General features: G+C 37.9%; 10 protein-coding genes and 1 pseudogene across 21 annotated transcripts; 2 read left to right on the plus strand and 9 right to left on the minus strand.

The window, feature by feature from the left end:
• Nucleotides 1-1,267: 1,267 nt before the first annotated feature.
• On the minus strand, nt 1,268-55,025 carry scn8ab (sodium channel, voltage gated, type VIII, alpha subunit b). Its single transcript, XM_067373630.1, has 28 exons — nt 54,890-55,025; nt 50,057-50,141; nt 48,793-49,130; nt 43,303-43,421; nt 42,778-42,867; nt 41,314-41,442; nt 37,630-37,721; nt 33,667-33,888; nt 33,344-33,407; nt 33,027-33,168; nt 31,488-31,694; nt 31,093-31,368; nt 26,759-27,085; nt 23,725-23,857; nt 23,328-23,566; nt 21,964-22,137; nt 21,069-21,425; nt 20,260-20,736; nt 16,065-16,182; nt 15,190-15,344; nt 13,702-13,875; nt 11,791-11,913; nt 6,514-6,798; nt 5,209-5,262; nt 4,966-5,103; nt 4,600-4,704; nt 3,371-3,641; nt 1,268-3,279 (listed from the first exon to the last, which is right to left on the minus strand). Exons 3-28 carry the CDS (start codon nt 49,072-49,074, stop codon nt 2,123-2,125), a joined length of 5,910 nt encoding a protein of 1,969 aa, XP_067229731.1. The 5' UTR covers nt 49,075-49,130; nt 50,057-50,141; nt 54,890-55,025; the 3' UTR covers nt 1,268-2,122.
• Nucleotides 55,026-57,012: 1,987 nt separating this feature from the next.
• On the plus strand, nt 57,013-59,206 carry LOC137011108 (thiol S-methyltransferase TMT1A-like). The gene is made up of 3 exons (XM_067373707.1): nt 57,013-57,558; nt 57,898-57,983; nt 58,417-59,206. The coding sequence occupies exons 1-3, from the start codon at nt 57,064-57,066 to the stop codon at nt 58,562-58,564; spliced, it is 729 nt and encodes a 242-aa protein (XP_067229808.1). The 5' UTR covers nt 57,013-57,063; the 3' UTR covers nt 58,565-59,206.
• A 3,411-nt stretch (nt 59,207-62,617) lies between these two features.
• Nucleotides 62,618-67,012, plus strand: LOC137010978 (thiol S-methyltransferase TMT1A-like; annotated as a pseudogene).
• A 195-nt stretch (nt 67,013-67,207) lies between these two features.
• atf1 (activating transcription factor 1) lies at nt 67,208-73,648 on the minus strand. Of its 3 annotated transcripts, XM_067373504.1 has the most exons (9): nt 73,257-73,443; nt 72,601-72,677; nt 70,910-71,013; nt 70,646-70,765; nt 70,439-70,536; nt 69,203-69,336; nt 68,734-68,910; nt 68,483-68,630; nt 67,208-68,325 (listed from the first exon to the last, which is right to left on the minus strand). In XM_067373504.1, the coding sequence occupies exons 3-9, from the start codon at nt 71,006-71,008 to the stop codon at nt 68,181-68,183; spliced, it is 921 nt and encodes a 306-aa protein (XP_067229605.1). In that variant the 5' UTR covers nt 71,009-71,013; nt 72,601-72,677; nt 73,257-73,443; the 3' UTR covers nt 67,208-68,180. The 3 variants fall into 3 exon arrangements, with proteins under 3 accessions (XP_067229605.1, XP_067229603.1, XP_067229602.1); XM_067373502.1 differs by lacking the exon at nt 72,601-72,677 and having other exon boundaries at nt 72,942-73,443; XM_067373501.1 differs by lacking the exons at nt 72,601-72,677; nt 73,257-73,443 and adding an exon at nt 73,484-73,648 and having other exon boundaries at nt 67,209-68,325.
• A 495-nt stretch (nt 73,649-74,143) lies between these two features.
• dip2bb (disco-interacting protein 2 homolog Bb) lies at nt 74,144-117,265 on the minus strand. The gene is made up of 38 exons (XM_067373668.1): nt 117,017-117,265; nt 105,959-106,030; nt 105,388-105,549; nt 104,401-104,526; nt 102,327-102,593; nt 99,944-100,084; nt 92,260-92,379; nt 91,971-92,168; nt 91,777-91,868; nt 91,131-91,241; nt 90,931-91,054; nt 90,729-90,838; nt 90,541-90,643; nt 90,349-90,413; nt 90,114-90,207; nt 89,911-90,030; nt 89,679-89,793; nt 89,449-89,588; nt 89,069-89,205; nt 88,894-88,974; nt 87,787-87,914; nt 87,580-87,694; nt 86,604-86,805; nt 86,366-86,478; nt 86,014-86,094; nt 85,766-85,889; nt 83,405-83,526; nt 83,166-83,277; nt 82,332-82,441; nt 81,863-81,993; nt 81,527-81,695; nt 80,532-80,702; nt 80,346-80,407; nt 79,975-80,032; nt 79,804-79,878; nt 79,110-79,284; nt 77,961-78,084; nt 74,144-77,884 (listed from the first exon to the last, which is right to left on the minus strand). The coding sequence occupies exons 1-38, from the start codon at nt 117,099-117,101 to the stop codon at nt 77,632-77,634; spliced, it is 4,788 nt and encodes a 1,595-aa protein (XP_067229769.1). The 5' UTR covers nt 117,102-117,265; the 3' UTR covers nt 74,144-77,631.
• Nucleotides 117,266-122,790: 5,525 nt separating this feature from the next.
• Nucleotides 122,791-133,270, minus strand: atf7b (activating transcription factor 7b). Of its 4 annotated transcripts, none has more exons than XM_067373882.1 (12): nt 133,202-133,270; nt 131,786-131,861; nt 131,245-131,341; nt 130,585-130,715; nt 130,327-130,485; nt 130,069-130,223; nt 128,577-128,670; nt 127,749-127,868; nt 127,469-127,564; nt 127,060-127,248; nt 125,285-125,387; nt 122,791-125,200 (listed from the first exon to the last, which is right to left on the minus strand). In XM_067373882.1, exons 2-12 carry the CDS (start codon nt 131,831-131,833, stop codon nt 125,013-125,015), a joined length of 1,380 nt encoding a protein of 459 aa, XP_067229983.1. In that variant the 5' UTR covers nt 131,834-131,861; nt 133,202-133,270; the 3' UTR covers nt 122,791-125,012. The 4 variants fall into 4 exon arrangements, with proteins under 4 accessions (XP_067229983.1, XP_067229985.1, XP_067229984.1 ...); XM_067373884.1 differs by lacking the exon at nt 133,202-133,270 and adding an exon at nt 132,213-133,179; XM_067373883.1 differs by lacking the exon at nt 133,202-133,270 and having other exon boundaries at nt 131,786-133,179.
• A 1,607-nt stretch (nt 133,271-134,877) lies between these two features.
• larp4ab (La ribonucleoprotein 4Ab) lies at nt 134,878-158,783 on the minus strand. Of its 3 annotated transcripts, none has more exons than XM_067372719.1 (17): nt 158,338-158,783; nt 152,435-152,576; nt 150,462-150,575; nt 150,284-150,374; nt 148,520-148,656; nt 148,325-148,428; nt 147,856-147,966; nt 146,550-146,603; nt 144,479-144,679; nt 143,539-143,642; nt 143,011-143,052; nt 138,525-138,716; nt 138,119-138,167; nt 137,847-138,023; nt 137,607-137,731; nt 137,249-137,441; nt 134,878-137,142 (listed from the first exon to the last, which is right to left on the minus strand). In XM_067372719.1, exons 1-17 carry the CDS (start codon nt 158,440-158,442, stop codon nt 136,765-136,767), a joined length of 2,319 nt encoding a protein of 772 aa, XP_067228820.1. In that variant the 5' UTR covers nt 158,443-158,783; the 3' UTR covers nt 134,878-136,764. The 3 variants fall into 3 exon arrangements, with proteins under 3 accessions (XP_067228820.1, XP_067228822.1, XP_067228821.1); XM_067372721.1 differs by lacking the exon at nt 158,338-158,783 and adding an exon at nt 154,352-154,609; XM_067372720.1 differs by lacking the exon at nt 143,011-143,052 and having other exon boundaries at nt 158,338-158,781.
• A 323-nt stretch (nt 158,784-159,106) lies between these two features.
• pfdn5 (prefoldin 5) lies at nt 159,107-161,442 on the minus strand. The gene is made up of 6 exons (XM_067373964.1): nt 161,325-161,442; nt 160,608-160,710; nt 160,482-160,513; nt 160,274-160,348; nt 160,080-160,185; nt 159,107-159,744 (listed from the first exon to the last, which is right to left on the minus strand). The coding sequence occupies exons 1-6, from the start codon at nt 161,388-161,390 to the stop codon at nt 159,665-159,667; spliced, it is 462 nt and encodes a 153-aa protein (XP_067230065.1). The 5' UTR covers nt 161,391-161,442; the 3' UTR covers nt 159,107-159,664.
• Nucleotides 161,443-162,120: 678 nt separating this feature from the next.
• Nucleotides 162,121-176,385, minus strand: espl1 (extra spindle pole bodies like 1, separase). 3 transcript variants are annotated; one of them, XM_067373394.1, is made up of 32 exons: nt 176,249-176,385; nt 175,864-175,961; nt 175,434-175,739; nt 174,514-175,242; nt 174,344-174,433; nt 174,139-174,250; nt 173,449-173,576; nt 173,004-173,197; nt 172,670-172,912; nt 172,398-172,542; nt 171,720-171,885; nt 171,430-171,566; nt 171,185-171,319; nt 170,947-171,063; nt 170,645-170,813; nt 169,792-169,920; nt 169,540-169,696; nt 169,302-169,411; nt 167,837-169,050; nt 167,344-167,743; nt 167,111-167,251; nt 166,104-166,317; nt 165,799-165,992; nt 165,151-165,278; nt 164,872-164,994; nt 164,639-164,782; nt 164,389-164,553; nt 164,165-164,269; nt 163,220-163,335; nt 163,042-163,125; nt 162,787-162,951; nt 162,121-162,702 (listed from the first exon to the last, which is right to left on the minus strand). In XM_067373394.1, exons 2-32 carry the CDS (start codon nt 175,942-175,944, stop codon nt 162,501-162,503), a joined length of 6,543 nt encoding a protein of 2,180 aa, XP_067229495.1. In that variant the 5' UTR covers nt 175,945-175,961; nt 176,249-176,385; the 3' UTR covers nt 162,121-162,500. The 3 variants fall into 3 exon arrangements, with proteins under 3 accessions (XP_067229495.1, XP_067229496.1, XP_067229497.1); XM_067373395.1 differs by lacking the exon at nt 175,864-175,961 and having other exon boundaries at nt 176,249-176,375; XM_067373396.1 differs by lacking the exon at nt 162,121-162,702 and having other exon boundaries at nt 162,823-162,951; nt 163,042-163,121.
• Nucleotides 176,386-176,812: 427 nt separating this feature from the next.
• itgb7 (integrin, beta 7) lies at nt 176,813-193,682 on the minus strand. 2 transcript variants are annotated; one of them, XM_067373290.1, is made up of 16 exons: nt 193,383-193,682; nt 191,552-191,600; nt 191,383-191,462; nt 189,054-189,252; nt 188,596-188,766; nt 185,694-185,935; nt 185,380-185,535; nt 185,147-185,242; nt 184,617-184,706; nt 183,854-183,994; nt 183,547-183,737; nt 181,171-181,397; nt 180,863-181,070; nt 178,949-179,139; nt 178,650-178,810; nt 176,813-177,575 (listed from the first exon to the last, which is right to left on the minus strand). In XM_067373290.1, the coding sequence occupies exons 2-16, from the start codon at nt 191,598-191,600 to the stop codon at nt 177,477-177,479; spliced, it is 2,301 nt and encodes a 766-aa protein (XP_067229391.1). In that variant the 5' UTR covers nt 193,383-193,682; the 3' UTR covers nt 176,813-177,476. The 2 variants fall into 2 exon arrangements, with proteins under 2 accessions (XP_067229391.1, XP_067229392.1); XM_067373291.1 differs by lacking the exon at nt 193,383-193,682 and adding an exon at nt 191,766-191,851.
• A 15,649-nt stretch (nt 193,683-209,331) lies between these two features.
• pfkmb (phosphofructokinase, muscle b) lies at nt 209,332-228,534 on the minus strand. 2 transcript variants are annotated; one of them, XM_067374771.1, is made up of 25 exons: nt 228,309-228,534; nt 227,036-227,086; nt 224,135-224,212; nt 223,594-223,692; nt 221,540-221,613; nt 221,178-221,255; nt 219,645-219,834; nt 218,111-218,276; nt 217,978-218,022; nt 217,598-217,706; nt 217,416-217,511; nt 217,222-217,314; nt 217,014-217,139; nt 215,991-216,055; nt 215,844-215,907; nt 215,558-215,704; nt 215,403-215,473; nt 215,222-215,309; nt 214,948-215,100; nt 214,695-214,859; nt 214,552-214,613; nt 214,293-214,404; nt 214,068-214,167; nt 210,560-210,665; nt 209,332-210,464 (listed from the first exon to the last, which is right to left on the minus strand). In XM_067374771.1, exons 1-25 carry the CDS (start codon nt 228,532-228,534, stop codon nt 210,338-210,340), a joined length of 2,691 nt encoding a protein of 896 aa, XP_067230872.1. In that variant the 3' UTR covers nt 209,332-210,337. The 2 variants fall into 2 exon arrangements, with proteins under 2 accessions (XP_067230872.1, XP_067230871.1); XM_067374770.1 differs by lacking the exons at nt 224,135-224,212; nt 227,036-227,086; nt 228,309-228,534 and having other exon boundaries at nt 209,340-210,464; nt 223,594-223,789.
• Between the last annotated feature and the right edge of the window lie 26,983 nt (nt 228,535-255,517).

Genomic DNA, 255,517 nt, shown 5'->3' on the forward strand with positions numbered 1-255,517 from the left:
CTCATCTCAGCAACACTTTTATTACGGCCTGAAATCTCTGAAGCTCGGCTCCGTGTCAGACAGCCCTGCTCTTCTCTCTACATGAGAGTTCAATGTGGTGGGAGCGCTCCTGCTTTAGCTCCACCCATTTTACAAACATTCTCTGGACCTACTGAAGGCCCTTATTGATCACATCAGAGTTACATGATACATCTGTGTTGTATCCTGAGAATAATGGGGAAAGTCAACAAGCATCAGTCTGTCTGAAAGCGTTAAGCAAGAGAAGATCGCTCCACTCCTGAGACATTCCAGAAACTTCCAGACACAAAATCGCACACGTAATCAGACAAACATCTTTGGCTTCTCCTTAAACAGCTGTGACTGCCCAACCATCCCGCTGTTTTCTCTCTCAAGTCCTGGCTACAATCAAACCATTGCTGAAGATGTGATGGCTTTATACACGGATAAAAACGCCCGGCTGACCCTCGACGGGACCAGCCGGGACGAGACTAGACTTAGACACACTGCAAAACTCTTTAAAGAAACGGCATGTAAAAACCAAATGAAAAAGTATCATAATTCTATTTTTCTAAAGTAAAAAACTGCCACTTTCTCGAAACGGTTATAGCTCATCTCATCTAACCCCTGATGAGGATTAAAAATGCCAACCAACTTGCTACACCCCTAATAATGCCCAAAACTTTGACCCCCACCCTACCCTCTTGCCCCTCCCTGGACCCACCTACCATATGACCCGCAGCGCGGGCAGTGCCGTAGGTGAGGTAAGCAATATTGCTGCATACAAATAAAATAAGAAGCATTAGGAATTACAGTGTTATTTTTTGTATCATTTTCCTCTCGTCTCTGTACACACACATTCCAACATTTAGTTTTCCCATTCATTATCTCCTGAGCAGCAAAAAAAATGGGATGTCCCTTGTATCCTTCCTCTCCAATAATGTGCCACAATGCTAGTATTTGTTTCAATGTACGTAAGCCACTGATTAGTCACAGGCATTTTGCACCATCTGAAGCCAATCCCAAATGTTTGAGAATCTATTTCATAAAGTTAAGTAGAGGAGAAGGCCCAATTCGGTGTTCTCAGTATCAAATCAAATTTGATTTCTGGTCATAAATTTAGCCAGTGGACAGCCTAAAACATCGTCAAGCCACTGTGGTGGTCTGTATTAGTGTTTTGTGGACTATGATTACTCATGCAAAATTTCTGATCAAAACATGCCATCATGCAAGTCATTTCTATGCATTGAACAAGCACAATAATTTATTATTCATTTGGAGATGTGTATTGGGGGCCCCTGGTTATTGCCCCCGGTCCTATCGGTGTGAAAGCCCATGTAGAAAAAGCCTTTTGATGCAAGTATAACAAAGTTATCATGACACAGTTACTGAGGGTGACATGGGCAAAATGTTAAATGTTAATTCGTTTTTTTTCCTCCCATTTCTCCTTTTTTGCCGCTCAAATAATGTAAAGACCATGTAAAATATATATTCGACGCTAACAAACGCAAAGAGCCAGACTCTTAGTTTTGTTTCACACTCATGTCTATCCTGCTCACTCTCACAGTAACGTTGAGTTCTTACACATATGCAATGAAACGGTGCAGACTCCTTCGCAATCCACCTCGGGAAGCCGATTCTTTCGTGAATGAGTGTTTGTTTTCTGCATGGAAAGTTCGCCGACGCAGTTCAGAAGCATGGGATTCGATCCTAGTTTTCCCTTGGATTATCACATTCCTGCTCGGTGAAGAGTTCCATACTGAAGCGCGATATAGCCCTCTAAAATACACTTGATCAAGTATCTGTCTTTTTGAGTTCGTATTTGATTCTGTTTAAATCAAGTCTTGATGCAACAGTGTCACACAGGAAGCTGATTATGTTTGGTTTAACTTGTAAGAGTTTTCAAGCTTTGAGGAACCCCAACATTTTTCTTCGCCTCGATACACCAGTGACGTTTGTAAACAATTTTTTGTCGTGTTACTTCGGCTTTGTTTTTTCCCCTTAAATGAAATTAATCTGTACATCTGTATAGTTTAATCAGGGTTTCCATTCGCTTGAAATGACAGTTTTTGTTATAATATCGTCATGATCATTATCACTGTCCATGAGTTTTATCGCAGAAGTTTTAACACTTGGATTCCCTGACGTCTTTTTGGTTTCGGCCTTTCTCCTTGCGGCCCTTGCCTTCGTTGTTTTCGTCCTGCTTCTCCTTCTCGGGCTTGGTTACACTGTCATAGGATGGCAGGGATGCAGTGGAAGGTGTGCCCTCTTTCTTCTCCTGATTGGCCCCTCCGTTCTCCAGTTTGTTGTTGGCCGATCTGCGCTTGCAGATGAAGCCTCTGCGTGCCAGGTGGGAACGGTATGCCCTCTGGATCACGACAGCCGACACCTCCTCCTGCTTACGCCGCAGCGTGGTGGTGATGGGCTCGTACGACACCTTGGAGGGATTCGCCGCCACGAAGCGTTCCTCCATTTGCTGTCGCATCATGTCCAGGTCGCCGCTGTCGCCCAGCACACGCTTAGTAAAGGCAAACAGAATGTCCAAGCAGTGAATGCGGTCGCCACTCACCATGGGCATGTCCATGGCGATCAGCTCGATGATGTTTGGCTTTGGCACACGGAGAGGATGTTCTAATGTATCCGCAAAGTCTGGCAGCTTGGCGAAGGTGATGAACTGCGAAGCGTCGGGGTCGAATTTCTCCCAGATTTCATAGAAGGACTCAAAGTCGTCTTCGCACAGTGGATCAGCACTCTCCTCAGTGGCAACACTGAAGTTCTCCAAGATGATAGCGATGTACATGTTCACCACAATCAGGAAGGACACGATAATGTACATTACAAAGAAGAAGATTCCCACTGAGGGATTGCCGCAATCGCCCTTAACAGTGGTTCCTGGGTTCTCCTTCTCTGGGTTGCAATCGGGCGGATAGTTCAAGATAGGAGCCAAGAGGCCATCCCACCCAGCTGATGTGGTGATCATGAATAGACAGATCATGCTGTTGCCAAAGGTTTCAAAGTTATACATGTCATCAATTCCTACCTCTCGTTTCACGTAGGCAAAGTTAGACATGCCAAAGATGGAGAAGATGAACATGACAAGGAAAAGCAACAGGCCAATGTTGAACAGTGCAGGAAGTGACATCATCAAAGCAAACAATAATGTCCGGATGCCCTTAGCTCCTTTGATTAGACGGAGGATGCGGCCAATTCGAGCCAGACGGATGACCCTGAACAAAGTTGGTGACACAAAGTACTTCTCAATAAGGTCAGCCAGGAACATACCTGAAAAAACATAGCAAAAACAAATGACAAAATTGTCCATAGCTCATAAAAAAATATACATATAAAAATAACATTTGGACACAGCACTCACCCACAATGGACAGAATGACAACAACGCAGTCAAAGATGTTCCAACCATTGGTGAAATAGTAGTGTCGCAGAGCAAAGAGTTTCAGGACAAACTCGCCAGTGAAGGACACAATAAATATGAAGTTTATCCAGTACAAGATGTTCTCTGTCTCATCTGACTGATCATCTGTTTCCACCATCATGGTTACCATGTTAAGACAGATGAGCATCATGATGGAAATGTCAAAGGCCTGCTGAGTGACAAAGTCAAATACCATCCCCTGGATTTGGTTCTGTAAGAAAAGGAAAAGAAGAAGAAATACAGAAGAGATGGAGATTAGTACGGGGGACTAGGAATGTTACTTAAAATTAAAATGAAAAAGGTAGTTATCAATAACAAATGTAATACGTAAATGTAAAATATCTTAAACTGACAAATAAAAAAAACATTTAAAACTGGTTATGTTTAAAAAGTGTAGTTAAATGTAACAATAAAACAAATTATTAAAAAATAACTGATATAGACAAATCAAAATATATATTTTTTTTTTAAGTTAAACGTAACAATTTTAGTTTAGTACATTTTTAAATGCAATGTTTAAACTACATTTTTAAAAACATTTACAAATCGCTTTTCTTTATCCTTTTTCCAAATGCTTTATTTATAGTCTGTCACTAGACAGTTCACATATGGGAGCAGCCAATGAACTTGTATATTTAAGTTGCACTGACATAGACATAGAGATTCCGGAAAATATGTCCTGAGATTTTTTCCCAGATTTTGGTTCTTTCACACTGCCAGTGATTTTGTGGAATCTGTGTGTGCATTCACACATCCCAGAAAGATCCCGTAAAGACATGTGACATCAGGATGTGACATGTAATTTCTCTGCAGCGTCTTAAGTTTGCTTATGATCTGCGATTTCTCTCGAGTAACCATGCTTGTGCATTTTTTTTCTGATTTGTTCATAAACTAGAGCATTGCGTACTGTTTCAATAAGCTGGCGAACAATCTCAGCTTAAGCGTCATCACTGCGACACACCCCTTACGGCATTTGTCCTGCCATTTGTTCACACAGGGCACATTCTGGGACTGATCCAGGCAATGTTATTAGGTCCCCATCCAGGAATTGATCTCGGAACATGTTTGCGTTCACACAGAAGGCACTCTGGCAAATTTCTGGGATCAATACGCTGTGCGAAAGGGGCTAATGATGGCCAGATAGGCATATCTCAGATTTTAATGCTTACCAGAGGTCTAGGGATAGGTTTCTGTGGCTTTTTTGATCCCAGTTTCTTCATAGCATTGTAGTATTTTTTCTGTTCTTCTGTCATGAAGATATCCTGACCTCCAAAGTATAGGGACAAAAGAAGACTGGTTACAACCTGACAATCTTGCTCAACAATATTTGCTCAATTGGGGCACATGTCCATACAGACCCACAGTATTACACACTAAGGTTGTTATTCAGGATTTAATTTTCCCCATTAAGCACTTAACTGAAAGCACTGACAGAAGAAGAGATAACATGGAATACAGAGAGAAAGAAAGAAAGTGCAAAGAATAGAGAAGAAACAATGCAAAATCTTTGTAGAGGTGAAAAAGAGAACACTTATCTTTTTCTTCTGTTGATTAAAGTTGTCAATGATGACACCGATGAATAGATTTAGAGTGAAGAAGGAGCCGAAGATTATGAAGATGACAAAATAAATATACATGTAGATGTTGTCCTCATAGATGGGCTGGTCCTCAACCTGCAAGCAACAATAAGCAAAAAGTGACTTACTTGAACAAAGCCAGTAGTGTCAAACTATAAAGACAATTAGAGCCGATATAGTGTGTAACTGTATATACTGCACCTTTCTAGAATCCACAGCAGCATACATGATGTCCATCCAGCCTTTGAATGTGGCCTAGGTCATACGGAGAGAAAAAACAAAACAAAAAAAAAACTAAAAGCCATGCATAGCAACAGGAATTAATGTTCTATCTGCTTGTTTTATGCTTATGTGTTTATATGGTTACTTGGGTTTATCCTCTTAAGAGTTCATGTACAAGGGTTGGACAATGAAACGGAAACACTAGGTTTTAAACCACAATAATTTATTAGTATATATAATTTATTAGCCATTTCATCTTCCAGAACAGTTGCCAGGTCACTATGTAATGCTGATGGAGGAAAATGTTTTCTGACTCATTCCTCCAAATTACCCCAGTGTGGTTCAAAAATATTTAGATTCGGTGACTGTGCAGGCCATGGGAGATGTTCAACTTCACTTTCATGTTCATCAAACCATTCTGTCACAAGTCTTGCTGTGTGTATTGGTGGATAATCATGCTGACACATGGCACCATCTTTGAACCAGTAGGTGCACATGGTGCTCCAGAATGGTTCAGTGGTCCTTGGCAGTGGAAGGGAATGCCATGATATAGCAGCCCAAACCATCACTGATCCACCCCTGTGCTTCACTCTGGGCAGCAACAGTCCGGGTGTTAAGCTTCTCCACACCGTAACTCCCACAAATGTGGGAAAGACAGTGAAGGTGGACTCATTAGAGAACAATACATGTTTTACATTGTACATAGCCCAAGATCTGCATCGTTGGCATCAGTGAAAAGGACATTTAGCATTGGCACAACTAACCAAATGTTTGTATATAGCAGCCCTGTGGAGCTCCTGACGAACAATTTTATTGGAAACAGGAGAGTCGAGGTGCGCATTTATTTCTGCAGTGAGTTGGGCAGCTGTGGTTTTATGTTTTTTGGATACAATCCAAGTACCCGGACATCCCTTTCAGACAGCTTCCTCTCATGTCGACACTGTTGGATGTGGTTCGTCTTACGTGTGACATTACCCTCAATACCATAGCTCTCTATACACTATTTGTGCATTATGCATTTATGCACAATTATGTCCCATTATGCAATATTTTATGTACAGCTGTGCTATTGCTCTGCTAATTCAACCTTCACACTCTGCTCTTACTGATGTAATGTAAAACCAGTGAAGACTGGCCACCAGGCAAGAAACCTCCAACACTATATTGGCCAGTGTTTCAGTTTCATTGTCCAACCCCAATATTTGAGCAGATTAAGAGACTAGGAAAGTACTGTGATCATTGTATTCGAACAACTGACACACAAAAGATGTGAGTGTGACTTACCACTTGCAAGAGTGCCAGGTAACCTGCGCCTACATTATCGAAGTTGATCTTCACGTTCTTCCAGCGAACTTCTGTATAGTTCGCACTGATGAGAGCAAAGCATTCTGTCCTGTTGTTGACAACGTCGGGTTTAAAATACTCCTCTGAAGTCTCGTTGAAGCAGTAATAGTACTTCCCAGCAAACAGGTTGACACCCATAATACTGAAGATCAGCCAGAAGATCAAACACACTAACAGCACATTCATAATGGAGGGAATGGCACCCACTAAAGCATTCACAACAACCTACAGAGGGGAAAAATAGATTGGGGGAAGTGGGCAATGAAGGGGGGATGGATTTCAGTGTTTGAGAGGGAGAAATTAAAAAAAAGAGAAGGAGAGATAAAGAAAGAGGGTGTTAGAGCAAAACTGAGTTATTCTGATGTTCAGATGTTGAACATAAAATGTGCATATCTCCAAGTTCTTTTTAAAGCAATCCAATTTTCCATCTCAGAAGGCCTCTACACAATTTGTCATCTAATCTCTTTTAGAACAATATCTAGTTTTTGTTGTCAAATGTTTAATAACAACAAATATGTAGTAATATATATAGGCATTTGTTGATCAATATTATCAATGCGTGTATATACATGCAAATATTAGTATCACTAATATAAGTTTGCAAAAAAAGTTAAGGAGGTAGAGGTGATTATACTTAAGATTTATGAGTTTTTGACCTCTTAATAATGAATTACTCAAAAGTCAAATACATTTTTTGTGCAAGAGCATGGAGATAAATACACTAACATATTGTAAATTAACAGATTCTAAAGATGACAGCACTAAGATGATGTAAAATGGTATGGCTTGATCCCCCAAATATATATGAATATGCTTTTTTTAAAGGTTAAAAATGACAGAGGTTAAAAAAATTAACTACAAAGTGACCATTAAAGTGGCAATGGTTATACAGACAAAATGCAATAAAACTATTTCAGTTATTGTTTGATTAAATGTTGAATTTAAGTGAAATTTAAGCATTTTTTTTTTTTTTTTTTAGGATAGCAGCACTGATTTCTCTCAGTCTGCGAGTTGCATGCTGGATATCACATGCTTTGCTTCTATTTGCTTATCAAGACTAACTTGCTACCTTATTTGCCAATAAGTCAATATTGTTACCCATTCACAGATGATTGGATAAAAGTATTATTATAAAATGCTATAAAATCTAAACAATCCAGAATTCTACAATATACGAGTAGTTTGGGTTTTCAAAATTATGAATGGGTAGCAATTTCATGCTTGACAATGGTGTATCAAGTAGTAAGAAACAAGCAGAAGCAAAACAAGGCCGATATCCAGAGGACATGTGGAATTAAATTTGTAGACCATTGCCACTTCTTATTTATTATTGCTCATATATACATAACAGCCAAACACATTTTTTTTTTCTCTTGCCATACCAGTACACTGCTTAGTGTCATTAAGAACCCAGATATTAAGAGAAAACTACCCATCCCATTTGTGTTTGAAATGTAAAGGTAGACATTGTAGAGAAGTGGTTTTCAGTCCTGGTCCTGTGTCAGATGGGTCAGATAAGAGAGACATACAAAATGTGCAGAGCCCAGGACCAGGACTGAAAACCACTGTTGTAGAGAAAGACTCCCACCCTCCCAATCACCTCTCCTTTATGGTACACACAAAAGCTGACATTTACGGTACACACACTATCTGGTTGGGTGATGTCAAAATGGTCAGCCAGTAACAGTGCATGCAGGGCGTCAATCCTACCAGCAGCCATGCCCCCCCACCCCCACACCCCTTATACATTTAGATAGTTAATCATGTCAATGATCTTACTAACTTATTAATTAGTAGGGTTGGGTATCGTTTGAATTTTAGTGATTCCGATTCTGCTTCTGCTTATCGATTCCAACTCTTATCGATTCCCAGTTTCAATTCCAGTAAGGTAAAAACATTTAGTCAAACATTTATATCAAACATATTTATTCTGTGTCTTTTGGCAAAATGTTTTGTTGCAGTGATTTCTGTAAACAAAAATCAGCAGCCTATAAAAAAATCATCAGCCTAAAGAACACTAACATTTTCCTATGGTTTTGATAAAAAAATACCACAGCAAAAACAACTGGACTAATATAAATTTCAAACATTATTAAAGACAAGTAAACAGTAATAAAATAAACAAATTAGCAATGGCACAAATAAATACAACTGAACAAAGTTCAGATACAGAAATTGTAATCAAATGTAAAATGACACTGCAAATTTTTCTTTTTATAAATACACTATACATTAATCCTCATTAAAGTTATTCAGTCAAGATCAGTGAGTGATTTTCTTTTTCTTTGATTAACATTAATGAAAAACTGCAGAGGGTTTATTAGCCTGCTGTCACTTTAAGACCTCATGCAGGATCCAATATACTGTTACACATGCATTTTCCTTCTCAACTACATTCAATTAGGACAAAACCGACTGTGTTTTCGAGGATATTTTGACATGAATTTGTGTGTATTTGAGCGTTCAAGAGCAAAAAGATGAGTACAAGAAATCAATTCAGCATCGCACACTATATGAGAGGCGGGTCTCTGTGCATGAGCTTTGGATGTGTGCACAAAGAAAACAGCGTGCTGCGTGAGTGCAGAATTGAGTTTTCATTCGAGTCTTCTTGCGCTTGAAAATGGTTTGAAATCACATTAAAATGTGAAACCATCGATAAGCAAATAATCAAAATTTTAATTTCATTACAAGTATCCGATTCCTGACCTTAAGTATCCGATTCCAGAACTGGTATTGATTTTCGATTCCCAAACCTATTAATTAATGATCCTTACACAAATCAGGGTCCTCAAAGTTCAGTTCTGGCCTTTATATATTAGTGCAATTTATTTTTTTATTTTTTTTTCAGAGTGTAGGAAATGTAGCAAAAGGATGCCAATGAGATGGTTATGCAATCTCAGAGATTAGCTACGACAGAACCATGGAGGGGAACATGACTTTCTGCTTACACCTTCAAGAACATGCATTCTACATGATATGCAATGCCAAGGAGATGAAACCAGATTATGAACATTATGAGTGGATACAAAGAACGGTTATGAGTAACAAAACATATCTGAGTAAAAAAAAGAAAAAAAAGAAAAGAATCTAGTTTAAAATCTGATGCAAATTGCAAATTTCACTGATCATGTCTAATTATCTTGCTTTTCTTTGCAAAGTCCTTGCTAAGTTTGACTTGAAGGACTGACAAAATGATTTGACATAAATGAAAAACGGGCCATATTCACAAAACATTTTATCTTACCACTAAGAGTTCTCCTAAATGGCAGTAAAAGTTCTTAGCTAAGAGTTTTCTCTTAAAACCTATTCACAAAGCTGCTCAGATCAACTTTTACTAAGGAATAGAAAGAAGTCTTAAGCTAAGAGAAAGGGCGGGGCTGAACTCGTTGCTATGGATGATGTCAACAAGCTAACAAACTATGCCTACGGTGATTGGCTGATAGGGGAGGGGTCTCTACCAGTGATTTATTCTTAGAAATATTGTAAAATGAGGTATCATGTTTCCATATTCAAATAAAGATTTTAAAATAAAAATGTTGTCATTTCAAATAAAGATTTTAAAATGTAGGCTAAGTGTCACTAATTAAACAAGTATCTGTTCAGCTAATTGTCAGCCTCTTACATGTCTGCATCTCGAAAGATTGCAGACGTGACAAATGATGTTTTATAGACAAAGTTTGGGAGGAGCACATTCAAATATCTAATCAGCTCGAGAGGAGGCATATACATACACAGCCGACTCACCTTACCTCAACAGTTTTCTCCATCTCTCCGCCACCCCGACTCCTCACTCTCGGCTTGTTCCTATTCCCAGAATATGGGGGAGTAGCTCTGGGTTTGGGCTAAATTCTGAGCTCTGAGCCTTTCCTCGGACAGCATGCCAAAATATGCTTATTTTACTCTTTTACTCTATTCGATCATTTAAGTGTGAACTCGTGAAAACAAATGCCAATAATCTGACTTTATTTTCTTATTTATTGATTTATTTTCAAAGATTTATTTTTTGTGTTTTTGTCTTTTTATTATAATAGGACAGTGAGTAGACAGAAAGCAAAGTGGAGAAGAGAAGGGGTGGGGCAGGATCAGGAAAGGTCCGCAAGCCGGAATTCAAACTCGGTCATCCGAGCTGCCCACAAGGCTATCGGCACCAACGATAGGATATTATATTCAACTTGACTGCAATGCTTTATTCTCCATCATTCAACACATTTAGCCTGTACATAAGTGAACCTTTATGTCATGTCATCACAGATTAAATAAATCAGATCTATAAATCACAGTTTCTCCTAAATTAGCAAGTTAGAAGCTACTTTTAGCCTTAAGATGTTTTGTGAATATGGCCCCAGGTTTGTAACACAAAGTGATAAAAACTGATGCATAAAAATCCAATAAGATTCTTAACCATGCTGTCTCACTGGCTCATGTTCTTGATATTTAACCCTAAAATATGGTCATCTGAACCTAAAGGCAAAGGTCTTTGCTTAATCAGAATACATTATAAATGACACACCTTAAGAAAAAGGAAAGCTGTGTCTTTTTTCCACACAGTATTTGCTAATGACTGGAGTAAGGATGCAGGAGTTGGTGGATAAGTATTGGGTTGCATAAAAGAGCATGGTGAAGACAGAGCATGGGAACTGGGGTTCAGGCTGGAGGACGACTTGAGCAAACGACAGAGGTACTTTGAGAGAAACAATGAACCATTAAGGCATTTGGATGTTTGAAACATCACAAAAAGGCCTTCGACTAATGTCATTGCATGAATGATAGCGATCTTAACCCAATTAAAAAACAGAACAAAATAAATCAATGGTTGTGATGAGGCAGCTTCATATAATATCCTCTCTCATCTTTATTCTAAAAACCATAAGTTTCCCCAAAAGTTGCTATAAGATTATTTGCGATGTCAGTTGAATGGAAAAGGAATTTCGTTATTCTTCCTGACATCTAACAAATCAATAAAAAGGAAGCTAAATCTTCATATTTCAGCTGCATCATGACGCAATGTTGAAAAGGTTTTCCATGCGGAGAGTTTTCAAATACATGCACTTGAAGGATAGGTTTAGCCAAAACAATGTCATTTGGATTTCCAGAATCCTGATAGGTTTGCTTATTCCTCTGTAGCTGTGGCTTTGCTTTCTGCACAATGGTGGTTTTCGGCATGCAGTCGTGTTCTCACAGAGTGACTGGCATGCATAAGGCAGCCCTGGATCTTACCCTCATGCCCTCAAACCGGGACAAAGCTCTCAGGGGCCTGAGAGCCCTCAAAGTCCTCAGGGACTTTATGGGGCCCAAGTCTGAGTAGCCCAGCGCATTAGCTATAAGGCTGACTATAGACACCTACACAAAGAGAGAAAGAGGAAGGGAGGAAGAGAGAAAGAGATGGGCCAAAGTGTTAGAGTCAAGGAGGACGTCAGGGAGAAAGAGAGAGGACCCTACGTTGACACTGAGCTGGAGAGGCAGTAAACAGATATATACATACATATAGAAGGCTTTGCTCATGTATGTATGCATATATGTGTATTCAACAACAGAGAGAGAAAGAAGGAGAGAGATTCAGGTTAAACATGGGGTTAACCAGTCATAGGTACTGTATATGTTGGGCGACCCAAATGTTTGCACTTTTGATCTTATTGTGCGATTCATTTTTGGTATCGCAGGCAGACGAAGCTTGAAAAGCAGCTTACAGCAAACCTGGAAGGAAACTTGTGGTTGAGAAATACAAAAAACAGAGGTGAAGGGACACATTTAGAGAAGAGATGTGCACAAACTTAGAAGCACATTCACTGTACTTTGTACACACAAAATACACACAATACGAACAAACACCAACCGTGTACTGTACACACGAGACCATTCGAGAGTCATTAGGGTAACAGGGCAGTTTGGGAGAGTAAGGAGGCAGAGAGAGAGAGGAACTCCTGTAAAAGAACAAGAGAGTCCTAACAGAGACCTTACCCTGGCCCCTCAATTCCCGGCCCTCTTATGCCCTCTCAGGCCCTCTGTGTCCATCAGCACTATAGAGAGACAAGGTTACAGTGCCTGTCAGGGACAATAACTAGCAATTGGAAATACTTTCGTTAAGGACTTTCATCCATATAGAACACAAATTTGACCCTGCCAAATTGCTGTATACCAAAACAGGCTATGTATATAAACATGGGCAGTCATGTTGATGTCTTCAAGGTTTTGACATCAATACTATGTTGACCATTTACAAATAACCAAGTTTTCCAGCTTAATTTACAAAAATACGACCTTGTATATCTATGTAGTGTTTTAAAAATACTGCTTCTGATAAAAATCACCATTTCAAAGTGAAAAGAGCAATGTTTTGCAAGCATTAGTAACATTCTATGAAGATTATTGATTCATTAAAACATTCATTAAAATTAATTAATAATTGCATGAATTACTAATTATTAAAAACGTCATATTAAATGGTTGTGTGGTTTCAACTAACTGAATTATGTATAATAGATATAAAATGATACATTTAAAAATGTAAAATATTCTTCTGTTTACATTTTTCATGATTGCAATTTGCAAGTAGACTAATTCAGGATCAATTAGATCATATACCTAGAATTTACATTAAGAAGTTTTTTGCTGACGCAAAATAATGTTTATTTTGTGAAAGGGGGGAAAATAATAATAATAAATCATAATATATCTAAAAAATAAATTAAAAGGAGATAACAATGTTAAGTTTCTGTACCTTTTCTGTTCACCAGTAAAAAATGTTTCATAACATTTTTTCAGTACATATATATCAAGATTACTGCACTACTTCTGCATCACCATATTTTGGAAACATGACCAATAAACAGACTAAAGAGAGTGGCGCAGCACCAGAGCACTCTACCAATAAAGATCAAATCTAATTTTAAGATCAGTCAGAAGATTAAGACTACTGACCTCAAAGCAGACCACAAGGACCAAAATGAATAGAATAGAGAAACATATCAATCGCGCAAATGACTAACAATACAACACATAAATAAATCTGCATAATAATCCATCTGTACTGTGTGAAAATTATGTTCATCGTGAGAGCATCACATGATGAGGCACTTGCTTGAAAGGATAATAGCTGTGATTTATGGACATTACTATTAAGTTACTTACATCCACAATGAAGAAGTCCAGCCAGCACCATGCATTGGTGAAGTATTTGACGAATCCATAGGCCACCCATTTCAGCAACATTTCCAGGATGAAGATGTATGTGAAGACTCTGTCTGCATATTCTAGAATGATCTGGATGGTTTTCCTCTGTTCAATGTATACATCCTCAAATGCCTTAGAAACAACAGAGAAAAGGATTAGGCCTTTAATTAGGCCATCATTTCTGAATGTTCAATTCATTTCTCTACTTTTTGTAATATTCACTTATTTTAAATTGATATTATTACAAGAGTCTAATAAAATGATGCATGTTTGTCAAAAAATATATTTTTTTTAATAATTATTTTGTTTGACATATTGATGAACCTGTGAATCACTTTCAGTCCCTGATATCACCAAAGTGTGGCACTGCAAGCCCACTTACATTACATCACACTTTCACTTCAGTGGGAGTTTGGCTACGGTCCCTAACAGTAGCTGTGAGAGAGGCATCAGCATCTTCTGCATGTGGGGCCTTTTTTTTTATACAGCATTTGGCTACGCTCCCTAACAGTAGACATGAGATACTGCAGCCCCAAGACAGACTGCTGAGGTGCAGGGGCCGGTTGAGCGCAATATAGTGATAGCCATTAGCTACTTACATAGATCATATACCACACAGTATGCTATGCAGCCTCAATCACAATAAAATCTACCTGCACTAGCGTTCTAGCGCATTCGTTTTGCACATATACATTGTGCAGGGATATTAATATACATTGTGCCCCATGTATCTTCCAAGAGAAACTTTATCTCAGCTTTTGTAAATCTATATCACAGACTTTCGAAAATGCCATAAGCAGTTATGAACTGGCATATTTCTGAGGTCTCCACCGCTTGTTAGACTGGATGAAATGACTCATTTATCTGTAATATGCAAAGTTATTTGCATCACTTTCAATGAATAAGGCCTGGAACATTTAAGAGTTAAGAGTGCTTTTAAGAGTTTCAGTGCTGTTTTTTTTTTTTTTTTTTTTCTCAACAATGGTAAGTGAAAAAAGGAGCTTAAACTTCAGAAAATGTTGACCTCAGAAGGTCAAACTAAAGATTATATGAATTGTTACCTTGTTATCAAAGGACATCTGAATGCATTTTAAACCCTTATTTATTTGATTTTTAAATTTGATCTAAATATACATTTAATAAACATCAAAAATAATAAAAGTAAAAAAAAAAAGAAAAAAAAAAAAGAGTAGATAAAGTTCTAAATTTTGCCTAAATTAAGCTGTCACTCAGTAGGGGCTAGCTAGTTTGGGACAAAATGTTGCCTTTTTGCTAGGATGTGTGCTTCAAACACTTTACAAAAATGAATGGAACCCCAAAGTGTACAGCAATTATTGGAAATGGTTTACATCTCTGCACTTTTGACAAAATAGTAGCAATGATATCAGCTTCTACATTAAAAAAATAATAATTGTATAGTGTGTGTGTGCATGTGTGTGACCTCACCAGAGCTCCAGAGCTGAGAAGAATCATAAAAATGATGAGTGTCTCAAACCAGTTGTGTTCAACAATGAGGTAGCAAGTTTTCCTCAGAAACCACCAGTACTTCCCCCAGCCCTCAGTAATAGGCACGTCACAACATTTGTACCGTGCCACACAGGCTGAAAAACACATTACATATAAGCTGAATACACATTTAAAACAATGATATATTATATATGTGTGTATATTAGCGATGCACCAATAGGATTTTTTTTTTTTTTTGGTAGATACCAATACCGATTTTAACAAACAACTATTGGCCGATTCCGGTACCAATATTTGTCACTTGCTCTCTTATTTGAAGTTTTGTTATTAAGATAGATGTTTTGATCATGTTTTATAAAATGATACCAGACGAGAAATAAGGGTGTTATCTAGCGAAGCGATCTGACTTTTTCTTAAAAAAATAAATAAATAAACACAAATGATCGCCTCCCAAGTGCTTTCACCAGACCGCCCTCCGTATTCTTCAAAAAGCTTACGCTGTATATCCTGCACCTTCCCTATTCAAATTACGGAACGAACGCGGCGCCAGTTCCATTTTTTCCGTAAGTTAATAAATTAATAAATGAAATTGATCAAAAAAAAATAAATATTGAGCACTGATAAATTGGTACATCTATTCACATATATATATATATATATATAAATATATATATATATATATATATATATATATATATATATATATGTCTGTCTATTAATTTATGCACTGTAATTCATTCAAACAATTACTTCAATTGACAGTCCTACTACATACTCATACAGACATTGTATATAGTTTTTTATCAAAGTCAGAAGTACATTTACTTTCAAACAAACACACATGCATTTCTCACCATCAGTCCAGCAGGCCTCTGGGTCCAAGTATTCCTCTACAACCTCCACTACAGCCATTTCCTCCTCATCAGGCTTTATGTCAATAGTACTTCCCTCAGAAGAGCTGGTGTCATCCAGCTATAGGGAAAAATGCATATCAATGTACATTTTGTTTATTTTGATTAATTCTTCCACTTCTATTTTATCTATTTATTTTAACAAGAGCCTTTCCAGAAGGTCACAAACAAGGTCAACACAAGGTGCACTCAAATGGAAAAAATTAAAATGAGCTGAATCAACTTAATTCTTTAACTTTGTCACAAATAAATATGATTGTTAAATCCATTTATTATGTTAAATTCACTTTAAAAAGAGAGTTAACAATCATTTTGTGTTGGGATTACATGAATCATTTTTGTTGACATAACTGGACAGTGGATCTACAGTTCCCAGCATGCTTTGATGGGACTGCATTAGGAGAGTAAAATTTTTAAATTAAGTGTTATTTTATGTTTTACAGTAAAGAGAAAGTCATGTTAGTGCTTAATGTTCAGTTATGTTGGAGATAGAAGAGATTCCGTTATGTTTTTGAATTTTGAGGTTACCATAGTGCAGAAGAGGGGCACTTGCTTCACTCAATGAACAAAAACTGTGCTAATTGCCTTCTTGTCTTCTTACGTACTCATCCTATATTTTGTGTATAATAATAAGCAAAATTGTCTTTAGCAAACTAACATGTGCTATTGCTAGTTAGTATGACACAAGAACTTAAGTTGGTTCAACAATACATTATTTGTTTAAATGAACTTGTTTTAGTCTTGTTGTACGGTGGAAGTTTTTCTTAATTTAAGTTAATTGAACAAACTATTATCCTGACCCTGACTAATCCAGCTCTCTAATCAATGCTTTCTCTAGTGAAAAACTTCTGCTGTGTTAGTTCACAGAAATCCCTGAAAGCGAGATTTAATATAAACTGATATCAGTACATGAGTAACTGTGAGGCAATAATCTTTCCCACTAGTAAGTTATGAAAATGAAGCCATATGTGTCCTAGCACTAACCTTCACTGTTCTTCTGGGTGTCTAGCTTAATTAGAATTCACTCTACCCAAGACACAATTAACCTTGACTCAACACTAACTGAATTAACAAGGTTAAAAACTATCATCTACATATGCAAATCAGACAGTGATGAATGACTTTTTGCTATATTTTATGCAAATCAGGTGTTGTCTATTGATTTACATTTTGTTGCATATTATGGTATAGCACATTTGTATTTACGTCTATCTTACAACAGAAAATAATAATGCTGAGACAAAAAACAACAACAACCTAGTTAATATAATATAATTAATATAATATAATATAATATAATATAATATAATATAATATAATATAATATAATATAATATAATATAATATAATATAATATAATATAATATAATATAATATAATATAATATCCAGAAAATAAGTTGCACCGGCTCAAAATTGCATTGATGAGAAAAAGGAAGAAAAAAAAACCAAAACAAAAAAAAACAGATTAGTTGCATAAATCAGTCCCTCTCTCTCCACAAAAAAATTCTTTAAATTCAATGGCATTCAGAACAGGACAGCAATAAAAAAATGTATGAATAAAACAAACATAAGTTATAGTGACATTCATTATAAACAAAATTTATTATAAAACACCAAGCCTAAACTAATTTGATTTAAGTCTGAACAAATAGTATATCCAGTAGTAACGTCGCTGTTCTTGAAGCAGTTAAACTTACAGCTTCGTTATTTGTAGAGATTAAAAAACGCTGTTGTCGCTGTTGAAAGATCCACAAACTCAGGTAATTCACATGCTTAATCTCTCTCTCTCTCTCTCTCTCTCTCTCTCTCTCTCTCTCTAACTGCTCATCATTGGCTCAATCTTTCATTACTTGCTCTAAAATTACATTTTTGAATTAGCAACAGGCTTGGGATGAGATGCATAAGAAATTAGTCCAACACGCAAGAAAAAACCTGACATCTGAACAAATAAAGAATCTTAACAATGTCTTGAGGTGTGGTAACCATAGCGTAAGTGAAATAATTGACTACAGGCTATTTAAGTATTAGAAAAATTATGCACTCCATTTCATGACGTGGCTGCATTACCGCCTCGGGTGTGCATTATTTTTTTTTTATTCAATGACCCATCACCAATTATTCCTTAAATATTATATTATATTATATTATATTATATTATATTATATTATATTATATTATATTATATTATATTATATTATATTATATTATATTATATTATAAAAAGGAAGCAGCTTAAATGTGTCATATAACTCCATAGCACCTATCATAATTTAATATGAATGCAGACACAGGCACATGCATATACCCATACAAACACATTCCAAGCCTACTGGAAGAGCCTGACCCTGAGGCCAAGATGACACAGCTGTTTTATAAAACCCTACTAGTTAATACACATACAGACAGGCAGTCGGAAACATCAAAAGCATAAAATAACCCTTCCACACTACCACTGCAGTCCTCCCTGACCAGCCTGGCCAATCAAAAATGAAGACCCACCCAGCACTGCTCTGACTGGCTAACAAAAATGATCTACTGTAATGCTATTGGCTAGATGTTCAGCACATGTAGTTCAGCAGTACTGGATCTGTTACGTCTAAACTGGGTCAAGGTGACCCAGTCTTTGCACAGAGACCAGGACAATGACAGGAGAGTCAGTATAAATGTATGTGCTACATATGTTTAACTACATTTGATTTTGGATGACATTATTTTTTTGGTTCAATATGCTCCCTGGTAGAATGCTAATATATACATAGAACAGAAAACTATTGAATACCTTTTAGGGGCTAGCTATGCACTGTGCTCTTGTTTTGAGGGGTGTACCACATCTTTAATAACTTAATTTTTATCTAAACATGAACATGTGCAAGCGCACACACACATACAAAGGAAAAACATTACATCATCTGGTGGACTGCATCTATTCTTTGGCTGAGTGGCTCAGCACTCAGCAGAAGCAGCAAGGCAATAAATCACAGGAATAGCACAACTCAACATTCTTATACTGCCTGCAAAGCCTTAATCCACCCATACTGCTGTAATCTACAGCCCGTAATCAACTACTGAGACTGACTTCATCTAGTCAGGCTCTACAAACACATACTGTCATAATCTGATCACACTCCCTTTAATTAAAGTTTTTCAGCATTTGATTAATTAAAATATACACATAATGCATTTAGTTCCCAAAGGATCAAATACAAAATAAAAATGACTAGTTTGCTGTACAATTCAATGCAGTCCTGATAGAAGTCATCCTCTACTGACTCAAGCAGCCTTCTTTTGTCATTTTATTATTAAATAAGTCATCTTTAATCAAAAAGCCCTATTATGGCCTTAGGAAATATATAAAGTGATGTGAGTGAATGTTACACAATCATTTTGTGTCAGAAAGAGAAAGTCTGACTCAAACACAAACCAACTGTTTCTGAAGTAAAATGATGCAAAAAGAACATGGACTCAAAATGATGATTCTTGTGAATTCTGTACAGTAAGCAGTAGTAAGCCATTTTCAATTCCTCAAAGAATACTGTATGTGCTATGTACAATTTTCCACTGCTTTACTTCAGTCTAATAATTTTTTACAATAACCTCAGCACCTGCTTTAGATTTAATATATGAATCACAAGTCATCAAAGAAGAATCATTTTCTTTTTTCTATTTTTTTTTTAAATAAGGATATTTACCTCAAAATAATACAGTTTTATTCTGAGATTGTAGAATAGTTTGTATAATGTAGAGTTTCCCTTACATTAAATGAAAAATAACTAATAATTGTATGTCTTTTCATCAGTCTAAAATCTAAAGGAAAGGTAAACTTCGTGATTAAACTGGACTGCATCCATATTCTCTATAGATTCAATACTGCATTAAAAGTTGAATTAAATATGCTAGCTAGCTCTGCCCCTAGTATCTGAGGTGCTTCTGATGCTGCTTTGGTGTTATAGAGCTGCCTTAAATGTTGCTATTATCATAACAAACATTCGTCATCCAACCTGTGCTTAATACCAAAGACTGAATATATACCAAAAAGATAGGAGTTGATCTTGCATACCCAAAATAGCTACCAAGAGGCATTGTAAATATGGCCAAGTGAATTGACTTTCATTGAAAGGAACTTTATTAATACTCACATCTTTGCTATTTTCCACATCCGACTCACTGCTGAAGTCCTCTGTGTTGAGGTTCTCAAAGTCCGACTCTCCCACAGCGATGGGAACCCGTACCGTTAGGTTGGGGTTGTGTATGAAGGACATGGGCTCCTCATCAATCATGTACTTTCCTACGCTGCTACCAATGCCGCTTGTGGTGCCATTACCATTCTTGGGGTAAATCAGATCACCACATTTGATGTCCACACCAGTGTGGTTACCCATGAGGTTGAGTTTTTTGTCATACATGTCATCAAGAGGTTTGTCTTCGTCTTCCAAAGGTTTCTTCTTCAGGATGTGGGCCACCAGGAGACGTACATGAATTTTGAACCAAGCGATACCCTTCTTAATGCGGATCACTGAAATCTGCAGGTTGTTCATCTCACCGTCATCATCTGTGGCTGCCAGATTATCAGCACTGAAAGAGCTGAGCAGCAAGGCCAAGAACAGGTTCAGCACCTGATCAAGAGAAAGATAGCTTTTTCATGCTGCACTTGATGTAGACCTGAAGTCCACAAGACCATAGGCTGCCCCATATGTCATTTTTTGGTTCAACCATGCTCAAGACATCACCTTATGTGGCCACAATGCATCCTAAATGCACCAATTTTTTGAAGACTTTAAAATCCATGTGCCATTATTTCAACAATGTGCAAATGCCAATAAGGCCCTTCTGAACCACAGAATGACATAGGATACCCTACTTGCTTGCAGGATATTTTTTACATTGAAGAAGGAAATACTGACAAAGAAGCAGGAAGAACTGCAACATGGGAAACTTTAAAACTCACCACCAAGTTTCCAATGACCATCACCATCATGAATACAGTGAGACACATTGTTTGTCCAGCCACCTCCATACAGTCCCACATGGTCTCGATCCACTCTCCACACAGCACCCGGAAGACAATAAGAAATGAGTGGAAAAAGTCGTTCATGTGCCAGCGGGGCAGCTCACAGCTTTCTGCGATCTTACACACACAGTCTTTATAGCTCTTCCCAAACAGCTGCATGCCCACCACAGCAAAGATGAAGACGATGATGGCCAGCACCAGGGTCAGGTTTCCCAAAGCTCCCACAGAGTTACCAATGATCTTTATCAGCATGTTCAGAGTGGGCCATGATTTAGCCAGCTTAAACACCCTCAGCTGTATGAGAGAGAAGTTTGGGTTTTGAATTGATTGGAATCATAAAAATGAGATATTGTACACTACCCAAACATTTGGGGTCGGAAAGAGTAAAAACTGTTTTTGAAAGTAGTCTCTTATGCTCAACCAAGGCTCAATTTATTTGATCATTTTATTAATTGATCATTTTAATGTGTCCTTGCTGAATAAAAGTATTAATTTCTTGAAAAATTGAAAAAAATCTCACTGACCCCAACTTTTGAATGGTAGAGTATATACAACTATGGATGGCATTCCAAAATGTCAGTAGCTGATACCATTACCAGTAAAATATCACTATTGATGATACCAGATCTGATACCACATTTAAAAACTGATATGCTAATGTACACAATTAAATATGTTCATAAATATTAATAAACAGTACTGCAGTACTGGTACTTTTGACATCCCTGCCTATAACAATAGAGACGGGTGAATGCAAAAGGCACTAGTGATGCTTGCAAATCTAATACAAATTGGTACTATCTATCATACAAAAACATGTGCATAGACGCACCAATCTGAAGGATCTGAGCACAGACAATCCCTCTACATCGGCCAGCCCCAGCTCCACCAAACTCAGGCTCACGATGAAGCCATCAAAGATATTCCAGCCCTCCTGGAAGTAGTAGTATGGATCCATGGCTATCAGCTTTGCAAACATTTCAGCTGTGAAGATACCCGTGAACACCTGAGAAAAAAAAAAAAAAGGAGACAAAGATGTCATTAGGATGACCTCAACAACAATATTGATGGAAAATTTGATGTTACATTATAGATAAATAGTACCTTGTCCACAGAAACAAGTAAGTTAGATAATATTGGGGTTTATTTTGTGGTAATTACCAGCTAGCATATACTGGAATGCTCTATTACAAAGACCAGATTTGAACTTTCCTTTAATATTTTTCAATAAATATATGCTAAACTGTCAAACAGGACTGTTTCCTAAAAAGTGTGAACATTTCTACCACTGGATATGTTCACCATACCTTTACAGTTTATCACTGTACTAATCCACAGAGCTGCCTGAAATATTAATGTTTTGCTTCCTGTACAAGTGCCCACACATATCTCTCTCAATTCCTCAGTATTGTAAGCAAGAATACTGTGAGATCACTGAATCGGATATGAGAAGGATGGGTTGGGTTGTGGAAAATACTAGAGAGTGGAGCGATGGCGGAAGTTTGGTTTAATGCAGGCAGCATTTTCAATGTAGGTCCATCATATACTGAGGAGTAGACATGAGTGCTGCACTGCCAGAGACATAACTTAAAATGGAAATGTGGGACAGGGTCCAGTGTTGCTGCTCATTACAGAAATGAGAAGATGGTTAGGACTGAGAAAGAACACCATTGAATTTAGGGCTGTAAATTGATTAAAAAAAGCAATCAAATTAATTAAATGATATGTCAATCAGTTAAACCTATATTATATATATATATATATATATATATATATATATATATATATATATATATATATATATTATATTATATTATATATATATATATATATATATATATATATATATATATATATATATATATATATATATATATATATATGCAATAAAAGTCCCCATATAAAGACAAACTAGAAAATTAAAATATAATTCAAAATAAAAAAATTCAAATACCCAAAATAATGTGCTACTCATGGTGCAAAACCACTAAAAAAAACCTGCATGTGTCCTGTATAAATGCCCCCTTTGGGGTTTTGTGGTTACAACACAAAACACCAAGCAGTAGGGAAAAAGGCCTGCATGTTTTTTTTAAATACAACCTTCTGATAGTGCCATGTTTTTTAGAATGTCATGTCATGCTCAAGGTGTTTCAAAAGATGTAAAACAGACAAAGACATCCGTCTCCATCTTCTTACCAGGTTTCCAACAGAAAGCACCTCCTCAAAGTGTGGTGTCATGGGATAATGCTCCATGGCCATGAAGACTGTGTTCAGCACAATGCATATAGTAATAGCCAGGTCTACAAATGGATCCATCACTATGAGGTTGACAATTTCTTTTAATTTTATCCAGAACGGACAGCACTCCCATATCAAGAATGTGTTGGCAAACTTATACCAGCAGGGCGGACATTTTCTCTGAGACTCCTCCAGCTCTGTGGTGACAAAAAGAATAAGGAGAACAGAGGAAGATAAAAGTATTGACAGACAGACGATAGATAGATAGATAGATAGATAGATAGATAGATAGATAGATAGATAGATAGATAGATAGATAGATAGATAGATAGATAGATAGATAGATACACTATACCTTCCACCAGCGTGTTAGTTACAACAGTCATTGCACTATTGGCTCGCTCTTTCCGGCTAAAGGAAGTATTGAGCTGGTCCACTGACACCATAAGAGAACCTGAGTGTTTTCTTTTCCCCTCCACCTCTGTGGTCTGAGGACAGGAGTGACATGAGGTGAAGAAAGACATAGATCAATCAGAGATGGGATTTTTATTAAGAACCATGTAACCCATATCATCACACATGCACATGCTGACAAAAACACAAGGCCAAACTCATACACAACTGTACTGTTCCATTTAGCCAGTGCTGAATTGTCTGACATATTCCTAAAGTGGATTCACTCTCTAAATCACTTACAGTAAATACTTCTCAAATTCAGTTCAAACAAATGACTGGCTTTAATAGAATACAGTTTGATTCTTGCAAGACAACAGTTTATGGACCTACCATAGCTTCTCATACAGACACCCAACAGTAAGAAGCTACATAATCTACAAAGTCATACATAACCCTCAATTTTAAATAAAGATTTCCATCCTTGACTTTTATACTCTAGAGCAGTGGTTCTCAACCAGGAGGCAGGGGCCCTCTAAGGAAGCCTCAAGGTTTCTTAAATGATTTAAAATAAGACAAAACAAGTAGATAAATATGCTTTTTTTTGTTTTCTTTGAAGAACCAGGGTTCCCACTATACGAACTAGTCCACTAGTCTAAGTGTAAAAGTGTGATTTCTTTTGAATACTGTTGTGGAGAGTGGGGGCCTTGAGGTCAAAAATCAAGAACCACTGTCTTAGAGGAATAATTCACCCAAAAAAGGCAATTCAGTCATTGTTACTTTTGTGTTCCATAACTCTTTTTTGGGTGAACTATTCATTTAACTATATGATATCTAAGATTGTGAATGAAAGATACCTAGTTTTTTTTATTTATTTATTTAAGTTACAAGACCATTCATTCATCACTGCCAGCTGCTCAAAAGGTTGCCTACTTGTCCTCCAGAAAAATATCATCATGCAAGAAGACAGTTTACACAATGTTTAAGGCCCTGTTTTCACTGCCATTAGAAAAATCTCTTGAATATCAATTCACTTTGTTTTATGGGTGTTGGTCAAGACATTAGCCCCTTTCACTCATACAGTGTTTACTGGTAAATTACCGGTAAATTACCATTAAGAGAAAAATACCTGTAAATCAGTTTTGGCAATTTTCCACTATGAGAAGTTGTAAAATTACCAGTAAATTACTGGTATGATACTGTGTGTGAACAAAGAATGAAGAATATCAGTATGAGCATGTACAAGCTCAGAACGCGCCGTGAGAAATTTGCTTTGGGCCAATCACAAATAATAGAAAATCATAATAATAGAAGTGGTCTAAATATGTGGAGCAGTAGACAGACAATCACAGAGCGCCACAAACAAACAGCAGCCACTTTTTACTGTTCCTCCTGAACATAAACAACAAGCTTACACTGCGTTCACGCCATAACTACCATAATTAAGAGATGCAACGTTCTACTCGGAGGGGTTCACATCCTCAGACTCGGATTTATGCGTTTTTATGGCAAAACTATCAAATTAATCTGCAACAGCCAGGTGGTACAAGTCAGTGCTCTCTTCATTCTTTTCATTCATTATTATTGTACTTATGTGGTTTGAAACATGAGGTAATTTAAGACTCTGCTCTGGCCATATTCTGGTAATTTAAGACTCTGCGCATTCACGTGTTTTGGAGGAGGCGTGACTTTGCAGAGTGCTCTGAACGGAGGGTGGGATCTTATGATTTCAAAGTTAGCTTGCTATTGCTAGCTTATCTGAAATGACCCTACCTTTAATTGTTTTTCTATGCAAAAATGCGCTAGATGACCATCTGATCACTGTGCCGTGTTGCTTGCTCGAAAGATCTTGTCTTTTATTCATTCATCAGTGCTGTGGTTCTGCAGTTTTTGCATACTATAGTAATGGCAACACTATAGTAACTATAATGCGTCTTGTGTTTTTAAGAGCAAAACAGCGTTCTGTGTCACTCAGAAGAAACATTTTTTAACTAAAATGAAACTAGGTAGGTGAAGAAAACAGCTTGGTCTTTACAGGTCATTTTATGTCATTATTGACATTACAGAGTTTTCCGATATTTTGGTACTGATGTGTGAATGGTATCTTACTGGGCTCTTTTTTGTTTATTTACCGCAAAAGTAATTTTGGTAATTTTACATTTTAATTTACCAGAATTGCCATGTGCAAGGGGCTAGTGTTTATCAGTTTATCTTTACTGTTCCTTTCAATTTCAAAGCAAATTCATCTAGTTTTACACTGCAATTACTTGGTGAAGGCTGCATGTTCGGTTCAATGTCTGAAACATCATGCTGTACAGCTGGGTGAAAACTGGGCCCGAGATCATGCTTTCCCACACAGGAGGAGAAGGCAAAGAGAGTATAAGGATGTCAATCCACCATGCTAACTAAAATGAGGCAGAATGCAGTTATTGAAAAGGTAAGGATAGGTTTTTCTTGCATCACACTTTTTTTTTTTTTTTTTTTTTGGAAGGGGACAGAGTGAAATTCTGAGAAATCGAGGTTGAAAAACATGTAGAAAAAAATAAAATGACATATTTAAAGTTGTGGCTGACATGAAGGTGTGGGTTAAGTGTGACTAGAAAAATATTGTTGGTACCTTATTTAATGTGGTAATGTAATTAGTATATAAATTAGGTTGAGAGGGGAGGGGTTTCATGATAAGTTATTTTAATGACGGACATTAATATGCACAAAGGGACCCCTCGAAAACTCTCCCAATTGTTTTTTTGATTGGCCATGCCATTCACAGAGGGAGAGCACTGGCAGGGAGTGTTAATCAAGACTTGCATAAAATAAGGAAAAAAGAGACAAGAAAGGGAGGAAAAAGGATTCATTTTGAAAGAATAGACAGACTAGAAACTGTCAAAATGCGGTAAACGAAAAGGGAAAGAGAGAGGAAAAATTTGAACTGGAATCATAATCGGCCACTTTTGTCATGCCTATACTCTGAACCTGCCCCCTGTGGACGTCCTTACACTGTCATCAGAAGCTGCCTTATCTATTTTCACCTCAGGCAGTAGCCGGCCGGGCCCAGGCCCGATCAGAGAGACCACGCCATTGCAGTCCACCGTGCTGTTTCTCTTGCAGCCTGGGTGGGGTGCCAGTGGGTTAATGCGTGAGGAACCCTGGCTGTAGCCGCTGTAGCTGCTGCGCCTATATGGGACAAAGAGAGAGCCACGACGGTCTTCGCTCTCCTCGACCGTGCTGTGCTCATCGTCCGCAAACTCGTTCTCCGAGCCCTTGAAACTGAATATACTGCTGCGGCGGGACATGAAGGGCGAGCCAGGGATACTCAACAGGGACTGTAAAAAAAAAGGAGAACGGCACACATTAGAATGAGGAATCTTCAGTGAGTGCAAGAAAACAGTGCAACATATAAACATGAGAAGAAAAAGACATTTGCCTTTTGCTGATTTCCCATTCTTTTTTCTGAGTGGTCTGCCAACTAGTGACTGTCAGAGACTTGAAGAACAATAAATGCTGACCAAAGTCATTAAATGAATTATTTAACAGCTAACCTCAGGTCACTTCTGGCATTCAGAGAACCACTGTTCTCTATTCTTTCATAACTCAGTAAAGCTTACCAATGCAAGTCAGCATGAAATCAAAACAGACCCTGTTTACAGTCTTATATATACTGTATATATGTATATATTTCTTTTATTTTATGCTTTCCTCTTGAAATACTTAATATCAGTGTTGCTATTGTTAACTAAGGCTGGGCATATACACTATGCGAGTTTAGACGCTCGTGAGCTCTTGCACACATTACAAGTCAGTAATCCTGATAATCGTGTCAAAGCAGTTGGTACACGGCACGACTTACTACATGGTGAGCTGGCAGCAATCACGTGAGCTTTGGCACTAAACGCAGAGATTGGAGTTTTCAATATTGCTGGTTTAGCTTCAGATAGAAAAATAAAGAAAAAGAAAAATAACTAGAGAGTGTATTTGTGTTTGTCAGTGTATGTGCACGCTATAGGGATACTGGTAGCCCATACATGTGAACGTGATTTCACCAAATGCAACATGTTCCTGGATCAACATTGCAATCAGATTTGAAACAATTTAAACTTTTACAATTTATTTTCATTAATTAAAAAAAGAAAGCTGAAATAAAATATAAATATTAGATGAAAAACTGAGAAATACTGCTATGGCAATTAATAAAATAAATTAACTTCAGGTTGAAGTACTCATGAAAATAAATTAAAACTAATATTTTTTTTTTATTAAATATAAAAAAAAATTACAAAAGCACACATATGAAAATAAAAGCTAATTCAAAACATTAATAAACATTATAAATGTATATGAATAATACCAAAATAACACTGTTTGAAATTACTTAATATAAACAAGTAAGTGTTAGTCAACAGCTTCGGTGACTTCATTCTGAAATACTGTAACACCCAACACTTCACAATCCAATTATTTCATTCTTTCCTCATTGAATATTCTGTTTAACTGGGAAATATGTAATATTACAGTAGCTTAGCATGTTCCCATAAGCACACTCTTGCTCATATACCAAAAAGGAGAAGATATCCTACTGCAGAACACTTGTTCTTGGCTAAAAATGTCCCATCTTAAATTCACAGATGATCCAAGATACTAGTTGAGGCCACTAATATTGCAGAGTTCTAACTGTTTGCTGAAATTCACTGATAATGCAGAATGCTAGTTGCTAGCGCAGGCGTTTTCTCTGCGGTACGGCTGAGAGCCTTCTCCCTAATGGAGCGGTTGACCACTGCAGACTATGTACAGCAGAAAGAGGCCCAAATCTCTCAGCAGGGACTATTTTTCTCAGATCACTCACTGAGGAGAAGTGGGCTGATCTGGTAAAGGGTTGAGACCACAGTGCTGCAATGGAAAAGTCCGAAGGAGATCGCATAGTTTTATTTCAATATCCATAACAATCTCTAACAGTGGCTTTCCATTCTAAATCCAGGGGGGAAAACACTACCAGGGGTAAAATGTTGGGTCACGCGTTTATAATTAAAGTCATGTAACCAGGCAGCGATTGCCTAATAAGGTGCTTTTATCCATTATCACAGTGAGGCTGATATGAGCAGAATTTGCAGGGTGGGGCACAGGAGTATAACTTCCTGCCTAAGCACACTATATTACTGCTCTCATCAAATGAAAGATTTATAGTGGGTGGTTAAATAATTCACAGGGCCAGTGAAAGTATGGCGCTCCCGTGCCATTCCTCGCATCTCTCAACAACAACATACAGATCCCAGCGTTTATCTGAAACAGGTGTTCTTACTGCCCTCGGAATGGCTAAATGTTCTTAGTTAAACCAGCGAGAGGTGACAAAATTAACGTATGAAAGAGAGATCAAATAAAAGATCTTAAGAGCACTAGGTTTGACATGGTTTGGAGTTATTTAACAGAGCTTTTAGACATAAAGAAAAGTGTACAATCATAAATCCATAAGCTGCTGCCCAAAGCAAGACAATGAATGAGATGGAAAGAATTACAGCGATAGATAGATGGGCACTGAGCAAGAGCACTTCCTCTTCTTCTGATCTTTGAGTGTAAGGCTGAAGCACTTTGTCTAATCACCCTGGTGATATGGACGATGACTCAGCTGAAAGTGGTAGCGACTGCACAGAGCAGAGAACAGTAGTATCAAGGGCTGGGCTGGGCTCAACTGGGTTGTGATAGCCAATACCAGATGTTATAGCAGCTTGCTATTGCAACGTAACAGATTGTACAATCAGAGAGCACAGTTGTAGAGATTAGCTTTAATCACTAACGCTACTGATAAAATACTGAACTCGTGATTTGCTACATGCTATTGCTAGCTGATGGCAAGTGGTATTTATGATTAAGATGGAGGAGATCTTATTTTAGAAGGCATTTTATTGAATAAAACATGCAAAAGCCCTAGTGTGCAAGATGAGTCATTTTTGATGAATATTTTTGGTCCATTTTCCCAGAAGATGCATAACATGTCTATGTAATTAGATTATTAAGTAAGTAAGTAAGTAAAATAAATAAATAAATTTTGTGCATTGTAAATTGTTGTGCATTTAAAAAATTATAAATTTATATTTTTAAATAGTCAAAATGTTTTACTGATTTGTTTGTTTGATTTCGTTTTTAAATGGTCCTGTGGTGAGAATTTTTTTTTAAATGAATATTTCATATTTCAAGTTAATATAAGGTCATAAAAGATGCATGCATAATAATAATAATAATAAAGAAAAAAATGTTTAAAATCATTTTAGATGGAGTGCAGCTTGTTCCACCATTGGACATGTCAACTACCTTTGTATCTAATAAAAGTTAACTTTTAGGTGTACACTACTGCAAAAGCCTCTTAACTATCAGACATAAAATCCACAGAAAAATGAATGAGGTCTTTACTGTACCTATCATTGCCTTGCCAGACATATCATATAACACGTCACGTGAGACATGAAATCATGCGGAATGTGTGTATGTAGGCTTTAGAAATAATTATCTGCGGAAAATTGATTTTTTGGGGATTTTTTGGCAGAAAGAGAAAAAAGGCAGAAAATATGAGCTGACTATATATGCAGCCCCGCCCCTCAGTGTTCAGCACTGAGGTTTCACTTTTGCACAGAATTTTTTGTAACTTTGCAAGCAGGACAGCTTCCGAAGAACTTTAGACACTGTCCAAGCAGGTAAGTCTGTACCGGCACCCATTTTGCTCTGCTCAATGTTCCGCTCACGGCCCAAGCAAACGCTCCACTCATGTACCGCTCACACTCAAGGGAAAAGCAAAGACTGCTCAAATAACGTGTCAACTTGAAATTTCTCTGTAGTATACTTGTTTCTGTTTGCAATAGCCCTATATTGTGCTGTAACATGGTGTGGTACAGCCGTGCTGGGCAACGATGGTAAAATGACGCTACCCTCTTCTTCACTGATCTGCTCCCCCGTGCTCTGCTCACATGCTCTGATAATAATAGCTTTGTAGGACTACACATTATTTGGATAATTGGTCAAAAAAATGAATCTGTTAAATCTGATTCTATTGCATAGAATATTATTTTAATATATTTTTGGTGCGTTACTTTAAATAAAACTGTGGTTATTTTATTTTATTGGCTTGTATTTTTTAAATTCAGATTCAATAAAATTATTTAATGTAATTAAAAAGTCTAATATTAATAATTAATTTAAAATAAGAAATTAATAATTATTTTAAAAAGTCATTTTCGGTTTCTGTTTTTGGCCAAGTGCATCTAGAATTTTCGGTTTCTGTTTCGGCCCCGAATTTTCTTTTCAGTGCATCCCTGATGGGCTTCTGTGGAAATAACCCCACTCTCACCTGGTTCATGATTGAGGCCTTCCGCCCAAGCCTGTTGTCTCTAAAACGGAAGCGGCTCCTCTTGCTGCCATCATCGGATTCTGACTTGACCACCTTCTCGCTGTCACCCTTCTCCTCCTGTTCTTTCCTCCACTTTTTCTTTCTGTTCCTTCGCTCCTTGGCGCTCTTAGAGCTCAGCTTGGACACCTCAGAGGAACTGCGGGACAGATGCCCTCCCCCATCGTCCTCTACTGCATCTTCAGATACTGTACCTGCCGAGGTTGCCATAGCATTGGCCTAGTGATGAGGGACAAATGGACAAGAGTGAGAATGAAAATTGAGAAATGGAAGGGGAAAAAAAGCACATCACGAAATTGACTAATTCAGCTTGTTATATGTATGTATTTGTGTACTACCTGTGCCTCCTCCTGTTGTTTCTTCAGCTGTTCCAGCATGGCTTTGAACTCAGCCTCCTTCTGTTCTGCCTCCTCCATTGTGGCTTGGTTTTGTTCTTCATAAGCCATGGCCACCACAGCCAGGATCAGATTCACCAGGTAGAACGATCCAACAAAGATCACAAGTACGAAAAAGATCATGTACGTCTTCCCCGCGGCTCTCAGAGTCTAAGAGAAAGAAAGGCATTGCTCCCATAACTGTGTTTGAGTATGGTAGCATAATACCATACTTCTTTTACTGTGTGCGATATCAGAGGTGTATAGGGGGTATGCACATGAGGTCACAGTCGGCCAGAGGGACTGCAATTATGCCCACTGGATGGCAAAAACACATCTAAAACGGAAAAGAAATTTGTGATTGAAACAGATTTGACAAGAAATGTGAGGTATATTTTCACAGACTGCCTAAAGTTACAGAAAAGAAAAACACATGGATCGCAGCATTTCACAGAAACAACTGGACCAGGCAGCGAAACGTGGATTTGCAGTTATCATTTTGTGTCAATATGTTGAATTTTGGGGTAAAATCATTCCCCTCTATATTGTATTGTTATATATTGTATTGACAACTCATCTTATATCCTGCATAATTGGGTGTTTTTAAATAAACGCTGACAAAAACTTTAGGGCTGAACGATGTGAAGATTTGTATAACATTGATGGAACACTATTGAGTCCAACCTTTAGTTTAAACATAATTGTTTGTTTTACTTGCGTTTTCACAGTTTCCCTTATTAAAGGGATAGTTCACCCAAAATTGAAAATTTACTCACCCTCAAAATGTTCCAAACCTGTATGAATTTCTTCCTTCTGCTGAACACAAAAAACACCAAACAGGGTCAGGGCCCCACTGACTTCATAGTAATTTTTTTTCCATACTATGGAAGTCAATGTGGCCCATCAACTGTTTGGTTACTGACATTCTTCAAAATATCTTCTTTTGTGTTCAGCAGAGGAAAGAAATTTATACAGGTTTGGAACAACTTGAGGATGAGTAAATGATGACAGAATTTTCATTTTTTGGGTGTACTCTCCCTTTAAATCCAGTCATGCAGCAGGTTCTTTTGCCACGCAGTCTGGCTGAGGGAACGTGTTCTGGCAGGAAAGTGACGTCAATGCATACCCTCTATACAGATGGTGGTCTGATCCACCCCTAAAATTTAATGGGCCACCCCAAACTTCTAAACTATGATTGGTCATCTACCTCAGAGGGCAGACCTTCAATAAAACCTGACATAACCATCTTGGTTTAAATAGAAGTGGGACAGTTATTCGAGTCAATTCTATTAACTTGACTTGAGCAGCTAAAATAAAATTAAATTTGTTATTTGTTATAAATTTGTTAGCATCTAACTAGCTCGCTAATAATTTCAATATTAATCATGCAACACAGTAAACAAAAATTATCAAGTTCATCATAATAGACTGGTGTGATATGGAACAGAAGTAGTAAATTGAAAAGAAAAAAAAACAGCAAGAGTGAGAAGAATGAATGCGCACCAGTTGGTACAAATTCTCCCAGAAGTCTTGTGTCATGAGTCGGAAGAGAGCAAGAAAAGCCCAACCAAAGGAGTCAAAGCTAGTGTAGCCATAGTTTGGGTTGCGTCCAGCCTTCATGCAAGTATAGCCCTCCGGACACCGCCTACACAAACACACAAACACAAACACACAAACACACATACTATACTACAAATATTTCTGTGTTTTTTTCTTTATATCATACCTTACAGTGCATCAAGCGTGCTATTATTAATTCAAATAACATTAGACCATTTTTGCTAATTTAGTAGTGTGTATGTAGTGTGTTTGCTCTTCACCCTGAATCTGAGCTGTTTCCACATAGCAGCGCATCCAGCATGCCTGGCAGGAAGTAGAAGTTTGCTGAAACAAGAAGAGATACTTGTAAAACATGAAAAACCATGCTTAAAAATCACCAGAAATTCTTCCACTAATTTTACTGAGTTTTTTTAACACAATTTATAGTTTGCTTGTTTTTTTGTCTCTTATGAAAAGAATGTAAAAACTTGTTGTAGAAACTGTACTATAGAGACAATCAAACTTACTGCAAAAATATAAAAAAGGCTGAGAGCAGCACTGATATCAACAACTATCATAAGTAGTCAGAGCTTTGCCTACTTACTATCATTCATGATGTATTCATTGAAGTCAAAGCCCTTGCTCCCATTGGACAGGTAGGTTTCAGTACTGTTGACTGGCCAGATGACACACTTTTGCCGAAGATTACCCATAAACAGCTGTAGACCGATGAGGGCAAATACACTCAGACAGAACACAGTCAGAATCATCACATCTGACAGCTTCTTCACTGACTGGATCAGAGCACCCACAATGGTTTTCAGCCCTGTGAGAAGATGAGGAAACAAACGCAACAAGGAATATACAGTCTGCTACAAATGCTTTTATGTGATAATGCTCATACCTGCACAAAAACACACACACACTATGTTAACCTTTAAAAAAATCTTATGAGAACACACACACAGAATATTTACATGTATAATACACATTTTACACTTATATACTGTTACTGAAACAAACAAAAACATACATAAATACAAAAAAAATCTTGATTGACACACTTACATGTCATACTCTGTGATATAAATTTCTCCTATTAAGTCCCACAATATAAATTCACATTTTATGCTGTTTTCACTAATAAAATATTTAATAAAATCATTCACTTATCCAACATACACTTCCGTTCAAAAGTTTGGGGTCCGAAAGATTTTTTTGAAAGAAGTCTCTTATGTCACCAAGGCTGCATCTATTTATTGAAAAATACAGTAAAACACTAAAATGGTGAAATAACTGTTTTCTATTTTAATGTATTCTAAAAAGTTTTTATTCCTGTGATGCAAAGCTGAATTTTCAGCATCATTACTCCAGTCTTCAGTGTCACATGATTCTTCAGAAATCATTCTAATATGCTGATTTGGTGCTCAAGAAACATTTCTTATTATAATCATCAATGTTAAAACAGTTGTGCTGATTAATTTTATTTTTTCAGGATTCTTTGATGAATAGAAAATTCAAAAGAACAGCATTTATTTAAAAAACAAAATGTTTGCATAAAAGTCTTCATAGTCACTTTTGATAATTTAATGCATCCTTGCTGAATAAACTCTTTCCTTTCTCATTTCATTTCTTTCAATAAATAAATAAATAAATCTTACTGTCCCCACATTTTTGAATGGCAGTGGTGTATGTTAACATATATGAATCTTACTTCAGCTTCACATAATCAGATGGTTTCCTTAACTTTCTTTCACACATACACACACACACACACACACATATATATCGTGAGAAATAATTGTGTGTTTTATTCATATAAAACCATGATTTACACTGAACAGGCAGTTTAAAGAGTCTCCCGTCTCCTCACGGTAGATGCACACAAACTGTGTCTATCTCCATGAATAGAAGTATGTACATTTTGCTATCAGTTAACCATTTGAATTTATGTATAAGACACTGATTTGGTGTACTTTAATACAAGAAATTATACCAGTTCATTATGTCAGCTGAAAAAAAATAAAATGTCATTCCTCATTTTGGTCTGGCAAGTGAAGAGAAGAGAAGTTGAGATAAGTATTAGTACTTATCCTTAATAAGTCACATTACTCACATGACACATAATGTATCATTCATGTTTCAAAAACCGTGTGAGAAGATTTGTGAAGATCTTGAGCACAAAAACAAAAGTTCTAGGAGGTTACCAGTGCATCGCTAGGAGGTTCTGGGTAGTTGTTGCCAGTCTTTACGATACTCAGGTTCATGCTGTAGATATGGCTCAGCCATTCCTTCAGGGTGGGTCTATGGGATATTTTACTCAATCTCACTGAAAAAAGGCTTGCAAAAATTTGGTGCGCACATTGATATGCTCTTTAATGCTTCTTATGTATAGAAGGCCTTTCATTAAAAAAAAAGTGGTAGCCAATATAATGAACAGGATTGCTGTAGATGCTAATGCTAAAAAAGATTTCCAAAAAGTTCACATTTACAGTTTTCCCATAAGCACTTTACTAAGAACAGGCTGTGTAGGGACCTTGAAGAGACACAAGGAATACTCTTTAAACACACATACAATATTCAACACATATCAGCAAAATGGACACTGCTTGAAGAGAGCGGCGCCATACAAACAGTATGCAGAGAGCAAACACAGAGAGAAGAAGAGGAGAGGACAGGCAAGGGGAGGAAGGGCATGCAGGTCATTTAAACGCCAAGGCTGAAGGCAGCAACATCATCATCTTTGCTTTATCATCATGGTGTCAATGTCTGTTTAACCAATCATTCTTTCCAGAGAATGTATAACCCCGTCTTCATTTCTCAGCTAATCTCTTAGCTGAGAGAAACCAGGTTAATAAAGAAGTCATTCTCTAATCTAAATACTCACATGTGGGGTCTACAACAATGTGAGTGTGTTTACCGTAGCTGAGTGTGATTGTGTGTGTCTTTCACAAAATCTGCAAATGAAAACTAGTAGGTTAATCCTGATCTTTCGCCTTCCTGCAACAATACGTGCATACAAACAGTCCTTCTTACATCTTCTGATGTCTCTGTTTTACTTTCCACTCCGAGTTCTTCAAAATAAGAATAGGGAGGGAGTTACAAAACAGTAATTTTACCAAAAAAAAAAAATTAGGTAAAAAATATAGAAATCTACATGTGTGTAAAGGATGCAGAAATTTGAGGAAAGCCACTCGTTTAAAAAAATACAAAAACAGAATAAAAGAAAGACAAACTACAAAAGCAGGTGTCTTCGAAAGCATCATGCAGCAGAAATGTGTCAAACTAGGCTTGGCAGTCTCAGTGAGTGCACTACCCATAAACCTTTGCTTCATGACACATCACATCAGCTTTTTTGAACAAACTCTGATGAGATGTTCATCAAAAGACAGACTAGGATGAAATGCACATATAAATGTTGCTATGCCTTTAAGATGTCATTATGTTGAGTTTTACATTGTCTGCTAAGGGTCCTTTAACTAAAACTCAACACAACAAAGAAAAGACATCTGGCCTATGCTGTGTTAAACTCCGAGGCTGTACATTTTGAATATACAACAAAGGGCAGCAATCTTAAGTTTTTTTTTTTTTCTTTTACATAGTTAATTACCATTTTTAACATGGGTTGGGTAAGTAATAAGAACTGCATTCTGTGTCTACATGTACAATACTAGAGGCACTCTTAAAAATAAAGGTTCCAAAAGGGAGTTTTCACAGTTATACCATAGAAGAACCATTTTGGGTTCCCCAAAGAACCTTTTAGTGTGCATTTTCTTCTTAGTGTGAATAACATTTTAATTACCTAAATAACCTTTTACCACTATGAAAAATAGAAATGTGCAATAGAAACATTAAAGGTTCTTCATGGAACCATAGATCCCAATAAAGAACCTTTATTTTTAAGAGTATAAACTGCAAAACAGGAAATGTGATCTCCCAACTGGAAAATCCAGTTAAATCTTAAAGTGGTTTGAAACATGGTACCTGGCTTCCAAACTGGCCATTAACTGGTCCAAGTTTCTTAAACTGATCTGGTCGGACATCTTGGACCAGAAGGGCCCTTGAAGAAAGGTATACGAAGCCAGTTAGGTCCCCACCATCTGTTAGTGCACCTAAACCAGTTACCATATTACAAACCACAGCTAGGTCCTTAAAATGGATTTTCCAGCAGGGCAAGATGCATATTTCAGGTTTTCCCACTACTTTTCATCATAACAGCTGACATTTTGTCAACATGTCACTGTTGACATAAATGCAGTTTTTGATAAATAAAGACCTTTTATTCCCAGATTACTGGATGGTCGTGATTTTCCCGCCAACACTGATTTGACTGCAGACTGCAAAGCCTATCAAAAATGTATCGCTACCATTTTTGATCGTTTGGGTATTAAAACATAAATTGAACATAAATGAAAGAATTCTTCCTGCAGCATCCTCTAGAAAAAGTACAGCAAGTCAAGAAAAAAAAACTAAGAAAAATAATAACAGTAATAGTAATACTGGTAATAATAATAGTTTGCATCGGCGTGGGAAGCAGCTCAGCCTTCGTGTTTAAACGCGTTCTCACCTGGTATGACAGAAATAGTTTTGAGAGCTCGTAGAACCCTGAAGGTTCTCAGGGCTGACACATTCCCGAGGTCCACAAACTCTGTTACATATCTGCAACAAGGGAGGATCACACACAGAACAAACACCATGACACAACACACACACAACACCACAACACGTACGGCACACCACTACCACCAGCACCACCACTGAACTGGGAGGAAGACATCACGCAAAGCCTGTCTAACGGGAGAAGAGAGAGAAACGAGCGGAGGAGGAAGGAAGAGACAGGAGTGTGAAAAGAGAGACAGCGAGCGGCGCCCTCTGTTGGCCCTGATTGATGCTGGACTTACCTGGGATCACAGCAACAGTTTTCAAAGCCCTCAGCACCCTGAATGTGCGCAGAGCTGACACATTGCCTAGGTTTACAAACTCTGTAATATACCTGCAGAATGGATCGCAACAAAGTTACCAAAGAGAGAGAAGAGATTGAGAGGATGGAGAGGAGCAGAGGTGATACAGAATGAAAAAGCAGTGAGGGAATATGATGATTCACAAGATAAATTAAGTATAGTAAAAAAAAATATATATCACATAAAATCAATGTTTCAGGTTCCATGTTTCATCTCAGAATTAGTTTCAGACTAGGCACTAACCCTAAACATTCACATTTTCATTGAACTTGCAATTGCAGGTCGGAAACTCTGAAAGATCTCTCACTTCACTTGACTTTCATGCAAAAATAAAATGAAAAATTAAGATTTATTAACATTTTTGAAAGAAGCCTATTATGCAAACCATGGCTGCATTTATTTTAGGAAAAATTTTGTAAAATTACTCCAGTATTTAAAGTCACATGATCCTTCAGAAATCATTCAAATATGCTGATTTCGTGCTCAAAAATAAAAAAATAAAAATATTATCAATGTTGGGGTAAGAAATGTGACAGTAAAAAGTTTTTCTATTGTTCACTGAACTCAAAAAAAAAAAAAAAAATCACGGTTTTCACAAAAATGTTAAGCAGCAAAAACTGTTTTTAACATTGATAATAAGAACAATTAATAATAATTTTGCACCGATAATAAGAGATAATAACTGAGCACCAAATCAGCATATCAGAATGATTTCTGATGGATCATGTGACAATCAAGACTGGAGTAATGGCTGCTAAAAATTCAGCTTTGCCTTCACAGGAATAAATTTAATATTTTAAAATATATTTTACAGAAAATGGTTATTTTAAGTTGCAATAATATTTCAAAATATTACTGTTTTTACTGTATTTTGACAACAACAACCACAACAACAAAAAAACACAACCTTGTTCGGCACAAGAGACTTCTTTTAAAACAGAAAAAAAACTTAATTATTACATATAGAGATGGATTAGTGAAACGATTAAATTATTTGCAATGCCACATATGGTTCCATGACATTATGAGCATTGCCTTAGAAACCAATTATTTCTAAAGTCAAGGACTTGAACGGCTCCAATTACAATCTTAGAGTTGCTATCTCGTAATTACAGTAATTTAGACACGATGTGATCCCAGCCTAACGATTTAAATCTTGTGGCATTTATTCCAGTGTAATGCCTTGCTCCATAGACTTGTAATAGCATTACTGTATACACAGTTTTTCTTTGTTTTTTTTTTACATATTTAACTTGAAATTATTTTCTGTGGTAACTGACAGCATGTCACAGATACTGTCCATAGAGCTTAACTTCTATTGAACCCAGAACATTTCTTTACTGTCAAAGTAAAAGCAATCAAATATGAACAATATTATAGGCAAACAGATTCTCACAACATGTCATATGGAATTAATGACCTGGAAAACACAAACATATTCTCATTCTCTATTCCAAGGGGAAAGAGCTTGTTCACATGTAGTTATTTTACCATATTCTCAATTTAAGAATTTAACTTTTTTGGGGGCAAGGGTTGTCTTTATAAGATGAAAATGACTGCCCTCCAGAGAAATGGATGAATGCAGATATGGAGAGAAAAGGAGTGATGGACAGACGAATTAAAGTTCAGAAAGAGAGAGAGTTATGATACAGTATATATGTACACACATACACAGAGGTATGAGCACAGACATTGTCATATTTGAGCACTGAACTCCCAAACACCACCTATGAGAGGCAGGACACAAGAGCCTCTGTCTCTCTCACATACGACCACACACACACACACACACACTCTTTTGTGCAAGCATGACATCAAGGCTCAAAAGTCATCCTATGACCTAAATGAAGGTCATGGTATTGATTAATCATTCAATTTCAAACTGTTCTCAGACCTCTACTGTGCAAAACTACCATTGTCACTGTCTCTGTCAGAACATTCACGCTTCTTAAGTCTGGTTTATACTTGAGAGCGAAGGGGAGACCCCATTTCATGTGGCTGTGTGCACGGTATTTTTTGTAACTTCCGAAGTCGCACAAGTTTGAGGCAATTCTGGCCGAGCAGGTATGTCTGTACTGCCATCTTACAGGATAACCCAGTTTTCGCTTGTCTAAATGAATTGCTTACATTTCCAAAACGAGATTACAATAGCAGAAATAAGCCTTTTTGATGAAAATAAAGGTCCGTGTTTATTAAAAATGTTCATGAAATTAAATGAAAATGTTTAATGAAATTAGAAAATATATAAGAGATTAATGTTTAATTTTGTTTTTACATATACATATTTTCTCAAATCCATATATATTGTTATAATGTCACAAGTAACAATCTCAAGTTTTACTGGGTTTTACATGATTCTTTGGTTCTTTTGCAGCATTGGTTTGGTGAAGTGTAATAAAAACAAACATAGGCTGCGTTCCAGTTTGTTTTTTAAATGCCCTTCCCTCGCTAACTTCCCTCAGTCTCGTTGACTCGGATGTACGTCATTGCTTACGTTGCATGAGTGCCCACTTCTGGCGGAACCTTTGAAATGGGCTGAACTGGAACGTCCTAAGCCCTTGATCACTTGAAATCCGCAATGGAGCTGATTTATTATTTATTTTTTCCCCTTACAAAATTGTTTAATACAGCATTCTATATGTTTATATGTGTGTTTTAAATGTTTAAAATATAATTCATATATCATAGAGTTGTTTGTGGTGGGGTAAATTAAACGCGATATGTGGTGACATCATAATCGTGTTGCATTGTGTGTTATGGTCAAAATCGAGGGAGCAAGGGTCTATCCATATAAACTTCCCTTGTCCACTTCAGGAAGTGGAACGCACTTCAAAATGGCAGCAGGGATTCCCCTGAGGGGAAGTGCTTAGAAAAGTTCGCGAGTGCATGTCTAAAAGTGGAGTGGAACGCAGCCCCAGTCACATGTGTACCTTACTTCTTCTCACCATTGCTTCCTGATGGTTTAGAGGACAATTAATCTAAGTCGCCCCCTGTCATTTTAAAGAACAGTTATTGAAAACTAAATAGGTCAAAAACTGCCCTATACAATCAGTTTAAATAGATGCAAAGAGTAAAAGGATGGAATGCTGAAGCTGTTATGTTTTTTTTATTTTTTAATAATTTTACTAATTAATATTACCATATATTCCTTGAATGGAACCAAACAAAGCTGCTACAGCCTTAAAGTCAATGTTGCACACAAGAGTGTTATGCACCTGTAATCACTGCATGTAAAAAAGGATTTTAAGTGCATTATCGAAATATTTCAATAATGTTTGAATTATACTTACGCCATAGAGATGACCATGAAATCCAGCCAGTTCCATGGGTCTCTGAGGAAGGTGAAGTCATCTATACAGAAACCTCGAGCCACAATTTTTGTGAGTGACTCAAAAGTGTAGATTCCTGTGAAGGTGTATCTGACAGAGTGCAAAAATAATGAATGAATGCATATAGATTAACTGCATGCTTACAATTTAAAGTCAAACTGATCATTTTCATTATTAAATGAAATATAGTTTTGTTTATAATTAATATTTCTCTCACTCTCACAGACAATTTTTTACTGCACATGATGCAATGCATTATGGTATTGGCTACAGCACAAAAGGCACATGCTGATTTTTAGAATTTAACCTTTTAGTGTCTTAAGAGGCAATATAATTAAGAAGGCAGCTTACTAGGTTTTGGAACCGAGCTTACCAATGGTTAAGAACTCCCACAAAACTCCATCACCCCCAGTTACCCCAAAAATAGACCCAGCAATTTTTAGGACTGGCCAAATTTCCAAGTGGAGCTCACACTGTCTTCAGTATTTTCTCCCTCCTAGCCAGTCATTAGCCTGTCACTCGGCTAACAATATAAGCCCTGCTTTTCAAGTACTCACTTTGAAGTGGTTGCTGGTTTGGAGTTTAAATTTATGATTCTAACCGTTTCTGCTATAACTTAGATTAGAATAGAATAGAATAGAATAGAATAGAATAGAATAGAATAGAATAGAATAGAATAGAATAGAATAGAATAGAATAGGGATGTGCACGAGTATTCCAGTACTCAGACGTGACAGTGACGATCGAGCATGAAAACGATGACTGTGACTTTAAAAAAATATATTTCTTTTTTTCTGATTGGGGCATTTTGGGCAGGACCTGAGGTCTGATAGGTTAGTAGTAGGACAGCATGCAGTCCAGACTGGCTATGGTTCTGAAAGTGTGCAGTGATGCCTGGAATCACTTTGATCATGAAAATACAGTAAAATGCAAGATGTGCAGTGCCAACATTATAATGAGAACACTATTGTAATAGAATGTTGTATATTCTTTGTGCTTTAGTTGCCAGCGTTTCAGCGTTGTTGTTATGGGAAGAGTGCATCCACAACTGGAGTTACAGATTCAGACAAGCATGGTCAAGTTCATGTGTGCATTCGCATCCTTTTGTGCAGATGAAAGTTGTAATATTATTTTTAATGTTGTATATATCTCTCATATAGGATGCGTTAGGTTGAGTTTATTAACCTGCTAGCAAAGCACTTCAGTTTACCAGTGTTCATTTTCATTAACTCTTCAGTGTCAGCTCAAACAGCAATGCCCAACATTATTGATTATAATTGGGTTATTTGAGATGAGTACTAGTTTTTAAATCTATCAGTACTCAAAATAAAAACAAAAATGACAAAAATGCCCATCCCTAGAATAGAATAGAATAGAATAGAATAGAATAGAATAGAATAGAATAGAATAGAATAGAATACTTACTCTACTTGTTTGGACCATTCTGGAGGATTGCTGAATGTCATGAAGACACAATTTGTCAAAATCGTACACATGATGATCATGCTGAAAACTGTAAGAAGTAGTTAAGGAAATCCTGAGGTGATGTCATAAATATTGATTATATATCAGAACTATGATGGAAAAGAGAAATCAATACAAAATCTGATATTATGTAGCAAACTCTGGGGTCAGAGGTCAGTTGTTGGTTGTAGAGATAGGCAATAACTACTTTCCATGAGGAAGTAGTATGTTGTTAGCCTCCATATGATTAATGGCCTTTAAAATCACTGTCGGTATCACAGCACAATGACTTTCCATTTGGTACTCTTTTTCTAAGTAACATTTAAGTGAAATAGTTAAACCATGTACTGTGATCCAGAATATAGGGTGTAAATGACAAAACCTATAAATCCAATAAAGCATTGTATGCAGATCTTAGACAGACTAAGCACAGAGTAGAAAGCACAATCATAACATGGACAATGTTTGGAGCACTGAAAAGGATATGAGTGTATCAAAATTTTAATTGCTATTCGCCTGAATAGGTTAAAAGGACTAATGATATATAACGAGGGCGTGGCACTGAAACGGAAGATAGTTTTTCCTTTGTTAAGCACTATAAAGGTCTGGGGAGAAAAAGAGGAAGGGGAGAAAAAGAGAGGAAGAGATATTAGCTACATATGTCAGTCTTTATGGTGAAAGAGCACAATAATTCACAAAAAGAAAGATGCCCAAGATGAGAAATTGCAATAAACAACATATATGACAGGTTAACATGACAAGAACTTTGACTTTATCCAGCTGCATTAAAAAAAAAAACTTGCAAAATGTATAAAATATCTTAATACACTCACATAACATTTTTACAAAATAAACTAAAAAATAATAAAATACATCACATTAATTCTGAATTACATTCAGGTTAAAGGCCATTTCTAAATCAAGCCTATTAAAACCCAACTAGAGATTTATTTACACGAATGGGGCTAAGACAACCGCAGTGAGCTCTGGCAAAGAGATGGACCTCTTACAGGAACTCAGACTGTAATACTAACGCTAATGCTAACCGCTAACACTGCGATCCATCAGAAGCAGAAGTGCTGACTCCAGATAGTGTGTGTGGGACACGGAAAAAAGCGAGAAGGAGGGGGGAGGGAGGGAGGGAAGGAAGGAAGGTGGGTCAAAAGCCCTGCAAAGCTCCTTTGATCCTACATAATGTAAGAAAAAAAGAGACAGAGAACCTATATCCAAATCCTCATCACTGAAACCACATGAATCCATGTCCTTCCAAGTGTACACAAACACACACACACATATACAGACTTCATGTCAAATAAGTAAATTTGTGTTTTTACATAATGTTAGATTTACAAATCAAATATTTTTTATTAATTATATTTAATTATTTATTAGATGTTTTCTTGTTTTAAGCATGAACCTCAATATAGATTTAGTTATTATTAAGATGTTTTTTATTTTATTTTATAAAAATAAACTTAATGAGATATATTATTGGAAAAGTCTTAATATCCTATGCAATTTTTCTTCAAATAAATTTCATCTCTTGTTTTAAGGATGTTTTGTAAAACAAGACAAAATACTAATTAAGACAATATTTCTTTAACCCTGCGATAAACATACAAAATAGTCTTTTTATGTCACACAAAACACAACTACAGTCACATACACGTTGGGTTTCCATGTTTTATGGGGACATTCCATAAACATAATGATTTTCATACTGTACAAACTGTATATTATGTCCCCCAACCCTAAACCTACCATCACAGAAAACTTTCTGCATTTTTAAATTTTCAAAAAACATCACTTAATATAATTTAAGCTGTTTTCCTCATGGGGACCAAAAAGTGTTGGATATTGCCATCTTTGTGGGGACATTTTGTCCCCGTAACGTAGGGTATACCTGAACCACACACACACACACACACACACACACACACACACACACACACACTAGGAAACACCACAGAGACGAGTGGATGAGAATCTTCCTGAAATCTAATTAGATTAAAAATAGACAGTTGTGTGAAGGAGGACAAAATGAGCACCCTCAACTCAGAGTATCCCTATCTCGCTCTATTTCTCATCTCCTTTTATTCACTGGATTTGTCTGTCTGTCTGAGCATTTAATCATGTCAAATACTACTTAACAAAAGTACTGCTTAACAAAATCATCATTTAAACGATAACGTATGTCAGACAGAAAACGCTGTGTCGCCCTTCTGAAGACAGCTGTCATTTTGAGGCACAGGATCCCAAAGACTGTCACACTAGCAAAAACTGTGAACCGCCCAGAAGACTCCATGTGTTACTGAATACTGAGCACTGGTTTCCCCAGAGTCTCTCTCTCTCTCACACACACACATACACACACACACTGCGACAGACTGTGGGCTTCCTCCGCTGGCGGGAGCTCCCACTCTCACAATGCTGCACTCTTCGCTGAGGACATAGCAGCAGTATCATGGCCTAAAAATCCAACAGCCTTTTTCTAATCTTCATATCTATGAGCATCATATTTATCACAATGTTAAAATGAGTGTGACCAGCACATGATTTCCATTTTAATTTCACAGTAAGCATCGAACAATCAAGCAACACATATAACCTTAACAGTTCTAGCCAAATAATCCATGATCATAACACTAGTATAGCGCCAACTGTGACTTCAACCCTTTGCCCTTGTGTCTATAAAAGGCCAGATATTTTGCAAGATCACACTTTTACAGATGATAATGTGGATGCATATGACCAAAACCAAAACATGCTATGAAAATATGAAGCTCAAAGGTCACATACATGTGATCACACCCTTATGTCAAGACCTGCACACACACACAATGCAGCCTATTGGTCTTTTCTTCTGACAGCCTAAGTGATATGCTGCAAAGCTACTGAAAATTTCATCATCTACAGAGAAGAGACATGAAGATGTGGACAAGAGCTGAGGGAACTGCTGCGGGGGAGGAGGATGAAGGAGGGAGAGAGGGAAAGGGGGGGGGGGGGGGGGTAATAGTGGAAAAACTGGATATAGCATCACTGTTGCACTTAACTCCAAGTACATCCGATCTACTCGACATCACTGAATGCACTTACTGTAAGGACTCAAATGACCAACACCCCCATCCAAATGCTAACCGACACTTCTCAATCTTTATTTACAACTTTCAAGATGCATCAAGATCTATCAATCCATCCAGAGAGTGAATAAAGTTGTAATGGTGTAACTGATAACATGCAGTATTGCCAAATAAGGATAAAGATTAATAAAGAATAAAGAAATATAAAGAAATACAAGAAAATAAAGAAATACAAGAAATCGATCGAATTGAAAAATAAAGAAACAAGGTAAAGATAAAAGTAATTTAAAAAAAATTTTAGAAAATGGGGTAATAATATAGATGCAAAATATGGTATAAACAAAATCTAATCATCGTAATCAATATTAAACAATCCATTAAACTATTTACTTATCTAAAATAAAATAATTGGTATAAACAAAATATAATCATTCATCTTTCTAGTAATAAAATTAAAAAATAGGGGAAGAATGTAGATACAAAACGTGCTATAAACAAGATATAATTGCTTATCAAAGTCATAAATCATCCATTTAAGCATCTATCTATTAAGACATATCTCTTTTTTACTTCTCTTCCCAAAGCTCAAATCCTCACACACAGCTGGTGAATAACTGCCGTCAGAAAACTGCATCCCATTTCCCTCAATCACATACATACAAACAAACTAACAAACACATGTGACTACAGGGCTTCCTGTAGGTTTATACGCCCATGACATTTCTGAATGGCTCTTTCACCCCACTTCTCAAGGGACCAGTAGAACTGCAACTCTGCACTTCTTCCTTGCATTCCTCTCGTCTCTTTATTCACTTTAACCCTTCCCCATAATGCATGGGGTGTACCACAGCTGCTGCAGTTATAACCCCCTCACACAAAAACATACCACTGCCTAAGGGGACGTAATATGTTGGATAGAACATGCTGGCAACAATTCACAAGATCCCTGTTAATGGAAGTTGGATATAGGTAAAGTGTGCAAAAGATAATGAAAAGGCAGACAAGACCAGTTCTGTTTCCTCTACTAATTTTTGCTCTTAAAAAAATCTCCTCAACTCCCACTGTATAACACATGCTACACTGTGCTCAGTTATGTAACACACACCTCTAGTGTGCCAACAAGGAGGTGCTGATGTGGTTGCACCACTTCTTTACCCATGAACATACACAGACTATACTAAGGTTGAGGGTTTAAGAAGTCACTGAAAAAAATCTTACTAAATAAACATGAGAACAGACATAAGGATTTTTTTTTTTTTTTTTAATTATTTGTTAAAGCATTCACACATGTATTCATATAGTTCACATATTGCCCAGATATAAAAAAAAAAAAAATATATATATATATATATATATATATATAGGAATGTGTGTAAATGCTTTACAAATAATAAAAAAAATAATTAAAAAATAATTAGTTCAAACGGCCCGTTTAAATTAACTGATTCAAAAATTAAACATAAACTTTTTTTCCATAACCTGTCATAAATGTGGAATTTGGCATGTTTACATTTTAGTAAAAAATATACCATATATAAATATTGCTATTTATTACCTTGCATTTTTAAATTGGTGCATAAAAAAATTATTTAGTGAAAAATTATCTGATTATTTTTTACATTTTACTGTATTTTATTTTGACTTTTGACATTTTGAATTTTGACTGTCACCTACAGTAAAATAAATAAAAATAAATAATTCAACTATAAAATAAACACTCAATTCCAGCTCTGTCTGATGATTTGGAATAATATAGAAAAATAATATTTGTACACATGAAAAGTATCATTGCCTTAAATTCAAGATTTATATAGTACATTCTGACACTGGAAGATCATAATTTACCAAGCTTTGTTAAAGCCACACACCCTACTGACATGTGTTAATTGCATTTTTATTGCCAATGTGTGAACAGCTTAAAACTAAGCTTAAAAAAAGAGACTTTCCCCCGACTTCCTAGGTTGTCTATGAAAGAATGTAAAGGTCTATATTTTTATGTGAAGGACTTGGGACGTTTTTGCTAGGAAAATCAAAAGTATGTGACGGTTATGCTGGCTCCTGAGACCCTTTCTTCTGTTCAATGACACATGAAATACATTGAAATTTTATACAAAGAAAAGGGATTAAGGGACATGTTGCCAGTGAATTGCAGAGCTGGTGCAAACATATCCACATAGCTCTGATCAGATGCTTTCTTAACTGCTGTTTTCTCACTTCTGTCATTTTTGTTGTGTGTTTATTTTGTTATTGAGAGAAAAGAGCACAGCATATATTTTATATATTCATCTAAACATCGTTCTTAGCAGCGTGGATGGCGTCAGGATATTCGTTCACTGTATATCACTGCAAAAGTATTTTCAACTTCTTTTTACTTCTAAGCAAAAAATGAAAAAGAACTCTGCTGTGAGTATATTGAATCACAATCATCACATTCAGTCTCTTGTATGTTATGTGTGCATGAGCACAAGCAATAAGTTGCTGGCTGCAGTTCACTCAGTTCATTCTACATATAGCCCCTTTAACTTGCATCCTAAAATATCCTAAAATACAGAAAAGAAAACTATATTGCGAACTGTTAGCTGTGAATCACCTTTGCTGAGAAATCTGAATTTCAACAAATCAATCTCAACAAATATCTTTACTAACCACATTTTCAGTGTTTTGTTTTGTTTTTAGAAATTTGTAAATCAATATTCTTATTTGTTACTATCTCATCTCATCTGTTAATTCATCCAAATTTAAAAAGTATAAAACATTAGTTTCATTCATTCATCTCCAAACATTTCCACCACCAACCAATCTGGTTCTTTCAGATGCCGGAGAGCGAAGCGTTCTGAACACTTCTTAATGTAGGATGAGTTTTAACAGGGATGATATGGGCTCAAAGTTCACTCACTTTCTTGTTCATATAGAAGGGGTCCAAGTCCTCCAGGGGCACCGCCAGCATTTGGGAGGGGACGTCCCCGTAAATAAAGGGCACGCTCTTCCCCGCTTCCAGGTCAGTGTTTGGCTTCGGTTTGTTGTCGTCATCGTCATCACGGTGACTGCTGTCAGATCTGGGCTTAACAGGTTTCTTTTTCTTTTCCTCAGCGATGCGCTTCTCAATGTTGGCCAAAGACTCTGGGGTGAACTTCTTGAAGCTATCGGGGCCTGGAGGTGCAAGCAGCTGCGCAGCCATATTGTCATCCTGCAGCAGAGTCCTCTTTATTTAGAAGCCATTCAGGACAGCCAGCTCTAGGAAAAGGAGGGGAGAGGGAGGCACCCAGACAGATGCAGAAAGGGAACGAGGAAAGAAAAATAACAGGAATTAAAATACAGTAAGTTCAAAAGTCATAAAAGTTAAACAAGGCAAATAATCACACACAAACAAAACAAACGTAAAAAACATTTCTATTATGTTTGTGTGATTTGATTTCAGTGGCCTGTGTTATTGGTCATCCTCTTTTGCAGCTCTCCCTCTTCTCTTTTTCTCACTCTTATACTCACACACACAAACACACACACACATTCATTACATCCATTAAGAAGTAGATGACCAAGCAGAATAATACCAAATGCGCTGCAGCACTGGAGGCTCAACCTGAATGTGTGTGTGTGTGTGTGCACAAGAGAGAGAGAGAGAGAACAAGAGACTGTACATTAGAGGCTAAGGTCATAACTGCATTACTGCCCTTATCAACCCTCTGTGATGACCTGGATTATCTATCTAATATTCCAGTCCATGATGTCATCAAGTCTGTTCCAAACAACACCATATTAAATATTCAATCAATTCAGACATATTTAATCTGCCCCTTCCTGATTTATTATGTAATGTCCTTGTTCAGATAGAAATCTCCACATTTAATCAGGTGTTTGTGGATCACATATCACAAGCTCCCCACTTATTTAATACTAAGGTTAAACGTTAGACACACTCTGCAGATTAAACACTTTCTGGCTGTTGTGGTTTTTCTTCTCAGATAATATAAAACTGAGAATTCTGTGCAGGGTTTATCTCATCATGCAAACATTTGCTTTAGTCCATAATCTCATTTGCAGGATGTTTTGCAGTCTTAACAAATTCAAAGGCAACATTAATGTCAAGTCATACTTGTCATGTCACATTTGTGATGTATTATGTTCTTACAGGAACTATTTCACCTGATAGTGTATCTTACTTGATTTCTATTGCAAAGATGCATTTGACTGTTAGCGACTTGACTACGAATCTCCAGCACAGGATCCAGTTTCTGACTGAACTTCCTAAAGAATACAAAACAACAACAACAACAACAACACTGTAAGGTTTTGTCAATACAGGCTGTCATAAAAACACTTTAGGACTGAGAATACTGATGATAAATACAACAAAATTAACTGTGCCCCTTTGCCATTTATGTTTGGAGCGGTGTCAGAACTAATATATTGACCAGACTAATTAATCAGCCGATATTTTGAGATTAACTGTGTCCAAAGTGGTACCTCCCTTTGTCTCAATTTCAGAATGTACTTATTAATAGATAAAAAATTGCCTTTTACATTGTTTTACGTTTAAGTATGTAAACGTATATAGCAGTGTATAAAATCTATCTATCTATGCACACACACACATATATATTTTAATGTTTTTGAAAGAAGTTCAAAAAATGCCATTTTATTTTAATCTATTTTAAAATGTAATTTAAACTTGAATTTCAATTTCAGCAGCTATTTCTCCAGTCTTCAATGTTGCATGATCTTTCAGAAATCATTCTAATATGCTGATTTGGTGCAAGTAACATTCAAGTAATCAGTCATTTGTTTTTAAACACAGTTGCAACAAAAACAACATTGCACATCCAACTCTTTACTCCAATCAACCCGAATTAGTCACAGTTGCACTCATGACATGCTGAGGAATTTGCCCACTAAACTTGCTTCAGCAGTTCTATTGCAGGTTAACAAATTTACTTCCACCGTAGAGCTTTGTCGGAGAATCCAATTCAAAGAGATTTATCACAAATGTGCAGGAAAAACTCTAAATGACATAAGTAGTACTTAATCACATTCTCCTGTGTTCCAGGTGTGTCGCAGAGTCAGTCCCAGCCTAGTCCCTCAGGATCCACAAAACTGGGCTATTCCTTTTCCAGAATGTCCCTTTACATGCATTGTGTACTGCAAAGCTGACTTGCGTTTACGGTCCTTTCTAGTACATTTAACCTTTTCTAGTAAATTAATTAGACAAGCAAATATAAGAAAACAATTATGAGAGACTCTTTGTATAAACGCACATAACCACCGTTGCCATAATGCCCTCTTCAATTGATTAATGAAGCTGCATGTTTGCAGACCATCACCTCCACACATCCGCATATCTTAACTAATGTAAGTGCTGTATGATGCGATAACAGCTTCTGACATTCTTTCACATTCACTTTCAAATATATTAAACCCAAAAGCCTACACAAACCATTGTCTAATCACTTGTCTTTTCGTGGGATTGTTTATGTCCAATGCTGAATCCCTGTTTTCTATATCCTTAATGACACAGACTGTTAATTATTTATACACCAAAAACTGATTCAGTTAAGTCAGCACCGGCCAAATCAATAGTGAAGTGCCCACGGTCACGTGACATTGCTCTTTATGATGGGTGACTTTATCATCATTAAAACATAGGTCTGTTGTTGATCAGGAAGCCATATGGCAAGTCATTTTAACATTTATTCATTTAAACTAGCATCATTTATATTAATATTAATATTTAAATTACTATTAAGCAATACAACTTTGAGTAGCATTTAATTTTGTCATTATTCAGTATTCATTAGATACTAGTACTTGTTTGTTAATAGACAATACATACTAGTACTAATTTCTTTGCTACATCTTGGTTTAGAAATCAAGTATTCACTTCCATCTATGTATTCTTATTATTGCTGGTACCAGTTTTACTATTCATTAGGAAGTAGAAATTATGTCTTAGTTACAAGAAAGAATAGAATAACTACTAGTATATAATGAATAGTTAGAAGCAAAATTCTATTGTACCACTCACTCTTAATTTACTAAGTAAATGTACTAAGGCTATGTTCAGACTGTCAGTCGAAATCCGATTCTTGTGCATATCCGATTGAAATCCGATTAGATTTAGCAAGTGTGAACAGCAAAAAAAAAAAAAAAAAAAAATCACATCAAATCCGACGTTTAGTTATTTAGCAATTTAGTTTTTTCTAATCTGTTTCAAGCTTCATTCATATGTGGTTTCAAATCACATTTCTGGAAATCCATTCCAGTCTGACTGTTCTGATTGGATTTTGCGAGGTTTATGTGACTTTCTCATGCCACGTAAAACATAAACGTCAGACGAAAACATGCTGAAAGTCGCTACAGAAACAAGGTTGTGTTGTTACAAAGTGCCAGATGAGTAGAAAATTACAATATAATGGAGACATGCGTTGAAACCGGTGGAGACGACAGTACAGAATGAAGCCACACTACCAGTCTCCTACGTTTCTGCCACTGCTACAGAAGATGCAGTAGTCCAGCTTGGCAGCTACACGTTGTCATGTTGTAAATAAGACAACATCTGTATTGCAAACTTTGCAATACAAAATGCAATCCCCTCCATGTTGCGGTTGTTGTTTTTTGGCATATACCCACCAACGCAACGTCACTGCCATAGAAACCAATGCAGACATCCCGGAAAACAAAAGAGCGGTATGGACACACAAATCGGATCTGAACAACTGCGATACACAATGTGGACAGTTGATAATTTTAGATCAGATTCCAATCGGATACACATATAATCGGATTTGGACTGATAGTGTGAATGTAGCCTAAGTATTACAAAAATAGTATTAGAAACATAAAAATAGATAAAAGTTAATGAATAATTGTTAAAACAGCTTGCCATAGATGCATTAGGTACAGCAACAAAGTAGTTTTTTTTTTTTTTTAATGGACTGTTTAGACAATTTAAATGATGTGCGTTTTAAGTTACAAGCGGACTGTGTCCAACCTCCAAGTCTCCTTCCTGGGATAGTGTAGAGACGCCTCAGCTCAAGGTGATACATCAGATAGACAGGCCCTGACAATACACACAATGACCTTAACAAAACTCCTGCATTCTCTTCCATATAGATTACGGTGTTTTGCAGGCACTGGCTACAGAAAAATTATGCTGTTTAATGGTACGCCCTCCACTTTCCTATTGCCCCAAGTTAAACACCTACACGTTAAACCCAAAATAACCGATGCCATTCGACAGGTTATAGGCTACTTACGTGCCTTCAAGCCAAGTCATTGCCTACTCTCATAGCTGGTAAAATGTACGTTCCGGTACCATCGCAAAAGGTATTCCTTATCAGGCAAGAATAAGTGTCGTTTGTATTTAGAAAGCAGACACAAATCCAATGCCTTCTGGATGCCGTCGAAGGCAGGTTCTTAGCGGTGCTGTCCGTTCAGCACCGCTCAGCGCGAGCTCACGATTGTCCACTAGGTTAGATGATGGGGGAAACAATCACATCTGCTGCCTCAAGCCATGATGAAACATCCCGACTAAAGCGACTTTTCCGTATTTGATGTCTTCAACTAAATGATATGGAAAGTGAATGTTCGGCCCCTGGCACTGTACATCGAGGGGAGGGGAGCAGCACAGCTGTCACGAGGACGAACCTCGCCGGCCTATCCCGCGTGGGGAATAAAAGCCTTAAAATCTGACTATAACTCGCTCTTTTATATTGCAACACACATACACACAAATATTTCCTTGCTTGACTAAATTTATCTCATTTTTACCTTTGTCACATTTGTTTGGTTACGCCAACAGTAGCTAACAAACATCTTATTCAGGGGAACGGTCCTCGTCATTTCAAAGCAAAATATAATTTACAAAGCATTTGCGTTCGTAAAAAACAATTCAGTTGATTCATAGTTCCGCCCCTGTTGGCCCCTCACACATGTATTATGCAATGTCTCCTCCAAACGAGCTTTGCGCGTCTGAATGCGCTATATGTTATGGGATTTACAGTTTAGTATGCCCAAGTTTGTTTGCGGTAATTATGGTATCTGGACATACACGCGTGGGCCCCACTCTCTCGACTGAAATACTGCAGTGGAGCTGAAGGGAGCTCGTGCGAAGGCACGAGCCAGCGAATCAATCTGTAAAACATCTAAATCTCAACGCCACTGACGTCTCAGACAGTCGTGCCTGCAATGTTTCACACGTCTCGAGTTTCTATCTCAATAGGTTCCGATTTCATTCTCGTCTGAACACTTCAAGAACATTTGGGACTCCTGTCCGCTCCAGCACCACACCCGTGCAGTCAGACCGTCCTATCTGTGATTTAACCCGCAACCGCGCAAACGGTCGGGCACATCAAGCCGCTAACGCTTTAGGGAGAAGTGAGTGAGAAAACGAGGGTGGAAGTCGCTGTTTTTAACGGCAAAACCGTAAACGCACCGATTCTAGAGAGTCCAGCCCAATGAAGTATGGCGAGGGTGACTCGAAGGGAGGGGGGATGCAGGCGCAGGGGGACTAAAAACTGCCACATTAGTGATTTTGACATGTTACGTTGCAAAATACTGTCATAAATGTCATCTGAATGCTGAATACTGCGTCTTGCGTCAGTCTGTCCGCACAATATTCCCATGCAATAAAGTTTGCGGCGGTCTTACTTGCCTGTCCCATGGTATGCGTATGTTCTACATTTCGACACAGACACACAGACTAATGTTATGTTTCCAGCGCCAGGCCAACACCCTCATTTACCTCAGTCAGACTTTTTCCCTTTGCACAGCCTCTGTTTGACCAGCACTACAGCTGTTAAGCAGTGCCTGGCGTGTTAATTGGCGTTTCCCTGCGTTTCCTGCAGCAAGCCTATTCACATCTGTGAGCAGAAAAGATGCTGAGCGCGAGAGACCGCTCTGCGGCAGATGAGTCCAGGTATGAGACACGCTCAGAACGGGCTATAAACACCTGAAAAAAACACGACACTTGCGCTGTAGACAAGAGAAAGTCTACTTACTTTTTCCGCATTAAGAGCGATCCATGTAGATCTTGCGTGTCTAAGGATGTTTAAAAGACCCAGGAGAAACTGCGGATGTCGCCATATTGTTGCCGCTATCTTCCTTCCCAGTGCGTACGGCTAGCCTGCATAATTGATGACTCTCAGCAAATTGTTAGGGAGCGTCTACAAGTACCCTACTTCCGACTTCCGTACTGACGGAGGGAACGCTGCAACGTAAGCGAAACAGCGCTAAAAGGGGATATCAATCACTGTTATGTGAGTCTAATTATATTTACCACTTCTCTGTAAAATTCATCTAATCTCCTAGTTTCTGTCTCAACAATTGTCGAATTGCCTCAAATGGAATTCACACAGTTAAATAAGAGCAGTTACTTCATTTTAAAAAATGATTAATTTTATTTTAAAGAACACAAGGATTTAATGGCCTTCATATTTTCCTACCAAATGCACACTATGTACCTTTTTAATTCGTTTTTTTTTTTTTTTTTTTTTTTTCAAAATTAGAAAAGAAGATCAGTTCTATAGAGCATTAAAGAATACACACAATATGCATTTATCATCATATGGAACTGATGAATCAGAATGAATTAAGGAATCAATTAAATAGTGATATATACTTCGGCACAGTCACATTTCAGTATCTTCACAATGGTTACCTGGAACAATTCTGATTAACGCAACATAAAAGTGTTCCAACAAAAACTTGTTTGGGATTTTGTATGTTTTTAAAGCAAAATGTTCCTTACAATCTCTACATTCTGATTAAATGTGAGGACAAACACAGAGATTCCAATGACAACTCCTGGGAAAACGTCAAAAAAGTATTTGTTAGGAAAACTAGTCTTTGGTGTTTTGAGAATGTGGCATTGTTTGTATTTGTGGGGTTGGTTCAAGCCCTATGGCAGTGTGGTTGTGGTCAAGAGTTGCAAGCAATAGTTAATCTTCCTCTAATCCTGTTAGGAAGTGAAAGGAAACAACAGCTTAAGACTTTTAGCCTACCTCCATCTCCCCCTTCTGGGCCACCTGAGCATCTTTTCTAGTTCTCACTGATGAGCCCCAAGTGGATGAAGCTTTGCTGTGCAATGCGCCACCAGCCAAGACTGTTCGGTCACTGTCCTTGGTGCTGAAGCCCCACTTCTTTATGTGAGCCGAATGGGACGTAAAGGCATCTTGACATTACACTGTCTGCAGAACAGATTAATAGAACACATTTTAATGTGTTTGTGATGTAAATATTTTGGGACTGTAGTCCTGCAAGTGTTACATGAGGTTTAAGATGGTGTCTTAAGACAGTGTCTTAAGATATTACTGTAAACCTAATCTCAAGTAAGAAATCCCTAAATCCTAATCTCAGTCACCATGGAGGATCTTAGGAATAAGTGCATTTGACAGGAGGATAGATAGATAGATAGATAGATAGATAGATAGATAGATAGATAGATAGATAGATAGATAGATAGATAGATAGATAGATAGATAGATAGATAGATAGATAGATAGATAGATAGATAGATTCCTGTCATATGGATATTTGAGTAATAGTGGTGAGTATTCAAAGATTTTTTATTTAGTAGCTAGTTTGCTTAAAGGTGCACTCAGTATTATTTTTTTCTTATGACAGATACGGTCAGTTTTAGTGTTCTGGCTTGATATAGCACTTGTCTTGGACGTACAAAGTGATGTGGATGGAGCATCTTCTAATACCGAGTGAAAGTGTCCGATAATTGGGTAGTTACCAAGATAAACTGAGCAGTGATCATCTGGTCATGTGATCTCAACATACTGGCCCTAATGAGATGACCAATCCACGTAGAATAAGCTTTTATTAGGCATAAGCCTTTGATTGAGTCTTCATCTCTTATTTGTGTGTATTGTGTCTTATTTGTGTACATGCTTTTAAACATACAGTGTTTCTCAAAATTACTATTCATTTAATTGTGTGTTAAAACTTTTAGTGAGGAAAAAAATACTAAAACCACTACACTACGTGAAAAAAAAGAGAAGATCCACTACGATTATTTATACACGGACGCCATCTGCCGACAGGCTGGAGTACTGCTCGGACTGGAGTCTATTACATGCGTCGAACATGCTGATTGGTCAGTTGTCACAAGGTACGCGCAGCTACTCCCTTCTTGTCTGTCAGATGTAGGTTAGGTTTGTTGGTAAAAATGACGCTGTTTATGAACGCTTGTGCTTTTTTATTCAAAGTCCTCACTTTACCGCTGCACGTTGCAGAGCTGGTTGGACTTTTGTCTTTCTACAAACGCGTATTTCCTCTATTAGTCTATAAAATAACGTTTTCATACAATGACAAAATGAACGAGAAGAAACGGGAACTGTTTCGAAACCTGGCCAAATTCTACCCCCCGAAAGGCTGTCTGCGCATCTTGGAGGTGGGCTGCGGATCCGGGGCGAACTTCGAGCACTACCCGACGGGCTGCAAGATCACATGCATCGACCCCAACCCGCATTTCAAAAACTACCTGGAGAAAAGCATGGCGAAGAACGACCACCTCGTATACGACAGCTTCGTAGTGGCGTCGGGGGAGAATCTACAGGCGGTGGAGGACAACTCGGTGGATGTTGTGGTGTGCACACTGGTTCTGTGTTCAGTCAAAGATACTCCGAAAGTTCTGCAAGAAGCAAAGAGAGTTCTTAGGCCTGTAAGTTTATGACAGTCAGCGCTCAGGTGGAACTTTGTCACATTTCATAAATTGAACTCTTATCACTACCAATCCATAAAAGAGTGCATAAAGAATTCAATAATTACATCTGAGATGAAAGGTAACAACATTACTTAACCATGTAGATGTAGATCGTCGTTTGCTGTGATAATCCCATTAGAAACAACTGTTTGTTTTAGGTCAAATGTCACTATACAGATTAGTAGGCTACTATTTCAAGACCGTTTAAATACTAGATCCTTTTAAACTAACCCGCATGTCTTCAAATACACAATTTTGGCTTGAGTAATATAAATATTGTACTTTTTTGTTCTTCAGGGAGGAGCATTTTTCTTCATTGAACATGTGGTGTCTGACCCCTCAACCTGGACTTATTTTTTTCAACATGTTTTTCAGCCATTCTGGTAATATAACTACACTATTTATAAAATCACCATATTATATTACTTACAGTCTCCAATTAATTTTAATAACTTTTAAAAGTAAAGTCATTCATCTCAAGCTAGAATACATAAGTAAATTAATGTATGCATGAATTGAAATTGACATTCTAATTGGAGGCTTTTGTAAATGTAAAAGCTAAAAGACTATGTTGGAGCTTTGAAAAACATGGAGTTGTTTAAATTCCTGCATAAATATATCAAACATTTATATTTACTCTCCCACAGGTAAGTCGAGGTCATTGGTTTATTTGGACAGAGAGAGGGAGAGGGAGGAATGGTTTAATTATAAAACCAGAATTTATCCATTTACCATAACAACGGTGGAACACTGGTAACAAAGCATATGACTGCAATAGAATAAGAAAGTCTATAACTGTACTTGTATGTTTGTCAGGTACTATTTTGGCGATGGCTGTGAGACAACCCGAGCTACTTGGAAGCACATTGAGGCAGCTGGCTTCTCTGACCTGCAGCTACGCCACATCCAAGCTCCTCTGTTTTTTATGATCAAACCACACATTGTTGGTTATGCCATCAAATAATGAGTATAAATTTGTCCCAAACAAACAAAAAAAAAATTCTAAAGGCTTTATCAAACATGTTTCTTTCAGTAAGCTGATTAATTTCACCATTTACTTTTAAATGTGTTTTTATGAAAGAGCAATTTGTATTAACATGCAAATACTTAATCTCAAGACTGTATTGCACATTTTATATTACTGCACCTTGTTGCATGAGTATACTTACATGTCTGTAAAACACTATCAAGATGGTACAAAAATAGAAGCAGGTAAAACAACACAATGCTTTCATCTATATAAAACAGACTTTAGGATATTAATGCAGGCCAGCTTTTGTGAGGTTGTGGTTAATGAATAAAAGCGCCATACTGCCATCTAGTGGTCAGGATGAATGCGTGTCATACAAAGTATGGTCTGGTTTCACAGAAAGGGTTTAGATTGAGCCAGGATTAGGCTTGAGTTCAATTGGACATTTAGCTTTTATAAACGTGCCCTATATATAAAAAATTAAATAAACAAATAAAAAACATTAATGGTGGGCATCTTGAAACAAATATTTTAAGATATGTAAGTGCAAGTTGAAACAGCTCAAACAAGCATTTTAGTCTGGGACTAGGCTTAATTCCCGTCTCTGTGAAACCAGGGGTTGATATAATAGGCCTACCATGGGATTACCTAAAAGTACATAAATACTTTCAAAATCAGCTTACATTCTCCACCTTTTCATTTTTGACACTGCTTCACACGTCATGGTCGCATTACCACCTTGCGCATACGTATTTTTTTCTATTTAACTGCCCGTCGTCAATTATTCCTTAATTATATACACCATTTTCCTAACGATCGTACTGCGTTTTAGATTGTGGGAGACACACTTCCGGTTTGGGGAAGTTCCCATCAAAAACACTGGAACAAATCATTTCAAATCACAAGGTTGCGCTACAAATAATGCGTATCCATCTGTTTGACTGGATGAGCTGTAAAATGTCCTTCATGTTCTTTTTTCAGACGTTAGGAGAATAATTTTAATGTGATATGGTATAACAAGAACACCTATAGCAAGAGCTCTTCAGTCACTGAATTTTTTTCCTCCCTTTTTTTTTCTTTTTTCCCCAATATGAAAAAACAACACAGCTATTGCGCATTTGTGGTCAGCTCTCCCGATTTAATTTACGATAATAATTCAATGGAATGCATATATCAACTCGTTTTCTTCCCAAATCCTCACGTCTTTTTCCAGGTTTGTTTTTAAATGCATGCTTTAAAATGTAATTGTCTCTTTCACTTAATCCCTAGCAGTGTTTACTGGAATGTTTCTAAAGCAAACATGAAAATGTCCTAAAACACTTTTATCACTCAGTGTTCCAGTCAATGAACATTTTTGATTAAGGCAACGTACAATACAGACTGATATTTAACACGTCTGTATTATTGCTGCGTAAATAATCGATCTTTTGGAGTTATTCATGTAGTGTAGGCTATGTTGTAATTTGTTTATACACTTTCATTTCCTTTTAATGTTCGATGGTTAAAGGGTGAATAATGCCATCTCATTTTACCCAGTTTTTTTTAAAATGCTTGCCTTCATAGAGCGATCCTGTTTACATTTTACTTCAACGGCAGACTGAAGTAACCTACTGCCCTGGGGTGAGTTTCCCAAAGCGAAATATGGTCGCAAGTTTCGTCGTTATCAGACCCTTAATCGCCTACGTCACTGTGACGCCACCGCTGTAGCTGGAGGCAAAACATAAATAAGAACTAATAGCGGGCGCGCTAAAAGTTTGAGGTTTTAACTTTAAAATGTCGTCTTGTTGTGTTTTTTTGGCTGCCAGAATAGAAGGAACAGGACTTTTGGTTCAAAACTAAAGTTTTACCAGATCCCGGCAGACATTCACAGAAATCAAAAAGATAATTGTGGTTGAAAGCAATACAGTCTACAGACTGGACGGAGACGATAATAAATAATACTCGTGTTTGCAGTGCACACTTCATATCAGGTAAAGTAATCAATGCATATGTAATTGTGTGTTGGTTTTATCTAGTAGGCTACAAATCAGCAAGTTTCTGTTTTATAGGTGAAAAGTCGCCAACTTTCAGCGCACTAGCTAGCTTAAATGTTAAACATACAGCGATAGATGTGTGTGCCATCCTGTGAATGGTCTCTTAAAATAATCCAAATTTCTATCCATAATCATAGCCCAGCGTTAGGTTACAACTTACATTAGACAATAAGCCTTGACAAAATTACCCAAACCACCCGAAAGTAATTCATATGTTGTCTAGGAAATATCCAAAACTTAAGTTAATTTACAAAAATAGCTGTCACGGTCCCGCAGTGTCAGTGACTATACCTACATATTCGGACAGTTCTGAACCTTATTCTGCATCTGTGTTCAATAAATCCCTCCTAAAACATGCTAGCTTACGCTTGTCAACATTGAGTCCAGCGTCTCTTTTTGCCTCCAGCTAAGCCCCGCCCACCAGGAAACTTTGCAATGTTTACAAACTTTGAAGGGGTCTATAGAGTTCAATGGGACTAACGACCATAGTTGACTAACAATGCTTTCGGGAAACGCACCCCTGACTGACATGCGTCCAAGATATATATTGGTCAGTGGTTAGCAGCTTACTTATCAAATGTAGTTAAGCCACGGTCACGCTAAACTTTGAGCGCGTGAAATTCCCCAAGTGGTGCTCACTGTAGAGCCAAATGAGATCCAGCTCCACCTCTGTGGATCTTCAACCCTGCTCCTGGGGACCCACTATCCTGGAGAGTTTAGCTCCAACCCTAATCAAACACGCCTGACGCAGCTAATCAAGCTCTTCAGGATGGCTTGAAACTAGTTACACATGCAGGTGTGCTGAAGCAGGTTGGAAATAAACTTTCCAGGATGGAGTTAAGAGTGTTTTTGGACCTTCTAGCTCCACCCATTATGCCCAAATTACACCCAGAGAGGGGGGGCTGGACGTCCAGAGAGACTGACTTCACGCTCCACCCATGGCTCTGAAATCAGCAGCAGCCACTCAAAATTTCTGCGGACACTAACGGTCGAAATACTCATCATACTCTGCTGCGTCCTTTTAAAAAACAAAATTCAACATATAATACATCCAAAATGTAAAACTATGCAGTCTACCTTACTTTACTGTAAAGCTGCAATCCTACAGTGCAGATTTAAAGCTTGCGTTTAAAAAAAACGTTAAAAGAAGAAGAGGTCACGCCGTGACGTATCACTGTCTTCTGGTCACGTGTCTTCACAGTCATAGGGTGCGTCTCAATCAGCTCCCTAGTTCAGAAGTCAGGGCACTGATCAGGGAATTTACATGATATACTATTTCACGACCTAGGGCGCTAGGGAGCTGATTGAGACGCAGGGATAGACATAATAAATGGGCGGAGTGACCAAACTTGAACTTTAGAATGAGCTTGCGTTTCCGAAGAACGAAAAGTGTGTTTCAGGTAATGTGGGAAACCGAGGCTTTCTGAAGCATTTGAGGCTTTCATCAAATTGTGCCGAAAAACGGTTCATTACTCGAAGCTTTTAACACAGTGCGCATTAGCGACATCTGGTGGTCAGACCTGTTTTCTCCACCATATCTAAATCATTGCGGAGCAGATCTACGGTTTGAAAAAGCACGTGAACAAAGCTTCGGAAGTCCGTGACATACGGAATCACTTTTGTCTTGAATCAGTTCTATCTAACGTTAATCTGATCTAATGTCTTCTAAATTAATTTGTGACTATGAGACCACCACTCGTGTCATGTATAACCTACAACGGATTCACATACTGATCAATAATATATACAATGATGTGATCATAACTGACATGAGTAGGCTAGTTGAAATATTTTGGATGAGCTGGATAACCCTTATATTCTGTTCAGGGTCTCTAAGACCTATCATAAAACCGATATCATAAAACATGATTAAATGCATTTTCCTTTTATGCATCAGGCGAAGCGCCAATTTTTTCAAACTAGCTGTCTCGACGTCATCAATCACGTGGTATTGTCAATTCTATACAACCTTCGGTACAGTGTGTGGTGATACCATAGACGGGTGATACTGATACAATAGTTCTTTGAAAACTGCGTCGGAGCACCGGTATCAACCGTCCCATCACTAGTTTCAGGTGTGTTGGTAAAAATGACGCTGTTTATGAACGCTTGCGCTTTTTTATTCAAAGTCCTCACTTTACCGCTGCACGTTGCAGAGCTGGTTGGACTTTTTATACACACGCGTTTTTCCTCGAGTCGTGTATAACTTTACGTTAGCGTACAATGAATTAATGAACGATAAGAAAAGCGAACTGTTTCGAAACCTGGCCAAATTCTACCCCCCGAAAGGCTGTCTGCGCATCTTGGAGGTGGGCTGCGGATCCGGGGCGAACTTCGAGCACTACCCGACGGGCTGCAAGATCACATGCATCGACCCCAACCCGCATTTCAAAAACTACCTGGAGAAAAGCATGGCGAAGAACGACCACCTCGTATACGACAGCTTCGTAGTGGCGTCGGGGGAGAATCTACAGGCGGTGGAGGACAACTCGGTGGATGTTGTGGTGTGCACACTGGTTCTGTGTTCAGTCAAAGATACTCCGAAAGTTCTGCAAGAAGCAAAGAGAGTTCTTAGGCCTGTAAGTTTTTGACAGTCAGGACCCAGCTGAAACTATTATTACATTTGGTATATTATCACATTTCATAATACAGTTAGACTGTTTCCAAGTGCTTTTAAATACAAAAATGATTATATTATATTCACAATTTTGGGTTAAGAAATATACAGTGCACAGCATAAATAAGTACACCCCATCTGAAACTTCGGAAAGTCAGCAATTACTCAATTACTTAGAAGACATTAGGGTTCTTTAGAGATATGTCTGCTTAATCATTTACCAAAGAAGCATGTCAAAATTATTCAGGAAAATAAGATTTTCTTATCAAGGTGATACAATGTTGTGTAGCAAAAATGAGTACACCCTCCTAAAAGTTTTTTTTTTCTGGTGTAAGTTTAAGGCAATGTTTGATCAACAGGTAAGTATGTTGAACCAAAATATTTAAAGAGAAGTTCTTGACAATTAAAAGTGTTATATATCCCACTGAATCATTCTCAGACTTAATGTTGACAACAATGAAACCACTTGAGAGAGAACTGTCAGGAGACTTATTTCTGAGCACAAAGGAGGACAGTGGTACAAGAAGATTACCAAATTATTGTATTAAGTGTGAAAATATAGCAAAAGTAACACGGAAATTCAAAAACAATGGCCTTCATTTTAAGCTTTCATTTAGTGATGAAGGATTTTTTTTGCTACACGAAGAGCAGGAGAAATACCAAGCGAGTGTCTCAGAGCCAGCAAAAGCTATGAAAAGAGTGACTGTTTATCTCACAGAGTAAGATGCAGCCTGCAGAAATGACATGCGTGGTTGTTGTTCTCACTGGAACTACCTACTGTAGCCAAAGCACAATAAAGTCAGTTAGCCATTTCCAGAGCCCATATTCACAAAATATAGATTCTGGGAATCAATACTCTGGTCTCATGACACCAAATCAATCATTTTGGATCTAACAGCATCCAAAACGTTATGGTGTTGCTAGAGGAGGAGTACAGTGAGAAGTGCCTGGTTCCCACAGTAAAGTTCAGTGGAAGTAAAGCTCTTATATAGGGATGTATGAGTGCTGAAGGTGTGAAGGAGTTGTGCTTTATCATTGCTGTCATGAATTCACACACCACTGTGTAATTTAATACACAAACTTGAAACAGAAGATGTTACTCTTTCATCATTCCCTGCATTGTTGGGCATTTTTTCAACATGACAATGAGGATATGCATTCTCCCAAGGTGAAAAACCTTCTGGACATGTATTTCACCAAGTCTTAACACTCTTGAGCGCCTGTGGGGGATTCTGTAGAGACGAGTTGAGCAACACTCCCCATTAAAGATCAGGGCATTTAAGGAACTCATCATCCAGGAGTTAAACAGGACAGATGTGACAATTTGTCATGAACTTGTACACTCCGTGCCAAGAAGGATCAGACCAGTATATTCAAAATTATGGAGGGCATACTAAGTACTAGAATATTATACATTTGTTTAAATAAATCTAGGATGTACTCATTTCTGCAATCCTTAATTTAAATTTGATCCTAATTTACTTATTTTATGGCTATTAATGACATATATTTCTCAGTTTTTATTATGTATCTGTTTAATACATTTTAGTTTTGCCATCTTTCCATGAATTGTGTTAGTGATCATAAAGAAAATACATCTTTTGTATTTGTTCAGAGGGGGTGTACTCATTTATGCTGTGCACTGTAAATAGTGTACTTTGTTTTTTTCAGGGAGGAGCACTTTTCTTCCTTGAACATGTGGTGTCTGACCCCTCAACCTGGACTTACTTTTTTCAACATGTTCTTCAGCCATTCTGGTATTATAAAAACACATTTTCACCATTATATTTTACTTATGGTCTTCATTGAACTTTAATAAGCCTTATAAAGTTATTTATCTGAAGCTAGAGTAAATAAGAACAATTAGGGGAATTTATATAGTGGCAAAATGTAAACATTCTTATTGAAATTACAGCTTTTGTAAATGCAAAAGCTAAAAAGACTTTGATGGAGCTTTGAAAAACATGGCTTTGGTTATGCCTGCATAAATATATAAAAATATAATTAGCCTCCCACTGCCTATCACCCACCCATTAGGTTGGGTTCTTTTTGACAGGGAAAGAGGAGTGGTATGGAGCCCCTAAAGGGACATGGTGAAAGAAATAAATTTGAGATGGATATGAGATGAGATTGCGAGCGAACGCAAAGTTTCTTGGGGAACACAAAAAGCATTGACTTGTTTTTCCTGCAATCACATTTTTTCCCCAACACCATGTCCCTTTGGGGGCTCTGTAATATGGTTTGATTGTAAAGATTTTTTTTTTTTTTTTGCTATAAAACCAGAATGTATCCATTTAAAGGCACAATACATAAGATTTCTGGATTAAAATATCCAAAAAACAACTAGAAGTGTTATATATTTTATTTCATATTGTTGACGTACTTAATTTATCCCAGATGTTTCCATGAATGTTTAAATCTAGAGAAATAAGCAATTTTAACCAGGACATGGACCATGTCTGTGCGTTGCCTATCAATGACATTTGATGTCGAGGCGTTACCCTCGATTTCCGGTTTTATTTTGTAGAAACCATGGAAACTCCAAAGATGCTTTAATATTTTTCTATCTTTTATTATACAAAGGGAACTACTGTTTGGCTACATTTATAGACAAACTAATCATTGATATATAGTTATATAGGAAGTGGTCGTCTGCGTAATAATAAAAGCTCTGCTGCTCTTGAGCCGTGTGTTGCGCTCGTCTCTCATTAGCAATCGCTCCAGCCGCCTCGTTCAGCTCCCCCAGCACTCTGCCCTGCTTTGCTTAATACTACAGTAATGTTAATAATCTCATCCATGAACATGATTTCTGTCTAAGTCCCATCCTGATTCTTTTCCACCGGCTGTGAGGTGAAGACGACATCTCCCATGATTCCGTTCTCAATCTTGGCATCATCAAGCTATGCCTTTGTTTTGAATAGGCGACCTATAGTGGCAAAAAATTATATACCGTGCCTTTAACACATCAGTGTTGGAATACTGGTGAAAAAGCATATGATCACAATTGAATAGGAGTCTAACTTTACTTTGTATGTTTGTCAGGTACTATTTAAATGATGGTTGTGATACAACCCGAGCTACTTGGAAGCACATTGAGGCAGCTGGCTTCTCCGTCCTGCAGCTACGCCACATCCAAGCTCCTCTGTTTTTTATGCTGAAACCACACATTGTTGGTTATGCCATCAAATAATGAGTATGAACTTTGCCACACACAAAGGGTGTGTTCACGCTTGTAGTTAAGATTTTCTGAAGCATTTTTTTTTTCTTCGCAGTAAGCTTATTCACTACACTGTCCACTTTTAAATGTATCTGCATGGATGAGCAATTGGTATTATACCATAAAATAAGTTTGTTTAACATGCCAAGACTCCATTTCAAGACAGCATTATATATATCACTGTATCTTGTTTTATGAATATCCTGTCTGTAAAATACATCACTATCAAGATTATACAAAAATACAAGCAGGTAAATCAAAGTTCTTTTATCTATATAAAACAGGCTTTTGAAAATTAATGCATAAAAGAGCCATAAAGCCATCTAGTGGTTGGAAGGAATGAGTGTCATATAAAGTGTAAGTGAATAAATTCAGGAAGCATACATTTAATTTTGCCTTCATACTTCTATACTTGTAATACCATGGGATTAGCTAAAAGTACATAAATATAATCAAAAACCCCACCCTGCATTTTCCACCTTTAAATTTTGACAGACACTGTTTCTCTTCAACTGATTTTTCAAATTTCCTTTTCCTTTTTTTTTTTTTTTTTCCATAATTGTATATCAGAAATATTATATGTAAATGTTAAATGGTTGTTGTATTAAAAAAGATAGCCAGAAAACCAAATACATCAAATACAGACCAACATCATTCGATAAGCTAACCTTGCGTCTCCTATCTGACCATCTGAGTGGAGTTTTTCAAGGGCCTTCTTGAGACACAAAGCAGTCAAGCTAAACAACATTGAAACTGAAAGGGAGGAAAAACAGTCAAAGGGTGGAAAAATATTTATTTAGCTTTTTCACTTTACCAAAAACAAGTGACATCGTTTTTATTTTTTTTCGTCGTATGCTCCCTGATTCGATTGTCTTGTAACAGCTTGGCTTATAAACAGTGGTAAGCCTCGGGCCAATTAACTCTGTTAAAACCAACAACGGTCCCAACCCAAGTGTGTATATGGCTTTAAGATCAGTCAGACATATTACAAAGGCTTGGACTAAAAAGGACACAGTTTAAATTCTACATGATTAGTCTATAAATCCAGAATAAGGCTTAAATGAACTTACCACTGTTTCATGTTACTTATAATAATAAAGCTGAAAGTCCTCACCTTAAATTCTGCTGTCTCTGTAGAAAACATCACACTAAAACTCAGAAAAATAAAATATGGAATGGGGGTAGGAATACCAGAGCTTCCTATAAAGGGGAAAATAGCAAAAATGCAAAGAACACAGCTGCATGACTTCATGAAACACAATCGCGTCACAATTTTCATACATACAAGCGCTTTTGAGAAAGGAGTAAAAATACCACTGTCACTTCTGTACTTCTACCATGGAAAAAAAAAACAATTCAGCTAGCGCTTCAATAAAATTAACATTCAAAATTCCCTGGAAACCAAATGGGTCAAGAATAAAGCAAGATCTCCCAGTGTAGATGTGCCAATGCTTGCACAAGATACATATACAAATATAAACATCTGTTGACTGCAAAGAAAAAATGTTAATGGAAAAATGTATTCCTCTTTCCATCTATTCTTAAAAGCATAATTGATGCTGTTTCTGGTCAATCGTTCTTAGGCTATTAGTTAAAAATGAGTTGTATAAAAACAAGCATTTGACAGGAGGATTAAATGTATTCCCCGTGCCAAAAAAAGTCCCTGTGTCTGTTTTTGTATAAGCACATAGGCAGACAGGTCTGCCAGTAAAGTCCCATTAGCATGACTGGAGAGATGTCCCACTAGCCGGTTTTAACGCAGTACAGGTCCTTTAACGTCTTGAGCTCCTCGATAAGAGTCTTGTTCTGATTCTCCAGGACAGCCACGCGGTTCTCCAAACACTTCACGTACTCCTTTTTCTTTCTGCGACACTCTCTGGCTGCCTCCCTGGATGCAGAGATTCAGATTAAATGAAAAGCAAGGTTAGGCTAACAATGGCAACAAAAAAAAGTTCCAACGTGAAAATAGCTGTAGCATATTATACATTACCAACAAACTTCATCTGGCTAAACAAATTAATTCTCCTTCGCTCAAATACACCCACCTGTTCTTCGCCAGGCGTATCTCTCGCTTCATTTGCGGGTCATCGCTCTTGCCCTGAGAGCTGATAACGGGTGATGTCATGACAACGGTCTGAGGCATCGAAGAGGAAGAAGAGCGGATCTGATAAGCTTGCATTTCTCCCCCTGCACCTACAACACAGTATCACAGCCACAGAGTGTGTTCCATGTGTACTAAAACAACAATATGAGCTGATTGCCACTTGAAAAGGTCCTTTTGCCTTTGCTTGCCAACCTTGGAGCACCACCTGGTTACTAGGCAGCAGAATCTGTTGTCCGTCGGCAGTCTGAGCATATTGCAGTATAGTTGGCTGGTTTGGGTTCGAGTTGGTCATGGTGAGAGTCTGCAGGCTTTGCACACCCTCTGAACCAGCACTGGTGAGCTGCAGAGAGCCATTGGATGAAATCGCAACTGCAAAGGAGCAAAAGGAGTGGACGGACTGTTTACAGCATATTATGAATTGCGCATGAGGATAAATGTGATTTTATGCAATTGTGCTCTAGTTGATACTGTATACACTATGAAAATCAAGTTTGTATGGGTAAATTAAAAAACTGCATGGCTTTTGTCTCATTTGTGTCGTTAACCACTTACACAACCATTTGCTTAATTTCTGTTGCAAAATATGTGGGAAATTACCACATGATGTATTCAGTACCTCACAAAAGCCTTTGTGTTAAAATAGCATGCTGGTGTGGCTTACTATATTGGCCAGTGCTTGTCTGGTAGATTGGGGTGGGGAGCGAGACGCTTGTTATGGCAGAGGAGGTTGAGCTTTCCTCTTCTCCCTCGTTCTGAGTTGCCACTTCCTCAGCTGATAGATCATTTAGAATCTTCCTGAAACACAAAAAGGAACAGAAAGTTCACGTAGTGCCTAAACTCTTGATTTTGTGCCAGAGATGTGTCTGGAATTTAGAGATTGGCAATTTTGTTTTTAACTCCCCTATGTGTATGTGTTTAAAAACATGTCTGAAGTAGAGTGCAAAAGGATCCAGAAGCAAAAAAACTAAATCTAAACAAAGATGATTTTATTTGATTACAACAAAGTATTAAATATGCTCCATATCATCATCAGAAGCTTCTGATTCTGTGTAAATTAAAAGAAAATCCATGCTCTTTCTGCATGAAAGTCAAAAAATTAACTTAAAGTATGTGATTAAATGTAAATAAATACATTTATGCTTCATTAACAAGATTGCCACCTTCTTTTGTTTTATATCTGTCACACTCCTATTATGAATGATAACATAAATGTAATTTCTCTGTGATACAGACACAAACCTTTCCAAAATAAGAATAAAAATTTCACACAAACATAAACAATTGTATAAATTGATTTAAAATGCCCTTAATCGATGTTTTGTGAATGCTATGAATGTTTGTGATTGGGTATATTATATGTATTTGGTGCTTGCTGGAGAAAGCGCTTCATCAGTGAGAAAAACCATTCACATTTAAGTAACAATGAAATCAAAATCATTTTTGTAGTGTTTATTAGAACTTATTTATCCGATTATGTACCCATGTAATATTTAGCTTCCTTTAATTTCCATAACAGGCAGACTTTAACTAAAAATGTATTTTTACTTTATTAGTCATTAAAGTGCAGGAGAACCATGCTTGGGAGAAAATACTGGCTTGGCTACAAAATCATCATGAAAAAGAATGGATTTTTGTGAACTGTGCATTTACTGAGGGAATATTTTGGAACAGATCCAGTTCCTCAGTGTAAGAAGCTTGCTGGTCACTGCCTAGGCTGTGAGCGTCTACCCAATCGAATGGCTCTGCTCAAGACACTGGGTTCAATTCTGCACCAACTCCCTTGATTATCCAACAACGAAATGAAGGCTAGTAGGATATCAGCTTTGAAAGTATTAAAAGAATCTGTAATTTTGGGGTGGTATTTGTCAGCCATACATTTTTCCCCAAGGCTCTATACCTGTAGGATGGGCGGCGAGCCAAAATCTCTCTTGACTTCTGGTTAGATGCCCCACTGTCGCTTGATTCCTGAGAATCATCACTGTCAGATCCTTGACCCTAATAGGAAACAGTGTTTAAGTTGAGGGAAAACATGTCACTGATTCCAACCTGATATAAAAACAAGGATCAGGAAGTTTAAGATCACACTGCAGTGTGTAATTGTTACCTGCGCATGTGCTGGTGGAGACTGGATAACAGATGACTGTGCTGACTGAATCACACCTTGAACTTGGAACTGACCGCTGGGCAGCTGAACCACAGCCACTGGATTCCCACCCAGAGACATCTTTCCACAATATGATGATGATGAGGATGATGAATGACATGAAACAAGCATATTTATTGCTGTTTAACAAATGTTTATCAAAGAACATATATATATATACACACTAATAAAATGTGTGTACATAAGTACATACATTAACAGTACCTGTGCTATCTGTGATATGTGAGAGGCAGTTATAGTTGTGGGGATGGCAACAGTTTGAGACTCAGAGCCATTACTGTTGTTCTGCTGGACCTCCTCCATTGCCACTGCAAATGAACATTCAGACAGATTTTGGTCAATACTTAATCTAGATGTGATGCTTTCCATGGTCAGTACCCATATAAAGGTCTTTCACGATTTTTGAATTTCCAATGCTGTGTCCGAAATCAAATATTTTTGTATAATATTATATATAGTATGCGAAAAACAGTACACCAAAGGAGTGGTATGTCCGAATACATAGTATGGGATTATGAATGGATGTGAAGCAACGCAACTGACACTGATAGGTCACGTGACGGATGTACCAGGTCCGAATTTCATTCATACTACCCATATTCATACTACATGGAGCATACTTTTTTAACGGTCATGAAGTGAATTGAAATTCAATTTTTTAAAAAAATGCAAATTAGTACTTATAGAAATATACATATATATAAAAATAAATGGGAACGTGGAGGGTTTCTGAAAGCGTACTGCACTGCTAAGGCAAATGTTACTCATGTATTTGAAGACTGAGCATGCAAGCTCATTGGCTACTAATACAGCAGGAACCAATCATCTGTGTCCTATAGATATAATGATGTGATTATGAGCAGTTGAGTTAGGGACCTATTAGCCTGCCCATTTAGAGTTTCATGACAGAACTTTGTATTTTTCTTTCATTGCATTGCTTTTGTGTCGTTATTTTGGTGGTCGAAAAAATATCAGTTTGATTTGCATTTTTGTCTTGTTTTTTGAAGTCAATTTGATATATTTTTTTCAACATCAATTGGACATCAGTGTGTGGACGTCAAATGGATGTAAAGTTTTTCACGTCAATTTGACGGGGTTTTTTTTCTTTCGACATTAATTGGACCAGTGTGTGGACGTCAATTTGATGTCCAAAAACTGACGTCAATTTGATGTCCAAAAACTGACGTCAATTTGATGTCCAAAAACTGACGTCAATTTGATGTCCAAAAACTGACGTCAATTTGATGTCCAAAAACTGACGTCAATTTGATGTCCAAAAACTGACGTCAATTTGATGTCCAAAAACTGACGTCAATTTGATGTCCAAAAACTGACGTCAATTTGATGTCCAAAAACTGACGTCAATTTGATGTCACAACATCCTTTTATTAATTTCCTTTTTTTTTTTTTTTTTTTTTTTACATTTTTGACCATCTACATACATTTTATGCCTTGCGAACAACTGTGAATGAAATGTTTAGTAATAAATAATAATATTTAATAGAATTAAATGAAAAAAAAATCCATTTAAAATATTTAAAAGAAAATGTACATTTAAAATTATATACTTAAAATATAGAAAATTGTAATTAAAAAATGACATTTAAAATTATAAATGTAAATTAAAACAAATGTATACATATAGATGGGAACTTTCTTTTTCCCAGGACAAAATAGAAGCCCCATTACTTTTTGGATGTATTATTTTACAGACTAACAGCAAACATGAGAATGCCGAAATCTGTTCTAATATATGTAAACGGATGGCCTGTGTGTGTGCTCTGTGGTCAACCCAGGCTAACAGCAAAAAGCCTTGATTTAGTCAGTGTTTCCATTTTACCCCAGCCCTGAGTCAGTCCCTCTCAAATCTTTAGCTCCACCACACATACACTTACACTGTCCCTGTGGGTTGCTCTCTACACATCATTGCTGCAACCATGCTGCAAATGTCCTCATTTATCATTTGGTTCCACTAAAATCATGTAAGCAGTACAACAAATGAGAAATAGAATAATTAAATTTACAATGTAAGAAGGAGCTACTTAACATGAAAGACACTACTGCTCATGTAGCAGTAAATCAGATGGAGCTGCTTTGTGTTGTTATTAACAGCACTCCATGCAGAACCGGATGCTAAATAACGCCCATCAAATACTCACAATCCTCCAAAAAATGAGCAATATCGGACTAATTTCTATTTTAATTAAGCTAAAATAACAGTGTAAGATATACTGACCTGTTGATTCAATATTTTCGGTAATATTATCTGTTAAAAGTCCGCATTTAAAACAAACAATCTAAGGCTACAACAGCTAACATGCTAAATAAAACTAGACAGATGTCTCTGATTTCATTTCATAACTTATATGTCAAAATACAGAAGATTCCCCCAGTATTTATAAGCGGGTTTGTTTCTACCACAAAAAAGCTCCATCACAAGAGATTGATAGATTTTTAAGTGATGTTGCAAATATTTAACGAGTGTCAGAGTCTTTAAGTCTTATTCCCTCGTGAGATCCTGATCAAAAGCACATCTCTAAATAAAACAAACCGCTGCGGTGTGTTATGAAGCCTGTGGGCGACTTTATGCCGCGCTCTGCAGAAACTTCCAAGCTAGTCACTGGCACGCAAGTGCCCGCGTCAACAGACGTCAGCGATACGGGGAGCCATTAAAACACCTTCCCGTAAGACGAGTGCTACAACCGAGCGGACGGGCGCCATGACTGCAGCGACAGGTCGGCAGAACAGAAAGAGTACAAAACAAAAGCAACGCTTTACCTTTTATCCGTTTGAACCGCTCCTGGAAACAACGACGCCGTCTATATAAATGCTAATATTAGAAATATAATTTGAAAAGTAATTATTTAATAATGCATAGAATAAAGCTGGGCGGTTTCCATTGAAAAATCTAGATGGCTTGAGGGTTTTTTTTTTCTAAAGGCCGCAATAAGCGCCGCCCCCTAGAAGGACGTGTTACGTAAATCTGTATTAAGCTTTGTGATTGGCCAATATCACTGAAACGCAAACGCGGTCTGGGGACATGAATGAAACCAATGCAGTTATCTGCAGTATGTTGTGAATTTCTATATTATGCATGACAAAAACTATATTCACAAAGAAAAAAGTTCAAAGCGTATTCCAAAATGTAACTTTTTTTTTTTTACTAGAAATGGAGTCACTGCAAACTTATTATCTCGTAAAAATAAGTTACATTTTGGAATATGCTTTAAAAATGTTGGTTTGTGATTATAGTATCTGCCATAAAGAATATAGAAATACACAACATGACAAATGCAACCAAATTCAATTTTATGGTGAAATTCTTTACAATATAATAGATAGATAGATAGATAGATAGATAGATAGATAGATAGATAGATAGATAGATAGATAGATAGATAGATAGATAGATAGATAGATAGATAGAGTTATAAAAAACAAACTTCAAAGATGCAAAATAAAAGCCTTTTATTATTTTTTCATTATTTTTTCATTGGAGTATAAAAGTTACAGTAACCATTGTACAAAAAAGAAAGATGTGAACCAACAGGGAAATGCTTGCTTGCATAATCATGACTTTCATTTATATCCATAAATGTGAAATATCACATTCTTATTAATAATATTATGAGAACTGAACAGAATGCTTTTATCAACACAGAAGAGTAAAATGCATTGTCTAAACAAAAAATGTTGCATGTTGCTATTTTGTTCCACAATTAGCAAGCAAATAATTTGTGTGTTTTTTCTTGTATAGTGGTTAAGTGTATATGCTGGATGTGTACTTTAAAATGTAACTGCAGCTGGTTGCATAGTGTGTAAAACATTTCTTCTGGTTCCAGCACTTTGCTGACATGTCATATTTTCAACCGATTATGTCTAATTTTCTGTTTTGCTTTTGTATATATTAAGACGTGGTTAACGCAAATGAGAAATAAATTCTTTTTATTTAAAGAACAAAAATCATTGCAAACATGAAAGTGAATATTTACAAATGAATATCCTCTCCATCCTAGAAAGCACTATTTCCCTGAATGCCCCGTGTAAAAAGCTCATTCACTCGCTTGTGCTTTCATCACATAAACTCAGCCCTGGTGCCATTACCGACAGTGAGAATGACAGAATACATTTCATGACAGTGTCTCTGATTTGGGAAAGGGTATTGTGGAACTCATCAACAAACGTATGACCTTTCAATGCTGTGACCATACATACGCACACATACTCAACCCCGTCGTACAGAATGAGGTTAGGCTAGCATACTGTAGTGATCAGTTGTGTAAGGACTCTTTCAAGCCCCCACAGTGCTTGACTTTATCATGCTTAAGACTTGTACACACTGTAAGATTTCTGAATCTGAATTCTAAATAGAAATGCATGACAGAAAATCTGAACAGAGACTTCAACCCATTACATTTCTGATCAACCAGAAAAAAAACAAACAGAAACAGAGCAAGCTATTTACAACCAGACTTTAACTTCAGACCCCCGCTCAGCTACGAAGGGATGTCAATGACAGTAGTTAATATTCATATTAATCCAAAAACTTGACAGAATACAGCAACTAACTTACAGTACAGTAGAATTTCTCATCTGTACACAAGCAATTATTTACAATTATTTGTGGTTTACAAGAAGTTAGTCATTCCTGGTAAAAATGGCTATTGTACAGAAGACAGCAACTGTCCTTTAAAGATCCTTTGCCAAACATGTAAAATCTACGCCTTTGTACAGATAGGTGTTCACGAGGGGTTTGCTTGTACAGAGAGTTGTGTTATTTTACATTTGTTTTATTTTATTGTACAGATGCCTGAATTCTTTTTTTTTTCTCTCTTGCCATTTAGAGGTTTAAATGGCTAATCCTGATGTGTATAAGCACCTTTAGATGAGAGCAAAAATAGAGCTATACGTTTCTCAGTTTGTGTTTGGTTTGGGCTCTGTGTGTTATGAGGTTTGCAGTTGAATGTTCCTTAATGAATCCATACTAAGTGTATATGAGTGTTTCTTACTGTTATATGTGGAGAAGTAAACTGAGAACAGTTTTGAGAAATGCAAGTATTGAGGTTAGACTGGGCATTTAGTCCCAAAAATGTGTTTTTATGTGCCTGAACTTTCATATGCTACTCAATAATGCAAGTAATCATATAATAAAAACCACACATATGCCCTTATTGAAAGATATTAATAGTCCATGTTACAGAATATATCTGTATTTATCTAATAAAGTGCATAAAGGATAATGAAAAACAATAGGGATGATTATCCTCATGCTAAACTTGAGGGGGCTGAGGGAATAACTTTGTGTAATTCATTGAACAAATGTTTGCCTTTGTAGTGTCATGCTGTCTATATATCTATATATATAGAGAGAGAGACAGATAGATAGATAGATAGATAGATAGATAGATAGATAGATAGATAGATAGATAGATAGATAGATAGATAGATAGATAGATAGATAGATAGATAGATAGATAGATAGATAGATAGATAGAGGTCCTCTTTTTAAAACATTTTTCATATTTGCATTGAGTAATAAAAAAATAATAAATAAAAGGGTCCATATCAGATGAATGAAGAGGACAATCCTAAATAACCTGTTGAACACGGGTAAAAAAAAAAAAAAAAATGTTTTGGGTATTATGTTTAAATTTTTTATAGTACAAGTAAAACTGTATATTGTATTTAAATATTGTAGAATTAAAACAAATTAAAAGATGCAGGTTCATCACCTGAATAGCTGCATATCTGAAAGAAACTTTGTTAAAGCCCCAGTGGTAAGATTTAAAACACTAAATGGTTTGCTGACAGAGCAAAATGAGCTGACAGATGCAGTCTCAGTAATACATTTGTGTGTTAATCTAAATGATGGTGGATGAAGGTGTGAGTTTTAACCTGGGTAAGGGCATTCTATGAACTGGAGCGTTACAGAAATGTCCTATCATCAATACTGCCCTTCAGAAAGGCACTTAAGCCCAGGTTGCTCAACAGGGACTGTCCCTGTATTAAATATAATGTAATCTGCTCAGGACACAAGCATATGATGAATGACAAATGGCCCCAATTACCCCAATGCTGTCCAATAAATATTACATTTTAAAGCCCTGTAACACACAGCACCATAGATAAGCTGGGTTGCAGATCAATCCTGACACGTTTTAAGATTTTGGGATTCAGGGTCGTGACATCCTAGTCTGTTAAGACTGTGTTCATTACCTTGGTTACCACACTACTACACAATCCAAAAGAGTCTTAACAACATTAATTCATAATACAGAATTTATATTGCTAAGCCTACTTAATTACACCACTGATCTTTTGTAATAAATCCATCCATTGTAAGCTCCTCTCATTCATTCTATGAATCATTATAGTTTATATTGCACAGTTTATTTTACAATTTCACGTTGTCTCCCTTTTTTTTTACTTAATAGTTAGTCTAAGAATTGATTCCTGGAATCGATTCCATTGATTCCGAAAACTTGGAATCAGAATAAAAAAAAAACTGAAATCGAACAACCCAGGTGAAAACTTACGAACTGAGGCTTTAAGCTCATTTTAATAAAATAATTTAAAAAAAGTACAAGCCAGCCAGTGCTAGAATAGGAGTGTGTTTGAGTAGAAAAAAAAGAGCTATGTAATTCAAGTAAATTTAAATCATGACCAAGAATTGGACAGACATTATGTGGCATTTTTTCTGAGAGAGTGGGATTCTGGTGGAGAAGGAAATGAGCAAAAAGGGAAATTCTATTACAGCATCCCTTCTCCAAAACAGTCATCTCACAAATTTGAATTTCGGAAAATAACACCATATCCCTGAAAAAAATCAGGGCCAAGTCTTTCTGTATATGAACTCAATCCAAGTTCTGAGGCCAGGCTCCACATAGCACCGTTCTGGCAGGCCTTTGGCTCTCCCATATCCCAGCTCACATGTTGTACGCTACATATATGGGGTCCAACTGATCTGCCAGGAAGGAGTCTCTCAAGTGCATTCGCTGCTTTTCTCCTCTGGAGTTTATAGGAATGACCCCTGGGTCAACAATAACCACCACACCCACAATCAGATGGTGCTCCTCTAATACAACATTGGTTACCAGCGGAACCAAGTCTAAAGCATCCTGCTCTGATCCGCAGAGTTCAGCCACCACCACCAGCAGATTTGTCCAGGTGAACACGGCACTGCAGTGGGAAAAAAAGAGCATGTAAGAGTTAAAGGGTAACAAATTTAGCAAAGAGCGTGTCTCTGAGATGTTACCTTTCACCGATGCTGCGGTGGGCACGTGATACGCTGGTTTCGATGTCAATTGGATGATATCGCAAACCTCTCAATTCTAAAGTCTCATCCAGAGAGCCCACCACAAACAGGGCGTCATGGCGATCTAAACATACAAGCAGAGACATTTTTACAAGAACATTTACTTAGTGTGGCATAACAATGCATCGCATAGTCTGATAATTTAATGTATCTCACGTAGAAGAGTCCAAAAGTCTGAGACCACTAGTTGGAGTCTTATTTAATAAAATAAAAAAAATCCTTAAATTTGATTAGAATCTAAACATATCAATTAATTTTACATCATCGTTTTTGGTTTTAAAGGGGTCCTTGATTTACATAATTTAAAATTTACATAAACCCTTCCCCCTGGGAACATGCAAACAAAGGTCATGTTGGGCTGCTTTAGAGAAGAGGAAGAGTTGTTGCAGTAGAGTGTTGTTCCCATGCTGTCACTTTACGCCAGACTACTTCGCAAAAGAGGGTCAATTCAACACTGGATTTGAACAAAAGATTAACATGGCAGCACATGCTAGTTGATGAGTTGAATCAACTCCACAGCAATTACATGAATTTATTAACTATTCAGAAACATCCAGTTGCATTCTCAAAGTTGTAACTTCTCTACAGTAAAGTCTCTACATCAGTGTCAGACTCTGATTTGAACAATGTACATGGTTATTAACATGGTTGCTGACAATCGTCATATTGGCTGCGTGAGATTCTCCAGCTTTGTTGTTGTGGAGCAACCGAAGCGCGAGCTGTTAAAGCACCGCCCTCTTCTGGAAATCTACCAGCAGCTCGTTTGCATTGCAAATAGGGTCAAATATGACAAGCTATAATAAATGATCTATGGGGTATTTTGAGCTGAAACTCCAGACACATTCTGTGGACACCAGAGACTACAAGATATTACATTTTGTAAAAAAAAAAAAGGCATTATAGGTCCCCTTTAACATTTTTTAACATCTTAAAACATATTTTTTTTCTGGGTTTGCATGAAGGGAAAAAAAAAAAAATTTCAATGTGGTTTCAGACATTTGCATCCCACGGTACATTGCCCCCACCAGTATTTCATGAAGCACTGCATCGTTAATTCTTAATTCATTCAATTTTATTTCTCTCTGTCACCTCCACTGGAGTCTGTGAGTTCAGTTCTCTTGACAAAGCCCAGGTATCCAGTTCTGGCCCAGAGTGTCTGAGGATCTCCAAAGCTCAGTTTAGTGTTGAAGTGGTCAGCCTGCAGGTTTTCCTCTCCGTATATTGTGTAGTATCCTGTTGCATTGTGGGGACTGTTCACCCAAATCTGGGAAAGAGTGAAGTGTATTACTGGAGAAGCATAGGAATCTATTTTGCCCCTAATAAAGTTCTATCACTTGTTTATCATCATGGAGACAACAGTGTCTGAAAGATGAAATATGAGACGTGATGTATGAACAGAGAAAAAAAAAATCAAGGTATCACTTATCTTGTGTAATTTCCAATCAAGCTATAATTTTGTCAAGTTACGCAAAAAGTGTAAAAATATTATTTAATTATGTATATTTGAGATACATAATGCTAGCTTTGAAATTTGCCTAAAAATGTTTAAAGCTAATTTTCATCACAAAATTCTATTAAACACAATTCATAATTTGAAATATGTTTGTTGGTTCAGAAAACATTACAATAATAATAGAAAAATGACAAAAATTACTCTCCTGTGATTGTTAGTATACAAAGAAAATAACTTATTAAGAGTGTTTGAAAGTGTGTTTTAAGATAGTTTAAATGCACAAAGCTGAAGAAACACCCAATTATTATTTACATATATGTGTAAACGTACCTCTCCCAGATGAGAGTCCCCTAGCGGTCCTCTAGTTTCTGGATTGACTATGATCACCCTCACACCAGGAAGAATCTAAAAGAGAGAAAAAGAAGAATCAAAGCATTAACAAAATTTTCAAACTCCCTATTTTTTACATTGATTCTAGATCCAACAGTGGAACGCGCTTACTGTTCCAGACTCCATGAGAGGAAGAGACTGTGGCGCTCCTCGCTCTACTAACCTCACCCTGCAACACAGAAACACCATTATCTATGTTATACAAGAAGAAAGAGTGTTTATGACACCATATAATCACTCAAGAGTTGAGAGAAACCAGCAGCTCTGGAGCTTTTTCATAATTGACAAAGCCCAGGATCATAATGGATATAATTCTACATTATTTAAAAAACATGCGATTTCAGCTCTACTAATGGCACCAAATGCAACTACAATTGGTTGAGCCAGAAACTGACACTTTCACACAAAAAAAAAATACTTCAGCTTTTAGTATGTAAGCCTTATTTGTTTTGTGTGTTTATATATGTTTGTCTTTCTCTTACCGGTCATGTCGGAGGGACTTCATGTCCACATACACAGTTGAGGGGTCTGGTCCAGTTGTACCCTGTGAAAAACACAAACCCACACACATACAGATCAGCTGCACATCAAATAACTGAAACAGAAGGACTGACACACATATTGCAAAGGAAAATCAATTTGCAAAGTTCAAACTTCAGATAAACTACCTGTAGGCAGATGGCTAGGTTAACTCTTGACCCAAAAGCGGTGCTGACAGCCCGCATGGAGAGTCCAAGGTCTTTGAACAGTTTGGAGAAAGAGTGCGTGAGAGCCAAGCGTGGACGCTCCTCAGCAATCACCACACAGCTCCTCACACACGACAGGTTCACACCACGTGCCTGAAGTCAGAGGTCACGAAGAACATTAGAGGAACATGTGAAGATTAAAAAAAGACAAGCTATGTTGTATTTTTGTTAGTGGGGAAAAGTTTTGTGCCTCATATGCAAACTTTTCACAGAGGCAGTCTTTAAAATTTCCCACACTTTGTTGCATTGATCTTGATGTGAAAAAGCTTAGTTTACCAAAACCAAAAAAATGTGTGTCCTTTAAAACCTTTATGAATATTTTCTTCTGTGGAACACAAAAGAAGATATTTTGAAAAACCTCTTGGTGTTTATACAATGAAACAGTGGGGTCCAGTGACTTTCACTGTATGGACAAAAAAATATTGTCTTTTGTGTTTTACAGAAGAAAGAATGTCATACAGGTATGGAATGACATGAGGGTGAGAAAATGATGACAACAGTCATTTTTGTGTGAATTAACAATGAAATCAAAATTGATCATTCTTATTTTTTGATGGACTATTGCAGTATTTATTCTAAAATATTTATCCGTGCACATCACTTATTTTCTTTCATGTACCCTCATAATCTTTAATCAAAATAACTTCCTCCCCCTCTTGCCGCAACATCTCTTCTCTGATGACATTTACTGATGCAAATGTGGGACAAACTGTCAGTCACGTGAGATCACAGCAATAGCAAACCACAACAATCCATGAATTGATACCATCAATTCACAATAGATAAAATCAATTCCCATCCAACATTTTTTCTGTATGAGAAACCATCACAATATATATACGTCACAGTAGAGAAGAAAACTTCCCTATTATGGCGACTTTAAGTGTATGTGCGCACAAATGTGCATGTGAGCATACCTTCAGCATCTCCGTTTGTCCGCCTAGGCCCTTGGTGCAGAGCTCCATGACAGAATAGGAGCAGAAGGTGTCTCTGATGCGGTACTGACTGAGCGTGCCCAGCCACAGGGTCAGTGAGCTCTCCAGCTCCATAGGAGGTATCAGGATGGACTGATGACCTGAGTATACACTGCAGAACACGGGCACATATTAGGTTTATAATACCTTCAAAACACATTCATATCCACTGTGAAGGGAACAAGCCATACTAGCGTGAGATGACACAAAATCTGCGAGTCATTTCGATGTTAGTATGAGTCATTTGTATGTGACTGTTTGTGTGTATCCATCTGTTACCTCGCAAGGCACCAGAGCACAAAACCAAGTCCACAGTAGGGGTCGAGGCAGATGGCGATCTGACGGGAGGAGTACAGCTCACACTGTAGCTTTATAGAGCGGCACAGAGCGCTCACCGCCGCATGAGAGATCTGATAGACAGCCAATCAGAGAGGGGAGTCACAAATATACAGTTCAACTAACATTTGTTTTAAGTTAGAGGGTAATATTTGCTACAATGAGGTCCATGACAAGATTGAAAATTAGGACAAGATTGAAAATCAGGACTTTTTTTGTGACTTTAAATGAGAAAATTGAAAAATAAAAGCATTTTCACTGGTTGTCTCAGACTTTTGGACAGCACTTTATATTAACAAAATCCAATTTGATTAAAACACCTCTGATTGGTCAGTTATTCATTGACCCTAGAAATAAATTTCACCAAAACCACCCGAAACAGTGATGAAACACATCCATTGAGATCTCTCACCTTCACTCCTGTCAGCATGCCTGTGGTTGAGACACTGAAGTCCAGATAGGCAATCATCTCAGCATTGGGCGGTTTGTAGATTGTGGGAGGTCGTTTGCGAGGCAAGTCATCTGGGGAAAAATAAGACAAATGAATGTTAAACTTGCACTTATGAATTTATTTCTAAGCTCGCCACCCATTAGAAGTCTGAATTAGAAGTCTGAAGAATTTAAAAAATAGTTTTTTGTTCCTTTTCCTGCTGTTGCAGTTTCTGAAGTCTCATGCAGACACTGTAAACTTGTTTGAAATTTCTAAGAGTAACTCATTTTTTAATATTCATTTGTCTGTATAATGAGTGTGTTGTAGGTCTGTGTTTTATTGGTTGTTGACTCCCCTCTTCCCACTCCCTACACAGCCACTTTTATACAGGTCTACACGTCCATTTCAAATCTGAGGTGTGAATGACAAATGCTAAAACGGGGGTTTCATGATACTTTAATTTAAAATTTATCCATTTCATTAAACTAAACTAGTTGTAAGTTGTAAGTTGACTTCAATTAGATTTTCACTCAATAAATTCCATTAAACTGACTAAGCAAAGTATTACTGAGGTTGAGCAAGATATTTTCCTTGCATGCCTTGCATGCACATGTTATGTGGAGACTTGTTAGTGCCTAAAGTGACTTTATTGTGGTGAAGAGTCTGTTGTAAGACTGTTACACAAAACTAAAAGTTGATCCAATATATATGCTACACTATCATACCATATCAGATGACTTGAACCTATTATTACATGAACAAAGTACAGTATGTTCTGCACAGCAGCTATATTGAAAATTGACGGGTGTGTGTTACCTGTGTCTATTATGATGGGCCATGTTTTTATGTTGACTGTAGCTGCTGCTTCTTTAGATCTGAGAATCTTTGTTAAAACCTGAGTAGTGAGAATGCAAGCAGCCTTGCTGACCTGAGGACACCAGGAGAGAGATATAAGAAAATTGAACAATGTTAGAATTTGGCTGCTGAAAAGCCTTCACTACCAAGCAGTTAAAGGAAAATAAAGGTGTTTAACAGATGCAAACACAGAGACTTACATCGATAATCATGCGGACAGTGGGCAGAGTGGCTGAGAGGTTCTGCGGGTGAGGAGGCCTCACGGTGACAGGAATACAACCAGCATACAAACAGCCATAAAATGCTGCGATCAGATCTATACCTGCACACACAGAGAATTCCTATGCAATGCAAATTTTTGATAATGCAAAAAATTATTTAAATAATGTTTTTATTATTTTATAACAGTCATAAATTAGTTTTTCTCTTTTTTCTCCTGCATTGACTTTTTAGAATGAAAGTGTAATATACAGTGGGTAAGGAAAGTATTCAGACCCCCTTAAATTTTTCACTCTTTGTTATATTGCAGCCATTTGCTAAAATCATTTAAGTTCATTTTTTTTCCTCATTAATGTACACACAGCACCCCATATTGACAGAAATACACAGAATTGTTGACATTTTTGCAGATTTATTAAAAAAGAAAAACTGCAATATCACATGGTCCTAAGTATTCAGACCCTTTGCTGTGACACTCATATATTTAACTCAGGTGCTGTCCATTTCTTCTGATCATCCTTCAGATGGTTCTACACCTTCATTTGAGTCCAGCTGTGTTTGATTATACTGATTGGACTTGATTAGGAAAGCCACACACCTGCCTATATAAGACCTTACAGCTCACAGTGCATGTCAGAGCAAATGAGAATCATGAGGTCAAATGAACTGTCTGAAGAGCTCAGAGACAGAATTGTGGCAAGGCACAGATCCGGCCAAGGTTATAAAAAAATTTCTGCTGCACTTAAGGTTCCTAAGAGCACAGTGGCCTCCATAATCCTTAAATGGAAGACATTTGGGACGACCAGAACCCTTCCTAGAGCTGGCCGTCATCTATGGCTGAGCTCCAGAGATGCAGTCGGGAGATGGGAGAAAGTTGTAGAAAGTCAACCATCACTGCAGCCCTCCACCAGTCAGGGCTTTATGGCAGAGTGGCCCGACGGAAGCCTCTCCTCAGTGCAAGACACATGAAAGCCCACATGGAGTTTGCTAAAAAAACACCTGAAGGACTCCAAGATGGTGAGAAATAAGATTCTCTGGTCTGATGAGACCAAGATATAACTTTTTGGCCTTAATTCTAAGCAGTATGTGTGGAGAAAACCAGGCACTGCTCATCACCTGTCCAATACAGTCCCAACAGTGAAGCATGGTGGTGGCAGCATCATGCTGTGGGGGTGTTTTTCAGCTGCAGGGACAGGACGACTGGTTGCAATCGAGGGAAAGATGAATGCATCCAAGTACAGGGATATCCTGGACAAAAACCTTCTCCAGAGTGCTCAGGACCTCAGACTGGGGCAAAGGTTTACCTTCCAACAAGACAATGACCCTAAGCACACAGCTAAAATAACGAAGGAGTGGCTTCACAACAACTCTGTGACTGTTCTTGAATGGCCCAGCCAGAGCCCTGACTTAAACCCAATTGAGCATCTCTGGAGAGACCTAAAACTGGCTGTCCACCAACATTTACCATCCAACCTGACAGAACTGGAGAGGATCTGCAAGGAGGAATGGCAGAGGATCCCCAAATCCAGGTGTGAAAAACGGTATTAGCTCAAAAGGGTGCTTCTACTGAATACTGAGCAAAGGGTCTGAATACTTAGGACCATGTGATATTTCAGTTTTTCTTTTTTAATAAATCTGCAAAAATGTCAACAATTCTGTGTTTTTCTGTCAATATGGGGTGCTGTGTGTACATTAATGAGGAAAAAAAATGAACTTAGATTTTAGCAAATGGCTGCAATATAACAAAGAGTGAAAAATTTAAGAGGGTCTGAATACCTTCCGTACCCACTGTATAGTGTAATATATACAGTATATATATATATATATATATATATATATATATATATTATATAATATTTAAATTTTAGTAATTTTTTCATGTGCTTTTCTAATTTTTAATAGTTTTAGTTTTATATATATATATATATATAAACCAAAATTTAATGTATTATTTAATGAAAATCCTTGGCCGTTGGCATTCTGTGCACGACTACATGTTCATGAGACTCTATTAGCAAAACAGTTCACTCGACTTGCCCAGAAAGAGTACACAAGAGAAATCAAGATTAATAAAAACACATTAATGGAACATTCTTTTGTGGTCTGAAAAAGACAGAATGGCATACTGCATTAGCACAACACTAGGTTGAGTGAATGATGACTTAATTTTCATTATAGGGTGAACTAACCCTCTAACCCTCTTATGTTAATACCCTCTTCACATGTGAAATGAAAAAAAGCACTTTTCTGTAAATACCCATGACTTTGCTGTTTTTAACTGTCCAGTCCTCAATATCCTTTAATAACAGGTCTTAACAGAGGACAAAGTATGTGTGATTTACCTGGTGGATACAAAAGCACCACATTCTCTCCAATGTTAATACCACTTCTCTCCATGAGAGCAGCAGCAATCTTCTCTGCTCTTTTATGAAGCTGAACACATGTAGCTGTACACACTGCCACTCCCTAGATAGAAAGAGAGAATGCAATATAGGCCAGCAAATCAGAAATTTTCAATGAGGATTTGATCAAGTTTATTACTTCCACTATTTGTTTTGGTGTATATTTTTGGAGTATTTTTTTTTTTTACCTTTGCATTTAAAAGTACATAAAGCGTATGGTCAGGATCGGTTTGTGCTCTCCACTGTAAAGCCTCTGTAAGGAACTGATGCTAAAAAAGACAAGACAGACAGTTCATCATCAATAATGTCAAACATATAACATCAATAAACGCATTAAATGTTTATGTCATGCCCGTGGCATGTGATTGTGCCATAATTATCTCAGTGCTTACCATCATTGTAGGCCACATGCACAGCTGCATCCACACGAAAGCATTAAAATATTACAATGCATTTCAAATGAAAAACTTAAAATAATCTGTCTGCATTATTTACTTCCTGCTCTACGTGCTCACAATACAATGCAAAATCTGAGTTTACCTTCCTGACCAGGTCTTGGTCCTCTATCAGTCCCAGATCTCTGCCTGCAGCCTGTGCAATTCTTTTCCCAGCAACCAAATTACCCACCATGATGGATGCAGGGCCGACACCGACTATGAAAGACATAAAAACGGGAAAGAACACTGTGAGAAAAATATCACACAACATCAGTTTTTTTTTTTTTTTACCTTCAGGCTCCCTCATCTCAAAGATCTACATTTAATCCCTGAATACACACCTGGTTGTTTTTGACGTGGTTTGGGCATGTTGGTAACGCAGGTGTGAGGGCACATGAGGATGTTGCAGGGGTGCAGCGCCCCCTCCAGGAAGAGTTGCTTGGTGTCTGAGATGTGAATGCCCCCCAGGGGAGTTTTGGGCAGGGTGTTGGCAGGAACCAGTGCAAGACAATACAATCCCACCTGATGAATACTGTCAATTGCCTGGAGTCAAGAAACAATACACAAAACCACCAACAAATAAATAAATCATACATAAAGAATTTTCAAACTTTTTAATTATTATATTAAATTATTAAACTAAACAATGAAATAACTGCTGTATATAAACAATAAGCCACTCAATGCTGTGCATTACTGTGATTTTACCGTAACCATGGTAAATCACTGACTGCTTTAACATGTACATAAATATCCTGATATTAATGAGAATTTGATCATATTCAATGTAAATGCTTTAATCTGACTGCCATATCCAGATACTGCCAATAAGACCAGTGTAATTTTAGTATTTTTAATATACTATTATAGTATTTATTAATATTTACTTTAATAAATAATATTATATTATATAATAATCTTTTATTTTTATATTTTCAGTTTTCATTAGTTTAAGTAATTTTGTTATGTGCATTTGGAATTTTTAGTTTTTATTTTATTTATTTATTTATTTTTAATTCAGTTTTAGTTTTAGTAATTTAGTAACAAACTTATTTCTTATTATGGTACTAAAGGTTAAATTTTAAATTTGATTTTTATTAGTTTTAGTTAACAATAATAACACTGTTTTAGACAACATATAATTAGTTTTATATAATCCATAAACATTAAATAATCAATAAATATTAAATTAAAAATATTTAATAATAATCCCTACAAACAACTTTTCTACCATGTGATAAAGTCCATAGCACATACTGGCAGTACAGTCACAGAATGTATATATTTGCTAATGTACCAGAATAAATATGTCTGTACCTGCAAAACCCGACTCATCCACTGGAAGCTGTCTTCTTCACTGGCATCAGGCCTCTGCTCTGCTACGATTACTATCCTCTCATCATAGAACACAGTCACTGAGAACACAGCAATTCTACAAAACACATACACATCCACATATCAGATTAATATCTATTCTCATTAAAAATGATTAAGACTCAATTTTGCTCAAAGGGGAACCCTCACCTGCCTCTGTACACAGTTTTGACTGGTTCCACCGCTAGTGCTGTTGCTACTAGATCATCGGCATTGTGACGACGACCACTAACCATTAGCAAGCCCTCATTCTTACCCACTACAAATATCAGACTACCCTGTGGAAGGAGGAGAGATGAAAAAATAGATTTTAACAAGGGCTGTCAATAAATTGTGAAATTAAGCATACACCATTTATCTTAACACATTCATTTTGTCATAATTTGCTATATCCAGCTAGGTAAACCATCAGACTGAAGGGTGATTCTCACAAAACTGTATTTTCTGCAAGCTTTTTTCAAGGTAAATTTAGGTGTCTTTCCAAAAAAGACACCAAATAACAAATGATAAAAGATGTCCAATTAATTCATAGATTTATGCACAACAAAGCACATATGAATTCCCAAATTTTCAGAATTCACAGTGTATAGTATGTATACAATGCAACAGCATAGATCTTGTTTACATTTTAGACAAGTCAAACTGCAATACCGAACAGGACCACGTTGTGCATCAATATAACGGACTCGTGCATGCTTACTGTAAGACTCCCTTATATCACCGCAATAGTCTTTGCATTGATTGCAATCCTCATCCATCAAAACTTTACTAGCAAGATGCTGGTTTGCTTTATCCAACTGAGAAACATAGTTTGCGTATCATCTGGCCATACAGCAGTGGGATGTTCTGACGTCCCATTCAGTCTGTATTTCACAGAGTGTGAAGGCACACGCTCTTCAGAAACAATCACAAAATATGGCAGAGCTCTTTTTTTGAAGCGAAACACACACCGGAATGAATATTTAACTGAAAATGCAACATGAGTCTCTATTCTCTCTGCCATTTCTGATGTAATCAGCCTGGCTTTCTTTACATTAGCACAGTTTTGGACTGACTGTTTGATTGAATTCGCTTATTGGATTATGATAAACTTCCGACTTCTAAGATCATCTAACTGCGTGATGTAAATGACATTAATGATGCAATTTCGTGTGCTTCAGTAATTTATTTGCATTAAATTATTTTAACACGTTAACACTGACAGCCCTAATTTTAACACATGAAAAATGGCACTGTCCCTCTCTTTCACACTCTTACCGGTCCAACAAAACCCAGTAATCCCGACCGCACGAATGGGATTTCACCAATAGGAGCACCACTAGCATTGACTGGGATCACCTGTGAGATTCCATAAAAATATGTTAATGGTGTGCAATTCAGTACAAAGTTTTATCATTGTCTGCGTATGAGAGCGTTAAGTTGATTGCCATACCTCAAAGGTGTTTTTAGTGACTCCAGACAGGCCGTAGTACATGGTTCCACCAGCACGAGAGTTCACGACGATCTCTCCGATCTCATCCGTCTTACACAGCATGGGCGGCCCATCCGGTTTCACAATGCACATCAATGCTAAAGCACACATAAACACACATGCTGACTTCAGGCATGCACATATGACAAACAAATTTTAAACTTTGATAGCATGGTATTATGAACTGGATTTTTCTCTGAAGAAAATGTGAGTGACAATACCATAGTATTACCATGGTCTATAGACCCACGGTAATCCCATGATTCTTTTTTTGTAAGTGTAGACATGTGAATCACATAAGATTAAATTATAAAATTGGCATTAGTAGCAGACACACACACCTCCTGGCATGACATGTCCCACATCCTGGACAGTGAGAGCAGAGTTCTTGTCTTCAGTGTTGACCCTGATGACCCCATGACTCAGCCCAGTCATGGACAGGATGGCTCTCGCTGGAAGAGGAGCACCGGGAACCCCAGGCCTGGAGAAAGATCACACAATCAAGAAACAATGCAATAAAAAATGGCATCCCTGCAGTTTTTTTTTTTTTTTTTGTCTAAAAATGATATACCTGCGTATGGCAACCGTCATGGCCTCAGGCGATGTAGCGCACGGGCAGATGACCTCTGGCTTCAAACCGTAAGCCTGGAATACGTTCAAAAATGCATCACATGATGAAACCGACCCTAAACCAGAAAAAGATGGAGATACAGAGACAAAAAGAGTTTAATAGTTAAATATAAATATTAAATGAACATCATCTCCTATGAAGTCTCTGCAGGAGGCCTGTTAGCGCAACTCACAAGGGTTGGCTCCGTCAGCAACAATTAGCATGCGCAAGGAGGCCAGACTGGTGTCTCTCTGATCTCTGTGAGCCATCATTGCCCAATGCAGATCACGACACTTCACCAAGGCCACCCGTGCTGTAGAAACACAGACGTTCATCATTTCCAAACAAATGTGTGTAGATGACAGACAGACATTTGGTCTTGTGTGTGTTTTGTACCTTTGTGTATGTGAACTCTCTGAACCCAAGACAGTGGACAGGCCTTCATTACTGCATATGGAACACTGATGGTGTGGATTCGGTTCATCACACTCTGAAACACACACAGGTGTTATTGGGCGAATGCTTCGAAAAGTGCCCAACTCAAATTTTACCCCAAAATTAAAATTGTGGGGGAATAATCCTATTTTAGGACCATACAATAATTGTGTGTGTGTGTGTGTGCGTCACTCACCGTAAGAACTCCATGCCACAAACCCATGTCCTTCTTAAAGTCCAAAACATTCACCAGTGTCTCACCTGCATGTAGACGTACTCCATTACATCTCCAAACAAGCAGTGCAAAAAGCTGCATAGCTAGTTCATATCTTTTTTTATTGTAGCTGCAACAAAAGGTTGGTGTTTCCATAGCAACAGCATCACTCACCCTCACAATAGTTACAGGCCTGAGTTAGTGCCTGGCAATGTGTTAACATGGCAACTTTTGAAACCGCAACACCCATCACTGTGCCCTCCTTACTGGCCTTATACTGCATGAGAAAAGGAGAAAGAAGGAGATTTACATGTATTCAACAAACATACACACACAGAATCACATGAAGCACATGATCTTACCTCTATGTATGCCGTGTCTGTGTTGGCTGTAGGGATATGAGGCTGCCAGTCTTTCGAAGGCTTCGTGAGGTATTTGGAGTCTGTCACAACCCACTTTAACCTGGGCCAGCCTATCAGAAACCCAACAAGTATTAGATCCATCATAAAATTGGCATAATTTAGAAAAGACATGGATATAATTTGAATATGTGAAGACTCTGACCTTTAAACTGTAATATTTCTCCAGTGGGGGTCTTGGGTAAACCCTTTAAACAGATCTCACTGGTCAAAGCCAGACCCACTCCACAGCTACCTAACAAAAAACCAACTTGGCTGCTACCTGCATCCTGTAAACACACGGAAAACATTTTGACCACAATACCAATATGAATGGTTAGCACTTCATTTAGTTAAGGTGGCTACCTTTCGGGATAATGGAACCTCTATGGGCACAGGAATGACTTCTGCCAACAAACAGCCATAAAAAGCAACCCAGAACATACCAGGGTCACTGTTAGGATACACCAGCGCCACCTGGATTAATAACAAAACATTACTTGCAAGTAATTAAAGAGAAACAGCAGCATTTTTCTAAAATGAAAGTTGCTTCTAACAATATATACTACTTGTATCAATGTGAAGTAAATGAGTGTTTACATCAGTGTTGTTATCTAAAATTAAAACTATTCAAAATCATTTTTCTAATTGAAATAAAGCAGAAATAAAATATAAATATTTGATGAAAAACTTATAATAGAAATGTCAATTAGAAATGTTGCTTTGGCAACTGAAATAAAATAAGTTTAAGTTGAAGAACTAAAATGACATATTCAATTTAAATAAAAAAAATAAGGCTAAATAGAAAAAATAAACATGACTAAAGCACATAAAATTAATAAAATTTAAGCTAAAATTAAAATGAAAACTAGAATAAGATAAAAACAGGACATAAATAATCAAATAATACTAAAATAACACTGGTTTATGTGCACAAACGTATCATGTAAACACCTAAAACAGAGTTATATTATCAGGAAACGATCTTAAATGACTTGGAGTTTTTTTTTACCCGGTCTCCTGGTTTGAGGATCTGCTCATTTTTGGTTCCCAGCTTGTTGAGGAGAGTGTAGGCCAGCTTTACACTACGACTCCACAGTTTCCCTGTCAATCACACACCAATCAGTCCATAGACCTTTCCTGCCAACCCCAGCATTTGCATTCAATCAAGATAAGTGCTCTGCAGGTGACCTAACTCAGTCTTACCATACGTAAGTGTATAGAGTGGTTTTCCTGTGATATCCAGAGCTGTGAGGGCGGGGCTTTTGCCCTGTGTGGCACCCCATCGAGTTAATGCTGCCTGAAGAGCAGGAGGCCAGTTACTGACCACACCCAACGGCTCCCCCTTCACTGGGATTATCTGCCGGCCTTCTGGCCTAGGGGTGTTAGGATCTGCCTGAGGAACTGAGGAGGAATAAACGCATTGATCTACATTATTGCACCATTCTTTTAGAGCGTGTCTGAGAAATGGCGAGAACTGAATTTATCCGAATACCTTCCACAATCTCCTCTTGGTCATCCATGAAGAACTCACTGAGTGGTGGGCGTTTGGGTCGTTTTAGCGTGTTTAGCAGCTGCTGGATCTTTGTGGACACACGACTGGACACTGGAACACCTACGCCAGGATTGGGGTCAGGCAGGGTGGGATGAGACAGACGAACAAAGACACACTCACGCACACTTTCAACTGACCTAGGAATTCGTAAATCATGACTAGAGCATATGTGTAAATGTATAAACATGTATTACACTCTCCTACAGTGGTATTTATCAGTCCTGGTCCAAAGATATACAATGGCTTATATAAAAAATTGAACACAAAATCAGTAAAATTATCTATACACTACTATTCAAAAGTTTGGGATAATCAATATTTTTGTTCAGCAGGGATGCATTAAATTGTGGCAGTAAAGACGTTTACAGTGATAAAAAAAATCTATTTCAAATATTTTTCAACATTTAATAATAAGTAATGTTTCTTGAGCACCAAATCAGCATATTAGGATAATGTCTGAAGGATCATGTGACACTGAACACTGGAATAATGACTGCTGAAAATGCAGCTTTTCCATCAAAGCAATTAATTACAATTTAAAAATATATTAAAATAGAAAACAAGTTCCCATTCAGTCGGTCACGTTCGACGTACGTCGGACAGACCGACGAATAGGAATCTCGCTAGAGAGGCCAATCTACTTCGAGTGTAACTAAACGAGCCAATGCACATTGGCATGCAATCATATGCATCAGCTGCTCGCCTCGCAGCGCGGGTATATAATGAGCAGCAGGTGCGTTGCATCTTCAGCTTTTCGCTTCGGAGCCGAACGGTGTTGTTCCTGTTCTCTGCAAGCGAGTGTCTGCTAGAAGACGAGTCAAGCTTTTGGTTGAACTTCTCTTTTTTTCCGAGTGCGGGCGAACAGCACAGCAGCGGGGTCGACGTCCTCTCTTTTTCTGTTTCGTTTGCCGTTTTTGAGCAAATAGCTGTTTGACAGCGTCAGAAGGCTGTTCTCACGGCCGGTACGGTGCGCTTTTGAGCGCTGAAAAGCCGTTTTTACGGCTGGTAAGAGTGAGCGCCTTCAAAGAGAGAGAAAGCACATGACAGGCTGCACACAATCCCTGTCTGTGTTGCGGTGGCCGTTCCCCTGCGTGCTTCAGCACTTCTAAAAGAGTAAAGTCCCTGAAAGAGCTTACACAAGTAGATTCGCGTCTTTTTAAAGACGACATCCTACTTGTGTTTCTGGATGCGATCGTTCCTGTCCTCACTGACGGCCACGATCACCGTTTCGCATGTCTGGGCGCGTGCTGAAATGATGTTCGTGGGTGTTCATGTTTTCATATGAGAACATGATCACGTCGACACGCCGGTCGTGACTCTTCTTTCTCCGGGAAGCTTGAGTCCCCTCTGTTGTTGGCCAGCTGCCGCTTGTGTGTAAAAGCACAGCCGCGGCTCTGCCCGACACTCTGGGAGACCGCGGAGATCAGCGAGAGCAAACCTCTCGCTCCTCTGCGTGTCGTGTGCCGTCGAGCTGCCGGGCTGCAGCGCGGGTTGTCACGGCAACCCAGCGCTCGCTCGGCGCTCTAGATGCGCGGTTCCCTTGCGTAATCTCCATTGTAGCGCCCTCTCTGGTGCACCAGAAGAGGTCTACTTTGCTGATATGGCTTGGGTGACATGAGGTTGAGGGGTTCCTTCGGGGAACCAACCCCCTAGGGCCCCTCCCTCTCTAGCGCATTGCAAGCTGTGCAGTTTCTGGATTGGATTGCTGGTCCTTTTCATAGGGGAACCTAGCATTTCATTCAGAGCTCCAGCTGAGGGACAGACGTCGATTGCAGCATCGGAGAGAGTGCTGTTATGCTCTGGAAATGAGGGTGACGCTGCCCACTGTAATGGTGTGTGCTTATGCTGACTCAGATTCAGAGTTTACAGCCATGCTTTCCTGGGTCTTCCAGATGTGCATGGAAAACTTGGCAGTATGGGGGTATATTGGTGCCATAAATATGGAATGCCAAAGGTGCCAATCTGCATAAGTTTTTCCTCTCTCACTACCCTCTTGGATGGGGTGGCTGTACACAGACCACACCCACCCTGCATGTGAGGCCAAGGCACTCTTTTTGCATGAGGGTAGTTCTGTGCTGGGGTTGAGCTGCGCTTGTTGACTAACCGTGATCAAATTCACCGCGCAGGCCCTCAGCCAGACGATGTCCACCTCCGTGGTCCAGAAGTGCCCCCTGGCTTACCTTGTGAGGTGTGAGAGGTTGTCAAGCTAAATGCTTTCTCAATGCTCCCATCTTACGAGGTGGCCTTTCGGTGACACTGTCGAGGACTGAGCCCAGCGGTTCTCCTCAGTTAGTAGCGGATAGGGGAGCTTCCCATGACAAACCATTGAGTTCCTCTTGGGCCGCCCCTCAGTCTGCTCGTCGCCAAGGGTGTCGTCCCCTGCAAGAAACTCCGGCCCAGCAGGCTCTGCTGTATCCATTGCGGGGAGATGACGCCTCCCGTCTCTGCAGCTGTTTAACTGGTTGGTGAGAATCACCCCTGAGACGGGCGACCCAGAGATGGGTGGGGCTGCTCTTCCACCCCTGGAGGAGGGCCAGGTGGTAAATCCTTTATTGGGTTTGTTTCTGTTCCGCCACTGACCCAAGAGGCAGCGGTACCCAAATTTTAAAGAGCAGTTCCTCCATTTCCAGGTCTGAAGAGGGTTTGGAGAGCAGTGGGAGGAGAAAAACCTCACCACTCTCATCCCCCTCTTCTGTCGCCAGCGGACAGCAGCGAGCAGCGGGCAGCCAAAGCCTCGACTGCTCCCTCTGTCCATCCGTGGAGCCAGGTAAGCGTTGCCTAGCACACTGTGACGCCGCCTCACAAAGAGAGCCCCCCGAGCCGCGTCCCTGTGTTCCACCTCGCTGCCCTGCTGCGGGTACACCGGTGGTCCCTTTGGTCCTGCTTGTACGGTCTCTGCGAGCCGGGTTAGCGCTCCCTAGTCCGTCTCGCTGGCTCCTTCGGACCATCAGGGTCGGCTTTGCGATTCAGTTCGCCCGGCTCCCCCCCCCCAAGTTCAGGGACGTCCTCTTCACTACAGTGAAAGATGCCGATGCCCCTGTCCTGCGTGCGGAGATCGCAGTCCTACTGGCGAAGGACGCGATAGAGCCGGTCCCTCCAGCCGATTTGAGGTCGGGGTTCTACAGCCCCTACTTCATTGTACCCAGGAAAAGCGGCGGGTTACGACCGATCTTGGACCTGCGAGTTTTGAATCGGAGCCTCCACAAGCTACCATTCAAAATGCTCACGCAGAAACGCATTTTCGAGTGCATCCGTCCCCGAGATTGGTTTGCAGCGATTGACCTGAAGGACGCGTACTTCCATGTTTCAATTCTTCCGCGACACAGGCCATTCCTGAGATTCGCGTTCGAAGGTCGAGCATATCAGTACAGAGTCCTACCCTTCGGGCTGGCCCTGTCTCCCCGCGTCTTCACGAAAGTCGTGGAGGGAGCCCTTGTTCCCATGAGAGAACGGGGTGTTCGCATTCTCAACTATCTCGACGACTGGCTCATTCTAGCACAGTCCCGGGATCAGTTGTGCAAACACAGGGATTTGGTGCTCAGACACCTCAGCCAGTTGGGGCTTCAGGTCAACTGGGAAAAGAGCAAACTCGCCCCGGTGCAGAGGATCTCTTTTCTCGGTATGGAGTTGGATTCGGTCGAGCAGATAGCACGCCTCACAGAGGAACGTGCTCGGTCAGTGTTGAACTGCCTGAATACATTCAATGGCAGGACAGCGGTCCCACTGAAGTTCTTTCAGAGGCTCCTGGGGCATATGGCGGCTGCTGCGGCTGTAACACCGCTCGGTCTGCTTCATATGAGACCGCTTCAGCACTGGCTTCACGGCCGAGTCCCGAGATGGGCGTGGCAGCGTGGCACATTCCGGGTGCCAATCACTCAGGAGTGCCGCCGAACCTTCAGTCCGTGGTCGGACCCCTTGTTTCTTCGGGCAGGAGTGCCCCTAGAACAGGTGTCCCGGCATGCTGTGGTGTTCACAGATGCTTCTGCCACCGGCTGGGGTGCCACGTAATACGGGCATGCAGTCTCAGGGGTTTGGACGGGACCCCATCTGCATTGGCACATCAATTGCCTCGAGTTGCTGGCAGTACGCCTTGCTCTGAGCCGCCTCAAAGGCCTGCTTCAGGGCAAGCATGTACTGGTCCGTATGGACAACACTGCGACCGTTGCGTACATCAACCGTCAAGGTGGTCTACGCTCCCGTCGCATGTCACAACTCGCCCGCCATCTCCTCCTGTGGAGTCGGAAGCATCTGAGGTCGCTTCGCGCCATTCATGTCTCCGGTGTGCTCAACCGTGTGGCCGACGAGCTATCACGAGCTGCGCTGCCAGGAGAGTGGCGACTCCACCCCCAGGTGGTTCAGCTGATCTGGAGAGAAATCGGAAAGGCTCAGGTAGACCTGTTTGCCTCACCAGAAACCTCCCACTGCCAGTTGTTTTACTCTCTGACCGAGGGGACACTCGGGACAGATGCACTGGCTCACAGCTGGCCCCGGGGCCTGCGCAAATATGCGTTTCCCCCAGTGAGCCTACTTGCACAGACCCTGTGCAAAGTCAGGGAGGACGAGGAGCAGGTCTTGTTAGTTGCGCCTTACTGGCCCAACCGGACCTGGTTCCCAGAACTCTCACTCCTCGCGACAGCCCCTCCCTGGCCCATCCCTCTGAGGAAAGACCTTCTTTCTCAGAGACGGGGCACTCTTTGGCACCCGCGTCCAGACCTCTGGAAACTCCATGTCTGGTCCCTTGGACGGGATGCGGAGGTTCTAGGTGACTTACCCCCTGAGGTACTTAACACCATCACTTCGGCACGTGCACTGTCTACGAGACGTGCTTACGCCTCCAAAGTGGAACCTGTTCGTCGAGTGGTGCTCTTCTCGCCGGGAAGACCCCCGAAGATGCTCGATCAGAGTCGTGCTTTCCTTCTTGCAGTAGGGTTGGAGCGTAGGCTGTCCCCCCTCCACCCTCAAAAGTCCATACTGCTGCTATATCCACTTACCACGACCACTTAGATGGCAAATCTGTTGGTCAGCACGACCTGGTCATCAGGTTCCTTAGGGGGGCGAGACGGTTAAATCCTTCTCGTCCCCTCTCCATACCCTCTTGGGACCTCACTCTGGTGCTGAGAGCACTTCAGATTGCTCCCTTTGAGCCTTTGCTGTCAGCAGACTTAAAGATTCTGTCTATGAAGACTTTGCTGCTGGTGGCATTGGCCTCCATCAAGAGGGTAGGGGACCTGCAGTCTTTTTCGGTCGACGAATCGTGCCTGGAGTTCAGGCCGGGTGATAGCCACGTGGTACTAAGACCCCGGCCTGGCTATGTGCCCAAGGTTCCTACCACTCCCTTCAGGGACCAGGTGGTGAGCCTGCAAGCGCTGCCCTCGGAGGAGGCAGACCCAGCCCTGGCTTTACTCTGTCCAGTCCGCGCTTTGCGACTGTACATAGACAGAACCTAAAGCCTCAGGACCTCAGACCAGCTCTTGTCTGTTATGGAGGCCAGCAGAAGGGAAAGGCTGTCTCCAAGCAGAGGATGGCCCACTGGATAGTGGATGCCATCGCCCTGGCTTACCAAGCTCAGGGTGTGCCCTGCCCGCTCAGGTTGCATGCTCACTCCACGAGAGGTGTCGCATCCTCCTGGGCGCTGGCTCGTGGCGCCTCGCTGACAGACATTTGTAGAGCTGCGGGCTGGGCGACACCTAACACGTTCGCTAGATACTATAGCCTTCGTGTTGAGCCGGTCTCCTCCCATGTTCTCGCCACAGGTCAGAGGCACGGAGAGGCCCCGGCTTAGTGTCGGCTTGTTGCGCTACATGCGCTTCTTTTCTCCAGAGAGTCCCTACAAGGCAGACCCTGTCGAGTCCTCCGATATCCCTTCGGCAGCCGACGTGGCGGAGCGTCTGGCGCCAGGCCTATACTCCGTTGTATCCTTGAGAACCGGGTTTAGGCTGGGTTCCATATGTGTGACCCTACGGGGATCCCATATGGTTGGTTCCACGGTTGCTCCTAAACGAAGCCCGTGTCTTTCCCTCTGGGAGAACCTACCCTTCATCGGGTTGGAGTCACCCCAGCTCTTCCATATGTAGCACAGCCCTACAGGGTTGTTCCATATGTACTTCTCCACATAACTCCTTCGGGGAAGGATGTGGCTTCCGCAGCGTTCCTTTCCCAGCGAAGGGTACGCTTTCCCAGCGTTATCCAATAGTCTCACTGAATGGGTTTTGGGGAACAGCAGTGATCGACTCTCTCTGTGTTAGCCCTGTCCCACCATCCTCAGGCAAGGGGGTTCAGGTGGCTTGCAACAGAGCGCTGGAAGGGGGCAGCTCCTGTGGCGCTTTGGTAGGGATTCCTATTCGTCGGTCTGTCCGACGTACGTCGAACGTGACCGACTGAATGGGAACGTCTCGGTTACAAAGGTAACCCTCGTTCCCTGAAGGAGGGAACGGAGACGTACGTCCCGTCGCCACAGTCGCTGTACCCCGCTGATGCTGCCGCCTATCCGGTTCGGCTCCTCAGCGAAAACCTGAAGATGCAACGCACCTGCTGCTCATTATATACCCGCGCTGCGAGGCGAGCAGCTGATGCATATGATTGCATGCCAATGTGCATTGGCTCGTTTAGTTACACTCGAAGTAGATTGGCCTCTCTAGCGAGATTCCTATTCGTCGGTCTGTCCGACGTACGTCTCCGTTCCCTCCTTCAGGGAACGAGGGTTACCTTTGTAACCGAGACGTTATTTTATATTGGAAAAATACCTTACAAAATTACTGTTTTACTGTATTTTAATCAGATAAATCTGAACGATCACAAACGTTTTAATTGTAGTGTATTTTTTACATCTTCATACTAATATATATTGTATTTTTTGATATAAATAAATACTAAAAGACTTTGGAATATAGTGCAAAAGTCATATTGACTTTTTTTATCATAGATTTATGGTGCTTTTGCATCCTTTTTTGAATCTTCAGTCCTCATTTATTGTACTGCATAGAAGAGTGACCAACTGGAATGACATGAGGGTGAGTAAATGATGGAAGAATTTTCACTATCCTTTAAATATCACTAGCTCACCTGTAAAGCAGCCCTGATGTTTTATGAAGGATCAGGACTGAGTAAAAACCACATGTAAGCAGAGATGGAGGGATGAGTGATCTACTATTATTTATTTATTCTCCTAAAGAAGTGCAGGGTTTCACTCTGGTACACACACTCTCTGTGTAACACATATAGAATACACAACACAAACACACAGCTTTAAAGTCGACCTACAGGACATGTCTAAGACCAATCATTACCTCTGCCTACTCTTCTCACTGACAGAGAAAAGCAACATGACACAAGTGGATAAAAGGTGGAAAAGAAAAAAGAAACGGGATGCGATTAATGAAGCAATCAATCACGGCATTCATAAAGACTTACTGAAATGTCCCTACTGAGATGTTAACACAAAGTTCTGAGAGACATGAGAAGAAAGTTATGAAAAGGCGCTTAAAGATTGACATACATTTTCAGAGTATGTATGTCTAATGTAGCACACAACAAATACAAAAAAAGTTTCTCTTTTTATCTCTTTCTTTTACTCTTTTTTTTCCCTCTACGCACACACACACACACACACACACACACTCAGTACCGTCTGCTGTCTCCATCATGCTGGACCGGCTCTGTCCACGACTCATGCCTCGCACCACAGCGTTGGCAGGCAGATCCACACGAGAGCCTCTGGCCTGAGCTTGCGATGGCACATCAGGAGGCCCGACTCCTCCTCCTGGATCTGGTCAAAAATAACACATATTACTCACTCATAACCAACCCTCAAAGTTTTAAAGTTATTTTACCTTCACTCATAAAGGAATAGCTCACCCAAAAGTGAAAAAAATCATTTCTAATTACTCTGTCATTCACAATCTTTCTTATATGGAAAACAAAAGGACAAAATATTGTACAATAGTGTTTTTGGTGCTTTTTTCAATCCAATAGTGAACTATTCCTCTAAGAGTCTGTGTAAAACTATGTTCATTCAGGACTGTATATGCTTCCTTTAATTGCTTAAACTAGTGATAAGCCCAATGATATTTTAAAGATAACATTAAATCAAACTATTTACTTTGTTATTATTATACGGATTTCTAAAATACTTGATTCTGATTGATTAATCATTCTGTGATCAAATATTTCTAAACAATATCATCTAAACTGTATAACTGACACAGATTTCCTACACACACTACCATTTAAAAGTTTGAGAATGATTTAGAATGATAGAATGATTTCTGAAGAATCATGTGACACTGAAGGCTGGAGTAATGTTGCTGAAAATTCAGCTTTGCCATCACAGGAATACATTATATTTTATAATATATTAAAATAGAAAACAGATATTTTAAGTTTTAATAATATTTCACAATATTACTATTGTTACTGTATTTTTGATTAAATAAATCCATCCTTGGTGAGCATAAGATACTTCGGTAACACTTTACAATAAGGTTCATTAGTTAGATTAGTTAACTACATTAGTGTACATGAACTAATAATGAACTGCACTTATACAGCATTTATTAATCTTTGTTAATGTTAATTTCAACATTTACTAATACATTATTAAAATCATGTTAACATTAGTTAATGTATTGTGAACTAACATGAACAAACAATGAACAACTGTATTTTCATTAATGTTAACGAAGATTAGTAAATACAGTATCAAATGTATTGCTCATGGTTAGGTCATGTTAGTTAATACATTAACTAATGTTTAACTAATGAACCTGACTGTAAAGTGTTTCAAAAACATAAAAAATCCTACCGACCCCAAACGGTTTTAAAGTTTCATGTCTTTCATATCATTCTGCAGTCTATTTCTTCTCACATTATAAAGTAACTTGATCTTAAATTAATATTTAATGTTATTTTATTTATTTATTTGCTAAGTAGCTGTGTAATACGTGACATGCAGTCACTCGCTCATTATCCCAAAATAAACCTTTTTAGGGTGATACAATATTGATCAACCTTTCAAGGTGTATTTTGCCTTAATGACTGACTGATTTTTGTTATCTCTTACATAACTGTCTCTGGTTTTATTGTGTCTCATCATCATCGTACATCATTGTTTTCGTCTCATCATCATCGTACATCACTGTTTTCTTAATCTTTCATCAAAATGGAATAACTTTCTCTGCCTCTGTAGACCAAGGCTGTGGGGGCAGAGAAAAATATCATTAACCAAAAATATAATATCATAGCCTACAGAATATTCTGTTTCAAGTCTGATGCAAATAAACAAGGGTTTTTGCAATGGTTCATATGCCATTTCATGTTGTCTTTACATTCACAATCGCTTATTGGAAGCTCCTCTAGGCTAACCCCAGTCTACATGCTGTCAACAGCTATTGTCTACATCTCTTGACATTTCACACACACACACACACACACACACACACACACACACACACACACACACACACACACACACACACACACTCAGGGTATGTCATGTGCAGGAAAAGCACACTCTCTGAATAAGTACAATCTGGGATCAAGTGTGTATTAAGATATGGATGATCAGTCCTGAACCATATAACAAGCTGAACCAGATCTCTGAGAACCTTTATTATATTTTCATCAGCTCCTATGGACAGACCAATCATTCATAGGCTTTAAACACACAGGCGGGGCAGAGGCTTAAGGGTGGAGTGTGTGGAGGGGTTAGATAATATTCGTAACTCACAACAAATCTTCAACACACAGGGCAAGGTGAAAGACTGCTAACACTTGATTTTACCTCTTCCTATTCTTCCCACTGACAGTCACAAAAGATATAAATGAACAGAAAATAAACATTTGGCAGAAGAAAACATAAAAGACAAACAACTTAGAAATAATGAAGCAATGAAAACACTTGCAAAAAATGCCTGGTTAAGCTGCTAAAATTAATACTTAAACCAACTGGTAAAAATCGAGAAAAAAAATCTTTACAATGACAAAAATTGTGTGGGGTAATCGTGACTCACCGATGCGTGTCTGAGCGTAGGCCTCAGCCAGGGCAGAAGGCTGGGAGTGGGAGTGGGGCGGGTGGGCAGGTGCGGGTGGAGGTGGGACCTGCTGAGACTGAGGCTGAGGGGCCTGGGTGGGCCGAGACTCCCCATGTGAGAGAGTGGAGGAGGCAGAGGAGGAGGTGGAGGAGCCATGCACAGAGCTATTAATCCAGGTGTCCGGAGACTGCTGAGGCCCTGTACTTTCACTTGACACGGCCTCATCATCAGAAGAAGATGAGGAGTCTGACAGAGAGATAGAGAGAGAGGGAAGAGAAAAAAGAAAGAAGAAAAAGAAAGACAAAAGAATGACAGAATAAGTACAAGAAGAATAAAGGTTAGAACAATTGAAGCATTTTTACAATTTTTATAAATGCAGTTGTCACAATACCAAAATGACAATAGCTGATACCAATACAAGTAAAATGTAATGATTTTTGCTACTAATTTTAAGACCACACCATGAAAAACAACATAAATTCTAAATATACACACATATACACACAAACATATTATATATATATATATATATATATATATATATATATACATACATACACACACACACACATATAAATACATACATAATAAAATTACATATACATACATATATATATATATATATATATATATATATATATATATATATATATATATATATATATATTATATTATTTAATATTATATTTAATATTTATTTTATACTTTATATTTATATTTATTAAAGGTGCCCTAGAACCAGTTTTTGCAAGATGTAATATAAGTCTAAGGTGTCCCCTGAATGTGTCTGTGAAGTTTCAGCCAAAATACCCCATAGATTTTTAACTGCCCATTTTGGGGCATCATTAACTATGCACTGATTCAGGCTGCGGCCCCTTTAAATTGCGCGCTTCTTGCCCCCCCGAGCTCTCGGCGATAATACAGTGCATTTACAAAGTTCACACAGCTAATATTACCCTCAAATGGATCTTTACAAGATGTTCGTCATGCATACTTCATGCATGCATCGAATCATGTGAGTAAAGTATTTATTTGGATGTTTACATTTGATTCTGATTGAGTTTGAAGCTGTGCTCTGTGACTAAAGCTAACATTACACACTGTTGGAGAGATTTATAAAGAATGAAGTTGTGTTTATGAATTATACAGACTGCAAGTGTTTAAAAATGAAAATAGCGACGGCTCTCCGTGAATACAGTAAGAAATGATAGTAACTTTAACCACATTTAACAGTACATTAGCAAAATGCTAACGAAACATTTAGAAAGACAATTCACAAATATCATTAAAAATATCATGTAATCATGGATCATGTCAGTTATTATTGCTCCATCTGCCATTTTTCGCTATTGTTCTTGCTTGCTTACCTAGTCTGATGATTCAGCTGTGCTGCTCCAGACGTTACTGACTGCCCTTGTGTAATGCCTTGAATGGCTGGCATATGCAAATATTGGGGGCGTACATATTAATGATCCAGACTGTTACGTAACAGTCGGTGTTATGTTGAGATTTGCCTGTTTTTAGAGGTCTTTTAAACAAATGAGATTTACATAATAAGGAGGAAGCAATGGAGTTTGAAACTTAATGTATGTCTTTTCCATGTACTGAACTCTTGTTATTCAACTATGCCAAGGTAAATTCAATTTTTGATTCTAGGGCTCCTTTAAATACAATAAATATATATGAATATTAACACATTAAATTAAAATTACATGTTAAAAATTATTTTATTACATTTTATTATTAATTATTAATCATTTATAAGATATAACAATTAGATATAAACTTATTTACAAGATATAAATAATTATATTTAAATGTAGATAAATAAATGTTGAGAAAAATTAATGTTTGGAAATGTGAACGGATATTTTCTATTGACACACTACAACAAAAGATATAAATAATTTTTGGGGGGTGAAAATACTGACGTGTCTAAGACTTTTGCACAGTACTGTATGTTGTGTGGTTTTGTACATTTACATGGAACATTTATCTTTAGCTGTCTAGTATGTTAGTGTAATGGTTAATATTTGGTGCTTGAATACATTACCTGGTGGGGTGCAGTTGTCAATTGGTGACTGTACATATGCGGACCGTCGTTTGGTCGGCATGGGCAGCGCCATCTTTTCCTCTTTATGCTTGGCCAATGCTGCCTGAACTGCCTCAGTGTGGATGTCTGAGACAAAAAAAAGAAAGAAAAAACTTATAACAGGCAGTTTTGTTCCTAGGACCTCTGCACTTAGTGCGATATTAGCAGATGCCTTGGTAGATATTTTATCCAAAGTGACAGATAAAGTCAACCTTGAACATCCTGGGGCTAAATGCTTTGCTCCAGAGAACAAGACTGATTTGTATCTCATTAACTGTCTGCCTTTATCTCGATACATATCAGTAACTTTTGTATTATCAGCAAAGCTTCCAACAGGCAGTCACCCTTCAGAGTTGTGGTTATAATTACACAACAAGGTCATGAACATGCTCTATGACAACAGTAGAATAGTAAAATATATATTCACATCTGTGGCGAGCAACTGAACAAACAACCTATAATCAAATAAGCAAGCTACTGTCTTTCTATTGCAACAAAGCATCAGAAATCCACAGTGACACATTTCATCTAGGCAACCATTTTGTCCAAGTACGACTGCCATGGCAGATGACTAAACAGTTCTTACAGGGATGTGGTCAGAGAACAGGCAAATATTACCATCTGCAAACACTCTGTAAACCTCACACCCCATAAATCTCAAGTAAAGACTAGTCTATATAAAGCTAAATGGAATTCTATGACAACATTTTATACTCTCTCCTATCCCAGTTTAATGTGCAGAGACCACTGTATGTAAGTAAGCCATATAAGTATGATTATAAGTAAGCCTTGGGCTGTATATTATTATTTTTGCTATTTTGTTTAGTGCCACCAGTGGCAAAAAGTCACCTTTGACTTTACATGAGTCAAACTCTGGCTTGGACTATAATGACAGATAAAGAAAATGTAACAGAAAAAAAGTTTTGTATGTTGTCAAGCTGTTCTAACCTGATCTGTAGCGCTCATCTCTAGTCCCGCTGCTTCGGTGTGGTCGCCGTGTGCGCCGGTGGCGAGAAGAGGAGGAGGATGAGTTTGACGGGCCAGGTTCAGGTGCAGAGGCAGAGCTTGGACCAGGGGACTGTGCATCATATGCCGGAGGCGGAGCCAAATCTGTAGAAATAATAAGAGTGAACTTCATTCAAACTGGCAGATGCAGTCAATGACAACAGAACATGGAAGATATGAATGGGAAAGAGATGTGAAGGTCTGTGGTTTTCATCTCAAATCTCTCCAGAATAGAAAAAAAATCAGTCCAACAATTTCTCTCACAATAGCAACTGACAATAAAGTAACAATGTTTCATGCTGCAGTCCTATATTTGAGCAGTAGAAGGCAGTGCAGAGGGACTTTGTTTGGGAACCATTCAACCTCAAGAGGAATAGCCTGAGAAGATGTTTCATAACCACATTATCATATGAGTCAGTGGACGACCGAGTAAAACAAGGAGAGAGAGATAACATGGCAGAAAAGAAGATGGAGGGAGATGGGTTAATAAGCAGGGATATTTCTGTAGTCTTACTTTGTGTTTGTGTCAAGTAGGGTGCTAAAACTTTGGCCCTCTTCTTCTCGTATCCTTTTTGTGTGATGTCACCTAAAAAAGAGAGATAATATGATTACCAGTTAAAAAACATGAACAGAATGAATTCAACACATTTCGTTTTGGGGTACATTTTTTGGTCAAATGTCTTTGAACAGCCAGATAGATTGTGGTTTATATTTTCAGTTGATCTTTGGTTGATTTTTTTTTTTCCAGTGTAATTTTCAACATACAGTAGCCCCCAAAAAGTCAAATTTGAATTACACTGCATTAGATCACAAAACATCCAACCAAGCACATCATGGGGGTACATGGAAATATTTCGATTTTGCATTGTTATAGGAAATTATGACTTAAAATAAAATTATAAATGATTGTGAATATATTAAAAGAATTTTGATTCTGTGCACTACTGTTTTTTTTTAAGAATGTAATACTTTTATTCAGCAAGGACACATTAAATTGATAAAAAGTGACAGTAAAGGCATTTATAATGTTACAAAAGATTTCCATTTTAAATAAATGCTGTTCTTTTGAGATTTCTATTAATCAAAGAACCCCAAAAAAATGTATCACGTTTTCCACATATTAAGCAGCACAACTGTTTTCAACACTGATAATAGAAATGTTTCTTGAGCAGCAAATCAGCATATTAGAATGATTTCTGAAGGATCATGTGACACTGAAGACTGGAGTGATGGCTGCTGAAATTTCATCTTAGCCATCATAGGGATAAATTACATTTTAATGTATACTCAAATACAATATAATTATTTTAAATTGTATAATATTTCACAATATTTCAGATTTTACAGTCTAAGCATGAGAAAACATGCTCCGACCCCTAACCCTCAAGAATAATGATCTCAAACTTACTAATGGTAATGCTAAATAATATCAAGTGTAATATGAGTTAAAAGGAACGCATTATTGAAGTTGATGAAGGAGGTTTGGGAACAGCTGTTTAGAAAAACCCAAACACTTAAATCCTATAAGATCATCACATTCTTAAATTCTGACAGCCAAGTTGATTTGTGTGAGTTAAAGTTGGATTCATGTGTGTGCTTGTGAGTGTGAAAGAGAGCAGAATGTGTAATCTAGTGGGATTATGCAGGATGGAGAGAGCTTTGGTTATGATACGTGAGCAGCTCAAGCTCATTTCAACACATCCCCTGAAGGGGAAAGATTTCAAAAGAGATAACATGAATATATTTATTATAATCCCATAGAAATCAGATTGGCCTTAACGCTTAATCATTGACAGCAAACCGCACAGATTCATTAGAGAGGCCACTAAACAAACCATTCTTTCAAGAGCATTTTCAAAGCATTTTCCGCATTAAAAAAGAGGTAAAATAGCGAAAGAAGAGTCAACTCCCATAAGTAATGCATGAGGACCAAACCCAGCTGCACCATGGGATATTTTTAGCTTCAACAGACTCTTCTATCACATGTAGCTCTGAAGGGGGTTGTGTATATGTGTTCATTTTGTATATGATTCTGTGAGTGTTATTCAGAAAGAATGGTTTTGGACTGCAATAAATGGCACAGTCGCTTTCAAGACAAGTAAATGCACTCTTCCAAATCTACTGCAAACTGGAAGGTTTTATTGGTGGCCTAAGGTGGTCCAGTCCACACTGAGGCTCAGATGGATTGCGATTGGTTGATGGGAGAGTGATGATAATGTGAAGTGAGTGACAACAGACCAAGGCAGGAATCTACTTTTATCCTTGATCACTCACTCATACACATGGCATGGCCTAAAGTTAGACGACATCACACACTCTCAGTCCATGCAACAGTAACCTGTAACATTTATGCTACAATATACCCCCTCAAAATCTTACTTCCACACATCATAATTCTAAATTTGGAATGTTATAACTTTTCCTTTTGAAGTAATATAGACAAATTACCCATTCTAAACCATATAACCTGCATGTACTCTTCACAATAATCTAGACATCATGCCTTAATTCTGAATTTAATTTGCAAACCCTTGTTTTAACCCTTGTCTTGCAAAACTGTCCTGAAAAAGGTAAATTATTCCAGGGCTACAACCCAAACTGTACTGGCCTATGATCCAATTCTTATTTTAACTAGAACCAATGCCACAAATCCACTCTGTAATCCAACCTTTATCATAAAGATCTAATCCAAATACTTATGTTACATCTTTTACCCATATTTACCTTTTTATAACAGACCCTAAAGGCTCGAATACACTACACAAACAGATCTGTACAAATCTGAACAGATTTTAAAACATTAGGCATCACTGGTGCAGACTTTTGGACACTTATTTTGGACTCATTCAGACTGCAAATCGTAACAGCTCTATAATCTTGTATTTGCAAGGCATTATGGGCAAAAGTCCTATGACAAGTGACCTTTTTCAGTAAAGTAGTTTTTTCCTGTCCCTGGCATTTATATTTAGTTTATGCATACATAAACAACTACTGGCATGCATGCACACACAGACAGAAACATGGGGATTTTTTGGGACCTGAGAGAAAGGAGGTGAAGAAGGATGTCACTCTTTTAAGAGATAAAGCTACATGAGTGTTATTGTTTGACTGTGTCATTATCAAGATCAGTAACCTACAAGTAACCAGTGTAAATGAAAACAACTTTTTTGTCATTCTTGTATAATTATTTTACATGCATTTAAAGTTTTTATATTATCTCTTAAAAGAGTGACGTCCTTCTTCACCTCCATTATATATATATATATATATATATATATATATATATATATATATATATATATATATATATATATTCCTGATAGTAATGGTTTCACATTATGCATTTGCTGTAAAAAATACATACAATAGAGACTAGGGATGTAACGATACCCTCATGTCACGATTCGATACATATCACGATACTGAACTCACGATACGGTATTATTGCCATACTTAACAAAAACTTAACTGTTGATTAAAATGCTAAATTTGGTATTACATTGGGGGTGAATATTAATAGGCTATGGTTAATGGACATGGTGCACAGGACAATGTTGATACCAGAATAAAAATATTCATGATTCTGAAGCTGAAAATAGAGAAAAATGCAAATATGCTTGTACTCTGTCATTGACTAGATATATTTAAAATAATGTAGGCCACTTTTTACTGGTAACACAATACATTTGGCATTATCAGGACCCACAAATATTCCCCCATTGTATTACTATACATTATATTCAACACCATATATAGAAGTTCAATGTAGAACTGACACTATAACTAAAAAAACAAAAAACAAAAAAAAAAAAACAGTAATTTTCATTTTGGGTGAACTATACCCAATACATATTGTCACTATCCATGATACATATTGTTACATTTTTTGTATTGCAATATATTGTGACACGATATATTGTTATTACACCCCTAATAGAGACTGAACCTTCTACTCTCTCAGTGACTTTCTGTACAACAGACATGCCCACCAGCTGCTCGGACTGTGGGAAAGTTGGATCTTGGATCTGTGTCTGAGTTGAGCAAAAAAGAGAGATAGAGATAGATTTTCTTTTTTAATTTATTGACTCAGAGAACTTGTCTTGTTCCTTTGAAAAGCATTAACTACCCATATCCACCCTCCCTCGTGTGCTGCATCACTGGCCCTGAAACACTATGACACAACAGAGCTCACACAATGACTTTCACTCAAGACACAATACAGCTATCTCTCCATTGTGTCTATTAACACACACACAGCCTTGGTTACCCACCACCAGATGGTGACTCACCATTCAGCAACTGCCAACACTGTATCACACTGTACTGAAGTTGAATTTCATTGCCCTTCTTCACTGTTTCTTTTGTCCACATCCAACCTTCTGTCTCCACACACACACACACACACACACACACATTTCCTTTCCCTCTGGATGATGTCATGTTCTCCAGTGCTAAATCTTCTACCCTATGACATGGTTTCCTGTTCTGCTGAGAACATAAAAACAGACTGTGAGAGACAGAGAGAAACACAGACAGACAGAGAGTGACAAAAAAAAGACACAACAGGGTGTTCAGTTCATTCTTATCTGTTCATGCTTCTTTCTACATTATACAACCAGACCCACAAACCGGCTTTGAAAACCTGCACATGGAAACAGTAAAGTCAGGGTTACCAGGGTGTGTGCATGCAGGTGACAACAAGACTCAAATTACCACTTCACACGCCTGGGAACATGTCTTTTCAGGTGTATCCTTCCTAATTCACTTAGTAGAATGATCTGACCTGTGTTTACAGTGTGGTTTACCATGTTCAAGGTTAAATAAGGAAAACAAAGTATACTTTTAGGACCCTTATAATTAAGCTCATTATAGTAATGTGCAAATTCAGATATATCATAAAGACTCGACTTGGGCCAATAAGCAACCACCTAGCCACTGCCCAGAACAACCATCTAACAACATGACAAAAAACATTCAACACCTTTTTGCAACCACATAGTAACACTCAAGCAAACAATCACAACGCTCTAGCAAACTGCAGCAAGATTTGTGCAGGAAAGCACCATTTGCATTGTCTTCAGCTATTTTTACAATTATGTTGCGACACAAAAATTACACAATTTACCTTTCAGCAGCCCCCTAATAAAAGTCATACTGTGTGGTGTGTAATTTATTTAAAAGATTTTATGTCATGCTGTTGGGTTTGAGCTATTCTTGTGGCATATGTGCTTCTTTATTCGTTATGAATGAGAACAGCTTAAGGCAAACTCTACTGTTACCATAGCAACTATGACTCTAAATACAACCCACCAAAATACACACATATACATACCAAATCAACACAAAAGCCTACTCAGATAAGAAATTATTTATGCATATTTGGAGAAATCATTTTAACCACAATAAAAGCACAGGAATGCAGAATGCACAGAAGACCAGAAACAGTTTATGCAAACACACAATGTATGTTCCTGCTTTGCACTTGTGCAAACAAACCTTAGTACTCATGGGGGAAATAGAGTTAAATTAAAAATGTCTGTGCCATTAAACTGTATTTGTCACTACTCAGACAGATGTTGCTACCAACATCTTGTTATTAACATCCACTTTACATTTACGTTTAGTCTTTTAGTAGATGCAATGTACAAATCAGATCTTTGACATGCACATGAATGAATACTATATTCATATGTGACCCTGGACCACAAAACCAGTCATAAGGGTCAATTTTTTAAAATTTAGATTTATACATCATCTGAAAGCTGAATAAATATGCTTACCACTGATGTATGGTTTGTTAGGATAGGACAATATTTGGCCGAGATACAACTATTATATCTGAGGGTGCAAAAAATCTAAATATTGAGAAAATCGTCTTTAAAGTTGTCCAAATGAAGACCTTAGCAATGCATATCCACTCACAAAAATGCATTTTTGATATATTTAGGGTAGAAAATTTACAAAATATCTTCATAAGAACATGATCTTTACTTAAAGGTGCCGTGGAATGTCTTTTTAAAAGATGTAATATAAGTCTAAGGTGTCCCCTGAATGTTTCTGTGAAGTTTAGCTCAAAATACCCCATAGATTTTTTTTAATTAATTTTTTTAACTACCTATTTTGGGGCATCATTAAATATGCGCCGATTCAGGCTGCGGCCCCTTTAAATGCTCACGAAAGCTCGCGCTTGCCTTTAACAGCATAAACAAAGTTCACACAGCTAATATAACCCTTAAAATTGTTCTTTGCAAAGTGTTCGTCATGCAGCGTGTCTAATCGCGTAAGTATGGTATTTATTTGGATGTTTACATTTGATTCTGAATGAGTTTGATAGTGCTCCATGGCTAAAGCTAACATTACACACTGTTGGAGAGATTTATAAACAATGAAGTTGTGTTTATGAATTATACAGACTGCAAGTGTTTAAAAAAATGAAAATAACAACAGTCTTGTCTCCTTGAATACAGTAAAAAAACGATGGTAACTTTCACCACATTTAACAGTACATTAGCAACATGCTAATGAAACATTTAGAAATACAATTTACAAATATCACTAAAAATATCATGTTATCATGGATCATGTCAGTTATTATTGCTCCATCTGCCATTTTTCGCTATTGTTCTTGCTTGTTTAACTAGTTTGATGATTCTGCTGTGCACATCCAGATGTCCTGCCCTTGTCTAATGCTTGAACATGGGCTGGCATATGCAAATATTGTGGGCGTACATATTAATGATCCCGACTGTTGCATAACAGTCTGTGTTATGTTGTGATTCGCCTGTTTGTCTTTTAAACAAATGAGATTTATATAAGAAGGAGGAAACAATGGTGTTTGAGACTCACTGTATGTCCTTTCCATGTACTGAACTCTTGTTATTTAACTATGGCAAGATAAATTCAATTTTAATTATAGGGCACCTTTAATATCATAATGATTTTTGGCATAAAAGAAAAATCTATAATTTTGACCCATACAATATATTGTTACTATTGCTACAAATATACCCGTGGCACTTATGACTGGTTTTGTAGTCAAGGGTCACATTTATGGTATTTACATATGCACTTCAAAAAATATAATGGTAAATGACCAAAAATATGGTACTTTTTGTTACTTAAGACTAGTTTTTGGGGTAACGCATTGCAAGTGACGCGAGTTACTTGATCAGGTTACTTTTTCCAAGTAACTAGTAAAGTAATGCATTACTTTTATATTACTTTTTTGAGTTACTTTTTCAAATAAGTAATGCAAGTTACTATGTTTTTCCATTTACTGACTGATACCTCTCCTTTCCCCATGTTGAGAGAAATCAGAAGTAAGTTCAGAGGCGTTGTGTGCGCTCTGTGAACATTATGGTTATTGCAGTTCTGGACTAAATGTGAGCAGGAATTTACTCATCTCACTTGCACAAAAACAGCCAGTATTTTTTTAGGAGTCATTCCACAAAATGAATAAAAACAGCGAAATACATTCTCAGAATACTTCACAAACCTTGTGTGCGCTCTGTAAACATGATAGTTATTCTAGATTAGTTCTAGACTAAATGGGAGCACACATATACTTATCTCACTTGCACTTCAATTCTGAAACTTTCAAACATAATAGATTAACATAGCTGAGAATAGGAGAATTATAATATACAAATGAATTATTCATACCCTTTTCAGTCACATGAGCTCTAGTTAAGTGTTACCTAAGTGGCAACTGTTATAAAAGAGTTATTTAAGCTCCAACTGACAGTTTGGAAAAGCTCTGCTCAGTGACTGAATGCGTCTACTAGTGCGTGCCTACCAAATATAAAGTGTGCATCTCTTCTTTTTCGAGCCTGATGTCCATCACAGACCGGTAAATAATTCAGTTACTGAGGAACCCATATCGCAAGCATTGCAAAAGATATTAACTATTAACATGTCCTGTGTGGTGTGCACTTGAGAGTGAGCTAGCTAGGCAAACCAGGGGTTTTTTTTTTAAAGAAAAATAAGCAATAACATGGTGGGAAAGAGGAAAAAAGAGAGAGTAGATAGTGGGAGAGACATAGCAACATGTTAGAAAGCTTGCTGTGAATCATGGGTAAATGAGTGTATTTGCTTCCCGATGCTCTGTGACCTAGATTAAAGTAATCGCTCTCTTTCTGTTTTGTCCCCAGGTCTCTCTCTCCCACTCTGTCTCTCTCTCTTTTTCTTTAAAACTCAGAAAACCTGCCTGTCCTCCTACAGTCACAGTGGGTGCTTAAGCTACTGAGGTTACCTGAACAGATGCACACAATCAGACATTATACAGTCGGTCCAAGCCTCTTTTAAGTATATGCTGACCAGCTATGGAAGAGGATTTCCACACACACAGCTCATTTGATCAGCTTAAGTGCATAAAAGCGTCTGAGTATGTGCTGGGAATTCAAGCAGAGATCACGACTGCTCAGCCCAGATGCTTTCAATGGTGCTCATTGTGTGTGAGTGTGTTACAACCTCCTATCTCCACCCCTCTTCCCCTGTCATGAAGACACACACACACAGAGAGAGAGAGAGATAAACTCTTTCATTCACAACACACGTTCATCACAAGTAACTAATATGTGCTGATGGTGCAGTCTCTGTAGACTTCTGTAAATCTTGTTACTGTAAACAATTACATGCATTAAATTTATTTGTTTAATATTTAAACAAATGTATACTTAAGTAGAGTATATGATTTAATTTTATATAATTTACAGAGCTCTGCTGGCTCAGTAATAAAAAATGTAAGGATATTTTTATTAAATAATAAGGCTATTAGAAATTCTTTACTTTACATTTTTTAATTAAATAATATTTTTACTGCAATTTGTCGTTGAATATCCTATATCTCACTTTGAAATATGACACTTTACAGAAGTAAAATGGGCAGTAAATGCACTTCCCCAGAGAGGGAGAATTATACTGTAAAATTAAATTAATTATTCATAATACTCATTGTCACTTAAGGCCTAGTTCTTAATATTTTTTTCTTTAGTTATTTTAGTAATTCAAGTTAATCTAAAAGAAATTGTCTTAGCGACTAGCTGTAATAAAATAAAATATTTAATATATATTTTTATATTTTATATCTTATTTCTGTTCACATTTATTTTATTTCAAGTAACGTAAAAGTTTTTTTTTTTTCATTGTTTTAGCTATAGTTTTAATTAATTATAACCCTGATCCAAAAAGCAATTGCATGGTAACATATCCAATGCCATCATATTTTACAGTACAGTAAAACCTGTTACTATTTATGCAAACGTGTTAATATTGTCATAACACATTATTCTGCTATTAAAACAATAAAAAAACCTATGCAATCTCAGCAGGCTAGAAATAACAGCAGCTCTATAAACTATTGTCTATAGCCATAAATACACTTCTACTATGTCTGAACACAAACAAAAATCATCAGCAGAAGATAGCTGGAGGCAGCCATTACTAAAGAGCTTTACTACTCCCACTGGTCCTTCAAAGACTGAAATAAAGAGTCTTTCATTGTGACATTTTCTTTTTGTTGTCACCTATACTGTCTTTAGTGCAAAGGACATAAGATATGGGTGTGATGCTAAACATATGCTCATATACATGACAGACATTTCTCTAAAGCAAACCTCGCTACTTACTGAACAAGTCGGTTTTAACTATATTCTAAGGGCTGCAGCAAGCATCTCCTGTCTAAGAGCCAAAAAGTGAGGACTGAAGGTGGGGATTGTGAATTGTGCCAGGACTGCATTGTGGGCTTTGAGAAACAGATACGCAGTCTTAGTATAAGCATATATATAATGCGTACGAAATGGTTCAGGCGTGCCAAACCTTTGGGAATATAAAAAACACATAAAAGAGAACCACAGCAAGAAGGAAAAAGGTGGGTGTGTGTTTGCAAAATTGCACCAACAAGGACACAAGATGATGTTCACAACTTCCATGAAATCCAAAAACACACCAATAATAGTAAGTGAAGCCAAAAGCAACTATAGTCAATCATTTGTAATCTGCCTCCAGGTGCTGTCTTGATTTGCTGTGTGGGAGACATACTGAAAATGAATCCGGGCTGCACTGATGGCAGATCAGCTGTTATACCAAACAATTCTCTGGTGCAGAGATTAATGAGAATCTCTTTTTATATTTGGGTAATGCTGTTTAAGATATTGTTTTGCTCTTCTGAATCTTTCACATACCACTGCTGAAAGGCTTATATAACACATAAGGATGACTAAACACACACACACACACACACACACACACAAACCGAGCCCCTTCTGCAGTGAATCACAATGACAATAACGGCACACTAAAATGTAAACAACCACACACACATATCTGTGTTATGATTCCAGATAAGCAGAGGTTTAGAGACACCTTTTATGCTGGAGATAATTTAAAATGCTAAATAAATAATAATATTTTATTTATATCATTTTTATACTTATGCATATATACTATTTATTATATAAGGCCTAAAAAAAGTTTTGCAACACCAGGCCACTCAATGCCAAGTTGCATTGTTTGAGTGAGCGATTTACATGTCCTATGGCAAGCTGTTTAAACATTTATTCCTTAGAACTAGTTTCTATTTTTATGATACTATTAAACTTTAAACTTTCATGATACTTTACAAGTAATTCAGTAGTGATTAGCATCTTTGTCATATTTGCAACTGCCTGTTCTTAAGACTCTAGTACTTACTGGACATAAATTGCAAATTTTTGTCAGTGATTTCGATGGGGGTCTGTGGTTGGGATATTGACAGTCCACTTCTGTTTTACCTGAATAAATATTCATTTATAAATAACATTCTTAACTACATAACCCAATACCATGGAAAAGAACTAATTCCTTGTAAGTAAATGTTAAAACAGCTTGCCATACATGACCTCTCATTGAATCATATAGCCTATGGATGTTGATTGTTTATGGAGGAAAAATGGGTTTCGGTTTATTAATAGCACTGTCAGTGTATCAAGCAGTACACTCATTAATAAAGCATCGACCATTAAAATAAATATTATTTACCTATAAACCATAGGCTATATCCATTATAATAACAGCAATATATAGTGTAACTATTACTGAAGCTATTTTTTAATTATTTTACATATTTTTTATATTATTTCCATTGACAGTAAACATTAACTATACAACTAACACCGAATACAACTAGTTGATGAAGTCTTTAAATATGAAGAGGACATATGCCGAATAACCATGGCCTGTAAATAATCACATAAATACGTCCAGCGCTTCACAGACTCGGTGTTTTCGTTTTGCACAACATAACAGCAAATAAGGAAAGATATAAGACCAATGTCAGGACATTTAAAGAGGAAAACAAAGCTGAATAGACGTTTAAAATGCAAATAAATGCGATGTTGAACAAGTGAGATGAAGAAAAGGAGGTCAGTATGTTTCCGCGAGCGGCGGCGACATTGAAGCATCATCATCACGGAACCTGTGTGTGGATGCTGTTATTGAGGATGCACGACTGAGTCTGTCAAATCAACACATAATATCTATTCAAACGCACGCATTCAAACAAGAAAGGAAGAGCCCTTGTTGTTTAAAGGCTTACCCTCCGACAGCTCCAGGTCCAGCTCAGCGAGCTGCTCCCGGACCTCTTGGGGGAGAGCGGACACATCCACACCGCGCTCCGCCATTATGTCCAGCAACCGGGGGGAAAGAACGGCGTAGAACGGTTAACCGACAACAAAAACACCCGTGTCCTCCTCACAGTGAATAACAAATGGTATTAAACAGCAGACCAGGCTCCATCATCTCCGCCATGCCGAGAGAGAAATCCCAGCCGATGGGAAGAGTCACATGACCAGGGCTCGGGATGAGGAGTCTGAGCCTGTGGTCAGAAAGCCGTGGCGATTTTGCTCCCTCTGCTGTGGTGAGAGAGAATCTTTATCTCATGTAATATCTTGAACAGCAATGGTTAAAAGGAATTGTTCTCACTAAAACTAAAATGCTGTCGTTATTTACTCACTTTTGTGTCTTTCTAAATCCGTAGGTTGCATTTTCTTTTGTGAAACAGAAAAAATTTGGCTTCACGCAGTTATTTTCCATAGTGCATAGCAACCATTTTTATCAATATATATATATAGATTATAAACGACATACAGTTGAATAAATAATAGCTCAATTTGATTTCTGGGTTAACTATTCCTTTAACGTGTTTTATACATAGCCTATTACTGGATCTTTTTATTTACTTTAACTCATTTAACATACACTGTAAGAAAAATCTGTGAAATTTATGGTAAAAACGTAAAAACTTTACCTTAAAAATACAAACCCGATTCCAAAAAAGTTGGGACACGTTACAAATTGTGAATAAAAAACAGAATGCAATGATGTGGAAGTTTCATATTTCAATATTTTATTCAGAATACAACATATATGACATATCAAATGTTTAAACTGAGAAAATGTATCATTTTAAGGGAAAAATAAGTTGATTTTAAATTTCATGGCATCAACACATCTCAAAAAAGTTGGGACAAGGCCATGTTTACCATTGTGTGGCATCCCCTCTTCTTTTTATAACAGTCTGCAAACGTCTGGGGACTGAGGAGAAAAGTTGCTCAAGTTTAGGAATAGGAATGTTGTCACATTCTTGTCTAATATAGGCTTCTAGTTGCTCAACTGTCTTAGGTCTTCTTTGTCGCATCTTCCTCTTTATGAACGGCCAAATGTTTTCTATGGGTGAAAGATCTGGACTGCAGGCTGGCCATTTCAGTACCCGGATCCTTCTACGCAGCCATGATGTTGTAATTGATGCAGTATGTGGTCTGGCATTGTCATGTAGGAAAATGCAAGGTCTTCCCTGAAAGAGATGATGTCTGGATGGGAGCATATTTTGTTCTAGAACTTGGATATACCTTTCAGCATTGATGGTGCCTTTCCAGATGTGTAAGCTGCCCATTCACACGTACTCATGCAGCCCTATACCATCAGAGATGCAGGCCTTTGAACTGAGCACTGATAACAACTTGGGTTGTCCTTGTCCTCTTTAGTCCGGATGACATGGCGTCCCAGTTTTCCAAAAAGAACTTCAAATTTTAATTCGTCTGACCCAAGAACAGTTTTCCACTTTGCCACAGTCCATTTTAAATGAGCCTTGGCCCAGAGAAAACACCTGCGCTTCTGGATCATGTTTAGATATGGCTTCTATTTTGACCTATAGCCTACAGTTTTAGCCGGCAACGGCGAATGGCACAGTGGATTGTGTTCACTGACTGTATATATATATATATATATATATATATATATATATAGATATATATATATATATATATATATAAGATATATAATAATATATAATATATAATAATATAATAATATATAATATATAATAATATAATATTATATAATATATAATAATATAATATAATATAATATATAATAATATAATATAATATAATATATAATAATATAATATAATATAATATATAATATATATATATATAATATATAATATATATATATATATATAATATAATATAATATATAATAATATATAATAATATAAATATATAATATATATATATATAATATATAATAATATAAATATATAATATATATATAATAATATAATATAATATATAATATATATATATATAAATCATTTTTTTTTTTTTTTTTTTTTTTTGGTTAGGCTACATTACACAACCTATAAATTAAAATACTAGTTTGTAGCCGATTTCTAAGATAGCCTAAATTCTTGAGCTTTAATTTTGATCACCAAATCGCCAGCTGATCGCGTGAGCAAAGTGCACACTTCTCTTTAAAACACGCAACACAGACTGTATATACTTAATCATCACTGTATTTTGCTGTTTTATCACAGTTTCGATTTTAGTTCGTTGGAAAAATACAACGTAGAGACGATTTGTTTTAAATTTTCGGTTCATTATGAAACGGTGGCAGCGCACAGGGTCATTAATAACACTGAATGAATGTATAGCTGATAAATGTGCTAAAGTTGTCATATCAGGTGTTATATCATTACAAAAACCCTTCAACCGGACCGAACGAGAGTCTCGAGGCCTGCCGCTGCTCTGAGTGAGTGACAGGAGGCGTGTCAGTGTTCAGCTGCGGTGTGCGCGAACGCGCTGCCGGTGTATATGGATACTGTAGAAAAGCGGGATTGACATATTTTAATAGAGAGATATGTTTAGAAAAAAATATATATTTTAACAACAGCACCGTTAAGAAACTTCTATGCTGTATGCTGGCTAGACTTTTTTTCGCGGATTACTTTGAACGAGATATAAAACAGGGACATTTCCGGGGACAGCTCCAGTCGGGGACGGAGCACCAAAAACCGGGACTGTCCCCAGAAAACGGGGACGTCTGGTCACCCTAGGCGCTTTGCTCTGGTCCAGATCAGATCCAGATCACGTTCCACATTAACTAGAGGCGCGCGCGCGACCAAGTGTAGCTGCACAGCCCCCTCTGTTGGAGAACATGATCACTACACAATTTCTCCAGCAGGCTGCTGTAGCCTACGCTCGTCGGTCTTTTTGCAACGTATATGCGGGTTGTTTTAAGCAATATGTAAAACGGGGACATTTCCGGGGACAGAACACCAAAAACCGGCCTGGTCACCCTATTTTTGAAACAGTTCTGACCAAGTCCAACTCCGCTCCACATTTGGATTGACAGCCGTCACAACCAACTACCGCGTTTACTCCTTTCTTTTCAACCACTGGATAGGATTTAAAAAAGGGCTGTCGGGATGTTACTTCTTTCGAAGCGCTGGTAGGTGAAAAACTACGCAGCAAAAAGAATAAATAAAATGCTTTCTTAAAAGGCAAAGGAACGCATGCACGTTTTCTTAATATTATAAGTGAAAACCAACAGACTGATGAAAATGCGGGACATTTTCTCAATATGCGACGTGCGGGACAGAGTCAAAATGCTGTGCGGTACAACGCAAAGCGGGACAGGTGGTCACCCTACAGAGATTGTTCCAAATTCTCTGAATCTTTGGATGATATTTTGCACTGTAGATGAGGATTACTTCAAACTCTGCAAGTTTTCTCTGAGAAACTCCTTTCTGATATTGCTCCACAATTTTTCACCGCAGCATTGGGGGAATTGGTGATCCTCTGCCCATCTTGACTTCTGAGAGACACTGCCACTCTGAGAGGCTCTTTTTATACCCAATCATGTTTTGGGCCAATTGACCTAATAAGTTGCAAATTGGTCCTCCAGCTGTTCCTTATATGTACATTTAACTTTTCTGGCCACTTATTGCTTCCTGTCCCAACTTTTTTGGAATGTGCAGCTCTCATGAAATCCAAAATGATTAGAAATATATTCTATCGTGAATAAAATTTAAGTTTATGAGATTTGTAAAATATTGCATTCCTTTTTTATTCACAATTTGTACAGTGTCCCAACGTTTTTGGAATTGGGTTTGTACAGTAGCAAAATTTTGAAATTAAATTGAAACTAAATTGAAATTTAGAGTAAAAAAATAAGGATTTCTTTAACTGGTATAATGTTAACATACCAAAGTAGTACTAAAATAGGTTTTGTATCTATATAACAGTGACAACCACCATAAAAAAAACACTAAAGAAAGCAATATGATGAATTAAAGTTCATCACAAGAATCTTTTCCAAAAGCAGAGGAAAATAATAATATATAGAAGAAGGTGCACAGTGTCGTACACACAAATAATAATTTAAAAAAAAATCCATCATACACGCAACACTAATATAATGCAATAAACAATCATTTAACAACATAAGATGTAAAATAAAACCCCAATATACATAACTGATAACAAAAAGACCAAAGAAACTTAATTATTTAAACGAAAAAAATGTGAAATGTCACACAGGGGAATCTGGGAATGTCAATTTATAGTTTTTCTCTGTAAATTTTAAGATGACTTGTTCTTAGATCCAAAACCTGTACATTTAACAGTATTTTACAGTATGGCATGGCATGTCCCATTAGAGCTATTATAGTTTTACTCACCAGTAACCATTTTTTTACCATAGCATTTTCACATTCTTTTCACATTAAAGGGTCACTTTTTTTGAGATGTAAACAGATATGTATGGCTGCACATCATTGAAAACACTAAAGGTACTCATTAATGTTATTCATAAGTGAAAAATAGTTATTTTTGCATTTTCAGAGTGATTTCTGTCTTCCGGTTTGAAAAACTGAGTCGGAGCAACGTCATAAAATCTGACATCATTGTGTACTTTTGGCCCAAGTATGGGCATGGTCGCATGCTGACGTAGACCGTTTCGAGCGATTCTCAACATATATTCATGACATAAAACTCATTTCATCCAATCACTGCGCTGCAATATGCATAAGATTATAATTGTGGTATTATGCATGAGGAAGTATCACTTCTATCGCCTCGGGTCTGTTGTCATTCAGAGACATATCGTTGGTGTTCGTTTCCTCAGTGCTACAACACGTGTTTTCCTGCGACGCGACCAGAGCAGAGGTTTGTGTGCATGTGGATTGTTTTGCTGTAATCTACCAGCAGATGGAAAATATGTTCGCGTGAGATCACATTACAGCGGAGAATTCAAATGCCACAAAAGTGCGGCTCATTCACCTCTGCCTGCTCTAGCTGCGTTCAAACATGCGAGCCGTAGGCTGTTTCCCTCAGCACAGCAGCAAGTGTTGTTTGTATTTTACCTGCGATGCGGTCAGAACTGGAGTTTGAATATGAACACATGAAAAATATGATTGTTATTATGATATACACGCAGAGCGCACATATGATCGGTTTTAGCGCGGAGCTCCGCGATGAGTTTAATAACACTAGCCACGTGGCTCATAGCTCATACAGAATAAAATATCTGTGTTTAAAGTTTTTATTTCACACATACTCCTGCACCAAACATCAAGTCTTCTTCAAATGAATTATATGTGCAAACTGGACACTGACACAGTGGTGTAGCCTATCTGAACGTGACGACACTATTATTCTAATAGACAAAAGACTGATTTTGAGACTGCAGTGCTCGTAAACGTAACCAAAGTAGCCTATTATTAGCCCTATTAAATATTCTTTCGCATTTCTCCCTTGTGCTTGAGAGTTTGTTGTCATTTTCTCCGTGCTCATGTATTAATATTCATTATTCTGTATAATGAGTGTGTTTTATTGGTTGTTCTCTCCCTTCTACACTCCCACTTTTCCAGAGCTTTCCAGAGCTCCATTTTAACAGAGTTTTTGCAGCTCAGAGGTGTGAACGACCAGGCTAAAACAGGGGGGTTTCATGACCCTTAGTTACATCAATTAAAGTTACAGTTAATGTTTTTATATGTTTTTCTGGAAAAACAATCCATTTGACCAACCAGTGTCCTCTAATTTTATAGTTTAAGGTAGATTTTGATGAAAGAGATAAGGGTGGGGTTAGGATAGGGATGTACTGTAGGGGTGATGGACAAAATGTTAATTCAAAAACATGTCCTACGTGTGTAAATGTCACATCATTTAGACATTCCAACTTAAAGGCATTACACACAGTTTATAATACACTGTTCACACTGATAAACAATGCATACACACCTCATCCAAGCTATTCCATGTACACAGAGAAGTCACGCACACAAGTCCCATCGTACCACTTCTATATACAAAGAGGAATATAATGCCTTGAAAAATTAGCACAAAACCAGCATCTCATTAAATGTACAAGAGGCTGGAGTTCTATCAATGTTTAATTATAACATATCTTAAGGACCGTATCAGTTAGTCAATATCATACAGTAAGCAATGTTTGTATGCTGACACTCATTTCATATTTACAGCTCTTGTTTAAGGGCTTCACCGACACATTACACAATTTGGGATCAGCGAGTAATACACACTGTGGAAAGCAGTACGTTCTACATCCAAATATGATAAATCCAGATGCAAAAAAAAAAAAAAAAAAAATGTCAATGACAGAAACTGATATGGCTGGTTGGATCATTAAAATAATATGTAAATAGTTTACATACCATCTAATCAAAACACATTATGAGAGGAAAACATATGCATTTGTCCAAAACTTATCGAAGCTCGATTCCTCAACATAAGAAAAAAAAATCATGCTTCAATAAATCATAATTATAAGATAAAAAGGCAAAATTATGAGTTAAAGTCAATTATGACAGGTTTTTTTTTGTCAATTTTACTATTAATATTAATGTTAATATTTAAGTAACACTTTTTATCTCAAAATTATGACTTTGTATATAATTTCAACTTTTATGTCATAATTGTCACAATAATGATGACAGCAATTTATGATTTTTTTTCTTATGTACATAAATGAGCTTCCATAATTTTTTTTTTGATAAAAAAAAAAAAAGCCATGTTTAAACTAATGCAGATTCTCCTACTGAAAAAGTGATCAGGCGTGAACGGTTCAATAAAATACAACTTAAGATACATGTTAGTTATGCGCACCAGATGAAATTCATTCAGGGTGGCCATGTGTGAGTCTTTCAGGCCCCAAAAAAGAAATAATGTTTTATTTCTATAACACCTTTCTAAAACTCAACTTTGCTCAAAAGCATTTCAACCATTTTGAAACAAGACTTCACATTCATAGCTGGGTTAGTTAATTACTGTACATTCACAAAAGGCAAGCACAAGAGTCATTATGTGTGAGTTTTTGTGTGCGCGTGTTCCCTGTTATGAGACCAGATGCACTTAAACTTTGGGGTCTAACCTCTAATGTAAAAGGTTTATGTATTTTGGTTAAAGATACCTATAATTCAGCAGAGCATATCATAATCACACTGATCTAAAACATGTCCACGTGGTTACGCTACCCGTTACATCCATATTATATTGCAAAATGCAGACAAACCGATAATCATGATATTCAAATATAAAAATATATTTTCTCTCCATTCTTAAGCTTTTGCGAGTCCATTCTGCGGTGCCAGGTTACGCTAATGTGAGACACGATCTTCACCAAAACAGCCACAGAAGCACAGACCTGAGAGAAATTACTTTAGATACGACAATAAATTTAAGACAGAGTGGAAGAGAGAGAAAAGGAAATGGCGAGAGTGAGTAAGTGTGAGAAAGCGTCACCAAGAGAGACTGAGAAAGAAGGTGTTAAACTTATCTGCATAGTGTAATAATCATCTTTCTAATGTGGCCAGAATCATGCAACGAATCATTATATTAGAAAAACCATTGAATAAAATGCAAAATAATTAGAAATATCTGCAAACGAGACAAATATCAATTGAATGCATTAGTGAGAATATCTATACAAGTTCAGGTAAAGGTGAATTTTATAGAGATGACACAAGAGAATTCATTTCCACTGCAGTGCTTCCTAGTCTGTGCAGTCTGACAGGGGCGTTCTATGATGTCGCCCCGATCGCCCGGGGAGAGTCTGTGATAGGCTACGGGTGAGCAGGATGTGGTCAGAGCATGATAACATTGGTTCCCATTTGTCACATGAGAGAATTTACAAACACACCGTGACTGAGAGTTTTGAAGGGGAAAATGGGGATTCGCTCCTTTGAAAGCCTCAAAGTATATTTAGTTCTTATTGGCTGATAGACATGCTCATCATCTGGATGTGGGCTGTGATTGGGAGGAAGCATCTCCAGACGTGCTACTCCACTGACCCGAGCCCATTCCCGCTAAAACAGCAACTGCCTCCGCCGCACGCACGCTTAGACCGTTAACAGACACCGGAGCCGGGACCGACACGGGCATCACCAACGCCGACACCGAACTCTCATCTACTCCTGCAGCTAAAGAGAGAGAAATGGAGGAAGGATGAATGTTACGGATGAAGGATTTATGACATGTAAAGAAAATATGTGGCCGTATCTTACCGAGATATGCTTTTTTCTGCATGGCAGTAACAGGGCAGTCCTTATGGGCCAACAGCAGCTCCTTCAGGCGGGTCACCTCAGTCCTCAAATGGGACACTTCACCCTGTCGAGTACATGTATACAACAGCAACATTGGCTCAACCAATGGCATGATCAAAAATATAACTATACCATTCAACAACAACAAAAAAAAGTTAATGTTTCTTTAAAAGAGATCTTTCTTATGCTCTCCAAGTCTGCATTTATTTGATATAGCAAAAAACAGTGATGTTGTGAAATATTATCAGTGTTGGGGAAAGTTACTTTTAAAAGTAATGCATTACAATATTGCGTTACTCCCTAAAAAAGTGATTAATTGCGTTACTTAGTTACTTTTTATGAAAAGTAATGTTTTACATTACTTTTGCGTTACTTTTTCTCACCTGGGCTGGGCTTACTTGCAAATGTTAAGGCCCTTTCACACCAAAAGTGAAATAAATAAGCTTCAGGCTGAAGGAAATGCAAATTTTATGGCTATACAGAAGAGGGTGCAGCTCAAACAAACCTTTCAGCTGTGCTGCCATTCTGGATTAAAGAAGAATAGGATACAGGAGAAGAAAGTTCAACACTCTTATTTCTAAATCTACTGTAAGGTCATTTTTGCTTATTAGTATGGTTGAATTGGATAACTGAAGGTCAGCAGCAAAGACATTGGTTAATAAAGTGAGATTAAATACAAAGTATATTTGTGTAATTTAATATAGTTCATTATTACAGGTTTGCATAAAATTCTGAGATTACACTTCTGTGTTTTTATTCCTTTTGAGGAATACTGAATGCTTTTGTGCAAGTTAGATGAGTAAATGCATGTTCACATTTAGTCTAGAACTACAATAATCATGTTTACACAGCGCACACACACACACACACACACACACAACACCTCTGCACTTTATTTCTCTCAACATGGAGACAGGAGAGGTGTCAGTCAATAAATGTGAAAAAGTAACTTGTGTTACTTATTTGAAAAAGTAACTTAAATATTTTGTTGTTCATTGAAAAAGTAATGCGTTACTTTACTAGTTACTTGGAAATGTAATCTGATTACGTAACTCAAGTTACTTGTAACGCGTTACCCCCAACACTGAAAATTATATTATTAAAAAGTTTAATTTTAATTTATTTTAAAATGTAATGTATTCCTGTGATGGCAAAGCTGAATTTTTAGCATCATTACTCCAGTCTTCAGTGTCACATGACCCTTCAGAAATCATTCTAATATGCTGATTTGCTGCTCAAGAAACATTTCATAATATTATCACAGTTGAAATTTGTTGTTTAATATCTTTGTGGAAACTGTGCAACATTTTTTTCAGGATTCTTTTCAAGAACAGCATTTATTTGGAATAGAAATTTTGTTAACAGTACAAAATTAGGTTATACTTTATTTTAAGGTGATGTAGTTACATTGTAATTACTCTGATAAGTACTGAGTAATACTAACTAACTACATGTACTAACTATAGAGTTATGTTTAGGTTTAAGATTAGTTACTTGTAATTATGCATAATTTACTGCTATTAATATATTATGTACAAGTAGTAACATGTAACTATGTCACTTTAAAATAAAGTGTTACCCAAAAGTCTTTGTCGCTTTTGATCAATATAACATATCCTTTTCTAGATAAAAGTATTGCTTTTTTAACTATAGTGTATATTTCAACAACATCATTCATAATGAATCAAAAATCATCTTATTTCCTATATCTTTTTCACTCTGTCTGTATGACTCACAGTGAGCGTGACGTTAGCGGTAGCTAACTCCTCGGCGCGTTTCTCCAGGGCACTAACCCACACTTTCCGTTTTTGCCGGCAACGGGAAGCGGCGGCTCTGTTCCGTTCAAGAAAACGGCGCCTGCGCTCATCCGGTTCAATATCTGCCCCCCGTCGTCTACGGCCACCTTTTGGGGGAGCAGGGGATACCTACAAAATATTGCTTGGGCTGTCAGATACATTCAGAACTTAAGCATATGTCAGCTGTTATAGTGTATACTGACATAATGCTTTAGTTGAGCTTATTTACTATAATATATCCCATTTAAACCCATTAATTGAACTATTTTTATACGTCACAAACGCTATTCAAAAAGAACAGGCAAATACTAGCATATATGTAACACAGGTATGAGGTGTCTGTGAGCACCTGTGGTTGAGCAGGTGATGGTGTCTCAGTGTGATCTGTTTTTTGTATTGGTGCTGGTCCACTAGGACTCTGCTGAGATAGTGCTGCTTTTAGCCTCTAGATGGAGACAGATCCCATACACAAACACAAGGAAACACCACAGCGTGTAAATTAACGCTCAAAACCTGTGTGTTACATTTGTGTAGTAAGTTAATCGTTACATAATAAGCCCGTTGTTAAGCACTTATACCTATGTAAACACTACATGTGCTGGCGTAGGTGTACATGTGCTCATTCTCACCGTCTTGGCATCAGAGTGTGTACTGTATCCAGACGGAGAGGAGGAGCCACTGCTGCTTCCACCAATAGGAGGGCCTGGAATCCCTGGGATATTGGGCACTGTGTTTGATGATCTGGCAAGCTATATATACACACACACACATAGCAACACAAGTTTACAAAAAAGATATGTACTTGTTTTGAGGGTCATATTGCTGAAAATGTTCTCATATACAGTCAAATCAATTATTATTTTGATTTAAGAGCTATATATGTCTGTGGGAGGTTTTCACAAGTAGATATGTATATATTTTCATAACTGACAAGTCAGTGGTATAAAAAGATTGTATAATTAAAATGACTGATTTAGGGTCAACAAAATGACTGATTTAATTCACATGGGATGTATTCTTGCATTCAAAAACAGCTGGACAGTGCAACAGAATGCATAAAATGTTGAACTTATTTTTAACATGCTGATGGTGCAAGAAGCTGCTAAAAAAATAGCGCAGAGTGCAAGAACATACATTCCTTCACAAGAGTAACAGATATTCCACAAATATTAGCTAAATAACTACAACTTTATTGAAAAAAGAAGACAAAAAATATATAAAAATTGTATTTTATATTTCAGATTTTTATATTTCACACAAAACACAGAACTACAGGTTATGTAAAAAACAGGAACATTGCTTACAGAAGGTAGTATTTGAAGGCAATTGTCTTGAAGTAGTTGTCTTGAAATTTATTGAAGGTTATATTTATTGAAGATATTGAAATAAAATGCATAATAACTAGCTGACAAATTACATAACGGATTAATAATCATACGTATGTGAGATGGCCATACCGATATGACTGAAGTCTGCCCTGGACTGGGCAGCAGAGGAACAGTCTGACCATTTGGAAGCTGCATCAGCATAGGAAAAGAACCAGACGGTGAGCTGAAAAGAGAGTTATAGAGGTACTATTTTAGGACATTTTTCCCCACACACAGGGTGAGGAATCAGAGGTGTGAACAACACTGAAATGACTCATGCAAATTTAAAAAAAAAAAAGTTTCAGCTCAAAGAAGTAAATCTGCTCCACTGCTGAGGACCAACACAACCTATCAAAAACTCAGGCTTGCAATTTATTTGAGTGGATGGACACAATTAGTGCAGCCACAAATAATTATTTTGATAACCAATTGAGTAATTGGATTTTTTTTAATAATAAAAATAGACCCAAGTGAACAATAACCATTAAAATGACTTAAAATACATAGGTAAGATAACAATGAGGCAATAATAATTGGTTCAAATAAAGTATCAAAAGCAAATAATCATACAGTTTTATTGAACAACACTGTTCAATAACAATATTTTGTTTATCTGCGTAAATTACATTGCGAAATTAAAATTTCACCAGATGACTTGAATAGCTCTATTTGGACAGAATTAATCATTCTAGAATGAATGGGGTGATTTTGTAAGGGAGTGAATCTGTACAAGCACAGATAAATATAAAAGAACAAAGATACAAATGAAATAATTTTATGTTTTAGTAAGTCCAACAGTACTCAAGTACAGAAATTGAATCAAATGTAACAGCTATATATATTAAATATAATTAATCTTTGCTAAAGATTATTTTTGTTATTTGATTAACATTAGATGACAGACAGCAGCAGGAATATTAGGCTACTGTCACTTTAAGCATCACCATAAGCGACTGTGTTAATAAGAATACTCAGAGACGGGCATTTTTACATAATTTTGCGTGTATGTGTCCGTTCAAACACAAATAGATGTGAAAGAGAACGGAATTCGGTGTTTGTGTGCTGCTCTGTGTGTGCGCGTCTTATTTCACTCAAACCGTGGTGCTTGGTCCATACAGATCAAACGATCCCTATACTTGACATCGCACATCCTGCGATGGGACTAACGTGGATTCGCACATCATGATATCGATTCTAAAACAATATATCATGCAGCCCTACGGTCGCTTCATAAAATTAAAGTTGAACCACTGTAGTCACATGGACTATTTTAACAATGTCTTTACTACCTTTCTGGGCCTTGAAAGTTGTAATTAAATTGCTGTCTTTGGAGGGGTCAGAAAGCTCTTGGATTTAATCAAAAATATCTTAATTTGTGTTCCAAAGATGTATATGGTTTGGAATGACATGAGGGTGAGTAATTAATAACAGAATTTCCAATAAACTAAGCCTTTATTGGATTCTTGTCCATGGAATTCACCACTTCCGGTATTTTGCCATTAATCGACAAAAATTGAGTACTGAAATTTAATCAGGGAATCGTGACAGCAACCTTTTCGACATGAGGTGAACTAGTATGTACCTGAGTCTGTTTGACGGAGGGGTCCTGGTGATAACAGAGGTGGGAGAAGGCTGAGTTGGGTTCATGGAGTCGAATCCTTGGTGAAGTGGGAGTGAGCCTGGGCGCACTATGGTTGGTGTAGGGGTGGAACTTGCTGCAGTTCGTGGAGGAACATCCTGTAAAAGTGAGTTACATGACAATATTATATGCTGCACTAGATAAAACCCAAACCCTGCACTGTAAATACTATAATCCGTCTTGTCGCAAATTCAAATTCACCTTAGCTTTCCTCAAGGCAATAGGCTCCTTTGCCATGGAAACTGCATCTTTGCTGTTTGTCATGCTGGAGGTGGAGTCAGGGCTGTCTGGAGGGGAGGAGTCAATTTCAAGAGGCCCCTCCCTCTCTTTAACCTCTGTAGGCGTCTGTAGAGCTGGAAGCTTTGAGAGCAAGATTCAAGCTCATTCAGAAAATTGTCATACAAAGCATATAAGTTGATAACCTTTAATACTTAAAACATTCCTTGTTTGAAATCTTACCGTGCCCTTAATTCTTCTCTCCTCCTCCTCCTGTGTTTTGCGAAGATCTTGCTCAAATGAGCCAGCCAGCTCACTAAACAAACCCACCTCCTCACAATTCTTAAGAAATCGGGTGGGAGTGGGTGTCTGATCTGTGCACACACACACATAGTATTAGCACCAAATACTAAGACTGCCAACAAATGCTAAGTGCTGTGTTGTTGGCGGAGAAGAAATATACATCAAATTTTGTTAGAAACACAAGTTTCTTTAAAATTTATATTAACATCCAGACACAAATTTAGTACAACAGCATGATTGAATGTGGGGAATTACTATTAATTTGTAATCAAAATCAAGTGTATTATACAAAAGTGTATTATATATTGTATATATACAAAAGCATATACACAGCTTAACAAGCGAATAATGATTTATAGAAATAAATTGACAGCCAATTAGAATCCACCTGAAATATAGAGCTTGAAAGTTTAGATCCACAGAGGACATAACTTCAGCGCAGGCTTATAATAAACACAATGTTATTGTGCGTCGGTGTGGGCACACTTATCTTTATAGTTATCATTCTTGGTGTGAACAGGCCTTAACACAACTTACTCTAACCACAACACACACTGAACAAACAGAATGACAGAAATTCATATATGTGGGGACACAAACCTGCTATAATAACTGTATCTGTTCTGGCTTGTCCAAACTTCAGCGTCATCTCATGCTTATGTTTGTGCACTGCCAAATGGTCCTCATTGGTGAACCTCTGACGTGGAAGAAACATTGACAAAGACACATGCATAAACCCACAGCAATTTTTTCAGTCAATTTGTATCTCATTCAAGGTCCTAATTCAAATCAGATTGAAGCTAGAGACAGAGAAGCAGTGGATGATAACAGGCCATCTGTTGTTTTGATGACGGCTTATGTTATCCAGTTATGCAGTGCTATGGGAGCCTCTTACAGTTGCCCAGTGGAAGCAGGGATTAAAACAGCTGGTGTGATTTCAGAATAAAAGTTTTGGGCATCAATCTGCTTCTGTCACCAAGATTAGTGGGCGTAAAAGAAACTGAAGAACCCTTCATATTTGGGCTCCCGAAATCTTAAACACTTGAACTAAAGGATCCGGACTGCACTTATACTGTACACAGTGGGACAAGAAAGACATGAAAATGAGAATTTAAGAGTATCAAAGGAAAATAGCTCTTACCTGTCCACAGCCTGGGGCAGTGCAGACAAAAGGTCGATCGTCTCCCATTTTAGATCAACTACTTCCTGTGTTACTTCTAAAGACCATCCAGAGAGAACAGATATGATTTTTCTATGAGATCCAGACTTTTTAAAAGAGTAATTTCTATTAATTTCATCTCAATTTGCAGATAAAACCCCTATTTAAAACATGAATTCCTCCAAAACTTTCGATTTGAAATGTTGTAAAGTCTCTTGACAGATGACAGGAATCCATACTTCATTGCTGCACAGAGGCCTGCTGGGTTCAACTGATTGCACAATGTGCATGATGATTACATGATAAGACGCTTTCATTTGACTATTGTCTGAGATCATCTCTGTTTAAAGAACATTTCCGCTAAATTAACCCAGCATCAACCCAGTATCTTTGTAACACTCACACATACCGCTAGCTAGCATGCGTTTCCTCTCCAAGCATTTTCAGAAAGATCTCCACAGTAAAATGAATCCCCATTAGTATTTAATAAAGCCATAACAACCATGTTAACCACTCGATAACATGTCGGAGAGTTTGTCGCAACTCCTAGCGCGCCTTGTGTTTCGTTTAAATGGTTCTTAGCGATGTTCAATTTGTGAACGAATCGTTCTTTTGAGTCGGATCTTTTCAATACACAAATACAAAAAAAAAAAAAAAAAACAGACCGAGCGATTCATCCACAAATCGGACTGAATCAGTCAGCCGATGAGTGAGCTGACAGTAAGAGAATGTCAATTACTTTAATAGCTGGATAGCAGAAATGTCACGATTAAAATGTACTGTAAATATGTTTATGACTTGACAGCTTAAAAAGAAGGTTTTTTTTTTACTGCAGTAGCAAATTAAAGTTATAAATGGCTTTGTTTTTTAAACACCAATTGAAATAAGACACATTACATAACAATAAACGTATTAATAATTATTAATATGATCAAAATTGACAAAATCAGTGACTACGGGATGACGCAATTACGTGATGGCGTACAGAATAGCTGAATCCATTTAATCGATTCTTTGAAACGAACTGTTCAAAAGAATCGATTCGCAAAAACCAGTCGGACTTCCCATCACTAAAGCTAACTGGCTAATGCTAATCACACATGAGCCAACAGGCTGTAACACCCCATTTACACTGCAAGCGATCGACGCGAAGGGACAAAACAAGAACACTCATTATATTAAACGAAGCTACAATGCGAGCGCGCGATGATGTCGTTGATTCTAATGGGAGTGTTCTAATTGTGTCGCGTCTCGTGCACACGGTGCTCATGACACCTCCACCATTCGCGAGGCCAGCGCCGCTACACTTGAAATCACTAATTGTAATGCATAAGGTAATCCGAATGTGTTGCGTGTCACCTGTTCCTCAGCCAAGGATTTCAGTGTTTACAAACTTACCCTGCTCCTCCCTCTCTCGCTCGTTCCCTCTCTCTCCGCGTTCCCACCTTTGGAACTCCTTCATCCAGCTAGCTCACAAGATGTAAATCTCGCGATACGTTGAGGTAATACTCAAACCAGATTAAAGTCGTTACGTAACAGATTGGAGCTGTGATGAAAAATCCAGTGCTCTAGTTTACGCATGTCTGTGCTGCACACCCAACACGTCAAATGACGCAATAAATAAATAAAAATAGGGCATTACCGATGTAATAAAGCTCTTAATATAGCTATTTTTAAGCAGATCATGGAATGATAAACATTACTTGTAGATTTATATTTAAATCATTAAAAATCACCAAAGAATTGCAATCAAATGTTCACTAAACCCAATTCAATGCCGTCAATTTACGTACGGCGATTTATTATTACAAAATGAATCAGTGTAAATACACCAAAAGGAATGTGTAAAGGATTTCTATTCGGTTCATAATTTGGAACCAATCAAACAAAATCCTACTGGAAATGCTACACGAGTTTCTTTTCTTAGAGTTCTGTTGGATATTACTTAATATTTGTATTTAATTAAAACACTTTGCAACAGGACAAATAGTGTTTAATGCAAACGGTTTTAAATGACTCTTTATATACTTTTATGTTCTATAAAGTCTACTTTGTGTGTGATGTGGCAATACTTTAATATGAGAATAAATTTGAGAACCATTAAAAATTATAAAAGAAATCCCTATAGAAATACTAGGGTGTACTTACAACTAGGGTGCTCAAAAACAGCCAAACACAGGTTAAAATCATTTTTTCATTTATTTTTTTCTTCCATTTCCTTAAGCATATTCATTGAACATCTACAATATCATCCAAAACACTTCACTCAACAGTTGCTATGCCTCTCCTGGGACAGAGCCTATCCCCCCTATAAAAATTAAAAAGAATGGATGAATACTTTTTTTTCCTTTTGTTTTTTCAGGCTAAAGACTTGCTACTTGTAACCGCGCCATTTCATGGTGTCTAAAAAGCTTACAGCCTACACAGGATATAAGATTAGAAACAAAATCCATTTCATTTCACCAACCAGTTATGAATCAAATCCATTAATTCAGTTAAAAGAATAAAAAAATAAAACCAGGTCCACTGATTTTACTCGTTTTAGTGGCACAGTCTCTACATAAGATAATATTGCCAAACATGGAAAATAATCTGAAAACGCATCTAAAACTAATAACACATATGTTTGGGAAAACTCTAGTGAAAGTATAACAGAGAAACAGACACATTTAAAACAAAATAAATTAAAACAAAACTGATGCATGAAATTTCCCTCCGATGTTTCTTCTAAAATTATCAAATAAAAAGTAGGGGATTTTGCACTATTATTCATTAGAACTCCTTTATAAAGTTTCCACACCCACACAATTTTCATAAAACTAAAACATACATAGTTCAACTCACTAATCAACAATCATGATTATAAGCACGCACTCAAACAGTGGCCCTGCCCGTGGCAGAATAAGAGAGGAGTGAGGGAGGAGCTACTGCATTTAAACAGCACTTCCTGAGATTGTCTCTCTGCTGATTTGACTTTGGTCTGGATCTGTGCACAACCCATCCACACGTGTGAACGAGACAAAGAAGGGAGGGAAAACGAATTGAGAGAATCATGCATTACAGTGTCACTGATAAAACTTTTTTTTTTTTTAACATTCAAATATACATTATTAACTGAAACTTAAGACCCCTAAAAAGTTCAATGTGATTACTGAATTCAAAAGGCTACAATAATAATGATAAAAAAAAAATCCTGCAATAAGTATTGGACAAAAATTAGCAGTCATACACATCAATTTCCTCGGAGGTCCTGAGTTCCCTCTTTTACCAAAGTCGACATGAGACTGGTTGACGCAGGTAAATTATGAGCACTGTAGCAGGTATATTTTATGTAATCGCACCTGAAATGTACAGGCATAAACACAAATGTCACATACAGATTATCATTAAACAAAGGAACAGAAAGAAAACACAGACTGACTCAATATCACAGACTAGGACATGAACAGCAATTCTGAAGCAGCACACTAACTCAGAGCATATAAAATCCAACCTGATTATTGTCACCAGCATCTACAGCAGACAAACAAAAGACAGAAATTCAGTCAAAGGCTGATAGTTTTCTAAAATACTAACAAGAATTTCACTCCAAAAGGAAAAGGAAGACAAACAGTGGCTTTGCTCATTTACACAAATGATTTCCATTCATTCTTTCAGCATCAAAGCAGCTTGATCTTCCCGTTACCGACAGACCCAGCATTCAAAAACACCGTACATCACAGAGGACACCGTACGACATTATACAGCACGACACACCAACTCAAAAAATCACCTTAAATATACACCGCAATTATATTTGTCTGGATCTTTTTTTCTATGGATGTCTTGTACTATTCCATCCATTCGTCATTCTTGTTCAGTCTCACTGCCGTGTCCTACACATTTTCCTCTTTCTTGGTCTGAACAACATACACACAAACACTTGTCTTCCAGTTTTAGACCAGGGGTGGGAAGCACCTCATGATTCAATTTTAAATTCAGTCACGAAGTGCTTTAAGCTTTCTGAATCGGGCCAAACCCTTAATACCTGCTTGAGAGTTCTGTTTGAAACCGCATGGCGGATCTTGTGCACTGCATGCCACATATCGACAGGGTTCCCACCTTGATTTTCCAGACATTTTAAATGTCTACATAAGGACTTTAGAAATCATCTTAAAGAGAGATTGGACTCATATTAGTCATTTCTAGCTGTAGAAATAACTGATGTTAATTACATTAGTCATTTTATGACTCTTCCAAGCCTGGAAATCCCACTTTTGAAATTCCATTTTCCAGGACAGTGGGAACCTTGTATCGATATATGTAATGTTTAATCTTGTGCAGGTTTCCAATAAATTAAAGAACAAACAACTATTCTGTCGATTAGAATTATTTGCGAGAGCATCACATCTGAATCAAATTTTTCCCCAGCCCCTTTTAGGACTGATGCAAACATAGGAAGTAGTGCACAAACACACAAAGGTGACTTATGGACCGGTGGGGGCGGTGTCTTTCTTTTTTGTGTGATCTGTTGCATACAAACAACATGTGCTGGCTTGATTTCTCACCAACAGTACTGTCATTTATAGATAATTATAAAAATATTTTTTTTTAAATTACAACATTGTACACTAGTGCCAGGACCTTAAACACTCCAAATAAAATCAAAACTCATTCACGAGCTAATTAATCGCTGTAAATCAGACAACACGGGAAGCATGGCCTCCATTTCTCCTTTCAAGTGTAAGAGGTTTTTCATCTTCCTTAAATTCCTTGTTTTCTTCTGTATTTTTAAGAATCGACTTCCCAGTCATCAAGTCATTTGGGAGGCAGAGGATTCTTCAACACCACAGTGCGACAGTCCAGTTTTTATATGTAGATTTATATAGATATATATATAGATTTATATACTCTTGCTTTATGTATAAGATGTGTATTTAAGTACACACGCAAGTGCGTATGTGTCGTGGGCATACGAGGCATTACTTTGGCGATCTGGGTGGGATGTTTTGTTCTTTTCCACTGCGTCTGTTGTACCCCGACTGTGGAGAGGAGCGTCGACCCTGTGGAGGCCGTCTCTGTTGCTCTCTGAGCTTAAAACCTGACCCTCTGGGGCCGTTACCACGTTGGTAGCCAGTCTGCTCTCTGGACGTCCGACTCTCACTTCCTTTCTCCATCTTCTCACCGGGGCTGCAGCGGGATGCAGCTGGGCCTTCTGCTTTGTTGACCCGAAGTTCACGTAGTGGTTGGTTTGTGGTGGGAGAAGGGGTGGGACTGGGGCTGGGTGGGGCTACTGGTGCAGGGGGCGGGTCTTTGGGTGGCCTCTGACACACCTCCGCATAGCTCAGCTTCCGAGGCTCCTGGAGGGGAGTCAATAAAACCTTAACAGTTAATGTAAATCTTTTTAACTTTCGTATGCAAATAAGCACCTGGAGCATTTATAATTTAGCAAATGAAGGCTTTTACCTGTACAGTTGTGCTTGATGGGAGAGGTGGAGTAGATGCAGATGCAGTAGATGCAGTGCTTGAAGTTGATTGGCTGCGCAAAGGTTTGGGTGCGGAAATGGGCTGGACGTGGTTTGTGGTCACTGATGCAGGCTCTGGAGGCGTGTCAGAGGTCTGAACATCTTTCTCTGGTTTCTTCACTTGATGTGACGTACTGTACAGATAAATGTCAAGATTTGAATCAACCTGCTTGTTTTTGAACAACTTGGTAATAATAATAATGATAATAATAATAATAGTTCACTAGTTGTTTATTTATGATGCCTAATCCATTAAATTCTTCAGAGCAAAGGATGCTACTGCACATGCATGTGTGTACCTAGTGGTAGGTGTGTCCTGTTTTGTGGTGGGAAGCTTTGGCGCTGGAGCAGAGGGTCCGGTCGACTGAGATTCCGCTTGACATGTTCTGGGATCTTGACCGACATCTTGCTTATTTGTTTCAGGCTAAAGCACACAGAAAAAGTGCAACTTTACTTGAGTGATATATATGAGATTCTCGGTGAACAAGCAAAACAAATGTAACTGAGAATTCACAGCTACAGGAAGTAGTTCTTAATACCTTGTCTCTGCTGATGCCCTTAACTACATCTGCCATGCGATTCTCCAACACAGACTCCGTTTGCATGGTCACACCAGGCAGACAACTCGGCACACCTCCTGGCAATGGCGGGAAGTTAGTGGTCGCGAGGTCAAACTTTGGAGGTGGAGCTTTAACCTCTGATTCAGGATTCTGCCTCTGTGTAAAATTTAAAAATTGTAATGAAGCAACAGACAAAAAAAAAAAGTATTTGACCATTTCAGAGAACCATGCAATACATTTTTAGGACTTACCGTCCTTTCATCTTCTCTTCTCCTCCTCATGCCACGATAGCTTCCTCTCCTGGACACATCACACAAGTCATTAAACACACTCCTATCAAACCTGTCACCATTCAGAGAACGTATTTGACAGATGACCCTCAGATCTCATAATCTTACCGCTCACTGGGACAGGAGTGACAGAGACTTTAAGGAGGGAGACAGAGAGAGATAAAGGAAGAAATGAAAGTAGAAGATTAGGAAAAGTGATCAGAGAGAAAAAGAGCTCCTGAAGTCTTCCCATCACTCCCTGCTTCCCTCTATGCGCTTAGTTGATCATCACTGGGTCAAAATCAAATCTCTGCTTATACAGTTAAATTATTTATATTATACAGGTAAAAGAAAAATGCTGCTACACATCCTATCTGTGTGTACTGACCTGGCACGGCTGCTAATGCCAAGTTCTAAGTGATTGTTCTCTCTGGGGGAAACTGGCGGTTCAGAGAGCGGGGTGAAGGTGGAGGCGGTGGTGTCTGAAGTAGGGGTGCATGGGGGCTGAGGACTACCGGCACCAGATGAAGTCTCTGTCAGCTGACTCGCATCAGCACGAGGCTGTGGCTTTACATGATTCCTGCACAGAACACAGAAAATTCAGACATTTCTCAGAAGTGACAGCATGTAACTATAACCGATGCTCAAAAGCCAGAGCAAAGCTGAGTAAACATCTGTAGAACAGATAGTTTGTTCAGCTGGGCTTTAAGGGTGGTCTCTCTCACTGTGAAGAACAAGCATCACAAATGGAGATGTTATGCATGAGAGATGTAGTGACAAAAAAAAGAAAAAAAAAGTCTGTTTTGCTGAGAAATTCCTGAAGCGACACCATTTTCATTTCTTTTGTAGCAAGCTTGCTGCAGTAGTCAGTTACCTGTGCTACACAGTGTTCGATTATATTAATTGGCTGCCACACCACCACTCCACACCACAAGTAAAAATCATTTAGTTCAGTTGGACAACGGACACTACAATTATAATCTGAAAGCATCTGCTCCATACAACACGAGATGCAAAGTCAGATTTCACTTATCACGTGAAGGAGAGATGACTGACAAGACGATGGCAGAAGATTTGGTGTGCAACAGGGGCCGTATTCACAAAACATCTTAAGGCTAAAAGTAGCTCCTAACTTGCCCATTTAGGAGAAACTAAATAGTATAAAAATATAAAAGTGTAAAAAACTAAAAATAATGGGCATGTCAGTCCTAATTTTAGGAGTCCTACATTTTTGCTCTAGGAGTATTTCAGAAAGCATTTTAGTGCTAAAACTAGCTCCTAAGTCTGTGAAACATTAGGAGTAGTCAAGAGGACTCCTAAATCATTAAAACCAAATCACAAACATTCCTAATCCACCCAAAGACACTGTACACCATTGAGGCAATAGCGATAGAGCCTTAGTTGCTGATCTTTTTCTTCATAAATGCAATACATTTTGATTTATAGATCTGAATCTACGATGAGACAAAAAAAAAAAAAAAACCTTTAACAAATAAATAAATATTGTCTGATTACCTGTGGCAATGGTTTTCATGAGTTCACACTTACAAATGATTGATTAGAGTAATAAAATATATAATATTTCAAGCCAACTTAAGCGTATTCGGTGTACTGTCCAAGGGGATCGAGGGTTACGAGATTGGAATTTAGCCCAAACCCAAAGTTTGAGAGCGAGGAGCAGGTTGGCGGAGGGATACAGAAAACTGTCGAAGTAACTATAGGCGAGTCGGCTCTCGTCTGTGTATATATTCCTCCTCTCGAGCTGATTAGAAAAACTGTTTGAATGCGTTTCTCCCAAAGTTTGTTTATAAAACATAATTTGTCGCTTGAATTCTGCAATCTCTTGAGATGCAGACATCCAAGAGTAGAGGTGTGAACCTACACTGGTCTCACGGTTCGGTTCGATTACGATTATCAAGTCATCGATTCAGTTCGATTCGATTATCTCGATGCATCACGATGCATTGATGATGCACTGCATCCTTATTTTCAATTTTGCTTCACATGTATACAATTTTGTCAATAGTCAGATATATGAACTGAACCTTTAATTTTACCTGAAACACGCTTCTTGAATGTATCAAACATCAAATAAAACTCAAGTCTGGGCACAGAAGACAACTGCACTATATAAGTATTTAAGTACACTCCCTGCATTATGCACTTTTAGTACTTACATTTGTGTGTTCTAATCTAATGCTGCTGTGTACTTTCTTGTAAAACATTTAAATATTGACAAATGTATAAACATGAAATTAAATTACAAACCAAAATAAACAAGAGGCCAAACCTACTTGAATATAATCAATATACAAAAAACTAAATCTGCACTTCAGCAGTGTTTTTTAATACACAAAATAAAAGAAAACAAAATAACAGCACTGGGCACTAGAACTTCCTGAAACATCACAAACTGCTCAGCATGTGGGAATTTGTAAATTTTTCTTTTGGCTGAGCTGGATCCACAATGGCACTGACAGGCGTTTGCAGCTCGGGGTGAAAACGACTGACGTGGTTTCTCATGTTGGTGGTATTACCCCATGCATATTTTATTTTTGCGTGACATGATTTGCACACAGCGTATGTCTTGTCAAGGTTGGGCTTACCGTGTTGTTGATAAAAGCCGAAATGTGCCAAAATGTCGGCTTTTAAAGTGGTTGGAGCATTTCTTATTGCACGCTCAGGAGTTTCGCCATTGTATGCCGCGACTAAGCACGCGGTGCTGACGTCAGAAATGCGTCAGTACATTATAACCGGTTATGGGCTATTACTGAACCGAAACCGAATAGTCCTCGTCTGCATCGCGATGCACCGTAGAAACGATTAATTTTGACACCCCTATCCAAGAGGTGGACAATTAACTAATTTTAATTAGTGACACTTAGCCTATTTTAAAACCTTTATGGCAACATTTTATTTTGACTATGGCAACATTTTTATTAAAAAATATTTATTTGAATAGGGCAACATTTGTATTTTAAAACCTTTATTTTAATATGGAAACATGACACCCAATTCTACAATATTTCTATGATTAAATTGCTGACTCCTACCCCATCAGCCAATCACTGTGTGTTTTCTCCATAGCAACGAGGTCAACCCCGCCCTTACTTTTAGCTTAAGACTTCTCTATTCCTTAGTAAAAGTTTGCGATTTCAGGATCATGTGTATAGATAGCAGCTCCCTGATGCCCCAAATTATAGGCCTATACAGTTGATTTGTTCTTGAAATCATGATAACGAGTACTATACGTGCAAACATTTAAATCATTTAATACGATGCATTTGTGTACATACATGTTTTTGCATCTATAATTACACTGTTGACCCTTCCCTTAAAGCTTAACAGTGGTTCAAGAGATCACAAAACTCGAACACAATAGAACAAAATCACTCACCGCTCTTGAATGGAAAGCATTCAGATACTCTTAAACACTGAAAGCAGTCTTTGCTTATTTCCCCCCCCCCTCTTTATTTTTTACTACTTGTGTTTAAAAATTATATTAGTTTACATCAAAATTCTTAACATATAATTTGATTTGTAATTATTTAAAAAACTACTTATAATTACATGTGTAATAAATATATATTAACATTTAAATAAGAAAAACAGGTAGATAAAGAATCGTTTTGGAATTGGACCACAACTCCCACAATCGGATCGTGAGGCGCCTAAAGATTCCCACCCTTACTAACTAATAAAGTTCAAACATTAAAGACAAGTGAAACGTCAGTAATAAATTACACGCATAGATGAATACTATAACAAAGTTACAATTAATATATGGTCTTACTGTATTATTCAGGTACAAAAATTTAATGAGGCCTAAATGTAAAATAACACTATATTGTTCACTGGATAAATAAAATAGATAAGTTTTGTTGTTTGATGAATATTAATGACAGTTATTAATAGGCTGCTGTCATTTCAAGAGAGAATGCACCGATCCAATTTAATGACATGTATCCAATTTCTTTCTCAACTGTTTGCATTCACTTAATGCATAACCAACTGCGTTTATGAGAGTACTTGCCAAGACGATTATTTTGACAATTTTGTGTATGTGTCCTTTCAAACGTAAAGAAGATTCAAAAAAGAAATCAATTCAATGTTCGCGTGTCTGAAACGCACGCTCTGTGTGTGTGTGCGGCTGTGAACAGATAACTTGATTCAGTACTCGCGCGCTGTTATCTTTTGCCTCTTCTTGTGCTGGAATGGTTTAAAATCACTTAAACGTGTAAATTGGCAAGACAAATCACGTGCAAATGATAAACCACAAATCAACTATGATCCATTTAACCCCTAACTCACCCTTGAACCTAATCATACTTTTAAACCCGTTTATAACCATACACACATCCCACCTCAATCGCTGCAAAAGTGTTTTGCAATACATCATGAACACAAATACATTGTACATAATAACTTTTTCAACGCAAGTACACAGTAGTTAAAGACAACTAATAGAAAGTGACCAAATATTGTTTGTCCTTTCAGTCAATACCACATATCTCATTTGCCACTAAATTGTATTAAGCAATATATAGGCCATTGATTAACCTGTCCTTATTAACACCTATGCAGATTTGATTTATAATGCATGTACTTCAAGACACCATCAGGAAATTCACGTACACGCAGAGCAAAGATGATACATGCAGGACAGGACAAGGTTACATGACAGATCTAATAACAATGCACTGACAATTCATTCACTGTGAAAGCCAACATGCATCAAGATGCATCTTTTAGCAGAGTCATGATGATCATTCACTATGGAGCGCTTACTCATGGTTAAATAGCACTATGATGAACGTGCATAAGACTATGATTCAAGATGAAGAAATGCTCCAGTAAAAGCAGTCCAAATTTACCTGAAGGCATTGATTACATTCTTTCTGGAATAAAGAGGAAGTCTATAAAGTAAAAGTAACAAAAACAGTCTGACTCCAGTGCCTCAAACACAGAGGCTCTGCCTCACTTTCTGCACATGACAAGGAAATCAACGTAGTTAAACTTATTGTGTGAACAATATTTTCACACAGACAAAAACTACAGCCACTTTAATTGGAACTGATGCATAATAACTGAGGGATAAGTGTAAGTTTAGTATAAATCATTCATACAATATCAAATTTCTGATTTTGATAGATAAACATCTGCCAAGTGAAAACATTATAACCTTTATAAAAAAATATTTGAAAAGTAGTAAGGCAAGGTAAAGTCTATAAGATGGTCTTAATGTGACCTTCATAAAACAAGTCAGTTTTTATTAAAAATCAACCCAAGGGATATAAAGTTCCCACGGTAGAAGAAACAACCTATTATGTTTTTGGCAAAGAGGGAAAGGGATAGGCTAAGAAAGAGGTTCTTAAAAAAACAAGCAGATTTGGGGATCGTACCGGTTGCGGGGGTAGTTGCGTGTAAGGCTGATTGGAGACGAGCCAGTTTTGTAGTTTCCTGCTGTGCCAAAGCCATTAACAAATGTGCTGTTGGGAAATGGAGCCTGCAAGATGAAACAATAGCTGAGATTAACCCACACATCCTCAAACCGCTACAAATTAACATTTTTGTGACGCATGCCCAAACACCTTTTTACATTAACGTGATACGCTAAATGAACCAAACAACTGTTGGCATGGTAACCATTTAGAAAGCAGTCAACTGCCCTGACTCTTCATACTGCACTTCACTCCAGTAACTCCCCTGGAGCTCGGCCTGCAATCACAAACCTGATTACAAACTCAGAGACCCACTGAGACTCCATCAGCTTATACCTTCAGCCTTCATGACTGCAATACGAATTTAACAAAACGAAAGGCTAACAAAAAGGGTAGCTCATTGGATGAGTCATGTTCAAATCTGCTGAAAAATGACTTGCTACAATGCTTGGCCATATAAAAGTAATTTGGTCATCATTCTACAAGTGACCCTCAGATCTCATAATCTTCACGCTCACTGGGACAGGAGTGACAGACTTTAAGGAGGGAGAGAGAGAGAGAGAGAGAGAGAGAGAGAGCGAGAGAGCGAGAGAGAGAGAGAGAGAGAGAAAAGAAAAGAAAAACTCCCCAAAACTTCTGATCACTCCCTGCTTCCCTCTATGCGCTTAGTTGATCATCACGGGGTCAAAACAACCAAATCTGCTGAGATCATCCTTCATATACAGCTACATTTGTGTTTCTGAACATGCAGCACCATGGCAGAATAAATCAATTATTCAATTCAATCATTTGTGAAAATGACAAGAACCAACTGACGAGATAAATGTAAAATAATCTAAAAGTATTATTTCAATAAATAAAATCACTTAAAAAAAATAAAATCTATATTTCAAGGTCTCACCAGTGGCGTTTCAAAATAAGGGGTGGGTGAGGGGGTCCACGTCTGTGGCAGAAGGCTGTAGAGAGGGTACTGTTGTGGAGGCTGGTACACCTGCTGAAGGTAAACTGGAGACGAGTACTGTGATGGAGCGGAGTACACCCCAGAGTCAACGGCCCCATAACCGTTCTTAGCAAAGAACGTGTTAATGGCCTTGATGCGAGCCTACCATAAAGAAAAAAAAATAAAAACAAGACCTGTATTAAAATTAGGGCCAAGTTGTTCAGAAGTAATCTGGTCGAGTTCAGCTATCAGATTGGATTAAATCTTGAAAATGGGTTGTTCTAAAGAAAAAAAAAAAAAAAAAAAGAGTCTGAAATTGGATTAGGTCACAAAATCCAATCTCGGTATTGATCTGGATCAAATCCTCAGTTTCTGTTGTTCTAAACTTTTCAGCAAGTTGGGATACATTTGCTCTTTAAAAAAAAAAAAAAAAGAAGACTATCCTGAAGGGTGGATTTCAGGAACAAAAATGTAAAAAAAAAAAAAAAAAAAAAAAAAAGAACATTTGTTTCACATAAAATATATGCACATCTTTTATTTTGCTCTTGATTGGTTTAACGGTTAAAAAAAGATTTTGGCACAATAAAATAATCCCTCAAACAGCTGTCAGTATCAAACAAAAATACTATTTAATTTCAAGTGATTTTTAATCACTATATATAAACTACAATTGCCTCCCTTATTGCATGTTTGTTTATTTTCATTGTTGGTTACATGAGAAGCTATGGAAACCCTAAAGGGACATGGCAATGGGAGGAAAATTTAGGGCCCTATTTTAACGATCTAAACACAGTGTAAAGCGCACGGCGCAGGTGCACTCAGGGCGTGTCCAAATCCACTTTTGCTATTTTAACGACGGAAAAATGGTCCGTGCGCCGGGGCGCATTTTTGAAATGGGTTGTCCCTATTCTCTTAATGAGTAATGGGCGTAACGTTCAATAAACCAATCAGAGTGTCATCTCACATTCCCTTTAAGAGCGAGATGCGCTCACGCCATGGTGGATTGCTATTTACATGGTGGAATTTGTTGGCGGAAAAGCTGAACGCTTTGAGCGAAGAAACCGATCTGCTCGTGCGCAATTGGTTTGATTGTTTAAAGAAAATTGAAAATGGAAGGGGATGTTTATGTTGTGTTCTCTCATTAAATAAAAGCACTTGAAGTGATCCAACATTGACTATTCTACCTGTTTTTCTTAGCTTCTAGCCATTGTGAAAAGTATAACCCAATTTGGAGCAACAAACCATGATTAAACTTTTTGAACAACTGGGCCCAGAACATCCAAGATCATCATTATATGTGATGCACTCAATTTTGAAACTAGATAGAAACCATAAATGACAAATCAGTATCTACACATCAATCTGCCCTCAGATCTTAAAGTCGTCATGAGGGCAGCCCTTTGTGAACAGTGCTGAGAGGAAGAGAGAGACAGAAGAATCTCATAAACACTAAACATAGAAGATAGTACATGCAACATCCAGAAATTACTTATAAATGTGAACCAGTGTCTCAGCAGGGCACTTCAGAGCAGATTCCCTTCAAGCAGCACGGACACAGCTTTTGCATTACTCATAAGGATGCCTTTAGTTGGACTATTTAAGGATGTGGGCTGCACAAGATAGAATGTATTTTGTTGTACAAGTTAATGCAGATAGACTTTGAACAGAATGAAAAAAGCATGGATTGTGGATTACATAATCCCATACACCGTCTAAAGGGGTCTTTCCTATTGGTTACATGATAGGATCACTGATTGGTGGACAAAAAGGGTCAAAGTTGAGTACTTCAAAGAGTCCTGTTAATTATCACAGCATTCCTGAGAACAATGCAGCCATACTTACAGAACAGAAAATGAGTGCATTCACACATCCATTCACTAACACACAAGCATGTGCACATGAAATCAGTCTGGTCAAACTATAGAACACAGAACAAATGATCAAGGTGACATTGGTTGTATTTGAAGTGTCAGCCAGGCACATACACATCCAGGGTGCTTACAACAAAGATGGCGACACAATGTACACTCACCATAATTGGTTTGCCCTGAAAGGTTTTGACTTCCTCACGCAAGTATCTGTAAGCCTGTGAAACAATGTGACCAGATAAATATCGTTTGCATTTATTAAATCAGCAGACAAAATGCAAAAACACTTTAAGCCTTATCCATGCAACAGCAGAGCAAAGTGCATATTTGTTATCATATAATCCAATTACTGTGGCTGCTAAAATAACTTTTCAGTTTTAAGGAAGGGTGTGCAATATGGCAAAAATACATCACAATTTTTTTTTTTCCAGGAAAATCTTTATGCTCAAATTGCAGATACAATCTTTGTTTCTAAATGGCCTAAGTAAAGATATGCTGTCAATTTTATAAACTTTTGTAAATCCAGCAAGTATAATCTCAATGAAAGCATTCAAACTGCAATATTTAACATGCGTAACAACTGCAAAGAGTCCAACGTGTAAACGATATGATTTGCGCACTAAATCCAGCATAATCTCTGGCAGAACCTGCATATTTTTATTCATTGTGTCAATCCCACAATGCAGCTTCACTTAAGCCATAACAGATTGTGTTTATGTAGAAACCTCAAAATACTGTGGTTATGTATTTTGACATTTTAAGCACAATAAGACGCAAATGATAAATTAGTTTAGTACTCTCACGCCATTTGACAGGCTTTTAGTGCGCTTTCAGGTTCTACGTCAGAACGTCGGCTCAGTATTGGCCGACGCTGTTCACATGAGCAGCACGACGCATGCGTGATGCTGACACAGGAGCCGGCCAATAATGAATGACGTAGAACCCAAAAGCGCCGAACATAAACAACGTAGGAGGATGACAGGGAAGAGAACAAATTGTCGCAACTGCAGTCACATGGACTATTTTAACGATGTCTTTAGTATCAATTTGGACCTTGAAAGTGGAAATTAATTTGCTGTCTATGAAGTGAGAGAGCTTTTGAATTTCATCAAAAATCTCTTAATTTGTGTTCTGAAAATGAATGAAGGTCTTACAGGTTTGGATGGACATGAGGGTGAGTAATTAATGACAGAAATTTAATTTTTGGGTAAACTAACCCTTTAAAACACAAGCAAATAATAAACTTATGTGATTGTGAATAACAGCAATGACATGCGAGCATAACCCTACTTCTGAAAAGAAAATAAAAAAAATAAAAATTACTTAACATGATCTAAATTAAAATGAGCTTAAACTCAATATGGTGGCACAGATCTTGAAATAACCCTCACATACGTAAAAAAGATTTTACCAATTATCAAGACATTTTTTCTACGAGTAAGCCCATTTGTGAATGTGTGTCAAAAATACCTGTTGAGCATCAGTGTCAGACTGGAATGTGATGTACCAGTTGTTATTGTGCGCAAACTCCACGCTGATGACCTGCGGACACTTCTCACTTTTAAAAAGTGCCTCCACCTCCTGACAGAGACAAAAGCATTAGTCAGCTAATCAAAAGAATGAGTGAAAACTACTGAGAAACAGAATGACAGATATCCCTCAGATCTCATAATCTCACGGTCATTAGGGCAAAATCCACTGTACTGAGAGAGAGAGAGAGAGAGAGAGAGAGAGAGAGAGAGAGAGAGAGAGAGAAGAATCAGAATAAGGAGAATAAGAACAGATAAGGAGTTAGAAAGAGGTAGACAATGAAATCTCAACAGCAGCAATCGTTCTGGATCCTTCCAAGCGCGATACTGATCATCATTGGGGTAACCACAGTAATAACCAATCTCTATAATATACAGCCTCAAGAGATGAACATACAGCATGATCTCACCTCGACAGGCGTGGTCTCAGGGACTTCTCTAAGGATGATAATGCATCTCTTGTGGTTTGGCCGTACCTTCTCACCCTTCTCATCCACCTGCACCATCGGAGAGGCTGAGAAGGACAGAAAAGCACAGTTAAGAATGAACAACAAACTCTGAAACTGTGGCCAGAGTTTTTTTGTTTGTTTCGTTTTGTTTTTTACCTCGTAACACCTCAAGTATCAGGTCCATATCAGTAGTCAGCAGTTTGACCCCCTCCATGCTTGCAATGGTCCAAATAGGGACAAACTGATCACTGTCCATCTGAGATATCAGGTAAAGGTCCTTGGAGAGATTCTCCCTGTAGAAAAGAGAGATGTAAGAAACAGATGAACACTTGAAATTATATTAAAAGCACTCAAAATGTAAGAGTTTAAACTTGATAAAACCTTTGAATACAGATTAAGCATACATTAGTGGGTAATTTAAATGTCTGCTTTGCTAACTACAAGCTTCCACTGCATGATTTGCATATTTCATTGATTGAAACCCATTATTCTGAACAGTGCTGTTTTATCATACCACTGGACCCGTTTGCTTAAGTTTACACATGCAAATGAAAAACAGACCAGATAACTTTTTTTTCCCCACATAAGTGTAGAAGTACTTCTATATGCTATTTTACTTCAATACACCATATGTCCAAAACTACATTTTCAAACTAGACAAATCAGTAGGTTTCCTTAACAGCTAGTTAACTAATTGGTCCTAAAGAAGCCGTTTAATTAAGCTGGTTTCAGTTCATCTGAAGATTATTATTGACATCCTTGGCACACTTCAATGCACTTTCGGTATCGTGGACTTACAATGGCTGCCGCGTGCGCACGTTCGTTAAGTCCACGAGACCGTCCCATTCATAATTTTAGGTTTTAGAAGGGTGCCTGCGAGCGCCCCCTTTGCGGCCGCTATGCGCCCTCGGTGCGCACTTCAGCTGAGCCCTTAAGTTTGCGAGCTACGCAGATAACTTTACCCGGCAGTCAAAGCGGCATTACGTCACGAAAGTGTGGACTCAGAGGAAGACCGTGAGGGTTTAGGTTGCCATTTGGGATCCAGCCAAAGTGGGGCGAGAAATGTGTCTTGAAACATTTTGAAGAGCTGGACTTTTTTTTTTTTTTTTGAGTCTTAAAAATGCAACACTTGAAGCAGTATGCTTAAAACAGTGCAAGACATTATGCAATGGCCAAAGACGCATGTCTGAATGTACATGGATGTAATTGTTTTAAAGGGCATAATTAAAAAACACAATAATAATTCTTTCAATACTCAAAACGACTGCTGTTAAAAATACCAAAACTAGTGGTGGATCAATATATGTAAATGGCCAATGTGTGTTAGCAGCGCCTAGGCGCAGACTCACAGAAGTCTTTAAATATCAAATTATAAATCAGCCATAAAAAAAATAAATAAATCCATATGGTGGACTATTAACCAAAACTAAAAAAAAATTTTAAGAAAATCTAGATAAACTAGTCAAACTCACTAATCGGTTGTTGGACAAAGTGACCCATCCAATACACACTTCATTATTAGTCGGGTCACACACAAAAACTAAATTTTTGGCATCCAATAGCCATACTGCATTGGAATGGCATCAGGGTGATTAAAAGATGGTCATTTTAATAACTGGGTGAGCCATTCTTTTCATTTCTAATTAAATAATAAGAAGATTGCAACTGTGCATACTTGGCACCCAGAAAAATTCCAACACTGCTGAATGAGATCATTTACAAAATCACTTCATAAATCATTGGTCCATTACGACATTGCATTTAATTACTGAATGAGATTTTTTTAGTAGAATAAGCATTGCTTTATTGTTCAGGTGATTATGAATTTCCATTCATCCCTGAAGGCATTATGTAAAAAAATATAATTACGTAATATGGGAGAGCAGGTATGAGCATGTCTGGGAGTAGAGTGGGTGTTACCTTGAGAAGCAAAATTCTAGCTGTTTCTTCAATGATTCCTTCAGACACTCTTCGGACAGTGGAGGCTGCTCCTCGACGGTCTCACCCTCCACTGAGTGACAAAACATACAGTCCTCAATGACAATCAGCCATTAAGCATCACTGATGAAATTAAAGTGTGACAGTGGGTGTGGCAGACCTGGATCATAGAGTGGGTAAGCCAGTTCTGCTGACTCCATGCCATTCAACATGCTGCTCTCCAAAGGAGGGGCTGACTCAGAGTCACTGTAGCCAACAACATACTCCTTGAAACCTTTAGAAGAGGAACAACAGTTGTAGTTAATGAGTCTGGAAGCTTATTGTACCATAAAACAGCAGCAATAGGCCATGCAACCCTCAGATCTCATAATCTCACGGTCATTAGGGCAGACCCAATCCACTGTGAGAAAGGGCAAGAAATTTAGTTTGAGAATTAGAGAAAGAAATGAGAAAGAACAGAATGCAGGGAGTGAGAGGAGAAATGAGGGTGAAAGATCTCTACAGTGAGAATGGTTCTGGGTCCTTCCAAGCGCGATACTGATCATCACTGGGTTTTAGGAAACTTTAACATCATGTCTTAAACGATCTTAGTTGCTATTGTATATGGATCCCCCACAGAGTAATTTCATTCATTCCAAAACACCTCCTGCCAAGAATCTAGCCACGTCCAACCAGACAAACTGCATCAACATACCCATAAAGCAGGTTTTCTCAAAACACCTGGGGGTTTGTGTGGGAACTTCAGGGTGTTCATGAGTTGATGAAAAGTTAAATCATAAAAATGTTAAATAAACCAATGTTCTAATAAACAAATCAAAATGAAACAAAAGAAAATATATTTTATTAATTTACCTGCATGTCATTAACCAAACATGTTAAATTTATAATGGCTTAATGAGGTGTGTAGAAATGCACAAAGAAAGTTTTGTTTCACACATAAAACACATAATATGGGTTTTTATGAGAGTAAAGCCATCCTTAAAAATATTCTTGTTTGCCGTAACCCGACCGACCCTGTCAATTTAGGACCGACTCAATTTATTTTATTTTTTTTGCTTTAAGTCCGACCGACTTGCCGGTTGTAAATTTGCGTCAAGACCGACCAAATTTTTTTTTTTACTCTTCAAACAACTAATACAAAAGCAATAAAATAATATTAATTATATTTTAGTAAGTATTGTAAATATATAAAATAGCCTAGGCCTACATACAAACGAAGGCTACGTTCTTTCTTTTAAATAAAAACCGTCATCTATGTTTACACTATTGGTTAACGGATGTCACACTATGGCCGGTGCGTTCTCTTCGTCTCAACCCGTTGAGAGACGAGACGTGCTGACATAAAATAATTACATGATTGTGATAGCCTACGTATATTTGTCTGATTTCTTCAAGCCGTCGTATTTACCATGTTTACTATGGTAATACCGCGCATAGTCTTGGTGACCAGAATCCACATCGGATCACAAACATAAGTTATTTAAAACACTTGCTGCTGTCTGAAAGTGAGTTTTGAGCTAAAATGATTTTAAAAGTCTTTAATGCTGGTGTTAGCTGGTAACCTGCATGTAATCATCGGCGCTTCCGTCTCCACACACGGTAACTCCGCCTTTGCTCGTAACCACACCCTCCTCAAGCCCGAGCTGGCCCGCTTTGGACCAAGTTATTCGGCGGGCCGAAAAACCCGGGCCGTTAGCCCAGAGGAAGCCCCGATGAGGCACGATCAAGCCCCGAAAGTGACAGTGGAAACGCGACTGGCCCTGTCACGCACTAGCACGCCCGCTTTAGGCCCGACAGTGGAAACACGGCTGCGCCCGAAGGCACGGGTTGAAAGACCCAGTCAGTGACGTCACGATATGCTATTTAAATTCATACCTACGTAATCACCATCACCAAAATTTTACTTTTTTTTTTTTTTTTTACATTGAAACTTGAAAAAAAAAATATATAGACCGCCCCCCCGCCCCCCCCCCCCCCCCCCCCCTTTTTTTTTACTGTTACTGCAAACCAAAATATTTTTAAGGATGGCCTAAATATGACAATTATCTTTCCAAGCGAACAATTCTAGAGAAGATAAAGTCCATTTTTACTCATTACTTACAGCACTAAACAACTTCCAATAAATATACATACCCTCTGACTCCTCAGTAGAGACAGCTTCTGCTTGTGGCCAATGGCACGTCTCTGTGGCCGCCTCCGGAGCCTGGGTGGTTGGTGCAGACACTTCCTGCCACACTTTAGCATTGGGATTCAGACCGGCCCCCTTGGTGGTCACCTTGAAGACAAGGTTAAAAAAAGTTAGATTTAATAAGGTTCACAAACAACAAAATTCAGATTAAGATTTCAGATCAAAGTAGAATAAAACCAGGAGAAATCTGACAACATTTTCCAACTGTAGCTTCATTTAACAGAATCGAGACTTAACTACTACATTGCTGGTCATTTAACTACCCATTGTCAGTCTAAAACTGACAGCCATCTATCATGGCACAACCTTATCAGAGTTAATGTAGAGTAACTGTACAGTAACATTTAAGGCATCCAGGACATCTGTAAAATAAGCATTAGAATTGGTAATTATACAAGTAACAGACTGCATTCCTAAATTCCCAACATGTGAAGTAAATAAAAAATGAATACATACAATATCAACTTGTATAAGAGACATTTTCTAAGTGCAAAAAAAAAAGTGGGCTAGAAAGGTCAATATGTCATTCTAAATGCTTTTTGGCAGCTTTATGAAACTTACAGTGCCAGACAAAAAAAAAAAAAAGAATTTCAAGCATTCTAGCTTACTGGGTAGGCTTTAATTCAAAAGGTCAAAGCAACTTTACTTTAGGCCTCTAAATATGCATTCGCAAGTACTTTACAGGCGGTCAGTAAGATGTACAAATGTCCCAGATCTGAACCACAAATCCAAAGCCTGCTAACGCCCTTTTTTCCAAAGTTTCAAGAAAGTATTTGCATACTTCATTATAACAGGGATGAACTTTTGCAGCCCTGAAATCAAAGCATTGCAATTTTGCAAAGTTTTTTCCAAACATTCATCCAAAATATGATTAACAAAGACTTTTCATATCACTTTCAATGGAGAGAAAAGAAAATATCAATGTCAGTGCTTGGGTCTTTTAATGGTTAGCAAACAGATACGACGCTATCAAAGTTTCACATGACACGCAGAGGAACAAATTACAACACTGCTTCAACCTTGCAGTAAAGTCTCAATTTGAATTCAATCGAATATAACTTGTACCTGCCATCTCAAATGAAATTGTGCGTAACAGCCACAACCTTGGTGAAGGACGTATGAAGAGCACGGTGAAGGAACACAAACACCACAGGACAAGCAATGACCAACTATTAACACACTCCACGAGTTTGAAAACCACAACTGTGCACAACTTCTCTATACTTTATTCTACTGGGCCCTATCATGGATGAGTCTCATTCATAAGATCTATTACTAGCCCGACGCAACACAGGCAGGAGGTTTTAAATAGTCGGCCTTTCACCCATTTAATCTGATTAGCCACTCCGATAAACCAGAGCGGGAGTTGAGGGCAAAGAGCTACAAACCTGCATTTGAAAAGCAGCCTGGTTAACCTGACTAGCGCTTTATCGGATTTGAACGGGCTAAAGTTATTTTTAAACGAGGAGTTGAACTAAAAGCTGATGCAATTTGTGGATACTGGCAGTATTTATTGTGGTTATTACTTTAATTGTGAATTTCACCAATAAAAGTTACGCGTCTTACGCGAATAAAAAGGGGCTGGCTAAATAGCTAGCATTTGTTGCACGCACGTGGATCTTTCGCAATCGACGGTCAGTTCGCGTCCACATAAACAAGGTATTACTCAGCAACTCAACTTATCTTGCTCATCTTTAGCTACTCATTTTTAATCTAGAAAACAAATAATAGCAGTGACAGCACTACAAAACCACGGCAATGTCTCCTCCTTGTTGAACTCATGGCAGGCGCCATCGAGCTGAATGCATGCCGCAGCTGTGAAGAGAACCTTCGCGGTCGCCAAAATGACCTCATTAACTCACCTCCACAAACAACAGCATGGTCTTCTCCCCCGACAACGTTATCACTCGCTAGATACCTTGCAGGCGAATTAATCTAGCTCACAATAACGCAGCAACGGATTCCACGTATTTCCGTTTAAAGCAAAAGTGCAAGTTCACTGCCAAAGAGTTTCGCGGCCACTCATCATCTGCATCAATCCCTTTGCTCTGCGTAAGCGTCGACACAGCGCTTGACGAGTCTGATTGGCCGTGCGCTCGTCTTTCCTTCGCCTCCTTTGTGATCACATGCAGCAGCACATTTTGAAAAGCTCCCGCCCACCGTTGTCGGATTGGTTCATGCTGAAATACGTCATACGGAATCTCGCTATGATTGGAGCAGGTTTACGTCTGTCGAATTTATGTTCAAGTTACCGGAACTGTAACCTCTGCCATCAAGATCACTGCTGAGCACGTGGCGACAGATGAGACAAATGCTGTACAGGCCTGACAAAAAAATGAATGAATGTATTTAAAATATAAGGAATTTACTAATAACACTACATTTGGAAGCAATAAAACGGCATTTAAGGACGAAATGGTGTATTGCGTGTTACTATATAACACAGTGTCTAATATGGTAATGTCACGAGGCATCGAATAGTACTAGGAACGCCCAATTCAGATCATAGACAATCTGGTGGCTGGATCTCACCACTCTGGAGACACTAATGTAGAATATCAAGACTTGACAAAAGTTGAGATGCCCATAAAAAGAATTCCAGAACTGTTTAATAAAAATGTGGTTTGATGGTAAGTCAGACACAAAATTAAATCTAGTATGCCATTTTACTAAAAACAATATTAAACATACAATACTTAATGTTTATTCATTTATTATTTAGTAAAGTCCTTAGTTTCTCTAAAATTATATTTTCTACTGCTTGAACTGTAATTTCAGAAATCTTAATCTATACAATTAAATTGTATTTTATCCTGTATACATACAGAGAAAAAAAAAAAAAAAACAGTGGTTCTTAACCAGGGGGCTGGGACCTCAGCAGACATCCAAGGGGGCCTCAAATTTTTTTAAATATTTAAAAGACAAAACTAGCATTAAAATAATCTAAAACAACTAAAAACCAAGTTATTTCTTACTTTAATTCACCCCCACAACAACTTGCTTTAAAATTCTCAAATATTTAAATTAATAAATAAATGTATACTAATAAATTCTTAAAACTCCATGAGCATTTTTATAATGTATATACATTTTTTTTAGTTATGCAAATTTGAAATATTTTATGAGGTAGAAATGTTGAGTACACACACACACAAAAAAACTTATTCTTAAAAATCTCAAATATGTAAATTAATAAATACATGTATACTAATAAGTTCTTAAAACTCCATGAGCATTTTTAAAATGGAATATACATTTTTTTAGTTATGCAAATCTGAAATATTTTATGAGGTAGAAATGTTGAGTACACACACACACACACAAAAACCCTTATTCTTAATCCTTTACCCATTACCTCATGAACAACTGGAAATGTCTTTTTTTGTTTGTTTGTTTAATTTATTGGGTTAAAAGATGAGATTAACATGCTTTAATGTTCAAAAAACATTATTTTTCAAATAATGTACATTATTGCAGCTTCACTATTCACAGTCTGTCTGAAACATGCATTTCTACAATGCCCCTCCTTCCAAAAAGCTCAAAATGCCCTGATTAGCCAGCAGACCCAGTGCATTGTGATTGGCCAAACACCTTAAAGGTGCCCTAGAACCTTTTAAAAAAAATATGTCATATAAGTCTAAGGTGTCCCCTGAATGTGTCTGTGAAGTTTCAGCTCAAAATACCCCATAGTTTTTTTTTTTATTAATTTTTTTAACTGCCTATTTTGGGGCATCATTATAAATGAGCGTGGCTAACGGCTAATGCTACACTATTGGAGAGATTTTTAAAGAATGAAGTTGTGTTTATGAATTATACAGACTGCAAGTGTTTAATAATGAAAATAGCGACGGCTCTCTTGTTTCCGTGAATACAGTAAGAAACGATGGTAACTTTAACCACATTTAACAGTACATTAGCAACATGCTAATGAAACATTTAGAAAGACAATTTACAAATATCACTAAAAATATCATGTTATCATGAATCATGTCAGTTATTATTGCTTCATCTGCCATTTTTCACTATTGTTCTTGCTTGCTTACCTAGTCTCTTGATTCAGCTCTGCATAGATATACTATGTCATTTCCATGTACTGAACTCTTGTTATTTGACTATGCCAAGATAAATTAAATTTTTCATTCGAGGGCACCTTTAAGCATGTGTTGGAAATGTAACGCCCCTTGCAATAATTGCTCAAGAACAGCTGTATAAATAAATCATAATTCCTTGCTGCATCCAAATGCACCTACTGTTTTTTTTAAAGAAAAAAAGAACATACTTTTGAGTGTGTATCAGATGAGTAGGCAAGCTTTGGGACTTACTACTTCGTCATAATTGCGTCTTTAACAGACAGCTCTGATGCTTAGTTATGTGCATCCTGTCACCACTTAAACTGCCCTGCCAATCATCTCGTCAATTAAAATTCTCCAGATTCAATTTAATTTAATTTCCTACCACATCGGAGAGCAATGTATGTTTTATTCGGATTCTAACTGGAAAATGTAGACCATCTGGGTATCTTTGGAATACTCATTTCAACATCCTATGATTTGGGACACACTAATTCTAATTTCAGGACGGATAGTACGTGAAATGGGATGTATTTTCAAAGTGATTTTGCTTTCGCATCCAAACACACAGTGTCTCCGCAACATGACGACAACACTACAATTCACTGAAGCCTCATTTTCTCTCCTTGCATATGCCTTTGGTGGGAATTATGTTAATTTTTCACAATGTGACGTACACATTAGAGGAAGTAATGTCTAGACTTTGATCGATGTGTTTTAGGCAGGTCTGGATCAGTGTTCTCTGTTTGAAATTTAAAAAATCGCTTTGTCAGAAGGCTATGAGCTTTGTAACTTTGCAAATCGTATACAACATGAACAAACAGATACATTACACACTAAAGGAAAAAAACATTAAAAAGCATCATATGACCCCTTTGAAGTTGACCTTCCTCACCATGTTAAAAATTCATTGCAGTGACCAAGCATCTCAAGCCTCTTTAAAATTCAACTCAATAAAAAAAAAAAAAGCCATGATACAAGAATCTGTAGCAGCAATAATATGTGCTTGATAAATGTGTAATGTACCTGATATCCAAACTAGAAATTAAACCATAGTTACCAAGTGGACAAAGTCACGTATCTTTATTTGTTAGACTAGAATATCATCAACATTGGTTGTATGAGAAGAACCATTGAATATATTTAGTTTTAATAATTAAGTTTCAATCATTTCAATATATTAAAATGAGGTGTTTTTGACAATTGCACTCAGTAATATTACTTTGAATTATTCTCAAACTAGAAAAATATCTCGAAAAGTAGTTAATTGTAACCTAATGCAAGCTGTCAGGTGGTCGTGAGGTATTTTAATTTATAAAATAAACCTTAGCTTGTGTCACGCGTCCTAGAGTCAAGACAAGAAAACGTTGCTCTATTACAACAGACCAGGATACAAACACGTGCTATGTAATTTATGCGCAGACGAAACCTTGGTGTCAATATATTAAGTTTATGTTGCCTAGTAATGTCGTCTTACCGGTGTCCGACTTAAAGCCGGCTAACCAGGCGTTGCTAATACTCAACTAAGCGGTTATTAAGCTCAACAATTTCAGTGGATCGATAAAAGGGAACGAACTGACAATCTGGGTAGCGCGCAAAGACACAGGTCAGCATATTGCAAGTAGATACTGGTGTTTCACAGTTCGATAAAACAGTCACTATGTGGTCTCAATATGGAAGTGCTACACTCTAAACGAAAAGTTAACACACAGTAACGCCGTGTTTAGGGGGAGGGTTAAGTGGGTTGTGCAGATTCAGCACCACAGGCCTGAGCTCACCATGCCGCCGTGGTCCTCGCCGGTTTTCTGCTCTTGATCTGGGGCGACTGATCCCGACTCGACCTCCTCCTTCTGTTGCGCTTGGCTGCTACTCTCCGAAGTCATCGGCCGCCTTTGCCTCTGCACCGGCCGGCCACTCTCGACCCCGATCCGCGATCAAGCGCCGTGCGCCTCCTCGCCCGATCCGCCACTCCTCACCTCCTCTCACCGGCTGAATGCAACAAGCACTTGCTCTAGCTAGTTAGGGTCGGTTTGTCTTACCGTTTCAGAAACTAAACGAAGACAGAAAAAGGAGCTGCGCTAACACTAACGCTTGCGAATCTATCTCCAGTAGGGGTGTACTTCATACCCTAATAATAAGCTTTAATGGGGACCAGCGAGCGTTTCTGACAGACGGCAGAAATTCTCACACCGCCACCGTCCCGACAGACAATGCGACCACCCCCTCCATCTCGCTCGCTCTTCCCTGGCAACAGAGCGCAACACGCGCTGCGCCGCATAGCAACCAGCAGGCGCTCTCGCCGCATAACGACAGACGCTCAGCGAAACTGCAGCCGGGCAACTGCGAACCATGACACAGCGAATAATACACATATAATTACCGCAGTCTTCGCACACAACTAATGATAGATAGATAGATAGATAGATAGATAGATAGATAGATAGATAGATAGATAGATAGATAGATAGATAGATAGATAGATAGATAGATAGATAGATAGATAGATAGATAGGATTTTTTACAAATGTAACAAGATATAGTCAGATTTTAAATGTCAATTTTTATTATTTGTTTCAGCATGGGTGGAAAATTGTACATAAACATTTTACAGTAGTCATAAAGTTGCTGCTCTCTGTAACATGGACCAGTAACTGGCTGGGACAATAAATCAAGTCCTGGTTTTTGACATTGTTTTGCTTGTAAATTTCCATAAATACACTTTTAGCCAAGCAAGAAGATTTTCTTTAGCCGATTTAAGATGTAAATATTTGCTGTATTAAAAAAAATCCATGCCAAGTGTTTGCTACAGTAAATCTCCTCCAAAGACATTAATCCCAATCGTGGGAGTCTTTGCGGATACAGCCGCAGGCCGTTGCCCAATGCTTCATTTGTTCGCTAAACATGATAATGACAACAGAACAGAAAAAAATTAATAGTTGTTTAATACAGGCAAAGTGCTGGACTTCATTCTCCCCCAAGGATATGTGACAACATGTTGACATCAGAGCAGTGGTTCTCCATTTCCAGGGTTCAGAATGGATCCATCTGACAGGTGAATGCTCAGGATCTGCCCTGAATTTTCTGCCATGCTTCTTGTGACCGTTTTTAGGCTTTTGTGGTGCCAGACTGTGATGCCTGTTGGCTGTGCAGTTGCTGAAGCTTCATATTCATGACTTCCACCACAGCTGTTAGGAGGCAGATGAAACGTATTTAATGTATTTACCATTTTGTGCAGGTTTTCCTATCATTACTGGAAAAAGTGAAAACATGCATCAGGGGTCTTGTATGATTCTGAAGGGGTTTTTTTGAGATAATGATAAAGACTGTACATTATCCTGCTTATTACATGACTACTTGCCATGACATGAAATACTGATATGAGCTGAAAGTAACCAAAACTAATAACCCATTACCAGAAGTACAGAATAACAGTTACCAGTATTCTAGATAACCAAGTGATTAGTAATAGTGAAAAAAAATATACATATGTATTAAAAAAAAAAAAAAAAAAAAAAATCACCTTGTTTCATAGCATGTTTTTCTTGAAGGGCAGGCTGAATTTTCTCAATTTGTTTTGTAAGGAAGTCAATTTTGCGCTTAAAGAACTCTTTGCCATCTTCTACATTCTGAAAAGATAAAAAGCAGTGAGATTTATTTTGACTGATTTACTTGTAAGTTCAAACTATTAAACAGATCCGCAAAATCCTGGCTCACCTTCTCCACGAAATAACCTGTTCCGACATCCACTAAGACATGATCCACATCGTGAAGTTTTCCAGGCACATACATCTGCAATACAGTAGTTAAGGCAAACAACTTATCTGAGATTGATGCAAATTATTTAATAAACATAAGACTGCCCATGTGTCTTTGTTGAGGGTCAAAGAAACACTAATTTATCACTCAGCTGTTGAGAGGATACAGAACTGGTGAGAGGGACAAGTAGTTCTTTTCCTAAAAGAAAAAATTGCAAAAAGAAGCCAGTGAACAGAATAACTCTATTTTTATATTGAAGAAGCATAATGTAAAGTTTAGCAGTAATACTCACCTTCATTGTTTTTGTTAAGGACATTCAAACTGTCTTTGGCCTCCACATATTTTGTTTGGACGACTTTTAACTGACCTATGGATGATGACAGGAACTCTGTTTCCTAGAAAACAAATTTGTATAATTTCATTTGTTAACATTGCTCTGCTAAACTGCTGCTTACTAAAAAATAAATAAATACATTTATAATGTATACTAAATGCTATACCTAATGTGTACTGATCTGTCCTGTTCAAGCAAAACAAAAAAAATAACAGAAATATATTTCACTTTCTCTAAATACTAAAAATAGACGGTTAAAAAAATCTTTACTCATATACTCGTTAAAATATTTCTAAAAAAGGGAAAAGAATAGTCAAAAATTAGCCAAAAATGAAATGTCATAATTTATGTTTTGAGAACTGAATTACTCCCCCTTCACTTTCATTCACTGAAAGTGAATGGTGAGTGAGGCTGTCATTCTGCATCGCCTTTTGTGTTTCAACATGACAAAAATGATTTTAAAGAACAAGAAGGTTGGTAAATAATTACAGAATATTCAAGTAAACGTTTAATGGTGAATCAAAGATGGTTACTCTCAGCACTACCAGCAGCACGCGCACAGACATGACAACCACTGCGTGCATGTCTGTACACCACTGACTGAAAAATAGCAGCGTTCGCTGCAATTTAGGGATCTGAAATAAAAAGTATTCTTATATTTATTGCACAAATTACCTGATCAAGCTGAGTTTTCAAGCCTTCTAATTGTGGAAGAGACAATTCAGTCAGATTCACCGCCATGTTGACAATTGAATAGGGTGAGGAAAGCTTCCGGGTCAACCGGACTCAACTGGAAGGACTTTTAGCAATGATTTTGTATTTCGATAAACATTAACTATATATAGATACAAATGAATAGAGAAGCATACTACAAAAACAGTACATAAATTAAATACTTCGTAAGGCTCACAAATATTCCTTGAGGACTTTAATAATGTAAATTCAATTAGATTTAATCTGTAATACCATACAACGCAACAAGTATTTTACTTTCATGCATATAGTATTTTTCAAAGTATATTTTCCAACAAAAGTAAAGTGGATCTCAATCTTTTGATTTATGGAAGCCCAAAATGTTTTGAGAAACCAAAATCTATCATGGGAAATAAATAAAATGTATTGTTGGGTTAAATTTTAATAATTTAACTTTTGTCAGGTCCATCATTGATATCTGTGCAAGGACAGACTCAGATACATATCAGAAATTTAATCCCCTCTGTCCTCGACCACTGCCCTTGACATTCTGAAGACTTATGTGGACACGGTCTTCTGTTTATGGTCCTTGCCACTGGAACAGCCCGTCAGTTTATCCATCACAGTTTGACACATGGCCTAGTCATGTTTTTCTACCATCTGAACTCTTTAATTCTCATATGCATTTCCCTCACTCCCATTACACAGTATGAAATTGAAATAACCACCATTGTCAAGGAGTAAATTATAAAAATCATTTTATTTTAAAGTGGTTTGGCATTTGATATAATTTAAAAAACAGGAAATAAAATGTTATACAAAAAATGTACAAGAAAGGACTTATACATCAAAACTGACAAAGGCTTTAGTAAAACATCTTGAGGTATGAGCAAACTAAATCAGCAATTACAACCACAAAACACGGCAAATCATATGCAAGGACTTTAAAATGGAAAAAAACTTCAAGCTCCTAAGCACAGGTTAGATTTAGTCCTAGATTTCCTAGATTCGTTTTCATAAAGGTAGATCTTATTCTTTGCAATGTAAAGAAGCCCTGAGAATTATATTCAACCTTTAAGAGATATCTGCATTTTTACATAAAAAAAAAAAAAAAAAAAACTATATTAGCTGTGAATAATAAAAGTTAAAAAATCTGGGCTAGTGAATATGCACAGGCAAACCATATGCAATGGGCGCAGCACCAATTATATGTTTTAAATGTGTGGCATTACGTGATTGGGCTAAATGCTGAAGAAGGGAGGAGCCAGACTCAGAAGAGAGCCAGGACTGGAGCAGAGCTGACGTGAAACGATCTAAATCACGATCGGTGACATCCCACAGGTTGCCGAGCACTAACGGGCTGGTGAAGAGACAAAGAAACATTTAATAAAGCATCTCATATGTATATACGCAATATATTTTTGTACATGGATATGTACATTACCATCCTGCGGTCAGATAGCTGAGGATGATCCCTGTTCCCTCCTGATGGCCAAGAACACTGAGAGCAGCACTACTGCAGCCAAACAGAAGAGCTGCTGCCCGCACAGGCCCTTTCAAAACCCTCTGAGCATCCAGAAAACGTGCACCTGCACCATGTCCTATGTAACTACAGAGGTACACATACATACTGTCAAGCACAATTTGCCACATCTTTATATTTCACCCATTCTTACTAAATAACAGCAGTTTCACTTACATGTAGAGGTCTTTGGTGGTCACAGCCTCGTGTAGTTTATCTGGATCAGGAGCAGTTCCACAAACCCCCTGCCATGCTCGCTCACTGGCCAATCACAGACAGAAATGCAAGATTGGAAACAGGACCAGTTAACACAACTGTGGCTGCCAGTGTGTTTATGCATATTTTGTAAACTTACCCAGTAAACCAGTCTTTAAAGCGATTCTCAGTGTCAGGTAGGTTTCCATCTGGGTTTAGCACATAGTAAACTTTCTTAGGGTTCACACCAGAGGACAGAACACAACTCGAATCCATCTGAGAAAAGAAAAACAAAATTCTCAGAAAAACACTTCACCCTAAAATGACGAAAAATAATAAAAGGTTCAGAATGACACACGAGTGAATAAATTATGACCAAATGCAATTTATTTTCCTTTCAATTGAACTGAATGGAGACATGCTGTTGAGCTTAAAAAAAAAAAAAAAAAAAAAAAAAAAAAAGATAATCAAAACTGATCCATAGTGCTTTATTCCACGTCTTTTGCAGCCATATACACAAGTGTTACAGGGATGATGTAAATAGGCCAATCAGGAAGTTAACATCACCCTAGATTCCCGTAATAAAAAGTCAATAAGGTTTTTCCATTGGCTTTTAGATTACTGCCGTAATTTTTTTCACCAAGATAATTTCTCACAAATGAACAACTTTTTTTAATGTTGTAGAATAAAATGTGAAAATACCTTGAGCCTGTATATGTGTGGTGACCTTATTTCAGGCATTTAACCAAAACCCCATGCAAAATAAACATTTCTTTCAGGACAAAAATACTAACTCGTTTTCGGGTTTTAGCACTCATTCCTGAGCACTGTTTAGAAATAGACCAAAATTTGAATAGTAATTTGATGTAAATATCGACTTTTGCCATAGCTCTTAAATTTTACTTGTGTCCAGCCATGTTTTCGACAAACATCGTTGGTTCTTACCAACAGAAAAGAACAGCCAGGATATTCTGTCAAATTACTCCTTTGTGTTCCATGTAATTCACATTGAAAATGTGAATGATGGATGAACTAACTTTAAGCTAGAGCTTTACTGTGTGTAGTAAACACTGCACGTGTTTTGCTTGCAATAAGTAGCATATACCTCTTTCAGATGACTGTGTCCAAGTACTGCATGTAATGAGGGCATACGAGTGACGGAACAAGTCTTCAGACAAGCAATGTTCTCCCATGGCAACCTTTGCATGTACTGTAAAAAGACAAAACTTTTAGTAAGATCAAAACATGCATATGGAATCAGCTCAAAATTCAAATTGTCTAGACAATAGTTGTGTCTGTATTTCACACCAGTGGATATGATGAGTGTACCTTGTCTAAGATCAGAACTGTATGTCCCTGTGGTTCCTCCCTTCCTCTCAGTTTAGTAACACCGCACTGCAGAAGCCTCAGGAAGTCTTTGTCCTGCTGACCCATCCCCTCCACAAGACACTGCAGGTCTGGCAGGGACAGGAGTGGAGATGCTGAGAGAACCACCTTCAGGGAGAAAGAAGAATAGAGAAAGTGCTACAGGTGGGAACATGTGATCAAACTAATGAAGGTGCAAATATATGCCACATACCCTGAGAATGTCCTGTGTGATCTTTGTTCCTTTTAGTGCCTTTTGGAAGGACTTCACCTGAACTTCAAGCTCAGGGTCAGAGGATAAAGGCAGGAGTAAAGCTCGCCACACTCCTAAAGCCTCTTCCATCTCCTCAAGCATTTTCTGATGGAAAAAGAAAGAGCATTTAGTATAACTAATATCCTCCCTTTCTTATGAATCATTTTCTAACTGTCGGAGATCTCGTGTCTCACCTCCACGCGGGCATCCAATGCCTTCCTTCCTTCCCACCACTGCGATTTCTCAGCCACCATGCTCACTTCTTTTTGTCCCTTCAAGACTCCATCCATTTCTTCCAGCAGCATGGCAACAGAGCGCTAAATAAAGGTCAAATAAAAACCAGATCTGTACAAACATCTCTCCATTTCCTTTTCATTGTGAAAAGATTATTTTACAGTTTTAAAACTCTTAGCTGTATTGCATTAAGTTATATACAGTACTTAGTATTAAGAACATCAGCACACAATCTGTACCTCTCTGTTTGCAGTAGGGATTCGAACAGTGATTGGGGTAGAGCCGCGCTCCAGTTGTGTCAGAAGAATAGTGCTGCCAATTTCATCAGGATACACCCCCGCAAGAGACAGCATGCACACTGTTATTCCTAGAGCAAATATACATCACATTTATACAAATAGACATCACAAATGAACATCATTCTGTATTATTCTCATAATACATACCAACAAGGCCCAACATGATGTTACACTTTCTTACCACCAAGAAACTTTTTTCATATTTCATTAAAATGTTTTAATGTCTCTGTGACATTACGCTTGCATACTTTCAGCAAACAGTGCCAGTTATTAGGTCACTTTCAGCACCATAGACTATTCACTATTCTAATGATTTGGGTTAGGGTATTACATCTTACTCAAAAGGGAAAGTCCACCCAAAAATGAAAATTGTCATTTACTCCCCTTCATGTCATTCCAAACTTGCATGACTGACTTTTTTGCAGAACAGGAAAGATTATATTTTAAAGAATGTTGATAAATTCGATTCCCACTGATTTCCATTGTATTGATAAAAGATTACAATGGAAGTCAATGGGAACTGAAACGATGTCTTCCTTTGTGTTCTTTTGGGAGGACTATCCCTTTAATTTCAGATGAAGTAATTACCTGCTGGCAGATCTTTCATCTGCTGTGTGAACTGCTGACAGTGTGTCTGTGGGAACTGTGTTGGGTGTGATGAGGCGAAGGAAAAGATCTGCTCCAGTGCAGAGAGTTTCTGAGACTGTGTCGCCCTGGACGTTTCCTCCAGACTCAGAGCACCAAGACCTTCTGCTACATCATTACAAGACTTCTTTAGCTTCCTACAAAGAGAGACAGGAAGAGGTTCTGTTCCTTATCCAAATATTTTAGAATACAGGTTCACTTTTTGATTTTTCTGCTAAAAAGTTTGCATTTCAAACCAACTGACATACCTGAACTGACTAACCACATGACGGGTCATATGGTGGCGAGTGGACACACCCAGAGAATGTGCATGTAGCATTGCTGTGGTGATGGGATCAGTCTGGCCGAGTGACTGAGCGAGAAGTGAGCAGATGTGGGGATAGAGAGAGGGAGGCGGGAAGTGGTGGAGAAGAAGCCAAGAGGAACGCAGGTATGACTGGACCACCTCTATGGACAGGTCAGCTAAATATGAAATATTTAAGACATTCAACAATTTTGTCAATGACAACAAAGTCAAAAAAAAAAAAAAAAAAAAAAAAGATCTTAAAAGAAGTCTTATACTATACCATGGCTGCATTATCAAAAATTCTATAAAAACCTAAATATTGTAAAATTTGATTAATTATTTCTATATATTTTTTCTTAATTATTAGCAATGTTGAAAACTACAGAAAAGGATTAGGGCCAAGCAATAATAAAAAAATAAAACCATCTCGAGATTAAAGTTGTTAAATTGAGAAAAAAGTCGAGATAAAATGTTGAGAATAAAGTCATGAAATTACAAGAAAAAAGTTGTTAAATTACGAGAACAAATTCGTTAAATTATGAGAAAAATGTCGTTAAATTGAGAAAAAAGTCGAGATAAAATGTTGAGAATAAAGTCATTCAATTATGAGAATAAAGTCATTAAATTACAAGAAAAAAGTTGTTAAATTATGAGAACAAATTCGTAATTTAACGAATTTGTTCTCGTAATTTAACGAATTTGTTCTCGTAATTTAACGACTTTTCTTCTCGTAATGTAATGACTTTATTCAACATTTTATCTCGACTTTTCTCTCGAAATGTAACGAGTTTTTTCTCGAAATTTAACAACTTTAATCTCGAGATGGTTTTATTTTTTTTATTATTGCTTGGCCCTAATCCTCTTGTATTAACATGCTGAATAAAAGTATTCATTTCTTTAAAACAAACAAACAAAAAAATTACTGACCCAAAACTTTTGAATGGTAGTGTACATGCCACACAGTATTACCTAAAGGTGTAGATGCATGTTGTAGAGTTGTGTGAGATCCAGAGCCATTTTGTCCAGTTCTTCTGAGCTCACTGAAACACTCTCGCCCAACATCTGCAGCCAGATCTCTCCTCAAGACTTCACAATCAGCATCTGGGCTGCCTAGAACCACACACATAAAGTGAATTTAGTCCAACAAGATATAAGCAATAAAACATCAGTTTTGTTCTACACACACACACACACACACACACCTGTGTCATTTATCTCTGAGTCGGACCCTCTGAGCTCCTCCAAGCTGACATCCAAAAGAACCTCATCTTCATCCTCTTTAATCATCCTCATCTTCTCTGGCTCTTCTGTGACCTCTGAACTTTGACTCTTTTTTGATCGTCCTCTGCGTGTGCGTGTCTGGGAAGATACAGCAGTTTCTTCCTCAGAAGAGAGACAGCTGGTAGAGGGGAGTGCTGTGCTTTGCTTAGCGGTCCGTGACCGTCGGGGAGGTTCTGATTCTACAGTGGGGTTCACAACTTTGGCGTCACTTGGTTTCAGGGTGCGAGATGTTTTAGAGTTGCAGGCGTTTCGCTTTTTCTCAGACTTTTCCACTACAGGAGGAGGTGCGGCTTCAGCGTCACTTTCATCACTGAACTCGACCTGAGACAGAACAGATGTATTTTATTAACTGATGATTTATGAAGATCTCTTACCATAATCTCAAGTAGTCTGAAACCAATCAATGGGCCAAACCTTAAAGCGAGAACGCATGTTTCGTTTAGGCGCAGCTGGCACGACTACGTGTTTCTCTTCTGCAGGAGAAGAATCTTTGTAAACCTCGAATGATCCCTTTGAAGCAACTTTTGACTTTGTAATCCCACGATGGCTGGCAGATGTGTGTAGTGAGGGGGTGAAGTTGACAGAAATTTCAGGCACCTCATTAGTGAAGTCAAACGCTTTCAAATCACTAACTCCAGTGCTTGTGGAGACAGATTTGGACCGGGATGTCCTTGTTGCTTTGGGAGTTTTGAAAATCATGGAGGATTTTGTGGTAGTCATTTTGGGTGCCAAGTCTTTAGCTTTCTTTGAAACCACAGAGGTATCTTTGGTTTTCCTGCTTTCATGGTCGTCAGATCCACTCTTAATGTCAGGGTGGTGTTTAACACCTGCCTCTGGAGGAGTTATTTCAGAAATTGGGCTCTTGGATCGATGCTTTGATTTAGGTTTTAATTGTGGTTTACTTTTCGGTGGATTCCAGTCCCATACAGAATAAAATAGTTCTTCAGGTGTACACTGTTTCTTCATGGCTAATGCCAAGCAGCAGGCCACCGCTTTAGCCCCCAGTAGAGCAGCTCTGATGGGCCCAAGCTCTGGTTTCAGTGCCACTTTGTTCATCACTGCCTCCAATCCTGCCTCTATTTCCTCCCACAGGACTGTATCTTTCCCTTTGTTTCCTGTTCTGAGGAGCTGAAGTACAGCACCCAAATGCATTTTGCCCCGTTCTACCTGGAGCAGCGACAGACATAGTCCAGCTGCCTTTTTAGAGCACACAAGAGCTGCCAAACTGCTTTGGAGCTTAGCTGTGACACTGCGGCAGCGTTTTCTGGCAGATTGGCGTAGCCGGCGGGAGTGCTCAGGGTCTGTCTGGAGCTCGGCCTGTAATAGCGCCCAGTGGATGCTGACTCGAGCCACGCTAAGCTCACTGCAGCAGGGACAGGAGCAGCTCTCTGCGTGGGTCAGGCAGGAAAGCCCACGCTGGCGTTTGGGCTTCAGAGGGGGAGATGCTCCTTGGCTTCCTAATCTAGACATGGCTTCCACAGGTTCCTTGAGAAGGGCACGAGAGCTAAGAATTCCACTCAGATCATCATCTTCCTCAAGGGTTTGACCAGAGGAAGAAGGGGCAGCTGGCCGACCTTTGCGTGGTTTAATTTTCATGTCAGACTTCTGCTGTTGCCCCTGGCCAAAATCTACATGCAAATGAGATAAAACCAAAATATATACCTTGTTTTTAAACAATAAATACATTGTTTCTGTTTATCTAGCTTGCGCTTAACAGTAGTAAAATAATTAATAATAAAAAAAAAAATAAAAAAAAATAAAAATTGCTCCTAAATACCTTTTGGGCACCTTCACCTGTACATATAAATCACAAATAATGGCTAAAGAGGGTTCATGTTGTCTTGACTTGGTAATTCTGGGAGAGTGATTACATCTTTACCTGTACAGAGATCAAGTAAGTTTCTAACTTGCTCCAGGTCCAAACTGCTAGCTTCACTTGCGCCCTTCATCAACTCCAGTTCTGCTTTCAATACCAACAACTCAGCACAGCTACAAAACAAAACATGCAAAGCATTAGTTTGTCATGTCGCCTCTCAATGTCAGAAACACACGCTTGGACCTGAACTGTCACACACATTCTGAACCCTCACACTCAAAGATATGGAGCATCCACTCACTGGCTGAGTGTCTGCAGTTTGGTGGCCAGTTTGAGAGCCTCTAGACATTGAGCTTTAGCTTCATGAATGGCTCCACTGCTGCTCCTCACGATCACCATTCTCTCAGAGGACACCAGCACCTCACTCAGCAACAGCCATTTAAAAACAACACTGTCTCCTACAGCAAGAAAACACACCATGTTGAAAATAACAAATAAAGAAAATTCCTTTAAATAGCAAAGACTGTTCAGAAATGGTAATAGCTTGTTGTACCTTGGTCTACAAAGCGAGTGTCTGTGTTTTGTCCAGGGGCTCCATAAAACCCATTGCCCAGCAACATCATCACCAGGCTGCACAACAGCTTCAACCCTTCATATTGAGCTGTGTCAGGAGTCTTCAGACCTACAACATGCACATTTCACATTAAATCACACATAGTATATGGGTAAGTGATGTCACTAATTTTCTGTTCATTTTTCCATCAAGTTAGTAAAAAATACATTCAATACCATTCAAATGTTTGGGGTCAGTAAGATTTTTTTTTTTTAATAATTCATATAATTCTTATAATTCAGCATTATAAAAGATTGAACACTTTATTCAAAGAATCCTAAAAAAAAAAAAAAAAAATCCACAAAAAGATTACACACAACTCACCTGAGCACTAAATCAGCATATTAGAATGGTTTTTGAAGGATCATGTGACCCTAAAGGCATGGAATGGCTGCTGAAAATTCAGCTTTGCCACCACAGCAATAAATTACATTTTAATACATAACAAAATAGAAAAAAGTTATTTGGAATTGAAATAGTATAATATTACTATTTTACTGATAATTATAATTTTTGAACAAATACATGTATGATTAAAAAAAAAAATAGATGGCAAACAATATTTTTACCATATTCTTCTGATTTGTAATTAATTCTAAAAACAATTAAGGCTTTACATCATAAAAAGGCTGAAAATTCTATATTCTTGAAGCAACTTTTCCCCCCTAGCTCTAATTAAATTCCCGCATGACAAATGCCTTCAACTGTACATTTATCTGAGCTTATGCATAGGATATAACTGTTCTGTTTGTGGTACCTAAATGTGTAATGTGTGTATTGGATGAGAGCTGACCATGCTGAGTGATGCTCTGACGTAACTGTGAGTCCAAAGCCTGTGTGTCCAGACTCAAGTATTCACTGGCTGTCTGCAGTGCTCGTGCCCTGAGCAGGTACCAGCTCTTAGAATGATGCTGAGCGGACTCCTTAATCACCTCCATCAGACAGCACACACCACGCTCCAGCTGAGAAAGAGTGCAGGGACAGATCAGTGGTTTTGTCAGCAAGTATACAGTTACAATTTAATGAACAGTTCCCAGGAGTCTAGTGCTGGACAAACTTCACTGGTCCACAAACAGTTATATGAACAAGTATTACCTGTCCTAAAGCGTAGTGTATCTGTGATTTTTGCAGCATAGCCAGCATGGATATAACAGATGAGCCCTCAGAGCTCAGGACAGAAGTCAAACTCTCTTCTGCTTTTTGTAATTCCACCTGAAACATGCAAACAATTTTCTGGTGTAAACAACTTGCTTGAGTTTAATGTAATGTACAGTATAATATAAGGCTATTAATTCAGTCAAATGAAAGCTTGTCCTGGTTAAAATTAATTCACCTGTGCAAGCTGAGGGGAGCCTAGATACAGCAGGATCCTGGTAGAGTGGCAAAAGGCATTCGCACTATTCTGGGCATCACCGAGGCTACGGAAAAGGTCCGCAGCGAGCTGATATGCCTCCAGAGCTTGCAGGTGCTAACAGAGACATATTCATTTTTCAACATAAGTACAAATCTCAAATGGTAATGAGTTTCAGGAGACTTGTGTTACAGAACACAGTGAGTGATGTGGGTGCGTGGTCTTACTTTGCCCATAAGAGTGTAGAGGGCAGCCATCAGTGTCATGGAATAAGCAGTGTGTTTAGGGTCTCTAACTGCAGGCACAGACCCCCTGAGCAGACTCCGCCATAAAGACAAACATCTATCCAAAGGCTCACTTAACTCTGACACACACATGAATCAACAGTATTAGTATATTATCCTAAAATCCAGTGCTTCTCAAACCTGTTCTGGAGCCCCACCACAGCACATTTTGCATGTATATTGCATTAAAATGTATTACAAGTATGTATTTTGTTTCTGAGTGTGTGGCTTACTGCTGTGAGCAAGTAGATTGAAGCGTAGTCCATCATAGACTAACTGGCTCTCTTGTGATTTCTGTTTGTCCTCATACTCTAAATCATTAGTGGGAACGGAGTCCATATTCAGCTCCGTTTTATTCTCTTCCTGCACTGCACGCAATCGCTTCTCTGTGTCCACAGCCTGTTGCACACACAAAGGAAAATAAAGTGAAGCACAAGTGTATAATGTTTTTTTGGGGAAATGTTTACTGACGTTGGGGTTTGTGAAAAGTCTCTTATGCTCAGAACAGCTGCATTAATTTGATAAATAAATTAAATAAAACCGTAATACTGTGAAAAAGTAAAGTATTCATTTCTTTAAAAAAAAAAATAAAAATCTTAACGACCCAAAACATTTGAACAGCAATGTATACTAGTAACCAAAAGTTTGGACACACCTAGTCATTCTTCATTAGTATCATTTTCAAATTTTAAAAGTAAAGTGTCTTCGGCACCAGTGGCTTACTTTTCCTTCACTATCTGAGATAACTGGTCCATTAAAATAAAAATTAAGGAACTTACTAAATAAATAGAGATATATTTAGATAGACAGTTTTATATTTTATTATATTTGTCTACCAGAATAATTTCAGGCAGATCAGAATTTTAAGATTGTGAGAAATACAGTCAAATGTCAGTGTGAAAGGCACTGACCTCCTGCAGGTTGGACTCAAGAGTGCAGATGTAGAGCCACAAGCAGGCATGTGCCTTCTCATCCTTCAACCTATCAGCATTCTCTGTCGTCTCTGGCTCTGCCTCCAGCAAACGCAAAGCTTCATGGGTAAAGTCAACTGCTGAGCTGTTTACAAAGAACAAAAAAAGATTTTAAGTCCTCCATATTTTCAATCTTCTATCTCTCATTCAAATGAGTCAAAAGTAGAAAAAGTATATAAAATGAATATGGTCCCATGTTCATGTTCACCCACCAGTCAGTCTGTTGGCTGAAGTCCTGGTAGCACACAACCTGTGCCATCTCACACAGATAAGTAGCCCGTCTCAGTGTGTGTGGCGTTTCTTCATGGCAGATATCCAAGAGGTCACAGAGTGTGTTGTAGCGCTCCTGCGCTGTGTCTCCAGTCTGCTCCTTATACACGCGCAACTCCTCTTCTAACAAACACATCAGCACCTCCTCATCCTTAAATGCTTCTCCCAACCCATCCCTCAGAGTCCTGACAAAAAAAAGAAAAGAAAAAGAAAGATTTATATCACATTCACTCCTAAGTGGCAAACAACAGAACCCTTTTCAAAAGTGCAGGTTACCTCAGGCGTGTGTCATCCTCTCCTGCTCGGGCAGCATCACACTTTGTTTTGACCCACAGCGACACAGGTTCTGCAACATGATCAAAAATCTGCGTGCCCAAAACCCGAATCCAGCGCACTATCCAGTCTAGAGCTCGCTCCAGCTGACCTCCACGCCGGCTACACTGCACCGTCAGCATGAAACAACGATTTACCTGAAACATTCACATAACAATAAACAGTCAAGAGCTTAGATTGCCATTTATATGTTTGCATGCTTTGAATGTACAGCTTGAAAGAGTCATATATTATTCAAAACAAATAGAGCAGACAATACAAACACAAGGTACTTGACTTCAAGGGCCACATTAAACCACAAAACGCCACAATTTTATGTTGCTCCAGTTTATTCTCTTTTAATCTCAACAAAAGCTAAAAATTGTTTAAAAAAATCTGAAGTTCTTACCCTATCCAGAGGAAGAGAGGGTGGGCAGTCCTTACACAGCTCCTGACACACAATCACAGCCAAACCAAAGGCTCCCTCATACAGCTTCCTGTTAAACAGCTCAAACACCACATTATTCACCGCACACACTAGAAGGAAAAACAAAGATAAATTAATATAGAATTCAATTTATGTGCACTCACTGGTAAAGTATACTACAGTTCAGTACAGTTTTTTATTTTCTCTAAGAAATGTATTTTATGCAGTAAGGATACATTAAATCGATCAAAAGTGACAAAGACTTTTTACATCATAACAATAAAATTTCTATTTTAAACACATGCAGTTCTTTTGAACTTTCTATTCATCAAAGAACCTGAAAAAAATGTTAAGCAGCATTTTAACAACTGTTTTCAACATTGATTAAAAAAATTGTATGTTTCTAAATCAGCATACTAGAATGCTTTCTAATAACATTTGACACTGAATGGCTGCTGAAATGCTTGAATTCAGCTTTGCCATCACAGAAATAAATTACATTTAAAAATACATATTTCACAATATTACCATTTTTTACTTTCTGATCATTTAGCCTTAGTGAGCATGATACATCTTTAAAAAACAATAAACTTTTGACTGGTAGCATATCTATTCTACAATGGATACAAATATCCAATCAGATTTCAGCAAGCAGAGCTCAAGATGATGTACCTCCTTTAAGTAAGAAATTGTCATTGTTGAGTGTTCGCAGTTCAGCAAGCATGCGTCCCACAGTCGCCTGGCAGTACAACAGCACCCTGTCCAGACAATCGCCCGCTGACACCTTTGGACATAAACGTTAAATGAAGGATATAAATGTGAAACACCGTCCTAGATAATCACTTTATCATGGTCTAAAGAGGGTTTAGTATATTACCTGGGATGCGTGAAGACTATCGTATGTGCTAATAAAGCCCTGGTAAAAGCTGAAACAAAGGGAGTACTGCACCTGCTGCGAAAACGAGTCCTGGAACAAACAAAAGCTTTTAAAAATTCACATTTCAAATATAAATCAATGAGTACCAATTAATTATTATACAATCTTACCTTTTGCTGGGCAAGCAGAAGTTCCTGATATTCTTCTAAAAAGGAAAAGCAAGCCAACAATGTGGTTAAATCCATCCCTTTACACTGACCAGCTTCCAACGACCAAACCACTAGCTGACAAGCCTCTAATAAGGCATGAAATTCTGGAGCCGACACGGCATGGGGCAGCACCCTAAGTGCACGTGCACATTCGGTGAAAGCCTTACTGCATTCACCTCCTGAGCTTAACGCACACTGCAGCTGCACTGCGCAATCTGCAAGACTCAGAGCCGAATGCAAACCCACATGACCATCAACCCCTTCCAGGGTGCCACGCAACAGTCCAACAGCCTCGGCTGAAAATCGACTCTTACAGAGCAGTTTACACACTTTAAACACCACCTCACACCGCACAGCCAGCGAGGGACAGGTCACCGCAGAGTCTTGTGGATTGATCAAAGGACCAAAGAACAGTTCTCGTAATTCAGAGGTCAGAAAACTCACATCGTCATGAGTAAAACACCCACACGATCGTTCAAACTCCACTACTGCTTCCTCTACAAACAGAGGGACTTTGGATGGGAAACAGGCCGAGCTGGACCCTTGTTCTAGGAGTTTGAAGGTTAAAGCTTGCAGTTGACAGTGAAGTCTGTCCCGTGGAGGGAGGGTGGAACCACTCGCTCTGTTAGACAGGAGACTGTTCCACAGCACTGCAAAGCAATTCCGCACCAGAACATGGAAGTCATCCGTCTGTTGGCAAATAACAAAAACATGAGGTCTACATTGAAATATTGATACTTATATTACAATAAAAAAATTAACCATCTCCAGGGTTCCATGTTTTTTCCCAGATTAGTGGATATTTAAAAAATGAAAGGATACTCATTTTATTGATAGCTATTTTTATGATTTATTTTCCCCAAGGCTCAAGCATACTGTACCTCTGCAGACAAACGCTTCAGTCTTCTATACATGAGTTGGCCTAATCGACAAGCAGGGCCATGAGCTCCAAGGCTAGAGACCTTCTGTAGGATATGGAAGACTATTTTCTCGAGATAAAATGGGTTGCTCTGCATTCCGGACTCTTCGAGCAATTCAAACCCTAGAATGGCCAGTTCCACCAGCTCCACTATCCGCTCTTGATGGGCAGGGTCCAGATTCCCACTGGCCAGACGCTGGTTGCATGCCCGGATGATACGATCGCACATTGTTCGACCATAAGGACCAAGCCCATCATCCACTTGTTTCTGCAGCAAAAGAAAAAAGAACAATTTCATTGCATCAAATATTAAATAATCATTATAACTCCGTGGAAATATGTTACCACTCACACATGTACACATACAAAAATCTTCTTTTTTTTTTTTTTACCTTAAGCTCGTTGTGAAGGACTACAGTGTCTTTCACACAAGATAACTGTTGGACATAGTCCTCTGTTCTCAGGCACTTCATTGTTATCACTGTTGTGTCTGCAATGTAAAACAAACTGCTTTTTATATTTAGTATACGTGTGTTTGTGTGTGTTTAAAAACAAATATAAGTTTATCACTATTGCAGAGTGATCTGGGCTAAATGACAACTACATTTATCTACAATGAGCTAAAGTTACTGCATTAAAAAGTATGTTTTTGATCATCTGCTATGCTTTCTCGTACTCTTTGATATACAACGGCAAACTAGCATGTTAGTTAGCTGGCTAACTAGCGTTAATCCACAAACCGTGTAAAGTAAACAAACCTGTTAGCCTGTTACTTACCATGCTCGGTTAAACGGTCAAATATGGAAGAATAGCGACACTATTTGAGTGTTGGGAAAGGTGACATTCATATGAATCTTCAATAAAAATAAATGTACAACCATTTATTATGTCCAGTCGCGCGTTGCCGTTATCAGAATGACAGCAGAGGAAAATCGCCCTGCTCGCGCACTTGTTTAAAATACCGCAAAGCTTATCGGGAAACTGTAGACACGAAGTGGCGCTAATGAACTATGGGTATTGTAGTTTTTAGAAATCTTACCGCTCAACCTGCTATCAACCTGCCCTGCATCCCAATGTGCATACTATCTACCATATCCGCCCTAAATAGTACTGAATATTACTAGTGTCACATAATATTTAGGGTGGATGGAACGCACATTGAAACGCAGACCAAGTCTTTACTGATTTCCTTAGTTAGTAGTAGTAATATACTTAAGTATTAATCTTTCGGAAACGGACAATAGAAGGTGATCTATTTATTCAATTGATTTAAATTAACTGAAATAAAAGATGAAAGACAACATACAATTTGTTTTACTCTTTTTTTTTAATGGTATCTTTATTATTATTATTATTATTACCCATATCAAGTAAAATACAAAAACAACACTATTAAACATTTTGCAGTAAAGCTAATCAGACATGAATTGTAGGCCGACATGTATGACTAATTCATTATCATCATATTCCCTCTGGAATATCCTATGGGAATTCTATTCTATACTGAAAAGTTATTTTGGATTCATGAGTAAAATAAACTCTGGTTAACTTTCATGTTTTCTTCAACAGCATAAATAACACAAAGTCATACCTCAAACATAAATTTTGAAGCCATCATTAAAAAACAGAAATGTAAACTATAATGTAAACTGTAAAGTTGCTTTAGTTGCTTTATATGGACTACGGATTTCCCAGCTTAAAAATCCAAGTTCTCTTAGATAGAGTTGTTCAGTTTCACAACAAGCTGAACAGCTCAATTTAATCATAAGAGAAAGAGAAAATCAAGGCTTCGTGGTCAGCATACATATTAATATGCATAAAATACATCACCATATTTATAACAGTCCTATTCTCCTATATTGCAATGTTTTTATTGCTAGCTTAGAGCATACATTTAAAGAGGTTTAAATTTGCACAGTGTGATGTACAATCGAAAAATAAAACAACAATCGAAAAATAAAACAAGATATTACAATAGCAAACTTTGAGAGATCCTCTCTCAATGTTAAATAATCTCAGAATGTTGCTTTGCATTCTCGTCGTTATGCATATGCAAAGGGTTAACCACTGTTGTTGTGGCACCTTTGAAAAGAGGATTCTGGACCTGCATTGAACAGAGAAACATTGGATTGTTAGATCGTCAATCTGTAAATTCTTTAATTTCTCACTGAAGCACTTAAACATCATTTTGTATATGGGTCAATGACGTGACGGGTCTTTTTTTTTTTGTCCAAAGGACTTAATAATAATAAAAAACAAAGATATGACATCTAAAATATGTAAGGTAGTACAACTAGATCCTTTTTATTGAATCCAAAAGGTTTTAATTGCATATAAAAATGTCAAGTGTCAAAAGGTCATTCAGTTTAATCGTCCAAAGGCCAATACAGCCATTTCATTTGTTATTAAAATATCTTAAAATGTAATAAATGTATATATTTTTTATTCTGGCATGATTTTATAACATTGTATATCATCATAGTGCAAAATGATATTAAAAATATGTGTAGAAGACGTTGCTTTGTTATGAGAAAGAATATCCGAAAAAAATGAATTTCATTGATGTCATTCGGAGTAACCAACATAAAGGGTTTTGGATCAAGTCATGCGGTAAATATCATGTGACATCATTCAGACACCTGCAAAGGACCACATGGTCATGAAGCAAAGTAACTAACTCTCTTTTAACAATCTGAAAAATTAATGTTTTCACTTGCTCATACGTATGTCGCGAAACATCAGGTCATTCGGTACAACCGCTATAAAACATGGAAAATGTTGTAATATTTTTAAAAAAATAAATAAAAAATTAAAAACCTAAATATAAAATGTTTGGTTGTTCTTTTGCTAGATATCGCCTGTTAGCATTGTTTGAAAATATCGTCATTCAGTATAACTAAAAGTGTCATTCGTTAAAACAGAAAAATTTATCACCGACTTTTTTGGGTGATACATTTTGTCCATCTTGTAAAAAAATGACAAAAGCAGTGTTAATTAAAAAAACAACAATCTCATTGTTAACACTTAATTAATTTTGAAGCTTTATTATATCTCCATTATGTTTTTTAACACTTTTAAAAACCTTATTTGTCAATGACCCATACACGTTATAATTTGCAAGATATATATAGCCTAAGCTGTTAAATGCGTGTAAGTAGAGTGTGTGCGTGCACGTCACCTCGTTCCATTCGGTCTGGTTCTGTGCTTTAACAAAGTTCTGATATTCTCTAATGTCATACAGTTCCAGCAAGACACGGTATATAATGATTATTATAATGCCAATTAAAATGATGCCTGACACAGAGCTGCCAATTATAACTGTAGTCTTATCAATGTAACCTAGAGAGAGAGAGAGAAAAAAAAAAAACATTTTAACTTTTAATATTCACAGTTACAACAATTCTGTGTCATACAGATATATGTGTGGTCTAATCAAAGGAATGATTTTTAATACATAAATTTGATTTTAATTCTTACGAGGCAGGTCTGCATATTGAAGTATAATTTTTCCATTAGCACCAAGTTCCACTTTGTATGAAACGGTATCTTGATATGTGCAATCCAGCTCATGAGTGCCATCAAGATGAGATATTTTAGCATCCGAACAACTCGCAGCACAATTAGTGGCATCAGGAGTACCAGCTTCCACATGACATGCCACACAATCCCTACAGACAAATTAAAACAGAGAAAGACATTTGTCGGACACTTTTATCCAGTGACTTTATATTTGCAGTACATTGGATTCAAGGTATTTGATCAGTTCATGCATCTCTGGGAATCAAACCCATGTTGCTAGCCCTATACGCTCTACTTGGCTGGTGTTACACAGTTTCAGAGCCTAAAGCAATTAGGTTTTTTTATTATTATTCCACCTGGAAAATGTTTTATCATTTTATCATGGTACTGGTTTTATACAATGAGCCAAAGTTTGCAATATTCCATATTTTATTTAAAGGTGCCCTAGAATTAAAAATTGAATTTACCTTGGCATAGTTGAACAACAAGAGTTCAGTAAATGGAAAAGACATACAGTGAATGTCAAACTCCATTGTTTCCTCCTTCTTATATAAATCTCATTTGTTTAAAAGACCTCCGAAGAACAGGCGAATCTCAACAATACAGACTGTTACGTAACAGTCGGGGTGTACGCCCCCAATATTTGCATATGCCAGCCCATGTTCCCAACATTATGAAAGGCATTAGACAAGGGCAGCCAGTAACGTCTGGATGTGCACAGCTGAATCATCAGACTAGGTAAGCAAGCAAGAACAACAGCGAAAAATGGCAGATGGAGCGATAATAACTGACATGATCCATGATAACATGATATTTTTAGTGATATTTGTAAACTGTCTTTGTAAATGTTTCATTAGCATGTTGCTAATGTACTGTTAAATGTGGTTAAAGTTATAATCGTTTCTTACTGTATTCACGGAGACAAGAGAGCCGTCGCTGTTTTCATTATTAAAAGTCTGTATAATTCATAAACACAACTTCCTTCTTTATAAATCTCTCCAACAGTGTGTAATGTTAGCTTTAGCCACGGAGCACTATCAAACTCGTTCAGAATCAAATATAAACACCCAAATAAATACTATACTCACATGACCCGAAGCATGCATGCAGCATACATGACGAACATCTTGTAAAGATCCATTTGAGGGTTATATTAGCTGTGTGAACTTTGTAAATGCACTGTATTATAGAGTCGTGAGCTCGATGGGCAGGGAGTGCGAGATTTAAAGGGTCCATAGTTAATCGGTGCATAGTTAATGATGCCCCAAAATAGGCAGTTAAAAAATTAATTAAAAAGAATCTATTGGGTATTTTGAGCTGAAACTTCACAGACACATTCAGGGGACACCTTAGACTTATATTACATCTTGTAAAAAAAAAAAAAAACTGTTAAAGCACTTAAAAGCAAGTACATATCAAGGCAAAACTGCACATTTTGCTTTTTTGTTTTACAAAATCATCAAATTTACTACTTTTGAATAGCAAGAGTACACATTTTCTGATATTTTTTCTTTGTTCTTTTTTTTTTTTGTACATCCTTTCACAGAGACTGCCATACTACACCTGAATTCATTTTTTTCTCACACTAGTATATTATTCTGGTGTAATCTATTTCAGATCAATGTGACCCTAAAAAGCACCGACTGCGGTTGGGTCTCTTCCAGTCTATGCGGGTGGCCAGAATAAGCTTTAATGAGGACAGGCATGGTGTCATACTTCAAATGTCATTGCTATGCAACACTATGATCATTACGTTTATGACTAGTAGAAATTGTGGTCTAAAGAAGAAACAAACCCACACACAATGGCACATCTCACTAAAAATAATCTTGAAAAACAGATATCAGATCTCAAGAAGAGACAGATACTTACTTAAACACCATGCAAGCGTTGAATAATGTAGAGCAGTGATCTCCCATGAAGCCTGGGTTACACTCACAATCGTTGCAAGTGCATTTGCCTTGACCGCTGCAAAGCCCCATGTCATTCTTACACTTGTCCTGGCTAGGCGAGCACTCGCATGCAGACCCTGTGTAGCCTTCTTTACATTTACATTGTCCACAGTCGCATATTCCTTTCCCTATGATAATCACACAGAGGAGTAGATAGTGAGTTCTGAAGACAAAACTTAGAAACAAACATATTAAGGCCGAATCTTTGTGCCACTCCACTGTACTTACCATTACAGGGCTTGCCATTATGGTGTTCACAACTATTGGCATCACACTGGCAGTAATCACCACTGTATTGGCCTTGACACACACACTTGCCACACTCACAGGTGCCATGCCCACTGCACACCTGCGAGCTGTTGTCAGGCCGACAGGACGCCAGCATTTTGAAGGTAGAGTCCACATCACTCTGTTGCACACACTCGCACTGCTGACCCAAATACCCTTTGTCACAGCTACAGTAATACACACATTGAAATTTAGTGAAATTCCAGTGAGACACAAACATTTGTACATAGAACATTTACATTTGTTTTAAAAAATCAGTTATTCAATTAAAATATGATTTAAATATTTCAATGTGTATGGTGGCATGACGTCACTTGTCACTCTAGCCCTGTATTATTTTCTTTCTTCTGTGAAAAACAAAAGGAGATGCTGATTTCACTGAAAAAACAATAAGTACATTTACTTGATTTCTCTCTTGCAAGTTTTTGCACACGTTTTAAGTAAATTTCACATGTACAGAATTAAGTCAAATCTATTGAACTAAGTTAAGAAAAATTAACAAAGAGAATAAGTTCATTTAACTTGGCAACTGGCCAGTTTGATTTTTGTTGAGTAATTTCTTATTTTGCAATACTCTGTTAAAGGATTAGTTCACTTTCAAAGGAAAATTAGCCCAAGATTTACTCACCCTCAAGCCAGGTTTATATGACTCTCTGATTTCTGATGAAAACAATCTGAGAAATATTAATAAATATCCTGACACATCCAAGCTTTATAATGGCAGTGAAAGCGGGTCACTAGTATGAGCTGAAGAAAGTGCATCTATCCACATCCATCCATCATAAATATGTGCTCCACACAGCCTCCGGGGGGTTAATAAAGGCCTTCTGAAGCAAAACGATGCATAAAAAAGATATCCATATTTAAACAAGTTATGAAGTCACATATCGAGCTTCCGCCAGACCGCCTTCCATATTCAAGTTACAAAGAATGTGTAAACTGGTGTAAATGGGGAAGGCATAGGATGTAGCGTAAGGTTTGTGAACTGAGGAGTTTTACACTTTCTTCGTACATTGAATGAAGAAGGCGGCTTGAGCGGAAGCTTAATATTTGACTTCATCACTTGTTTAAATATGGATTTTTTTAACACAAACACATCATTTTGCTTCAGAAGGCCTTTATTAACCCCCGGGTGTGTGGAGCACATATTTATGACGGATGGATGTGGATGGAAGCACTTTCTTCAGCTCATACTAGTGACCCCCATTCACCGCCATTATAAAGCTCAGATGCGTCAGGATATTATTAATGTTTCTCCGATTGTTTTCATCAGAAAGAAGAGAGTCATATACACCTAGGATGGCTTGAGGGTGAGTAAAGCTTGGGCTAATTTCATTTGAAAGTGAACTAATCCTTTAAGTACATTTTGCTCACTCTTTGTTTGTAAATTTCACTTTCAAAAATAGCACTGAATTAAGCCATGCTTTTAAAGTGTATGATTTACAACACAGTAGACTTCTTGTTACACTTAAGACAACATATCTACACAATATAGGTAATGAGGTACCCAACCGAACAGAGACCTCAATACTTGGTACACAATAATGGTAACAATCAGTTTACAAACGGGTTATTTTGAATAGAAAATTAACTCCAGTTGTCACAAAACAGCAAGTTACTAAACCTAACAACAAAAGTACAGTGGAAAACAGTGAAAATGCAACCTTATTAATTATTCATGCCCCAGTGCATGATGGGAACACCAGTATCAGAGGGTTGAGTAGGTTTTACTTAATTTTAGAACTTTGATACTTACTCAAAGAATCATTGTAAACAAACAATTCCGAGTCAAATAAGCTTTAAAATAAGCTTTGAGTAATAATAAAGATTTTTTTTTTTTAAATCTTACCCGAATTAACTTATTCAATGTAGAAATTACATTTGTTTTTTCTGTAGTATTTACTTAACCACAGAATCGTTTTTTTATCATGCAATTGCTTTTATTTAGAGGATTAGACTGTAATTTAAGTTGTTACTTAAAAAAAATTTCCATTCACACTCATATTCAAATCCCATTATTTCTTCTATGTTATTAATTTACTGACAGCAAATTAGATTTGTGAGCTGACACTGCTTCTTTTTTTTAGAGCTTGGTAGAATAAATCACTATCTAACTTTTGTTGTATGGAAAACACCTTGGACAACCTGTCTCAAATCTCCTTTTGTGTTTCATGGAAGAATAGAATACAGAAAGAATAATTCAGAATTGGGTCCATTTTAGGTTTAGGCAATTCAAATCGCCTTTAATCATGGTATCTTCACATGATATATCTGTCAGCTGATGTAGTTCTCTGCTGAAACGCTAAGGGGCTCTACCTGCACACGCCGCATGAGAGCGTTCCTGTACCGTTACAGTGATTGGAAGCCTCCTCTGGAGCACCACAGTCACAGTGACACTCTGTATGCACTGTGATCTTCACTTCCTCGCTGATGCCTTGCATTTTGATCCGAAATGTCTGAGGCTCCTTCAGACACGCAGATGCATTCAAACGTACTTGGAACGTAATCTATACAAATAATAAATCACAAGAAAAAGCTAAACTTCCTCATTCTTATCAGGCACAACAACAAATGTTTCCTGGTTTCTGATAATTATGAGGAAAGCACTGATGGTGGTGCTCACCATCTCATGCTTGATGCCTTGACATTCTCCTTTCTCCTTCCATTCAGTATCAATCTGATTCCCTTTACATGCAGACCTGTAGGACACGTCCAGTTCTTTTGGAGCTCCCTCCTGCTCTAACACCAGCGTGGCTGACAAATTCTGGCCCACAAAAAACATGTATATTCAATATGTATATAATAATATACAGTAATATGTGAATTAAATAAGGTAAAATTATAAATATCTATGTCTTTGCCTGTTATATGTAGACATACTGTCATAGTTATGTTTTTTTTAATTATAGTTAAAGAGTTTAAAGTGTTAAAATGGCAAAAAAAAATGTAGCTCTCTGAAATACTGAGAGATTAATTCTTTCATTCTGTGGTCAAAAATATTTGCATAATGACCACTACTGTATAATTAGCTGTTATCCCTTGCAAGCAGTTTCTTACGCTGAGCTAGTTTAAGGTCTCTCATGTGACTCCATCTCTTTCTTATCACGTAATAAATCACTTAAACTTAAATCATTCAGTTTATGGCAATTTATTTATTGATTTGGAAAGTAGGCCATGTGATCCGCACAAACACACCCACACACAGTTGCAGCTCATTTAGCAAATGATTTAACCATTAAGCAGAAGTAGAAAACAGCAGAGAAATGATGACTATTTTGTTTTTACATCCACTTGTAAAAACTGTTAGTTCAAGTGGGAAGTAGGGCAAGTGCACAAGCCACTAAATACAGTCAAAACATTGGATAGCAAAAGATAAAAACACTCACCCTATAGGCTTCAGAGATGAGATCAACGACATTACTAGAGTCATTCTTTAATACACCAACCACTGACTGAGGAATCAATGCACTCAATGCCTGTGAATATATATGTGTGAGTGTGAAAGATGGAAAAAGAGAGATTAATTATATTTTAATAATACATTTAAATTATTAGTAGTAATATATGACTTTAAATATCTAAATGTATATACAATGCTGTTTAAAAGTTTGGGGTCGGTAAGATTTTTAATGATTTTGAAAGAAGTCTCTTATGCTCAACAAGGCTGAGTTTGATCATAAATACAGTAAAACAGTAATACTATAATGGTGAAGCTCAATTTTCAACATCATTACTCCAGTCTCCACATGATCCTTCAAAAATCATCATATTATGCAATATTTGTGTGAAAACCATAATTCTTTACTTTCACTTATGATCAATTTAATGCATCCGTGCTGAATATTAATTTCTTTAAAATAATCTTACCCCAAACCTTTGAACAGTATTATACAGTATATATATATTTCCCTCAAACCTTATATGCTGGATAGATGTCCTCAGTCACGGCAAATATGAGCTGTATATTGTTATCCTGCAGAACTTTAGATACATGGCCCACTGATGGGTAATCCTGTAGGACAAATTAATTCATTCATATGCAAACTATCCCACTTATATTCCTCTTAAAGTTAAAATTTTATTCTTTTGTCATCCATCTACAACAGGAAACGCATGAAGAATGTTCATTATTAAATGTGTAATACTCACATAGGCTCTTCCATTATAGGAACCGTTATCATTAAGATGACACTGTCCATTATGTGGCTGAAAGACACCACCTAATCGTCCATCTCCTGCCATGTGGAAAGTATCATCAGATGTGTAAACCAGAATCCGTGTCACATTGTGCCATCGGATTTTCTCCTTTGGTGAGAAATAGAAAAATAAGCCTTTTTTTATGTACAGTAGCTATTATTTTTTAGCTTTTTACAAACACTGATACATCTTTTACAAAAAAACAGCAAGATGTAGCTGAAATCTTTACATGTACATTCCTTAATTCATGGCAACTCAACTCTCACCTTACAGACTGCTGCCTGCATTATGGCATCCAGACCAGCCTCAGGAGAGTCCAGGTTACCAGAGATTTTCTGTTTGCTAACTTCTTGTTCAAACTCCTTAGCATCGCTAGTCAGTGGCAGGACATTCTGAAAACTGAAAGCAGGTTGGCAGGTATCTATACGATTAGGGCAGGGGTTCTGACGTCTTGCCTTCACCTGACTGACATATGGCAACATCTCCTTATCAACAAAAGACCCAAAACCTGAAAGATGCAGAAAAGGATTAGGATAAATGACAGAAATAAAGCTCTAAGTAAACCACTGCCTTTTAATTGCAAAATACATTTTTCATTACAGGGTTTTTTTGTTGTTTTTTTTAATCAAGGAAATGACATACATTGGGTTTCAAACCCCATTGCTTCCTCCTTCTTATATAAATCTCATTTGTTTAAAAGACTTCCGGAAAACACGCGGATCTCAACATGACACCGACTGTTACGTAACAGTCGGGATCATTAATATGTATGACCCCAATATTTGCATATATGCCAGCCCATGTTCAAGGCATTAGACAAAGAAAGGCAGTATTAACGTCTGGATCTGTGCACAGACAAGGTAAGCCAGCAAGAACAGCAAAAAATGGCAGATGGAGCAATAATAACTGACATGATCCATGATATCATGATATTTTTAGTGATATGTGTAAATTGTCTTTCTAAATGTTTCATTAGCATGTTGCTAATGTACTGTTAAATGTGGTTAAAGTTACCATCGTTTATTACTGTATTCACGGAGACAAGAGAGCGGTCATATTTCATTTTTAAACACTTGCAGTCTGTATAATTCATAAACACAACTTCATTCTTTATAAATCTCTCCAACAGTGTAGCATTAGCCCGTTAGCCAAAGAGCATAGCCTCAAACTCATTCAGAATCAATCGTAAACATCAAAATAAATGCTTTACTCACATAATTCGAAGCATGCATACAGCATGCATGACGAACATCTTGTAAAGATCCATTTGAGGGTTATATTAGCTGTGTGAACTTTGTAAATGCACTGTAATATAGTCGAGAGCTCGTGTGGCAGGAAGCGTGCCATTTAAAGGGGCGGCGCTGCCAAAATCAGTGTATAGTTAATGATGCCCCAAAATAGGCAGTTAAAAAAATCTATGGGGTATTTTGAGCTGAAACTTCACAGACACATTCAGGAGACACCTTAGACTTATATTACATCTTGTGAAAAGGTATTCTTGGGCACCTTTAAAATACCTGATTTCTATTTTAATATCTTTTAAAATTTAATTTATTCCTATGATGGCAAAGCTGAATACTCCAGTCTTCAGTGTCACATGATCCTTCAGAAATCATTCTAATATACTATTGGTGCTCAAGAAACATTTCTTATTATTATCAATGTTGAAAACAATGCAGAACATTTTTGTGGAATCCATGACAATTTTTTAGGATTCTTTTATTAACAGAAATTTCAAAAATGTAATTTACTTTTATTTGAAATAGAAATCTTTTATAAAATGTATTTACTGTCACTTTTGATTCATTTAATGCATACTTTCTAAATAAAAGAATAAAAAAAAAAAAAAAAACTTGTACTGACCCCAAACTTTTGAACAATAGTTCACTTCATAAAATAAAATATTAACAAATTTTGATGACTGACAAACTGATGACATTTTTTCATGCAGAGTACAACTAGAAATAAATACAAAGTTCTGTTATGAAACTCTAGATGGCACAGGCTTTTATGCTGCGTTCACGCCTCCTCGTATTTACCGGAATCTTGAGATGACAATACGTGTCGTTAAATATTATGCGTTTCTATGGCACCAAATGATTGGTTCCTGGAGTATCAGTAGCCAATGAGCTTGCATGCTCAACCTTCAAATACATGGGTAGCATTTGCCTTAGCAGTGCAGCGTGCTTCCAGAAATCCTACGCCAGGGGTCGCAAGTAAGATTGCCAACGGGCCAGAACATTTTTTCGCCACCAGATAGCGGGCCAGAACATAGTCAAAGGATAATTTAAGAAATTAATTGATGAAAAATGCCACTAGAATTGCCTGTGACAGACTGTTACAGTGTCTTTTGCAACTGGTAGTGAGCTGTACCTCTGTGTTATATCTAACAAAAAGACACATTTGTGTGGCAGTGTCCGGGTTTTACACTGGATAATTTAATAAAGCAGAGTAGTGACACATAACCTGGCAAGTATCTTCATTCACCAACTTGCAAGAGTCTAAAGAGGAAAGATGACAGCGAAAATAGGGTATACAAAGAAGAATGGAAAGACAACTATGCGTTCACCCTACCTAGTTTTGTGAATGCAAAGCCGGTGTGTCTTATCTGCAACAAAGTTGTTGCTGTTTTTTAAAGAATATAACACTGTGTCTACACCGGTCGCGAGCGGTGTGATGCGGCACAATACATTCGACATTAAACGGATTCCCCATTCTAATTCTGACGTAGGTCCAAGTGCTTTGCAACGGTCGGTTTGTCGCGTTCAGTGTAGACAGCTTTTAGCTGAAAAAAGTCGTGTCGCGTGTAGTGATAATATTAGACGGCACTACGAGACGAAGATCTGTTTCATAACCAGCCACTATCAAAATAATCTGGCTGCGGGCGTGGGCCAGATATTATTGCTGGCGAGCCAGTTTTGGCCCACGGGCTGCCTTTTGCCAACCACTGCCATACACCTTCCCCAGCTCCACCTGTATAGACCTGCTATGGGTAATTCATGTACGCTATATTGTACAGCAGCATGTCTTATTTGCTCACAGCAGTGTGTTGTGCATGTATTGACAGTAGCAAGTCCCGTACTTGCTCTGCAGAAGCAGCAATAGCCTACAGCAGCAGCGTAGCAGATTTGTATTTCAGATGTTAGCATTTCAGTTAGTGAGTCTCACCGATCCGGACGGTCTTTGTGATGTCCTTCAGCTTCTTGAGGATTTTCTGCCCCAGAGTTTTAATTTGCTCCAGATCATCTTTCATGGAAAAGCTCAGATCCATCAGGTAGTACAGATCTATAGGGTAACCCACGGCCCTCTTAAAATCAATTGTGAATTCAAATGGAACTCCTGTACAAAAAAAAAGAAAAAGAAAAGTGATTTAGGGAGTGCATTCCCAATATACTATTGACTAACAATGGTAAGGAGCGTCAGAAAATATGGTTGTTTTTGTGCCAGTTGTTATATATGGCGAATTGTATGTGTAAGATACATAAATCTGTATATCTTTGCTGCATAATATTACATCTACATACTAAATCGAACAACTACTCTGAAGTGTAAATACTCTGTATACGGCTTCAAGCTTTTGTTTCAACATGTTATAGCACGGCTGCTGTATGTCTGAGTAAACTCACCAACTCTGAGTGTAACGTTGATATTCTGAGGTTTCAGCTGGACCACATTTTCAGGGTCGTTGCTGAGCTCACTTCTCTTCACATCGATCAAGGGATGTTTTACAGGATTGATCACATGATCCTCTTTACAACTCCTGGCCTTCAGAGACTCGGGAGAATCACAGCGTCGTTCATTAGACTCACCTGATTTCAAAAAGTCCTGCATCACAAGGAAATTTGCATTACAAGTACAATCAGTTATGAAATGTACAATTATTAAAATAATAATAATAAAAATATACAAAAAAAAAAAAACATTGTTCCTTAAAAATGTGCTTCATATGGTAATATCTAAATTAACTGTTTTTTATTAAGTGAAAAACAATATTTTAAATATTATTATAGTAGCCTATTTATTTTAAGTGAAATCAACCAGATTATGTTAAGGGTCAAATCAAGGTAGAAATAACAATTTAATCTGACAATTTGTTTCACATTAAGGGGGAGGTGTGGTTTTGATAAAGCTGAATCATTTTTAAAATAATGGTTCTTTATCCCATTGTACACATTTACAAATTGTATAAATGTTTATTTAATTGATTTACTGACTTATTGGTTTTAAAAATGCACAAATAAATATATGCAATATAAACTAGAATAATTGCAAAATTGTTTAATAATCCATTTTCTTCTGATGACTTTATAAATTAACTAAATTAACTTTAAGCATACTCTACTTTAAATCTAATTTAGAGTTAAAGGGTTAAAGGGTTAGTTCACCCCAAAAAATTACAGTTCTGTCATTAATTACTCCCCCTCATGTCATTCCAAATACATTTGTTCATTTTCAGAACACAAATGAAGATCTTTTTTAATGAAATCTGACACCCAATGCAACTACCACTTTCAAGGCTGAGAAAGGTAGTAAATGACATCATAAAATGAATCCATGTGACTCCAGTGGTTTAACCTCAATTTTGTGAATTTTGCTTTGTTGGCGCAAAAAAACAATTTACCATTTCATTTACAAAGTCTCCAAAGTTCGTTCATGCGCATCAACAACACGTATGCGTCAGGGTGCTCTCATGCATGTTAGAGATTAATATTTTGTAAATAAAGTGGTAAGTTGTGTTTTTTGTGCAAACAAAGCACTCACGTCGCTTCATAAAATTAAGGTTAAACCACTGAAGTCACATGGATTAATTTTATGATGTCTTAACTACCCTTCCGTGGCTCGAAAAAGGTAGTTGTCAATATAGGGACAGAATGCTCTCAAGATTTTATCAAAAAGATCTTTATTTGAGTTCCGAAGATGAATGAATGTCTTACGGGTTTGGAACGACATGAGGGTGAGTAAAGTGACAGAATGTTCATATTATGGGGAACTAACCTTTTAAAAAGCAGGAAATAATAGGTCATGCTTTCACAAGCAAAAGATAAGATAAACTACAAAAGATTGCATATAGTGTTGTGACACTGCTGCTTAGGTTAGGAAATATAGACTAGGTAAGGCAATAGACTCCATCAAGTGTAAAATGTATCATGGTATGAGCATGAATCGCTGAAAAACACTAAAACCAAACAGTTTAAGTTAATGAAATGGAAGGAGTTTATTTCACTCAAATATTACTGAAAGTTCATTGTACTTCATAGAAAAAAAGTTACGTGAACTCAATAACTGATTGTATAAGGCTGTTATGTTGAAATTTACAGGGGTTTCTGTTATGTTGAAGTTCTATATGGTTACCATTGTGGTGAAAAAATGAGTCTGCGGTTAGGTCGAGTCTGGTCTGCATAACTTTAAGGCTATATATATGTTGCTTATGTACATGCAAGTAGATAGTCTCTAGTAGTTACATTAGCATATGCTAGTGTGCGGTTATTAACTAGGACTTAACCATAAAGGTTTGAGTTGATGTGATATTTATGCAAACAAACTGTTTGAATTTATTTAATATTTCAATTAAATTGTAATTAACATACTTATGTAGTACAAAAAGTAGTAAAAAAAAAGGCTCTACTAATTTAATCTGAGTTAGTTAACTTTAAAATAATGAGATAGTTTACTTAAATGTTTTGAGGTAATCGTTTTCCACACATGTTGAGTATTCTGAGTTTAACAGGTTTTACAGTGAAGCATCTGTTTAGTTTACACAGAAAAACATGCTAAACCACAGGAACCACAGCAGGAAAAGAGCCTCCGAAAGGGCACAAAAAGTTAAATGTGAATGCTTTGTTTCTCAGCAATCTCTTCTCTCAGTTCTCCCCAGCTCTGACAAAGGCTGACATCTTCTCCATCCTGATCATTATAACCTGTGACTCTTGTGGAAGGTTCAATTAAACTACATACCGTCTGCGTGCACCACGCACATCCAGGACTCCTTATGCATTCAGAACATGAAGGCTGAGATTGGCAAAGTGGTTCCTGACCTAAATTGTACATACACTTTAATAAAATCAAATAACAAAAGCATCTCGTTTTACTTTTCTAAAAAGGCATGGATGACGATGTGCATTACCTTGTATACTGTGAAAGAGAACTGTCACAGCTATCACAACAGCCTTCATCTGCAGAGAAGGAGATACTTGTGAGTTTACAATGACAAAAAGTTAATTTTGAGCTCATATATTCTAATATAACATATACATTACTAATACTCTATTTCAAAGATATATATTTCAGAATAATAGAGAATAAAAGTTCTTACTAAACACAGATGTTTTCATATTTACCTGATTTTTAATCAAAACAAACTGCCTTTTAAACTTTCTTTTTACACAAATTTATATATATATATTATATATATATATATATATATATATATATTGAAGTGTCTGTATTTTGGGACCAGAAAAACAAATCACGTCTGATGTGCTCTTTTTACACTATGCAATTGCTCTTTTGTTACAAAAAACAAAACAAAAGATTTCTACACTTGCATGACAAACTACACCATATGACATGCAGGCACATGAAAAAAGAGAAACAGAACTAAATGCTAAACATATTAAAAAACATAACTGCACTTCCACCAGGCTGTATAGCTTACTTCTCATTCATGAGAACATACTCAACACCAGACATCTGACTATGAGTCAGGCGTTACAAGATGTCGTGCACAAGCATCCGATAATCAAGGCGGCAGACATACAAAACCACAGCGCATCACTGTTCCTTTTTTTTCGATTGCTCAGAATTAACTAGCACAGGGACATAGACTGGGTGAGAAACACATCATCAAGGGTGAAAATACACCTTCTTGCATCTTTCTTCCTAAGTAATGAACTGAAATGATTGTGTGTGCAACTGTCAGCTGCTCTTTTTTTTTTTTTTTTTTTTTGTGAAAAGAACACTCTCACATTTTTAGGTGTGGGCTGGCCCTGCTTCAGTAATGGAAACATTCAGAGAAACAGAGTGTAAGAGTTTTATTAAGCACCCTTTTTCTCCATTTTATACTTTAGTAAATCAAGCAGTGTATATTCTAACAGACACTGGGCTAAACATTTTTTAGTTTTTTATATACATTCCATATTGTAGTAGACAACACACATAGCTTAAATAATTAAGAAGGCAAATATTCTAGAATAAAATAAAGTTTGTTACGGTAACCTAATAAACCATAAATAAATACAGAGGGAATAGTTTAGGTAAAAGTTTCAGAAACTTTAATCAATGTAGGAAACAGGAAGAAAGATGACCCAGATATCTACAGACAATATAAAAATGAGAAACAGAAGCTACAAAATATGTAGCACCTTTTTAACAATATGATAGTTTGTATGTATTTTGTTGTGTTTTTCTAATCAGAACACCTTTAAACTGTTTGGAGTGCAAGTGTGAGGGGAAAAAAAGTTCAATCCACTTTTAGTCACATTTATTTTCGACGTATTGCATATTGGTAGTGTAATTAATTAGACTAATGTGAAGTTACAAGAACACCCAAGTAATGGCAATGTAGTTCATGTAAATATTGGGTTCATATATTACATAGTAGCTAGAGTTAATATGTCATTACTTGTCGTGTAAACACAAACTATTTTTAACCCTTTGAAAAATCGAGCATTCCAAATTTCAAATTAACTATATAGGCTAAAATGTGCATAGATCATTTATTTAGGTCTACTACTTATTTATTGGCTACCATTATCCTATTTATTGCTTTACTTCATTTCTTTCAGGAAAAAAGTGGGACACCAAAAAGTGTTTTTCTCCAAATTCAAATGGTACTTCACAAACTGTTATAAACTAAAAATGTTAAGTCTTAATAAAACCAAGACATTTGTATGGAGTTAAAATCCAACACAATAAAATCTATTAAAATTTGAAATCATTTTAATCAAGTTTCTTACCGTAAATGTGAGATGTCGTGCGGAGCGTGTGAATGCGAATTCAAAGCGTCACTAAAGGCGTCATCATCATTCTCATCAGCATGTATGGTTGTGTCTCAAGATCTAGTGAACTTCCTACAGCCTACTTTCCTACCTTTGGCCGTTAGACAGGTGCAGCTTGCAGCAGGGAACGCGACTATGATGCTCAAAAAATTCTGCGCGTGTATGTGATTCTTAAAAATGTCACGCGCGCCTATGATGTTTAAACGTGCTGTCTAGATAGGCAGCTCACTAGGATTTGGGACACAACAGCATATCGATCACATCACAGAGGTACCATGTAAGAGTTACAAGAATAATGTGGTCACTTTAGTTTACCTCTTCCTCTTCCTGTGTAGATTTTGGTTGCCTACTGCGTATATACTTCTGTAACTTTTTCCCCACAAGCCAAATTCAACTGGCTTCAAAATATTCAAATAAGACGAGGATAGTATTCGCTCTATAGTTTTATAAGAGATGAGTATTGATATTTGCAAAGCAAATGTTAATAACGTTATGACAAACATTTTAACGAACACTGACTGGAGACACCTGTTCAGTTTTACAAGATTATCACTGTTACAAGGGCATTGTCACCACATGGCGGTGCTCTTCAGCCAGTGTTCGAACTAAACCGTGGACTTTGGGGGAGCCCACTTTGGGGTGGGGTGGGGTGGGGTGGGGTTGGATGGGGGGGGGTTTGCGGCTTGCGCGGTGAGTTACAAAAATACATAACAGCTACGACTGTTGTAGTATGGAGACTGTGCCATTATGCTTATTGTTTCTCTTTGGTTCAATGAATTAAAAAAACTGACTAAATTGACCAAAATATTTTATACTATATAAATATTTTATTTATATACTTTTTTAAAATCATTTATTTATTGGAATATTTGTTAAGTTGTTTACAAAAAATGTCACCAAAATAGGATGAATACACTTTGAGCAAATCCCAACACGCAACCGTATATCTTAGCCTTATTACAGTTCACAATGTTAGTTGTTGTTGGTGTGGGTGACTTAAAGTTAGTATCCAACAAGCTATCGTAAACAAACTAGTAAACAATCTATATAACATAATCGCATAGTGGAATCATTTGAGTAGTTACTCAGTATCGTCAGTATTAAAGAAAAAAAATTACTTCATCTTAAGTTTATTTATTTATTTATTTATCTATTTTAATAAAATAGCCTTGACAGCCTACTTACTTGCATTCTCAAGTGAAACTAGTCGAGGCTTGGACCCGGAAACGGCGTTCCTTACGTCATGACTTAACAAGCAGGTAGAACTGGTAGGCCTACACGATCCGTTCCACCTGCACGATCCGTTCTACGCATGCGTAGTAGACTCTTTAGAAAACGCACATGATAATTCTGTTTTGCGATTACCTGCACGATCTGTTTTCTCTGTGTGTGTGTGTGTGGGAGAGGGAGAGGAAGGGAGAGAATTTTTACTCTTAAATAAAACTTATGAGTGCACATGCTTCTTTCAAGTCATTTCCATTGTCAGTTTGAAATACTCTATAACGTTTCTCCACACTTGTTTATAGTTCTTTCTTCATGTAAGTGCAGATAGTCTTGGCAGAAATGCATATTATGTTCCTTATTGTCTTCTGTAAACAACATTGAAGGGGTTATTTTCCTCATTTAGATTATATAGATATATATTAGCCTATATAGATCTGCAAATTACTCAACAAAGTTAACTATTAGCAGCTTTTAATAAAAAACGACACAAACCGTCTTTGTCAATACTACTCAGACCAAAACATGGCAAATTAAGTAAGTTAAGCCTTATACCAGCAATGAATCGCAAAGGAGAGTATGGAGGAAACTGATCATGTATGTTCATGTAACGACTCACAACTCCTTTATTATTTTGGATTGGCAACCACGTAAACACATCGTTATGCATAGCCTAAGATACATTTAAAAGCATCAAAATAGACCCGCTGTTAAATGTTAAACACAATACAATTAACGTTACACAAATGTGCCGCCTTGCAGTAGTTCCCTTTCGATACTTCACTCGTACTGCGTATGGGGAAAAGTCTCCTTTTTTCCCCGTCACTGAAGCCTTTTTCAATAACGCAATGTAACTGCATCGACATTGGTTCACTCATGAGAAGTTGTTGAACCAATGACGGCGCAGCATAGCTGCGTGGCCTATGGCGACAAAGCGTGTGAATATTCCTGCCAAAAGGGGCGGGGTTTAGTGCTATATAAGCGGGCGTTTCGCCATAGGATATCAGTCCTTTCTCCTTCAGCGACGACAACGCATCTCCTCGCTGATCTCCGCCTGAAGCCAGGAAGCTCGCCGCCTTCGAGAAGCTCTCGCCGCCGCCTGAAGAGGCCCCGCAGCGGACCCAGCTAAACTCGCCGGTCGGAGACAGCGCCGGCGCCCTCACTGACTACCGCCCCGAGCGCCATGCTCGAGACGCCCGCCTCCCGCTCCTGGCCGCCTTCTCAGCGTGTCTCCTGCCGCCATCCGGTGCGCCCCTCAAGAGCTTTCCCGCGGCTTATTGCCACTCTAAAAGAGCGTTCCTCAGTGGTTCTACCGCTCTAAAAGAACTTCCGTGGCCCTCGCCGCTCTAAAAGAGCCCCCCAATCGCCGTTACAACGACGGCGCCGTTGCTGCAAATGCCGCGCCACTCTTGTGGCCCTCCCGTCTCCTTCCTCCCTGGGCAAGTCCCACGCCGACGCTGTGCTCGCTGGAGCCTCATGCCCGCACTGCAAGAGCATGAGCCTCGGTTCTCTGTGCTCGCGGGTCGCCTTCATCATTGAAGGTGATCTCGCCGCTCGGGCCCTCCCGTCTCCTTCCTCCCGCGAGCCGGCTTGGAAGAGACAGCGGGGTAGAGCGACTAAGCGCCCGGAGTTGAGCGAGCTCACGTGCCCCGCGTGCCTCGCCTTCTCCCCCCAGAGAACATTCTCCCGTCATGTTCTCCCGACCAGAGCAGCGTCCCTCTGCAGATGCGAGCGACCTTGTCTCATTTAAAGGATCTGACGAAGAGCCGGATGACTCCATGTCTCTTGCGGCTTCTGAAGCGGAAGGATGGGCTGGCGAGCCAGACGACCCCGCTCCCCCGCCTCCTCTGGAGCCCATTGATCACGCCAGGGTATGGATGCCGAGCTCTTCTGCATCCTATCCAGAGCAGTGGAAGAGCTAGACCTCGACTGGGCCCCTCCTGAGGTGCACGAGGAGCTTACGAAGTCGTGGCGCGCTCCGTACTCCACCCGCCTCCATACAACACACCTTTCTGCCCTCACTGCTGTCGACGGCGTGGAAGAAAAGGGCTACAAGCATTTGCCGCCCCTGGATGAAGCGGTGGCAGTTCACCTCTGTCCTCCCGTGGCTGTGGGATGGAAGACCAAAAGAGCCCTGCCTTCCAAGCCCTGCAGAACCACCTCTACTCTGGCTGGAAGAGCCTACACCTCTGCAGGCCAAGCTGCTTCGGTGCTTCACACAATGGCGATCTTCCAGGTGTTCCAGGCCAAACTCCTCCGCTCATTGGACGAGTCCGGCGTTGATGCACCTGCCTTCAAGGATCTCCGCAGCGCCACCGATCTAGCCCTGCAGGCCACGATGGCCACTGCCCAGGCCATCGGTCGTTCCATGGCCAGCCTGGTTGTGCTTGAGCGCCATCTTTGGCTCAACCTAACGGAAATCAAGGACCTGGATAAGACGGCCTTTCTGGACGCCCCGGTCTTCCCTTCCGGTCTTTTTGGGCCAGCGGTGGATGGTTTCACCGAGCGCTTCACATCGGCGCAGAAGTCGGCTCAGCAGACCAAACCTGCCCCATCCACCTCTCAAGCAGCGCCGCCTAAGGAGCATCGTCAGCGCCCTCGCCCTGCTAAGCGCCAATCCTCCTTCCCGAGACGCCAGGGACCCCGGCCCAAGATTGTGCTGGACCCGGTGACTCCGAAGACGTCCTGATCCAGCAGGAAGGAAGAGGGTTGGGGAATGTCCCGTTGCAACCGGACCACCCCAAAAGCTCCCTCGTGCAGTCTCCCCTCCGCCTCGTTTAATTCCGAGCATGGGAGAAATGCTCTGTGTTGTAGCTGGGCCCACACATGTTGCGCCCAAACAAAACGCTGTTTTCACGGCGAACACTATTTTACTTCCTCAAAAAGAGAGCAAATTTCCTCTTCCACCTCCTTCGGTGTACGGCCCCCTACATGGTGGCCTGTCATCCGACATCATTCAACCCCTTGTCACTCGGGCCGAGGCCTGGCAGGCCATCCCCGACGTGTCAAGCTGGATCCTCGGGATCATAACGCAGGGCTACTCGCTCCAGTTTGCACGACGGCCCCCTCGCTTCGGTGGGGTGCTTCAAACCTTGGTGAACCCGGACGACGCTCTCGTCCTCCGGGCCGAGGTCATGACCTTACTGAAGAAAGGGGCTATAGAAATAGTTCCCCCTTCAGACAACGAGTCAGGCTTTTACAGCCATTACTTTCTGGTCCCCGAAAAGGATGGCGGCCTCAGGCCCATCCTAGATCTTTTGAATCGTTCCCTCATGAGACTGTAGCAAATTAGCTCAAAATAAATATGAATAATTAATCATAACTAGTTATAATTAATTATTAATATTTTAATCGGTCAATAAAATTAACTTAATGTAATAAAATTAATATTACAATCAATTAACCTGTTGTTCAATGAACACACAGTGTTAATTGTTTATTAACTAAGAAATGTTCATTTCCAGGTTATGGGAAATAACAATCTTATTCTACTAAAAGCCTGTAGTCAGGACCGACATGAATAGGGACTCCCGTACATGAGCGCAAAACACGGACAACCTTACGTGTGACATCAACAAGACTTTATTAACTAGACTAAACACTTAAACTACTCTAACATTCACACACACATACATGCATACAGTTTTCAAGAGAGAGAGAGAAAGCAGAGTACAGGAAGCAAGAAGTTACAGCATTGTTGGACATTCAGCAGATCAACAGCCTTGAGCAAACCATCAGTTTAGTTTTAACAGGCCCTTCTTTAAAAGGGGTAAGGATACTCAATGTATCCGATAATGAGACTAAGTTTGATACTTGCATGTCTCTCCAAGTTGAATTAAAACTGTCCTGATGCAATTTGTGGAGGCTCCCGTTGAATCTTTGCTGATATTTTCTTGACGAAAGAGAACCGGCTGGATTCAGAGGATCTTTGGTGAATGGAAGGTCTAGGCCGAGGCCTGGCACAAGCTTGGGGTTCCTTAGAAGCTTCTAGCTTCTTAAAGCATCATCTTGACGTCAGCATTCATCAGTAAAAGAGAAGAAGAGGAGGAAGAGCAGGAAGAGAGGGGGTTCCTTGTGATCAGTGAATATAAGGGGTGAAGATGTCACACCCTCTTGAGGTGTCTGAGCCAATAAGGAGTTCCCCTTTCAGAGGGAAGTTTTACGAGTCTTTGTTCTGTAGCAAGATATTAGCATAAGACACTGGATTGGATGAATGAGAGAATAACCTTCTAGATTCTTATAATACTAATGTGTCACAGAGTTAGTAACATGTGACATAAATTACCAAATAGGAAATGAAAGTTGGAGTCCGTAGATACCAAGCATGCTGCCAATGTGATCTCAGTTAACTATACATTTGCAACTATGGAACATTAATACCAAAATAGTTCAAAAGAGAGAATTAATACATAGAATAAAGCCTATAAAAGGAAAGTCATGAGATGGGAAACTTGGATACATGTTTATACATTTCCCAAGTGGTTATATAGAGAATACATAGGATTAAGAGAGTTTATTTGTCCTTCTCAGGAAGAATGAGTCACTAGTCTCTCCAGAATTCTTCTGGATCATAAAAGTACCATATAACTGTAACAGGACACCTAGGTTGGCCTGTGTGCTAGCAACATTGGGATGCTGGTTACAGTTTTAGGGGGATGAGTTCAGAGAACTTTGATAGGGTTAGTGAGTTTATGGGTAATTCATTAAATACAATGAATAATTGTGTGGCTGATTGGTCCAGACGTTACATCCCCCCTTTCGGTCGTTGTTGTTCTTTCTATGGACACCAGCGAGCGACGTTGAAGGTGTAGAAAGATCAGACACACCACTGGCACACAAGGCTGGAAGGCTGTGATGGGCTCTGGTTGTATGTGTCTCCTGGAGTGGTGGTCGTTCCATTGCGGTTGATGTAGACAGTAGACAAGCTCAGGTCTCTGAGCTGGTGTTGTGTGAGTGGTCAGAAGCTTGTACTGCTGAGTACTCCTCAGGTAAGAACTGTTCAAGGAGCTATCTTACTAGCGTTAGAAGCTCCTGCAGGTCCGATGCAGGCGTGTCCAGTCGTCCTTGGGCTGCCTGCTGTTGGAGATCCTGCTGTGTCTGCAGGGAGAGGATGCTCCCATCCCTGGCTTCTCCCTGTGGTAGGTCTGGTACCTGGGTCTGTCTGAATTAATCCTTCTCCTTCTGCAGCTGCAGAGGATTTCAGGAAAATGGCTGATAAGGTGTCAAGCAGAAGGCTTTGGCCTCCCCCTCTGTACCTCTGTGCTTGGCTGGGGGAGGTTCTTCTGCTGACTCCATGCGGTGAAGTGAGACGTTTCTCCTGCAGTGGTTCTGTTTGCTGCAGGTAAGAGAGTCTCAGTTCTCTTTTCTTCTGTGTCTCTATTCTGTCAGGTCCTTGTGTCTGTCCCGAGCCTCCATCTCTAGCTGGTCTATGTGGCTTTTAGCATGCATCAGCTCCTTGTGAGTCTCTGTGATCTGGAGTTTGAGGTTGTCCACCTCCTGTTTCAAAACAGCGAGGATGTGGGCCAAGAAAAAGTTGACTTCAGTCAGATCATTGTGATCACACCTCTGGTTTGAGTCATCTGCCTTTACTTCTCTTCCATCTTTGTCCAGTTGCTTTTGGCTCTGGTGCCGTAATTGCTCAGCAGCACTGGTTAGGAGGGTGTTCCTCACGACACATAGCCAGTCCTTTTGGTCTGCCATCTGGGCAGTTAGGCTGAGCATCTGCAACATTTAGGCACGCTTGTGGTGAGAGTAAGGGCAAGAGACTACTGCAAGATCAAACAGAATTTAGGGCTAAAGGCACAGTGAGCAGCCAGGTGTATAAAATACAGCTAGCTTTAATAAATGACTTAAGATGGTTCTTGTGGTCAGATTATTTCTTAGTATTTCTTACTGATGGCTCACAACAGGCTTGACCTCCGAACAAATGGAAAAGAGAAAGAGAGAGGAAGAGGAGAGCTTTCCTATTAGATTGTGCTTATTAGTGGTGCTCAAAATTATGCCATAGCAATCATTCGGATTCCTTTGTAACTGGCTCATAAAATTGAAGCAACTGTTGTAAATAAACAAAATCAAGAAGGAGAGTATGTCTAGTTGCTTGTGGTTATATTGGGAAATTAAACCACACAAGACTAAACAGGAAAATGTAAATAAATCACATAGATGAAAGAAATACTAGTAAAAACAAATAGCTGACTGCTATTATAATTAAAATCAATAAAATATTTAAAGAAGTGATTAAAACAGCAGAATGACCTGGTATTGGGAATAGTCAATAGCACTAGTGATTAACAATTAGATTAGCTTTGGAAATCACTCTATAGTTGGTCACAGCTGCAGCGTGTTCAGGACCACACCATGTGTGTGTCCCTCCCAGAAGTTTAGTCAACGTGTTATTGAAATATCCCAATAAATCCTAGAATTCTTCTTTAGTTAAACAGTTCACATGTAATTAAATTTAGATTTAATCACCCTAGTAACTGCAGATTTAGCTGAACAGTGTTCAGGGAGAAATGCACCTAAGTGTAGGTGAAATTAGCTGAGAAGAATTAAAGGTAAGGAAAGAAAGAAATCAGAAAACCAGGAATGTGGTTAAGGGAAATTGGTTTAGATCAGTTCACACTGCATACACACAAGCTATAGTTAAAGGCTTCACGTAAATGATGCTAACCACTAACTGTAGAAGCTATTAGTTAGCTTAGCCTGAGGTGCAGGGCTGCTAGGTGAGGTTAGCTTAGCCACCTAGCCTGGTTTGTTTACAATATGGCATCACAGGGTGATGAGTTAGCACTTCCTGTGACAAGACGTTGTCATGGGAACCAATGCACATTTGGGCAATTCAAACAGTTTATTGAGACTGTCTGCTCATTTCAAACAAGTTACGTATAGAGTTAAATTTGTGACGCTTATACTTTCAGATTTTCAAAAACTTGATATTACATTCAGTAAAATGCAAATATGTTTTGGCATTTGCAAATTTTACTCATGTAAACTCTTCTCTCTACTTTAAACAACGTCTTGTACTTGTTTAAAGGGTAATTACACAGTTTGCTGTAAGTCAAAGCTTGTTTAAGCATATATAGTTAAGTCCGTCTTGTGCATGAATACTGATATTCCTTTCAGCGAGTGAAACACAGTTTTGGTCAAAAGGTAGCTATGCTTGTAGGTGCAGGCAAAGTTTAGATGAATGACATCAATCTTAACTATAACAGGGGAGCATTACCCAAATCTACATTTATATAACACTGTACTGAGATTCATTCATCAGAAACAGGTTAAGCAATACTGCAATTGGTATTTCTCCAACCAAAGCAGAATAATCAATTCTGGTACAGTTTACATGCCGCTGAGCTGAGATTCCTTCGTCAACACAGGCTTACGCTCTAATACTGAGATTAGGATTTCTTCGCTAAAATCAGATTAACTTTACACTGATACCATTTGAACATATGCTAAAATGTGTCAAGAGTAGACTCTTTCAGTTACAGTAGAGATGTCAATTCAAGCCATCACTTTATCAGCATCTAACAAGCCAGCAATTAGTGACCAAAATGCGCATCGTCTGACATATTCTGACTGGAATTATCAAATGCACACTTTTAAATTGACAGTGGTTTAAGCTCATAATCTTTGTTTATTCATGCCCGCATTCTCCACCATTTGTAGCAAATTAGCTCAAAATAAATATGAATAATTAATCATAACTAGTTATAATTAATTATTAATATTTTAATCGGTCAATAAAATTAACTTAATGTAATAAAATTAATATTACAATCAATTAACCTGTTGTTCAATGAACACACAGTGTTAATTGTTTATTAACTAAGAAATGTTCATTTCCAGGTTATGGGAAATAACAATCTTATTCTACTAAAAGCCTGTAGTCAGGACCGACATGAATAGGGACTCCCGTACATGAGCGCAAAACACGGACAACCTTACGTGTGACATCAACAAGACTTTATTAACTAGACTAAACACTTAAACTACTCTAACATTCACACACACATACATGCATACAGTTTTTCAAGAGAGAGAGAGAAAGCAGAGTACAGGAAGCAAGAAGTTACAGCATTGTTGGACATTCAGCAGATCAACAGCCTTGAGCAAACCATCAGTTTAGTTTTAACAGGCCCTTCTTTAAAAGGGGTAAGGATACTCAATGTATCCGATAATGAGACTAAGTTTGATACTTGCATGTCTCTCCAAGTTGAATTAAAACTGTCCTGATGCAATTTGTGGAGGCTCCCGTTGAATCTTTGCTGATATTTTCTTGACGAAAGAGAACCGGCTGGATTCAGAGGATCTTTGGTGAATGGAAGGTCTAGGCCGAGGCCTGGCACAAGCTTGGGGTTCCTTAGAAGCTTCTAGCTTCTTAAAGCATCATCTTGACGTCAGCATTCATCAGTAAAAGAGAAGAAGAGGAGGAAGAGCAGGAAGAGAGGGGGTTCCTTGTGATCAGTGAATATAAGGGGTGAAGATGTCACACCCTCTTGAGGTGTCTGAGCCAATAAGGAGTTCCCCTTTCAGAGGGAAGTTTTACGAGTCTTTGTTCTGTAGCAAGATATTAGCATAAGACACTGGATTGGATGAATGAGAGAATAACCTTCTAGATTCTTATAATACTAATGTGTCACAGAGTTAGTAACATGTGACATAAATTACCAAATAGGAAATGAAAGTTGGAGTCCGTAGATACCAAGCATGCTGCCAATGTGATCTCAGTTAACTATACATTTGCAACTATGGAACATTAATACCAAAATAGTTCAAAAGAGAGAATTAATACATAGAATAAAGCCTATAAAAGGAAAGTCATGAGATGGGAAACTTGGATACATGTTTATACATTTCCCAAGTGGTTATATAGAGAATACATAGGATTAAGAGAGTTTATTTGTCCTTCTCAGGAAGAATGAGTCACTAGTCTCTCCAGAATTCTTCTGGATCATAAAAGTACCATATAACTGTAACAGGACACCTAGGTTGGCCTGTGTGCTAGCAACATTGGGATGCTGGTTACAGTTTTAGGGGGATGAGTTCAGAGAACTTTGATAGGGTTAGTGAGTTTATGGGTAATTCATTAAATACAATGAATAATTGTGTGGCTGATTGGTCCAGACGTTACAAGACGGAAGTTCAAAATGCTGACGCTGAAGCAGATCCTCACACAGATTTGTCACGAGGACTGGTTCTGCTCACTGGATCTGAAAGATGCATATTTTCACATCCAGATAGCCCCCCTTCACAGACGATTCTTGAGATTCACATTCGAGGGGGTGGCATACCAATATACGGTCCTGCCCTTCGGGCTGTCTCTGGCTCCTCGCACTTTTACCAAGTGCATGAACACATGCTTTCCCCTCTGAGACAGATGGGAATCCGGGATCTGAATTACCTCGACGATTGGCTCATTCTGGCCCATTCGCGAGTCGAGCTGGAACACCACAGATCTGTGCTCCTATGCCTGGGTCTCAGGGTCAATCTAGCCAAGAGCTCGCTGCTCCCCAGCCAACACATTTCGTTTCTGGGGGCAGATTTCGACTCAGTCCGCATGACGGCGGTGGTCTCCTGAGAGCGCGCCCTGGCAATACAGCAGCTCGCGGCTTCTGTCAAGAACAAAGCCTATCTTGCTCTGAAGCTCTTCCAGAGGCTCTTAGGGCTGATGGCTTCTGCCTCTCCAGTTCTGCAGCTCGGCCTTCTTCGGATGCGACCGCTGCAGTTCTGGCTAAAGTTCCGGGTCCCCCCACATGCCTGGCGGCGTGGCCGCTTGCGTCTCAAGGTCAATCGGGCCTGTCTTTCAGCCCTGAAACCTTGGATAAACCCTGCTTGGTTCAGTCTTGGGATACCCCTACAGGCGGTGTCATTAAGGACGGTGCTCTCGACGGACGCATCCAACTCAGGTTGGGGAGCTCTGTGCGAGGGCAGATCAGCCTTCGGCTCATGGTCCCACGAAGAGAGCCATTTCCATATCAACTGCCTCGAAATGTTGGCAGTGATGAAAGCCCTGCAGGCGTTTCAGGTTCACTTGGCGGGACGCCACGTCCTAGTCCAATCGGACAGCATGACTGTGGTGTCATACATAAATCACCAGGGCGGTCTTTCGTCCAGCCGCCTATGCGCTCTGGCGAAACGTCTTCTGGAATGGGCAATACCAAGGCTTCAGTCGCTCAGGGCGACTCATATACCTGGCAAGACCAACCTGGGTGCAGATATGCTATCACGGAGCAACGTCCCCTCAGACTAGTGGATGCTCCAGCCCCAGACGGTTGTCAAGATTTGGGAGTTCTTCAGTAGAGCAGAGGTAGACCTCTTCGCCTCAGAAGACAACTCTCATTGCCCAACATATTTCTCAAAGGAAGTCGATGCGCTGGCCCACACCTGGCCCAGCACACTCCTTTACGCATTTCCCACAATCGCACTGATCCCGCAGGTCATCAGGCAAATCAGGGAAGACAGACACAGAGTCCTTCTAGTGGCCCCGCTCTGAAGGAGCCAGACTTGGTCCTCAGAACTGTTCAGGCTCTCCACGAAAGCCCCGTGGCCCATTCCCCTGAGACAGGCAACCTCTCTCAGGCAACCAGAACAATCTGGCACCCCCAGCCAGAGCTCTGGGCTCTACACCTCTGGTCCCTCGATGGGAGCCGGCCGACCTCCCCAGGGACGTACTAGAGACCATATCTCAGGCGAGAGCCCTGTCCACGAGACGCCTCTACGCCCAGAAATGGTCGGTCTTTGTTGATTGGTGTTCCCCACGCAACATAGACCCCGTGGAGTGTGACGTATCCCCGATACTGTCTTTCCTCCAAGAGCGTTTAGATCTGGGGCGCGCCCCCTCAATGCTCAAAGTATACGTAGCAGCCATCACGGCGTTTCATGCTCCTATCGCTGGCCAGTCAGTGGGTCGAAACAACCTTGTGGTACGTTTCTTAAGGGGTTCTAGGCGATTAAATCCTCCTCGTCCCCTTACTGTTCCCACTCTGTTCCTTAGGGCCCTCAAAGGAAACCCCTTCGAGCCGCTAAGTTCAGCTGACCTCAGGCCCTTAACCCTGAAAACCGCTCTGCTACTTGCACTAGCATCGGTCAAGCGTGTTGGCGACTTGCAGGCCCTCTCTGTGAGCCCTGCGTGCCTCGAATTTGGGCCTAATGACTCTAAGGTCGTACTGAAACCCAGGCATGGCTACGTCCCCAAGGTGCTCTCTACTCCGTTTAGAGCTCAGGTCATCTCGCTTTCTGCTCTTCCTCCCTCTGTGGACGAACAGGAGCTGGAGTTACTCTGCCCTGTCAGGGCATTGAGGACCTATGTCGAGCGATCACAGCCTTTCAGGCAGTCAGATCAGCTCTTTGTTTGTTTTGGTGGCCGCACCAAAGGGTCTTCGGTCTCAAAGCAACGTCTCTCGTGTTGGATAGTCGATGCGATTAATCTCTGTTACTCCTCCCTGGGCATTGAATGCCCCATAGGAGTTAGGGCCCATTCCACTAGAGGAATGGCTTCCTCCTGGGCCTGGTCTAATGGAGTTTCCATTAAAGCCGGCCTTCTCATGAGTGAACCAATGACGATGCAGTTACACTGCGTTATTGAAAAAGGCTTCAGTGACAGGGAAAAAGGGAGACTTTTCCCCATATGCAGTACTCGTTCCGTATCTCAGGGAACCGAGGTTTAGTCAGTAACCGAGTACGGTACCGATAGTGTAGGAAAACCGTGACGTTTTCTACTACGTAATTACGCGCATGCGTGAAACGGATCGTGCAGGTGGCCAGTGCCGCGTTAAGCCTTCGCGGTGCCCTGGGCTAACGAACGCAAAGGGGGCCCCCCCTCCCCCTCGACATCCATAATCGCACGTCTTATGCGAATGAAGATTTTAATATGAATAAGATATCCATTTAAAACATGCAGACGAAAATGGTAAAAACATTTCTAGGATGGATTGACAACAACAATAGTCTCATATGCGCTCCTCCATCATTATGACTTTGCATTGCTGATCTAAAAATGTAAAAAATAAAATTTAAATTTAAAAAAGGCTTTTTAACAAGTCCAAGTTTAAATTCGACCGATTCGACTCTGGCTTTGGAATTTCAGAATGGTCATAGCATCATTTCAGATGTGATGTGCCTGAAGATTATTCTAGTTAATTATTCTGTCACAGACTTTTTTAATGCACGTTTTATACCTAATAAACGTACTATTAGTTTCTTCTCTAAATATGTTTCCATCACGTTTTATGTGCATTTTATTTCGTTGAATAAAAAGTATCCACCCCAACGAGTGTATGAGTTACATTTATTCACTTGTGCAGTATCTTAAAATGTGCAGATGTGGCCGTTTTTTTTTTCTTTCAGAAAACCAATACGACTCGTTTAAAATTCTGTACTAACATTACTGCATGCATAAGTTTCAGAAACCCACCTTAAAAATGACGGTCAAATGCAATAGATTATCGTTAAGACATTATATGGACCCTTTCTTTGTCCATTTATTCAGCTCCTTAATGATTTTAGTAGTAACAACATAGATAAGCTTTAGCAAGTTATTGACAACATTATTTCTATTATGCTTCATTTTTATGAACATGCACACGGCTTCTGTCTCGCGCACAGACGCGCGTGCTAAAAGTATTTGGCTGCGGAAAGATGCGTTCGGCGTGTGCACTGCGCTCTATCTAGTGGACTTTTGTTTTCAAGCACTCAATTCACTTTCGCATGGGCTGTTGTACAGTACACACACGGTCCGTGCCATCACAAAAATTTGAACGTCTGCGAACCCTCCTGATGATACCCTGGTGTTAAGCCTGTAATAGCGGGCCACCAATCCACCCATATGCATGTGCATACCCAGACGCTACGCACACTGTCCTGGTTGTATCCTGCGTGCGTGTCCACTGCGCGCCTGTGACTCTTGATTCGGGTGTGACAACGATGCGTTTCAAAATGCAAAAGAGGATTGTCTCGCGGGCCCTGTTCGGGGCCCTGGGCTGCAGCCCATGTTGCCCATTAGGATAACGCGGCCCTGCAGGTGGCACGGATCATACTCTCCCTCGGTGCGTTCCAAACGGGATATATCGCCCTCCGAAGGGCACTTTGGAGTGAAAATAATCATGGCCGCCATATTGAAGGGTCGTTCCAAACCGAAGTGCTCAAAACTGGTCACTTCAAAGGGCCCTTCGGAATGAAGGATTTCGAAGGGAACAACTGATGGACACTTCGGGCCCCCATGATCCTTTGCACAAGGATGTTCTTTTACGTCACAGAATGGGTACAGGAGGCTCGGAGTTCGATTTTAACTATGTATAGTATTTTTTTGAAACTACTGTAATATTTATACAAGTAAGATTTGGTACATTAATATGGTCAGAACGACATTGTACTTCAACAAAAATACTTTACAGCTCCCTTAGTCAGTCCATTCAAATGTTTCAAATACATAGATGCATACATGGTGCGATAAACCTTGACGGTGGTGCGTAAATCGAGTTAACCCTCCCACTTCTGCTAGTTTTACTGAGATGTCTTGTCCCCTGCGAATTGGCCAATTAATTACAGACATCCTGAGGTAAAATTACTTTACTCCACCTCACCACGTAAAACTAATCCCGTCCGAATAGAGCTATTGTCTATAAACAAAGCCTTAAGGGGCTCGCTTTAGGCTGTCACTGTCACTTGCTGCGTCCGAAAACTGGAAAATGCTGCCTTCTGAGGACACATTTCAAGGTAGTAAGGCATCAAGGCACGTCCGAATCCAATGTTAGCTTCACTTCCTGTCTCATGAGATACCTTCATCTGATCGATTTTTGAAGGAAGCATGGATGTATCCTTGCCTTTGATATCCCACAATCCTGTGCTTTCCATTGTTTCCATTTGTCCACAATCCATGCTCAGTTTGTGTATAAATGTACGATTTTGACCAACATATTTCAATTTTGATATTTGATTTGACTGTTTGATATAAATTACTACTGTCATAATTACATATTTGTTTAGTTCTCACCAAAGCTCTCGCTATATTGCTGTAGATCATTAAACCTTTACGCTGCCTCAGAAGTTTGTCCGAAATCTGTTTCATGAGGTGCCTTCATGCTTAAATGCTGCCGTACAAGTCATTCTCTTATAAGACAGCCAGGCAGAAAGACAGCTACCTAGGTTTTCTTTGCACCTTTGCTGTTCAAATTAAGGTGCCCTAGAATTAAAAATTTATAGTGGCATAGTTAAATAACAAGAGTTCAGTACATGGAAAAGACATACAGTGAGTTTCAAACTCCATTGTTTCCTCCTTCTTATATAAATCTCATTTGTTTAAAAGACCTCCCGGAAACAGGCGAATCTCAACATAACACCGACTGTTACGTAACAGTTGGGGTGTACGCCCCCAATATTTGCATAATGCCAGCCCATGATTGAGGTATAACACAAGGGCAGTTACTAAATATATGTAAATATGCCTTAAAATAGGCAGTTAAAAAAATGAAATAAAAAAAAACTATGGGGTATTTTGAGCTGAAACTTCAGACACATTCAGGGGACACCTTAGACTTATATTACATCTTTTAAAAAAAAGTTCTAGGGCACCTTTAACATGTACTAAACATGAGTGGAATTTGCACCGCAGCGCCCCCACACCTTGATGCTCATGACAAGAAAAGCATGTATAGTTGTCTTTATTGTAGTGAATTAGTTTTAAATTGCTGTCATGCATGAAAGAATGATATTTTTGCAATTTTGCACATAATAATCCACGATGATCACACTACACAAAACTGGATTTGCACGTCAAATAACACATTGTCAAAAATTTTTAGACCCCCCAAAATTTCACAAATCACGTTTCCAGGAGAGCCCATGTCTTATTAAGGGGAGCCGCGCTCCCCCTAGCTCTCCCTAGCTCCCCCGTAGTTCGTCTTCAGCATCAAGTTTTCAGCTATTGGACATGTTGAGTAACTCCTGAAGTATTTGAATCAAACATTTGTTCGTAATATGAAAATTATGATACAACAAATACAGAACAGTTTTGGACAAGCATCTTTATTTTGCCACCACATAAATGTGATGATGCATTAGATTAGACATATCTCTCTTCAGGATGGAAGGGTTTGGAAAATATTGGGTGGTAGGATAAGAGTACTTGATTTTATTTTAATTTTGATATTTAAGTATTATACAGATTTTTTTGGGGGGGTGGGGGATATACACAAGAAAAATTGGGCACTTGATGTCTCACAATTTATAAAATGAAGCTGAATCATATATTGGACTTTCAGGGGAAAAAAAATAAATCAACAAAGCACTGAAAATATGCAGTGCCATAAATTGGATTTCTTTGGCAATGTTATTGATATTAATGTGACTGTTCAAATATCACTTTTCTGTGTTCAGTGAATGCATCTAAACAGGTTTCATTTAGTCTGACAGTTTAATTTATTGTGGGCCAGATATGATCCAAAATTGAGAAATCTAGTGGTGAAATGGTAAAAATACATCTGAAAGTGAAAATGTGTGGGTTTTGTACTTAGTTCCCTCCAAAAATGTAAATTCTGTTATTATTTAGTCATTCATATAACCCGTATTTCCTTTTGTGTTCACATGGTTTTAGAAGAACATTAGGGTGATTATTCCTGTGAACATTAGGGTTATTCTTTTATACTAAGATCTTTTTTTCATCCCATTGTAATTCAGTGTGTGTGTGTCTAGACTGCTCATCTCTTCTTAATAACATGCTCCATCGTAGCTGTTTCTGAGGTGTCCAAATTGATCTTGTATTTGGCCAGAATCTTGAGAATGGGCCTAAGCTTCAGCCACCATTGTGTCTTCGGTATACGATGTCTGGAACAGAAGCAGAAACAGGTGGGATTCACTCAGTGAATGACAATGTGTACGATGCACTGAAACAATGGTAAAATGAAACAGGGATCACTTACTCAAAGTCAGTGTCCTCTTTGAGATCAGAGAGTGGCTGGAAGATCATGGCTCTCTTCCTCATTCCCAGAACACAGGCAGAGTCTGGTGTGTTAGCAAAGATACGGCCTGCTCATACAAGAGAGAAAGATGTTTATGGAAAGACAGAAAGAGAACATTATTCACACACAGGTTTTATGTCAGGTTTTATGTAAGGCACTTTTAATAAATACAGTACATTTTGGTGTTTCATTGTTTTTTTATGCATTAGATAATCTCAAGATTGTGAAAATTATTAGATATATTAAATCAACTAGTATCTAAGATAAATTCAACCTAGCATTAAAGGATTAGTCCACTTTGAAATTAAAAATTTCCTGATAATTTACTCACCCCCATGTCATCCAAGATGTCCATGCCCTTCTTTCTTCAGTTGAAAAGAAATTAAGGTTTTTGATGAAAACATTCCAGGATTTTTCTCCATATAGTGGACTTCAATGGACTCCAGTTTCAGTTCAGCTTCAAAGGGCTTTAAACGATACCAGACGAGGAATAAGAGTCTTATCTAGAGAAACGATCGCTCGTTTTCTAAAAAAATTCTATACGTTTTAACCATAAATGCTCATCTTGAACTAGCTCTCTTCTTCTTCTTCTCTATTAGAATTCCGGCAGTGTAGACACTGCTAAGTGTATTACTGCCCTCCTCAGATCAAAGTTTGAACTAAGTGTTATATACTTGCACTAGCATATTGTATATGACAATTTAGTTCAAACTTTGACCTGAGGAGGGCAGTAATACACTTAGCAGCATCTACACTGCTGGAATTCAGAGCTAGTTCAAGATGGTTCAAATTTTATTTTATTTTGTTTTTTTTTGAAAATGAACGATGGTTTCTCTAGATAAGGCCCTTATTTCTCATGTGGGATCATGTAGTAGGCATTGAAGCTGCATTGAAACTAATTTTGACATTCAACCATTTAGGCTCCATTGAAGTCCACTATATGGAGAAAAATCCTGGAATGTTTTCATCAAAAACCTTAATTTCTTTTTGACATCTTGGATGACATGGGGTTGAGTAAATTATCAGGAAATTTTAATTTGAAAGTGAACTAATCCTTTAAAAGTATACTGATATTCAATTTATTGCAGTAAAATATGTTGTGTAATTATTCTTATTATTTATTAAATAATACTTAAATTAGGACTGTCAAAGTAACGCATTAATTTCTATTAATTAATCTGAGAAAAAATAACGCGTTAAAAAAAATAACGCAGATTAAGCTGCGTTCACGACACGTCACCTCGTATTTACCGGAATCTTGAAATGACAACACGTGACGTTATATTCGGAGCGGGTGTGTCTCATACGTTCTGAAAAGTGAAGCCACGGGCTCTTTGATCGCCCCCTGGAGGCTGGATGCAGTACAGGTCATAAACCCCGCCCTCTCAATGCAGTCGAATGAGACTTCAGTGAAAACTTAAAAATAAATTCTGCTTCAAATAAAACTTTATGAAAAATGGTTTTGGTAATTTAAGGTAGTTGTTATCACACTGATATATATTCAATTGTTCGTTTTTGTGATGATTTAGATTTTAGCTAGCAATTTGATGCTATAAAAACGGGGCGTGGTGTCATGATTCGAACTTGATTGACAGCTCAGCTTGTCTGAGGACTGTCGGAGCTTCGAGGGGAGATTGAAGATGTATTAACTAACTGTTAATTTTCGATTTCTTTGTTATTTAACACCAACAAAATGAGTTGTTCAGCAGTAAACTGTACTAACCGACCTACAGGATCTGACGGATCACTGAACCTTTTTCTGTAACATTAAATATGGGTGTTATAAGCTAATTAATAAATGTTATTAGTTAAGATAACACACCTAATGTTAACAATGTCGGGAAAAAGCAGGTGATCGTTATCTGGCAGTTACTTATTATTTTTATGGGTATAAAATAATAATTAGCAGGACAAAACTAATGATAGCTTACTCTAATTACAGCAATCGATCTCCTGTAACATTAGTTGAACTTGATTTAAAATGGCAGGACCGTTTCTGACGATTTAGAGTTGTTTCTAGTGGCATATTATATTGATTTTATCTACTGAATTTGCTGTTTTAAAAGTATTATTGCTCTAGAAATAGAATAGCCTATTATTTTATAGGTAGAATTTTAAATTGTATATAATTTTTATAGTCTATTTAAAATACATGAATGATGACGCAGTCGTCTGGGCGGAAGTTTGATATCGCGACTCCGCCTCCGGCTCCACTGACGGTTCCTTCTGCGCATGCCCAGGCTCCAAACTTACGTATTGCGTAACATGTCAGCGCCCATTCGGTCGGCCATTTTGGCTTCAGTTCATTACAATGGAAGGAAGCGACGTCGCGTCGTCCATCTTTTTTTACAGTCTATGATTCGGAGCTGTTCACGTCCTTTTGGTCCTTGAATTATGCGTTTCCATGGCAGCACTGTCAACGCCTAAATGAATCTACAGCTGTCAGGTGGTACAGCGCGGCCACGTGGTATATCTGGGAGCTTTCAGAAAACTCCCAGCTTACAAGCTGTAATTACGAGCTCTACGAGGACGTGAACGCTTTTTACAAGCTAGAATCTCGTAACTACAGGAATTACGAGGCCACGTGAACGCACCTTTAATCCATTCCGTATTGACCTTTGAACCTGGAGCCGTTCTAGCCACCATTCGACTGTAAAATGAAGGAGGGAGATGACTGCTGCGCTGACGGACAGAACGAGCAGAGCTCCTCCATCGTGCGCGCGAGCTCTCTTTGTCTTCAAAGTAAGCACCGTCTTTGCACTCTCTCTACCTCACACGAAATCATCTAAATCAACTGACACAATGCTAAAAGTTCGTAAGACCGAATCCATGTTTCACGAGGCGCATTCAGTGAATGTTTTCCCTGAATAACCGCTGGGTGTGAATATGTCACCTCATCTTCTCTGACAGGCGCCCTGCACATGCAGCTGACATAAACCACACTTTCAGTAAACAAAAAGAAAATCCTATCCAGTGATGAAGTGTTTTCTGTGTTGACAAATCTTTTGCGATGTCCTAATAACAGTCGCGATTCGCACGCAACGCGTCAACGTCCGCTAATGTCCAATCCGCGACCTAATGACTCATTTGAACAGATTCACTTTAATAATCATGACAACAACTGATCTGTCCACACGGTCTATAATGAATAATTTACTCAAACAACTCTGAAATGAGAACATAAGTGTGCTTATCCCATTTAGCAAGAGTGGTTAGTAAAATTAGCCTTAATAATCCACAATATTTTCAGGTTATTTAAATGTCAATGTGTAGTAAATTAGGCCTACCTATAAAATCAGTTAGTTTAGACCGGAGTGAGGTGAAACCAGAACAAAGCAAGTTGTTGTTAGCTAGGTGCATTCAAGTGTAAAACTTCAGTCACTATTTTGTAAATCATTTATGGAAAGTGTGGTAAATTTAAACACAATTCAAACCTATTTCTCAGTCATTTAAATTATTGTTCACTCACCATGTCTGTAACACTCCTTCAGTTTATCAGTCAACCACAACACTGCTTTAGCACCCATCTTTGTGCCAAAGTTCCTGTCAAACGGCGTAGGCGTTCCACCCTGAAAACAGAGCAAAAGTTAGCAATTGAGCCCAGAGACGATAACAAGGGAAATCCCAGCTCAGCAATAATGTTCAAAAACACAGGCCAAAAACACAGAATACTATGATTATTGTACACACAGACCTGTTGCATGTGCCCAAGCACATTCTTACGGCAGTCAAAAACTCCTTTGCCCTCTTCTGAGTACAAACTGAAGAGAAAATCTGTAGTGTAGTTTGCGTTACATTTCTCATTCCTAAGGGAAAACAGTGATTTTATTAGAGTGCTGGCACAAGAATCACATAAGACTGAAGTCATTTGTCTAGATTACCACAGAAGTTGACTGAATGAGAAAGAAAGAGCAAAACGATTCAGTAACAGATTGTGTGACAAAATGACCGACCTGAGGATGAGGCCTCTTTTCACTGTGGTCTTCATCTTTTCCAGTAAATGCTCCACATTTGTCTATTTCCCAACCAAAAATTTAAGTTAAAAACAAACAAAATGACACATATCCAAGCATCAACCCAACCAAACATTCCTCACCTCCAGGTCGTGAATGCCAAATGGATCTTCATAGATATATGCAGCATCAGCCCCCGCAGCCAGTCCTGCCATGGTTGCCAGATATCCGCAGAATCCCCCCATTGTTTCAATGATGAAAACCCTGCGCTTTGTTCCAGCGGCGGATTGCTTGATCCTATCACATGTCTTAAAAGACAAAACAGATGATTAAACATATAGTTGGGGACATGCCTGTGAATTGTATATTACAATTTTATAGTGTGTTGTTTCTCACAGTCGTTATAGTATTTAGTGCAGTATCAGCACCGATGCTGAAGTCTGATCCAGGAACGTTATTAGACACAGTAGCTGGAATAACAACCAGGGGAATACACAACTCCTCATATTTTTCTCTGGCAGTCACTAATTCCAAACCTCCAACAAAGGCCTAAACAAGCGAGAGAGAGTGTGTAAGAAGGAAACGGCAAGGTGAGGTAGTAGCCAGTGGAAAAATAAAAGGATTTCAAATATTTTATTTCATTTGGCAGTAGTATTTTAGATTTTCTCACCTCAAAACCTCCGATGATAACCAGGGCATGAATGTTAAACTTGGCTATATTCAGACTAATGTCTTCAATCATACTAGCCGGCAGTGACCTCCAGGGAGAGAGGGAGAAAGAAAGATACACAAAAATAACAACTAAATGCTGTCGCACACACTACATACACAAGTTTGGGGTAGTTTTATACCTTTTGGTTCCTAAAATAGAACCGCCTTTGCCTGTCCAGCCTCCCACATAGCCCCAATCTATTGGTTCAATCTGCAGAAGATAAGAGTTTAAAATAAAGAGAAGGCATTTCTTCATATGGGCTCATGGATTCCTCATGTATGTTAAATACTTTACAGTTCCATGTGCAAGTCCATCGAAGCCGTCATGTACAGCTAGCATGCTGTGTCCTTGAAGGATACCGATTCTGACTGTTGAACGAACTGCTGCATTCATTCCTGAACACGGAGCTCCCACGTTCAGTATAGCTATGTTTATATTACTCTAAAGGAAAGATGGAAAGAAGAAGATGATGACATCAAAAATAAATCAATACGTAGAAGAGAAATTCATACATATCTGGAGTAAAGGCTAACAAATAGGATAAACCGAATGATTAAATGATTCATATCTTTTTACGCACCTTCACGGCTGGGGCAGTCACATGGGCCAAGAGTTTATATGTGTTCCAATTGTTTTCAAAACTCCTGCAGAAGAGAAACAGCAAATCAGTCACAAGTTTAGTTAGCAAAAAGAAAGAAAGAAAGTAAAACAAGGATAAAGAACTCACTTTCCCCTGAGTTTAACAGCTTCCTCAAACCTGCCCTCTGCCATAGCTTTGGTCACTTCTTTTGTCTAAAAAAAAAAAAAAAGAGAGAGAACAAGAAGTTTTACAAATTAAATCGCTTAATGAGGGTACAAATGAATAAACCAAACATCTGCATCAAATTGAGTCAAAAAATAAAATAAATAAAATAATATATTAAATGTTATATAAAATTACACTACCATTCAAAAGTTGTCAGTAAGATTCTTTTTTTAATAAATTGATACTTTTATTCAGCAAAGATTCATTAAATTAGATTAAAAAGACACCGTAAATAATTTTATATTGTATCAAAATGTTCTATTTTAAATAAATGCTGTTCTTTTCAACTTTCTATTCATCAATGAAAAAAGGTATCATGATTTCCACAAGAATATTAAACAGCACAACTTAATATAGATAATATTAATAAACGTTTCTTGAGCACCAGTCAAGCATATTAGAATGATTTCTGAAGAATCAGGAATATTAATGAAAGATGTGACACTAAAGACTGTTACTAAATAACTGTTCTCTTTTTTAGTATATTGTGAAATTACATTTAAAAAAAATACTAAAATAGAGTACAGTTATTTTAAATTGAAAAAACACTTTTTACAATATTACCGTTTTTACTGTATTTTTGAACAAAGCAACGTAAAGCAACGTAATAACCATCATTTTAGTAAATATATAATAAAAATAGTCCATGCGACTACAGTGGTTCAACCTTAATGTTATGAAGCGACATGAATACTTTTTGTGCACATAAACAAAACAAAAATAACAACTTTATTGAACAATTTCTTCTTTACCCTGTCAGTCTCCTCCTATGACACCAAGGGTGGGTACTTAATGAAAGAAATTTCATTTTTGGGTGAACTAACCCTTTAATAACTGGTTTGGGAAAACATTTATTTGTATTTGATTTGGTCTACCGCATCTAAATACATCAAACATAAAATAACTATGCAGCCAGGAAGTCAGGATGTGTCTATGTCTGCTTACCACTTGAACACACTCCATGAGGGGCAGTCGAACAGCCATGTTTCCAGACAGACTGACCACACATGCAGGAGTGTCAGGAGTGGCCTCCAGCAATGCCATCACAGCCTCCACCCCCATTCTACTGCCCTGAGAACAAGAAAGAAATGCATGTTATATATGCATCAAATAAAAAAATGCTATCAGAACATAATCTGAATTCTGATCATACCAAGATTCTGTCAAAAGCTGAAGGTGTTCCTCCTCTCTGCACATGACCCAGAATAGTGGCACGTGTGTCAAAGCCGAGCTTCTTGGTGACCAGCTAAACAAACACAAACATGTATGAAGAATTAGTCCTGTCAAGTACCAGCTGATAAAAAAATATCACTATGATCATATTTTATGAGGCAGTGTGCACCTTACGTTTTTGATAATGTCACAGGTGATGGGTTTGCCGTGACGATCCAAAGCCCCTTCTGCCACAATGATGACATTCAAACGATGGCCAATGCTTCTTTGCTGCACAATTAAGACAGATAATCGCAATTAATGATTATGATGTTGACTATGATGTTAAGTAAGGCAGGTATGTTTATAGATGTTACATAAGTAAGTCTTCTGCACAGGTGGTCCTCCCATCCTTCATCTGGAGGCATCTCGGGGATAAAAACCCAGTCAGCGCCACAAGACAGGGCAGTGACTAATGCCAAATACCTATATTTACACATAAACATAAACATATACTCTTGGTTAGAGGAAGAACATTAGAGAAACTGCATTATGGTAACCAGGGCTATAGAGCTAAAACTATTTTCATTATAGCTAAAACTATTTTTGTTTTGCTAAATTTTTTATTACTTGAAACAAAATAAATAACTGAAATAAAAATATATATTATTTATATTATATATGCCCAGTTATTTTAGAACAAATAATATGGGAACATGCAACAACAGAATGATCATGCATCCATACTGCAACATACCCACAATGCCTCCCCATCACTTCCAGAATAAAGGTTCTTTGATGACTGCAAATGAGAGACAAACCAATGTGTTGTCAGGCTCAGAATGCAACTGTGTAGTACCATATGTACACACGCGTATGTTTGGATATACCTCTGAGCTGTTGTTGTGATGGCATCTACTACTTCCATGATTCTGTGAAGAGCTGAATCTGTGCCAATGGTCATGTCTGTGCCACAGAAATCATTGTCTATGGATCCAACCATCCCAACGATGTTCAGATGAGAAGAACGTTTAGCCTCCTCTGCTGTGATCTTGCCTTTGAGCACAAACAGACAGACGTGAGGTTCTCTCTGAAATCTTTCTAATAACTGACACAGTGAATCTTCTCAGCAGTCTCTCTATATAAAGTTACAGTGTCTTACATTCTGCAAAATATTACATACATATTTAATATACTTACAAAGCCAAAACATTTTATCAAAGATTACCATATACACTACTGTTCAAATGTTTGCGGTCTGTAAAAATTGAAAGAAGTCTCTAAGGCAGCATTTATGTGATCAGAAATACAGTAAAAACTGTAATATTGTGAAATATTATTACTATTTAAATGAACTGTTTATTTGTAATGTATTCCTGTGATGGCAAAGCTGAATGTTTTCAGCCTTTACTCCAGTCTTCAGATCCTTAAAGGGTTAGTTCACCCAAAAATGAAAATAATATCATTTATTACTCACCCTCATGTCATTCTACACCCGTAAGACCTTCATGCATCTTCGGAACACAAATTAAGATATTTTTGGCTCAGTGAGGCCTGCATTCAAAGCAATGACATTTCCTCTCTCAAGATCCATAAAGGTACTAAAACATATTTAAAACAGTTCATATTATAAAGTTCTACGTTAATATTATAAAGTGACGAGAATACTTTTTGAGCACCAAAAAAACAAAATAATGACTTTTTAACAATATAGTGATGGGCCGATATCAAAACACTGCTTCAGAGCTTTACGAATCGAATCAGTGACTTGGATCTCCAATGAAATTTCTAAACTGCTGAAATCATGTGACTCACGTGAATCACGTCGTAAAGCTCCGAAGCAGTGTTTTAAAATCGGCCCATCACTATATTGTTGAAAAGTCGTTATTTTGTTTTTTTGCAGCACAAAAAACAAAATTTTTCTCATCCCGTTATAATATTAAGGTAGAACTACTGAACTTGCACAAACTGTTTTTAGTACCTTTATGGATCTTGAGAGAGGAAATGTCATTGCTGTCTATAGAGGCCTCGCTGAGCCATCGGATTTAATCAAAAATATCTTAATTTGTGTTCCGAAGATGAATGAAGGCCTTACGGGTGTAGAACGACATGAGGGTGAGTAATAAATGATATTATATTCATTTTTGGGTGAACTAACCCTTTAAGAAATCATTGTACTATGCTGATTTGGTGCTCACAAAACATTTCTTATTATTATAAATGTTGAAAACTGCTGCCTAATATTTTTTATGTAAATTGTGATACATTTTTTCAGGAATCATTGATTAATAGAAAGTTTAAGAGAACAGCATTTATTTGAAGTAAAACAAATTTTTTATGGCCTTGCAGAGTAATACCATTGAATGAATGAATGAAAGTTTGAAAACACCAGATATAACTGATTACTGTGTGGTGTAGTCCTACCTGCTTTTAGCAAGATTTGGAGCAGTTCACTCCACTCATTGCGGAATTCATTGGCACCTGTTAGGCTGCCATCTCCACCAATTACACACAGATTAGTGATGCCCAACTTCACCAGGTTGCATGCTGCTTTAGCTCTACCCTCCTTAGTGCGGAAGTCCTGACAGCGGGCACTGCCAATGACTGTGCCCCCCTGACAAAATAGACAGACAAATAATCAGAAATCAGACACTTCAGCAAAAATGCCAAATATTTGTCATGACTTGAGATGTGGGCAGAGAAATATACTAAAGTGCAGTGGATGGTTATTGACTACATAAAATGCAGGGTGCCAAGGTGTTAAGGTTTGGCTTGATACCAAGGGTTTGAACCTGTCTGCGATCTTGTGGTGCCATCAGCCAATCAGCATTATTACTCACATGGTAATGTGTAGTGTGGGCAATAGTGTGTGTGTGTGTATAATATTACCCTAAGTCTCAAAAGCAGAAATCTCTGGGTGAACTCTGGCATTTTGTTCTAGACCACAGTGGTTATAGCCTACCATGCAATATGATCTCTTACACACATACAAAAATAACTTGATGCACTCATCCTTTAGTTTCAGTTATAGTTTGATTGTGTTGAAGTGTGCACAAGACAAGAGTAAATGCAATGAGCATATATGTTGAAGGCAAGAGCATTTGTAGCATTTCGTAAGTACTAGGGCACAGGAACCCATCAAAAAGCATCCCCATATTTTAATACTTTTTTTATACTGTTTTGGATATATGGATAGTACATAGTGTGCTGCTTGTTCACAATAAAGAGCAGTTTCATTGCTGACACACATATCAATAGAAGAGATTTGCGATTGTGTGTCATACAATGGACTAGGTAAATATCACTTCATCCAGTGCTCTTTTTGTTTTCTGTCTTATAAAATATCCCTTTAAAACCACTTCAAACAATTCAGTGTGTAAGTGAACTGTTTGAATTTACATTTACAGTTACACTTTTATCCAAAGCAACATATATTGCATTGAAGATATCCACCTTATTTTTAACATAAAAGTGGGAGCAGCCATTTGTAAATTGAATATGTCTGGCTTCCGGTGTCATCCACTTCCCATTATTTTTAGCTGTACAAAACAGCTTGTTATGCTGCTTGATGTTGCAAACTGTTTTTTCTTTACCATATCATTGTAATGTATTGTCTACTGGTTTGTATCACAAATAATTTTACCATTTACTGCACTTTGTTATTCTTCTAGTTATTTATCTATAGCGGCTAATGAACTGGAAGTCTTGCACCTTTACTTCCATGTTGCAAAATAAGATGGACCCCATGACCTTGGCATTACTAGTCTGAGCTACAGAACACAACTTGAATGAATCAAACTGAATCGCAAACTATTTCGGACCTTTTTGGAAACCCATTTGACCAATTAGATAAATAGTGATTCATTCACAGATCATTAGTTCAGATTCTAAACAGCTGATAGGAAACACACATGATATGATTACCAAAATATTACAGTGAAAAGATTATCAGATTACCAGCTGCAGCATCATTGACACGCTCTCCCAAGTTGCTTGTCGAATGTTATCTCCTCCATCGACTAGGCCCTGATAACCCTAGACGCACACAGAGATTGGAGGATGCATAATTTAATGCACACACACATTACATAATGCATAGACTTTAAAAAGATAGAGTGGACTTAAAATCGAGCAAGAGCTGAGTGAATTAGAAAGTGAATTTCTCCTGCATAAGTGAATAACAGTGAATAATTCACTGTTATTAATAAGTGAATAACAGTGAATTAGAATTACAAATTCTCAATTTTTGTGTGCAGTGAACGTCAGTCTTTCGCTTTTAATTCTTTATTTCTTATGTGTGTGTGTTTAGATGTACAAACCTCATGCACAAAATAGACTTTCGCACCAGTGTAGATCCCAACTCTCACTGTGGCTCGGACAGCAGCATTCATGCCTGAGATATAATAATTAGTGAGTCATAATTATTGCACATATTTTATAGTATTTTGACTTGCTAGACATTGATATGCAGAAGTATAGGTCTAAGGTTTTCTTTAATCTGTCATAAGCATTGCATTTAATAAGTTTTGGTGACTGTTCATGAAACATATCCTACCCACTAATTAATTGGAAAGTGTGTGATAGGAAACTGCTTTTGGTTTTATTCCAAACCTGTTATCTTGTCATCTGGTCACACAAACACACATGGTGGTTAGGTCCCATTGAAAAGGGCAATCTAAGTGGCTCAAGTTTCATTTAAGATTGAACCAGAGAGGACAACAGGCAAGCTTCATTGCCCAGCTCTCCAAAGCAACCACATTTCCCCAAAGGTCACCGGCTAAATATAACACCCCCCAGACAGAGAGAGAGACAGAGAGATCATGGGGAGGAATTGAGTGAGAGGGAGAGGGAAGGATGGGACGGCCATAGTTAAGGTTCTTCTAGGACTAGTTGACATTACACAGTTATTTGACTTATTCTACAGCTGGTACCAGATAAGGTTAAAGGTCGGTTCTTTTTCCTACTGCTAAAGGTTGGATAAAAGGTCAGTGTGAAAGCTTTAGCACCTTTCATGACCTCTCTGATATATGATTCCTGTTGCTCATTCAACAAGGCTGCTATAGTAAATGAGGAGGTGGTAGTTCAATCAGGTAATCAAGGATCCAACACAACCGCTTTAAATTACCATCTATCAAGTTATGACTTTATTTGACTTTATACCTTGCATTTTAATGCAAAATAGGAAACTGCAAATTGATTTTGCAGTCGAAAAACCTTCCTACATTCCTAGTTTTCCCAAAACTGGAAATGATGTCATCATTTGCTCACTCTCATGTCATTCCAAACTGCTATTCATGTAGTTCATGAAACACAAGAGACGTTTAGCAGAATGTCCTTGCTGCTCTTTTCCCATATAACAAAAGGATTGTGATTTATATGGTCAAAATCAGAACAAATTGCACACATTTTGAATGCACAGAAGCATGAACAAGGTTTGTACCACGAAATACATAGGTTTTGAATGACAAGATGGTGAAAAATGATAAAAGATTTTCATTTTAAACTTAACCGATGCTAGCTGAAGTTAAAATAAATATTTTTCCTTATGCATTCATTTAAATTTTAACCTAAAATCTTGATGTATTTTGAATATACTAATAATAAAGGTAATGGGTATGTTATGCTCAACTACCCAAAAACATCTACACTCATGTTCAAAAGTTTGGGGTCTGTAAGTTTTTTCTTAAAGAAATTAATATTTTAATTCAGCAGGGACACATACATTTTTAAGACATTTATAATGTCACAAAAATTCTAGTTCAAACAAATGCTGCTTTTGAATTTTATATTCATCATAAAAAATACTGTGATAATAATAAGAAATGTTTTTTTGTGAGCACCAAATCAGTATATCAGAATAATATCTGAAGGGTCATGTGACACTGAAGGCTGAAGTAATGGCTGCTGAAAATTCAGCTTTCATTTCAGGAATAAATTTAATTTAAAAATATATATTAAAATAGACAACAGTTATTTTAAATTGTAATAACATTTCACAATATTACTGTTTTTCTATCAAATAAATACAGCCTCGGTAGAATAAGAGAATTTATATATATAAAAAAAAAAACATACCGACCCCAAAGTTTTAGTAGTACACAGAAACTTAATGAGCAAATCATCTATTAACTACAAGAACAATGGCATATTAAGTGTTTTGTTGTATGAAGCTGTCACAGAATAAAATGAGGAGAGGTTATATTTTAAAGCACTCATTTGCTAGATTCAGTATGTGAGAACTTAAAGACGTTAAAAAAGCTGTGACAACTGTTTAAAGTTGGACCCCAAAACTGTTCAGCAAAATTTTTCTGTATCCACATCCACAGAGTTAGTCTCCATAAATGTCTCTACACACAAATACACACTTCCTCACCCTGTGCATCTCCTCCAGAGGTGAGGACAGCGATGGCCCTTCCAACACCCATCTTTGTGGGGTCCACAGGTGCTGAACGCTGCATATTGACAAGATGGCCTGAGGACGACAAGAGAAATTGTGAATTGAATTGTCAACCTTTCTCTCGCTATCAGACCACTCTCTTCCCGACTGACTGAATGAGTGGGAGCGTGACAGCAGTATAAACACCCTCTACACTGGTATGCAGTATCCACCCACGTCATAACTAAATTTAAAATTATCTGCAGTTGCACCACGTGCTTCTAGTGTTCTGTTTAAAACACAAACAGTTTACAGTCACTTTAATCCCATGCCATGTGAACTTTATGCAGAAACACAATCAGATACAAACACAAAACACTTACACAGACAAACAAAAGTACACACACATGGTTGGACAAGCACCAACATACAGCAACGTGACCTTTATGCTATCTTTTCCCATAGGTCATACTGTGAATATGCAGTGCAAAAATACTCTCTCTCTCACACACACACACACACACACACACAGACTTACAGCCATTGTGTATGGAGGTGGAACAGCTGAGATCTCCCAGGGTTCTATCATAATATTCTGTAGAAATGGTCTTTCCATCTGTAACACAAGGGCATTGAAAAAAAAAATCATTTATTTTTTTCATCATAGAATAATGAACAAATTTCTGTCATGGCTAAATTATTAATAGCACATTAATCAGATATTTCTGAGAAAACACTCAATGTTATGAACACAATATCATGACTATGTGTTGAGGAGGTGTGTGTGTGTCTTTGTATGTTTGCTGTAACTATCACATATGATCATTATTATAAAGAGCACAAGGAGAAACTCATCTATGGATTTTCACACTGTGCTTAACCCCGGGTTATCGTCGTTCTGAACACCGCTTTTAACCCTGGGTAAAGGAACTTGTAATGTAGACACACTTGTTTCACAATTGTAATTTAGAAGCGGGGTTAGCTCTGTGTTGGACAACATTGGTGTTTGATGCAGCGTCCAGACTCCAGTATGTTGCTGTACACTGATCGAATGCTGTTGTGGATCAGGGTCAGGCAGACTAATCAGTTTTGCTGGTGTTTTTGCTTACAACCAGCCATTCATGTCTCAATTAATTGTTACGAGTTAGAGAAGCAGACCGCTATGAACTTGCCAATCCTGTTTTGCGATTTAAATGTTATTTACAGTGCTGAGTTAAACCTCTTTAATGCCAGATAATTCTCTTCAACAACATCAATCAGGGCCAGTTGCATAAACTTACACTCTAAAAAATGCTGGGTTAAAAACAACCCAAGTTGGGTTAAATATGGACAAACCCAGTGATTGGGTTGTTTAAACCCAGTGGTTGGGTTAAATGTTTGACCCAACCTGCTGGGTAGTTTTATTTAACTCAACTATTGTTTAAAAATGACTATATGGCTGGCTTAAAATGAGCCCAAAATATGTTGGAAATTAAAAATCAGACACATTACTAGAGGCAACAATAATATCAACACTCTAAAAAATGCTGGGTTAAAAACAACCCAAGTTGGGTTGAAAATGGACAAACTCAGCAATTGGGTTGTTTTAACCCAGCGGTTGGGTTAAATGTTTGCCCAACCTGCTGGGTAGTGTTATTTAAACCAACTATTATTTAAAAATTGCTGTATGGCTAGCTTAAAATGAACCCAAAATAGTTGGGAAATTAAAAACCAGATGCAATTAGAGACAACAATAATAGACAAAAGGTGAATGTTTATTAATAAGCTTTAATATTAGATAGTTTATTAATATAAATTTATTAATAAGCAATTTAATAAATGTTTATTGTTTAATAATTATTCATTGAACATTAATAAATGTTCAATTCCAACATACTTGGGTTAATTTTAATTAAGCAATACAGTAATTTGTAAACAATAGTTGAGTTAAGTAAAACTACCCAGCAGGTTGGGCAAACATTTTACCCCAACCGCTGGGTTAAAACAACCCAATTTCTGGGTTTGTCCATTTTCAACCCAACTTGGGTTGTTTTTAACCCAGCATTTTTTAGAGTGAAAAGGTGAACATTCATTAAAAAGCAATTTAATACATGTTTATTATTTAATTATTATTAATTAAACATGAATAAATGTTCATTTCCAACCTATCTGTCAACAACAGGACAAATAAAAGAGAGGAAGAATGTTGGCTTTGACGCGTCCAGTTTGAACAGCTCGTTTGCATCTGACTTCACAAGGATGGTTTACTTTTAATGGCGTCCAAGATTGCGTCGGAGGATTATATGTTTGTTAGGAGCATTTGACTGCAGATTTATTTGTGAACCAAGCACAGTGTAAAGGAGAGTTCACAAAGAAACTTTTGTTGAAAGATGAAGCAGCCAACTGTATTGGATCCGACAGTAGCTGCATCACAAACCGTAAGTAAATGATTTCATAATGATTTGTCTGTAAATGAGATTTTATACAAGTGTGGGTATCTGCAGGGGCGAGTAACGTTAATGGACATGCTGAAAAATCATTGCAATTGGTCACAAAATCTGCCTGTGTGGGGTAGGATTAGAGTTTCCATTGTATAGCATTTCTCCTTTCGGCATGCCCATTACTCCATTACTCCGACATGTATTTGTGTGTGTAAAAAAAAAAAACTTTATTAACATTGTAAGTAAAACTCAAGGAACATATTAAAATGATTATTAAAAACATGTCATGACCTCTCTAACTACAGTATGTTAAAGGGTTAGTTCACCCAAAGATGAAAATTCTGTCATTTATTACTCACGCTCATGCCGTTCCACACCCATAAGACCTTTGTTAATCTTCGGAACGCAAACTGAGATATTTTTGTTGAAATCCGATGGCTCCGTGAGGTCTGCATAGGGAGCAATGACATTTCCTCCCTCAAGATCCATACAGGTACTAAAAACATATTTAAATCAGTTCATGTGAGTACAGTGGTTCAATATTAATATTATAAAGCGACGAGAATATTTTTGGTGCGCCCCGAAAAAAAACAAAATAACGAATTATATAGTAATGGCCGATTTCAAAACACATTGTGTCAAATGTGCAGTTCGGAGCACCAAAGTCACGTGATTTCAGCAGTTTGGCGTTTTTTTTGGTGCACCAAAAATATTCTCGTCGCTTTATAATATTAATATTGAACCACTGTACTCACATGAACTGATTTAAATATGTTTTTAGTACCTGTATGGATCTTGAGGGAGGAAATGTCATTGCTCCCTATGCAGGCCTCACTGAGCCATTGGATTTCAACCAAAATATCTTAATTTGTGTTCCAAAGATTAACGAAGGTCTTACGGGTGTAAAACGGCACGAGGGTGAGTAATTAATGACAGAATTTTAATTTTTTGGGTGAACTAACCCTTTAATTAACTTGATTGCCAAACTACTACTACTTCAGTTTCCAGAAGAGCCTTACCAGCACATAGTTTGGAGTTTGATTCATCGCAGCAATTCAAATCTTTTGATCCTGTTTACAAACAAGAAATAAAAAAGTCTCTGTGTTACATCATTAGACCAGAATGTGGCAACAATTCTTTTTTTAGTATTATTATATTATTCTTATTTAGTATTTTAGTATTATTAGTTAGTTTTTTTAATAATTTTTATTAGGGGTGTAATGGTACAAAAGCATGACAGTTTGGTACCTTACCTCAGTTTTGAAATCAGTTCAGTACGGGTTCGGTACAGTACAAGGGGGAGAAAACTAAACACTTTTTTTTTTTTTAACAAATGTGTCTCTCTATATATCTCTTAAAAAAATTCTTAAGGATAAAAAATCTATCTTAGCTAATGATGTAAACTATATAGGGAGCCCTTACACATTACTATAATATAGGTTACAATTAACAACAAAATTATTATTTTAATAATTATTAAATTAATTTGCTATTTACTTTTAGATATAGTAATCAACGCTCAAACTTGCCCCCTTCTGAATCGATGCGTGGATCGTGACTGTTCAGGACAAATACATGTACCGTTACACCCCTAATTTTTACTCAACAGATTCGTTCATTTCAGCAGGCAAAAGATAGAATCATTAAATGCAATAAAAGAGGTAAAGACAGGTTTATTCTTTTCAAATTGACTGTAAATGCTTTAATACAGAGGCTTCCAACTCAGGCAGTCTTTTCAGATTTAGTTAAGCTAAGCTACAGTGTATTTACAAAGAATATGCTTATTTAATTTTAATAGGAAATGTCAAGATATTGTGCCATTTACACTATCAATCATGTTAGTCAATATACTAGCCTGAATACATCAGACAGTTTATTGTAAGAACTCACTTTCCATCTCCATTTTTTTAAAGAAACAAGTAAATACAGTAGGGTACTTCTGGAACTGATTTATGGAATTCAAGAATTAAACAGCCAATGAAAAAAGTTCAATAAGCCACTCGTGTTTTATAAATATCAAGCCCACTATGAGGATCATGACATCGGAATATTAAAGTGCTGTGTCATTTGGTCATCTGCCTGCTTGACCGCTGAAACATGCCATCTCGTAGGCTACTCAACACACAGATACGCAATCAAACACACACATGCACAAACACATGAGTATTTTCTGATGTAATATGTAATATTAATAAACTTGACTACATAACAATGTATAGAAATAAAAGTTGCACAGCTTTTTTATTTTTACAAACACATGAACACAAACACACACACACACACTACGCATACCGTAGACATGATTAGCATCAAACTGAATCTTCCTGTGCTTGTACTGCCAGATCAGCACCACCAGTCCAATATGAGGGATCCAGTGGAACAGGAGAAAAGACAGTTGCAGAAAGCACACAAACAACTCTAACAAACAAACACTAATCTGACACACGCATACAAACACATTCCAAAGGCATACACACACCTGGCAAACACACACACAGTTGTCCCACACTGCCTCCATTCTTCCCAGTAGAATGAGATGGTGTGGTGGCCATGACAAGGTCTTATCAGTATTATTAGAACTGACCTCACGTTCCTGCTCACGTTTTTCTCGCTCCTTACCTTGCTTTCTCTCTTTCTATACGCTATCCTCATTTCTTTGGCATTTTCCAGCAAATCTCTCCAACCTATGGTGTTTTTAAATAGGCATTTGTTTGTTGGTCTGTTTTCACTGGATTTTTCTTAAATTAATGAAGAGTATTTTAGTTGTGCCTCAATACTTGAAAATCTGCTGGACTAACAGCAGTAGAGGCAGTCTAATACTGTAATAGGATTGCACGCAACTCAGTTCACGTGTAGATTTTACTGGATCAAAGCAGGAGTTAATAGTGTATACTAAGGTAAAACACACACACACGCACACACTTTTCACAAACTATGTTTTTCTTACAAGGCTCAGCATTATGGTGGCCTGATGGCCCAGGGCCAGTTTGAGAGAGTTTTGTGCCAGTTTACTGTCACTTGACAAATCAGGCCAGTGCTGCATTGTCACTAAGTCTTGTTAGTTGCATCATGTGCATGTTTTTATGCCTTGCTTTTCTGTGATGTATTGAACATTAACATTCAACAGCAGGAAGGTACCAAGAATGGATACAAGCTGTACTTTATCCTTTTACATATGTATACATAAATATTGAATATTCATTTTATTAAATTCTATTAAATAATAATAAATGTAATAAATATGAATATTTGAACAAACATTAACATTTAGATGAATAATTTATTTATTTATTTTTAGAGGGAAAAACATAATAAATCTCTCATAAAATATATCTCTTACTGACACACAAAAATATGCTGCCAATCATCAGATAATCTGTTAATGGGGCCTTTGAAAAGTACAAATCAACAGGTCCAGCCATTATGTTTAAAATACAACTTATTTTCTTATTTATTTATTACAGTTTTTGAACATTTATACTCATATTTTTATTATTAATTTCAGTTTTGACCTGGAAATATAAAAATACTTTACTACAGGCAGGATCACCATCACATATATAGAATAGTAAAACAGATTATGCTAATTGGTTTCTGATTAATCTAATTAATATTCATGAGTTATGGCTCAATTTTGTGATTTCACTACCATATTATATCAATGACGTAATAAAAACAAAAATTCCAGTTTCTTTCTCTTTTTCTGTCTGTCTTCATTCAATAAACTGCAATATCATTTCTTACCAGTGGGTGGAAATAGATATTCACCTGCTACTTCCCACCAAAAATAAAAAGACAGCTACACTGCAATAATGGACTGCAGTAAGTTTTATAGGAATATCTGAGAATCTTTAAATCCATTTTTTTATTTTCCAGTCTTTCTCTCTCTCTCTGTCTCTCTGAGGTGTATAGCCTACCTCATATTTCTATTGTCTCTTCCAGCCACTATTTATTCATCGTGTCTGGTATTCTCACTTGATTCATTCCCCCATATTTAATTTCTCTTTAGCCTTTTCACCATCTCTCCTTTTTTCCATTTATCTTCTCAATAAATATTTCTGATTGTCCTCCTCCACCACCACCCACCTTTATTTTAGTAAATTGCCCTCTCCTAACTTCCCTTCTTTCGTGATCTTTCCCTCTTCCTATTTTTAATTGTATGCTAAATGAAATGCTAAACCTACACACCCTTGACATTTAAAGCACACACGCTTGAGAATGATCACGCATAAACACGCACTCACACTTTGTGTTGCATATCAAATGAATGTGTGTGTGTGGCCATGTAGGAAATGGAATGGAGGGAATTTATGTAGTGGGCTGTGTACACAATTTTTTAAACACTGAAATTTATGTATGTGTGAACATAAGTTATACAATACAAACATAGAAACATTTTATTATTGTTTATACTTGAGGTTCAGGGTTAGCTATTATTTTTCAAATTATCCGACTAGTGATTTTTTTTAGATGATGAAACGGGCGAAAAAATAACTGAAAACTGCTACATGCAGTTCTCAAATAAACCTGAAGGACTCATTAATATTAAAGGCACAATATGTAAGAATTTTGCAGTACAATATCCAAAAACCACTCGGCCAGTGCTATATATTTTGTTCACTTGAGTACTTATCCCAAATGTTTCCAACTATTTGTAAATCATGAGAAAATTGCAATTTTAACCAAGGCTCTGGGACGTGTGAGGAGTCGCCTGTCAATTGCGTCATTCCCGCGTTACCCTCTGTTTTCTACTTTTTTTTTGTAGAAACCATGGAAACACCAAAGACGCTTTAATATACAGTGCCCTCCACAAATATTGGCACCCTTAGTAAATATGAGCAAGGGTGGCTGTGAAAATAAATCTGCATTGTTTATCCTTTTGATCTTTCATTCAAAAATTCACAAAATTCTAACCTTTCATTTAAGTAAAACAATTGAATGTGGGGGAAACTCACATTATGAAATAAATGTTTTTCTCTAGTTCACACTGGCCACTATTATTGGCACCCAATTAATGCAACGTCTCTTTCCCAAGTTATCAGCTCTGAGTCATCTTCTATAATGCCTGATGAGTTTGGAGAACACCTGACAAGAGATTAGAGACAATTTGTTCAAGCAGAATCTCTCCAGATCCTTCAGATTCCAGCTCCATGTTGGTGCTTCTTCTCTTCAGTTCACTCCACGCATTTTCTTTAGGGTTCAGGTCAGGGGACTGAGATGGCAATGGCAGAAGCTTCATTTTGTGCTCAGTGATACATTTTTGTGTTGATTTTGATGTTTGTTTTTGATCATTGTCCTGATGGAAGATCCAACCACAGCCCATTATAGGATTTCTAGCAGAGGCAATCAGGTTTTGTTTTTTTCTGTGGTATTTGCTAGAATCCATGATGCCATGTATCGCAAAAAGATGTCCAGGGCCCCCAGCAGAAAAACAGGCCCACAACATTAAAGATCCAGCAGTATATTTAACTGTGGGCATGGGGTACTTTTTATCCATGTGTGCACCAAACCCATCTGGTGGGTTTGCTGCCAAAAAGCTCTTTTTTTTAGTTTCACCTGACCATAGAAGCCGGTCCCATTTGAAGTTCCAGTCTTGTCTGACAACTAAATATGCTGGAGGTTGTTTCTGGATGAGCGAGGAGGTTTTTCTTGAAACCTTCCCGAACAATTTGTGGGGATGTAGGTGCTGTTTGATCATTTTTTTAGGCTTTCTGAGACTCAAGACTCAACTAATCTCTGCAATTCTCTAGCTGTGATCCTTGGAGAGTCTTTGGCCACTCAAACTTTCCTCCTCACCGTGCATTAGGACTGTTTAGACACACGTCCTCTTCCAGGCAGATTTGTAACATCTTTATGTGATTGGAACTTCTAAAGCTTAGCTTTTTTCTTATAGCCATTTTCTATATTGTGAAGCTCAACAATCTCTTGCTGCACATCAGAACTATATTACTATATCATTGTGATAAATGATTAAGGGAATTTGGCCTTTGTGTTTCCTCATGTTTATATTCCTGTGGAACAGGAAGTCATGGATGGAAATGTCATGCTTCTAGTCACCCTGGTGTGCTTAAAAAATGTAAATATGAATGGGAATATACTTCAGATATATTTTACTCATAAGAATTTCTAGGGGTGCCAATAATTGTGGCCAACATGTATTGGAGAAAAACATGTATTTCATAATATGAGTTTCCCCCCACTTTCAATTGAATTACTTCGATGAAATTTTTGAATCAAAAGGATAAACAATGAAGATTTTTCACAGCCGCCTTTGCTCATATTTACTAAGGGTGCCAATAATTGTGGAGGGCACTGTATTACATGTTTTAATAGACAAGGGAACAACTGTTTGATTACATTTATAGACAGAAAACTAATTGTTATTATATAGCTCAACACGTTTAGTCTTGTTATTTAAATCTAATTTTCTTGATTTTTTTTTTTGCGCGAGTACCATGCTTTACCATGCCTCAGAGAAAAACACTATTTTGTGAAGTAGCTAACATAGCATAATCAGATGCAGCTTTATTTTTAGTAACAGTAATACAGAATTTTCTCCATCATACAATACATTTTAAAATTAATTGCATTGCATTTATCAACACAAGCCACCCAGCATTTAATATGATATTCAAAAACCGATCTATCTTACTGCAGTGTGTAACAGTGTCTCACAGCAGCCGCCAAACGAACACACAGAGTAACGTTATAACATTTTCAACACACTCAAATGTATCTAATATGATAAACAGAGCTGTGTGACCTCATACTCGCGGCACCGGCATAATAAAAGTTCCGCTGCTCATGAGGCGTGTTGCACAATCTCTCCAGCGGCCTCATTCAGCTCCCATAACAATCGGTCCTGCTCTGCTTCATACTACAGTAACGTTAATAATTGCATCCATGAACATGATTTCTTCCTGAGTCCTATCCCGATTATTTCCACCGGCTGATGTGAAGACCACATGTCCCAAGATTCCGCGCTCAAACTTGGCGTCATCAAATTGTTTTGAATATCCCTCTAGCGACCTCTAGGGGACAGAAAATTTTACATATTGCACCTTTAATGTCTAATAGCTGTCCAAACACAGTCCTGACGTCTAGGCTTAAACAAGGCAAAATTTGGGCTGTCAGTGAAAATTTAATAGATGTCTAAGCATAGCCCAAGAATAAACTACAAATAGCCTGTTTGACTATGAGCTAATTCGTGGCAGGCTACATAAGAACATGTCAAAGAAATGAAACCAAACAAATCACTGTTGACTTTGCTTACATGATGGAATATCATCCATCTTGCAAGTTATTATGGCAAAAATGACATGTAACCAAATTCAAGGTTATTTTGACTGGTCTATACTTAACCAAGACTGTGAAATGACGGCTATTGCTTGTTGGGTAGGGCAACTATGTTAGAGGAAGATGGGTACTATTTAGACTTCACAGTGTCTGCTGTCAAATAGCCTACCTTAATGACATCATCGTCCACTTAGAGAGCTGGACTGAACATCTGCTATGCTTCCAGAAGGTTGCTAGATGGGCTTCAGAAGTTGTACTGGTCATCAACTCATGAAACACTTTCAAGTTGTCAGAAGAATGTTATGGGAATTGGATGTGGGCTGAAAAAGCCTGCAAAGGTTTGGAAAGACTTGAGTTTTTCATTTTTGACTGAACTATCCCTTTATCATACTGTGGTAGAAATGTCTTATACGCAAGTGTAGTGTCTCCTAATCGACACTTACAAACTGTAGCGCGTTTACTGGTGACAACTTGCTTCGAGTCGGACAACGTCTCGCCCCTATGAACATTAAGATCTTGGGATTAAGACCTTTAGTTTTCCACTAACCTACTGCAGCAGTAATCAGACAGACTCCAGACAATGCCTTCAATATGCTTTAATCACGGCCATGAGGATCTCAGACCAGTTTAAGAGAAAATGCCTTGACAAAGAGAGTATAACAGTTTTTTTTTTTGTTTTTTTTTAAAGGAACATGGCAAAGGTGACATGATTCATTACATCATTTTCCTCCAACTTGATTGCTTCTACATATGTATAATTCTTTGTTACTAGGTAGGAGCAAATCTGGATATCTCGATCATAACATTGGACATACATAACAAAACTGGATTTCTCTTTTTATTTTCAGACACACTTCTGGCCCAAGTGTTAGAGACGTTCAGTTTTCAAAAGCATATAAATGATATCCATGTAAGTAAATAAAATTTCTTCCACAGTACTAAAAAGACGGTAACACTCATGAGTCATCTCAATGACATCACATTGATCAGGTCTGGTGGAAATGTGCACAATAAATGCCTCAGTGTAGTTCACCCTTCAACCTTTTTCTTTTTGGAAAAACATAACCTATTAATGATACTTGCTGAGAAGGAGGCACTGTGTGGTCAGAATGGGAAAAAATAATCAGCATGTGCACACACATTCATGCCGTTTTGTCCATAAGAATACAGTATGTGCGCACTTTTATGCTAACACACACACACACGTTTCTCAGTTTGACACCAAACAACAGTGTGGTAACAAACCAAATCAATTCAATTACAGCAACAATTCCCTCACTCCTCCATTTTTTTCCCCCATCTTTCCATTCTTTTTATCTTGCCACTAACAAGCGTGCATTTCTGAAGAACATTTCTGGGGTTTCAGTGTGGTGCTGTTACATTTTGTAAACTTTGTTTGTACTTCTTTTTTTTTCTTCTTCTTTTTTTTATACATGTCCTTTTGTTTTTTAGTGTCAAACACAGATGACCCAATGTACAAGTATGTTTTTCTGTAAGTAATAAGTATTGCTAATATTCCATAAAATTAGGTTCATGGCAAGTAATATGAAAGATAAAATCAATTATTAAAACAGGAACTATATTGTTCTGAAAAGGGAAAGAACATTATTATATAAGCATCATTTACGGTGGATATATCTCCACTTTTTAATGACATAAAGTGGTCCTTGTGTTTGTCAATGGAAAAGAAATTGTAGTATTACCTAATTAATATACATGAGCTAAGCCTTCACCATGTCATGACATTCCCCCTAAAACTTGTTCAGGCCAGGCAAAATGTGATGCCAATGCATGTGAACATGTTCTCAGCATCAAAGATTTCAAAATGTAATCCAAAGGAGCAAATGAACTTGGTAAGAGTAACTTACCTTAGCTAATAAAGAGTATCGGGTTATCTGTCCTGGCTTGAACTGGCTGCTAGCATTATGCTTTCAACTCCCCATGTCTCAATCCACCCCAGTGGGTATTGACTGCAACTTGACAGACAAACATTCAAGAGCATATTTCAAATACCATAGCCTGCATGGTTCCGAAGTGTAAAGAGATTCAGTTGTGCTGCTCTATTTTTTTAATAAAACTCAGAATATTTCAGGGATGATATTGATTGTTAACAGCAAAGGAGTAATTAATTGACAACATATCTCTTAAGGCAAAAAGCTTGGTTTAAAACATGAAGATCTAACAGTATCTGAAGATCTTGTTGTATCCCTAATCCCCATAACAATTCTAAGGCTCAGTGCTGTACTGTAAAAGCATAACTGTTCACCAAACTGCTGCTATTTCATGATGGAAAGCAAACTTTTTAATGGCCATCATTTCTTCTCATAAACAAGCGGTGCGTGCGGATGCAAGTGCGTGAGATGCAGTTTATTCTGGTATTTGGTGTTGTCATTGATAAAAGATGAGCAAGATTATGTGCAAGAGAGTTATGGAAAGCGATTAACTTTTGAATTATCTGATCGTGAGTTCATCTACTGAACCATAAATCCTAACCATCCCTTGAGTCTCTTTGGCGCTCCTCTTCTCCCTCGCTTTATTTTTTCTCTCTCCCTGGTAGACTGTTTGTTTTCTTCTTACACTCAATTTATGTCTCAGACTAAAGAGAGAAGGACAGTTTTGCAGTTGCTTTAAGTTTAACTGTGACAGATCAATTTGGTATGACTGTGATGAACATATATTCATTATGTGTTTTAAAAAAGTAATTAAATATAAGTCGATTCACCTGTGCATTACCTCTCTCCATACTGTACTCACTTGTGCCTTTATTCTCAAATATTAGTTGATTGGTTTATTCTCTGCATCAAACTATGATCAATTGCTTGTCTGCATTTATGCCTTTAAAACTTTCCTCTGCATTTCTTTTTAATTCCAAATCTTTGGTCATTTTTACATCAACTTTAAAACTACGCTATTAAAAAGTTTAATTTTCATCAATCCATCCATCCAAGAGTGAGTCTGTATGCCCACACACATTCAGGAGAACCGCTTGTGTCTCCTATAAGCCAATTACAGAAGTGCTGAAGTGTGTATTTGTCTGTTTGTCTACTCAGGAGCAATTGGTAAAAGAGAAATACGGCTAAATAATACAGCTGTGTGTGTGAGTGTGAGTGTGAGTGTGAGTGTGAGTGAGTGTGTGTGTGTGTGTGTGTGTGTGTGTGTGTGTGTGTGTGTGTGTGTGTATGTGTGTGTTTGTGTGTCTGGCCCTGGGTCTGCTTTAGTCAGCTAAGCTATGAATGATTAAGTATGTGTTATTAAAATTTGAGTCTTAATTATCCCTGAGTCTTTATCATATCACTATAATTACAGTCTCTATAATGTCTGAGATCAGCCTATTCCTTATACTGTAGGTCTATAGTAGTAATAATAGTACAGAATTAACAGTTTTCTTCACTACATTTTCACACAATAAACACTGATTTATTGTGATTAAATGATGTTCACTAAATTCCAATGGTTATTAGTACCAAAATAACACCACTTAACACACATTAGTCTAATATCATGTAAAGTCTAATTAGTCACATTAGTCTAATATCAAATGTAAAGGCCCTTTCGCACCAAAAGTTAAATGAATAAGCCTCAGGCTAACGGAAATGCAAATTCAGATATTTTGTTTTAAATTTAAAAGTAATGCATTACTAGTTACTTGAAAAAAAGTAATCCGATTACATAACTTGTAATGCGTTACCCCAACACTGGGTATGACATATATCTGAGTGAAACTTCTTTACGAATAAGAAAAAAAATGTAGGGCAGGACTTGATTTTGTCCAGTGGGAATTGATTGGGTCATTGTCTTTCGCTACTGCTGTGATCTCATGTGAGTGACAGGTCCCGCTCTTTGTTTAAAAATTAAAATAGCAACGACTCTTGTCTCCGTGAATACAGTAAGAAACGATGGTAACTTTAACCACATTTAACAGTACATTAGCAACATGCTAATGAAACATTTAGAAAGACAATTTACAAATATCAGTAAAAATATCATGCTATCATGGATCATGTCAGTTATTATTGCTCCATCTGCCATTTTTCGCTGTTGTTCTTGCTTGCTTACCTTGTCTGTGCACAGATCCAGACGTTAATACTGCCTTTCCTTGTCTAATGCGTCGAATGGGCTGGCATTATGCAAATATTGGGGTCATACATATTAATGATCCCGACTGTTACTTAACAGTCGGTGTTATGTTGAGATCCGAGTGTTTTCCGGAAGTCTTTTAAACAAATGAGATTTATATAAGGAGGAGGAAACAATGGCGTTTGAAACTCACTGTATGTCTTTTCCATGTACTGAACTCTTGTTATTCAACTATGCCGAGGTAAATTCAAATTCTGATTCTAGGGCACCTTTAAGGCACAAGGGCACATTGATTTTAAAAAAAAATTATATGCACAAATAAATAATTTACAATAAATACTGAAATATTACATTAAAAAGAAAAAGAAACAATAATTGTCCATTTTGATTTCATGGTGACTTTAAAGACTTGTTGCGTCCTACTGGTGAAAAGATGTAATCTGCGGAAAGATTCAAACTGTTGAACATTATCAGCATAATGTCAAGCAAATTCAAGGACCAGAACTAATTATAATAATTTTATAATAGACTTCAACCAACCAACCCCAAAACCAAACCTTTACATTTTTTTTTTCTGTAACATTTGAATTGATTTTTTTTTTTTTTTTACGAAAACCCCCCCATGAAAAGTCCTTGCATCAACAGGTTTAAAGACTTAAAAGAATCAATGAGTGTGGGTCAAAAGAGCAAACATTCAGATGTTACATTTTATGAAACTGACAGCATCAATTATGAACCAGAAATTACCTACTCCTGTAGTCGACCAATCCCGGTCTCCCTGACAGCCTATATCCTTACTCAGTGCTTGATTTAAATCTACTGTGACGGCGATGTTAATGATATTGCATCTACACACCTTACTACATAATATGCAGGCCTTCATTTGGGCAGGGTGTACATGTAGGGCGCTGGGAATACGTGTATTAGTGTCAATGTAAACACTGTGTGCATGTGAGTGTTTGTGTGTGTGTGTAATTGCCGTGACGGGACAAGATGTTGGAAGTTCGTTAGTGCGTGGCGGTGGACCGCTTGAACGCACCACAGCAGGTCCAGGGAGAGGGATCACACAGAGACAGACGGAGAGAAAAGAATAAAAAAAAAATAGTAAAAGTATCAAACAATAGAAAAACTAATAAAGAAAGCTGAGAGATGCCTGATGTGCATTGAAAATGAAATACTTTACTCAGTATAGTAAGCTAAGAAAAAAAAAACACATCAACTTTTAAAAGGGAAGAGAAACCCTTTTTTTTTTTCATAGTATTTTGGTTCAAACTGGCAACATTTTGGCATAAAATCATGTCACTGTTCATCTGACGCTGCCAAATAAGGAAGACGGAAATATGAACAGGTTGCACAACAAGCATTCCACCTCAAAAACCAGAAACAAAATTACACAAGGTAAAATAAAATATGACCCAAATTACATTAAATATGGATTTAAGCATTGGGTTTTGTGCTATGAATTACTTGCTACTTAGAAAATGCAACCATCAAGAGGTTTTTTCAAAAATGAAAATTGTGTCATTAATTCACCCTCATGTCGTTCCACACCCGTAAGACTTTCATTCATATTCAGAACACAAATGAAGATCTTTTTGATGACAGAATGCAGTCAGATTGCCTTCCATTGACTGCCTTTCAAGATCGGAAGATCGGAAGAGATCGGAAAGCTAATCCATATGAATTGAGCGGTTTAGTCCAAATTTTCTGAAGAGAATCAATCGCTTGTTATGATGAACAGATTTAATTTGGGCTTTTACTCACATGTAAACATCGATCAGCAAACTGTTATTTGGATTCTGCTTAAGTATTTTGGATATTGTTTAAATGAACATCAGGGAAGTTCTGTGTCAAAAGTTTGAGGTAAAAGTCTCTTTGACATGAGAAACTGGAGCAATGCATAGATCACAGAGAGACCACAGACTGAGAACGACCTTTGTAATTCATACGGAATTATTTTAATGCATGGCTGCAGTTTAGCTGTTGGCACTCTTATATGACACACAAAATGACACGCACAGACAAACATACATTTACTCAAGCATGATGTTGTATGGACTGATGTGACAGGAATTCTGACTGAATGATGGTAAATATTGTGACGTTTCTGTCATTGTTCCCTTTCTTCTGTCTGATTCTATTCCTTCTCTTTCACCTCATTTTTCCCTTTACTCAGTCTTTCTTTTTTTCTCTTTCTTTCAAAGGCGTTTTTGAAATGGCTGACAGAGGGCCAGAGAGAGATGGGGGAGGGTAGAGGTGGAAAGAGAAACAGTGAGAAAGAAAGAGAGAAATGGAGTGACAGTCAGTGACGGTGGGTACAAACCGTGACCTTAAGAGCAGAAGCAAGGGAGCATGACAGAGAAGGAGAGAGAGAGACTCTATAGCTCTTCTTAAAACAAACATTTTCCCTTGTGTTGCCAGAAAAGGCCACTTCCTTCCATGAAATCAGCATCAGTGGAAGACTTTAAGCAGCTGCTGCCAAATTAACTGATGAAGATAAAGGGCACACCAAGTCTTAGACTTTGCAAATGCAAGTAAATACTTGCCTTTTCACAAGTCCTTTTTGACAACAATGTCTAACGCTACTCAAAAAATAGTTTTGTTGCATGTTCACTTTATTCCTTTAAAATGAACTAGTACAAAACTTTTTTTTTACCACAACTGCATTTAACTGTGTTCAGCTCAGCTACATTTGTAATAGAAGTTTATTTAAAGTTCACCCAAAAATGAAATTTCTATCATTAAAGGTGATCTATCATCGTTTTTATTTTTTGTCACAGCAAACATCTCCTCACTATCCGCTAGCTGCCTGTCCCCTGAACGCACTGTAAAAAAAACGCGGTCTCTGTAGTCGCCACAAGCTCCAAAAACGGCAATAAAAACAAACTGGTGCAGCCTGGACCATGAAACATAATAAACATGCTCCAGCCAATAACCGACAAGAATGATTTTATATACACGTTCATGACTGTTTCAGGAAGCACGGAGGGGAGGGGGAGGAGGAGGGAGGGTCTAGCTAGCCTCTGTTTTGTTTGACAACACTTCGAACGTCAACAGGAAGTTACTCCACCCAGGATTGCCTAGAGCACCTTTAAGTACATGCGTCGTGGTGCTCACATGAAGTCGAAATCACATGAGTCGACCAATACTGAGCCAGCGTTCGGACATAAACACGGAAGCTCTGCACTGCATTCACTGCATCAACAGGGTAGGAGACTGACAGTGAAGAGGAAATTTGTTGAATTAAGTCGTTATTTTTGGTTTGTTTTTGCGCACAAATTGTATTCTCGTCGCTTCATAACATTAAGGTTGAACCACTGTAGTCACGTTCACTCTTTTAACAATGTCTTTACTACTTCTCTGGACCTCCGATGTGGTAATTTAAGGTCTTTCAGGTTTGGAACGACATAAGGGGGAGTAATTAATGACAGAAATTTCATTTTTGGGTGAACTAACACTTTAAAGGTGCCATAGAATTAAAAATAGAATAAAAAAAAGTTCATAACATGGAAATGACATACAGTGAGTCTCAAACTCCATTGTTTCCTCCTTCTTATATAAATCTCATTTGTTTAAAGATCTCAGACGAACAGGCGAATCTCAACATAACACCGACTGTTACGGAACAGTAGGGGTGTACGCCCCCAATATTTGTGTATGCCAAACCATGTTCAAGCATTAGACAAGGGCAGGATGTCTGGATGTGCACAGCTGAATCATCAGACTAGGTAAGCAAGCAAGAACAACAGTGAAAAATGGCAGATGGAGCAATAATAACTGACATGATCCATGATATTATGATATTTTTAGTGATATTTGTAAATTGTCTTTCTAAATGTTTTGTTAGCATTTTGCTAATGTACTGTTAAATGTGGTTAAAGTTACCATCGTTTATTACTGTATTCATGGAGACAAGACTGTCGTTATTTTCATTTTTTAAACACTTGCAGTCTGTATAATTCATAAACACAACTTCATTCTTTATAAATCTCTCCAACAGTGTGTAATGTTAGCTTTAGCCACAGAGCACTATCAAACTCATTCAGAATCAAAAGTAAACATCCAAATAAATACCATACTTAAGCGATTAGACATGTTGCATGACGAACACTTTGTAAAGATCCATTTTGAGGTTTATATTAGCTGTGTGAACTTTGTTTATGCTGTTTAAGGCAAGCGCGAGCTCCGTGGGCGGGTAGCGTGAGCATTTAAAGGGGCCGCGGCCTAAATTGGCTCATATTTAATGATGCCCCAAAAATTAATAAAAAAAAAAATCTATGGGGTATTTTGAGCTGAAACTTAACATACACATTCAGGGGACACCTTAGACTTATATTACATCTTTTAAAAAGACGTTCTACGGCACCTTTAACCATTTGTTTCCAATAGTTTTTGTTGCATTAACTGAAACAGTGCAGATGATCTCTAGTGTTTCTGCAGGGGGTTCATGTGAAGTTTATAAAAATTTCCAAAATACACATACAGTATACACATACATTTTTTTTTTCCCCTAATAACTAAATAAAATAATTCCTAAAAATAAACAATTCCTGTGATGGCAAGCTGAATTTTCAGCATAATTTCTCCAGTCTTCAGTGTCACATGATCCTTCAGAAATCATTTAATATGCTGATTTGGCGCTCAGAAAAACATTTCTTCTCATTATTATCAATGTTGAAAACACAGTTGTGCTGCATTTTCGTGGAAACCACGGTACACTTTAAGAATCTTGATGAATAGAAAGAACTGCATTTATTTGAAACAGAAAACTTTTGCAACATAATAAATGTCTTTACTGTCACCTCTTGTTTAATATATGTAATGCAATGCTAGAAATTACAAATGATAAAATCATCTATAAAATCAAACCTTGGCTTTTTTAAAAATGCTGTAAATATCAGCAACAGAAAAAAACCTTGACTCATGTCGTCTTGAGTGTGATTAGTGTGAATCTAGGTCTTATTAATTAATCTGAATGTCTGATGTTCTACTTATAATTAAAGCACCACATGTTGTCAAGTTAAGAGAACTGTCATGCTTACACACACACGCACACAATAGTACAATCCTCAGTGATATTTCATCTTGTCATTGTGGACAAGGGCAGACTCATGTGTTGAAATGTCCGCTGTATTACTTTTAGGCAGTGATTTCTGTCAATACCATCAGGCTTTGTAAGATACCCTGTCAACAGTGTCTGATTCTCACATGCATGCAAACGCGCCACAAACGCAGTATGACAGATCCTCCTGTTAAGTGAAGGCTCCTGCATGCATTCACATTCAAGGGGTAAAGCTCCTGACACAATCTGCTCCTTTCTTCCTCACTATCTTTTTCTTTTTACTCCTTTCATCCTGATCCTTCTTCCCAGTCTGCAGAGACTGTCTATCCAACAGAGCGTTTCACTTTTCTTTCTCTTGCACGGTCAGTCTTTCCATTCCCAACCAGTACTTTCTATACTTTACTATTAAAGGAAGAGGAAAATCATAAAGACAGACTTTAATTTTGGCTTGACAAAGCCTTACCTTTTGTGTGTGTGTGTGTGTGTGTGTGTATGTGTGCGTGTGCGTGTGTGTGTGTTGCAAAAGTTCTTTGGTTATTTTTTGTATTTACAAAGATGCTGCTCTGGCAGATGCAAAAGGTGATTTCAAAGTCTGGTGGATTCTAGATGGTTGCTTGGGTGTTCATTTTGACAGTTGATATGCCAGTATCAGCTCTATATGTAACTCTGAGCAGTCTTTCTTTATGGGATTATTTTTTATGAACATAACCTAAATTCTCTAAGATGAGTTAGTCAGAAGTGAAAGTCTATGGGAATTTTCATTTTATACACTCTGGGGAAAATATCTGTAATATATAACAGTTAGACAAAAAATGTAGCAGCCTAAAGCAACAGAACATGCTGACTACTTTTGCACTACGTTTATTGGATCTAGTCTATAGGAGGAATTACGGTCACCCTCTTCATTGTAAGTCTATGAGTTTTGGGAAATGTGATCGTCTGCTAAAGGCTGGAATACATGACTTTTAACAGAAACATTAGGCATCGTACACTTACCGACTTGTAAACAGTCACAGAAAACTGAACATCATACATTAAACATTTGAGGTTCACACACTACCAGACTTTCAGCTTGAACTCACTCATAAAAACATTGCCTGTGCCCATCATACACTATGCAATTTTCTTTTAAATCCATCAACTCAAATCTGCAGACTGGCTCTGACTTTTGGCAACTAGACTTTTTTTTTTTTATTAATTTTTTTAACTGCCTATTTTGGGGCATCATTAACTATGCACCGATTCAGGCTGCGGCCCCTTTAAATCACGCACTCCCTGCCCCACGAGCTCTCTACTATATTACAGTGCATTTACAAAGTTCACACAGCTAATATAACCCTCAAATGGATCTTTACAAGATGTTCGTCATGCATACTTCATGTATACATCGGATCATGTGAGTATAGTATTTATTTGAATGTTTACATTAATTCTGAATGAGTTTGAGGCTGTGCTTCGTGGCTAAAGCTAACATTACACTGTTGGAGAGATTTATAAAGAATGAAGTTGTGTTTATGCATTATACAGACTGCAAGTGTTTACAAATGAAAATAGCTCTCTTGTCTCCATGAATACAGTAAGAAACGATGGTAACTAACCACATTTAACAGTACATTAGCAACATGCTAACGAAACATTAAGAAAGACCATTCACAAATATCACTAAAAATATCATATCATGGTTCACGTCAGTTATTATCGCTCCATCTGCCATTTTTCGCTATTGTTCTTGCTTGCTTACCTAGTCTGATGATTCAGCTGTGCACAGATCCAGACTTTAATACTTGCTGCCCTTGTCTAATGCCTTGAACATGGGCTGGCATATGCAAATATTGGGGGCGTACATATTAATGATCCCGGCTGTTACGTAACAGTCGGTGTTATGTTGAGATTTGCCTGTTTTTCAGAGGTCTTTTAAACAAATGAGATTTACAGAAGGAGGAAACAATGGAGTTTGAAACTCAATGAATGTCCTTTCCATGTACTGAACTCTTGTTATTCAACTATGCCAAGGTAAATTCAATTTTTGATTCTAGGGCACCTTTAAAAGCCCTAGTAGAAGTTTCATTTAGAAATGTTTGTCTTGGGTTAGGAATTATTTTTAAAACAACATGATGACTTCAACTACTGTACAATAGTACTATACTACAATAGTTCTACACTCTTTCCTAACCACAGAGATGTTCATATGATGGCTTTTCAAATCTAACATTATTATAGTAGTATGTTAGATTTGAAAAGCCACCATAACTACGAACATCTCTGTGTAAGGAAAGACTGTTAAGATGAAATGGGACAGGAACTGGAAATGCATGAAGCCAGAGAGTGAAAGAGAGAGACATGAGTAAGGATTAATTGGCTCTGAAAGATGTTCCTTAACAACACACGGAAGACTGTGTAGAATTTCAATGAGAGTCAGCGGGAGGGAAATGCGTGTTTGCGAGAGAACGGTTTCCTGTAGGACCCAGGAGCTGTTTGCCCTTTTACATTTATTTTCTATTTACCAAGGCAGTATCATTGCAAAAGAGGGCAATTATCTCAACAGCCAGAGTCCTCAACCACACTTGTTTAACTAGCTCACAAACAGAGCACCCTTAGCTATCGGGAGGCTGCACACTTACAGAGGAGATACCTTCTTTTATTTATTTTTTTTATTTTTTTTTTACTTAATTATTGGCTTCTTCATTTATTTGCAGTGTTACTCTTTACTCTGTCAAATGAAATACTTGCATCTAGGGAGATGCCAAAAAACGTGTGTTTTTGAATAAAAGTAATTAATGAAAATTACAATAAAATACATAAATAAATACATACAAAAACAACATTTAACAGTACAGTGATATAACGATTTTCTCATTATATCACTGTACAGTTAAATGTTTTTGTATGCATTTAAAAAATTGTAATAATAAATTAACAAATCAGATGAGTGCAGTGAATTATTTAATGACTCGCTTGTTTTGTTCCTGAATGAATCATTGCGTTTGAACTAATCGAATGGATTATTCAATTACTAATTTATACAGTATCTTGTCGCCACCTACTGGTGTATGTATGTAGCCTAACCTTTAGAAACCGACACTGAAAATCCCCACTACTAATACACAGACACTATTAAAGTAATTAGCTTAGCAACATACTCGTGTCAGACTCTATTGTAATCAATTCTGAATCCAAACGAGAGTCAAAACTTGTCTCTGCCAAGCGGGGCGCTATTTCTGTGGCACACGGAGTTGCAGCCCATTAATTATTGGATGGATGGATACATACGCATGCTGGGGTAAGAAACAGGCCAGTTATGATCACTGTAGTTGGTTAACAATGAAAGCTGAAGTGCAGGTGTCAGCAGAACAATGGAGAGAAAGAGAATGGGGGAATGCAGAAAGAAAGAGAAAGACGGCAATTATCTGAGGTTAGCCTGGTGCGTCTGGTTTTGTTCGTGTTTACAGTGCTGTGTTCTGAACACTAACGAGACAGACAACACTCGTTAATAATAAATTGGGCAGGAGGTGACAGAGAGGGACAGAAAGAGAATAGAAAGTGAAGGTGGGAGATTTTTAAATTAGATGCATTAATTAAAACACCTTAGACACCCACATACAACAACCTGGATCAGAGAGTTCAGAAGATAACTAAATTATCATATTTAGATCAAATGCATCCTAACAGTGCTGATCCAGTTTAGATTATGATGGTCATAACAGTAATTGCATCTGCTTGACATGACCCTTTCAGACATGCATTTTGATTAACCACCATAAACAATCTAAAACTACACATCAATTTTTACAAACTTTTAACTTCCATTAAAAAACGCTTTATGGTTTACTCAAAAACATTCTCTTCCTTCAAAATCAATATAAGGCTTCAAATGAAACACAAAACCCAGCAAATGCACAGACTATTGCACTGCCCATTACACACCGGTGAGATCACTGATAGACACAATCATATAACGGCTCAGATTTGGCTGGACTCTCTGCCTGGCTTTCCTCATTGTCATTTATCTTGAAATTCTGTATGTTTTGCTGCTGCTTAGTGTTTGTTCATGGCAAGAAATGTTATCACGAGGACATTTTTGTGTAGAACTTTTTGAACTTTTGACTAGTTGGAATCTATGAAAACAGGCTAATAGTATTTTTTTTAAAAATACTGCGTCTCTTTTTTTCAAAATGAAAAAGAAATGGTCAAAAATTATTGTCTAATGCCTACAATCTAAATTGTTTACATAAGATGTGTGTGTGTGTGTGTGTGTGTGAGAGAGAGAGAGAGAGAGAGAGAGTTTACAAGTGAAGAAATTTAAGGGCAAAGAATCATTGTTTAGTCTCTCTTATTCTTGTCAGTCCTGCTGAATGTTCCCTCATTTTCTCTTCTCTCCTGCTGTCTTTCTATCCCTTGTCATGCTTTGGAGATTTCTCTTTTATCTTTTTTTTTTTTTTTTTTTTTTTTTACTTCTGCGGCAATGATATTTTTTGTCTTTTTGTTCTCAAAAAGTTCAGTGTCATCATTTTTTGCAATGTGCATTAAGAGTATTCCTTTATTTGTGTATTTTGTACAAGGTCTTTACCTCTTAGACAATCACATATTGTAATAAACAGAATTAGACAATCAGTCATTAGACAGACAGATGATGGATGGATGGATGGATGGATGGATGGATGGATGGATGGATGGATGGATGGATGGATGGATGGATGGATGGATGGATGGATAGATAGATAGATAGATAGATAGATAGATAGATAGATAGATAGATAGATAGATAGATAGATAGATAGATAGATAGATAGATAGATAGATAGATAGATAGATAGATAGATACTTCAACTGAGGAGGTGTGTGTGTGTCCTATGGGGCAATTATAATTCTGGGTCCAGAGAGTGGGATGAAAGTCAGTTTCTGCACATACACATTAAAGTCTTGTCCTCAAAAAAATCTTCTAAACATTTCCACCATTATTGTCAGGCAGGAAAAAAAGATACAATTCACTGAACACGTTGACCTTTTGTGACAACACAGTGGGAGATGTTGTCTCACTATTTTTTAGTTGTAAAATGTAAAATTATAAATTATAATGTAAATTTATAAATGATAATGTACAATATCAAACCATTGTTTTTGACATTTAACAAGTTGACCTTGTAAGGCCCGCCCAATCGGTCCAACGGCGGTTTCCCACAGGACGGGGAAGATTTCTTGGCATTCGGTCTTTTCAGTGTGGCAAAGTAGTTTAATTCCAAGTAAACTTTTATCTGACTTCATTTTATTATTACCTCGAATTTAGTTTAGAATGTCAATTGATTATTGGTAATTTGTATAACAATTTAGCTATACATTTGATTATTCTATTTAACTCTTTACTCTTATTGTACTCGTTCATTTGGATTTCTATAATGCTTTGAGTCTCGCACCGGCCGGGCATACGATCTCATATGCACAATCTCGTCAGTCTTGGTCATTAGACAGAGGCGATTACTAATATTCTAGAGGCCGTACCCACTTTGCTCATTCTAGAATACGTTTATTTAGTCCCCATAGATCTGAACACACCGAATTAAGGTAAGATTACTTTTAACTAGGGGCCATGACCATTGTCATAAAATCAGGCTGACCAGTTTAGCTTCCTCTAGTGGTAACTTTACATATTCACGCAGTGGTTTACCCACAGACACTTAGTTAAAATAATCTCACCATCAGGGCCGCATTAAGACTACAAGGGGCCCCTGGGCTTCACCTCTTGAGGGGGCCCTTCATCCACCAGCACTATTACCTACATTCGGGGGTTAAATTGGGCCGGGGCCGTCCGGGGCTGAGCCCCGGCACATAGGCTTACGAGGGCTCGACATACGCTTGTCCGGGACTGCGGGACAAGTGGATTTTTTGAAGTGAAAGAGAATTTTACTTGCCTGACCAGATAAGTAGCTTGATTAAAATGTCAATAACAACCAGAACGCGAGAATGATTAATCTAGCTTAAGTGGCGACTGATAGTGGATGTACTGGCGGTGATATTGCGCTGTTGAGGATCACGTAACCCCTTGAGGAGAATTCAAAACAAATGAGCTCTGTTCACACAAAGAAACTCCGTTATCATGTTGCAATAAAAATTCAATGGGGTTTAGCTTGCTATTTACGACATATGATAAAGTTAAGCATCACACGACCGAAAGTGCTGAATTCCTGAATATCACCTCGATTGAAATGGACACTAATTTCATACAACAGTTCAATAAACAAGTAGTTAATGTCAATCACTTACGTTTTAGATGCAATATGCCTGTTTTTGTTCTGTTGTAGCAGCGAAAATAGTTCCAAACAAAGCAGAAGCAGCGCATTTCGCAGCTGCGCTCAGGCGTTTCCAATGATTCAGCGTTTTGAACGAATCGGTTGAGTGAAGATTCAATCGCCCATTCATAAACAACTGCTTCATTCTTGATTCAGAGTGAATCGTTTGAATAAATGACTCAGTGGCTCACTCATTAAGACGGTCACTTGCCGCCATCTACTGGCGGTTTAATTTCATGTTTAAAAGTATAAATTTCCCACCAGCATTTCTTATTTGTTTATTCAAAAATATTTAAAGAATCTCATAACATTATTGAACGCAGCTGTACTTTTTCAGTGTAAATTATTTAATTTGGTAACAGCCCTAGTGTCTTACTATTTTAATTTATCAAATGTAAGAATATGAAATAAAAGATAAAAGATTTGAATAGTAATAATTTTTTTTTCTTCCAGACAAGCTACTTTTTTACTGACAAGTAAATGACCAATTTAGTCGTACAAAGGACAAGCACAAAACCAGGCTTAATGTCGAGCACTGTATTTTGTATTTATATTCTGTCCTTTAATGGTAGCCTCACTCTTATATTTGATACTGACACAAAGGAGAAGGCACAGGCCTATAGAAAGATTTTATTGTCATCAGATGTAGCTTTGAACACTACCAGCATCTATAGAATGATTTTGATCAGCATTTTATTGTTCATAGCAGAGGCTCTCTCAACTTGTTATATTTTACAGTTTGTCAAATGATATGATTTTGAAGTCTTTGCATACACATGCACCCCTCGAAAGCCTGAAACCACAGAGCCCCCCACATAACAAATCCCAATTTAACCCCTGCCTACATTCACTCAATCTTCTTAATCACAAAGTGCAAGTTATCAGCCTTTTATTTTGCATGAATAAATGCCATTACCAAAACATCCAAATCTATTGGTCTGTTATAAAATATAAATATCACTGCATGAACTACATATTGGCACATAGTCTGAACTATTTGTACAGGCTACTCATTTCGAAGGCTGCATCCTCCAGAGGTCGCATTTGAAGGCTGTATACGTCATTGAGGCCGGCTCATTTAAGAAAAACAGCCGTTGGATTGCAAAGTAAGAAAGAAAATACAGCATTTTGCACCTCATGAGGAATAACCATCAATTTTATTATGTTTACTTTTCTTAAATAAGACATCCTTAATGATGTATGCAGCCTTCAAATGTGAGCTCTGGAGGACGCAGCCTCTGAAATGAGGCGCAGATTCGAACAGTAACAAAGGCGCCAGTTTTACCATTTCAATTCCAGTGTGAGTCCTTGTCTTTTGGAAGTGCATGCAAAGTGGATTTGCTTTCACACCGTAAAGATGTAATGTCAACATGTCAACAACACAAACCAAACTCTTCCAGTCTCAGCTTTTTGAAGTCTCAGTCTTCCAGTCTCAGTGTTTGAAGGCGGGTCAAAATAGATGTTGTTCGCGAGCAACCGGCTGCCATTACACAAATTTTTACATTGTTATGTAGGTTTGTAACAGGAAGTGAGACTGGAATTGCTCATTTCGGCAGTTCAGAATCAATTAATTCTTTAAGGCAAAAATTAGGCTACTTTTTTATCCTGTACTTTGATCTTTAAAACAATGTGACAAAAACACACGCAAGTTCTACCCAAATGTTTAATGTCATGATTGTTACCATCTATTTGCATTAGTTTATATCCAGCTGGTTGCTTTTATTGTTTCGTTATGCAGCAAAGTTTCATAATTAAAACTAGTGTCATGAGAAAGCAAACTGTATCGTCATGCAGCAGACATATATAAACAAATCAGAAATGCATTTGATTTCAGTTCTCTTTTATCATCACTGTAATACAATACACATCTTATTTAAATAATAATCAGTGTTCTAAAATGGAAGCAAATAATGTATACATACATACAATATGTGTCTAATGTCAATGTTATGGCCTTTGTGTAGATATTTAAAGATGGTCATCTTTAAATGACTTTTTGGATTTATGCATTTAGCATGACTTTGGATTTATATGAAATGGTAACACTTTATAATAAGATTCCATCTGTAAGGTTAATGAAAGTATTGTTCATTGTTAATTTCAACATTTTAAGTGCAGTTTCTCATTGAACGTTTTCAGAAACTGTATTTTTGTATGAATTGTATTTTTATTGGACTACTGAGGACTGCAGGGTTCAGTGATGAAGGGTCGCCATCGGTCGAGAAGCGTAGCGCCGCACCACGTCTTTAAAATTCGAACACATTGTCTTCTTTGGGGCTGTTCACACAGAACGCGCTTTTCTGCGTTACTTTTTCTTTGTTTTTCTATGTAAACATGCGCTAGAAGGACGTGCAGAACCGTTGCGCTCGCGTCTTGATGCATGACATGGCGATCTAAAGCCATGAATCAGTTCAGCTTAAAAAAAGTTTTAAAAAGCGTCTCGAGACCTTGCGGTTTCCCCCATTCCACTGCCCGCGTCTCGCGTTTTTCAAAGCAAAAACGCGTTGTGTACGCACACAGGCAGCGCCACTGGGTCTGTCCGCGTTGTCCAGATACTGATAGCCTACTTAGTTGCTTGCTGACGCAGCGCGTCGTATGAACTTCACGCGCAGAACAGCACATGTATTCATATCAAAGCGATGTTAAAGCGACAGTCATCACATTAGAAAATGCGGTTATATTTTTTCCGGCATCACCGGGGCCCTCCCTCACCCGGGGCCCTGGGCTTAAGCCCAGGTAAGCCCGTGCATTAATGCGGCCCAGCTCACCATAACCAGAGGTTGAGGCCCACCCTGTTTAGATTGATCTAGCAACACTCTGTTGCTCTAAAAGGAAAAAAAAAAAAACATTATTAGCCTACACAGTCTAAGTATACTTAACTAATGCCAATGTGCTAGTTGGAGCTCTAAAATATCAGTTGGTGTGCCCCACTGCTCCACCTAAACTGTACTTTAGTCCGTTACTAACCTGAGCGTAGATTTGTGGGGTTATGGACTTAACGTAATCTACTAGAGCCAATAATTTCAGAGTAAGTCAGAATAAAGTCAAATATAACAATTTATTAGTCAGGTAAATGTATCATGCCAATTACATAATCATCTCAAAAGATGATCAATACAAACACCAAATGCTCAGAAACAGACTAAAATATGCATACCTGACATTAGAAAAATGCACATTGCTGAGTGTCTGAAGGACACCTTCACATCTGCACAGGATCGAGCCCTGAGCCTCCTGCACCATTTCTTTAAATACTCAGACCAAGACAGAAACTTCTTTCAAATGGAAACATGACTTCACAATTGGAATTTGCATTAATCAGGGTCCCAGACTGAGTAGTTTACACCTTTTAGGGACAGACCTGGTGACACACCTACTACAGAGGGCAAAATAACTAATAAATAATAATAAATTAAAAAATTTTTTAAACCTTTATTACCTTCTGGTTTACTTCTGTGGGAATGAGACCTTTGTACCAGTCGCACTGAGACATTTCAAATGATACCAAACCTGTATAATGTTGTATGATAACTGTTCACATTAAACCATATAGATTTTGGGTGAATTTCAGGTCATCATTGCATGTAGAGAGAAGAAATGGGGAAAGAGGCAGTGAAGGAAAGGAAATGTAGATTAAGGCAATACTGAAGTGTGGTTGACTCAATGTGATTTTGCGTCTCGAATGGGGATGTTAATTTGCAAGAGAGAGTTTGAATGTTAAATTCCTTTGCTTTCTCAATGAGTAGCCCTTTCTCAGTCCAGACAGTCCGGCATTAGTCTTACAACCTATTATAATTAAATTGTCTAAACATAAAAAACATGACTTCTTCAAACTTGAGATTCATGAACTATTCTTGTCTGAATGTATGATAATGTGATTTTACTGTGATCACTTCTTTTCCACAAGAAACAGCTAAAGCAAACATATTATGGTATTGGAATGTAGAGTTTTGAGGTAAAATTTAATTAAAAAGAGATTTGAACTGTCTGAAACCAAGACCACACATTATAGCTGCAAACTAATTTAATTTGCTCATCATTTTCATAATCTTTATTTTTGTAGTTAAAGGCCCCCTGTCGTGAAAATCAAGTTTTTCATGTTGTATATGTGGTGTTTTTAATATAGGCCTACTTTCAATAAAACAGTCAATAAATAAAAAGTATTTTCTCCTTAAAGGTGCCCTAGATTAAAAAATTGAATTTACCTCGGCATAGTTGAATAACAAGAGTTCAGTACATGGAAATGACATACAGTGAGTCTCAAACTCCATTGTTTCCTCCTTCTTATATAAATCTCATTTGATTAAAAGACCTCCGAAGAACAGGCGAATCTCAACATGTACGCCCCCAATATTTGCATATGCCAGCTCATGTTCAATGCATTACACAAGGGCAGCCAGTATTAATGTCTGGATGTGCACAGCTGAATCAACAGACAAGGTAAGCAAGCAAGGACAATAGCGAAAAATGGCAGATGGAGCGATAATAACTGACATGATCCATGATAATATGATATTTTTAGTGATATTTGTAAATTGTCTTTCTAAATGTTTCGTTAGCATGTTGCTAATGTACTGTTAAATGTGGTTAAAGTTACCATCGTTTCTTACTGTATTCACGGAGACAAGAGAGCCGTCGCTATTTTCATTATTAAACACTTGCAGTCTGTATAATTCATAAACAACTTAATTCTTTATAAATCTCTCCAATAGTGTGTAATGTTAGCTTTAGCCATGGAGCACTATCAAACTAATTCAGAATCAAATGTAAACATCCAAATAAATACTATACTTATGCGATTAGACATGTTGCATGACAAACACTTTGTAAAGATCCATTTTGAGGGTTATATTAGCTGCGTGAACTTTGTTTATGGTGTTTAAAGCAAGCGTGAACTCTTGGGGCATGGAGCACGAGATTTAAAGGGGCCGCGTACCCTGAATCGCCGCATTTATAATGATAGGCAGTTAAAAAAATGAATAAAAAAAAAACTATGGGGTATTTTGAGCTGAAACTTCACAGACACATTCAGGGGACACTTAAGACTTATATTACATCTTTTGAAAACACGTTCTTCGGCACCTTTAAAACTGCAATATAGCTACCAAAGACAGTCTAAAAAGTGTGTTTTGAAACCGCCCCTGTTTCCTACATCACAAACGGGACAGGGCGGGGCATTTCCACAGTGAGCACAAGAACACAGAAGGGCTGTTTCAAAAGTAAAAGTCTGCAATATGATTATTTACCTATCCTGCTTTCATCACATATTCAAAGTAACATTTGTAGATTAAAATCTGATGCGTTTCTGACTGTGATGTCGTCTTCTTTAAGATGCCTCTTTGGTGTGTGACTCTAACTTTCAGTGCTATAAGTAATAAATACTAGCACGAATGGAAGGCGTACAATAGCAGTTCGTCCCTGCCCATTAAGAAGAAAAAAAAACATTTTCACGTAAATAGCAAGGATGAATTTCAATAAATGGAGTTCTAAATGTTATGCAAGTGTTGTGTAGCCTTTATCTCCCTCAAGATCATATGAAAATGTGAACTTATGAAATTTTATAACAGGTATTTTTTGACGCATGCTTCTGACTGAGCATTTGAATTGGATAATTTAATAATTTCCAAGTATGAATGCCAGTTCTGTTTACTGAAGTGCAACAGTTTATCTAACCTTCATATTTCAATAGAATTAGGATGTGGGAATTCTGGCCTTCTCAATCTTAATGCTGACAAGGACACGAGAGGCAGGTGGAATGGACAGATTTGGAATAGGAGAGGAGGCCGGTGAATCAGACGTGATGCAGAAGATGATGGGAGAAAGAGAGAGAGAGGGATGGGCAGAGGTGTTTAGGGGGAGAAATACTGAAAGAGAAGGAGAGAGAGAGAGAAGGGGGGAGAGAGAGCAGATGACAAATTGAGATGAATAGATGTAGTCCGGTGCAACAGTGGGAAGCTGCGGCTTATTAATAGAGAGAATTAGAAAAGCAGGCTGAGTCAATCTGCACCATGTCACCCTGTATCAGCAAGCAATCAGAGACACACACACACATACACTACAAATTCAGTCTCCCTTTTTCCCTACCTCTTCCTTATTCTCTCTCAAACACCCATACACTGCCAACATGCATGCTTGTATACATACATACATATATATATGCATCAATATTTACATTACCTTAACACTATACATTATAGAATACATACAGTCCAGCTTCATTGATCTAACGTGGTCTTTATGTTTCTGCAATAACAGACTGAAATGTGAGTTTATATTCATTCATCACTATGACAATATAAATATCAACATCATCCAAACTTGAATTAACACAATAATTAGGACTGTCAAACAATTACAAATTTTGATTGAATTAATTCATTCATATTTGCTAAGTAAAGCACCTATACAATTTAAAGACATTACAATATTGTCACAAACAAAAGCATCAAATAGAAATGACAAAAATTGTTTTAGAAGTAATTGTTTGTTTTAAACCAATTTAATCCATAGTTTACATAATCCAATTTTTATAGTTATACAATCGCCTTTGGCTGTTGTTTTTCGGATAGTGTATATAATATTTAATGATTTATGTACAGCAAGTTAAGTTGCTCTAAAAGTTTTCATGAGTTTGTTATGCTAATGTGACCTCAGACACATCAAGCAGTTGCCAATGTGAGAAGTTGACAAGGTGCATCATGGGAGGTGCTCTATTGATCAAGAGGCAAAATGGCGAAAAGTCCTCCTTGGACCTGCCCCAATGAGCTTTAAGCAGGAGGAAA

Source organism: Chanodichthys erythropterus, chromosome 21 (assembly GCF_024489055.1).
Source record: "Chanodichthys erythropterus isolate Z2021 chromosome 21, ASM2448905v1, whole genome shotgun sequence".
NCBI classification, from domain to species: Eukaryota; Metazoa; Chordata; class Actinopteri; order Cypriniformes; family Xenocyprididae; genus Chanodichthys; species Chanodichthys erythropterus.

Coding starts and splice junctions, on each gene's coding strand:
- scn8ab (XM_067373630.1), bottom strand. CDS start 49,074: ATGGCTGCGCAGCTGCTTGCACCTCCAGGCCCCGATAGCTTCAAGAAG. Junction 23,858..26,758: donor AGGCAGCTTCTGATGACAGT/GTAAGGACGTCC, acceptor TCCTGTCCTCAG/ACCACAGAGGTGGAGGGGAA. Junction 5,263..6,513: donor ACCTGGCACTCTTGCAAGTG/GTAAGTCACACT, acceptor CGTATGACCTAG/GCCACATTCAAAGGCTGGAT.
- LOC137011108 (XM_067373707.1), top strand. CDS start 57,064: ATGACGCTGTTTATGAACGCTTGTGCTTTTTTATTCAAAGTCCTCACT. Junction 57,559..57,897: donor CAAAGAGAGTTCTTAGGCCT/GTAAGTTTATGA, acceptor TTTGTTCTTCAG/GGAGGAGCATTTTTCTTCAT. Junction 57,984..58,416: donor CATGTTTTTCAGCCATTCTG/GTAATATAACTA, acceptor TATGTTTGTCAG/GTACTATTTTGGCGATGGCT.
- atf1 (XM_067373504.1), bottom strand. CDS start 71,008: ATGGAGGAGGTCCAGCAGAACAACAGTAATGGCTCTGAGTCTCAAACT. Junction 70,766..70,909: donor ACATATCACAGATAGCACAG/GTACTGTTAATG, acceptor TATTGTGGAAAG/ATGTCTCTGGGTGGGAATCC. Junction 70,537..70,645: donor CTCCACCAGCACATGCGCAG/GTAACAATTACA, acceptor GTTTCCTATTAG/GGTCAAGGATCTGACAGTGA.
- dip2bb (XM_067373668.1), bottom strand. CDS start 117,101: ATGGCGGAGCGCGGTGTGGATGTGTCCGCTCTCCCCCAAGAGGTCCGG. Junction 92,380..99,943: donor CATGATGGAGACAGCAGACG/GTACTGAGTGTG, acceptor ATCCTGGCGTAG/GTGTTCCAGTGTCCAGTCGT. Junction 90,031..90,113: donor GAGAGTTCACATACACAAAG/GTACAAAACACA, acceptor GTGTTTCTACAG/CACGGGTGGCCTTGGTGAAG.
- atf7b (XM_067373882.1), bottom strand. CDS start 131,833: ATGGGAGACGATCGACCTTTTGTCTGCACTGCCCCAGGCTGTGGACAG. Junction 130,716..131,244: donor AGATACAGTTATTATAGCAG/GTTTGTGTCCCC, acceptor GTGTGTGCACAG/ATCAGACACCCACTCCCACC. Junction 130,224..130,326: donor TTGCCTTGAGGAAAGCTAAG/GTGAATTTGAAT, acceptor TCACTTTTACAG/GATGTTCCTCCACGAACTGC.
- larp4ab (XM_067372719.1), bottom strand. CDS start 158,442: ATGACTTCGGAGAGTAGCAGCCAAGCGCAACAGAAGGAGGAGGTCGAG. Junction 144,680..146,549: donor TTCAGGGCAAACCAATTATG/GTGAGTGTACAT, acceptor TCTTTATGGTAG/GCTCGCATCAAGGCCATTAA. Junction 137,143..137,248: donor CATCAAGCACAACTGTACAG/GTAAAAGCCTTC, acceptor ACTCCCCTCCAG/GAGCCTCGGAAGCTGAGCTA.
- pfdn5 (XM_067373964.1), bottom strand. CDS start 161,390: ATGGCGGTGAATCTGACTGAATTGTCTCTTCCACAATTAGAAGGCTTG. Junction 160,711..161,324: donor TGAAAACTCAGCTTGATCAG/GTAATTTGTGCA, acceptor TTTGTTTTCTAG/GAAACAGAGTTCCTGTCATC. Junction 160,349..160,481: donor TTGTCCCTCTCACCAGTTCT/GTATCCTCTCAA, acceptor ACTGTATTGCAG/ATGTATGTGCCTGGAAAACT.
- espl1 (XM_067373394.1), bottom strand. CDS start 175,944: ATGAAGTGCCTGAGAACAGAGGACTATGTCCAACAGTTATCTTGTGTG. Junction 171,567..171,719: donor CAATCTACTTGCTCACAGCA/GTAAGCCACACA, acceptor TGTGTGTGTCAG/AGTTAAGTGAGCCTTTGGAT. Junction 169,921..170,644: donor TCAGAGCATCACTCAGCATG/GTCAGCTCTCAT, acceptor TGCATGTTGTAG/GTCTGAAGACTCCTGACACA.
- itgb7 (XM_067373290.1), bottom strand. CDS start 191,600: ATGAAGGCTGTTGTGATAGCTGTGACAGTTCTCTTTCACAGTATACAA. Junction 189,253..191,382: donor GTGCGTGGTGCACGCAGACG/GTATGTAGTTTA, acceptor CTTGTGATGCAG/GACTTTTTGAAATCAGGTGA. Junction 185,536..185,693: donor TGCAGGCAGCAGTCTGTAAG/GTGAGAGTTGAG, acceptor TTCTCACCAAAG/GAGAAAATCCGATGGCACAA.
- pfkmb (XM_067374771.1), bottom strand. CDS start 228,534: ATGGAGGCAGTGTGGGACAACTGTGTGTGTGTTTGCCAGGTGTGTGTA. Junction 221,256..221,539: donor AAGTCTATTTTGTGCATGAG/GTTTGTACATCT, acceptor GTGTGCGTCTAG/GGTTATCAGGGCCTAGTCGA. Junction 214,860..214,947: donor CACTAAATACTATAACGACT/GTGAGAAACAAC, acceptor TTGTCTTTTAAG/ACATGTGATAGGATCAAGCA.